Genomic DNA, 288358 nt, shown 5'->3' with positions numbered 1-288358 from the left:
GTGGTCTGAGTTTCTGCCACTGGCTGAATTTGCTCTTAACAACCATACATCCTCTTCTGCTGGGTGTTCTCCTTTTTTTTGTTGTACTGGGAGACATCCGTCGTTTGGGTCATTCTCCAAATTGGTATCGGCTGTGCCGGAGGAGGAGAATTTTTCCGATGATTTGGAGAGAGTTTGGACTGATGTACGTCGTAATCTTCAAGAGGCCAACAAAAAATCCAAGAGGTACTTTGACAGGAAACGTCAAGAGGTTTTGTTTACTGTTGGTGACATGGTTTGGTTGTCCTCTAGGAATCTGCGGTTGAGGATTCCTTCTAAGAAATTGGGCCCGAAGTTTGTAGGTCCGTTTAAGGTGCTTCAGGTAGTTAACCAATCTGCTGTTAGGTTGGAGGTTCCTACCTCCTGGAAGATTAATCCGGTGTTTCATGTTTCCTTATTGAAAAAAGCTGATGTTTCTGATAGGGACGCCACTGTCTCTGTTCCTCCGGTGGAGGAAGAAGGTGAATATGAAATTTCTCGCATTCTTAATTCTAGATGGCATAGAGGGAGATTGCAGTATCTCGTCGCTTGGAAGGGTTTCGGTCCCGAGGATAACTCCTGGGTAAGGGCGGATGATGTCTCTGCTCCTAGACTTGTCGGAGCGTTTCACAGGAGGTTTCCTGATAGACCTGGGCCTGGAGGATCCGGAGGATCCTCATTGAAGAGGGGGTACTGTTAGAACCCTCCTGTTAGTTTTTTCTATTTTGCTGGTCACATGACTTTTTGCCTATATAATCCAGCTCCGCCCTCCTGGCCTTGCAGGACTTCAGTGTTACATTTACTCTTAAGCTAGCCAGGTGCCTTGTACCTTACTCTGTAGTTTGCTTGGTCTTTTGACCACTAGTACTTCTGTTTGTTTGTTTGTCTTTGCTCTGCTACAATTTCTGCTAGGAGGTGTCCAAATATATCCCAGTCCTTAGTTCTTGTAGGGACCCCTCCCTTATATCTATAGGTCAGCGTTCGGACTAGCCGAGGACTTAGGCGGGTCTGTTCACAAGGAACAGGTCCCCCGCTGCATCGTAGGGAATCAGCTTAGTCCTATGGTAGGGACAGTTTTCCTTTCTTTCCTTAGTGTTTGTAGCAGTTCATAACAGCTCCCTGCATTCCACCGGTATGGGGCCACTCAATATTCCCACCGCGTGAAGGAGGAAGACTTAACAACCATCATGATCAATCCCCTACCTCACCACAGCTGGGCCAAGACCCAAGATAGTGACCCTGCAGTCCGCATGGTGAAAGACCTGCTGACCCGAGAAGACGTCCGTCTAGATCCGGATGCCCCAGAGGAAGCCAAGCAGCTATGGAAAGAGAAGAGCAGGCTGTTCCTCTATGAAGGTAAGCTGTGCAGAAGACTCGTCAACCACTGGACGCACGAGCTGACCTGGCAAGTCGTCCCAAGGCGAGATGCAGCTATGGTCCTGGAGGCTTACCATGACAGAGCGGGGCACTTCGGCTGGAAGAAACTGGAGTTCCTGCTAAGAGGACGGTTCTTCTGGATCAGCATGAGAGGGGCTGTAGAGAAGTGGTGCAGAGACTGTGGCCCTTGTAATCTAAGGAGGAAGGACCGCACCAGCCAGAAGACACCCTTGAGGCCCATCGTCACCAAGCAGCCTCTTGAGCTGGTAGCTCTGGACCACGTCAAATTGGCTCCAAGCCGGTCAGGATACGTTTATGCCCTGACAATCATGGACCACTATTCCCGATTTCTAGTGGTGGTCCCGGTAAAAGACTTGACAGCTCAAACGGCGGCCAGAGCCTTCCAGCAAACCTTCTGCCACCCACACGGGTATCCAGAACAGGTCCTGACAGACCAAGGTCCTGCATTCGAGGCCAAAATCTTCCAAGAGTTCTGCAACCTCTATGGCTGTAAGAAGATTCGGACAACGCCTTACCACCCACAAACCAACGGGATGTGTGAGAAAATGAACAATATAGTCATTGATCTCATGAAGACGTTGCCCCTGGAGGAATGCAGCCTGTGGCCAGAAAAACTGCCGGACCTGATAGACTTATACAACCATATCCCGGTGAATGCTACAAACTGCACCCCGGCTTGCCTGATGAGAGCCAGACCAGGTAAGCTGCCCATAGACCTGGAGATGGGAGTCCTAACACCCAAGGACACCTCCCCAGATGCGGACTGGGATACGGAAAGGCGACTGCAGTACAAGAAGGTACAGGAGAGTGTGGAGAAGAGCCTGGCCCAGGCGAGACAAAAGCAAGAGAGGCTCTTCAACCAACACGTCCCTGCTTGTCCCCTGGAACCTGGTGAGCAGGTTCTGAAGCGAAAGAGAAGGCTACACAAGCTGGATGACCAGTGGGAAAGGGAACCCTACACAGTACTGCAGTCTGATCACGACAACCCGAAGGTGTGCGTGGTCACTAAGGATGGAGGAGAAACCACTAGTACCGTCTCCAGAGACCACCTAAAAATGTGCCCCGAGCAACTCCGTAGTGCAGAAGAGGATCAAAGTGACCTTGAACCCGCAGAGGACAAGGAAGAAATGATCAGCACCATTCTCGGAGAATTCCCTCAGTCCTGGACTCGAATAAACGGTGCCATAGTGGTACCCGTCCTGCATTTCCTGCAACCGGCTCAGCAACAACCTACACCAGAGCAGGAAGGTGGAGAAGAACAAGCAGTTCCAGAGGCAGAAGGGCCTGTACCAGCAGCCCAGGAGAGTCAACCCTCTGCTGACAGTGAGCCTGCCATGCCTGCGGTAAGCCAGAGGACCCGCAGACAGCTGCCTGCCCTGCCTGTAAGTTTAGCCAGTGACTGCACCCCGAGCGCTAGTGAGAAAAACCAGGTTAGACCACCACCAGACAGTGGGTTACGTAGGTCAACCCGAAGCACTAAGGGGCAAATGCCAGCTCGCTGGAAGATCTAAGTGGATAATGTATGTATTTAATGTGTTATGTTGTACCCTGGTTATTAATTATGTTTTTCTAGTTTTTCTAGCTCATGGACTGACAGGTTATGGACGATGAATAACCGGAACTATCATGTAGATAGTTGCAGTTGGTGCCTCTTGCGAAGACGGCCACGGAAGAAAAACCTGTCTGGCGTGGCCCCGTGTGGTCCAAAGTAGGTAGTTTTGCCTTGCAGCCACGCCCAACGTTTGGGGTTTGCTTTGGACAGGTCCCCACATCGCTCAAAGACTTCGCCTTGTTGGGTGAAATGGACACCCGGTCGCGGAAGCGCCGTTTCCTTAAGGACAAAATGCACTTGTACATATGTTATGTTGTTGTTTATAACCTATATTTGTGTTTCCTGTTAGTCCCGGAGTACTAAGTTTTACTAGGGGGGAATGTGTCACCCTGGCCTGGATGCCACAAATGTATAATAAAGCTGTGTCTGAGAGCAAGGGGGAGGTTCTCTGGTCAGGGACCATTAGCATGCAGCACCTCCTGTCCCAAGTCAGTAGGGGGAGCAGGCTGACCCTATAAAAGCTGGAACTGGGGGCAGGGTTAGAGAGTTCTGGACGACCTGTCTCTGGAGTGAGAGGTGTCCCAGAGAAGGGAGAGCCAGTTCAGCTGAAGCTGAGGAGGTCGTGTGGCAGTAGAGGAGCCACAAGCCAGGGACGGAAGGCGAGGAGAGCCTGTCCTGGCTGAGAGAGAAACTGATCTACCGGACTTGGTGTCCGAGGCTGTTAGGAATCCAAGTCCTACAGCAAATAACCAGCCCGCAGGGCACTGTATGTTCCTTGGCCTAAGAAGCACGGAGGTTCCGCCACAGCAGAAGGGACCAGCAAAGCTGCACCAGGCCAAGAGTAGAAAGGGACCCAAGTTGCAAGCCATACGGGCGAGAAGACACGGTGAGCTCAGGAACGTGGGATGTTACACCACAAGGAGGGAAATAGCCAGAATGAGCGCAGAGAGCATGGTAGGCCTTCACCCTCACCCTGACCAGGGCCAGCTTCCCACTTGTTCTCAGACATCCAGGCCCCCTCCTAGCCGGGACTGTTTTTGGGTCGTCTCACCTGTTCTAATAAAGACCCTGAACTGTTTAAGAGGCCTCCGTTTCCTGGCTATTGCGGTCAGAATCATCCCCTCCATCATCCATCTATATACTGCCCTGGGGCCACACTCCTCCCGTGGGGAGTTATACTACTTAGTGCTGCACACCTACATCTGCCCCAGCGGTCTGCACTGCAGCGGCGGTTAACCCTGACCGCAATCCACGGGTGGCGTAGTCGGACATTTAAAACCCTACAAATAGACTGCCACAACATTTGGTATGACCACCCTGAGCCATGGACCGGGTTGCCACTACTACCCCCATTATTGCCCTATTGCCCGGTTCCGGGTAACCCACGGCCCAGGGGGCGAGTCATATCCATAAGATAGGGCATCAATGTATGATCGGCCGGGGTCCTGCACGCAGCACCCCTGCCAATCAGAAGTTATCGGTGCTGGCGGCGGCGGCCACCGGCCGGAAGTACTTGCCTGCGGTGTTTGGCCATCCATCTGTAGTGGCCGCCGCGGGGTACTGCACATCCGCCTCCCATTCAATTGAATGGCAGTTTGATGTGCACTAACAAGTGCCGACCACTACAACATGGCGACCAGTCACCGGAAGGTAAGCACTTCCGGCCGGCGGCCACCGCCAGCACCGATAACAGCTGATGGCGGGGGTGCTGTGTGCGGGACCCCGGGCAAACATAAATTGATGCCCTATCCTATGGATATGGCATCAATGTGAAAGTAGTGGACAACCCCTTTAAAGCACAGTGGCCATGAGGTTTCTATAAAATCCCATCCACTTTGCTTGAACTGCAAAACACTCTGTTTTTGCCACAGCAAATAAATATTGTCAAAAACAAACCGAAAGCTCATTGTGGGAACATAACCCACAAGAGTACTATGGGGCCTGTGACTTCCTCCTCTATCATTCTTCCTCAGCGTCTGACGTCTCAGCACAGCGGGCCTGATGACATCACTACATGGCACCCACTGCCCTGAGATGTGCAGGCGCTTCAGAATGCTTGCTGCATAGACCGGAGCAGCGGGGAACAAGGAGGAGAGGTGAGTATTTTTTTTTTTAAATCAATGAGCACATTTTGGTAGTCATAGTAATGTATAGAGGACCATGGGGAATTCATTATACTGTATGGAGGACGATGGAGGTGCATTATACTATATGGAGGACTATGGGGAGTGTATTATACTATATGGAGGACTATGGGTAGTGCATTATACTGTATGGAGGGCTATGGGTAGTGCATTATACAATATGGAGGACTATGGAAGTGCATTATACTACATTGAGGACTATGGGGAGTGCATTACACTACGTGGAGGACTACGGGAGTGCATTATACTATGTGGAGGACTATGGGGAGTGCATTATACTATATGGCGGAATATGGGGTGCATTATACTATATAGAGGTCTATGTGGAGTGCATTATACAGTATGGAGGACTATGTGGATTGCACTATACTATATGCAGGACTATGTATGTGCGTTTTTACCTGCAGATTTTCGGCATCTAATGAAAATCTATGGGGAAAATCCACACATAAAACTCAGCATACTCACAAGAGAAATTGACATGATGTGGATTTGATACACACACCGCAGCTCAGTTTACGCTGAATAAAATTAAAGCACAGTGGCCATGAGGTTTCTATAAATTCCATCCACTTTGCTTGAATTGTAAAACACTCAGTTTTTGCCACAGAAAATAATTAGTGTCAAAAGCAAACCAAAAGCTCATTGTTGGAACATAGGCCACGCGAGTACTATGGGGCCTGTGACTTCCTACTTCGTCATTCTTCCTCAGCATCTGACGTCTCAGTACAGCGGGCCCTATGACATCATTACATGGCATCCACTGCCCTGAGATGTGCAAGCACTTCAGAATGCTTGCTGCATAGACCTGAGCAGCGGAGAACATGGAGGAGAGGTGAGTATTTTTTTTTTAAATCAATGAACACATTGTGGTGGTCATAGTACTGTATAGAGGACTATGAGGAGTGCATTATACTGTATGGACTATATAGGACCATGGGGAGTGCATTATACTATATGGAGGACTATGGGGAGTGTGTTATACTATATGGAGGACTATGGGAGTGCATTATACTATATGGCGGATTATGGGGAGTGCATTATACTACATGGAGGACTATCGGCAGTGCCATATACTGTATGGAGGACTATGGGGAGTGTATTATACTATATGGAGGACTATGAGGAGTGCATCTTACGGTATGGAGCACTATGAGGAGTGCATTTTACTATATGGAGGAGTGCATTATGCTATATGGAGGACTATGGAGAGTGCATTATGCTATATGGAGAACAATGGGGAGTGCATTATACTATATGGAGGATTATGGGAAGTGCATTATAGTATATGGAGGAATATGGGGTGCATTATACTGTATGGAGGACTATGTGGATTGCATTATACTATATGCAGGACTATGGGGAGTGCATTATACTATATGGAAGACTATGGGAAGTGCATGATACTATATGGAGGACTATAGGGTTCAGCACACTATATAAAAGATTATGATTTTGCATTATACAATATGGAGGAATATGGGGCCCATTATAGTATATAGAGGGCTATGTGGGGGCTATTATAATATTTCGAGGGCTATGTGGGAGCCTTTATACTTTGTGGAGGGCTATGTGAGGGCCAATATACTGTATGCAAGCAATTATACAGTGTGAAGGTTTGAGTGGGGACCATCATACCATGTGGAGGGCCGTGGGGGTCATTGCACTGTTTGGTTGTACTGTTTGGAGAGCTAGTGGGGGCCATTATACAGCATGGTGAGGTGTGGGGCCATTATACTGTATGATGACCTATTATACTTTATAGAGGGCCGTGTGGGGGCCAAAGCTGGGGGATCACACTGTGTCAGGGTCACCATACTTTGCCGGGGGAGTTGAAGTCGAGTACAGTAGGGTCATCATTATGTGCATGTCCAGGGTACTGTGAAAGAATTCACATACTGTGTTTGTTGGGCACTTTTGTTGGTATCATACTTTAAACATGCAATGAAAGAGGAATCTGGGGCTTCAGTAGGAGGAAAATTACTTTCTAAAGGCTGGAAAGTTGTGAGATATGCTCTTCTGTGACCCCGTCGAATGTTATTTTTTTTGTTGGGTGGGGGGCAACTAGCACTTCTGCTATGGGATCCCATGATTTCTATGTACACCCATGTCTATGGGCCTGTTTACATGCCAGTGTATTTTCACAGTCTCGGGGCTCATTCACCTGTTAGTTTCTGTGCTATTTTTTATTTTTTTCACAGGTAGCATGTGTACCTATGACAGTCTATGGGGATGCTCACATGTCCATGATTTTTCATTGAGATATGTTTTATATTGATTCAAGTGTCAGATCAAATTCATCAATGAAAGTGTCCGGGTCTGTTAAAAGATGGGCCAGAACTCGGATGAAGTTTGTCCGTTTTTGACTGACCGATGGGAAAAGTACTGATGTAATTCTGACCAACCTAAGGTAAAAATCACTGATTAAACTCGCTCCATTTTTCTCGTACATGAAAAAACCTGATGTCTGAATGAGGCCTAAGTGGTCCACACAAAATTATATACAGTATCACCAATGCAAGTCTATTAGGCCGCAAAAAATGTGGACAGCATTTGGATGTCATCTGTGTGCCAGTCATGAAATGGACTGTTGGTTATGAGAAGGGGGAGAAACATTCATCAGTTTTATTTTCAGCTGAGAAAAGCTAATGAACCCTGACCAAACTGTGATGAAACTGATCAAAAACACTCATCACACTTACACCATTTTTGTGAGTAGAAGACATATCACTGTTGTATAATTCAGCACTTTACACACTACAGGGTTAACCCAACAGATTAGCTATGTAGCATCCAGAAGGCGGGAGGAGAAGAGTTAATATAAAGCTCAGTCCCAGGTTTTGCCTTTAGAGTAATTAGCTTGGAGGAGCAGAGCAGCATGGAGCAGGGTGATGGCTCCACATTCCCTCTTATCCCTCAAGGAGGAGGATAGGAATTTGTCCTGATCCTCCTCCGCTGCAGCCGGCTGTGCAGGATGGGAAAGCATGAAGATGATGGGAATGTGCACTACACGGAAGGAAGATGTGTAAGGTAACTGGAACAATGAGGCCCACAGGGGAGTTACTACCCTGTATGGAGGGGAACGTACTATAGGTAAAACTGCCACCAATGGATAATGACCGATCAGTAAAGATGAGCAAGACTTTTGAAACTTACATTTGCAGAGTTTTCCCAGGAAATTCCATTCTCTGCAAATGTCTTCCAAAGCCTCTACTTGCCCTGAAAAACATGTATGACGCCATTCCCTTTTTCCCTTAACACACTAATCCCCTTCACTGCATTGATGTCGCCCTCTCTGTCTGTCTGTTTTCTATCATGTTTCATGGCTTTCTCTCCCTATTTCTATGGCTAGGCTGTGAGCTGTGATGTACTTTTCTCTATCCAGGTTCACCACAAAATGGCTGCTTCCTTTCCTGCTTCTGCTTTTATACTTGCTATAATAGTCCTTCTTAATTGTCTGAGCTATACTATGTTAGGCCTCATTCACATGTGCAGGGTTTAAACCTGTACGTGAAAAAATGGTACCGGTGTCCTCAGTTTTCGATCAGTGTTTTTCACCGATGGATAAAGAAATTACAAAGCTTCTCCTATACAATGTTAAACTTGTACAGGACACTGATGGCACACTGACCGACCCATAGACCACTATTGGACCTCCGTGTCATCCGTGCTGCCGGAAAAAAAATGGACATGGCTCTGTGTGTTCTGTATGGACACAAGGGGTGTGTAAAAAACACTGGTGTGTGAATAGCACCATACATTGAGTACACGTTCTATCCATTAAAACTGCTACAACTCGTACGTGCAATGCAGATGAGACCTAATATGATGGCAGCAAGGCATTCTGGGAAAGCCCGTCTTCTCTGACTGATGCAATCTTCTGCAATGTCTCAAAAGGTGACATTCATTTTAGGCACAAAAATTTAACATGAACTTGATTCCCGTTGAATCGATTCGCTCAGATCTAGTCATCAGAAAATGTTTAAATTAGTTTGTTTTCTGTGTGTTTTTTTAATGTTTTCATACTTTCTTCTCACAATCTTGCAGTTCTCACACTGGCCACCAGGGCTATTTTAGACATTTACTTCTGTCCTTTCTGGAAGAATTTTCAGCAAAGCTTTTTATCAGAGGCCGGATTACAATGACCGGTAACATACAGCTGATAACGCAGGTTCCACCAATCACAGTTGATGTCACACCTGACCTTACTCCCCTTCACCCAATGATCTTTGTACAAGCTCATTGGACGCTTCAATGCAAAACAGAGGCCCTGACTTCAGACCGGTGGTGTTCATGCTAATCTTGATGAGGTCGGTGTGCTAGAGTCATGCAGAGGTCAATGAATCAGGACTATCAGAGAACTAGCGAGCGCCTTGTGTGTCTCCATGTGTGCCTTGCCAATAATCTTACTCCAGTCAGTGACTGGAGTAAGATATGTCGCACAGAGAATGCCACAGCTTATAAAATTTTGCTGGTGCCCACTTTATCAGGGCTGGGTGAAAATGGAGTGTGAACGCTAAAAAGTCACAATTTCAGCCCAGCTTCGAGTTGCGCTAAAACTTTGTGACTTTTCAAAGCTTTTTACACTAGTATTCTGGCTTTGAATGAGGCCCATAGTGTCTAAGTGAGTTTATTGCTGTTAATGTAGATTTCCTGAAAGAACAGGACATATGAACATAGAATAGCCTCAGGGGTCAGTGTAAAAAATTCTAAGATTTCTAATTTTAAATATAAATTTTGATATGGGAAAATATTGCCAACTTTTTTGAATGCATTTAAAGAAAACTTTTTTTATGATGCCTCCCCTTTAATTTTGCTTATGAAAATTTGGAGCTCTGAATCTGAAAAACTGAGCACCAACCACTATGAGGATTTACTGTTAGAAATGAATGAAAGGCAGATAAATTCAGAATAACATTTAATGTTTTATATGAATTTGACCCCTTTGCATATATGGGCGTAACTGTACGTCCGCGCTGAGGTGAACGCATGTGGAGGCGGCTCAGGAGCTGAACTCCTTCCACACGTGTCTGATGCAGACTGAAATAAAGGGGTTGTCCATTACTCAGACAACCCCTTCTTAATTACGGTTTCAATCATGTGAAATAGCAGCTATGCTCTCCTCTGGTGCGGGCGCCATTCCAGTGATGTCGGCGTCTGGTCTCCTGGAGCATGCATGACATATCACGGGAACCCTGCAGCCGACGCCATTCCAGTGATGTCGGCGTCTGGTCTCCTGGAGCATGCATGACATATCACGGGAACCCTGCAGCCGACGCCATTCCAGTGATGTCTATGTCTGGTCTCCTGGAGCATGCATGACATATCACGGGAACCCTGCAGCCGACGCCATTCCAGTGATGTCTGTGTCTGGTCTCCTGGAGCATGCATGACATATATCACGGGAACCCTGCAGCCAACGCCATTCCAGTGATGTCTGTGTCTGGTCTCCTGGGGCATGTGTAGCACCCCGAGGGTTCGGTTGCTACAGGGGTATTGCACCTCAACCAGAGGTGTGATATTCCACTCCCAGGTAAGGATGGAGTGTGGACCAGGGCTCAGTTAGCTGCACACGCACACACTCCCCATTTCCGGGGGAAAGCTCGATGGTGCTCCCATTTTTGCAGGCACAACTGACCATGTCCCTGGCTGGAGTGGAGAGGGGGTAGAGAACCCAGTGGTGTAGGAGCACAAGGGGACGGTTTCTGGAGCATAGGAAGGAGCGCATTGGGTGCAGGTCACCTGAGCTCAGCACAGAGAAGCAGATATAAGGTGGGAGCCATCTCAAGTCTAGGAGAATAGTAGGAGTAGTAAGAGAGAGAGCTGACAGGGAGCAGCAGCTCAGCCTGAGCTCAGCTCCATGAGGCAGGCCTAGAGAGAAGGCTGGGGCCAGAGAGAAGAAGAGGAAGGAAGGAGAAGAGACAGAGGAGTGGAAGGGCTCCAGAAACAAGAAGGCAGGAGGGATCCTAAGAGTGCAGAACGTCCAGCAACCATTGCAAACCCCATTATACCGGGTGAAAGGGTCAGGCCGTGGAAAGGTACCGGATCCCTAAGTTGGTGGAGGCGAATCTACCCTCAGCTAAGAACCGGAGGTTGTGACCATTTATTGGTGCGACCCCCCGCTAAACCTGCTAGGGAGGCACCATATAGGATAGCGGGAAGTGAAGGCCAATGCTTACCCGACACTGTCCGCGGTAGCCGGACAGAAGTCAGGACACTGGTGGGGCACGAGAGGCCAGAAAAAGGACAGAAGGGGGTCCTGTGCCATACTCCTGAATTGCCTGGGGGTTGACCGAGCTCCTCACCTGGTGGACACAGCACGGCTCAGGCAGTCCTTGCTGACAGAAGTGACTTGGATATCAACTGTGAGTAAAACACCCTGGACTGCATCATTGGACTCTGTGTCATTTATGCTGCGCCTGCACCATCACCCCCAGCATTCATTTTCACTGCCCTGAGGCTACACTTTTCCCATGGGGAGTTATCCTATCCCTGTGCTGCACACTAATACCAGCCTCAGCGGTCTGCCTCGCAGCGGCGGTTATCTCTGACCGCAATCCACGGGTGGCGTAGTCGGACATTCACAAAACTATAAATAGACTGCCACAGCATTTGGTCTGACCACCCTGAGCCACGGGATCGGGTTGCCACTACTACCCCCATCAGCACCGTACACTAGAAGACCTAGTTCCGGGTACCCCACGGCTCAGGGGGCGAGTCACATGCATGACTAATCATAGGATCCCTGCAGCCAATCAGTGACTGTGACTCACCCCCTGGGCCGTGGGGCACTTGGAACCGGGCTTCAGTGTGATGATGGGGGTAGTAGTGGCAACCTGATCCCGTGGCTCAGGGTGGTCAGACCAAATGTTGTGACAATCTATTTGTAGGGTTTTGAATGTCAGACTACGCCACCCGTGGATTGCGGTCAGGGAGGACCGCCGCTGCAAGGCAGACCGCTGAGGCTGATGTAGATATGCAGCACAGGGATAGGATAACTCCCCACGGGAAGAGTGTAGCCTCAGAGCAGGTAATAGGATGCTGGGGGTGATGGTGCAGGCCGCAATAATAAAGGTCCAGAGTCTACTTCAAACAGTCCAGGGTCTTTATTGTAGGTGGTACTTATGACCCAACAGGAGTACAGGGTAGGAATGGGCCTGGGTGTCTGAGAACATTCAGGCGAGCCCCACTGGTCAGGGTGAGTGGGTAGGCCTACCGTTCTCTCTGCCCTTGCTGACTATCTCCCCCTTTAGTGGTGTGATAGCCCACGTCCCTGAGCTGGCCGTGTACTACGCCTGTATGGCTTGCGACTCGGGCCTTAGGTACCTGTTGCTTCTCTGTGCTGTACCAGTCCCTCTGTGTGGCGGAGCCTCCAGGCTTCTCAGGCCCAGGGATCTAAAATCCCTCGCAGGTAGGTTATCTGCTGCCGGGCTTGCAACCCTGACAGCCTCGGATCCCAGTGTCCGGTTATGTAGTTCTCTCTCTCAGGGTCCCTTCTGCCTTCTTTTTTCTGGAGCCTTTCTACTCCTCTTTCTCTCCACCTTTCTTCCTTCCTTCTCCTTCTCCTCTTCTCCTTCCTGGCCCCGGCCTCTTCTCTAGGCCTGCCTCGTGGAGCTGAGCCCAAGCTGAGCCTCAGCTCCCTGTCAGCCCTCTCTGGCTGAACTTCTTCCCTCTCTGAACTAACCGAATGAACACTCTCCTAAGATGGCCCCCACCTTTTATCTGCTTCACTGTGTCTGAGCTCAGGTGACCTGCAACCAATGAGCTCCTTCCTATGCTCCAGAAACCGTCCCCTTCTGCTCCTGCATCACCGGGTTCTCTCCCCCCTCCCCACTCCAGCCAGGGACATGGTCAGTTGTGCCTGCAATAAATGGGAGCATCTGCGAACTGTCCCCCGGAAATGAGGAGTGTGTGTATGCAGCTAACTGAGCCCTGGTCCATACTCCATCCTTACCTGGGAGTGGAATATCACACCTCTGGTTAAGGTGCAATACCCTTGTAGCAACCGAACCCTCTGGGCGCTACAACTGCATCACTCTCTCATCCTTTGAACAGAACTGACAGCCAGAGAGCAGCAGCAGATTACACTTCTTTAGGGTGTCCCTTTCGTCTGAAGGAAGTGAGAGCGAAATGGCTACTGACTGCGTGATATGAGGTCACTCGAGTCCTGGGAGACTAAGCGCAGACATGGGTAGAACAGCAACAGCACAAAAGGTGATTATAGCTGTTTTATATGTAGGAAATATTGTGATTGAGAGCTGTTTGAGTAGTGGACAACCCTTTCTATATAGCTGACATTTTATCTCTAACAGTCGCAGTCAGAGCTTCATTTCGGCCGCAGCTGTTAACCATTTAAATGCCGCTGGCTCCCACTGGCGCTCTGGGATGAGGCCGATGAGTTAAAATGAAAGCTGGTGGCATGCTGAAGGTCCCTGTCTCGACTATATTTGAAGTGATCTGAATCAGAGCTTTGAAGGAAACTGGTATTTTCACTATATAGCATAATAATGTGGTATTGCACCGTGTCATAGAAAATACTGCAATTTCTGAAGCCACTAGTAAAGGGGCATTCATTCACCCCTCTCACCTCCTCTTCTGCAATAGGACAAAAGAGGGCAATCTAAGCAGCCCATATGCAGAATGCCCAGTTGACAAGTAGGAAAATTAGATGTAGCTGGATAGTGAACTATGGGGGAAGGCATCGGCGAGATCTTACAATATCCCACCGCTGCCACCAATTTGTCAGGGATTTGCACACACAGACTATCCTGATTACTCACTATGTAGTTACCGGCAAGCAAGCCGTGAGCGTATGGCGTACACGCCTCCGAATTTCAACGCATTGAATGTGTATATGCCCCCATACGATCATTGCCAGCTTCACGATAACCCAATTAATAGTATTCACTGCCACCACCGATCAGTTCTAAATACAGGCCTGATCGGACTCCTGCTTTCTGGTAGCGTATGGCTTCGGGGGAGGAAAGATTACAGAACAGAAGAAACAGGACTAATACATTTTATATTTAATCCAAAGGGAGGCAAGGTTTATGAAAAAATATACAAAGGATTTTACAAAGAGGGACAGTACAATACATATACAGTTACACAAAATAAAAGGTATTAATGGAAGAACTTACTAGACAGATCAGAGACTATTCAATTTACCTGGAGGAGAGGTGCTCCAATGGACTGTTATGGAGCAGGACCTGTGCTTACAAATATGTATCTCACGGCATGAGTATAGACCCATATTCAGCTGGATCTTTTATGTTGAAGGGGTGGCCCTGCCCATACACTCCCCTGTGATGACCTCACGTGGGCTCATCTCTGTCCTTCATGGTTTTATGAAATCTATAATTTCTGCAATAACTTCTCACTGGTTGATCACAGAAGTTAGCAAGTAATGCCATCTTTTTTTAATGTGATTTTTGCCTTGAGAAGAATATTGAAAATTTAACCCCATGTCAATCATTGTGCCCTGTTTGGCGGGATTATTGAGGTCTATAGCATACAGTTGTAACTGGACACTTCTGCAGCTAAGAAGGGAGGGGGCAGAGAGGCAGCGAGTGACAAATGTCTCACAGCAGCTCTCAGCCAAGAAGCTGCCACAGCAAGACCCCCTTTGGACCCCAGCCATGCAGCATGCCCTTTGTGTCAGATACAGTATTCCCATAACTCTGTATTGAATTATAGCATGTCCTAGTTATTCATAATCTAGATTTTCGAGATCCCAAGAGAATGGGAAATGTCACGGTCATAGAAATATTGAGAATCTTTCTCCCCCTCCGAAATCCCACTCACTCTTCCCTCCTCCCCTATCTACCATTTGTCAAAGGAGCAAGAGCTTACACTCTTCCCAATTGCCCATATGCAAATAGCGGGATCCACCAAGTGTTCAGGCTAATCACCATATAAAATGGAGACAGGAGTGATGAATTGACACCTGGGTGAAAAGGATACAGCTCCTAGAATTCCTTTGAAGCTTAGCTCATCTCCATTTGCACATGTATTAAAGCTGCAGTCTGGTAGGCACTGAAATGAAATATGGAATATCAGAGTTTCTATAACGCTGATTGTGATAGCTAACCCTGCCACTAAAAATATGTATCCTAAGGAACAATATACATATTTTTCCTTATCTGAGAACAGTACGGGTGCGCTATGATGCAAGAAGGAAGATATGTCATGTCTAGTCTCTAAAGAAAGGTAAATTTGTAATAAGAAATGTGATATTACATGGAAACTTCTGCGATCAACCAGCGAGGAGTTATTGTGGAAGTTAGAGATCTTAATAAAACCATGAAGTGGTGCCAAGCCCACAGTGAGGTCATGACAGGGGAATGTGTGGGCAGGGCCCCTTTCAGCATAAAAGTTCCAGCTGTAGTTGAGAATATAATCATGCCGGGAATTATATATTTTATAAGCAGAGGTCCCATTGTCTGTGTAGAACTGTACCAATCTGACCTTACACGTCCTCGAGGGGGTGCGGAATGTCACGATGGTGCAAATGACAGATCCGTACCACGTGCTCCGTCTCACGTAATTGTGACGTCAGGCAGGTGGTGGGGTGTGGATTCATCAGTTCCGACAGTGGTAGGATTCTGTGGGGTCTCTCCTGCTGCCAATTTCTTTGCATTGGTGGCAAGCGGTGGGATCAAGATAATAGTGTGTGTGTGTAACGCATACTCAGACACTTAAGATCAGCTCAGCACTAGACAGTCCGAGTGCAAATACTGTAAGGTGTGTGTGGGTGCATCAGGTGGCAGTTCGGTGTCACTGACCATAGAGTGCAAGGATGGCCAGTGGCACCAGGGCCAAAACCAAGGAGATGGCCAATGCACCGTATGGTGTTGAGGAGGTGGAAGACCACGTCACTCTAAGAGAAGGGGAGTCCAACTTAGGCCCCCCCAGAGAGAGATTCACCAGTGGTCGGTCCCGCAGTGGGCTACCCACCACCTGACCCCCTCATACAAGTTTCCCTAGCGAGTCTCCAGGTTGGAGACAGGACCACCTATGAGACCCTCATAGCAGAACATCAGCGGGAGCACGAGCACCAGAAAGATGTGTTCCAGCTCCAACTGCAGGCCCCAGCCAGTCGCAAGTCCCCCGAGATCCGAGTCCCGAAGCTATGGACGAATGACTTCTCCCTTCTGCACAAAGGAGGGGGCTTGGACACTTTCTTGCTGGCATTTGAAAAAAACTGCCATCAGTACCATCTGCCTGAGGAACAGTGGGTCCGGTTCCTAACCCCTCAGCTTAGGGGTAAGGCCCTGGAAATCTTTGGGTACTTGCACAGTGAGACCACCCTGAGCTATGAGGACATCAAGCAGGCTCTGGTCTGGCAGTACAACTTGACTCCTGAGTCATACCGGAAGAGGCTCCAGAGTATGCAGTGGTGTCCTGCAGACTGCTGGGTCGATCACATGTGGGCCCTAATGAGAGCAGTTGATCCTCGTCCCAGAATCTGTCCACTGTTTTGTGTGTGAGTGGGGGTGGTGGGAGGTCCCTTGACAACTTTCAGACTGTTACCATAGGCCACGCCAGAGCAATGGGACTGTGAGACACCGGTGCTGAGATGACCCTTGTGCGGCCCGAACTGGTGTCACCCTAGGATTTGATACCTGATAAAACTTTCGCCGGCTCCGGGATTGGAGGCATCAAGCCGGCGCTGTCCATCGCCAAGGTGTATGTGATCAATGCTGCATGCTGTATGAAGTTGTATTCAAACGTTCAAGTAAAGTTCTTTTTTATAAAATGGAGTGGAAGTTCCCTAATGTGTGTGCGGTGGTTCCTGAGGTGGAAGAACCGAAGACAGCAGAGATCTGCGACCAAAACGTGAGTGTTACACACCACATACAGAGCACAGGAGAATTGGGACATGTGTCTTTATCAGGGAGCCAGAGTGTAGGAACACAGCAGCCCCTCACCACAACTACCACCCTGAGCCCCTAACACCTCTCTCCCCATGGGGGACGAGATCAATCAAGTCAGCTGTGATGAGGCCTCAGAATGTGGCCATACAGCAGGCTGGAGAAATGTGTCCTGTGAGGTTGTTGCAGAGGGGGCAGATAAGGGGCAAACAGCTGCAGAGGGGGAGCATGCCATGGAGGGCGGGGCAGTTCCAGGAGAGATAGGGCTCCCAGGTAAGGCCGCATGGTAGGGTTCCTCCACAACCAGGATGTTAGAGGGCCAGGGTAGTCCTTTTAGACCAGATGCTTGGTCAGAAGCAGAGGAGAAACTGGCGCTACCCGCGGTCTCAGCGGCCGTAGCCACTGTTGCTTGCAGTGGCGGCACCCGGGCCCTAGTGGCCCCTCGGGAGTCCGACGGCTTCTCCTCTTCCGACCAAGTGGCTGCCGGGTCAGACGGAGGCCAGGAGACGTGGCAGGTTTGTCTATTCTGGCCATGTCCAGTCAGGGGTTTCAGGTGGCGTTAGAGACTGACAGCCTGAAGCCTCGTGAGGAGCGGGCGGCACAGCCTCCCTCGAACTCGGTCCTCCAGTGGGTGGTCTGGGACCAAGGATGGCTATACCGGGTAACAGTCCAGCGAGGCTCACCGGAGGCGTGGCCCAGGGATCGACAGTTAGTGGTACCCTATCCGTTCAGGGTGGAGTTTGTTGCAGATGGCACACGAAATTCCGATGGCTGGACATCTAGGGATCCATAAGACCAAGGCCAGGCTAGCCCAGCATTTCTAATGGCCAAGGTTGGGGGCTGAGGTAACTGTCTACTGCCGTTCGTGTTACACCTGTCAGAGGGTGGGGAAGGTGGGGCGGTGGCCCAAAGCCCCACTGGTAACTCTGCCCATCATCGAAGAGCCTTTCAGGAGGGTGGCTGTGGATTTGGCTGGCCCGATGGCCACTCCCAGCAGCTCCAGGAAACGCTTCATACTGATGGTAGTAGACTATGCCACCCGGTACCCAGAAGCGGTAGCCTTGTCATCCATTCGGGCAGACAAGGTGGCTATCGCCTTACTGAAGATGTTCTCCCGAGTGTGTTTTCCCCAGGAAATGCTCACCGACCGGGGAACCCAGTTCATGTCGCAGCTGATGGAGACCCTCTGTAAGCAAATACAGGTGCAAAATCTGGTGACCAGCCCATACCACCCACAGACCAATGGCCTGTGCGAACTGGCACTCTGAAGCAGATGCTTAAGATGTTGGTTGACTCCTAGGGGCACGACTGGGCGCGGTACCTCCCACACCTGCTCCTTGCCTACCGGGAGGTTCCACGGGCCTCAACGGGGTTCTCCCTTTTGAGCTCCTGTACGACTGGCGTGCGCGGGGCGCCTGGCTCTGGTGAAGGAGGTCTGGGAAGGGGACTTGGCCTCCCCTGGAGTGTCAGTCATTGAATGTCTTACGCTTCCATGACAAAATGCAGGCCTTGGCACAGCTGGTGCACGACAATGATGCGAGCCCAGGCCGACCAGAAGCGATAGTATGACCAAAATGCTTGTGAAAGGACCTACCAGCCCTCCATGTGCTCGCCAGAGGTAGCCTGACCGCCATTAGGTACCGAGATGAGATCCTCAGACCCCTTGTGAGACCTTATGCTGGTGCCCTGGGTGAAACCTAATGCAGGACAATGCCAGACCTCATGTGGCTGGAGTGTCAGCAGTTCCTGCAAGATGAAGGCATTGAAGCTATGGACTGGCCCGCTCATTCCCCAGACCGGAATCAGATTGAGCACATCTGGGACATCATGTCTGGCTCCATCCACCAACGTCACGTTGCACCACAGACTGTCCAGGAGTTGGAGGATGCTTTAGTCCAGGTCTGGGAGGAGATCCCACAGGAGACCATCCGCAACCTCATCAGTAGCATGCCCAGGCGTTGTAGGGAGGTCATACAGGCACGTGGAGGCCACACACAATACTGAGCCTCATTTTGACTTGTTTTAAGGACATTACATCAAAGTTGGATCAGCCTGTAGTGTGTTTTTCCACTTTAATTTTGGGGTTTACTCCATATCCAGGCCTCTATTGGTTAATAAATTTGATTTCCATTGATGATTTTTGTGTGATTTTGTTGTCAGCACATTCAACTTTGTACAGAACAAAGTATTCAATGAGAATATTTCATTCATTCAGATCTAGGAGGTGTTATTTGAGTGTTCCCTTTATTTTTTTGAGCAGTGTAGTATAAATATGCTCCAAGATAATTCTGCAGTATTTCACAGTCAAATCCAATGGTAGTAAAATATAAAAAATAACCTTTATTCAATATTTTAAAAAGATTTTTTTAAGTGTCCAAAATCCGTCACAAATTTCCTAAAATTATCCTAAACATAGGACTATCGTGAATGGTTTTAATTTATCTCACCGGCTAACCATTTATATATATTGTCTTGTTGGGAGGCCAGGGATTAGTCACAATTCCTAGGGGTATCTCTTTATTTATATTTATAACTCCCTTTTCCATTTCGCCTCTGGCTATTAGAAATCATGCCATCTCATTTCTCCTCATTGTGAGTCTGCAGTCTGATAATGGCATTAATAATATTCATTTTCCCATGTCCTGTGCTATTCTCTTCAGAACGGCTTTATAGTGCTGCCGTCATATACCGGTGCGGTGCTTGTTTCTCCTGATCTAGGAGCTTTATATTGAGGTAGCCTGGCTAATCATCTCTTGTAGGACTTTCTATAGAAATGCTCAGCCCTACGCGTTTCATCATTCTTATATGAGACTCTCATGGTCATCAGGGGCTCACAGTCTATGATCTTTTTTGGTTTGATAGTACGATGGTTTTGTAATAAACTTATTGGCAGGGTTGCCGGCAGCGTCTGGCGGCTAAACCAGCGTGACTTTATAGGAAAGTTGGTGCCCCCTCTTGTGCGCCCCCCCTTCTGTCATCCAATCGAGTGACTCGGGTGCGTTGCAGGCGTATCCTGTTCCGATCATATAATCATGCAGGGACTCGTCTCATTCTTCCAGTAGTATCTTTTTCTCACAGAGATGTCTTGGCTGCACTGCGATCTCGCAGTATTAATATGTCTTTTATATCTAGGGAAGGAGACTGGTATATTGCATTGCATCTTATAATGTCGTCTCTACGAGTTTGTTGCGATATGAGTTGTTAATAGTGTTAGTTCGTAGTTTGTCATTTGTTTTGTTTCCAGACAGATCTGCCTGTTTCATGTGCTACCTCGTCCCACCTACACTTACATCGATGCAGAACTTCCTTTCATCGTGACAAATGCCATCTGGCTATGTCACTGCTTCCACACCAGCAAACGCTTGCGGACGTCTATTTCCTCAGTTCATTTCATTTGATCGTATCAATATGTCCATAATAATAGACATTGGGATGACTTTTATTCTGATTGTATCAGTGTCTGATTGTATCCATGTATCTGGATTATTAAGTCTTCAGATGAGTATTTTATAATATAAAAACAAAGGAAGAAATTCTGATGAAATTTGTCCAATTGTTATTAAAGTTCAATTTGTTCAAGAGGTCATTTTGTGATTTTAAAGTATAATAACTTTAATAGTTTTGGTCCTATAAGGCGCTGATTTGATAGTTATGTGGACCAATATCCTTTATGAAGAACATGGACTGGATTCTACATATTATATTTTAGAGAGTTTTTAGGTCTAGCGAGGTTCAAGAGGTTTCATAGGGGGTGAAAATGTTATTATGTGTCAATGAAACATGAGAAGGACAATGTTTCATTTGTGTAGTGTGGGTTATAGGATTTCATTCTATGGATCCATCTACTTTCTTTCTGAAGCAGCAGTTGGTCCCAATTACCTCCTCTCGGGGGGCGTACTACTTCAATGGCTTGAAAGTATAAAGAAAACGGGTCCAAGGTGTGTTTCTCAAGCATGTGTCTCGAGAGAGTTGTGTCCCCCCTACGTCTGACATAACCGATATGGTGCAATATCCGTCTCCGGAACTCTTTTGGTTTTGCCGATGTAGTTCATCGGACATTGGCAAGTTGCCATATAGATTACTCCTTGCGTCTTGCAGTTTGTGAATTCGTGATTTTGGTCTTCTAGTTTGGTTGTGGCACTGATGCATTTCTTGCTTTTACAGATGTATTTGCAGGCTTTGCAGTCACCACATCTATAAGTCCCCGTGGTGTCACTGCTCAGCCACGTTGTTTTGCCCGTGTTGTCCTCCACAAAGTGGCTGCGCACAAGGTGATCTCTAAGGTTCCTGCCTCTCCTGTATGTGACCCTGGGGCTCTCAGGGACCACATCTTGCAGATCTTTATCTGATCTCAAAATTGCCCAAAGATCATAGAGTATGTTCATCACCCCCTGATTAAGGTCGTCGTAGGTTCCTATTAGATGGATCTCATTATCTTGTTGTTCTCGTGCTTTAGGGGTCAATAGAGAATTTCTGTCTCTTGTAAGGGCGTTGGCCTAGCACTTTTTTAGGACATCCCTTTTGTAGGAAGCGTTTTTGTAATTCCCTCGATTTTATCATGTACTCATTCACCGTTGAGCAATTTCTCCTTAGGCGTATATATTGGCTTTTCGGTATTCCTCTACGTAGGGGAGCCGGATGGTAGCTCTGCCAGGATAGTAACCCACTTGTGGCTGTCAGTTTTCAGTGTTGTGGTAACCGGCCTTGGTTGGTATTTATTATTGTAATGTCAAGGAAGTTTAAATTGTGTTTCTGAATCTCACTGGTAAAATACAAGCCTAACTGGTTCTGCTCTCACTGTTCTACTTCAATACATCTACATTGGGCTGTGGAGATCTATGAATGATTACTTGAGTCAGGTAACCTAATGACTAGTAGATTCACAGCCATCTGGATAAAAAATCCTGTTATGTGACCTTGTGCTGCCACCTAGTGGCTTCCCATTCTTTTACATAACCGTCTACACCAGAAGTCTCAAACACGCGGCCAAGAGGGCCACATGTGCACAAAGGAAGCAGAGGGAACGGAGGACAGGTGAAAGGAATCTTTTTTTTTTTTTTTTTTACTTTTTTATGTGTGTGAAGAACAGCGCAGAGGACAATTCTACTAGATGGGGACCTGGATGGGGCATATTACTGCAAGATGGGGACCACAAGTATAGGGCATATTACTGCAAGATGAGGACCACCAGGATGGGGCATATTACTGCAAGATGAGGACCACCAGGATGGGGCATATTACTACAAGATGGGGACCACCAGGATGGGGCATATTACTACAAGATGGGGACCACCAGGATGGGGCATATTACTGCAAGATGGGGACCACCAGGATGGGGCATATTACTACAAGATGGAGACCACCAGGATGGGGCACATTACTACAAGATGGGGACCACCAGGATGGGGCACATTACTACAAGATGGGGACCACTAGGATGGGGCACATTACTACAAGGTGGGGACAAGAATGGGGCATATTACTACAAGATGGGGACCACCAGGATGGGGCATATTACTACAAGATGGGGACTACCAGGATGGGCCACATTACTGCAAGATGGGGACCACCAGGATGGGCCACATTACTGCAAGATGGGGGCCACATTACTGCAAGATGGGGACCACCAGGATGGGGCACATTACTGCAAGATGGGGACTACCAGGATGGGCCACATTACTGCAAGATGGGGACCACCAGGATGGGCCACATTACTGCAAGATGGGGACCACCAGGATGGGCCACATTACTGCAAGATGGGGACCACCAGGATGGGCCACATTACTGCAAGATGGGGACCACCAGGATGGGCCACATTACTGCAAGATGGGGACCACCAGGATGGGCCACATTACTGCAAGATGGGGACCACCAGGATGGGCCACATTACTGCAAGATGGGGACCACCAGGATGGGCCACGTTACTGCAAGATGGGGACCACCAGGATGGGGCACGTTACTTCAAGATGGGGACCACCAGGATGGGGCATATTACTACAAGGTGGGGACCAGGATGGGGCAAATTACTAGATGTTTGCCAGAATTACTATATATGGTGCTAATTCTGAAACAATATTACTCTATGTGGCCAAAAGAGGGAAACAAAATTGTAAAAATAAAAATAAAGCATGAAAAAATATTTTGCCACTAAAAATGCTGCTTTATATATAAACTAAATATATAAACTAAATATATAAACTAAAGTAAACACAAAAAGTGCACATTTATTATCGCCACATCCGTAACGACCCAAGCTATAAAAAAATAAAATAAACACAGCAAAAATGTTCAGACGGTGTATACAAAAAAAATGGCATCACTAAAAATGTCACTTTGACCTGCAATGAATGCGGCCCCCCAAATTCCAATTTTTTCCATATGCGGCCCATATACCCAGCCGAGTTTGAGACCCCTGCTCTACACTGTCCGTGTGGAATGTCCATTGGACGCACACATTTTTGGATGTCGTTATATTTACAATGTGATTGGACATTTTTGCTAATATTTATAAGCTGTATGTAGAAACAGGAGGTCAGTTTTCCTTGTATGAGTCATAAGTCCCTGCAAAAGTCCCTGGCAGGGGGATGAGAGCGGCTGGGTCAGGAGGGGACCCAGCTAATTCTACATAGAGCAGAGAAAAGAGAATAATTAGCCCAGTAGAAAGGTATAATGAGCAGCTGTAAGTGCAGTGCTGTATAATCTGATTACAATATAGTAAGAGGATAAGCTCTGATGGGAGAGGGTCTTTAAGCCGGTCATGTATTGGGTAATGAGTTGGGGTGTCAGTCTCCATCAGTGCTGGCTGAACACTGACTATCCTGCTCAGATTACTACACATGGCGCTGCTCCTCCTCCCTGTAGTATGGGCTCCGCAGGACGCTGCCGAGGCTCCAGATTCTACCTGCACAGCAACAAGGTCCCAACACTTCTACCTCTATAACTTGCCTAATGCAGACGCAAACCTGCAGCCTTTCCACTGAGATCTTGTCGGCCTTCTACCCTGCCATGGCTTTGTCTGCACAATGTAGCTTAAAGGGAATGTCCACTTCTTAAGCATCCTAGAAGTCTACAATATAAGGTCGGTATTCCTCTAACCCTCTGCCTTATTTGGCTGCCATTGAAGGCAGTCAGCGAAATGGGTTCAATTTTCTATAGAAGTGGCAGAATTTAACCCCTTCCTGACCATGTTATTTCCCGGCTCTGCATTTTTCTTATTCTTCTAAGAGCAGTAGCTTTATTTTTCTGTCAATACAGCCATATGAGGGTTTTTGTTTTTATGCCATTCACTGATCAGGTTAATTATTTTTATATTTTGATTGGATAACGCCCATATGTTTTATTTTAAAATGGGTCATAGAGGGGCAGGAGTGATTTGAATGTTCAGATTAAACTTTTTCCTTTTTGTCCCCTTAGGCTGTGTGCCCACGATTCCTTTTTAAGTGTTTCCGCAGCGGCAAAAACGCTGCAGAAATGCTTAAAAAACGCATGGTAGAAGGCCTGCCATGTTCCCCAATGATGATCCGCATGTGCTGTGCACATGCTGTGGAAATTTCCGCTGCGGATTATCATTGCGGAAAAAAAACAGCACTACCAATTATTTTGCGGAAGTGCTGCGTTTTCGCCACCATTATATAGTAACATAGTTTTTAAGGTTGAAGGAAGACTAAGTCCATCTAGTTCAACCCATAGCCTAACATGTTGATCCAGAGGAAGGCAAAAAAAACCCATGTGGCAAACACCAAGCTCCACATTGGGGAAAAAAATTCCTTCCCGACTCCATACGACAATCAGACTAGTTCCCTGGATCAACGCCCTATCAAGGAATCTAGTATTTATAACCTGCAATATTGAACTTTTCAAGAAAGGCATCCATGCCCTTCTTAAATTTTAATAGTGAATCACTCATTACAACATCATGCGGCAGAGAGTTCCATAGTCTCACTGCTCTTACAGTAAAGAATCCCCGTCTGTGATTATGATTAAACCTTCTTTCCTCCAGACGTAGAAGATGCCCCCTTGTCCCCGTCTCAGGCCTCAGAGTAAAAAGATCAGTAGAAAGGTCTTTGTACTGTCCCCTCATATACTTGTACATAGTAATAAGATCACCTCTAAGCCTTCTTTTTTCCACAGTAAATAACCCCAAGTGTAATAACTTGTCTTGGTATTGCAGACCCCCCAGTCCTCTAATAACCTTGGTCGCTCTTCTCTGCACCCGCTCTAGTTCAGCCATGTCTTTCTTATATACCGGAGACCAGTACACAGTATTCTAAGTGTGGTCGCACTAGTGACTTGTATAGAGGTAAAATTATGTTCTCCTCATGAGCATCTATGCCTCTTTTAATGCATCCCATTATTTTATTTGCCTTTGCAGCAGCTGCCTGACACTGGCCACTAAACGTGAGCTTGTCGTCCACCAATACACCCAGGTCTTTTTCAGTTCCAGTTTTGCACAGTGTTTTACAATTAAGTATATAATTATACATTTTATTTCCTCTGCCCAAGTGCATTACCTTACATTTATCCCCATTAAAGCTCATTTGCCATTTATCAGCCCAAGCTTCTAGTTTACATAGATCCTCCTGTAATATAAAATTGTCCTCCTCTGTATTGATTACCCTGCAGAGTTTAGTGTCCTCTGCAAATATTGAAATATTACTCTATATGCCCCCTACAAGGTCATTAATAAATGTTAAAAAGAAGGGGGCCCAATACTGACCCCTGTGGTACCCCACTGTTAACTGAGACCCAGTCTGAGTGTTTTCCATTAATAACCACCCTTTGTTTCCGATCACTGAGCCAATTCTTAACCCACATACATATATTTTCCCCTATTCCCAATGTTCTCATTTTATGTATCAACCTTTTGTGTGGAACCGTATCAAAAGCTTTTGAAAAGTCCATATACACAACATTCACTGCATTTCCTTGGTCCAGTCCAGAACTTGCCTCCTCATAAAAACTGATCAGATTAGTTTGACAGGAACGGTCCCTCATAAACCCATGTTGATATTGGGTCATGAGGTTATTCTTCTTCAGATACTCTATCATAGCATATCTTAGGAAACCCTCCAGGATTTTACCCACAGTAGAGGTTAAGCTTACTGGCCTATAATTTCCAAGTTCAGTTTTTGTCCCCTTTTTGAATATTGGCACCACATTTGCTATACGCCATTGACTTGCATTAGAACGCATGGACTACGCATCACTGTATTTGTAGATGCGCAATCCACGTGTTCCAATGTGCGGATGGTACCCAGGTCTAGAGGAGAGAAGACTCTCCTCCAGACCCAGGTACCATAGAAACTGTGAAAAAAAGAATAAAATAAAAAATAAATATGATACTTACCTTCTGGCGGCCCCCGTTGCGCTCCTCCTCTCATGCCGGCAAATCGCGATGGACTGAAGGACCTGCGCTGACGTCATATTCTTGTGACTGGTCACGCGACGCTGACGTCGGCAGGTCCTTCAGTGCACTGTACCGCGATCTGCCGGCAGTCAGCACCGAGTGAAGCAAGACTCCGGGCGCCATCGCAAGGTAAGTATAGATTTATTTTTTATTTTTTTGACATTCTCTCGGGTCACACTCCATTTGCATGGATTTATATAGTGTGACCAAGTTGACAAGCACTTTCCAAGTGATGCTAAAATCGCTTGAAAAGCGCTTGTCAACCCGCATGCAGAAATGCATGTGAAGAACGCTTCACATCCGCATGTCCCTGGCAGGAAAAACGCATGTACAATCCGCATGTACAATCCGCATGCGTTTTGTCTGCCAGGAGAGATGCAGAAAGGCTCAGGAAAAATCCAGAGCATTTCTGCATCGTGGGCACATAGCCTTAGGGGACGTGAACATGCAATCATCTGATTTCTTGTGTTATGTACAGCAATACTGCAGTATATAGCCAGCACTCACAGATCTGTCATGACAGGCATGGGTCTTTTCAGCAGACTCCTTCCTGGCAGTGATGGCATCCCACGATCGTGTTACAGGGGCACAGTTGGGCACATGGCATGACTCCCTTCTCAGTTCGCTGTTAATGCTGCTGTCCATCTCTAACAGGTGGAGCTCTGCTCTACATGTGGCTATTAAAGGCAGATGGCTAAATATCACAGCCATCATCTTCCAGGCAAGAAGTCAGAGCTGGCATATGATGTAACTGCAAATCATGTTGGTAAGGGGTTAAAGTGCCACTTCAGTGGGGTTTTGACACGTGAAATACTTTTAGTGCAGAAATGACGTAGTCCTTTTGGGCATGAGGGTTGGGTGCTGGGATTACTAGTACACCTGACATCCAGGTGGGCATAATTCTGTTCCTTGTGTATTGGAAGACTTTTGCCTCTGCAGCTTTGGTGTTGGCAATCTTTCACTTTCATGCCCATTGATGCTCCACATGGTTGGCTCAGGAACCGTCCTCACATGATCTATATTTCCCTAAAGTAAAGTCACTTGTCAAAAGCCACCAGGACAAAGTGCGCGGTTCTGTATCATGTGGGAAAACATCAAGAAAAGCTCTAGGAAATGGCAACAAGCAAGTAATGACCCAGAAGAACGGGCAGCCTCTGAAAGGAGACCGGAAAGTGCCAAAGCCTGCGCCAATTGTTATACAGGTATAATGTATTACCGCAGCTCGGATCATACACCGCTCTTGTGTTCTCCCCTGTACTGATGTACAGACTTGTATCTACATAAAATTTGTTGTGCAATTTCCCCTGGGCACGCAGATACCCCATATGTGGGGAAAAAACACTGTTTGGGCTCACGGCAGGGCTCGGAAGGGAAGGAGCGCCATTTGACTTTTTGATTGTAAAATTTGCTTGAATAATTAGCGGACGCCATATTGTGTTTGGAGAGCCCCTGATGTGCCCAAACATTGGAGCTCCCCCACAAAGTGACCCCATTTTGGAAACTAGACCCCCCAAGGCACCTATCTAGATGCATAGTGAGCAGTTGGAACCCCCAGGTGCTTCACAAATTGATTCGTAAAAATGAAAAAGTGGAAAAAAAATACTTTTCCATTTTTATGAATCAATTTGTGAAGCACCTAAGGGTTCCAAGTGCTCACTATGCATCTAGATAGGTGCCTTGGGGGGTCTAGTTTCCAAAATGGGGTCACTTTGTGGGGGAGCTCCAATGTTTGGGCACACAGGGACTCTCCAAATGCAACATGGTGTCCGCTAACAATTTGAGCCGACAATTTGTTAGTGGACACCATGTTGCATTTGGAGGTACGACACAGAATTTGATAACATTAGGTCATCATATTGAATAAGTTGTCATTAGTCTTGAGCGCAAGTGCTCGCTACTTGAGTTTGCATCGGGTACTCAGGTATGCACCATGTACTGCGTGTGCTTGAGTGAAATGCTCGAGTCCCCGCCCGGATGTTTCACGGTTATTAGACACCCAAAAAAAAACATGCAGGGATCGCTCGTGCATGGCAGGCAATCCCCGCAAAGTTTTTTGGGCCGTGAAGCATATGGGGCGGAGACTCGAGCATGTCACTCAAATACCCACGATACTCAATGCATACCAGAACACCCGATGCAAACTCAAGTAGCGAGCACTTGCGCTCAACACTAGTCGCCATATCGTCATCTTTTTTTCTTACTTTTGAAAAAAATCCCAACCCCATCACAACCCTAACCGTAGCACAACCCTAACCGTAGCACAACCCTAACCCTAGCACAACTCGAGAGTTTATTTTTTACGCCGTTCCTCATGCGGTATAAGTGATTAGATGACCTTATTCTTCAGGTCGGTGTGATTACAGAGATACCAGAATCATATGGGGTTTTTATGACTGACAGCTGTCACACACTAAAAGACGCATTTTTTGTAAAATCTAGTTTTTGCATCGCCATATTTTGAGAGCTATAATTTTTCCAGATTTTGGCAGACAGTCATGTGACGGCTCGTTTTTTTGCGGGATGAGTTGACGTTGTTATTGGTGCCATTTTCAGGCACGTGACATTTTTTGATCGCTTTCTATTCCGATTTTTGGAGGCAGAATAAACAAAAAACAACAATTCAGGAATTGTTTTTTTTGTTTTTTTTTTATTCTGTTCCGCGTGTGGTAAAATTGATAAGGCAGCTTTATTCTTTGGGTCAGTACGTTTACAGCGGTACCACATTTATATCGTATTTCTATGTTTTGCACTTTTACATAATAAAAGCAATTTTATAGAAAAAATTATTTTTTCGCATAGCTTTATTCTGAGAGCTATAACTTTTTTATTTTTTGGCTGATGGAGCTGTATGGCAGCTTGTTTTTTGCGGGACGAGATGACTTTTTCAGCGGTACCATTTTTATTTATATTTGTCTTTTTGATCGCGTGTTATTCCATTTTTTGTTTGGCGGTATGGTGATAAAGCATTGTTTTTTGCTTCGTTTTTTATTTTTATTTTTTAACGTGTTCACTGAAGGGGTTAACTAGTGGGACAGTTTTATAGGTCTGGTTGTTCCGGACGTGGCAATACCAAATGTGTACTTTTATTGTTTTTTTTTTTTTTTATATATAATAATATTCATTGATGGGTACATTATATTTTTATTTTTGGTGGATTATTTTTTTTTATTTTTTTATATATATATTTTTACAATTTTTTTTATTTTTTTTTTCACTTTCTGATAGTTTTTATACTTTATTACTTTGTCCCACTATGGGACTTTCACTTTTTTTTCTCTGATCGCCTGCATGGCACAGGAATGCAGCACCATCCCTGTGTCATGCAGGCTGTCAGCGCTGGACAGGGAGAAGATTTTTGGAGATGCACTGCGCATGTCCAAAAAATCTTCCTGCTGTCTGGTGACCCGGATGTTGTCATGACAACATCGGGTCATCATGGCAACATCCTGGAAGCCATGGCAGACAGCGCTGGAAGCCGGAAGAGGAGGTGAGTATCTGCGATCACCTCCCCTTGCCACCGCAATGCTGCGATCGACTTCGATCGCAGCATCGCGGGGGTTAATGTGCTGGGAGCGGTGCGTGACCGCTCCCTGCACATAGTACCGGGTGTCAGCTGTGACAATCAGTTGACACCCGGCGGTGATCGCGCCCGCACAGCCTGTATGCGCGCGCGATCGCCATGACGTACTAATACGGGTCTGGCTCTTAAGTCCCAGGGCACAGACGCGTATTAGTACGTCAAATGTTAAGGGGTTAACAATGCACATGACTGTCACAAACACATGGACCACATTTTTGGGATGCTCACCTTTTTCCAGTTATGATGTATCTTTCATAACTGGGAAACCACCAGAAACCTAGGAAATGGGTTCTGAGCTTCTGAACATCATAGAAATATCAAATTTGATATCAATCTCCGTGAATATTGGTGACGGCAAACATGATGTATCCATCTTGGATGTGGGCCCCCCCATACCAAGATATGGAAGATGAAGGATTTTTATGTCTTGTGCAGCTGGGTGGGTTCACAAAACCGAGCCCCCGTGTGAGGTAAACAACATGGGTGTGTCCTAGTGTTTTGCCTCCTTACTAAAAACCAGAACGTCCATGTTGGCTCATTCCGACCCAGGGACGTCAGATGCAAGCACTCCTAGCTGCGTGGAGGAATCACACCTAATTTCCGGGGAGCCGTCCCCCCCACAGAATCTGAGACCATCACCTCGTGGCGCAGGTTTTGCTATTATTTACCCCTTTTATTTTAATAACTGTTTTGTGCATATATGTAAATTGTCTTTTATAATATCTTGTATATCTTTTGCAAACACTGCCAACTTTCAGGAGTAAATTATTATTTACTAGCTTCGTTCTTCTTGTCCTATGTTGAGCAAACCCGTTCCTCACCCGCTAATTCACGTTACCGAACGGGTACCCGATCCACCTGTTAAGAGATCGGTGGTGGCAGCATACGGTGTATTTATGTGATATTGTGGTTGAGGGTGGTGGGATTGAGGTATATATACGTTCCTGGACGGAACTGGTGGTATATATACATCCTGTCACATCACGTGCCGCAATAGTCGACATAAATGAGAGCAGCTGCGCCCTGTTGCTTATCCTCGGTCAATACCGTGTTTCACCAGCAGGATAAGGGGGTGCCAGAGTGCTGCAAGGTCTGACCAAGTTTTCCTGACAATTGGTGGCAAGCGGTGGGATCATAGGACATTAGTGATCTGGTTTGAGCAATCATTCCTCTCACTAAAAACTTGCACGGTTCTTACCTGGACCCTACACAAAAGTTTTGAAGATTGAACTCAGTGTTTATTAGATCTGAGACAATACTGTATGTGCAGCAGTCACCCCTACCCTTCTTCGTTTTTTCTTTCTATTTGTATTTTGGTGATCAAGGTCATTGTTGGGGAGTTCTGGTACAGCCAGCAGAAAATGGACACTCTTATTGGAATATGTATAACCAAAGGCATGGACCCCCTCGGCAAAAACAAAGAACAAATGGCTGCTGCGCTGGCGCAACTGGAGGCAGAGCAAGCCCTTCTCCAGACCTCAGCAGGGCCAGGGGTCAGCCAAGATATGGACAGTACTGCTGCAGGGGTCCCACCTGTAGACGCATGCCGCGTCAGCGACCAGGGCAGCCTGGACCCTTATCTGCAGATGGCTCTACAGCAACTTCCTGCAGAGGATCATGAAGGACGGCTGAAAGTAATTCAGCAGCACCAGGAGGCTGACGAGCGGAGGCCCAAACCCAGTCAGAGGCAGAGAGAGCCGAGCGAGAGGCCGAGCGGCAGGCCCAAGCTCAGAAGGCCCATGAACTGCAGATGGCCCAGCTCAGGATCTCACCATCCACCTCACGGAACGGTGAGACCAACAATGCGACCCTGTTTAAACCCCGTCCAGAGCATTTTCCTGTGATGTTAAAGGACAGCGACCTCGACACCTTTCTGAGGGGTTTTGAAAAGACTTGCAGACAGTACCAGCTGCCTGTGGACCAGTGGGCCCGGTACTTAACTGCAGGGCTGCGAGGCAAAGCTCTGGATGTGTTTGTGGCTCTTCCTCAGGGCCTAGATGGGAACTATGATGCCATTAAGCAGGCCCTAATCCAGAGGTTCCAACTGACTCCTGAGGTGTACTGTAAAAAGTTCCGGAACCTCCAACGTGGACCGCACGACAGTTACAGCGATGTGGTGCATGGGCTCAGAACCAACTTCAAGCAGTGGATCCAACGACTGTCAGCGACCACCTTTGAGCAGTTAAAGGACCTGATGGTGAAAGACCAGTTCCTGCATCTGTGTCCGACTGAGGTAATGGATCGGGAGCCACCAGATGCCAATAAAGCAGCGCAGATCGCAGACACCTACAAGGCCAACCGGAGGTGCGGAAGCCGGGCGTTGCCAGCTGGAAAGGGGGTAAGCCATCAACCGCCATCCCTGCCCCAGCATCCGACCTTCTGGAGGCCTTGTCCCCGTTACCAACGCCCGGCCTGCATCTGATGCCCGCAAGTGTTATTTCTGCAACCAGACTTGTCATTTCAGCGCCACTTGCCCAGAGAAGCAGAGGAAGAACCCCCCATCCAAGGTCCCAGGGCCTAATGCATCAATTCTTTTGGTGGGTGGGCCGGTTGGGAGGGCCTGTGAAAACTTGCAGTCTGTCACTGTGGTGGATACTGTCACTGTAGGCCTCAAGGACACTGGGGCCGAACGAACCCTCATCCGACCCGAAATGGAGTCCGCTGAAGAGCTTATTCCAGGAAAGACCCTGACTGTCACCGGGATTGGTGGTGTCCGATGCCCCTTGCCCAGGTTTTTATGGATTAGGGTGCGGGGAGTGGGGTGAAGGAAGTGGGAGTATCTGAAAACCTGCCTGCAAATGTTTTGTTGGGATCTGATTTGGGGAGGATATTTGCTTATTATATCCCTGACACCCCTGCCCGATCTGATACAGTTGTTAAGGTTAATGCTGATAATGTGAATGTCAAAGCTTTACCTGATGATGATGTATTTGAAGGTACAGGAGAACTCAGCCATGTCACGCTGCAGGGTGATATTGCTGAAGATCCCCTAGCAGGAGCAAGTGTCAGTGCTATGGGTAATGGAGAGAGGCACGGGGACCATGAAGCAGGTGGTGCTGTGCCAGCGACCAGTGTCACAGACTGTGATCTGGCTGATGGTAGCTGCCCCATAAGTAGCACTGCGCCTGAGGTAATGGGGGAGGATGGGGAAGTGGCACGCATAGCCGCGCAGGCTGATGGGACGGTGTTATTCCCCGGGGAGACGGCCTATATAGCCGCTGTTACCCGCAGTCAGAGTGCCCAGAACGCAAGTAACGCCCTGCCTTCTGGACCCTCCTCGGACAGAGGAATAACGGAATCAGTTAGGGACCCAGAGCCGGTCCCAGTGAGGACGTGGCCTTAACCTCACTTCTGGCTTCCTCCAGCCAGGAGTTTCAAGCAGCTCTGCACTCAGATGCTAGCCTAGAGGCGTTAAGGAGCCTCGCTGAGAAACCCACCTCCGAGTCGGATAAGGAGAGGGTATTGTGGGACCATAGGAGGTTGTACTGGGAGACAGTTCCCTGTACACCCCAACAGGAGTGGCTGAGGGGAAGACAGCTGGTCGTCCCCTACCAATTCAGGGGTGAGTTGTTGCAGATCGCCCATGAGATTCCACTTGCTGGACACTTGGGGGTCAGCAAAACCAAGGCCCGGCTGTCTCACTACTTTTATTGGCCCAAAATGAGGACAGATGTGGTGAACTACTGTCACTCCTGTACCACGTGTCAGAGTGGGAAAGTCAGGGCCGGCTCCCAATGCCCCCCCTGATATCTTTGCCAGTGATAGAGGAGCCTTTCCAGAGGATTGTTGTGGACATTGTGGGACCACTGGCCATACCCAGCAGCTCTGGAAAACGTTTCATCCTTACTGTGATAGACTATGCTACCCAGTATCCGGAGGCAGTAGCCCTGTCCTCAATTAGGGCGGATAAGGTGTCGGACGCCCTCTTGGCCATCTTTTCGCGAGTAGGCTTCCCCAGTGAGATGCTTACCGACCAGGGGACCCAGTTCATGTGTTGCTTAATGGAGGCCCTATGTAAGAAAATGCAGGTGCAGCATCTGGTATCGAGCACGTATCATCCCCAAACCAATGGTTTGTGTGAGCGATTCAACGGTACCCTCAAACGGTTCTAGGAAGTTTCGCCCCCAGCAGTTTGCCCCCAGGTACATTTCGCCCCCAGGATGTTTCGCCCCCGCACATTTCGCCCCCAGCATTTTACCCCCAGGATGTTTCGCCCCCGAACATTTCGCCCCCAGCTTTTTGCCCCCAGATGTTTTGGCCCCAAATTAGGCAGGGAATTTCGGTCTTGTGTTTTAGCCCTATGACCTCTTTCACAGTAGGCACTTTCCCAAGTGCTAAGCACTGGAAAATTGCTAAGAAGATTGCCAATTTTGAATATATAAGTCAATGGCTGGAAAAGCGAGGTGTTGTTTCGGCCAGCTCTTTTTATTTTATTACAGGAGCTATTTTTGAGCACTTAGCGTTCATCAATAGCCTGTATCTTATGGGTCATTACCGAGAGCGCTCACAAAAGTGCTCTCAAAAATGCTAGTAAAGCACATGCTTTGGAGTTCTAAAACAGTGGCAGCATAAGGGTGCTTTCACACTTCCACTACATATGTACTACAGGCCTCCCGTTCGCTTCTGTAATGCCGCCGTTCCGCTAACCTGCAGCGGAATGAAAAGAAGAAAATGCTTTTCTTTTTGTTCTGACACTGATAGCGGAATGCGGTATTACGAAAGCGAACGGGCGGCTGCAGATCGCGGAACCCAGCCGTTCACATCTATGGGCAATGCAAGCAGAATGCCAGCATTGCCCCGGGGTCAGCTGGATGTCAGATCCAGAGCGGATCGACCTCTGGCGGCCCCAAACACAAGTGTGAAACCACTCTAAAATTACAGTGTGCAAGAGGCCTAAAATCAAAACAATTTTCAACTTTTACCTGACCCAGCACGGGCCTGCTTTGTTGCAAGTTTTGTTGCAGATGTAACAAGTAGCAGGTCAGGTGTCCAGCAAGTTACATTAGACTAGCTTTTATTCCATTTGTACATCAGAATATAGCAGTGTCTGAAATCTCCACAAAGAGAGAAGTGTACTGCCACAAAAAATCAGTCCGCTTCCACATCAATTCACTTTCTACAACTATGAATTCAGTTCTGTCCAAACGTGGAAGGAGGAAGTTGGTCCATGAGAATCACATTTACTTATTTTCCAAACGAACCGCTGATGATGTCCATTCCATCTGGGTATGTGAAAAACGGTCGACTTGCATGGGACGTGTTTGGACCAATGAAGAATCTGGCAAAGTTGTGAAAGTAGTCAATCTTCACAGTCACGCAGCACCAGCTGCAAGACCTGAAGCAATCCGACTTGTTAATGTGGCAGTCACCAGGGCAAGGACAACACGGGAGACACCACAACAGATTCTCACAGACGTCGTTTCAGGAGCCCATTCTAATGTTGTAGCACTTCTCCCAAGGAAAGCATCACTGAAGAGAACCATACGATTAGCAAGGCAGCTTGGCAATATCCCAAGGTTCCCTCAAACCCTTGATCAACTTGCTATCCCCCAGGAGTTTCAGGAGATCAGTATTGATGGTGTCCAGCAGCAGTACCTTCTGCATGACTCTGGTAAGCTACTTAACTATTTAACATTGTATTAAAACAATTCCATTATGCATAATTTTTTTTTTAAACAAAAATATATCATTTTCCACTGGGACAATATATGTTGTCAAAAAGTATTGGTTGGCCCCTTTACACTAGATTTTGCTTCAGTTATGAAATCAGAAAATCTGGAGCAAAATGTGAGTTTTTAATGTGAGATATGAACAGAGGCTTCTGATTAGGATATTTTTTTTTGTGAATTCATCCCAAAATTATCTGTCTGATGCTTGTTACACTTTTTCTGTTATTTCCTCTACTAATACTTTCATTTTAAATTAGGAAATGGACACAGCCGTATGTTGATATTTGGAACAAGAGACAATCTCCATCTACTGGCACAAACTAAAGAGTGGTTTGCTGATGGCATGTTTTTCACTACACCAGCCTTGTTTAAGCAGCTTTACACAATCCATGTAGTCCATAGCGGCCTTGTTGTTCCGCTAGTGTGCACCTTGCTGACAGACCAGAGCTGTTCTACATACCAGAGGTTGCTGCAAAAGCTGAAGAACTTGCAGCCTGGACGGCAGCCAGACAACCTGATGTTGGATTTTGAACTAGCTGCAATACAGGCATTTGAAAGTGAATTCCCCAACCTTGAGAAGACTGGTTGCTTTTTCCACCTATCACAGTCGGTTTGGCGTAAAGTTCAAAATGAAGGACTCAAGATGCAATACCAAGGTGACCATGAATTTGCCCGTTGGATACCCATGATACCTGCCCTGGCCTTTATACCACCACAGAATGTTGTGCAATCATTTGAAGAATTGGTGGAAGATCCTGACTTTCCACGAGAAGCAATACCTATCGCCAACTATTTTGAAGACGGCTAATATCGGTCGAATGAATCGCAGAGGACGTCAAGCACATTTGTTTCCAGTTCAACTCTGGAATGTGTATGAACGAACATTGAATGATCAACAGCGAACAAATAATGATGTCGAAGGATGGCACCGTAGCTTTCCAGAAACATGTGGTACTCTTTTCCAAAATATATACCGGTTCATTAACTGTCTGAAACATCAGCAAGAGCTCCATAGTTTTGAAATTATTCAGATAATAGCAGGAAATCCCATCGCTGCAAGAAACAAAAAGTATGCTGCAATTTCAGCAAGGGTTAAACGTATCGAGCAAGATTTCAATAATAGAAGCGTGATGGATTATCTGAGAGGCATTGCCTACAGCTTTGGATTTTAGTTCATGGTCACATATTGTATGTTTTGAGAGCAGTGTTTTTAGCTGTAAAATCATTCAAGCATTATAACCTGTAATTTGTCTTTTCTCTTTTTCTCTAATCCTTCCCCTCTATACCTTTTTATGTTTCTTGTTACAACAGTTTTGATATATACAGTTAAAGCATAACTCTCCAAAAAACATAAGTTCTGTTATAGTACCTGTGCCCATGATATTCATTTCCAAAGGAGACCTTCCAGCAGCTTCACTTCTGTGTGAAAAGTCTCCTCCAAGTTAAAGCTCCATGTGCTGCAGGATTTCAGTGGTGGCTAAGGAGGTTGTTTCTCCTTAGTAGCAGAACTTGTGGATGGATTCTAGAGGCTGTGGCTGCACAGGAGCATGCAACTACCGTAACAATAGATTCCCTATGATGTATAAAGGGCTGCTGGTTTACAGCCTTCTGCAGAGCCCCCCCCTATGTGTTCCGTCCTGTAACGGCTTTACACAGGCGGGGGGGAGCCCTCCTCTTGTCCAGGACAGAGCACATGAGCGGAGGGTGAAGGGGAGCTTTGCAGAGGGCTGTGAACAAGCAGCCCTGAATGTATCACAGGGAGCCAGGATCCGTTCTGCTACCAAGGGGGCTCGACCTCCTTAGTAACCAATGAAATCCTACTATTTTCCTGTCTGTTTGTAAAATGACTTATCTAGAAAACAATGTTTTAGAATAAAAAAAACTCATTTGATCAAAATTCTATATCTTAGACTCATATGGTGTATTATTAGTGATAAGCGAACCTGCCAAAGTTCAGTTCAGGCAGGTCTTTCCCGTATGCGAAAGATCCAGGAGCAAATTGCTAGAGACAAAACATGCTGGGGCGAAACATCCTGGGGGCGAAACATCCTGGGGGCGAAACATCCTGGGGGCGAAACATCCTGGGGGCGAAACATCCTGGGGGCGAAACATCCTGGGGGCGAAATGTACCCGGGGGCGAATTGCTGGGGGCGAACTGCTGGGGGCGAAACATCCAATTCCCGGCCCCCACATAGTCCTCCATACAGAATTATGGGCACCACAAAGTCCTCTATAAAATGTAATGGGCCCTACATAGTCCTCTATACAGAATAATGGCCCCACATAGTCCTCTATACAGAATAATGGCCCCACATAGTCCTCTATACAGAATAATGGCCCCACATAGTCCTCTATACAGAATAATGGCCCCACATAGTCCTCTATACAGAATAATGGCCCCACATAGTCCTCTATACAGAATAATGGCCCCACATAGTCCTCTATACAGAATAATGGCCCCACATAGTCCTCTATACAGAATAATGGCCCCACATAGTCCTCTATACAGAATAATGGCCCCACATAGTCCTCTATACAGAATAATGGCCCCACATAGTCCTCTATACAGAATAATGGCCCCACATAGTCCTCTATACAGAATAATGGGCCCCACATAGTCCTCTATACAGAATAATGGGCCCCACATAGTCCTCTATACAGAATAATGGGCCCCACATAGTCCTCCATACAGAATAATGGGCCCCACATAGTCCTCCATACAGAATAATGGGCCCCACATAGTCCTCCATACAGAATAATGGGCCCCACATAAACCTCCATACAGAATAATGGGCCCCACATAAACCTCCATACAGAATAATGGGCCCCACATAAACCTCCATACAGTATAATGGGCCCCATAGATTGTTCCATACTGAAATGGCCCCTAGATTGCTCCATACTGTAATGGCCCCATAGATTGCTCCATACATTAATTGCCTCATAGATTGTTCCATGCTGCATAATGGCCTCATAGATTGCTCCATGCTGCATAATGGCCCCATACATTGCTCCCTACTGTATAATGGCCCCCTAGATTGCTCCATACTATAATGGCCCCACATGATGCTGCATACTGTATAATGGCCCCATAGAATCATAGAATGGTAGAGTTGGAAGGGACCTCCTGGGTCATCTGGTCCAACCCCCTGCTCAAAGCAGGATTCACTAGATCATCTCAGACAGATGTCTGTCCAGCCTCTGTTTGAAGACGTCCATTGAAGGGGAACTCACCACCTCTCGTGGCAGCCTGTTCCACTCATTAATCACCCTAACTGTCAAAAAGTTTTTTCTAATATCTAATCTGTGTCTCCTCCCATTTAGTTTCATCCCATTGCTTCTAGTCTTTCCTTGTGCAAATGAGAATAAAGATGATCCTTCTACAATGTGACAGCCCTTGACATATTTGTAGACAGCTATTAAGTCTCCTCTCAGTCTTCTTTTTTGCAAGCTAAACATTCCCAAATCCTGCAACCGTTCCTCATAGGACATGGTTTGCAGACCAGTCACCATTCTGGTCGCTCTTCTCTGAACTTGCTCCAGTTTGTCTGTCTTTTTTAAAATGTGGTGCCCAAAACTGTACACAGTATTTCAGATGAGGTCTTACCAAAGAGGAGTAAAGACCGATAATGACTTCATGTGATCTAGACTGTATGCTTCTGTTAATACATCCCAGAATTGTATTTGCCTTTTTTGCTGCTGCATCACACTGTTGACTCATGTTCAGTCTATGATCTATTAGTATACCTAAGTCTTTTTCACATGTATAACTCCATACTGTATAATGGCCCAATATAGTGCTGCATACTGTATAATGGCCCCATATAGTGCTGCATACTGTATAATGGCCCCATAGATTGCTCCATGCTGCATAATGACCCCATAGATTGCTCCATGCTGCATTATGACCCCATAGATTGCTCCATGCTGCATAATGACCCCATAGATTGCTCCATGCTGCATAATGACCCCATAGATTGCTCCATGCTGCATAATGGCCCCATAGATTGCTCCATACTACATAATGGCCCCATAGATTGCTCCATACTGCATAATGGCCCCATAGATTGCCCCATACTGTATAATGGCTCCATAAATTGCTCCATGCTGTAAAATGGCCCCATATATTGCTCCATGCTGTAAAATGGCCCCATATATTGCTCCATGCTGCATAATGGCCCCATATATTGCTCCATGCTGCATAATGGCTCCATGGATTGCTCCATACTGTATAATGGCCCCATATGTTGCTCCATGCTGCATAATGGCCCCATAGATTGCTCCATACTGTATAATGGCTCCATACTGTATAATGGCCCCATAGATTGTTCCATGCTGTAATGGCCCCATAGATTGCTCCATACTGTATAATGGCCCCATAGATTGTTCCATGCTGCATAATGGCCCCATAGATTGCCCCATGCTGTATAATGGTCCCATAGATTTCTCCCTACTGTATAATGGCCCCATAGATTGCTCCATGCTGTCTAATGGCCCCATATATTGCTCCATGCTGTAATGGCCCCATAGATTGCTCCATAAGTATAATGGTCCTATAGATTGCTCCATAAGTATAATGGCCCCATAGATTGCTCCATGCTGTAATGGCCCTATAGATTGCTCCATAAGTATAATGGCCCCATAAATTGCCCCATGCTGTATAATGGCCCCATAGATTGCCCCATGCTGTATAATGGCCCCATAGATTGCTCCCTGCTGTATAATGGCCCCCCATAGACTGCTCCATACTGTGTAATGGCCCCATATATTGCTCCATGCTGTAATGGCCCCATAGATTGCTTCATGCTGCATAATGGCCCCAAAGATTGCTCCATACTGTATAATGGCCCCATAGATTGCTCCATGCTGTAATGGCCCTATAGATTGCTCCATAAGTATAATGGCCCCATAGATTGCTCCATGCTGTAATGGCCCCATAGATTGCTCCATAAGTATAATGGCCCCATAGATTGCTCCATGCTGTAATGGCCCCATAGATTGCTCCATGCTGTAATGGCCCCATAGATTGCTCCATGCTGTAATGGCCCCATAGATTGCTCCATGCTGTAATGGCCCCATAGATTGCTCCATAAGTATAATGGCCCTATAGATTGCTCCATAAGTATAATGGCCCCATAGATTGCTCCATAAGTATAATGGCCCCATAGATTGCTCCATAAGTATAATGGCCCCATAGATTGCTCCATGCTGTATAATGGCCCCATAGATTGCTCCATGCTGTAATGGCCCTATAGATGGCACCATAAGTATAATGGCCCTATAGATTGCTCCATGCTGTAATGGCCCTATAGATTGCTCCATAAGGATAATGGCCCCATAGATTGCCCCATGCTGTATAATGGCCCCATAGATTGATCCCTACTGTATAATGGCCCCATAGATTGCCCCATGCTGTATAATGGCCCCATAGATTGATCCCTACTGTATAATGGCCCCATAGATTGCTCCATGCTGTATAATGGCCCCATAGATTTCTCCATGCTGTAATGGCCCCATAGATTGCTCCATAAGTATTATGGCCCCATAGATTGCTCCCTGCTGTAATGGCCCCATAGATTGATCCATGCTGTATAATGGATCCATAGATTGCTCCATGCTGTAATGGCCCCATAGATTGCTCCATAAGTATAATGGCCCCATAGATTGCTCCATGCTGTATAATGGCCCCATAGATTGCTCCATGCTGTATAATGGCCCCATAGATTGCACCATGCTGTATAATGGCCCCATAGATTGCACCATGCTGTAATGGCCCCATAGATTGCTCCATGCTGTATAATGGCCCCATAGATTACCCCATGCTGTATAATGGCCCCATAGATTGCTCCCTACTGTATAATGGCCCCATAGATTGCTCCATGCTGTATAATGGCCCCATAGATTGCTCCATGCTGTATAATGGCCCTATAGATTGCTCCATGCTGTATAATGGCCCCATAGATTGCTCCATAAGTCTAATGGCCCCATAGATTGCTCCATAAGTATAATGGCCCTATAGATTGCTCCATGCTGTATAATGGCCCCATAGATTGCTCCATGCTGTATAATGGCCCCATAGATTGCTCCATGCTGTATAATGGCCCCATAGATTGCTCCATGCTGTATAATGGCCCCATAGATTGCTCCATAAGTCTAATGGCCCTATAGATTGCTCCATGAGTCTAATGGCCCTATAGATTGCTCCATACTGTATAATGGCCCCATAGATTGCTCCATGAGTCTAATGGCCCCATAGATTGCTCCATAAGTATAATGGCCCCATAGATTGCTCCATGCTGTAATGGCCCTATAGATTGCTCCATAAGTATAATGGCCCCATAGATTGCTCCATGCTGTATAATGGCCCCATAGATTGCGCCATGCTGTAATAGCCCCATAGATTGCTCCATGCGGTAATGGCCTCATAGATTGCGCCATGCTGTAATGGCCCCATAGATTGCTCCATAAGTATAATGGCCCCATAGATTGCTCCATGCTGTAATGGCGCTATAGATTGCTCCATAAATATAATGGGCCCATAGATTGCTCCATGCTGTATAATGGCCCCATAGATTGCTCCATGCTGTATAATGGCCCCATAGATTGCTCCATGCTGTATAATGGCCCCATAGATTGCTCCATGCTGTATAATGGCCCCATAGATTGCTCCATGCTGTATAATGGCCCCATAGATTGCTCCATGCTGTATAATGGCCCCATAGATTGCTCCATGCTGTATAATGGCCCCATAGATTGCTCCATGCTGTATAATGGCCCCATAGATTGCTCCATGCTGTAATGGCCCTATACATTGCTCCATGCTGTAATGGCCCCATAGATTGCTCCATACTGTATAATGGCCCCATAGATTGCTCCATACTGTATAATGGCCCCATAGATTGCTCCATAAGCATAATGGCCCTATAGATTGCTCCATGCTGTATAATGGCCCCATAGATTGCTCCATGCTCTATAATGGCCCCATAGATTGCTTCATGCTGTAATGGCCCTTTAGATTGCTCCATAAGTGTAATGGCCCCATAGATTGCTCCATGCTGTATAATGGCCCCATAGATTGCTCCATGCTGTATAATGGCCCCATAGATTGCTCCATGCTGTATAATGGCCCCATAGATTGCTCCATGCTGTATAATGGCCCCATAGATTGCTCCACGCTGTAATGGTCCCATAGACTGCTCCATAAGTATAATGGCCCCATAGATTGCTCCATGCTGTAATGGCCCCATAGATTGCTCCATGCTGCATAATGGCCCCATAGATTGCTCCATGCTGTATAATGGCCCCATAGATTGCTCCATGCTGTAATGGTCCCATAGATTGCTCCATAAGTATAATGGCCCCATAGATTGCTCCATGCTGTAATGGCCCTATACATTGCTCCATGCTGTAATGGCCCCATAGATTGCTCCATACTGTATAATGGCCCCATAGATTGCTCCATACTGTATAATGGCCCCATAGATTGCTCCATAAGCATAATGGCCCTATAGATTGCTCCATGCTGTATAATGGCCCCATAGATTGCTCCATGCTGTATAATGGCCCCATAGATTGCTTCATGCTGTAATGGCCCTTTAGATTGCTCCATAAGTGTAATGGCCCCATAGATTGCCCCATGCTGTATAATGGCCCCATAGATTGCTCCATGCTGTATAATGGCCCCATAGATTGCTCCATGCTGTATAATGGCCCCATAGACTTCTCCTTAAGTATAATGGCCCTATAGATTGCTCCATAAGTATAATGGCCGCATAGATTGCTCCATGCTGTAATGGCCCCATAGATTGCTCCATGCTGTAATGGCCCTATAGATTGTTCCATAAGTATAATGGCCCCATAGATTGCTCCATGCTGAATAATGGCCCCATAGATTGCCCCATGCTGTATAATGGCCCCCTAGATTGCTCCCTGCTGTATAATGGCCCCATAGATTGTTCCATGCTGTATAATGGCCCCATAGATTGCTGTATAATGGCCCCATAGATGGCTCCATAAGTATAATGGCCCCATAGATTGCTCCATGCTGTATAATGGCCCCATAGATTGCTCCATAAGTATAATGGCTCCACAGATTGCTCCGTGCTGTATAATGGCCCATAGATTGCTGTATAATGGCCCCATAGATGGCTCCATAAGTATAATGGCCCCATAGATTGCTCCATGCTGTATAATGGCCCCATAGATTGCTGTATAATGGCCCCATAGATGGCTCCATAAGTATAATGGCCCCATAGATGGCTCCATAAGTATAATGGCTCCACAGATTGCTCCATGCTGTATAATGGCCCATAGATTGCTGTATAATGGCCCCATAGATGGCTCTATAAGTATAATGGCCCCATAGATTGCTCCATAAGTATAATGGCTCCACAGATTGCTCCATGCTGTATAATGGCCCATAGATTGCTGTATAATGGCCCCATAGATGGCTCCATAAGTATAATGGCCCCATAGATTGCTCCATGCTGTATAATGGCCCCATAGATTGCTGTATAATGGCCCCATAGATGGCTCCATAAGTATAATGGCCCCATAGATTGCTCCATGCTGTATAATGGCCCCATAGATTGCTCCATAAGTATAATGGCTCCACAGATTGCTCCATGCTGTATAATGGCCCCATACATTGCTCCACGCTGTAATGGTCCCATAGATTGCTCCATAAGTATAATGGCCCCATAAATTGCTCCATGCTGCATAATGGCTCCATAGATTGCTCCATACTGCATAATGGCTCCATAGATTGCTCCATACTGTATAATGGCCCTATAGATTTCTCCATAAGTATAATGGCCCTATAGATTGCTCCATAAGTATAATGGCCGCATAGATTGCTCCATGCTGTAATGGACCCATAGATTACTCCATGCTGTAATGGCCCTATAGATTGCTGTATACTGGCCCCATAGATGGCTCCATAAGTATAATGGCCCCATAGATTGCTCCATGCTGTATAATGGCCCCATAGATTGCGCCATGCTGTAATGGCCCCATAGATTGCTCCATAAGTATAATGGCCCCATAGATTGCTCCATGCTGTAATGGCCCCATAGATTGCTCCATGCTGTATAATGGCCCCATAGATTGCTCCATGCTGTATAATGGCCCCATAGATTGCTCCATGCTGTATAATGGCCCCATAGATTGCTCCATGCTGTAATGGTCCCATAGATTGCTCCATAAGTATAATGGCCCCATAGATTGCTCCATGCTGTAATGGCCCTATACATTGCTCCATACTGTATAATGGCCCCATAGATTGCTCCATACTGTATAATGGCCCCATAGATTGCTCCATACTGTATAATGGCCCCATAGATTGCTCCATAAGTATAATGGCCCTATAGATTGCTCCATAAGTATAATGGCCCCATAGATTGCTCCATGCTGTATAATGGCCCCATAGATTGCTTCATGCTGTAATGGCCCTTTAGATTGCTCCATAAGTGTAATGGCCCCATAGATTGCTCCATGCTGTATAATGGCCCCATAGATTGCCCCATGCTGTATAATGGCCCCATAGATTGCTCCATGCTGTATAATGGCCCCATAGATTGCTCCATACTGTATAATGGCCCCATAGATTGCTCCATAAGTATAATGGCCCCATAGATTGCTCCATAAGTATAATGGCCCCATAGATTGCTCCATAAGTATAATGGCCCCATAGATTGCTCCATGCTGTAATGGCCCTATAGATTGACCCCTGCTGTATAATGACCCCATAGATTGTTCCATGCAGTATAATGGCCCCATAGATTGCTCCATGCTGTAATGGCCCTGTAAATTGCTCCATGCTGCATAATGGCCCCATAGATTGCTCCATACTGCATAATGGCTCCATAGATTGCTCCATACTGTATAATGGCCCCATAGTTTTCTCCATAAGTATAATGGCCCTATAGATTGCTCCATAAGTATAATGGCCGCATAGATTGCTCCATGCTGTAATGGCCCTATAGATTGACCCCTGCTGTATAATGACCCCATAGATTGTTCCATGCAGTATAATGGCCCCATAGATTGCTCCATGCTGTAATGGCCCTGTAAATTGCTCCATGCTGCATAATGGCCCTATAGATTGCTCCATACTGTATAATTGCCCCATAGATTGCTCCATACTGTATAATTGCCCCATAGATTGCTCCATAAGTATAATGGCCCTATAGATTGATCCAGAAGTATAATGGCCCTATAGATTGCTCCATAAGTATAATGGCCCTATAGATTGCTCCATAAGTACAATGGCCCCATAGATTGCTCCATGCTGTAATGGCCCTATAGATTGCTCCATAAGTATAATGGCCCCATAGATTGCTCCATGCTTTAATGGCCCCATAGATTGCTCCATAAGTATAATGGCCCCATAGATTGCTCCATGCTGTATAATGGCCCCATAGATTGCTCCATACTGTATAATGGCCCCATAGATTGCGCCATGCTGTAATGGCCCCATAGATTGCTCCATAAGTATAATGGCCCCATAGATTGCTCCATGCTGTAATGGCCCTATACATTGCTCCATGCTATAATGGCCCTATAGATTGCTCCATGCTGTATAATGGCCCCATAGATTGCTTCATGCTGTAATGGCCCTATAGATTGCTCCATGCTGTATAATGGCCCCATAGATTGCCCCATACTGTATTATGGCCCCATAGATTGCTCCATGCTGTATAATGGCCCCATAGATTGCTCCACGCTGTAATGGTCCCATAGATTGCTTCATAAGTATAATGGCCCCATAGATTGCTCCATGCTGTAATGGCCCTATAGATTGCTCCATGCTGCATAATGGCCCCATAGATTGCTCCATACTGCATAATGGCTCCATAGATTGCTTCATACTGTATAATGGCCCCATAGATTTCTCCATAAGTATAATGGCCCTATAGATTGCTACATAATTATAATGGCCCTATAGATTGCTCCATAAGTATAATGGCCGCATAGATTGCTCCATGCTGTAATGGCCCTATAGATTGCTCCTTAAGTATAATGGCCCCATAGATTGCTCCATGATGTAATGGCCCTATAGATTGCTCCATAAGTATAATGGCCCCATAGATTGCTCCATGCTGTATAATGGCCCCATAGATTGCCCCATGCTGTATAATGGCCCCCTAGATTGCTCCCTGCTGTATAATGGCCCCATAGATTGTTCCATGCTGTATAATGGCCCCATAGATTTCTCCATGCTGTAATGGCCCTATAGATTGCTCCATACTCCATAATGGCCCCATAGATTGCTCCATTAGTCTAATGGCCCCATAGATTGCTCCCTACTGTATAATGGCCCCATAGATTGCTCCCTACTGTATAATGGCCCCATAGATTGCTCCCTACTGTATAATGGCCCCATAGATTGCTCCCTACTGTATAATGGCCCCATAGATTGCTCCATGCTGCATAATGGCCCCATAGATTGCTCCATGCTGCATAATGGCCCCATAGATTGCTCCATACTGCATAATGGCTCCATACTGTATAATGGCCCCATAGATTGCTCCATAAGTATAATGGCCCTATAGATTGCTCCATGCTGTAATGGCCCTATAGATTGCTCCATGCTGCATAATGGCCCCATAGATTGCTCCATACTGCATAATGGCTCCATAGATTGCTTCATACTGTATAATGGCCCTATAGATTTCTCCATAAGTATAATGGCCCTATAGATTGCTACATAATTATAATGGCCCTATAGATTTCTCCATAAGTATAATGGCCCTATAGATTGCTACATAATTATAATGGCCCCATAGATTGCTCCATAAGTAGAATGGCCCCATAGATTGCTCCATAAGTAGAATGGCCCCATAGATTGCTCCATAAGTAGAATGGCCCCATAGATTGCTCCATAAGTAGAATGGCCCCATAGATTGCTCCATAAGTAGAATGGCCCCATAGATTGCTCCATAAGTAGAATGGCCCCATAGATTGCTCCATAAGTAGAATGGCCCCATAGATTGCTCCATAAGTAGAATGGCCCCATAGATTGCTCCATAAGTAGAATGGCCCCATAGATTGCTCCATAAGTAGAATGGCCCCATAGATTGCTCCATAAGTAGAATGGCCCCATAGATTGCTCCATAAGTAGAATGGCCCCATAGATTGCTCCATAAGTAGAATGGCCCCATAGATTGCTCCATAAGTAGAATGGCCCCATAGATTGCTCCATAAGTAGAATGGCCCCATAGATTGCTCCATAAGTAGAATGGCCCCATAGATTGCTCCATAAGTAGAATGGCCCCATAGATTGCTCCATAAGTAGAATGGCCCCATAGATTGCTCCATGCTGTATAATGGCCCCATAGATTGCTCCATGCTGCATAATGGCCCCATAGATTGCTCCATGCTGTATAATGGCCCCATAGATTGCTCCATGCTGTATAATGGCCCCATAGATTGCTCCATGCTGTATAATGGCCCCATAGATTGCTCCATAAGTAGAATGGCCCCATAGATTGCTCCATAAGTAGAATGGCCCCATAGATTGCTCCATGCTGTAGAATGGCCCCATAGATTGCTCCATGCTGTATAATGGCCCCATAGATTGCTCCATAAGTAGAATGGCCCCATAGATTGCTCCATAAGTAGAATGGCCCCATAGATTGCTCCATGCTGTATAATGGCCCCATAGATTGCTCCATGCTGTATAATGGCCCCATAGATTGCTCCATGCTGTATAATGGCCCCATAGATTGCTCCATGCTGTAATGGCCCCATAGATTGCTCCATACTGTATAATGGCCCTATAGATTGCTCCATGCTGTAATGGCCCCATAGATTGCTCCATAAGTAGAATGGCCCCATAGATTGCTCCATACTGTATAATGGCCCCATAGATTGCTCCATGCTGTATAATGGCCCCATAGATTGCTCCATGCTGTATAATGGCCCCATAGATTGCTCCATGCTGTATAATGGCCCCATAGTTTGCATTATACTTATGGATTGCTAGATAAGACAGAGGGCGCACGGTAGTGACGACAGACTCCGAAGACGCTGAAGACACAGGAGTTGCTGGGAACGGGAGAGGTAAGTATTTGAGGAGGGGGCCCCGATGCCAGCGCGCAGGGTAGGACTGGCCTGGCGTGATAGCTGGAAAAATTCCCGGTGGGCCCCGATGAGAGAGTGAGAGAATTGGTAGCGGGGGCTCTTAAAAAGTGCGGGCCCTTTAAAAGCGCAGCCGAAGGAAATGTAGCGTCGCGTGCGGCGCTCATACTATTCAGTGGTGACAGCGGGTGACGCGCATAGTCACATGACTGAGGACGTGTTCTTGGTGGGCGGTGACACGCACCGCGCTCTGCTTTGCCGCTGGTGGCTGGCAGTGGTGTGTTGTCAGGTGACACGCTGACGTCGCGCTCTCCTCTCCCTGCTCCCCTGCCGGCTTTTGATACGCCGACGCCGCGCTCTGCTCTCCAGTCCCGGCTCCTGCTCCCTTGGAATTGGCCTTGTAACACCGGCTCCCGTCCGGGTATGGAACACCGCACCAGCACCGCGCACCGCCCTCTTCTCTCCTGCTCTCTTGCCTTTTAAGCCGGCTCCTGGGCTGAGTATGCGGTGACCAGCACTCTGCTCTCTCACCATAACCCTGGAAACAAGGCTGCAGGTCTGGCTACAGCTCTCCCTGCTTCAACTTCAAGTCAAGTGCAATATCCACGTTTTTCTGGGTGAGTGTTCCCAGCATTGGTCATCATCCATATATGGAGGGGTCGCAGGCTGGTCACATGGGGACATGGGGCTGAAGGGGGGGCTGGTTGGACCCATGGGGACATGGGTCTGAAGGGGGGGCTGGATGGACCCATGAGGACATGGATGGGGACATAGGGCTGAAGGGGGGGCTGGCTGGACCCATGGGGCTGAAGGGGAGGGGGCTGGCTGGGGACATGGGGCTGAAGGGGGGGGGGGCTGGCTGGACCCATGGGGCTGGCTGGCTGGACCCATAGGGACATGGGGCTGGCTGGACCCATAGGGACATGGATGGGGATATGGGGCTGAAGGGGGGGCTGGCTGGACCCATGGGGATATGGATGGGGACATGGGGCTGAAGGGGGGGCTGGCTGGACGCATGGGGGACATATGGATGGAGGCACGGGGCTGAAGGGGGGGCTGGATGGACCCATGAGGACATGAATGGGGACATGGGGCTGAGGGAGGGGCTGGCTGGACCCATGGGGACATGGGGCTGAAAGGGAGGGGGCTTGCTGGGCCCATGGGGACATGGATGGGGACATGGGGCTGAAGGGGGGGCTGGCTAGACCCATGGGGACATGGATGGGGACATGGGGCTGAAGGGGGGGCTGGCTAGACCCATGGGGACATGGGGCTGAAGGGGGGGCTGGCTAGACCCATGGGGACATGGATGGGGACATGGGGCTGAAGGGGGGGCTGGCTAGACCCATGGGGACATGGATGGGGACATGGGGCTGAAGGGGGGGCTGGATGGACCCATGGGGACATGGGGCTGAAGGGGGGGCTGGATGGACCCATGGGGACATGGGGCTGGCTGACTGGACCCATGGGGACATGGATGGGGACATGGGGCTGAAGGGGGGGCTGGCTGGACCCATGGGGACATGGATGGGGAAATGGGGCTGAAGGGGGGGCTGGCTGACTGGACCCATGGGGACATGGATGGGGACATGGGGCTGAAGGGGGTGCTGGCTGGACCCATGGGGACATGGATGGGGAAATGGGGCTGAAGGGGGGGCTGGCTGACTGGACCCATGGGGACATGGATGGGGACATGGGGCTGAAGGGGGGGGCTGGCTGGACCCATGGGGACATGGATGGGGATATGGGGCTGAAGGGGGGGCTGGCTGGACCCATGGGGATATGGATGGGGACATGGGGCTGAAGGGGGGGCTGGCTGGACCCATGGGGACATGGGGCTGAAGGGGGGGGCTGGCTGGACGCATGGGGGACATGGATGGAGGCATGGGGCTGAAGGGGGGGCTGGCTGGACCTATGGAGACATGGATGGGGACATGGGGCTGAAGGGGGGGCTGGCTGGACCCATGGGGAGACATATGGATGGAGGCATGGGGCTGAAAGGGGGGGCTGGTTGGACGCATGGGGAGACATATGGATGGAGGCACGGGGCTGAAGGGGGGGGTGGGCTGGATGGACGCATAAGGGGACACATGGTGGTGAAGGGGGCCAAGTTGGGGACCTGGATGGACACATGGAGGTGAAGGGGGGCAAGCTGGACACATTGGGACCTGGATGGACACATATAGGTGAAGGGCAGAAAGCTGGACACATGGGGACCTGGATGGACACATGGAGGTGAAGGGCGGCAAGCTGGACACATGGGGTCCTGGATAGATATATGGGGTGGGGTGGGATGCATATATGAGTGGGACAGGATGGATATATGAAGGGGGGCAGGCTGGACACATGGAGGCCCGGATGGATATATGGGAGGGGCAGACTGGACACATGGAGACCAGAATGGATATATGGCGAGTGGGGAACATTATTACTTTAGAGTCCAATTAGGGACATTATTACTTCTGTAATATAATTTTATTTTTAGGAAACTGTTTTCCGTAAGAGGGGACAAAAGGGGGGTCCTGTTACTGTGCAGGGCGCCACTATGTCGCTTTATTTCTTCAACTGGTGTAGTGTAGAAGCCTGGGGAAAAGTGGGAATGTGCTCTAAAAGAGATCAGTTATTGATAACTGTGTGTTATTTTCTGCAGAGATGATTCCTGGCTGGAAGAAGTGATGGTGGACTGTGCCAGATGAAGAAAAGCGAAGATGAAGAACTTCACCTAGAGACATCACTGGTGAGTCAGTGTATTACTGTACACTTACACTATATAGTATATACAGAGCTCCTGTGTATGTCACTGGTGACCAGTGTATTACCTATACACTATATACAGAGCTCCTGTGTATAATGTCACTCGTGATAACTGTATTACCTGTACACTACATACAGAGCTCCTGTGTATAATGTCACCGGTGAACACTGTATTACATGTACACTGACACTATATACAGAGATCCTGTTTATAATATCACTGGGGATCACTGTATTACCTGTACACTGACACTATATACAGAGCTCATATGTATAGTGACAGTGTTGTTAGTATTGTGGTTTGTATTCCTGATCAGTATTGTATTATTTGGTCACTATGTGGTGGTAATATGTGGTCTGGTCATGGTGTGGTGATTTGTCCCTTTTGTATGTGATATTATTGGTGTTATAGTGGATTATGTTGTGTATGGCGGTCATTTGTTCTCGCTGAGATTAACTAGGAAAAGATTTTTTTTCCATGAGGCCACGGCTTCACTATCAGTATTTGGTCAGTATTTTTTCTCAGTAGTGAGAGCCAAAAGCAGGAGTGGGTGATAAATCCAGAATTGGTGACTTGTTTCTATTCTACCTTTTCTGTGATTGTTCCTCACCTGGTTTTGGCTCCCACTCCTGAGAAAAAATCCTGACTGAATACTGATAGTGGGGCTGTGGCCTTAGAGATGAAATACTTGGAGCAGAGCGTCAGAGATGCACTCACAGGGGTTCTCCGGGGAGAACAAGTAATCCCCTCTCCACAGGATAAGTGATAACTTATTGATTGGTGGGGGTCTGACTGCTGGGACCTGCAGCGATCGGCAGACTGTGGAGCTTTTCTCCCCATTACACTGGAGCTCATGTGCGACTCGACCACTGATCTATTCATTCCCTCAGGGGCTGTGAGCGCTGCTCTTTTTTGGAAGCCCCCAAGAGAAAGAATGAGGCTGTGGTCAGATGTCCCACCTGTTGCTGCATTTTAAAATGGGGATAAGTGTCCTGTCAGGGATAAAACTTCCCCATTCTTCCAATCAATAAGTGATCACCTATCCTGTGTAGCCCATGAATCTGTGATGACTTGTTTTAACCAAAGAAGCTCTTTCATGCAAACTACAGAAATTGTCCATCCCTGTTGTAGTCTGTGCAGAGTAGATGTGAGGAGCCGCCGGTCCCTGCTCCACTATAACAGGGAGAGCAGAGAAGAGAGATCTGCATATTGCTGGAGGTGGGCCCTAGAGTCAGTGTCCCCTGTGGGCCCCAGACACCCCAGTCCGACCCTGCTGACATCTGATTAAGGCCTAAGGCCCCGTTCACATGTCAGGTTTTAATCAGTGTTTTTTTTCTAATTTTCATCTGATTTTGGTCAGTGTCAGTTTTTCTCCTCAGTGGGGCATATTTTTTTATATGTAAAGTAAAAAAGCTAAAGGTTTCCTCGCCTCGCTTGCCCGGCCTATAGACACTGGAGAACAAGCAGTACAGGCAACATGGTTGGTTCTGGCCATTTTTCTGACAGACTCGTTGACTTCAATAGATGATCTTTATCTACAAATCGGATGAAAATCGGACCGGTCTCAGTTCTGATTTGCAGATCAATCGTCCACAATAAATAGAGCTGTAAACCTGTCCCCGGTCTATAACGGAGCATATTCTACCTGCTAGAGAAATAACCAGACGTGAAAAGAGCCATGTGCTATTCTTACAGGGAAGGGGCCACGATTTTATGTTTTGTATTAATAATTATGTAATCAATTATTTTTAATACAAAATTAAATGTACCACTTTATTAGTTTTTTATTTATTTTTACATTGGCCACTAGGGGCTGCCATTTTTATTTGGGGGGTGTGTAAGAAGCGCTCTTACACACCTCATTTACGGCTGCCCTGGCCATAAGAGACAGTAGTCTGTCACCGACCCTTTCTCTAACATTAGAGGCCGCTCCTCCTGCCTCTAGCTGTGACCTGGGCACGCCCCCTTGGCTGTTCAGGTCGCAGCCGTGGGAGGAGATTGCAGCCATCTTTGTGGAGCCTGCAGTGTAAGCTGTACATTCCCCCTGTCGTCGCACGCACTGCTCAGTCAGAGCATGCCATGACAGGAACTGCCGGGGAGGAAATGCCTAGGAGTGGACGTCCCGAGTGAGTATCTGCAGCGGCGCCGTGCGGTGATCTCAGCCTCTCAGCTGTTATCACCGCCGACATCTTCAGGCAACACAGACACAGCGCTGCGTGGGAACGTGGAAGGTGAGTAGAAGCGTTTGTTTTGTTTTTTTTCCCTTCGCATTGAATATATGGAGGCATATACCCACCAGGATGGAGGAGGAGGAGGCATATACCCACCAGGATGGATGGAGGGGGGGGGGGGGCATATACCCACCAGGATGGATGGAGGGGGGGGCATATACCCACCAGGATGGATGGAGGGGGGGGCATATACCCACCAGGATGGATGGAGGGGGGGGCATATACCCACCAGGATGGATGGAGGGGGGGGCATATACCCACCAGGATGGATGGAGGGGGGGGCATATACCCACCAGGATGGATGGAGGGGGGGGCATATACCCACCAGGATGGATGGAGGGGGGGCATATACCCACCAGGATGGATGGAGGGGGGGCATATACCCACCAGGATGGATGGATGGAGGGGGGCATTTACACCTAACCAGGATGGATGGATGGATGGATGGATGAAGGGGCATATGCATTTACCCAGAATGGATGGATGGAGGGGCATATACATCTACCCAGGATGGATGGGGGTGTGTGACGCCTAGCTGCGCTTGTTATCACAGATCCTAGCAGGGTGTATTGATGGATTCCTCCACAAGAGGCCCCCATAACCATTCACACATCTCCACCTTCCACCTCAGACCATCAGAGGGAGCCCGTTAGGGATAGATATATAAGGGAAGGTGGAGCCAGGCAGCAGTTAGTCTACACTGGAGTCGACAGAAAGCAAACCTGTTGAGAGAGCTCCTGCAGTGCAAAAGCCTGAGAGAGGTCAGTCTGCAGTGGAGCACGTTCTAGACTCAGTTGTAGCTCAGAGAGGTGAGCTTTAGGTGTGCCGGCGCCATAAGATCGGTGAAGCGCGGCAAGCTGCCGTTAGTGTGTATAGCCTAGTGAGGGCCCGAGTAGGCCGAAGGCGAGTGGAGAGTTAATACATAGGGGGCAGAGGAGCTTAACTAGCTCACCCCGAAGAAGCAGTTACCGGACATCGGGTCCGAAGCTTACCGGGATCTCCACGACCCAGTAAGATATATAACCAGAATCCCTGGAGAACTACAAGTCCCAGTATCGCAAAAGTGCTGATACGTAATAGAGCCAGGAGACACATAGGCCCCTTAAGTCGGGAGCGTGTAATCCAAGAAAAGGCCCTACCACAAGGTCAGCCAGCGCAGGACAGAGACAAAGTTAGGCCTTGCTCCAGGAAGGTCAGAAACTTACTACGCAGAGGCAAGAAACAGGAGGCCCAAAACCCGCTCATTGGGGAGGATCCTGACGTGCACCCTTCACCCTACAGTGCTCTGGGACGTGCCTGAATTTCCATCAGTAAAAGGTACTGAAGTAACAATCGTGTCTGTCCCTGTTCTTGCTCTGACCCGGCTGGGTCTCTCCGTCCTGCTTTCCCCGTCCATACGCTGCCCTGAGGCCTAGCTCCACCTGTGGGAAGCTATACCATCGAGCTGCCTTATCACCGGCCTCAGTGGACTGCGCAGCGCTGGTGATCCTCACCAGAAACCACAGGTGGCGTCACAAACTCTTTTATAAACTTCACAAATCACCAACCCTTTTAAAGGAGCGACCCCAGGGTACGGGCCCGGGAGCTGACCACCGCGACATCCCTAAAGGCCCGGGTACCGAGTCATACCCATTCCCCTGGGCTAGTCAGGGGCATATAAACCTACCCAGCATGGATGGATGGAGGGGCATTTACACCTACCCAGGATGGATGGAGGGGCATTTACACCTACCCAGGATGGATGGATGAAGGGGCATATACACCTACCCAGGATGGATGGATGAAGGGGCATATACACCTACCCAGGATGGATGGATGGATGGGGCATCTACACCTAACCAGGTTGGATGAATGGATGGGGCATCTACACCTAACCAGGTTGGATGGAGGGGCATATACACCTACCAGAATAGACTACCCAGGATGGATGGAGGGGCATCTACACCTACCCAGAATGGATGAAGATTGCTCCATAAGTATAATACCCCCATAGATTGCTCCATGCTGTAATGGCCCTATAGATTGCTCCATAATGGCCCCATAGATTGCTCCATAAGTATAATGGCTCCACAGATTGCTCCATGCTGTATAATGGCCCCATAGATTGCTGCATGCTGTAATGGCCCTATAGATTGCTCCATAAGTATAATGGCCCCATAGATTGCTCGCTACTGTATAATGGCCCCATAGATTGCTCCATGCTGTAATGGCCCTATAGATTGCTCCATAAGGATAATGCCCCCATAGATTGCTCCATGCTGTATCATGGCCCCATAGATTGCTCCCTACTGTATAATGGCCCCATAGATTGCTCCCTACTGTATAATGGCCCTATAGATTGGTCCATAAGTTTAATGGCCCTATAGATTGCTCCATAAGTTTAATGGCCCCATAGATTGCTCCACGCGGTAATGGCCCCATAAATTGCTCCATGCTGTAATGGCCCTATAGATTGCTCCATGCTGTATAATGGCCCTATAGATTGCTCCATGCTGTATAATGGCCTCATAGATTGCTCCATGCTGTATAATGGCCCCATAGATTGCTCCATGCTGTATAATGGCCCCATAGATTGCTCCATAAGTAGAATGGCCCCATAGATTGCTCCATGCTGTAATGGCCCCATAGATTGCTCCATGCTGTATAATGGCCCCATAGATTTCTCCATGCTGTAATGGCCCCATAGATTGCTCCATAAGTGTAATGGCCCTATAGATTGCCCCATGCTGTATAATGGCCCCATAGATTGCCCCATGCTGTATAATGGCCCCATAGATTGCTCCATGCTGTATAATGGCCCCATAGATTGCTCCATGCTGTATAATGGCCCCATAGATTGCTCCATGCTGTAATGGCCCCATAGATTGCTCCATGCTGCATAATGGCCCCATAGATTTCTCCATGCTGTAATGGCCCTATAGATTGCTCCATAAGTGTAATGGCCCTATAGATTGCTCCATGCTGTATAATGGCCCCATAGATTGCTCCATGCTGTATAATGGCCCCATAGATTGCTCCATGCTGTATAATGGCCCCATAGATTGCTCCATGCTGTAATGGTCCCATAGATTGCTCCATAAGTATAATGGCCCCATAGATTGCTCCATGCTGCATAATGGCCCCATAGATTGCTCCATGCTGTATAATGGCTCCATAGATTGCTCCATACTGCATAATGGCTCCATAGATTGCTCCATACTGTATGATGGCCCCATAGATTTCTCCATAAGTATAATGGCCCCATAGATTGCTCCATAAGTATAATGGCCCCATAGATTGCTCCATAAGTATAATGGCCCTATAGATTGCTCCATTAGTATAATGGCCTCATAGATTGCTCCATGCTGTAATGGCCTCATAGATTGCTCCATGCTGTAATGGCCTCATAGATTGCTCCATGCTGTAATGGCCCCATAGATTGCTCCATGCTGTAATGGCCCTATAGATTGCTCCATAAGTATAATGGCCCAATAGATTGCTCCATGATGTAATGGCCCCATAGATTGACCCCTGCTGTATAATGGCCCCATAGATTGACCCCTGCTGTATAATGGCCCCATAGATTGTTCCATGCTGTATAATGGCCCCATAGATTGCTCCATAAGTATAATGGCCCCATAGATTGCTCCATGCTGTAATGGCCCTATAAATTGCTCCATGCTGCATAATGGCTCCATAGATTGCTCCATGCTGCATAATGGCTCCATAGATTGCTCCATGCTCCATAGATTGCTCCATACTGTATAATGGCCCCATAGATTGCTCCATAAGTATAATGACCCTATAGATTGCTCCATAAGTATAATGGCCCCATAGATTGATCCATGCTGTAATGGCCCGATAGATTGCTCCATAAGTATAATGGCCCCATAGATTGCTCCATGCTGTATAATGGCCCCATAGATTGCTCTATGCTGTAATGGCCCTATAGATTGCTCCATGCTGTATAATGGCCCCATAGATTGCTCCATGCTGTATAATGGCCCCATAGATTGCTCCATGCTGTAATGGCCCCATAGATTGCTCCATAAGTATAATGGCCCTATAGATTGCTCCATGCTCCATAATGGCCCCATAGATTGCTCCATAAGTATAATGGCCCCATAGATTGCTCCATGCTGTATAATGGCCCCATAGATTGGCTCCAGGCTGTAATGGTCCTATAGATTGCTCCATAAGTATAATGGCCCCATAGATTGCTCCATGCTGTAATGGCCTCATAGATTGCTCCATGCTGTATAATGGCCCCATAGATTGCTCCATGCTGTATAATGGCCCCATAGATTGCTCCATGCTGTATAATGGCCCCATAGATTGCTCCATACTGTATAATGGCCCCATAGATTGCTGCATGCTGTAATGGCCCTATAGATTGCTCCATAAGGATAATGGCCCCATAGATTGCTCCATGCTGTATAATGGCCCCATAGATTGCTCCATGCTGTAATGGCCCTATAGATTGCTCCATGAGTATAAAGGTCCCATAGATTGCTCCATGCTGTAATGGCCCTATAGATTGCTCCATAAGTATAAAGGCCCCATAGATTGCTGCATGCTGTAATGGCCCTATAGATTGGTCCATAAGTATAATGGCCCCATAGATTGCTCGCTACTGTATAATGGCCCCATAGATTGCTCCATGCTGTAATGGCCCTATAGATTGCTCCATAAGTATAAAGGTCCCATAGATTGCTCCATGCTGTATAATGGCCCCATTGATTGCCCCATGCTGTATAATGGTCCCATAGATTGCTCCCTACTGTATAATGGCCCCATAGATTGCTCCATAAGTATAATGGCCCTATAGATTGCTCCATAAGTATAATGGCCCCACAGATTGCTCCATGCTGTAATGGCCCCACAAATTGCTCCATGCTGTAATGGCCCCATAGATTGCTCCATGCTGTAATGGCCCCATAGATTGCTCCATGCTGTATAATGGCCCCATAGATTGCTCCATGCTGTATAATGGCCCCATAGATTGCTCCATGCTGTATAATGGCCCCATAGATTGCTCCATGCTGTATAATGCCCCCATAGATTGCTCCATGCTGTATAATGGCCCCATAGATTGGTCCATAAGTTTAATGGCCCTATAGATTGCTCCATAAGTTTAATGGCCCTATAGATTGCCCCATAAGTATAATGGCCCCATAGATTGCTCCACGCGGTAATGGCCCCATAAATTGCTCCATGCTGTAATGGCCCTATAGATTGCTCCATGCTGTATAATGGCCCTATAGATTGCTCCATGCTGTATAATGGCCCTATAGATTGCTCCATGCTGTATAATGGCCCCATAGATTGCTCCATGCTGTATAATGGCCCCATAGATTGCTCCATGCTGTATAATGGCCCCATAGATTGCTCCATGCTGTATAATGGCCCCATAGATTGCTCCATGCTGTATAATGGCCCCATAGATTGCTCCATGCTGTATAATGGCCCCATAGATTGCTCCATACTGCATAATGGCTCCATAGATTTCTCCATGCTGTAATGGCCCTATAGATTGCTCCATAAGTGTAATGGCCCTATAGATTGCCCCATGCTGTATAATGGCCCCATAGATTGCCCCATGCTGTATAATGGCCCCATAGATTGCCCCATGCTGTATAATGGCCCCATAGATTGCCCCATGCTGTATAATGGCCCCATAGATTGCTCCATGCTGTATAATGGCCCTATAGATTGCTCCATAAGTATAATGGCCCCATAGATTGATCCATGCTGTATAATGGCCCCATAGATTGCTCTATGCTGTAATGGCCCCATAGATTGCTCCATGCTGTATAATGGCCCCATAGATTGCTCCATGCTGTATAATGGCCCCATAGATTGCTCCATGCTGTAATGGCCCCATAGATTGCTCCATAAGTATAATGGCCCTATAGATTGCTCCATGCTCCACAATGGCCCCATAGATTGCTCCATACTGCATAATGGCTCCATAGATTGCTCCATACTGTATAATGTCCCTATAGATTGCTCCATAAGTATAATAGCCCTATAGATTGCTCCATAAGTATAATGGCCCCATAGATTGCTCCATGCTGTATAATGGCCCCATAGATTGGCTCCATGCTGTAATGGTCCTATAGATTGCTCCATAAGTATAATGGCCCCATAGATTGCTCCATGCTGTATAATGGCCCCATAGATTGCTGCATGCTGTAATGGCCCTATAGATTGCTCCATAAGCATAATGGCCCCATAGATTGCTCCATGCTGTATAATGGCCCCATAGATTGCTCCATGCTGTAATGGCCCTATAGATTGCTCCATAAGTATAAAGGTCCCATAGATTGCTCCATGCTGTATAATGGCCCCATTGATTGCCCCATGCTGTATAATGGTCCCATAGATTGCTCCCTACTGTATAATGGCCCCATAGATTGCTCCATAAGTATAATGGCCCTATAGATTGCTCCATAAGTATAATGGCCCCACAGATTGCTCCATGCTGTAATGGCCCCACAGATTGCTCCATGCTGTAATGGCCCCATAGATTGCTCCATGCTGTAATGGCCCCATAGATTGCTCCATGCTGTATAATGGCCCCATAGATTGCTCCATGCTGTATAATGGCCCCATAGATTGCTCCATGCTGTATAATGGCCCCATAGATTGCTCCATGCTGTATAATGGCCCCATAGATTGCTCCATGCTGTATAATGGCCCCATAGATTGCTCCATAAGTATAATGGCCACATAGATTGCTCCATGATGTATAATGGCCCTATAGATTGCTCCATAAGTATAATGGCCCCACAGATTGCTCCATGCTGTAATGGCCCCACAGATTGCTCCATGCTGTAATGGCCCCATAGATTGCTCCATGCTGTAATGGCCCCATAGATTGCTCCATGCTGTATAATGGCCCCATAGATTGCTCCATGCTGTATAATGGCCCCATAGATTGCTCCATGCTGTATAATGGCCCCATAGATTGCTCCATGCTGTATAATGGCCCCATAGATTGCTCCATGCTGTATAATGGCCCCATAGATTGCTCCATAAGTATAATGGCCACATAGATTGCTCCATGATGTATAATGGCCCCATAGATTGCCCAATGCTGTATAATGGCCCCATCGATTGTTCCATGCTGTATAATCGCCCCATAGATTGCTCCATAAGTATAATGGCCCCATAGATTGCTCCTTGCTGTAATGGCCCTATAGATTGCTCCATGCTGCATAATGGCCCCATAGATTGCTCCATGCTGCATAATGGCCCCATAGATTGCTCCATACTGCATAATGGTTCCATAGATTGCTCCATACTGTATAATGGCCCCATAGATTGCTCCATAAGTATAATGGCCCTATAGATTGCTCCATAAGTATAATGGCCCTATAGATTGCTCCATAAGTATAATGGCCCCATAGATTGCTCCATGGTGTATAATGGCCCCATAGATTGCTCCATGCTGTAATGGCCCTATAGATTGCTCCATAAGTATAATGGCCCCATAGATTGCTCTATGCTGCATAATGGCCCCATAGATTGCTCTATGCTGCATAATGGCCCCATAGATTGCTCCATGCTGCATAATGGCCCCATAGATTGCTCCATGCTGTATAATGGCCCCATAGATTGCTCCATGCTGTAATGGCCCCAAAGATTGCTCCATAAGTATAATGGCCCCAAAGATTGCTCCATAAGTATAATGGCCCCATAGATTGCTCCATGCTGTAATGGCCCTATAGATTGCTCCATGCTGCTTAATGGCCCCATAGATTGCTCCATACAGCATAATGGCCCCATAGATTGCTCCATACAGCATAATGGCTCCATAGATTGCTCCATGCTGTATAATGGCCCTATAGATTGCTCCATGCTGCATAATGGCTCCATAGATTGCTCCATGCTATAATGGCCCTATAGATTGCTCCATACTGTATAATGGCCCCATAGATTGCTCCATACTGTATAATGGCCCTATAGATTGCTCCATAAGTATAATGGCCCTATAGATTGCTCCATAAGTATAATGGCCCTATAGATTGCTCCATAAGTATAATGGCCCTATAGATTGCTCCATAAGTATAATGGCCCCATAGATTGCTCCATGCTGTATAATGGCCCCATAGATTGCTCCATGCTGTATAATGGCCCCATAGATTGCTCCATGCTGTATAATGGCCCCATAGATTGCTCCATGCTGTATAATGGCCCCATAGATTGCTCCCTGCTGTAATGGCCCCATAGATTGCTCCATAAGTGTAATGGCCCCATAGATTGCTCCATAAGTGTAATGGCCCCATAGATTGCTCCATAAGTGTAATGGCCCCATAGATTGCTCCATAAGTGTAATGGCCCCATAGATTGCTCCATAAGTGTAATGGCCCCATAGATTGCTCCATAAGTGTAATGGCCCCATAGATTGCTCCATAAGTGTAATGGCCCCATAGATTGCTCCATAAGTGTAATGGCCCCATAGATTGCTCCATAAGTGTAATGGCCCCATAGATTGCTCCATAAGTGTAATGGCCCCATAGATTGCTCCATAAGTGTAATGGCCCCATAGATTGCTCCATAAGTGTAATGGCCCCATAGATTGCTCCATAAGTGTAATGGCCCCATAGATTGCTCCATAAGTGTAATGGCCCCATAGATTGCTCCATAAGTGTAATGGCCCCATAGATTGCTCCATAAGTGTAATGGCCCCATAGATTGCTCCATGCTGTGTAATGGCCCCATAGATTGCTCCATGCTGTATAATGGCCCCATAGATTGCTCCATGCTGTATAATGGCCCCATAGATTGCTCCATGCTGTATAATGGCCCCATAGATTGCTCCATGCTGTATAATGGCCCCATAGATTGCTCCATGCTGTATAATGGCCCCATAGATTGCTCCATGCTGTATAATGGCCCCATAGATTGCTCCATGCTGTATAATGGCCCCATAGATTGCTCCATACTGCATAATGGCTCCATAGATTTCTCCATGCTGTAATGGCCCTATAGATTGCTCCATAAGTGTAATGGCCCTATAGATTGCCCCATGCTGTATAATGGCCCCATAGATTGCCCCATGCTGTATAATGGCCCCATAGATTGCCCCATGCTGTATAATGGCCCCATAGATTGCTCCATGCTGTATAATGGCCCTATAGATTGCTCCATAAGTATAATGGCCCCATAGATTGATCCATGCTGTATAATGGCCCCATAGATTGCTCTATGCTGTAATGGCCCCATAGATTGCTCCATGCTGTATAATGGCCCCATAGATTGCTCCATGCTGTATAATGGCCCCATAGATTGCTCCATGCTGTAATGGCCCCATAGATTGCTCCATAAGTATAATGGCCCTATAGATTGCTCCATGCTCCACAATGGCCCCATAGATTGCTCCATACTGCATAATGGCTCCATAGATTGCTCCATACTGTATAATGTCCCTATAGATTGCTCCATAAGTATAATAGCCCTATAGATTGCTCCATAAGTATAATGGCCCCATAGATTGCTCCATGCTGTATAATGGCCCCATCGATTGTTCCATGCTGTATAATCGCCCCATAGATTGCTCCATAAGTATAATGGCCCCATAGATTGCTCCATGCTGTATAATGGCCCCATAGATTGCTGCATGCTGTAATGGCCCTATAGATTGCTCCATAAGCATAATGGCCCCATAGATTGCTCCATGCTGTATAATGGCCCCATAGATTGCTCCATGCTGTAATGGCCCTATAGATTGCTCCATAAGTATAAAGGTCCCATAGATTGCTCCATGCTGTATAATGGCCCCATTGATTGCCCCATGCTGTATAATGGTCCCATAGATTGCTCCCTACTGTATAATGGCCCCATAGATTGCTCCATAAGTATAATGGCCCTATAGATTGCTCCATAAGTATAATGGCCCCACAGATTGCTCCATGCTGTAATGGCCCCACAGATTGCTCCATGCTGTAATGGCCCCATAGATTGCTCCATGCTGTAATGGCCCCATAGATTGCTCCATGCTGTATAATGGCCCCATAGATTGCTCCATGCTGTATAATGGCCCCATAGATTGCTCCATGCTGTATAATGGCCCCATAGATTGCTCCATGCTGTATAATGGCCCCATAGATTGCTCCATGCTGTATAATGGCCCCATAGATTGCTCCATAAGTATAATGGCCACATAGATTGCTCCATGATGTATAATGGCCCTATAGATTGCTCCATAAGTATAATGGCCCCACAGATTGCTCCATGCTGTAATGGCCCCACAGATTGCTCCATGCTGTAATGGCCCCATAGATTGCTCCATGCTGTATAATGGCCCCATAGATTGCTCCATGCTGTATAATGGCCCCATAGATTGCTCCATGCTGTATAATGGCCCCATAGATTGCTCCATAAGTATAATGGCCACATAGATTGCTCCATGATGTATAATGGCCCCATAGATTGCCCAATGCTGTATAATGGCCCCATCGATTGTTCCATGCTGTATAATCGCCCCATAGATTGCTCCATAAGTATAATGGCCCCATAGATTGCTCCTTGCTGTAATGGCCCTATAGATTGCTCCATGCTGCATAATGGCCCCATAGATTGCTCCATGCTGCATAATGGCCCCATAGATTGCTCCATACTGCATAATGGTTCCATAGATTGCTCCATACTGTATAATGGCCCCATAGATTGCTCCATAAGTATAATGGCCCTATAGATTGCTCCATAAGTATAATGGCCCTATAGATTGCTCCATAAGTATAATGGCCCCATAGATTGCTCCATGGTGTATAATGGCCCCATAGATTGCTCCATGCTGTAATGGCCCTATAGATTGCTCCATAAGTATAATGGCCCCATAGATTGCTCTATGCTGCATAATGGCCCCATAGATTGCTCTATGCTGCATAATGGCCCCATAGATTGCTCCATGCTGCATAATGGCCCCATAGATTGCTCCATGCTGTATAATGGCCCCATAGATTGCTCCATGCTGTAATGGCCCCAAAGATTGCTCCATAAGTATAATGGCCCCATAGATTGCTCCATGCTGTAATGGCCGCATAGATTGCTCCATGCTGTAATGGCCCTATAGATTGCTCCATGCTGCTTAATGGCCCCATAGATTGCTCCATACAGCATAATGGCCCCATAGATTGCTCCATACAGCATAATGGCTCCATAGATTGCTCCATGCTGTATAATGGCCCTATAGATTGCTCCATGCTGCATAATGGCTCCATAGATTGCTCCATGCTATAATGGCCCTATAGATTGCTCCATACTGTATAATGGCCCCATAGATTGCTCCATACTGTATAATGGCCCTATAGATTGCTCCATAAGTATAATGGCCCTATAGATTGCTCCATAAGTATAATGGCCCTATAGATTGCTCCATAAGTATAATGGCCCCATAGATTGCTCCATGCTGTATAATGGCCCCATAGATTGCTCCATGCTGTATAATGGCCCCATAGATTGCTCCATGCTGTATAATGGCCCCATAGATTGCTCCATGCTGTATAATGGCCCCATAGATTGCTCCCTGCTGTAATGGCCCCATAGATTGCTCCATAAGTGTAATGGCCCCATAGATTGCTCCATAAGTGTAATGGCCCCATAGATTGCTCCATAAGTGTAATGGCCCCATAGATTGCTCCATAAGTGTAATGGCCCCATAGATTGCTCCATAAGTGTAATGGCCCCATAGATTGCTCCATAAGTGTAATGGCCCCATAGATTGCTCCATAAGTGTAATGGCCCCATAGATTGCTCCATAAGTGTAATGGCCCCATAGATTGCTCCATAAGTGTAATGGCCCCATAGATTGCTCCATAAGTGTAATGGCCCCATAGATTGCTCCATAAGTGTAATGGCCCCATAGATTGCTCCATAAGTGTAATGGCCCCATAGATTGCTCCATAAGTGTAATGGCCCCATAGATTGCTCCATGCGTGTAATGGCCCCATAGATTGCTCCATGCTGTGTAATGGCCCCATAGATTGCTCCATGCTGTATAATGGCCCCATAGATTGCTCCATGCTGTATAATGGCCCCATAGATTGCTCCATGCTGTATAATGGCCCCATAGATTGCTCCATGCTGTATAATGGCCCCATAGATTGCTCCATGCTGTATAATGGCCCCATAGATTGCTCCATGCTGTATAATGGCCCCATAGATTGCTCCATGCTGTATAATGGCCCCATAGTTTGCATTATACTTATGGATTGCTAGATAAGACAGAGGGCGCACGGTAGTGACGACAGACTCCGAAGACGCTGAAGACACAGGAGTTGCTGGGAACGGGAGAGGTAAGTATTTGAGGAGGGGGCCCCGATGCCAGCGCGCAGGGTAGGACTGGCCTGGTGTGATAGCTGGAAAAATTCCCGGTGGGCCCCGATGAGAGAGTGAGAGAATTGGTAGCGGAGGCTCTTAAAAAGTGCGGGCCCTTTAAAAGCGCAGCCGAAGGAAATGTAGCGTCTCGTGCGGCGCTCATACTACTCAGTGGTGACAGCGGGTGACGCGCATAGTCACATGACTGAGGACGTGTTCTTGGTGGGCGGTGCCTCTGCTTTGCCGCTGGTGGCTGGCAGTGGTGTGTTGTCAGGTGACACGCTGACGTCGCGCTCACCTCTCCCTGCTCCCCTGCCGGCTTTTGATACGCCGACGCCGCGCTCTGCTCTCCAGTCCCGGCTCCTGCTCCCTTGGAATTGGCCTTGTAACACCGGCTCCCGTCCGGGTATGGAACACCGCACCAGCACCGCGCACCGCCCTCTTCTCTCCTGCTCTCTTGCCTTTTAAGCCGGCTCCTGGGCTGAGTATGCGGTGACCAGCACTCTGCTCTCACCATCACCCTGGAAACAAGGCTGCAGGTCTGGCTACAGCTCTCCCTGCTTCAACTTCAAGTCAAGTGCAATATCCACGTTTTTCTGGGTGAGTGTTCCCAGCATTGGTCATCATCCATATATGGAGGGGTCGCAGGCTGGTCACATGGTGACATGGGGCTGAAGGGGGGGCTGGTTGGACCCATGGGGACATGGATGGGGACATGGGTCTGAAGGGGGGGCTGGATGGACCCATGAGGACATGGATGGGGACATGGGGCTGAAGGGGGGGCTGGCTGGACCCATGGGGCTGAAGGGGAGGGGGCTGGCTGGGGCCATGGGAACATGGATGGGGACATGGGGCTGAAGGGGGGGGCTGGCTGGACCCATGGGGACATGGGGCTGGCTGGCTGGACCCATGGGGACATGGATGGGGATATGGGGCTGAAGGGGGGGCTGGCTGGACCCATGGGGATATGGATGGGGACATGGGGCTGAAGGGGGGTCCGGCTGGTCCCATGGGGACATGGGGCTGAAGGGGGGGGGCTGGCTGGACGCATGGGGTACATATGGATGGAGGCACGGGGCTGAAGGGGGGGCTGGCTGGACCCATGGAGACATGGATGGGGACATGGGGTTGAAGGGGGGGCTGGCTGGACCCATGGGGAGACATATGGATGGAGGCACGGGGCTGAAGGGGGGGGGGCTGGATGGACGCATAAAGGGACACATGGTGGTGAAGGGGGCCAAGTTGGGGACCTGGATGGACACATGGAGGTGAAGGGGGGCAAGCTGGACACATTGGGACCTGGATGGACACATATAGGTGAAGGGCAGCAAGCTGGACACATGGGGACCTGGATGGACACATGGAGGTGAAGGGCGGCAAGCTGGACACATGGGGTCCTGGATAGATATATGGGGTGGGGTGGGATGCATATATGAGTGGGACAGGATGGATATATGAAGGGGGGCAGGCTGGACACATGGAGGCCCGGATGGATATATGGGAGGGGCAGACTGGACACATGGAGACCAGAATGGATATATGGCGAGTGGGGAACATTATTACTTTAGAGTCCAATTAGGGACATTATTACTTCTGTAATATAATTTTATTTTTAGGAAACTGTTTTCCGTAAGAGGGGACAAAAGGGGGTCCTGTTACTGTGCAGGGCGCCACTATGTCGCTTTATTTCTTCAACTGGTGTAGTGTAGAAGCCTGGGGAAAAGTGGGAATGTGCTCTAAAAGAGATCAGTTATTGATAACTGTGTGTTATTTTCTGCAGAGATGATTCCTGGCTGGAAGAAGTGATGGTGGACTGTGCCAGATGAAGAAAAGCGAAGATGAAGAACTTCACCTAGAGACATCACTGGTGAGTCAGTGTATTACTGTACATTTACACTATATAGTATATACAGAGCTCCTGTGTATGTCACTGGTGACCAGTGTATTACCTATACACTATATACAGAGCTCCTGTGTATAATGTCACTCGTGATAACTGTATTACCTGTACACTACATACAGAGCTCCTGTGTATAATGTCACCGGTGATCACTGTATTACATGTACACTGACACTATATACAGAGATCCTGTTTATAATGTCACTGGGGATCACTGTATTACCTGTACACTGACACTATATACAGAGCTCATATGTATAGTGACAGTGTTAGTATTGTGGTTTGTATTCCTGATCAGTATTGTATTATTTGGTCACTATATGGTGGTAATATGTGGTCTGGTCATGGTGTGGTGATATTTGTCCCTTTTGTATGTGATATTATTGGTGTTGTTATAGTGGATTATGTTGTGTATGGCGGTCATTTGTTCTCGCTGAGATTAACTAGGAAAAGATTTTTTTCCATGAGGCCACGGCTTCACTATCAGTATTTGGTCAGTATTTTTTCTCAGTAGTGAGAGCCAAAAGCAGGAGTGGGTGATAAATCCAGAATTGGTGACTTGTTTCTATTCTACCTTTTCTCTGATTGTTCCTCACCTGGTTTTGGCTCCCACTCCTGAGAAAAAATCCTGACTGAATACTGATAGTGGGGCTGTGGCCTTAGAGATGAAATACTTGGAGCAGAGCGTCAGAGATGCACTCACAGGGGTTCTCCGGGGAGAACAAGTAATCCCCTCTCCACAGGATAAGTGATAACTTATTGATTGGTGGGGGTCTGACTACTGGGACCTGCAGCGATCGGCAGACTGTGGAGCTTTTCTCCCCATTACACTGGAGCTCATGTGCGACTCGACCACTGATCCATTCATTCCCTCAGGGGCTGTGAGCGCTGCTCTTTTTTGGAAGCCCCCAAGAGAAAGAATGAGGCTGTGGTCAGACGTCCCACCTGTCGCTGCATTTTAAAATGGGGATAAGTGTCCTGTCAGGGATAAAACTTCCCCATTCTTCCAATCAATAAGTGATCACCTATCCTGTGTAGCCCATGAATCTGTGATGACTTGTTTTAACCAAAGAAGCTCTTTCATGTAAACTACAGAAATTGTCCATCCCTGTTGTAGTCTGTGCAGAGTAGATGTGAGGAGCCGCCGGTCACTGCTCCACTATAACAGGGAGAGCAGAGAAGAGAGATCTGCATATTGCTGGAGGTGGCCCCTAGAGTCAGTGTCCCCTGTGGGCCCCAGACACCCCAGTCCGACCCTGCTGACATCTGATTAAGGCCTAAGGCCCCGTTCACATGTCAGGTTTTAATCAGTGTTTTTTTTCTAATTTTCATCTGATTTTGGTCAGTGTGTCAGTTTTTCTCCTCAGTGGGGCATATTTTTTTATATGTAAAGTAAAAAAGCTAAAGGTTTCCTCGCCTCGCTTGCCCGGCCTATAGACACTGGAAAACAAGCAGTACAGGCAACATGGTTGGTTCTGGGCATTTTTTCTGACACTCGTTGACTTCAATAGATGATCTTTATCTACAAATCGGATGAAAATCGGACCGGTCTCAGTTCTGATTTGCAGATCAATCGTCCACAATAAATAGAGCTGTAAACCTGTCCCCGGTCTATAACGGAGCATATTCTACCTGCTAGAGAAATAACCAGACGTGAAAAGAGCCATGTGCTATTCTTACAGGGAAGGGGCCACGATTTTATGTTTTGTATTAATAATTATGTAATCAATTATTTTTAATACAAAATTAAATGTACCACTTTATTAGTTTTTTATTTATTTTTACATTGGCCACTAGGGGCTGCCATTTTTATTTGGGGGTTGTGTAAGAAGCGCTCTTACACACCTCATTTACGGCAGCCCTGGCCATAAGAGACAGTAGTCTGTCACCGACCCTTTCTCTAACATTACAGGCCGCTCCTCCTGCCTCTAGCTGTGACCTGGGCACGCCCCCTTGGCTGTTCAGGTCGCAGCCGTGGGAGGAGATTGCAGCCATCTTTGTGGAGCCTGCAGTGTAAGCTGTACATTCCCCCTGTCGTCGCACGCACTGCTCAGTCAGAGCATGCCATGACAGGAACTGCCGGGGAGGAAATGCCTAGGAGTGGACGTCCCGAGTGAGTATCTGCAGCGGCGCCGTGCGGTGATCTCAGCCTCTCAGCTGTTATCACCGCCGACATCTTCAGGCAACACAGACACAGCGCTGCGTGGGAACGTGGAAGGTGAGTAGAAGCGTTTGTTTTGTTTTTTTTCCCTTCGCATTGAATATATGGGGGCATATACCCACCAGGATGGAGGAGGAGGCATATACCCACCAGGATGGATGGAGGGGGGGGCATATACCCACCAGGATGGATGGAGGGGGGGGGCATATACCCACCAGGATGGATGGAGGGGGGGGGCATATACCCACCAGGATGGATGGAGAGGGGGGGGGGCATATACCCACCTGGATGGAGAGGGGGGGGGCATATACCCACCAGGATGGATGGAGGGGGGGGCATATACCCACCAGGATGGATGGAGGGGGGGGGCATATACCCACCAGGATGGATGGAGGGGGGGGGGCATATACCCACCAGGATGGATGGAGGGGGGGGGCATATACCCACCAGGATGGATGGAGGGGGGGGGCATATACCCACCAGGATGGATGGAGGGGGGGGGCATATACCCACCAGGATGGATGGAGGGGGGGGGCATATACCCACCAGGATGGATGGAGGGGGGGGGCATATACCCACCAGGATGGATGGAGGGGGGGGGCATATACCCACCAGGATGGATGGAGGGGGGGGGCATATACCCACCAGGATGGATGGAGGGGGGGGGCATATACCCACCAGGATGGATGGAGGGGGGGGGCATATACCCACCAGGATGGATGGAGGGGGGGGGCATATACCCACCAGGATGGATGGAGGGGGGGGGCATATACCCACCAGGATGGATGGAGGGGGGGGGCATATACCCACCAGGATGGATGGAGGGGGGGGGCATATACCCACCAGGATGGATGGAGGGGGGGGGCATATACCCACCAGGATGGATGGAGGGGGGGGGCATATACCCACCAGGATGGATGGAGGGGGGGGGCATATACCCACCAGGATGGATGGAGGGGGGGGGCATATACCCACCAGGATGGATGGAGGGGGGGGGCATATACCCACCAGGATGGATGGAGGGGGGGGGCATATACCCACCAGGATGGATGGAGGGGGGGGGCATATACCCACCAGGATGGATGGAGGGGGGGGGCATATACCCACCAGGATGGATGGAGGGGGGGGGCATATACCCACCAGGATGGATGGAGGGGGGGGGCATATACCCACCAGGATGGATGGAGGGGGGGGGCATATACCCACCAGGATGAAGGGGAGGATATATCCACCAGGATGGATGGATAGAGGGGGGCATATACTGACCGGGATGGATGGAGGGGCATATACATCTACCCAGGATGGATGGGGGTGTGTGACGCCTAGCTGCGCTTGGTATCACAGATCCTAGCAGGGTGTATTGATGGATTCCTCCACAAGAGGCCCCCATAACCATTCACACATCTCCACCTTCCACCTCAGACCATCAGAGGGAGCCCTTTAGGGATAGATATATAAGGGAAGGTGGAGCCAGGCAGCAGTTAGTCTAGACTGGAGTCGACAGAAAGCAAACCTGTTGAGAGAGCTCCTGCAGTGCAAAAGCCTGAGAGAGGTCAGTCTGCAGTGGAGCACGTTCTAGACTCAGTTGTAGCTCAGAGAGGTGAGCTTTAGGTGTGCCGGCGCCATAAGATCGGTGAAGCGCGGCAAGCTGCCGTTAGTGTGTATAGCCTAGTGAGGGCCCGAGTAGGCCGAAGGCGAGTGGAGAGTTAATACATAGGGGGCAGAGGAGCTTAACTAGCTCACCCCGAAGAAGCAGTTACCGGACATCGGGTCCGAAGCTTACCGGGATCTCCACGACCCAGTAAGATATAACCAGAATCCCTGGAGAACTACAAGTCCCAGTATCGCAAAAGTGCTGATACGTAATAGAGCCAGGAGACACATATGCCTCTTAAGTCGGGAGCGTGTAATCCAAGAAAAGGCCCTACCACAAGGTCAGCCAGCGCAGGACAGAGACAAAGTTAGGCCTTGCTCCAGGAAGGTCAGAAACTTACTACGCAGAGGCAAGAAACAGGAGGCCCAAAACCCGCTCATTGGGGAGGATCCTGACGTGCACCCTTCACCCTACAGTGCTCTGGGACGTGCCTGAATTTCCATCAGTAAAAGGTACTGAAGTGACAATCGTGTCTGTCCCTGTTCTTGCTCTGACCCGGCTGGGTCTCTCCGTCCTGCTTTCCCCGTCCATACACTGCCCTGAGGCCTAGCTCCACCTGTGGGAAGCTATACCATCGAGCTGCCTTATCACCGGCCTCAGTGGACTGCGCAGCGCTGGTGATCCTCACCAGAAACCACAGGTGGCGTCACAAACTCTTTTATAAACTTCACAACTCACCAACCCTTTTAAAGGAGCGACCCCAGGGTACGGGCCCGGGAGCCGACCACCGCGACATCCCTTAAGGCCCGGGTACCGAGTCATACCCATTCCCCTGGGCTAGTCAGGGGCATATAAACCTACCCAGCATGGATGGATGGAGGGGCATTTACACCTACCCAGGATGGATGGATGGAGGGGCATTTACACCTACCCAGGATGGATGGATGAAGGGGCATATACACCTACCCAGGATGGATGGATGGAGGGGGCATCTACACCTAACCAGGTTGGATGGAGGGGCATATACACCTACCAGAATAGACTGCCCAGGATGGATGGGTGGATGGAGGGCCATCTACACCTAACCAGGATGGATGAATGGAGGGGGCATCTACACCTAACCAGGTTGGATGGAGGGGCATATACACCTACCAGAATAGACTACCCAGGATGGATGGAGGGGCATCTACACCTACCCAGGATGGATGGAGGGGCATCTGCACCTACCCAGGATGGATGGAGGGGCATCTACACCTACCCAGAATGGATGAAGGGGCATATACACCTACCCTGGATGGCTGGAGGGGCATATACAGCTACCCAGGATGGATGGATGGAGGGGCATATACACCTACCCAGGATGGATGGAGGGGCATATACACCTACCCAGGATGGATGGAGGGGGCAATATACACCTACCCAGGATGGATGGAGGGGCAAATACTCCTACACTGGATGGACGGAGGGGCATATACACCTACCAAGGATGGATGGATGGATGGAGGGGCATATACACCTACCCAGGATGGATGGATGGAAGAATGGATGGAGGGGTATTCGCATCTACCATGGATGGGTGGAGGGGCATCTACACCTACCCAGGATGGATTGATGGATGGAGGGGCATCTACACCTACCCAGAGTGGATGGATGGAGGGGCATTTACACCTACCCAGGATGGATGGATGGAGGGGCATTTACACCTACCCAGGATGGATGGATGGAGGGGCATCTACACTTAACCAGGATGGATGGATGGAGGGGCATCTACACCTAACCAGGATGGATGGAGGGGCATATACACCTAGCAGAATAGACTACCCAGGATGGATGGATGGATGGAGGGGCATCTACACCTAACCAGGATGGATGAATGGAGGGGGCATCTACACCTAACCAGGTTGGATGGAGGGGCATATACACCTACCAGAATAGACTACCCAGGATGAATGGAGGGGCATCTACACCTACCCAGAATGGATGAAGGGGCATATACACCTACCCAGGATGGCTGGAGGGGCATATACAGCTACTCAGGATGGATGGATGGATGGAGGGGCCGATACACCTACCCAGGATGGATGGAGGGGCATATACACCTACCCAGGATGGATGGATTGGCATATACACCTACCCAGGATGGATGGAGGGGCAAATACTCCTACACTGGATGGATGGAGGGGCATATACACCTACCCAGGATGGATGGATGGAAGAATGGATGGAGGGGTATTCGCATCTACCATGGATGGATGGAGGGGCATCTATTCCTACCCAGGATGGATTGATGGATGGAGGGGCATCTACACCTACCCAGAGTGGATGGATGGAGGGGCATATACACCTACCAGAATAGACTGCTCAGGATGGATGGATGGAGGGGCATCTATGCTTACCCAGTTTGGATGGATGGATGGAGGTGCATATACACCTACCCAGGATGGATGGATGGAGAGGTATCTACACCTACCCAGGATGGATGGAATGAGGGGCATATACACCTACCCAGAATGGATGGATGGAGGGGCATCTACCCCTACCCACGATGGATGGATGGAGGGGCATCTACACTTACGCAGGATGAATGGATGGAAGGGCATCTACACCTACCCAGGATGGGTGGATGGATGGAGGGGCATCTAGACCTACCCAGGATGGATGGATGGAGGGGCATCTACACTTACTCAGGATATATGGACGAATGGAGGGGCATATACACCTACCCAGGATGGATGGATAGAGGGGCATATACACCTACCAGAATAGACTGCGCAGGATGGATGGATGGAGGGGCATCTACGCCTACCCAGAATGGATGGATGGATGAAGGGTCATATACACTCACCCAGGATGGATGGATGGAGGGGGAAATACACCTACTCAGGATGGATGGAGGGGCATATACACCTACCCAGGATGGATGGAGGGGCAAATACTCCTACCCAGGATGGATGGATGGATGGAGGGGCATATACACCTACCAGAATAGACTACCCAGGATGGATGGAGGTGCATCTACGCAAACCCAGAATGGATGGATGAAGGGGCATATACACCTACCCAGATTGGATGGATGGATGGAGGTGCATATACACCTACCCAGGATGGATGGATGGAAAGGTATCTACGCCTACCCAGGATGGATGGATGGATGGAGGGGCATATACACCTACCCAGGATGGATGGATGGATGGAGGGGCATATACACCTACCCAGAATGGATGGATGGAGGGGCATATACACCTACCCAGGATGGATGGATGGAGGGGCATCTACCCCTACCCAGGATGGATGGATGGAGGGGCATCTACACTTACCCAGGATGAATGGATGGATGGAAGGGCATCTACACCTACCCAGGATGGGTGGATGGATGGAGGGGTATCTAGACCTACCCAGGATGTATGGATGGATGGATGGATGGAGGGGCATATACACCTACCCAGGATGGATGGATGGGCTTATACACCTACTCAGGATGGATGGATGGAGGGGCATATACACCTACTCTGGATGGATGGATGGAGGGGCATATACAGCTACCCAGGATGGATTGATGGATGGAGGGGCATATACACCTACCCACTATGGATGGAGGGGCCGATACACCTACCCAGGATGGATGGAAGGGCATATTCACCTACCCAGGATGGATGGAAGGGCATATTCACCTACCCAGGATGGATGGATGGAGGGGCATATACACCTACCCACTATGGATGGAGGGGCAAATACTCCTACCCAGGATGAATGGAGGGGCATATACACCTACCCAGAATGGATGGATGGAGTGGTATCTACACCTACTATGGATGGATGGAGGGGCATCTACACCTACTGAGAATGGATGGATGGAGGGGCATATACACCTACCCAGGATGGATGGATAGAGGGGCATATACACCTACCAGAATAGACTGCGCAGGATGGATGGATGGATGGAGGGGCATCTACGCCTACCCAGAATGGATGGATGGATGGATGAAGGGTCATATACACCTACCCAGGATGGATGGAGGGGCATATACACCTACCCAGGATGGATGGAGGTGCAAATACTCCTACCCAGGATGGATGGATGGAGGGGCATATACACCTACCAGAATAGACTACCCAGGATGGATGGAGGTGCATCTACGCAAACCCAGAATGGATGGATGAAGGGGCATATACACCTACCCAGATTGGATGGATGCATGGATGGATGGATGGAGGTGCATATACACCTACCCAGGATGGATGGATGGAAAGGTATCTACGCCTACCCAGGATGGATGGATGGAGGGGCATATACACCTACCCAGAATGGATGGATGGAGGGGCATCTACCCCTACCCAGGATGGATGGATGGAGGGGCATCTACACTTGCCCCTCCATCCATCCATTCATCCTGGGTAAGTGTAGATGCCCCTCCATCCATCCATCCTGGGTAGGTGTAGATGCCCCTCCATCCATCCATTCATCCTGGGTATCTACACCTACCCAGGATGGGTGGATGGATGGAGGGGCATCTACACCTACCCAGGATGTATAGATGGATGGAGGGGCATCTACACCTACCCAGGATGGATGGATGGAGGGGCATCTACACCTTACCCGGGATGGATGGATGGAGGGGCATCTACACTTACCCAGGATGAATGGATGGAGGGTCATCTACGCCTACCCAGAATGGATGGATGGAGGGCATATACCCCTACCCAGGATGGATTGATGGATGGAGGGGCATCTACACCTACCCAGAATGGATGGATGGAGGGGCATCTACGCCTACCCAGAATGGATGGAGGGGCATATACACCTACCCAGAATGGATGAATGGAGGGGCATATACACCTACCCAGAATGGATGGATGGAGGGGCATATACGCCTACCCAGAATGGATGGATGGAGGGGCATATACACCTACCCAGAATGGATGAATTGAGGGGCATATACACCTACCCAGAATGGATGGATGGAGGACCATATACACCTACCCAGGATGGATGGAGGGGCATGTATACCTACCCAGGATGGATGGATGGAGAGGCATCTACACCTACCCAGGATGGATGGATGGCGGGGCATATACACCTACCCAGGATGGATGGATGGGGACGCATGGATTCCACTCAGTATCAGCAGATTCTTGACAATAATGTTCAAGAATCAGTGATAAAGTTGAAGTTACGCAGGGGATGGATCTTTCAGCAAGACAATGATCCAAAACACGTCTCCAAATCTACTCAGGCATTCATGCAGAGGAACAATTACAATGTTCTGGAATGGCCATCCCAGTCCCCAGACCTGAATATCATTGAACATCTGTGGGATCATTTGAAGAGGGCTGTCCATGCTCGGCGACCATCAAACTTAACTGAACTGGAATTGTTTTGTAAAGAGGAATGGTCAAAAATACCTTCATCCAGGATCCAGGAAATCATTAAAAGCTACAGGAAGCAACTAGAGGCTGTTATTTTTGCAAAAGGAGGATCTACTAAATATTAATGTCACTTTTCTGGTGAGGTGCCCATACTTATGCACCTGTCAAATTTTGTTTGAATGCAGATTGCACATTTTCTGTTAGTACAATAAACCTCATTTCAAGGCAGAAACATTACTGTGTCCAACAGTTATAACATATATCAAACTGAAATAGCTGTTGCAAAAACACCAATTTTTATAAAACATTAAGCTTAAGATTAATAGGGGTGCCCAAACTTTTTCATATAACTGTATGTTCTAATTATTTTTTTAATATGAACTATTGGCACAATAGTCAATGAATGTGACCTTTTTTCAGTCTCTATAACTATATAATGGAATCTTACTTATGGGCTATCTACTTTGTTTTAGGCTTTAAGCGCCACTTCTCTGACCGGACTTCTGGAAAAACTTCAGGACAGCAATGTGCTTCTGGATAAAATCATGAAAGGGCTGAATGCCTATCTGGAGAAGAAGAGGCTTTTTTTCCCACGGTATAGTCCTTTCACTTGTTGCAATGATTCTATATACTACTTAAAGAAATTTTTTTTTTTCTTATTTAAACGCATTGAAATCATTTTTGTAATTGGATTTCATTAATAATTTTGCACTGTTTGCCTTCTATTGGCTCTGTGTTGCGCTGGCTATTGGACTTATTTTTAATCTGTCTTTTTTCAGCTCCTCTTAGCCGATTTATGACCACAGATCACATCAAAGCTGAATGTGCAGGAAACAAAAAGCCTAACGGTGCAACATTTTTAATGAAACTGAATTGTCGCAAATACTCGCAATTAAATGGGTATTCCCATCTCCAAGATCCTATCCCAATATGTAGTAGGCGTAGTAATAATAATATTAGCAAATACCTCCAATTAGAAGTGTAGTATAGTTCTTCTGATTCTCTGTCGCTTTCCCCATGTGCAAGGCATTGCAGTAGCTTTGGTATCCATAGTTACAACCACTCATATAGTGACAGTTATTTGCTAGTGGTCGTAACCTAAGCTACTGCAATGCCCTGCACATGGGATAAGCGACAAAGCAAATCAGAAGAACTATACTACACTTCTAATTGGAGGTATTTGCTAATATTATTATTATGACGCCTACTACATATTGGGGTAGAATCCTGGAGATGGGAATACACATTTCAGTTAAATAAAAAAAGTTCCCAAAACTGGATAGCCCCTTTAAGCTAGCCATACGCATGAGATATGAGATACCCGTGGTCTGAATGGTTATTTGGCTACTTCTTCTGACTCCCACATATTCTGCTGAACAGTCATGTGTTTTTAATGGGGAGAGAGGAGAAAGTCAGTACTGGACACCTCCGGCAGCGGGTTATCTCCCCTGAGAACCAAAAGACCGGGTATTGAAATCCCATCTGCCCGATCCTTCTGGCCCTGACATCCTCTATCGGGGGAGAGTCAGGAGACCCCCATACACATCAGTGGGTAGGCCGGTCCTGCTGCAATCGTCAGGTTTAAACTATTTTAATCCAATGTGTATGGGGACTGAATCTTTACTTTAAAGCTTTGCTTTTCTATTTTCTCACAGACACTAATACAAATGGCGCCTGACCCAATACTTTAATGACATTTTTATCATATTGTGCATTTTCGCTTTAGCTTTTTCTTCCTGTCCAACGACGAAATGCTAGAAATTCTCTCTGAGACTAAAGATCCTCTGCGGGTCCAACCACATCTAAAGAAGGGCTTTGAAGGCATCGCAAAGCTGGAGTTCCTTCCTAACCTGGACATCAAAGCCATGTACAGCACCGAGGGGGAACGCGTAGAGCTCATCCAGACCATCTCCACCTCCGAGGCTCGGGGGGCCGTGGAGAAGTGGCTCATCCAAGGGGAAGATGTCATGTTAAGGAGCGTGCATGATGTTATTGCTCGGTCACGAATGGTACGGATCTACCTACAGACCAAAAGCATTAATTGGAACTAATCTAGTACTTTTATATTTGTATAAGATTATTTGGCAGCAGTGAATGATTTGTGGATGATGTATCTCTTGCTATAGAGCCAGGTAGCAGATCTTCTACCTGCAATCGGTAGAAATGAATTTGCTAGATAATACTAGTAAGGTTGTCCCTCTCTTAAATGCTTCTGTCAACGTAATTTAACTTTGTTTTCTAAAAGGCGTACCCTGAGACTGCAAGAAAAGACTGGGTGAGGGAATGGCCGGGACAGGCCGTGCTCTGTGTGTCTCAGATGTTCTGGACCAGTGAAGTGCATGAAGCTATCGGCAGTGGCCCAGAGGTACGGCATAAGCTCCTTTACTGATCAAGGTGGCTTCACTAGAAACAGTCATGGCCGGAAGTGTTGGCACCCTTGAAGTATTTTTCCATAAAATTATTGAAATTGCATGTGTATTTTTTGTTATACACATGTTTATTTCGTTTGTGTGTATTGGAACAACAACAAATAAAAAACAGAGAAAAAAAAGGCAAATTGGATATCATTTCACACAAAACCCCAAAAATGGGCCGGACAAAATTGTTGGCATCTTTCCAAAATTGTGGGTAAACAATTTTGTTTCAAGCATGTGATGCTCGTTCAAACTCACCTGTGGCAAGTAAAAGGTGTGGGCAATATGAAAATCACACCTGAAACCCGATACAAAGGGGAAAAGTTGACTCAATCTTTGCGTTGTTACGTGCCACACTAAGTAGGGAGAACAGAAAGAGGAAAAGAGAACTGTCTGAGGACTTGAGAACCAAAATTGTTGACCAATATCTTCTTTTTGTGTTGTTCCAATACACACAAATTAAATAAACATGTGAACAACAAAACATGTGTAATTGTAATAATTTTCTGGGAGAAATACATATATATACATTCATAGACAGACTTCATGTGTTCTCCTGCTAATAGACTGTCATACCCAGGGACGCAGCTTATAGGAGTTTCCAGGGGCGGATATACCATTGGTGCAACAGAGGTAAGGGGACCCACATTCACATCAAAAGATGCAAGTAGCTTCTTTCACAGCACGTTATTAGACTGCAAAGAGTCCATGTACTGTTCTTGCCCAGGGGTCTTCTCCTGGGGGTTGCAGTTGTACAGCGGCTCAGTATCTTGAAGGTACCCAAAAGGCTCCATAGTATTGTTGGGATTTTGCATTGATTCATGCATCTTGTCTAGAGATGAGCAACTAAATTTGCAGGACCTTGGTCTAAGAGAGCAGGTTAGTAGTCTGTGGCTGTTGGATGGGAGCCTTGCTAACCGCCTCTTACATGCCGGCATCCCTGGCTCCTCTTTTGATTAGCCGGCCAGGCGTGATGTCATTTGTGCCTCACACCACAACTATGACATCGACATCAAAAGAGGAGCCGGAGATGCCGGTTCACGGGGCTCCGGTCCTGCGGCCGTGGAATACTGACCCGACTGTTGGACCAGAGTCCTGCAGATCCATTCGCTCATCTCTACTCTCGTCATATCTACCAATAAGGGAAGACATTGTATGGGATTTCCCATAATACCAGCATAAAATGAATCCATCTGCATTGAGTTTTCCATGCTGTTTGTGGCAGGGTTTTATAGAGGTACATCGGGGTATTTGGAGCCCTGGGTTCAATCCAGATCTCCAACTTCTATAAAGATATGTTGTAAAATTGTTGTGTACATTATAAAGTGCCTGCATATTGTGGAGTTCTCAATCTAGTCTGCAGCTTATAATCTGTATAGATTTCAGCCCCCTTGCAATATGTATGTTCTATGAATGTTTCTGCAGATGATTTCACCGTTACATCCTTCTTGTAGGGCCTGAAAAACTCCTATGATAATCTGCAGCTCCAGCTAAATGATATTGTGGAGCTTGTGCGAGGAGGCAAATTGTCCCAGCAGACTCGCACCACATTGGGGGCTCTCGTCACCATAGAGGGGCACGCTCGTGACGTGGGCATGGAAATGATCCTAACAGGTTTGTGCAAACATCATGGCTGGCACCAAACTTTCCAATACCATGTTCTATTTATCATACACTACATGGAGAAAGGTATTGTGCCCCCTCCACATTACCCCTACAGGGGCTTTTATGGCCCCCTATTCTAAATCCATATACAGGATGTTAATATGGAGTCCGTCCCTCTACAGATATCACAGCTCAATATGCCGAGCACCTTCATACATTTCACCCCATTCCTATGTTCTTTCCATATCTATGTTATATTCCCCCCTCTTTTCTTTGAGTTTTCATAGGACACAATTGATCTTGTCACAGTAAAGCAATCTTGGGGTGTACTTACAATGACGTCTATGGGGCAGTAGTCATTTCTGCATATTGAGATGGTGGTCCCTATATAGGAATGTTTTTGCATCTGTAGGTGTCGGCATCCCCGTATATGACTCATTGGCACAATTGATATTCTTTATAGTCAGTGTTTTGGATGGCCTAGGTGCGGTGTGTAATATTTTCTATCAATGGTGTGTGTGCCCTCCTCTGTGCGGTGTCCTTCCATAACCATGGATGTACTAATAAAGGGTTTTTATGTCAATTCCTTTAATGACCTTTTGTTCGGTTTCTTTGTAGGTATTATGTAATTCTCTGAATGGTCAGCCATTCTAAGCCTGAGCAGACATATGGCAATGTAATTGATGTGTGACTGACATTGTTCTTCCCTATGTTGCGGTGACATATTTATGCTGCCATTGTGCAGTATTTGTTCTAATTAATCATCCTAAAGGTGTTTAGTGGGGTTGAGGTTGAGAACGTGTGTGAAACAGTTCTGCTCTTCTATTCCCTTAGGGTTGGAAGCTACAATTGTTTAAGATGTCTTGTGCTGAAGCATTAAGATATCTTTTCACTGGATCTAAGGGGCCTAGACCAACCCCTAAAAACAAGGCCATACCCCTACCAGCAAACTGTACAGCGGGCACAATGCAGTTAATAGGGTAACGTTCTCCTGGCATTCACCAAATCCAGACTCGTCCATCAGATGCCAGATAGAGAAGTGTGATCCGTCACTGCACAGAACAGGTCTCCTCCAGAGTCCTGTGGTGGTGGCTTCACACCACTCCATCCGACGCTCGGCATCGTGTTTGGTGATGTAAGACTGCATGCAGCTGCTCGGCCATAAAGCTCCTGGCGGGGGCGCAGTGTTTGTGGTGATGTTGTTACCAATGGAGTCAGGAAAGCGTTCTGCCCTCTGCTCCTCAGCACTCAGTGACCCCGCTCTGTAATGTTCCGGGGTCTCCTGAGTTGCTGCAGTTCCTTCTATTCCTTAATAATATCACTCACATGTGATGGGGGAAGATTTAGGAGGGGAGAAATTTAATATCCAGACTTGTTACCCCGGTGGCTCCTATTACAGGACCGCGCTGGTATCAGAGAGCTCTGCACCACCAGCCGTTCTGTCATATGTTAGTAACAGCACACAGCATGGGAGGGCAGATGTTATACACCGGGGGGCGTGGGGATTGATGTTATACACTGGTGGGGGGCGAGAGTCTTAATGTTATACAAGGCCGAGGGGCCAGATGTTATACCCTAGGGGTATGAGGGGCTAGATGTTATACACTGAGGGGCGAGGGGACGGATATTATACACCAGGGGCGAGGGGATTGATGTTATACACTGGTGGGGGGCGAGAGTCTTAATGTTATACACCAGGGGCGAGGGGCCAGATATTATACACCGGGGCGAGGGGACGGATATTATACACCAGGGGCGAGGGGCCAGATATTATACACCGGGGCGAGGGGACGGATATTATACACCAGGGGCGAGGGGACGGATATTATACACCAGGGGCGAGGGGCCAGATATTATACACCGGGGCGAGGGGACGGATATTATACACCAGGGGCGAGGGGACGGATATTATACACCAGGGGCGAGGGGACGGATATTATACACCGGGGCGAGGGGACGGATATTATACACCAGGGGCGAGGGGATGGATATTATACACCAGGGGGAGGGAGCGAGGGGACAGATATTATACACCAGGGGTGAGGGGACGGATATTATACACCAGGGGTGAGGGGACGGATATTATACACCAGGGGTGAGGGGACGGATATTATACACCGTGGGCGAGGGGATGGTTGTTATACACTGGGAGCGAGGGGACGGATATTATACACCGGGGGGGCGAGAGGCCGGATGTTATACACCAGAGGGAGGGAGCGAGGGTACAGATGTTATACACTGGGGCTGGGGGCCGGATGTTATACCCTGGGGGTCGGATGTTATGCAAAGGAGGGCTTGGGGTTGGATGTTATACAGTGGGGGTGAGGGGACGGATGTTATACTAAACTAGGGGCGAGGGGCGGATGTTATACCCCGGGGGAGGCGAGAGGCCGGATTTTATAAACTGGGGGCTGAGAGTCCGGATGTTATACACCATGGGCAATGAGACTAAATGAAAAAAGCAGAATTCGGTGACTAGGAGTTTTGTCCTATAATGTATGTGCATTTGCCTTCCCTTTAGAAACTCTCCCTTGTGATTCTGCAGTGTCTTAGAGGTTGACTATCTTTTCCTACATTGCTCAGGAGTTTCTCATGAAACAGACTTCCAGTGGCTTGCCCAACTCCGCTATTACTGGGAGAATGAGAATGCGAGAGTGCGAATCATCAACTGCAATGTGAAGTCCGCCTATGAGTACCTGGGCAACTCCCCACGCCTGGTCATCACTCCGCTCACTGACAGATGCTAGCGGACTCTGCTATGATGTGATGGGTTATGCTCAGAAATCTTTTTGACTTTTGTATGATGCATGAAACTTATTAGAAAGTTTATTGATATTTCATACCAGTTCTTTCATGTTTCATTGGTAGATCAGTGCTTTTTATCTAAATCTTGGTGGAGCTCCAGAAGGTCCGGCCGGCACAGGAAAAACTGAGACCACCAAAGATTTGGCCAAGGCGCTGGCCGTGCAGTGTGTGGTCTTTAACTGCTCTGATGGTTTGGACTACATAGCAATGTGAAAGGTACATACAATGTTAAGCTGCTCCATTGCAGATAATAAACTGACTCCAACCGATGTTCTGCTGACACCTTTTGATTATATAGTACAGAACAAAAGTTTGGACACACCTTCTCATTTAAAGATTTTTCTGCATTTTCATGACTAAGAAAATTGTAAATTCGCACTGAAGGCATCAAAACTATGAATTAACACATGTGGAATTTATATACTTAACAAAAAAGTGTGAAACAGAAAATATGTCTTATATTCTGGGTTCTTAAAAGTCGCAGGTTAACAGCAGCTCAGATTAGAGACCAGGTCAATGCCACACAGAGTTCTAGCAGCAGACACATCTCTACAACAACTGTTAAGAGGAGACTTTGTGCAGCAGGCCTTCATGGTAAAATAGCTGCTAGGAAACCACTGCTAAGGACAGGCAACAAGCAGAAGAGACTTGTTTGGGCTAAAGAACACAAGGAATGGACATTAGACCAGTGGAAATCTGTGCTTTGGTCTGATGAGTCGAAATTTGAGATCTTTGGTTCCAACCACCGTGTCTTTGTGCGACGCAGAAAAGGTGAACGGATGGACTCTACATGCCTGGTTCCCATCGTGAAGCATGGAGGAGGAGGTGTGATGGTGTGGGGGTGCTTTGCTGGTGACACTGTTGGGGATTTATTCAAAATTGAAGGCATACTGAACCAGCATGGCTACCACAGCATCTTGCAGCGGCATGCTATTCCATCCAGTTTGCGTTTAGTTGGACCATCATTTATTTTTCAAAAGGACAATGACCCCAACACACCTCCAGGCTGTGTAAGGGCTATTTGACCAAGAAGGAGAGTGATGGGGTGCTACGCCAGATGACCTGGCCTCCACAGTCACCAGACCTGAACCCAATCGAGATGGTTTGGGGTGAGCTGGACCGCAGAGTGAAGGCAAAAGGGCCAACAAGTGCTAAGCATCTCTGGGAACTCCTTCAAGATTGTTGGAAGACCATTTCCGGTGACTACCTCTTGAAGCTCATCAAGAGAATGCCAAGAGTGTGCAAAGCGGTCATCAAAGCGAAAGGTGGCTACTTTGAAGAACCTAGAATATAAGACATATTTTCAGTTGTTTCACACTTTTTTGTTAAGTATATAATTCCACATGTGTTAATTCATAGTTTGATGCCTTCAGTGTGAATGTACAATTTTCATAGTCATGAAAATACAGAAAATCTTTAAGTGAGAAGGTGTGTCCAAACTTTTGGCTGTACTGAATATACTTTTTTTTAGTTTTTCAAAGGGCTGGCATCATCGGGAGAATGGGCGTGTTTTGATGAGTTTAACCGTATTGAGCTGGAGGTGTTGTCCGTGGTGGCCCAACAGATTCTCCGCATCCAGAGAGCCATCCAGACGAAGATGGACATGTTGAACTTCGAAGGAACAGAACTGAAGCTTAACCCAAATTGCTTCGTAGCCATTACCATGAATTCCTGCTACGCGGGACGTTCTGAGCTGCCGGATAACCTCAAGGTAAAGAGTCCAGTGCCTTGCATCGGGTCCTTCCACAACATTTCTATAGGATTCAGCTCAGGACTATGACTTGGCCATTCCAAAACTTTATGTTTATTCAACCATTCTTTTGTAGAACGACTTGTGTCTTTAGGCCATTGTCTTGCTGCATGACCCACGTTTTCTTGAGATTCAGTACATGAACTGATATCCTGATATTTTCCTTTAGCATTTGCTGATAGATTTTAGAATTCATTGTTCCATCAATGATGGCAGCCGTCCTTGGCCAAGTGCAGCAAAACAGGCCCAAAGCATGTTACGATTACCATCTTTGTGTTTCACAGATGATAGGAGGTTCTTATGCTGTAATGCAGTATTTTCTTTCTGCAAGCATATAGCTTCTCACTTAAAATCTCTATCTTGGCCTCATCCTTCCACAAAGCATTATTCCAGTTACCTATTGATGTGCCCAGGTGAGTTTTAGCAGTGACATTTTAAATCGCATTGCCTTTCTCCTTGCAATCCTGCCATGCTCGCCATTGTTGTTCATTGTCCTTCTGATGGTGGACTCATGAACAATTACATTAGCTAATGTGAGGAGAGGCCCTTAGTTGCTTAGAGGTTACCTTGAGTTCCTTTGTGACCTCACAGACTGATGTAGCTTTAACCACTTCTCGCCAGAGCCTGTTTTTGCCTTCGTGACCGGGCCAATTTTTTCAATTCTGACCACTGTCACTTTATGAGGTAATTACTCTGGAACGCTTCAACGGATTCCCCTGATTCTGAGAATGTTTTTTCGTGACATATTGTACTTCATGATAGTGGTAAAATTTCATCGATATCACTTGCATTTATTTGTGAAAAAATCGGAAATTTGGCGAAAATTTTGAAAATTTTGCAATGTTCAAACTTTGAATTTTCATGCCCTTAAATCAGAGAGATACGTTGCACAAAATAGTAAATAAATAACATTTCCCACATGTCTACTTTACGTCAGCACAATTTTGGAACCCAAATTTTTTTTTGTTAGGGAGCTATAAGGGTTAAAAGTTGACCAGCGATTTCTCATTTTTCCAACAAAGTTTAAAAAACATTTTTTTAGGGACCACATCATATTTGAAGTCACTTTGAGGGGTCTTTATGACAGAAAATACCCAAAAGTGACACCATTCTAAAAACTGCACCCCTCAAGGTGCTCAAGACCACATTGAAGAACTTTATTAACCCTTCAGGTGCTTCACAGGAATTTTTGGAATGTGGAAGAAAAAAATTAACATTTAACTTTTTTCACAAAAATGTTACTTTAGACCCAATTTTTGTTATTTTCGCAGGGGTAACAGGAAAAAATGAACCCCAACATTTTTTGTGCAATTTCTCTTGAGCGCGCTGATGCCCCATATGTGAGGGAAAACCACTGTTTGGGCGCACGGCAGGGTTCGGAAGGGAAGGAGCGCCATTTGACTTTTTGAATGTAAAATTTGCTTGAATAATTAGCAGACGCCATGTTGCGTTTGGGGAGCCCCTGATGCGCCTAAACAGTGGAAACCCCCCACAAGTGAAACCATTTTGTAAACTAGACCCCTCAGTGAACTTATCTAGATGTGTGGTGAGCACCTTGAACCCCCAGGTGCTTCACAGAAGTATGGAACATTGAGCCGTAAAAATAAAATTTTCACATTTTTGCAACAAAAATGTTTTTCAGACTCCAATTTTGCATTTTCATAAGGGTAACAGGAGAAATTGCTCCATGCAATTGTTTGTGCAATTCCTCCTGAGCACGCTGATACCCCATATGTGGGGGAAAACCACTGTTTGGCGCACGGCAGGGCTCGGAAGGGAAGGCGTGCCATTTGACTTTTTGAATGTAAAATTTGCTTGAATAATTAACAGACACCATGTTGCTTTTGGAGAGCCCCTAATGCGCCTAAACAGTGGAAACCCCCCACAAGTGACCCCATTTTGGAAACTAGACCCCTTAGGGAACTTATCTAGATGTGTGGTGAGCACCTTGCACCCCCAGGTGCTTCACAGAAGTTTATAATATTGAGCCGTAAAAATAAAATTTTCACATTTTTCCCACAAAAAATGTTTTTCATCCCCTAATTTTGCATTATCATAAGGGTAACAGGAGAAATTGCACCATTAAATTTGCTGAGCAATTTCTCCTGAGTATGCCGATACCCCATATGTGGGGGAAAACCACTATTTGGGTACACTGCAGGGTTCGAAAGGGAAGGAGCGCCATTTGACTTTTTGAATGTAAAATTTGTTTGAATAATTAGCGAACGCCATGTCGCATTTGGGGAGCCCCTAATGTGCCTAAACAGTGGAAACCCCCCACAAGTGACACCATTATGTAAACTAGACCCCTTAGGGAACTTATCTAGATGTGTGGTGAGCACATTGGGAGACATAATAAACAAATCAGTAGCAGGTGAAGAATTGGTTTTATTTATTTTTTACGCCGTTCCTCATGCGGTATAAGTGATGAGATTACTTTATTCTTCGGGTCGGTGCGATTACAGAGATACCAGATTTATATCGGGTTTTTATGATTGACAGCTGTCACACACTAAGAGACGCTTTTTTTTGCAAAATCTAGTTTTTGCATCGCCATATTTTGAGAGCTATAATTTTTCCATATTTCGGCTGACAGAGTCATGTGACGGCTTGTTTTTTGCGGGACGAGTTGACATTTTTATTGGTACCATTTTTGGGAACGTGACATTTTTTGATCACTTTCTATTCCATTTTTTCGGAGGTAAAATTAACAAAAACCAACAATTCATTGTTTTTTGAGGTTTTTTTTATGCCGTTCTGCGTGTGGTAAAAGTGATAAGGCAGCATTATTCTTCGGGTCAGTACGTTTACAGCGATACTACACGTACTGTATATTTTTTTATGTTTTGGCGCTTTTACACAATAAAACAATTTTATAGAAAAAATATTTTTTTTGCATCACTTTATTCTGAGCGCTATAACTTTTTTATTTTTCGGCTAATGGAGCTGTATGGCGGCTTTTTTTTTTGTGGAACAAGATGACGTTTTCAGCGGTACCATTTTTATTTCCATTTTGCTTTTTGATCGCATTTTTTTTCCACTTTTTGTTTGGCGATATGAGGAAAAAGCATAGTTTTTTGCTCCGTTTTTTATTTATTTTTAATTACGGTGTGCATAGGAGTTAATTAGTGTGACAGTTTTATAGCTCGGGTTGTTTCGGACACGGCGATACCAAATATGTGTACTTTTATTGTTTTTGCATAAATATACGGATTTATCGGTTTAATATTTTATTTATTTATTTTTATTTATTTTGTGATTTTTTTTTTAACAATTTCAAAACATTTTTTTTACTTTTTTTTACATTTTTACTTAGTCCCTGTATGGGACATTAATTTTTATTTTTCTGATCACTGATCTCATGTAATGTAATAGACATATATTACATTACATGAGATCTCTGCTGACTGTTTCACAGTCAGTGTCTCCTGCCAGGCTTCTGCTGCAGGCTGAGTCAGGCAGGACACCATATATGGCAGATCTGGAGGCGGTCCTGTGACCTCCAGCTGCCATAGCAACGTCAGGTCCTGGAAGTATCAGGGGTCTTCGGAGAGGTAAGTATACGACCCCCTCTCCTCCTGCTGTCTTCTATATGCCGCGGTCACTATAGATCGCGGCATATAGAAGACAGCAAAGGGTTAATGTAGCACCCCGAGGGCTCGGCTGCTACAGGGGTATTGCACCTCAAACCAGAGGTGTGATATTCCACTCCCGGGTAAGGATGGATTGTGGACCAGGACTCAGTAGCTGCATGCACCACACACACCCCATTTCCGAGGGACAGCTCAACGGTGCTCCCACAAGATAGAAGTGCAGGCACGACAGCATCTGTCCCTGGCTGGAGTGGGGAGGGGGTGGAATACCCAGTAGTGTAGGAGCAGATAGGGGTGGGTCTCTGGGCATAGGTAGGAGCCCATTGGTTGCTAGTCACCTGGGCTTGGGTGTCAGAAGGAGGTATATAAGGTGGGCACCATCTTAGAACAGAGTCGAGTTCAGTCCGGTTCAGTTCAGAGAGGAGGAGAAGACAGGAGTTCAGCCAGAGAGGGCTGACAGGGAGCTGTGGCTCAGTCTGGGCCCAGCTCCAGAGACAGGCCTGGAGTGGAGGCCAGAAACAGCAGAAAGAGAGAGGAGAAGGAAAGGAAAGTAAGAAAGGAACTGGAACAGAGGAGAAAGGAAGCAAGGAACACAGAGAAAGGCCCAGAGACACGAGGACCGAAGGAACCCCATATGCCCAGAGGAGATACAGGGTGAAGGGTTGGCAGAACAGGGTACCGCAACCCAAATTGGTGGAGGCAACAGATTCCTCAGCCAAAGACCGGAGGTTGTTACCACATCTTGGTGCGACCCCTCACTACATCCACCAGAAAGGCATACCGTATAGGGTCAGGGAAACCGGGAGAGGTTTCGCCAACAGAAGGCCCGAGGAAGCTGGACAAAGGTGGGTCACTGGTGGGGACGGCCAGAGAAAGGTAGAGAAGGGAGCTCTGAACCACACTCTGGAATTACCTGGGAGTTGACCCAGTCCCTTGCCTGGTGGACGCAGCGCGGCTCGGGCAGTCATCGCCTGCAGCATTGACATGAACAACAACTGTGAGTAAAGCATTGAAAACTGCAACCGCACGTCTCTGTGGTTCCACGCCGCACCAGCACCATTAGCACTGGGACGCTCACACCATCACTCCCATCATCTCTCACATTAGCTGCCCTGAGGCAATACTTCTCCCGTGGGGAGTTATCCCATACTCAGTTGCGAAAACAACATCAGCCTCAGCGGTCTGCAGCGCGGCGGCGGTCCCCACTGACCGCAATCCACGGGTGGCGTAGTCGGACATTTGCTATACATTAAGACTGCCACTGGTTTGACCACCCTGGGCACGGACCGGGTCACCGCCACACGGAGACTACAACCCCCAGCATTCTACAACAGGCCCGGTTCCCCTGCACAACACAGGCCCAGGGGGCGCGTCAAGTTTGGCGTAGTCGGCAGGATCGAGACCAACCCGCCACAAACGGGTATCGCGTGCCTGAAGAAAATTGTACACGTACCTGGAAAAGAAGTCTCCCGCCATTTCCCGAAGTTTCCCGCCATCCGGAGCAGATTCCCGCCATCAGAAGCTATCTTGGACCGTTTCCCGCCATCGGACGCCATCTTGGGTCGTTTCCCACCGTCTTCCCGCCATCCGCAGTCGTTTTCCCGCCATCGGGCGCCATCTTCGGGACGCCGCGCGGGAAGAAGAGGGGCGTGGACGCCGAAAGCGCGCGAGATCTGAAGCTCCGCCCCACGCACCGACGCTGCGTAAGGTCCAGAAAGGGAGAGGGAGCGACGCTGACGTCACAGGAGCGCGACGCAAGGTCCTCAACCCCGACGATCGACTGCGGAGCCGCGGCCTACGGAGGAAGATCAACGCAAGGTAGGCCACGGTCCACCAGGGGGGAGGAGGACACCAGGAACGGAGAGCAAGATGGTGGACCGGCAGCAGACCAAGCTGCCCAGCATCGGCAGTGCCCAAGCCGTCGCGGGCCCCGACCAGCGCCAGGAGAAGACGCGTGATGCAGGAGTGGTCGCAGGAGCAGGTAAGAGGAGTCTCCCTGTCCCGGACGCTGCCAGCGTCAGCCTGCTCCCGAGCCCCCTGGTGGAGCCGCCGATCCCGGGCGCTGCAAACACCGACCTGCTCCAGACCCCGCAACAAGCCCTGCTGCCGAGCCCTCCAGCCCTGGTCGATGCCACCACCAGCCAGCGCAAAGGCCCAAAGTCGCACCCTCTGATCCCGGGCGTCGTCAACAGCGGCTCTCTCCAGGCCCCGCCGCAAGGCCTGCTACACAAGGGCACCAAGGGACTGTATGCCCTCCATGTCCACCGTCTAACAGAGGAGGAGCTGAGGTACCGCCCAGACATGGACTACCCTGAGGATCCGGACAGATCTGAAGACTATGAGGAAGGAGCATCAGGAGGATACCGTTACCAGTAAACGGTAAAATGGAACTGTATATAGTTACCCATAAGGGTATAGAAACTGTTGCTGAGTGGAGTGTGGTCCCCGTTGGAACTAATGTGGAACTGTTAAAGGACTGTTATCTGTGTGCCCCTAATCCCTAACCAGGCTGAGGACTGTGAGCAGCCATTCCCCTATCCCCACTGGTCGAGGACTGAGAGCGGCCACCCTTGTATATAGTTGCGCTTCCTAAAGCGCCCCCTACTGGTTTTATACAAAAACCGCAACGTCTACCTCAAGGCAGATTAAATGGACTGTTGCACCTTTTCCTGGTCGCAAGTTGCACAGCGGCCAGAGCTCAAGAATGTTCTACTTGAAAAAGTTTTATATTGAAAAGTTTTATATGCTGCTAGAATAATAATGCAAATGTTTCATGTGATGTTTTATATGCTAAAAGAGTTCCGGTAGTTTTGACCATAGCTAGTGACAGAAGAATGTTAAAGAAAAGAAAAAGAGTACCAGCAACGTTAAAAGAGAAAAGTGCCTCCCATAAAGGGATGGGTTTATAGTTATTGTCTTATATACGAATGCATTCTAAAAATTTGTATGTTTAAATTGTTTTGCTCTTTTCCAGCCCGAGGACGTGCTGTGATTTACCAGCGGGGAATGTAGCACCCCGAGGGCTTGGCTGCTACAGGGGTATTGCACCTCAAACCAGAGGTGTGGTATTCCACTCCCGGGTAAGGATGGATTGTGGACCAGGACTCAGTAGCTGCATGCACCACACACACCCCATTTCCGAGGGACAGCTCAACGGTGCTCCCACAAGATAGAAGTGCAGGCACGACAGCATCTGTCCCTGGCTGGAGTGGGGAGGGGGTGGAATACCCAGTGGTGTAGGAGCAGATAGGGGTGGGTCTCTGGGCATAGGTAGGAGCCCATTGGTTGCTAGTCACCTGGGCTCGGGTGTCAGAAGGAGGTATATAAGGTGGGCACCATCTTAGAACAGAGTCGAGTTCAGTCCGGTTCAGTTCAGAGAGGAGGAGAAGACAGGAGTTCAGCCAGAGAGGGCTGACAGGGAGCTGTGGCTCAGTCTGGGCCCAGCTCCAGAGGCAGGCCTGGAGTGGAGGCCACAAACAGCAGAAAGAGAGAGGAGAAGGAAAGGAAAGTAAGAAAGGAACTGGAACAGAGGAGAAAGGAAGCAAGGAACACAGAGAAAGGCCCAGAGACACGAGGACCGAAGGAACCCCATATGCCCAGAGGAGATACAGGGTGAAGGGTTGGCAGAACAGGGTACAGGAACCCAAATTGGTGGAGGCAACAGAGTCCTCAGCCAAAGACCGAAGGTTGTTACCACATCTTGGTGCGACCCCTCACTACATCCACCAGAAAGGCATACCGTATAGGGTCAGGGAAACCGGGAGAGGTTTCGCCAACAGAAGGCCCGAGGAAGCTGGACAAAGGTGGGTCACTGGTGGGGACGGCCAGAAAAAGGTAGAGAAGGGAGCTCTGAACCACACTCTGGAATTACCTGGGAGTTGACCGAGTCCCTTGCCTGGTGGACGCAGCGCGGCTCGGGCAGTCATCGCCTGCAGCATTGACATGAACAACAACTGTGAGTAAAGCATTGAAAACTACAACCGCACGTCTCTGTGGTTCCTCGCCGCACCAGCACCATTAGCACTGGGACGCTCACACCATCACTCCCATCATCTCTCACATTAGCTGCCCTGAGGCAATACTTCTCCCGTGGGGAGTTATCCCATACTCAGCTGCGCAAACAACATCAGCCTCAGCGGTCTGCAGCGCGGCGGCGGTCCCCACTGACCGCAATCCACGGGTGGCGTAGTCGGACATTTGCTATACATTAAGACTGCCACTGGTTTGACCACCCTGGGCACGGACCGGGTCACCGCCACACGGAGACTACAACCCCCAGCATTCTACAACAGGCCCGGTTCCGGGTTCCCCTGCACAACACAGGCCCAGGGGGCGCGTCAACTTTGGCGTAGTCGGCAGGATCGAGACCAACCCGCCACAAACGGGTATCGCGTCCCTGCACAACACAGGCCCAGGGGGCGCGTCATTAACATCACTGGGACCTGATCCAATCAGGTCCCGATGATGTTCCCTGTCAGAGCTATCGCTCTGCACCGCTCCCGCAGCGCTTGCAGGACCCTCAGGGTCCTGAGTGCTGCGGGACCACCCACCGTTTTTAAACGTCGGCGCTGCACAGAGCCCAGGCAGCACCGACGTTTATCTACAGTGGGCCGTCGCGAAGCGGTTAAGTCAAATTTATGCAGTAATACAGAAATTTTTGAGGGGTTCACAAACTTTCAAGTAAATACTAGGTTTACAAAAGAAACATAAGATTTCATCAAAGGGATTATTCTCCCCCAAACCTATATGAGATTGTACATTTCCTATGTATAATCACAACACCTGATGCCCTCATTTCTGCAAGCTCCTTAATATTGATGTCCCATTCTCCTATTTTCCAAAATGGACACAGTAGAGGTGTGGAGAGAGATTTGGAAAGTGTTAAAGGAGTATTCCCATCTCCAAGATGCTATCCCAATATGTAATAGGTGTAATAATAATATTAATAGCAAATACCTCCAATTGGAAATGTAGTATAGTTCTTCTGATTAGCTATGTTGCTTAACCCATGTGCAGGGCATAGCAGTAGCTTAGGTATCCATGGTTACGACCACTAGCAAGTAACTAACTGTTACTATGAGTGGTCGTAACCATGGATACCTAAGCTACTGCAATGTCCTGCACATGAGGGTAAGAAACATAGCTAATCAGAAAAACTATACTACATTTCTAATTGGAGATATTTGCAAACATTATTATTATTATTACACCTATTACATATTGGGACAGGATCTTGGAGATGGGAATACCCCTTTAACCACACTTTGACTGACTTTCCTCTGATGTGGAATAGACACATCACTTTTAGGTCTGGGGTGGAGGATAGTGTAAATGGACATAATGGGTTCCCCGGCTCTATGCCTAGTTTACAGTTCTTTAGTTTCATTTGTTGACTGACCCATCTGGTTTGCGCATTTCAGGTTCTTTTCCGGACTGTAGCAATGATGGTCCCCAACTATGCTCTGATTGCGGAGATCTGCCTTTATTCTTATGGTTTTCTGCACGCTAAACCTCTAAACATTTACAAACTCCCCGTCAGCCAGCAAAAACGAGTTCACTGACAGTATCTCACTTAACTCATTCTGCAGCCGGCAATTAACAGTGCAACACAGAGGCCACATGTATTCCCTATGGAAAAACAATTCTGCAGCATATTTTAGTGCAACTCAGCAGCGTTCCATTCCTCTTTTATCATTCCTGGAAATGTAGGAATTAATTGAAATCTGTCAATAACGAGTACCCTACACAGTCTGACAATGTCACCACTGTTTGGGCACAGTCAGATTGTATAGGGTTGTCCCCTATATAGATTATATATACATTATATATCATTTACACATACATTTCCAGGAGGTATAACAGAGGGACGATACAATGTAGAGTTTTAGGAAAAGAGGTTTCATCCTTATTTTTTGGAGAATACTATTCTTTACTAATACAGACATACCACAAGAACTGACGGCTCCTTTGTAATGGGGTTCCTCACTTTTAATATTGTTTCATGTCATATTGTATATGAATTATTTTATCATTTAATCCTTTTTCATTCTATTTAGCTCTTGCGGTCAATTAAGGATGTAAACAAACGCAAATTTTCCTCTGTTCAATGGGATTACCAGTGACCTGTTCCCTGGCATTCAACTTCCGAAAGCCGACTATAAGGTATTAAAATATAATAGTGTCTTAAAGGGGTTTGCCAAGACTTAAAGAGGACTTGTCCCTCGCCATAAATATGGAAATGCCGCTGTTCTCCTGACTCCGGCATTGTTTTTCTTTTCTTCCTGCTCCTCTCCGTTCCTGACATCTGTCACTCTCCTCTAGCCCTTTAAGCCAACTGGGCAAGGCCTTCCTGAAGAATCCCACAGAGAGGACTTGATGACCACGCCCACTTGGCTATTAAAAATTATGAACTAGATTTCTATAAAGAGGCTATATCTCAGGAATGGAGAGGTGCAGGAGCAAAAGAAAAACAACACCGGATTTAGGAGAACAGCGGCATTTACACCAGGTAATAAAATTGCATATTAATGGCAAGTGATAGGTCCTATATAGCTGGCCAGCTATCATTTGGATGACAGTTATCTTTCCCGGCTCCCCCATATTCAGCAATGCTCGCTCCTGTTTTCTCTATGACAGAGTCGCTGCCAGAATCTTATGGCAGCTGCTAATTTCAGGGTCAGAAAGTAAGGATCGGGTGATTAAATTCCATCCGCCCGATTTTTATGTCCCCCAACATAATCTGTCATGAGGCCCCCATACACAGTAGATGGTAGACCAATCCCATTGAAATCACCCGATCCTGATCCACTGCTTTGGAATTGGGTTACATGACCTTGTCACTCATCGTCCGGTCCCATTAGTGCAACCTGGGCAGCTGCACAGGGGCACCAGAGATAAGGGGGCTCACTTATACCTCCAATGCAGGATGATCTGATGTAGAAAACAAATGGTTAAAACATCTGTGAGTGATTTATCGCTAGTTTAGTTGTAGGTTATGGAGACATTTTTTTTTAGATGAATGTATCGATTCGCAGGAGACTGATCCAATGGCCAGGTGTCATGGGTGCGTCAGATGTGACAGACAGTCGCCCTGCAGTTGGTTGCAGGAGATCCCTTCGTTTGGCATTACAGACATCTTCTTAGCGGTCTCACTGTAGGACCCAGAGGCTACCTCCCTCCTGCTCTAATTGACAATCAGGCCTGGGTGTTTAAATACTTCCAGGTTGCTACACAGAGGTGCCAGTGATATTCACATGACCCCTTGTGAAGGCTTGGAGCAAGTGCAGCTCTTACTTCCTCTCTGGAAGAGATGTGTGTGCCATCTCTCTGAAGTCGACTCAAGCTAAGCTACTTCCCCTGTGTCTGTCTCCCCTTGCTGTCTTTAGTTGTCAGTGGGGATCGAATAGTGCTCACCCCCCTTCCCTATCCAGGGTCAAGCGCTAAGGAAATACAGGGATAGGTTCCTGTGCGGCAATTGGTGAGGAACCAATATAGAGTCGGTAGGGGAGACAGGGTGATTGCAGATCAGCCTAGGAGGTCTCCATTTCCCCCTTTCCCTAGTATCTGGGCTCCCTTCCCCTCATCCCTTTGTGTCGCACTTTGTCTTTCCTACACTGTGCGTGACATCAGGTCAGTGGTGGGCACTGAATGAGACCCCTGAGAGCCACCTTATTTCTTTCTGCCCCCTGGCTCTTCTTCAGATTAGCCGGCCTGCCATGACGTTATGGTTGCAGCATGATGTACACCAGGCCATATAATCAGAAGAGGAGCCGGGGATGCCGGCAGCTAGGAGGCGGCTCTCAGGGGTCCCGTCCAGCGGCCACAGAATACTGATCTGGGTCCTGAAAATGTATTCTCCCACCTCTAATTGGATCCACTGTAAACAGACTGATGAAATATTTTACCTTCCTTTTGCTCAGGATTTACTGGAATGCGCACAGGAGAGCTGTGCTGGACACAACATCCAGCCCGAGAAGGTCTTCCTGGAGGAAATGATCCAGACGTATGAGATGATGATTGTCAGACACGGGTAAGCTGGAACTACAGAAGTCCATGGGACGGGGGATTTATTATTCGCTGTTTCCATTTTATACAATGGACCATGCTGCATTTTGTTTATCCCGTACAGTTGTATGTTGGTTGGAGAGCCGTTCTCTGGAAAAACGAAGGTCCTCCACGTCCTCGCTGATACGCTGTCTCTTATGAATGAGCGAGGGTGCGAAGAAGAAAAAGTGATTTACCGGACAGTGAACCCTAAAGCCATCACCATGGGGCAGCTGTTCGGGCAGTTTGATCCAGTGTCACATGAGGTTCGTCTATGATTGGAATTATTGTTTACTAGATGGTGGCCCGATTCTAACGCATCGGGTATTCTAGAATATGTATGCGGCCGACCGGGCACAAATAGCAAAGCGGTGTTTAAATTTGGCAGCAACATCGGTGATTGGTCGCGGGCGGCGGCCACGACCAATCAGCGAACCGTGTTAGTGAGGACTGGAGAGCGTGTTTAAATCTGGCGCCAAAATCACTGATTAGTCGCGACCGCGACCAATCAGCAAAGCGGTGTTTAAATTTGGCGCCAATAATGCTGATTGGTTGCGGCCTGCAAACGCGACCAATCAGCAGAGGGGTGTTTAAATTTGGCACCAAAATCGCTGATTGGTCGGCGGTTGCGACCAATCAGCAGAGCGGGGTTTAAATTTGGCGCCAAAATCGCTGATTGGTCGCGGCCGGCAGCCGCGACCAATCAGCAGAGCGGCGTTTAAATTTGCCGCCCATATCGCTGATTGGTCACGCCCGGCCACCGCGACCAATCAACAGAGCGGGGTTTAAATGTGGCACCAATAATGCTGATTGTGGTCGCGGCCGGCCACCGCGACCAAGTAGCAGAGCGGCGTTTAAATTTTCCTTCCATATCGCTGATTGGTCGCGGGCGTCGACCGCGACCAATCAGCGTCGTATTAGTGAGGACCGGGGAGCGGCGCTGCTGCGAGAAGCCGGGAGATGCGCGGTTGCTCGCAGCAGAAGCATCCCGACCGGCGGCGGCGCTCCCCGGTCCTCCGTTCAGTTAGCGGCCGGGAGATGAGCGCCTCGCGACGGTCATCTCCCTGCTGCATCGCCGCTGACCTCCGTCCTGCAGATGAGCCGCTAACGGACGCCATCTTTTTCTCAAATCCCGCGTCGCTGATTGGCCGCGGCCGGACCAATCAGCGACGCGGGATTTCCTGGACAGACAGACAGAAAGACAGACAGACGGGATAAGACGATTATATATATAGATAATTCTAATATCTTTGCTGAAAATGGGAAAAAGCCCTTTTATGGCTTATGGACATGGTAGAAGGGGTTCCTTCAGAGACATAGACCCCAGTCATACATTGCCGGGCAATCATTTTATTATGACTTACTCCCTGTTTGCACAAAAATTGGAAACTGTTTTATTTTCCCCATCAGACATATAAAAAACAAATTGTATTATTTATGCCAGAAATTAGCATAAGTTTGCATACTTCCAGCCACATTCTGACTAGACTGTGTCTGGCCTCACTCAATACACTTGCTTTGAGTGAGGTCCCCCATTCTAGTTGGCATGTGACCGCATATATGCAAATCACTTACTTGCGGTCTCTCCCGGTGCCGGCACGTTCACTTCAATAGGGGCCACGTGTAGTCAATACATGTGTATCATCAATATCATAATCCCAGGCGTTCCCTTTAATAATCCTTTCAATTGTGGGATTGTATTGGATTTTATGGAAAGAGCAATTTTATTGATGCCTCTCTTCATTTGCAGTGGACCGATGGGATAGTCGCTAATACTTTCCGGGAGTTTGCGTTATCTGAGACCTCGGAAAGAAAATGGGTTATCTTTGATGGACCTATTGATACGCTAGGGATAGAAAGCATGAACACAGTCCTAGATGATAATAAAAAGGTAACTCTCTATTTTACTTTGTGAAAACTTTTTTTTTATTTAACCGCTTCCCGACCGCCCACTGTAGATAAACGTCCACGCTGCCTGGGCTCTGTGCAGCGCGGACGCTTAAAAACGGTGGGTGGTCCCGCAGCGCTCAGGACCCCGAGGGTCCTGCAAGCGCTAAGGGTGCGGTGCAGAGCGATAGCTCTGACAGGGAACATCATCGGGACCTGATTGGATCAGGTCCCAGTGATGTTAACCCTTTGCTGTCTTCTATATGCCGCGATCTATAGTGATCGCGGCATATAGAAGACAGCAGGAGGAGAGGGGGTCGTCTACTTACCTCTCCGACGACCCCTGATACCTTCCAGGACCTGGCATTGCTATGGCAGCTGGAGGTCACATGACCGCCTCCAGATCTGCCATATACGGTGTCCTGCCAGGCTCAGCCTGCAGCTGAAGCCTGGCAGGAGACACTGACTGTGAAACAGTCAGCAAAGATCTCATGTAATGTAATATATGTCTATTACATTACATGAGATCAGTGATCAGAAAAATAAAAATTAATGTACCATACAGAGACTAAGTAAAAATGTAAAAAAAGTAAAAAAAAATGTTTTCAAACTACTAAAAAAAAATCACAAAATAAATAAATAAATAAAATATTAAACCGATAAATCCGTATATTTATGCAAAAACAAAAAAAGTACACATTTGGTATCGCCGCATCCGAAACAACCCGAGCTATAAAACTGTCACACTAATTAACTCCTTCTGTGCACACCGTAATAAAAATAAATAAAAAACGGAGCAAAAAACTATGCTTTTTGCTCATATCGCCAAACAAAAAGTGGAAAAAAATGCGATCAAAAAGCAAAATGGAAATAAAAATGGTAACGCTGAAAACGTCATCTTGTTCCGCAAAAAAAACCCGCCATAGAGCTCCATCAGCCGAAAAATAAAAAAGTTATAGCTCTCAGAATAAAGCAATGAAAAAAAAATATTTTTTCTATAAAATTGTTTTATTGTGTAAAAGCGCCAAAACATAAAAAAATATACAGTAAGTGTAGTATCGCTGTAAACATACTGACCTGAAGAATAATGCTGCCTTATCACTTTTACCACACGCAGAACGGCATAAAAAAAACCTCAAAAAACAATTCCTGAATTGTTGGTTTTTGTTAATTTTACCTCCCAAAAAACGGAATAGAAAGCGATCAAAAAATGTCACGTACCCAAAAATGGTAGCAATAAAAATGTGAACTCGTCCCGTAAAAAACAAGCCATCACATGAGTCTGTCGGCAAAAATATGGAAAAATTATAGCTCTCAAAATATGGCGATGCAAAAACTAGATTTTGCAAAAAAAAGCGTCTTAGTGTGTGACAGCTGTCAATCATAAAAATCCGATATGAATCTGGTATCTCTGTAATCGCACCGACCCGAAGAATAAAGTAATCTCTTCACTTATACTGCACGAGGAACGGCGTAAAAAATAAATAAAACAAATTCTTCACCTGCTACTGATTTGTTTATTATGTCTCCCAACGTGCTCACCACACATCTAGATAAGTTCCTTAAGGGGTCTAGTTTCCAAAATGGTGTCACTTGTGGGGGGTTTCCACTGTTTAGGCACATTAGGGGCTCCCCAAATGCAACATGGTGTCCGCTAATTATTCAAGCAAATTTTACATTCAAAAAGTCAAATGGCGCTCCTTCCCTTCCAAACCCTGCCGTGCGCCCAAACAGTGGTTTTCCCCCACATATGGGGTATCGGCGTGTTCAGGAGAAACTGCACAACAAATTTCATGGTGCAATTTATTCTATTACCCTTATAATAATGCAAAATTAGGGGATGAAAAACATTTTTGTAGGAAAAATGTGAAAATTTTATTTTTACAGCTCAATATTATAAAATTCTGTGAAGCACCTTGGGGTCCAAGGTGCTCACCACACATCTAGATAAGTTCCCTAAGGGGTCTAGTTTCCAAAATGGTGTCACTTGTGGGGAGTTTCCACTGTTTAGGCACATCAGGAGCTCTCCAAACGCAACATGGTGTCTGCTAATTATTCAAATACATTTTGCATTCAAAAAGTCTAATGGCACTCCTTCCCTTCCGAACCCTGCAGTGCGCCCAAACAGTGGTTTTCCCTCACATATGGGGTATCAGCGCGCTCAAGAGAAATTGCACAAAAAATTTTGGGGTTCATTTTTTCCTGTTACCCCTGCGAAAATAAAAAAAATTGGGTCTAAAGTAACATTTTTGTGAAAAAAGTTAAATGTTAATTTTTTTCTTCCACATTCCAAAAACTCCTGTGAAGCACCTGAAGGGTTAATAAAGTTCTTAAATGTGGTTTTGAGCACCTTGAGGGGTGCAGTTTTTAGAATGGTGTCACTTTTGGGTATTTTCTGTCATAAAGACCCCTCAAAGTGACTTCAAATATGATGTGGTCCCTAAAAAAATGGTTTTGTAAATTTTGGAAAAATGAGAAATCGCTGGTCAACTTTTAACCCTTATAGCTCCCTAACAAAAAAAAATTTGGGTTCCAAAATTGTGCTGATGTAAAGTAGACATGTGGGAAATGTTATTTATTAACTATTTTGTGTGGCATATCTCTCTGATTTAAGGGCATGAAAATTCAAAGTTTGAAAATTGCAAAATTTTCAAAATTTTCGCCAAATTTCTGATTTTTACACAAATAAACGCAAGTGATATCTAAGAAATTTTACCACTACCATGAAGTACAATATGTCACGAAAAAACGTTCTCAGAATCAGCGGGATCCGTTGAAGCGTTCCAGAGTAATTACTTCATAAATTGACAGTGGTCAGAATTGAAAAAATTGGCCCGGTCACGAAGGCAAAAACAGGCTCTGGCGCAAAGTGATTAAACAATTCTCGACTGCCCATATGATGATGCCATGTGTTTGGAAGCTTCTAATAGTTTTTTGGGCAACATCTGAGTTAATTAGAGACACACCTGTGGATGTATTTTAATGCATACCTGAAACACACTGCTTCTTTGTGTAGCATCATGGGAAAGTGTAAATAAATCAGCCAAGATATCAGGAAGAGAATCGTGGGCTTGCACAATTCTGGCTCATCCTTGGGTACAATTTCAAGATATCTGAAGGTGCCTCGTTCATCTGTACAAACAATTATATGCAAGTACAAACAAGATTGGAATGTCCAGCCATCATACCACTCAGGAAGGAGACGGGTTCTGTGTCCCAGAGATGAACGTGCTTTGGTCCGACATGTGCATATCAACCCCAGGACAAAAGCAAAAGACCTTGTGAAGATGATGGCAGAAGCTAGTAAGATTGTCAGAGTGACAATTCACAGTGAAACGAGTACTGTATCAACATGGGCTGAAAGACCACTCTGCCAGGAAGAAGCCATTACTCCAAAAGAAACATAAAAAATCCAGATTAATGTTTGCAAATGCACACAGGAACAAAGACCTTTTTGGAGACATGTCCTGTGGTCTGATGAAACTAGAATTGAACTTTTTGTGCATAATGACCATCGTTAAGTTTGGAGGAAAAAGGGAGAAGCTTAGAAGCCTAAGAACACCATCCCAACTGTGAAACACGGGGGTGGCAGCATCATGTTGTGGGGTTGCTTTGCTGCAAGAGGGACTTGGTGCACATCACAAAATCCGTAGGTGGCTTCATGAGAAAAGAAGATTATGTGGCAATACTGAAGTAATATCTCAAGACATCAGCCAGGAAGTTAAAGCTTGAGCAGAAATAGGTCCTCCAAATGGACAATGACCCGAAGCATACTGCCAAAATGGTAACAAAGTGGCTTAACCCCTTCATGACCAAACCAATTTTTTTAAATCTGACCAGTGTCACTTTATGTAGTAATAACTCTGGAATAACATATCCCATAGCTTTTGAGACTGTTTTTTGTGACACATGATACTTTATAATAATGGTAAATTTAGGCTGATATGGTTTGCGTTTATTTATAAAAATATCAGAAACTTGGCAAAAATGTCTTAAAAATTGCACTTTTCAAACTGATTGATTATGCCTTTAATCCCAATAGTCATACCACACAAAAACAGTAATAAATAACATTTCCCTCATGTCTGCTTTACATCAGCACCATTTGTAAAATGTTGTTTTATTTTATTAGCATTTTAGAAGATTTAAAAATGTAGCAGTTATTTTTCATTTTTTTCAAGGAAATTTACAAAACTTATTTTTATAGGGACCTGTTCAGTTTTGAAGTGACTTTGAGGCTGCGTGCCCACTGTGAGTTTTTCAAGCGTTTTTGCTGCGGAATTTTCGAAGCGAAAACGCTTAAACGCTTGGTAATGCATGCCCCATGGTCCTCAATGATAACCCGCATGTGCTGTGTGTTGGTATATGCAACAGTTGTGGACTTCTTTGTTTGTGTGAAGGAGGACTTTATGCTGATCTGACAGTAGATGGCGATGTTGTGTAAAGTTTCCTTGTTTACTGTATTGTAAAAGAAAAAAAGTCTCTTGTATTTTCTATTTTGTTCTTATGATGCAGTACTGTGTGACTGTGCGTTTTTTCCTTTACCTCATGTTCTGAGAAGTAAAAGCTTGTTATCCCCTGTAATCTGCTCTGTGAAGTTTTATAGTGCAACTGTCGGTATCCAGAAGCTATGCAACACTGTGCACATGCTGCGGAAATTTACACTGCGGATTATCATTGCGGAAAAATCTGAAGCATATCCATTAATTTTGCGGAAACGCGGCGTAATTGCAGCCATTGACTTCCATTGAATTGTATAATATCTTAATGACTACATGTACACATGGGGATATTAAGTAATTCAATGTGGGGATGGTACCCGGGTCTGGAGAAGAGGAGACTCTCCTCCAGACCCGGGTACCATAGTACCTGTAGTTAAAAAAGAATAAAATAAAAAATAACATTATACTTACCTTCTCATGGCCCCCGGTCTCCTGTATGGTGCGTCCGGTGTCTTCGGCGGCTCGTGGTGATGTAAAAGGACTTTCCATGACGTCATTTAGTCATGTGACAGGTCACGTGACCGCTGATGTCGGCGGTCGCTTGACCTGTCACATGACTAAATGACGTCATGGAAAGTCCTTTTACACCATCGCGAGCCGCCCAAGACACCGGACGCACTGGAGAAGGAGACCGGGGGCCATCGGAAGGCGAGTAGAATGTTTTTTTTGTTTACCATTTTTATTCTTTTTTTAACTATTAACTTGGTCACACTATATAAATCCATGCCGGTTGCAAGAATTTATATAGTGTGACCAAGTTGTCAAGCACTTTTCCAAGTGATGCTAAAATCGCTTGGAAAAGCGCTTGATAACCCGCATGCAAAAATGCATGCAAAAACGCTTGACAAACGATTCAACCTGGCGGGAAAAATGCATGTAAAATCCGCATGCATTTTTCCTGCCAGGGAGATACAGAAAAATCTGGAGCATTTTTGCTTCGTGGGCACTTAGCCTGCGAGTCTTATATGTTGGAAACCACCCAAAAGTGTTACCATTTTAACCCCTTTAAAGCCCATGACGTACTAATACGCGTCTATGCCCTGGGCTTTAAGAGCCTGATCCGTATTAGTACGTCATCGCGATCGCGCGCGCACACAGGCTGTGCGGGCGCGATCGCCGCCGAGTGTCAGCTGATTGTCACAGCTGACACCCGGTACTATGTGCAGGGAGCGGTCCCGCACCGCTCCCAGCACATTAACCCCCGCAATGCTGTGATCGAAGTCGATCGTAGCATTGCGGAGGCAAGGGGAGGTGATCAGTATACTCACCTCCTCTTCCGGCCTCCAGCGCTGTCTGCCGCGGCTTCCCGGTTGTTGCCATGACGACCCGATGTCGTCATGACAACATACGGGTCACCAGACAGCAGTAAGATTGTTTGGACATGTGCAGTGCATCTCCAAACTATCTTCTCCCTGTCCAGCGCTGACAGCCTGCATGGCACAGGGATGGTGCTCCATCCCTATGCTGTGCAGGCGATCAGAATAAAAAAAAGTGAAAGTCACACAGTGGGACAAAGTAAAAAAGTGTAAAAACTCCCAGAAAGTGAAAAAAAAAAAAAAAAATATATATAAAAAATATAAAAAAAAAATTAAAAAAAATAATCCACTAAAAATAAAAATATAATGTACCCATCAATAAATATTATGAAAAAAAAACAAAAAAAACAATCAAAGTACACATATTTGGTATCGCCGCGTCCGTAACGACCTGGCCTATAAAACTGTTCCACTAGTTAACTCCTTCAGTGAACACGGTAAAAATAAAAAACAAAGCAAAAAATAATGCTTTATCATCATACCGCCAAACAAAAAATGGAATAACACGCGATCAAAAAGACGAATATAAATAAAAATGGTACCGCTGAAAACGTCATCTCGTCCCGCAAAAAACAGGCCGCCATACAGCTCCATCAGCCGAAAAATCAAAAAGTTACAGCTCTCAGAATAAAGCAATGCAAAAAAATATTTTTTTCTATAAAATAGCTTTTATTGTGTAAAAGCGCCAAAACATAAAAAACGATATAAATGTGGTACCGCTGTAAACGTACTGACCCGAAGAATAAAGTTACCTTATCAATTCTACCACACCCGGAGCAGAATAAAAAAAAAACAAAAAAAACAATTCCTGAATTGTTGGTTTTCGTTTATTCTGTCTCCCAAAAGCTGGAATAGAAAGCGATCAAAAAATGTCACATGCCTGAAAATGGCACCAATAACAACGTCAACTCACCCCGCAAAAAACAAGCCGTCACATGACTCTGTCGGCCAAAATATGGCAATGCAAAAACTAGATTTTACAAAATATGTGTCTTTTAGTGTGTGACAGCTGTCAATCATAAAAACCCAATATGATTCTGGTATCGCTGTAATCACACCAACCCGAAGAATAAAGTAATCTCATCACTTATACCGCACGAGGAACGGCGTAAAAAATAAATGCTGGGGTTGGGGTTGTGCTAATGTTAGGGTTGGGTTTTTTTTTTTTTTCAAAAGTAAAGAAAAAGAAAAAAAAAAGATGACTATATGGCAACTAGTGTTGAGCGCAAGTGCTCGCTACTTGAGTTTGCATCGGGTGCTCGGGTATGCATTGAGTATCGCGGGTGCTGGAGTCTCCGCCCCATATGCTTCGCGGCCAAAAAAACCTTGCGGGGATTGCCTGCCATGCACAATCGATCCCCGCATGTTTTTTTTGGGGGGTCTAATAACCGTGAAACATGCGGGCGGGGACTCGAGCATTTCACTCGAGCACATGCAGTACATGGTGCATACCTGAGTACCCGATGCAAACTCAAGTAGCGAGCACTTGCGCTCAAGAGTAATGACAACTTATTCAATATGATGACCTAATGTTATCAAATTCTGTGTCGTACCTCTGGGTTCAAAATGTTCACTATACACCTTAATAAAATCCTTGAGGGGTATAGTTTCCAAAATGGTGTCACTTGTGGGGGGTTTCCACTGTTTAAGCACATCAGGGGCTCCCCAAACGCAACATGGCGTCCGCTAATTATTCAAGCAAATTTTACAATCAAAAAGTCAAATGGCGCTCCTTCCCTTCCGAGCCCGGCCGTGCGCCCAAACAGTGTTTTTTCCCCACATATGGGGTATCTGCGTGCCCAGGGGAAATTGCACAACAAATTTTGGGGTCCATTTTTTCTGTTACCCCTGCGAAAATAAAAAAAATTGGGTCTAAAGTAACATTTTTGTGAAAAAAGTTAAATGTTCATTTTTTTCTTCCACATTCCAAAAATTCCTGTGAAGCACCTGAAGGGTTAATAAAGTTGTTGAATGTGGTTTTGAGCACCTTGAGGGATGCAGTTTTTAGAATGGTGTCACTTTTGGGTATTTTCTGTCATAAAGACCCCTCAAAGTGACTTCAAATGTGATGTGGTCCCTAAAAAAATGTTTTTGTAAATTTTGTTGGAAAAATGAGAAATCGCTGGTCAACTTTTAACTCTTATAGCTCCCTAACAAAAAACAATTTTGGTTCCAAAATTGTGCTGATGTAAAGTAGACATGTGGGAAATGTTATTTATTAACTCTTTTGTGTGACATATCTCTCTGATTTAAGGGCATAAAAATTCAAATTTTGAAAATTGCTAAATTTTCAAAATTTTCACCAAATTTCCATTTTTTTCACAAATAAACGCAAGTGATATCGAAGAAATTTTACCACAATCATGAAGTACAATATGTCACGAAAAAACAATCTCAGAATCAGGGGGATCCGTTGAAGCGTTCCAGAGTAATTACCTCATAAAGTGACAGTGGTCAGAATTGAAAAAATTGGCCTGGTCATTAACGTGCAAACCACCTTGGGTTGTAAAGGGGTTAAACACTGCACCCCTCAACGTATTTAACCCCTTAAGCCCCGGAGCATTTTCCGTTTTTGCATTTTCGTTTTTTGCTCCCCTTGTTCCTAGAGTCATAGTGTTTTTATTTTTTGGTCAATATGGCCATGTGAGGGCTTATTTTTTGCGGGACAAGTTGTACTTTTCAACGCCATTACTAGTTTTACCATATCGTGTACGGGAAAACGGGAAAAAAATTCCAAGTGCGGTGAAATTGCAAAAAAAGTGCAATACGACAGTTGTTTTTTTTTTTTTTTTTTTACCACGTTCACTGAATGCTAAAACTGACCTGCCCTTCTTATTCTACAGGTCATTACGAGTTCGTAGACACCAAACATGTATAGGTTATAGTTTATTTAAGTGGTGAAAAAAAATTCCACAATTTGTTAAAAAAAAAATAGCGCCATTTTCTAAGACCCGTAGCGTCTCCATTTTTTGGGATCTGGGGCTGGGTGAGGGCTTATTTTTTGCGCACCGAGCTGAACTTTTTATTGATACCATTTTGGGGTAGATACGATGTTTTGATCGCCAATTATTGCATTTTATTGCAATGTTGCGGGGACCAAAAAACGTAATTCTGGCGTTTAGAATTTTTCTCTCGTTACGCCGTTTACCGATTGGATTAATTCTTTTTTTATATTGATAGATCGGGCGATTCTGAACGCGGAGATACCAAATATGTGTGTGTGGATTTTTTTTATTATTTTATTTTGAATGGGGCGAAAGGGGGGCGATTTAAACTTTTATATTTTTTTAATTTTTTTTTATTTTTAAAAACTTTTTTTTTTCACTTTTTGCATGCTTCAATAGTCTCCATAGGAGACTAGAAGCAGCAACTATCCGATTGTGTCTGCTACATACAGGGGATCAGCAGATCCCCTGCATATAGCAGAATTGGTCTTGTGCTATGAGCGCCGACCACTAGGTGGCGCTCATAGCGACCAGATCATGACAACCACAGGCGTCTGCTGCAGACCCTGGGTTGTCATGCCCACCCATCGGTGACCCGCGATCACGTGACGGGGTCGCCGGTGGGCGGGGCTTAGGACGCGCTTCCAGGAAGCGCGCGTTAAATGACGCTGTCGGAGATTGACAGCGGCATTTAACATGTTAACAGCCGCGGGTGGATCGTGATTACACCCGCAGCTGTTGCGGGCACATGTCAGCTGTAATAATCAGCTGACATGTGCTCGGTTCAGTGAGGGCTCAGCGCAGCAGCCCTCACTGAACCGGGGGGGAGGCCAAATGTGTGTACTAATATGGCACCCGTTGTTAAGGGGTTAAAATTGCTTTCATATAGTTCATTAACCCTTCTGGTTCTTTTCAGGAAGTAATGGAAAGTGGAATGACAAGAATGAAAAAGTTTATTTTTACAATCTAGATTTTGATAACTTCTGAACAGGCAATTATAGCCGGCATACTTTAAAGGTAGTTATTTGGCCATGAGCTGGCAAGGCAAACATCAGGACCACACAATCAAGATATCAAGGTACCGATAAAGTTAAAAGGAAGCCCCCACACTGTGTTAACTATTTAGATTCTATAATCACTATTGACAACAGAATCGAAGGGGTTAAACGTCCATGGTCTGTGCCAACACTGATCATGGCTGATGCAGCAAGTTGTCAGCTATAATGTACAGGTGACAGCTACAGGATAGTCACCTGTCGGGGAACGCTAGTCTCTTATATTGCAGATCAGTAAAAAGACGTCTATTGGTCAATAAGGGGTTAAGGATAACAAAGTCAATGTTTTGGAGCGGCCATCACAAAGCCCTGATCTTAGTCCTATTGAAAATGTATGGGCAAAGCTGAAAAGGCCGGTGCGAGCAAGACGACCTACAAACCTGGATCAGTTACACCAGTTGTGTCAGGAGAAATGGGCCCAAATTCCGACCTAAGAGTATGTGCCCACGTAGCGTTTTACAAGCGTATATGCTGCGGACTTTCCTCAGGGTAAACGCTTGTGAAACGCTAGGTAATCTGCCCCCCATGGTCCCCAAGGGGAATCCACAAGTTCTATGCCCATGCTGCGGATTTTTCCGCAGCGTTTTTGATGCGCGCAATAATCCACAGCATGTCAATTAATTTTGCGTTTCCGCAAGCGGAATTACCTTTGCAATGCAATAAAAAACGCAAGGCAATTCCGCATGTGGAAAACGCGCGATAAACGCAGGATAAACGCGCGTGGAATTCCGCATGTGGAAAACGCGCGATAAACGCAGGATAAACGCGCGTGGAATTCCGCATGTGGAAAACGCGCGATAAACGCAGGATAAACGCGCGTGGAATTCCGCATGTGGAAAACGCGCGATAAACGCAGGATAAACGCGCGTGGAATTCCGCATGTGTTTTTCCGGGAGAGGACGTGCGGAAATGAAGCAGAAATTTTCTGCTTCATTTCCGCAGCGTGGGCACATAGCCTTATATTGTGAGAAGCTTGTGGGAGGAAATCCCAAATGTTTCACCCAAGTCATTCACTTTAAGGACAATGGTACCAAATACTAATGAAATGGATGGAAAGTTTTGACTTTGTTTTAAGGCATTTTTATTACTTACTGCATTCTCGCTCTCTCATTATTCTGGCATTTGGCAAATATTACAAATGATGGTAATCCTAATTGACCTAAAACAGGAAAGGTTTATTCTGATTTCATGTCAGATATGGAGAGAAACATGCATATACTGTGTGTCTTTTTATATAGTGTATGGAAACTTCTGGTTTCAACTGTATATGAGATATTGAAATTTAATTGGTCATATTGTAATTTATTTTGAATGAAGTAAGTGAATTCCCACATTAATTTGACATTATATAATAATGTCTTTATATTTAAATAAATCTCAAGTGATTTCAACAATACAACAGGATGTTATTTTCTTATAATAAAAAAATTAAAATAAAAAATTCTATTGTGGTGTTAATTTTGTAATATTGATTTCTTTATCTGTTTCATTTATGTCTCAGTGTTTGAAAAAGGCCTTTTGCATAAGGCTGAAACGTTACATTGAATTTTGGGATTTCTTTATGAAATAAAGAATTGCATTATCATTCTGAATATTTGAGTGCCGAGTATCTATATATACACTGGCATGCCAGGCATGTCAATCTCCACAAGGAGAAAAATGACCCTTTAGATCCCAGTGAGAAGCCTCTCATACAGTCAAATCGGATCTCATGCTTTGTACTGACGAGGAGCAATACCCTGAAACACCGTGGCTGCAAATTGAGATTCTGGTTTGGCTTTTCTCCCAAGTCATGTGACAAGGCTCGTTAAAGGGTCGATATTGACTTTTAGGATTGCTACTTCCAATAGACTTGTCACTTATCTCACTTTTAGCAAATCAGAATATACCGTAGATCTTATATAATAGAAATAATCATTATCCACTGTCTGTCTTTCCAAAAGTGATAATAGGAAGTGCAGCCATATCGGTTGTGGCCTTTGAATTAATTTCTCAGAAACAGACAGTGAACAGTCATTTTGTCAGGATGTTGTATCAATGACTAAGTCATTCGTTTCCAAGAAGCTGCTTTAAAATTGACAAACTACTTCTTCCTATTTTTGCAGCGGTGCAATATTGCCATCTTATTAGAGAAGAGCAGTTAAAGAGAATGTGTTATCAAACAATAACCAATTGTTTAAATTACCTTTTTACATGAAATGTATTATTTTTTTTTTACTTTTTTTCCACTATAGTAACCATCTAAACTAAAAAACACACCCACAGATCCTGCAATTATCACCCTGGCCAAAATTAGTTTAATATTTCCTGTTGTATGCAGAAGAATTTTCAGCAGTTTTATTATCATGACTGAAAATGACAATGAAAGATGACACCTCTATATAAAGCTGATAAAGTAGCCACCATTCACATTAAATGATAGTCACAGCTCACCTCCTCACCCTTCCTTCACAATGAGTCTATTCTTAGGACTAGTGGCCAGTGTGAAAATTGTAAGACTTCAGGATTGGTTTTTTTGATTGTGATGTTAAAAAGTGAAAAGCTAAAAAAAATGACATTTAAAGTAAATTTTATGTAATCCCTTCTCACCATGGACAGTTTTAGTTTTTGCACTTTTTCTTTGTTCCTCTCCTTCTTTCTCCCCTTTCGTGTGACATAGCTGTATGAGGGCTGGTTTTTTACCCTACAATATACTGGAAAACTGGAACAAAAATTCCAAGCGAAGTTAAATGGGATTAAGCACTTAAGAATGTATTTATTTTTTACTTTGCAGATAGTATACTGGCATATGCTTTGTACTTAAAGGGAATGTCTGCATTAGTTAATGTATTTTTGTTAGAAGGGCCCCAATATGCTGACTAAAGGATGATCTGTTGCTGGCAATCTCAGCGATAAGCCATTTGTTGAAAAATCTGGCAACAAGCATTTAATTCTCCTGCACTGCCACCAAAGGAAACAGGAGGTACTGCACAGTATCCAGTGAAATCAATAAGCTGACTATGTAATGAATGAAGTACTGGGACCTTCAAAGTGGGAATGACTCCATGTAACTGCTCTCTAGTCTGCATAAAATGGGTTCAGGTTTACAACGGAGAATCCCCACTATTAACCTGTATAGTGCCCCAAGTATGTGCAAGTGGTTTCTAAACCAGACAACCTCATTAAGTCTCATAACACCTTTGTCAATAAACAGGTATTCTCAAATTACTAAGTTGCTTTAATTAGTTAAACAGCATGAAAATACGCAAGTTTGCCACTGACTTGCTTTTTCTATCTGCTGTCATTCTCCTGCAATGAGAACTTTTATCTTACATAGTGTAAAGCTCATTTCCATGGAGTTCAGCCACTAGTAGACCTTGGTAGAGAGTGTGCAGTAGTCACATTCCAGGAGAAAAGTTAACTCCTAACATACCGTTATCTCTGTCCAGCCCATTCATTTCTATACATCAGTTAGCTGCTCCCTGCCTTCTCCCTTTAGGCTTTTGACGAGATGCTCTTATCCATCCTGAGCAGCTCAAGAGATCACTTATTAAAACTCCTTTTAGGCATCAAACATTTCCTTTGTTCAAATAGAAAGAATATAGATCTACATATTTTAGAATGTGTATGAACTACATGTCTGAAATAAAAATAAATGATTCTAAATAATATATATATATATATATATATATATATATATATATATATATATATATATATATATATATATATACATACAGTACAGACCAAAAGTTTGGACACACCTTCTCATTTAAAGATTTTTCTGTATTTTCATGACTATGAAAATTGTACATTCACACTGAAGGCATCAAAACTATGAATTAACACAGGTGGAATTATATACTTAACACAAAAAATTTGGGAAACAACAAGTTAAGGTGGCCATACACAATAACTGAAAGTTGATTGCTGGTTCGGCCGTCCACTACCTCTCCCAACTCTCATACACGAGAAGGTTTGGCTTGGTTAAATGTTCATGTGTTTTCAAAGTGGAGAACTGTGAAAATCACTGCCAAACGGCTCTGGCAGCAGCTTATCACCTGAATAACAAAAGGGTCAGGCATTAAGGGTCAGGCAGTTTGAATTTTACCTCCTCTGACCTCATCTGTCAGGGAAGAGTCTGGATGTCCCCTTGGACTATTAGCTTAGTCTATTGTGTATGGAGGCTTAAAAGGGTTTTCCATTACTCAGACAACACTTTCTCAATCCATATGTGTGTCCCCCAGTAAAATAATAACACCTATACTCACCTCCAGTGCCAGCACTATTCCAGCGGTGTCTGCACTGGCTCTCCTGGGGATTGCGTGTGTTATGGGTGTGTCAGAAGTGACAGACAGTCATCCTGCAGTTGGTTGCAGGAGATCTCTTCATTTGGCCTTACAGACAACTTCTTAGAATATGTATCTCTACGACCCAGCGGCTAGCTTCCTTCTGGCTAATTAACACCCTGGCCTGGATGTATAAATACCTGTTGTGAGCCAGAGGGAGGTGCCGGCGATATTCATTACCCCTTGTGAAGGCTTGAGCGAGCAAGAGCAGTACTTCTTCCTCTCCTGTGCTAGAGAACGTGTGCGCATTTGTCTGGAGTCGACTAAAGCTAAGCGATTTTCCCTTGTTTGTCCCCCCTTGTTGTCTTTAGTGTTCAGTGGGGATCAACTAGTGCTCATCCTTTCTGTTCCCTAGCCTGAGCCTAATGGCAGGGAAAGACAGGCGGAGATACGCGTGCGGCGATTGGTGAAGAACCAATAAAGGGACATTATTGGAGACAGGGTGACACTAGATCAGCCTAGGAGTTCTCCACTCCCCACTTTCCCTAGTCTGGGTTCCCTTTCCCTTTTCCCTTTGTGTTGCACTTAGTCTTTCCCACACCTTACTTGACAGCATGACATTATATCTCATGATTCCTAGGGGCAATCAGCGCTGACTTTACTCTCCCCACCATTAGCCAACTTGCATACATCCAGAGGAAGTGAGAGCTGTTGCTGCTCTTACTTCCTCCGGATGTACAGGTATGTGCTATAACTGGAGGTGTAGCACCCTGAGGACTCGGCTGCTACAGGGGTATTACACCTCAAGCCAGAGGTGTGGTATTCCACTCCCGGGTAAGGATGGAGTGTGGAACTGAGCTAGTAGGCTGCATGCACTACATACATCCCATTTCCGGGGGACAGAACGACGGTACTCCCACCAGTATATGTGCAGGGACGACTGCGTCTGTCCCTGGCTGGAGTGGAAGGGGGGTGGAACATCCCAGTAGTGTAGGGGCAGATAGGGGGAGTAGTCTGGGTAAAGATAGGAGCTCATTGGGTGCTGGTCACCTGAGCTCACACATAGAGGGAGTATATAAGGTGGGCACCATCTTAGAACAGGGTCAGTCAGTCAGTGAGAGTTTAGCCTGAGGAGCAGAGCAGAGGAGCTCAGCCAGGAGGGCTGACAGGGAGCTGTGGCTCCGGCTGGGCCCAGCTCCAGAACAGAGCCTGCTGAGAGAGAGAGAGAGGAGTGAGAAGGACCCAGAGAGGAAACAAGAAGGAACCCCAAGATCCCAGAATAAGGACAGAAGGGTGAAGGGTTGGCGCACAAGGGTACCGGAACCCAAGCTGGCAGAGGCCAAAACGAACTTTAACCAGGAACCGGAGGTTGTGGGCAGGATCTGCCACGACCTTCACCAAATCCACTAGAAAGGCACACCGAGCATAGGGTCAGGGAGCCCAGAGGAGGCTTGACCACCAAGAGACCCGAGGGAGCCGGCCAAAAGTGGATCCCTGGTGGGAACGGCCAGAGGAAGGGAGAGTCAGAAAGGAGCTCAGGACCACGCTCCAGAATTGCCTGGGGGTTGGCCGAGTCCAGGACCTGGTGGACGCAGCACGGCTCGGGTGGTCACTCAAGGCCAGAGTGACCAAAAGAACACCAGTAAGTAAAAGCCCTGAACTGCATCTCCTGACTCTGAGTCTTCCCTTCTGCATCTTCACAACCCCCATCATCTACACCTTCTGCCCTGAGGCCATACCCCTCCCGTTGGGGGTTATACCATCACTGCTGCACATATACCACCGGCCTCAGTGGACTGCTCTGCAGCGGCGGCTTCAAAGCCGCACTCAACGGGTGGCGTAGTCGACAATCAAGTTAACATCTGTTGCCATAGACTGCCACTTAGTTTGACACCCTGGGCACGGACCGGGTCACCGCCACAAGGACTACTACCCCCATCGAGATCCGGCTCCGGGTATCCCCTACAGCACTGGCCCAGGGGGCGCGTCAGAGGCAGGAAGAGTGAAGCCAGCGCTGATTGGCAGCAGGGATCACTTGACATAACAATGTCACGTGATCCCAAGGAGAGCCAATGCCGACACGGCTGGAACACTGGAGGGGAGTATAGGTGTTATTATTTTACTGAGGGCAAAAATTTATTTATGGAGAAGGAGATGTCCGAGTAGTAGAAAACCCCTTTAACTGTTGGCTACTACTTTGATGGATGTGGACAGAAAGCTCTTTCTGAGTTAAGCAGTTCAATCTGACAAAGGTTTCCAATAGAGTTGGTGCGAGTCAATTCGCAGGACCCAGTCCATCAGCCACATCCATAATCTGTGACCGCTGCATCGGAGCCCTGAGAACCACCTCCTACATCCCGACATCCACAGCTGTTCTACTGATTAGCCGGCCTGATGCAATGTCACATATGCATCATGCTGTAACCATAAAGATGCAGCTAATCAGAAGAGAAGCAGGGAATCTTGGAAGGTAGAAGGCAGGTCTTGAGGCTCCTGTCCAGCATCCAAAGATTACTGACGTGGCCGATGGACCAAGTGCTGCGAAACGAATCGCACCAACTATAGTTTTCAAATAAAACAACAATGTCTAAATGGCTAACCAATATTGCATTAAAGGATCTATCTACTTTATTTCTCCCCAAAACTGTGCCTCTCTAGTCCATGGGGTGTGTCTGGTATTGCAACTCAGTGCCCCATTGATTTGGTTAGGGATAAGCTACAATATCAGGCAGCGCTCACGGGTAGTGTGAAATGTGTATGGAGTGTGGTCTGTATCTATGCTATTCTCTTTGTTTGAATTTTTTTTTTATACATTTGTAGGTAACTCAAATGGATCATAAACTCAATCTCATAACCGATATGATTCACCACCTGATAGCAAACCAACAAAGCGGTCAGTCTACCAACAGAACACCGCACCGGAGCAACTCTCTGAACGACGGGAGCAACCTCTCCAGTACTCTGCCTACCTACCAACAGTTACAGTGCCAAGACGAAACCAAGATAATGCATCTTGATGAACAAACACAAACTAGTTCTTCTACTGTCCTCAATGCAGATATTCATTATTTTAATGAATGCATTTATAAGCAGAAAGTAAAATGAATGATGAAATTAGACTGAGTATCGAGTAAGTGTGTAACACTGTAAAGGACGTCTTGTCTATTCTCTGTAGATCCTATCAGGGTTCATTGAAGGTTTCTTAGAGGAAGGGACATGGAACATATGTGTATTGCTCCATGTAGAAACATGCAAGAAAGCATCTGATACATTGATGAATCCTTTCTCAGGAAGATTGTAGCTCATCGGCCTGTGGGATCGTAAATCGCTACGGGTCGTGCTGTAAAACTGGCAATACAACTGAACAATTACCCTGATTTTTTTTATTGTATTAAAATACACTTTTTACATTGATTTTCAATTGTTGGGGGGCCTAAAATGAAAATTCTTTTGAGAAAAATAGAAATAAATATTGTACTGTAGAAAATTACACTTCTTTTTTTACAATGTATTTTTGGTAAAAATGGTATTAAAGAGTTAATTTTTCTTTATGATTTCTGATCACAATTTTTTTTTTTCTGGAAAATTTTTTGACATCTGATCAAATGTATTGTATTTTCTCAAAAATGTTGATATTTGCACATTGATTGGTTTAAAGCAGTGATGGCAAATCTTTTAGAGACCGAGTGCCCAAACTGCAATCCAAAACCCACTTATTTATCGCCAAGTGCCAACACGGCAATTTATCCTAAATATTGAGGTTTTACTGATACAAACAACTGATACAAAGAGCAGACGAGGGCAGCATAGAGCAGCCACAAAGAGGAGCAGGGGTAAGAGACTGCAGAAATAAAGAATGTGCTCACCCCCATCCTGGTATATATGCTGGCCCTCCCCTCAATCCTGGTATATGTGCTGGCCCTTCCCTCAATCCTGGTATATATGCTGGCCCTCCCCTCAATCCTGGTATATGTGCTGGCCCTCCCCTCAATCCTGGTATATATGCTGGCCCCCCCTCAATCCTGGTATATATGCTGGCCCTCCCCTCAATCCTGGTATATATGCTGGTCCTCCCCTCAATCCTGGTATATATGCTGGTCCTCCACTCAATACTGGTATATATGCTGGCCCTCCCCTCAATCCTGGTATATATGCTGGCCCTCCCCTCAATCCTGGCATATATGCTGGCCCTCCCCTCAATCCTGGTATATATGCTGGCCCTCCCCTCAATACTGGTATATATGCTGGACCTCCCCTCAATCCTGGTATATATGCTGGCCCTCCCCTCAATCCTGGCATATATGCTGGCCCTCCCCTCAATCCTGGTATATATGCTGGCCCTCCCATCAATCTTGGTATATATGCTGGCCCTCCTCTCAATCCTGGTATATATGCTGGCCCTCCCCTCAATCCTGGTACATATGCTGGCCCTCCCCTCAATCCTGGTATATATGCTGGCCCTCCCATCAATCTTGGTATATATGCTGGCCCTCCTCTCAATCCTGGTATATATGCTGGCCCTCCCCTCAATCCTGGTACATATGCTGGCCCTCCCCTCAATCCTGGTATATATGCTGGCCCTCCCCTCAATCCTGGTATATATGCTGGCCTTCCCCTCAATCCTGGTATATATGCTGGCCCTCCCCTCACTCCTGGTATATATGCTGGCCCTCCCCTCAATCCTGGTATATATGCTGGCCCTCCCCTCAATCCTGGTAGATATGCTGGCCCTCCCCTCAATCCTGGTATATATGCTCCCCCCCTCAATCCTGATATATATGCTGGCCCTCCCCTCAATCCTGGTATATATGCTGGCCCTCCCCTCAATCCTGGTATAAATACTGGCCCTCCCCTCAATCCTGGTATATATGCTGGCCCTCCCCTCAATCCTGGTATATATGCTGGCCCTCCCCCCAATCCTGGTATATATGCTGGCCCTCCCTTCAATCCTGGTATATATGCTGGCCCTCCCCTCAATCCTGGTATATATGCTGGCCCTCCCCTCAATCCTGGTATATATGCTGGCCCTCCCCTCAATCCTGGTATATATGCTGGCCCTCCCCTCAATCCTGGTATATATGCTGGCCCTCCCCTCAATCCTGGTATATATGCTGGCCCTCCCCTCAATCCTGGTATATATGCTGGCCCTCCCCTCAATCCTGGTAGATATGCTGGCCCTCCCCTCAATCCTGGTATATATGCTCCCCCCCTCAATCCTGATATATATGCTGGCCCTCCCCTCAATCCTGGTATATATGCTGGCCCTCCCCTCAATCCTGGTATAAATGCTGGACCTCCCCTCAATCCTGGTATATATGCTGGCCCTCCCCTCAATCCTGGTATATATGCTGGCCCTCCCCCCAATCCTGGTATATATGCTGGCCCTCCCTTCAATCCTGGTATATATGCTGGCCCTCCCCTCAATCCTGGTATATATGCTGGCCCTCCCCTCAATCCTGGTATATATGCTGGCCCTCCCCTCAATCCTGGTATATATGCTGGCCCTCCCCTCAATCCTGGTATATATGCTGGCCCTCCCCTCAATCCTGGTATATATGCTGGCCCTCCCCTCAATCCTGGTATATATGCTGGCCCTCCCCTCAATCCTGGTATATATGCTGGCCCTCCCCTCAATCCTGGTATATATGCTGGCCCTCCCCTCACTCCTGGTATATATGCTGGCCCTCCCCTCAATCCTGATATATATGCTGGCCCTCCCCTCAATCCTGGTATATATGCTGGCCCTCCCCTCAATCCTGGTATATATGCTCCCCCCCTCAATCCTGGTATATATGCTGGCCCTCCCCTTAATCCTGGTATATATGCTGGCCCTCCCCTCAATCCTGGTATATATGCTGGCCCTCCCCTCAATCCTGGTATAAATGCTGGCCCTCCCCTCAATCCTGGTATATATGCTGGTCCTCCCCTCAATCCTGGTATATATGCTGGCCTTCCCCTCAATCCTGGTATACAGGCTGGCCTTCCCCTCAATCCTGGTATATATGCTGGCCCTCCCCTCAATCCTGGTATATATGCTGGCCCTCCCCTCAATCCTGGTATATATGCTGGCCCTCCCCTCAATCCTGGTATATATGCTGCCCCCCCTCAATCCTGGTATATATGCTGGCCCTCCCCTCAATCCTGGTATATATGCTGGCCCTCCCCTCAATCCTGGTATACATGCTGTCCTTCCCCTCAACCCTGGTATATATGCTGGCCCTCCCCTCAATCCTGGTATATATGCTGGCCCTCCCCTCAATCCTGGTATATATGCTGGCCCTCCCCTCAATCCTGGTATAAATGCTGGCCCTCCCCTCAACCCTGGTATATATGCTGGCCCTCCCCTCAATCCTGGTATATATGCTGGTCCTCCCCTCAATCCTGGTATATATGCTGGCCATCCCCTCAATCCTGGTATACATGCTGGCCCTCCCCTCAATCCTGGTATATATGCTGGCCTTCCCCTCAATCCTGGTATAAATGCTGGCCCTCCCCTCAATCCTGGTATATATGCTGGCCCTCCCCTCAATCCTGGTATATATGCTGGCCCTCCCCTCAATCCTGGTATATATGCTGGCCTTCCCCTCAATCCTGGTATACATGCTGGCCTTCCCCTCAATCCTGGTATATATGCTGGCCCTCCCCTCAATCCTGGTATATATGCTGGCCCTCCCCTCAATCCTGGTATATATGCTGGCCCTCCCCTCAATCCTGGTATATATGCTGGCCCTCCCCTCAATCCTGGTATATATGCTGGCCCTCCCCTCAATCCTGGTATACATGCTCCCTCTCCTCCCCCCCAGTCACTGTGCATCGCATATTAAAAAAAAAAACCACATAATAAACCCTCCTCCTCACCTTCCTTCTTCTCCCGCGCAGCGTCCTCTCCTGTAGTCGGCACATCTAGCTGAAGTGTATTGCTGCGCACGTACTAGCCAGGCCCGTGCGCGCTGCAGTACACGCTGCCGGCCAATCAGAGGCAAGCGGCCGCTGGCCTCTGATTGGCCAGCCGACGTCATGCTGGCCTCTGATTGGCCGGCAGCCTCTTCTGATTGTCCGGAAGCTGCTAGCCTCTGATTGTCCGGCCGAATTCATGCTGGCCCCTGATTGACCGGAAGCCGCTGGCCTCTGTTGGCCGGCCGACGTCATGCTGGCCTCTGATTGACCGGAAGCCGCTTGCCTCTGATTGACCGGCCGCCGTCATGCTGTCCTCTGATTGGCCGACAGACGCTGGTCTCTGATTGACCGGCTGACGTCATGCTGGCCTCTGATTGACCGGAAGCCGCTTGCCTCTGATTGACCGGCCGACGTCATGCTGTCCTCTGATTGGCCGACAGACGCTGGTCTCTGATTGACCGGCCGACGTCATGCTGGCCTCTGATTGACCGGAAGCCGCTGGCCTCTGATTGACCGGCCGACGTCATGCTGGCCTCTGATTGGCCGGAAGCCGCTGGCCTCTGATTGGCCGGCAGCGTGTATTGCAGCGCACGGGCCTGGCTAGTTCGTGCGCTGCAATACACTTCAGCTCGATGTGTTTCCGTCCGAGAGAGATCGCACATCTAGCTGCAGTAGCGGAGCTGGTGCCGGCACTCGGCGGCTCAGAGTTCTCCCCGCCGGCCCGATCCAGTAGCGCTAGTGCTGCGGCCATGGTGCCCACCAGGAGGGCTCTGCTGCCCCCTCTGCATGCTGCCATAGGTTCCCAGCACTGGTGTAAAGCATTTCTTCTTTTACAGCTGACGACCCAAAATTGGTGATTTTCTGAAAAAAAAAAAAGGCCAGTCTGCATTATATATGGTGGAAGTGAGAATGTATCATCTGGATAAGGGGGTGGTCTTCACAGAGGGGTCTATGGAGAGATGTCTCTTTATAAGGAGCACATAGCATGGAATACCGGGGGGAAGCCTTCTGGCTCCTTATGTTGCTCCAGTCCGGAATGCTCCACTATGGTCCATCCTTCTATAGTTCTTCTCTTACACTTTCTGCTGGTCGGTATATGGACGTATTCGCTCTATGCTGACAGGCGCTCCCTTAGTATAGCCCATGTAATGCACGGCACCACAATGTTGTAGGTTCTGACTACTGTGTAAAAAAACACCCACCCAGAGACCGGCCATAATCTTATAGTCTGGGTGTGAATACGCTGTAGGTAGAGCTACACTTTTGTTGTGGAGATTTTGGTAATTTTATTTACCTTTTTGCATTTACCCGAATGAGGCTTGTGAGAAATCCTTAAATATGCTGCAGATTTCCCCTGTATGATGCTGACCAATCATAAGCAAGCAGCAACACTCAAAGAAAAGAAGAACACGCCCCCACCATAGCTCAAAGCGGGTTTCTTAGGGTATAAAGCTACGTTCTCACAATGAGTTTTTAGTGAGTTTTTTCGCTGCATATTTTAGAAATAATGCAAGTAACCTATCTTAATGGGTGCAGAAATTCTGCAACATCAAAAACTCACCAAAAGCTCATCGTGGGAACCTAGCCTAAGATGTATAATGATGGAGAGTCCTGATCTCCTGGTCTAACCTTCTGCATGATTAGAAAGCAGAGATAACAGCTCTAAGACAAGGAAGGAGCCGCACAGCTGAGTTTCTCTGTGTCACATTACAAACCCTTTTATTGACTCTCCTGATTATGGAGTGTGCCAGTATCACACTTATGTCTTCTGTGCTCAAGCAACTTGTATTCTCTCTGCAGTGATATTAGCCTGTTATTACACCTCACACAGGAGCAGTGTGTTCTGGGTTACTTCTATGGTGAAATGTAATGACAGTCTGCTCTAATCTCACTGCAGAATGAGTACAAGTTGAGCACAACGGATCTAAGTGTGATACTGATGCTGTGCTCTCATTTCTGGACAGGCAGTTTGGGATAGGCGCAGTACAGGTGAGAGTACCATAAGAGGAGGAAAGCTGTTAGAAAGGTTTGTAATGTTGCACAACTAAACTCTCTTGTGCTGCCCCTTCACCCACAGAGACCTTAACTGAAAGGTATTAGTTAGTTGTGTGCTCTAATCATGCAGGAGGTTAGCCCAGGAGACCAGGTCTGTATCCTTACATCTTAGACACTGAGAAATTTGCTCTAAGCTATGGTGGGGATGTGATCATCTTTCTTTTCAGTGCTGTCGTCTGCTTATAATTGGTCAGCATCATGCAGGGAGAAGAATTTTGCACCCCCAGTGAAAACTCTGATAACATCTACTTGGACTTAATTTTTTTAACTCATTAGGCGCCAAATACTTTCATTGCTAATATCTCCGCAAATGAAAGATAAAATAGAAAAAAAAACATGAAAAATTTGGTGACAGGTCCTCTTTAGGATAAGACAACCCCTTTAAATGTAAGAATTGAATTTTAGTCAAAAAAATGTATGCAACAAAAATGCCACATGTGATTTGATCCAAAAACATGCTGCATTTCAGGATGAGAGAAGCAAGTATTTGCAAAAAAAAGTTAAAAGAGGTGTTCACTGTTATGATATTGATCACTTATACTTAGGATGGACCACCAAGATCAGATTGGTAGAGTTCCAACACTCTGCCACCCCATTGATTCCATGCTGGAGCTGGTAACAGCTGATTGGTGGTGTTAGGATTTGGACACCTATCAATCTGATACTACTGACTTATATTGATGCCTTCTCCTAATTGATAAGTGGTAGCATGCCCCCTTAAAACAATACGTAGTTTTTATTTAGTTGTAAGATGAAAGTGACTCTACACATTAAGGCGTGTCATGGTCTGAGCACAAAGTGATTCAAAGATTAGTTGCTGGCCTCTTGACCCGAACTTAAGAGCTTAAGGCCATGTTCATACATTCAGTAATTTGGTCAGTATTTTACCTCAGTATTAGGAAGCCAAAACCAGGAGTGGAACAATTAGAGGAAAAGTATAATAGAAACACGTCACTGATGAAACTTACTGAACGTGTGAAGGTGGCCTAATAGAGACGCTGTGGAGAAGGACAGGAGCGCACACAAAATAGGGCAATAGCGTCTGATAAGGGGTCGGGATAATTGATGGCAGCGCTCACCTAGAGGTGTTGTGTGCAGTCACCACAGCTATAATGGTGTAGAAAGCTGCTGCTGCCCTGTGGCTGGAGGAAAGGTTCTTCAAGAGGTGGAATGGCAAAAATGGAAGCTGGCACATTTAGGTGGGCCGTGCTGCGGGAGTCAAGAGCTTGTTTTTTTATACCTTGAGAAAGGCCCTGGTCCATTGCAGAAACGCATTGATATTAATAAAAAACGTTTGGGAATCCCAAGGCTCTTCATTCCCACAGTGCAGCCCACCTAAACGTGCCAGCTTCCATTTCTGCCAATGTGGCCTAATAGATGTATATGAGGCTGTCAAAGTTCGGGGCAGGAGACTCGCAAACAGCTTGTGCATCACGATCTATGACACACAGATGTGTGAATACGCCATTACTCTCATATAAGATTACCTGCATCAAGTTTCAAAGGAGCAATTGTAACCCTCTTTCAATTATTTAAAGGCATTTTCCCACAAACAAAATTCATTTTAATCAATAGATCTTGGAATAATAATAAGTTCCACAATTGGATGTGTTTAAATAAAATGTTCCTGTGCTGAGATAATCTTAGAAATATGCCCCTGCTGTGTACTGTGTAATGTCTGACCATACAGGAACATGGTCTGAACATACCACATCTCCTGGACGGGGAGGATGCAAAAGAGTATACAGACATTACAGCAGGGGATCACAGCCGATTCTTTATATGAGGTAAAACAAGTTTTTAAACAGGCAGGGAAATGTTTTACCTCACAGAATCAGCTGCCATCCTGTGCTGTCCTGTCTGTATACTCTTTTGCTTCCTCCCATGGCCAGCTGTGTTCATGGGAGGTCCATTATGCATTCATTTGCTTTTCATGGCAAAAAAGGTGCAGCATGCAGCGCTATTCCTTACCATCCAAACAATGCAGACCTCGAAGACCACTCAGCGGCTTGCGTCAATGGGATCCAGGGGTGCCATATGGCAATGGATCCGCAGGGATCCAGCATTGAATTTTATTTCCACTAATAACTGACTTAATGATGCCCCTTCTAACACATCAGATGACTGTATGATGCCAAGAATACAAATAAAGTAAAGAGCATAATTGCTGTCCAGACACTGAACAAGCAGGCTATGCAGTAAAATTAAGAATGATCAATGTAGATGTGGAAGAGAATAAGGTATAACTCAGGGCCAGTGCAAGACAAGCAATTCTATCTAGTAACAAAGTTGCTCAATTTATTATGTAGATTATAAATGGATGTAATTGTAGCACCCTGAGGATTCGGCTGCTACAGGGGTATTACACCTCAAGCCAGAGGTGTGGTATTCCACTCCCGGGTAAGGATGGAGTGTGGAACTGAGCTAGTAGGCTGCATGCACTACATACATCCCATTTCCGGGGGACAGAACGACGGTACTCCCACCAGTATATGTGCAGGTACGACAGCGTCTGTCCCTGGCTGGAGTGGGAGGGGGGTGGAACATCCCAGTAGTGTAGGGGCAGATAGGGGGAGTAGTCTGGGTAAAGATAGGAGCTCATTGGGTGCTGGTCACCTGAGCTCACACATAGAGGGAGTATATAAGGTGGGCACCATCTTAGAACAGGGTCAGTCAGTCAGTGAGTCTTTAGCCTGAGGAGCAGAGCAGAGGAGCTCAGCCAGGAGGGCTGACAGGGAGCTGTGGCTCCGGCTGGGCCCAGCTCCAGAGCAGAGCCTGCAGAGAGAGAGAGAGGAGTGAGAAGGACCCAGAGAGGAAACAAGAAGGAACCCCAAGATCCCAGAATAAGGACAGAAGGGTGAAGGGTTGGCGCACAAGGGTACCGGAACCCAAGCTGGCAGAGGCCAAAACGAACCTTAACCAGGAACCGGAGGTTGTGGGCAGAATCTGCCACGACCCTCACCAAATCCACTAGAAAGGCACACCGAGCATAGGGTCAGGGAGCCCAGAGGAGGCTTGACCACCAAGAGACCCGAGGGAGCCGGCCAAAACTGGATCCCTGGTGGGAATGGCCAGAGGAAGGGAGAGTCAGAAAGGAGCTCAGGACCACGCTCCAGAATTGCCTGGGGGTTGGCCGAGTCCAGGACCTGGTGGACACAGCACGGCTCGGGTGGTCACTCAAGGCCAGAGTGACCAAAAGAACACCAGTAAGTAAAAGCCCTGAACTGCATCTCCTGACTCTGAGTCTTCCCTTCTGCATCTTCACAACCCCCATCATCTACACCTTCTGCCCTGAGGCCATACCCCTCCCATTGGGGGTTATACCATCACTGCTGCACATATACCACCGGCCTCAGTGGACTGCTCTGCAGCGGCGGCTTCAAAGCCGCACTCAATGGGTGGCGTAGTCGACAATCAAGTTAACATCTGTTGCCATAGACTGCCACTTAGTTTGACACCCTGGGCACGGACCGGGTCACCGCCACAAGGACTACTACCCCCATCGAGATCCGGCTCCGGGTATCCCCTACAGCACTGGCCCAGGGGGCGCGTCAACTTTTGGCGTAGTCGGCAGGATTTCGTGCCCGCAACCACCGGGTACTGCGTGCCTGAAAAAGAGACTTTTAAAACTTACCATCCGTGAAGTTTTCCCGCCATCGGTGAAGATTCCCGCCATCCGGCGCCATCTTCAGCCTTCTTCCCGCCATCGGTGAAGATTCCCGCCATCCACGAAGTTTCCCGCCACTGGGAGACGATTCCTGCCATTTCAGAAGATTTCCCGCCCTGGCAGAGCGGACGCCATTATGGGCGTGCCGGAGGGTGGCAAGAGGCCACCTCCCATCGTGGGCCAGGTCAAGGAATGGCGCCAAAAGCGGAAACCGCCCCCACCAGCAGAGACTGTGATGTTAGAGATGTCCATCAGCGTGAGGGGACTGCCCCTGGAACTGACAATCACCAAGTTACCCCAGGACCGCCCTCAGTATGGGCGGATACAAAACAAAAGAGAGAAGATGGGAGCAGCCTGGAGGAGTCTGGAGGAGCCGTACCCGGAGATGGAGGGAGAGGCAGGCAGCACCGACCCAGTGGTCAGGAGCCTGTTGCAAGCGACAACCCCAGAAGGCCTGGTGGAGATCCTGGCGCAGCTCCCCAGAGATCGGGAGCATGCACGGACCGCACTGGAGGGCTTGGCTCAGAGGATGGCCCGAGTGCAGCGGGACGTACTGGCCGCATGGAGCAGAGAGATGGCCCAGCAGGCTGGAACCCGCCAGCGGAGCACACCACCTGCAACGAGGAGCACGCCTGCCCCTGAAGAGGATGCAGAAGGGACGGAGGCCGGAGACGACGCCGCAGAGGGAGCTGAAGAGACGGAGGCAAGTAAAGGGGACGTCACTACCCCAAGCCCAGCCACCGTAAGCCTACCCCCGCTCCCCGTCGCAGAGCCCGAAGTCCCACTGATCGTGCCCGTTGCCGCACCGCTACCGCTCCAGACTAGGCCCCAAGCAGGAGCCGCGACCACGCCCCCTGTGACGTCACGCGCCTCAACCCTGAGCGCGGCCAAGCAGGAGACGCCACCGGCCTGGTCGCAAGGCCGAGTACCCCCGGGTGCCGCAGTACCAACAGCGCCCTCTACCTCCACTGAGCCACCGGCCTGGTCGCTGGGCCAAGTAACCCCGGGCGCCGCCGTCTTCACGGTGCATTTTACATTCAGGGTGCCCCAAGCCTGGTCGCAAGGCCTGGTGAACCCGGGCGCCGCCACCAAAACAGCGCCCTCAACGTCCACAGCGCCACACCTGGGTGAAAACCTATTTGCCCAGCACACATGCCCGGATGGGCAGCCCTTTGTGTGGCCACCGGAGTTCCACCATCCCCGACTCCGGAAAGAAAGACCTCTGGATGAGCCCCTGATCCCGGCTCCGGCGCCCGTCAAGATGACCCCGCTCTCGTTAGAGGAGGCGCAGTTTGAGTGGGACCCCGCAGGAGGAGACCTCATCGGGTTCACTCAAGAAACCCGGGCGGCTGCAGCGGAGCGTGCAGAGTGCTGCCGCCAGCAGTTGGAAGCCTTTGACCGAGAAAGAAGAGAGAGGCGGGTCCGCGAGCAGCGGCTGCAAATAAAAAGTGCAGAACAGAAGAGCCGGACCAGGAGGAACCCCCGTGCAGCCCACGGTCCCCGTGCCACCGGGACTGTAATTAAATTCCAGTTGCAGCACGGTTGGGGCTTCATTCGAGATCATCACACCCCCGGCGACGTCTTCGTGACCAGAAGAGATGTCGAGTCCCACCTACCGGAGGGACACAGAGGTCGTGATCTTTACCTGGGTGATGAGGTCACCTTCACCCGGCACCAATGTGCCAAAGGACCCTATGCCCTTCATGTGCACCGACTGACAGAGAAAGAGCTGAGGTGTCAGGAGGAGCAAGAGGACCCGGACGGGTCTGAAGAATACACGGAGGAAGGAGCTGGAGGACGTCGCTACTAAAGTACAGTAGGAGCACTGTAAATAGTTACCCGTGAAGGTACAATAACTGTTACCATTATAGTCCCCGTTGGGACCAGTGAACTGTTCCAGTGTGTCCCATCTCCCCACAGGCTGAGGACTGTGAGCAGCCATCCCTAATCCCACTGGCCGAGGACTGAGAGCGGCCATACCTTCCCTTGTATATAGTTGCGCTTTCTAAGGCGCCCCCTACCGGTTTTATAGGAAACTGTTGTTTTTACTACAAGAGACTGTTGCACTTTACCCGGTCACAAGTTGCACCGTGGCCGGAGGAACAAGAATGTTTAATATGAAAAGTTTTATATGAAAAGTTTTATATGAAAAGTTTTATGCTGATGATATATATATAATGTTTTATATGTTTATGATGTTTTTGAAAGAAAATTTGTATGTTTGTGGATGTTTTTATTCTTTTACAGCCCGAGGACGTGCTGTGATTTACCAGGGGGGAATGTAGCACCCTGAGGATTCGGCTGCTACAGGGGTATTACACCTCAAGCCAGAGGTGTGGTATTCCACTCCCGGGTAAGGATGGAGTGTGGAACTGAGCTAGTAGGCTGCATGCACTACATACATCCCATTTCCGGGGGACAGAACGACGGTACTCCCACCAGTATATGTGCAGGTACGACAGCGTCTGTCCCTGGCTGGAGTGGGAGGGGGGTGGAACATCCCAGTAGTGTAGGGGCAGATAGGGGGAGTAGTCTGGGTAAAGATAGGAGCTCATTGGGTGCTGGTCACCTGAGCTCACACATAGAGGGAGTATATAAGGTGGGCACCATCTTAGAACAGGGTCAGTCAGTCAGTGAGTCTTTAGCCTGAGGAGCAGAGCAGAGGAGCTCAGCAAGGAGGGCTGACAGGGAGCTGTGGCTCCGGCTGGGCCCAGCTCCAGAGCAGAGCCTGCAGAGAGAGAGAGAGGAGTGAGAAGGACCCAGAGAGGAAACAAGAAGGAACCCCAAGATCCCAGAATAAGGACAGAAGGGTGAAGGGTTGGCGCACAAGGGTACCGGAACCCAAGCTGGCAGAGGCCAAAACGAACCTTAACCAGGAACCGGAGGTTGTGGGCAGGATCTGCCACGACCCTCACCAAATCCACTAGAAAGGCACACCGAGCATAGGGTCAGGGAGCCCAGAGGAGGCTTGACCACCAAGAGACCCGAGGGAGCCGGCCAAAAGTGGATCCCTGGTGGGAATGGCCAGAGGAAGGGAGAGTCAGAAAGGAGCTCAGGACCACGCTCCAGAATTGCCTGGGGGTTGGCCGAGTCCAGGACCTGGTGGACGCAGCACGGCTCGGGTGGTCACTCAAGGCCAGAGTGACCAAAAGAACACCAGTAAGTAAAAGCCCTGAACTGCATCTCCTGACTCTGAGTCTTCCCTTCTGCATCTTCACAACCCCCATCATCTACACCTTCTGCCCTGAGGCCATACCCCTCCCGTTGGGGGTTATACCATCACTGCTGCACATATACCACCGGCCTCAGTGGACTGCTCTGCAGCGGCGGCTTCAAAGCCGCACTCAACGGGTGGCGTAGTCGACAATCAAGTTAACATCTGTTGCCATAGACTGCCACTTAGTTTGACACCCTGGGCACGGACCGGGTCACCGCCACAAGGACTACTACCCCCATCGAGATCCGGCTCCGGGTATCCCCTACAGCACTGGCCCAGGGGGCGCGTCATAATATAAAATTGTTTTGCGGATGAATCGCTGCTCTGAGTGTTAGGTTTTCAAAGTGGTAAAAGGGTTTATCTGCCAGTAATGATATTTACCTGGGGACATCCACCTATTGGAGACAGGCCCTTAAAACTGGCCAAACTTTCTCCTTACTTTCTTGGCCACTGAGGGGCTTTTTGGACTGCAAATGGTTGATAAGTGTTGGTAAGAGTTTTTGAAGTATATATGTCATAAGTGTCTATGGTTGGAGAACCCCTTTAAAGAAAAACATTGGTCAACAATTTTAGGAATTGTAAGGAAGGTTAGAAGATGTTTGGCTACAGTAACAGTCTGGTGGTTTCACATTTTATATAATTTAGGCTTTGCATGTGTTAGTTCACTATATCGCACCTCTGATCTCTCTATTGGACCATGTAAAACATAAAAAACCTATTGACAGGAGAAAGGATCTGCAGGATCGGTGATGGTAGTTACTGGGAACCCCACCAATCACTAGAGTGGGGATCCCTATCCTCTCTTATGGAGGAAATAGTATGGAGCCGTTGCCAGGCATGCTCACTGCCACACTCCATTCAGTGTCTATGGGACTGATGGGGACAGCCGAGAACATCAGCAGCCACGTATATATATATATATATATATATATATATATATATATATATATATATACGCGGCTGCTGATGTATATACAGTACAGACCAAAAGTTTGGACACACCTTCTCATTTAAAGATTTTTCTGTATTTTCATGACTATGAAAATTGTACATTCACACTGAAGGCATCAAAACTATGAATTAACACATGTGGAATTATATACTTAACAAAAAAGTGGGAAACAACTGAAATTATGTCTTATATTATAGGTTTTTCATAGTAACCACCTTTTGATTTGATGACTGCTTTGCACACTCTTGGCATTCTCTTGATGAGCTTCAAGAGGTAGTTGGGGTTGGGACCATCAGTTGTGTTGTGCAGAAGTCTGGTGGATACACAGCTGATAGTCCTACTGAATAGACTGTTAGAATTTGTATTATGGCAAGAAAAAAGCAGCTAAGTAAAGAAAAACGAGTGGCCATCATTACTTTAAGAAATGAAGGTCAGTCAGTTTGAAAAATTGGGAAAACTTTGAAAGTGTCCCCAAGTGCAGTTGCAAAAACCATCAAGTGCTACAAAGAAACTGGCTCACATGAGGATCGCCCCAGGAAAGGAAGACCAAGAGTCACCTCTGCTTCTGAGGATAAGTTTATCCGAGTCACCAGCCACAGAAATTGCAGGTTAACAGCAGCTCAGATTAGAGACTAGATCAATGCCACACAGAGTTCTAGCAGCAGACACATCTCTACAACAACTATTAAGAGGAGACTTTGTGCAGCAGGCCTTCATGGTAAAATAGCTGCTAGGAAACCACTGCTAAGGACAGGCAACAAGCAGAAGAGACTTGTTTGGGCTAAAGAACACAAGGAATGGACATTAGACCAGTGGAAATCTGTGCTTTGGTCTGATGAGTCTAAATTTGAGATCTTTGGTTCCAACCACCGTGTCTTTATGCGACGCAGAAAAGGTGAACGGATGGACTCTACATGCCTGGTTCCCACCGTGAAGCATGGAGGAGGAGGTGTGATGGTGTGGGGGTGCTTTGCTGGTGACACTGTTGGGGATTTATTCAAAATTGAAGGCATACTGAACCAGCATGGCTTCATTAGGAGAATATTTCTGTGTGAGCACATATAAACGAGCAGGTGAGATTAGGGTCCCAGCACTATACACTCGCTCTCTTTCTTATTTGTGAGGTATGTACAAGGACCCTTCTTCACTGATAAAGCCATGTACAATAGTTTAGTTATTATATTCTGTAACGTTCATTAACTTGTAAATAACCTGCAGTCTATAATGAGCCGTGTTAATAATATGATCCCACCAATAGTGACAATAAACTGTGTTGGTATAGTACTTTTTTTTTCATCACTAGATGGCAGTGCAGCAGTGTAAATGTGTGAGAGAATGGGATGATGGCTCCATTACTGATCACTGGCGGCATTTTCTCTGTATTGGGTAAACTGGAGATAAACCGCTCTTGTCAGCAGATAGAATATTTCAGACTTTTGCCATATTGATTAATTTGCACATAATTTTCCTGTTTACAGTTTAGGCACCTGGATGGTGGAGGTCTCCATTACACATGTGGACATCTCCGAATTCCAGGACTTAAACATCATATATATCTTGTTTTTTCACTTCAAAGTCCATTATTATCTGTAAATAAGCCGGAGCCTTCACAATTTTACTTACTTAATAATAATCTATTAATCTTGAATAAATGCTCCAGATCCTGGATTTTACAATTTGGCTATTATGTTCCATTATGTAAAATCAGGAGCTGACCTTCTTTATTGGTAAATCACGATGTAATTCAGGTTAATGATTCTTATGATTTTGCTAATAAAAACACTATTGCATTGTACACGTGTCGTTGTGTGATTGATCTAGATCCCAGCAGCCTCAATTGTCCGCTATTATTGAGAAGTCTTGGCTGCTAGATATGGCAGTGTCATCAATCTCAAGAAGCCTTTTATTCTCACATACATGATAGAATCCAATAGTAAACATCAGCATATCCCTTCCAGGAGCGGAACGACATCGGTCACAGAGGGTGCGACCGGGCCCGTGCAGGAGGGGGGTCGGCCGCCACCAGCACCTATTTCAGTTAGAGGTGCATGCAAGGACACACATTCAGCTGAAATGTATTGAGACGCAGAGACCATCTGTGTCCCTGCACCGCAATACACCCTGCCAGCCAATCAGAGGCCGGCTGTTGACGTTGGTGTGCCAGTCACAGGCGGCACATGACCGTGACGTAATGCACCATGCCAGCAAGACGAAGTTAGATGCCAGTTCCTTCAAGTGCTATAGAAGAATACGCTGCGAGTTGTGGAAGTGGAGGAAGGGAAGAAGAATAATTTATTTATTTTTAAATGTATTGGAGAAGAACAGGAAACATTATTAATGGAAGGGGCACAGGATGGGGGGCATTATACCAGGAAGGGTACAATAAGAAAGCACAGCAACACACTGCAAGGGACAATACATATGCTGACACTGAGAACATAAGAGCTAAACTGCATTATTGCTAAATAAAATGTACTTACAAAAAATGAAGGCTCTTAGCGCACAAATTGGCCAATTCATGTATGCCCATCAACCACGACAAGGTAGCCTCCACATGATGGGTAACTAACCTCTTAAACATGCCTCTCTTGGGCTATAAGCCTGCAATATAAATGGGCAAACATGCCTCTCTTGGGATAGAAACCTACAAATTTAAGTGGGCAGGTAGAAACCAACACTAATTAAAAGCACCCGTGGGCTGATGGGTGCTTATACCAGGAAGGGTCCCAGGATGGAGTGCATTATACCAGGAAGGGTCCCAGGATGGGGAACATTATACCAGGAAAGGGCTCAGGATGGGGGACATTATACCAGGAATGTGCTCATGATGGGGGACATTATACCAGGAATGTGCTCAGAATGGGGTACATTATACCAGGAATGTGCTGAGAATTGGGTACATTATTCCAGGAAGATGCCCAGGATGGAGTGCATTATACCAGGAGGTGCTCATGATGTAGTGTATTATACCAGGAAGGTGCTCAGGATGGGGAACATTATACCAGGAAAGGGCGCAGAATAGAGCACATTATACAAGGAAGAGGCTCAAGATGTACAGTTGAAACCAGAAGTTTACATACAGTATATAAAAAGACACATATGCATGTTTTTCTCAATATCTGACATGAAATCAGAATAAACCTTTCCCGTTTTTTTAAATGCCTTAATACATTCTCTCTCTCCTTATTCTGGCATTTGGCAAATATTAAAAATTATGGTAATCCTAATTGACCTAAAACGGGAAAGGGCATCAGCGTTCCCATGTAACTTCCCAGGCCTATGCTCTACGTGAAAGTTGAAGTCCTGAAGAGCTAGGAACCATCTAGTTACCCTGGCATTGTTACCCCTCTTTTCCCTCAACCATCTCAACAGGGCATGGTCTGACACCAACTTAAACTTCCGGCCTAGTAGGTAGTATCTTAATGTATCTACGGCCCACTTTATGGCTAAACACTCCTTTTCTACTATTGCGTAGTTTTTCTCGCAGGAGGACAGCTTCCGGCTCAGATAGAGAATGGGATGTTCTTCCCCATTTATCCATTTATCTCTTGAGAGAGTACAGCTCCTAGACCAAGCTCTGAAGCGTTTGTCTGGACCACAAACTCTTTCTTAACCCCTTTACCCCCGAGGGTGATTTCCACGTTAATGACCAGGCCAATTTTTACAATTCTGACCACTGTCACTTTATGAGGTAATTACTCTGGAAAACTTAAATGGATCCCCCTGATTCTGAGACTCTTTTTTCGTGACATATTGTACTTCATGATTGTAGTAAAATTTCTTCGATATCACTTGCGTTTATTTGTGAAAAAAATGGAAATTTGGCAAAAATTTTGAAAATTTTGCAATTTTCAAAATTTTAATTTTTATGCCCTTAAATCAGAGAGATGTGTCACACAAAATAGTTAATAAGTAACATTTCCCACATGTCTACTTTACATCAGCACAATTTTGGAACCAAATTTTTTTTTTGTTAGGTAGCTATAAGGGTTAAAAGTTGACCAGTGATTTCTCATTTTTCCAACAAAATTTACAAAACCATTTTTTTAGGGACCACATCACATTTGAAGTCACTTTGAGAGGTCTTTATGACAGAAAATACCCAAAAGTGACACCATTCTAAAAACTGCACCCCTCAAGGTGCTCAATACCACATTCAAGAACTTTATTAACCCTTCAAGTGCTTCACAGGAATTTTTGGAATGTGGAAGAAAAAAATGAACATTTAACTTTTTTCACAAAAATGTTAGTTTAGACCCAATTTTTTTTATTTTTGCAGGGGTAAGAAGAAAAAATGGACCCCAAAATTTGTTGTGCAATTTTCCCTGGGCACGCAGATACCCCATATGTGGGGAAAAAACACTGTTTGGGCGCACGGCAGGGCTTGGAAGGGAAGGAGCGCCATTTGACTTTTTGATTGGAATATTTGCTTGAATAATTAGTGGACGCCATGTCGCGTTTGGAGAGCCCCTGTGTGCCTAAACATTGGGGCTCCCCCATAAGTGAACCCATTTTGGAAACTAGACCCCACAAGGCACCTATCTAGATGCATAGTGAGCACTTGGAATCCCCAGGTACTTCACAAATTGATTCGTAAAAATGAAAAAGTGGAAAAAAAAACACTTTTTTATTTTTACGGATTAATTTGTGAAGCACCTGGGGTCACTTGTGGGGGAACTCCAATGTTTAGGCACACAGGGGCTCTCCAAACGCGACATGGTTTCAACTTGTTAGTGGACACCATGTCGCGTTTGGAGAGCCCCTGTGTGCCTAAACATTGGATCTCCCCCACAAGTGACCCCATTTTGGAAACTAGACCCCTCAGGGAACTTATCTAGATGTGTGGTGAGCACTTTGAACCCCCAAGTGTTTGGCAAAGGTTTATGACGTAGAGCCGTGAAAAAAAATATTTTTTTTCCCACAAAAATGCTCTTTTAGCCGCAATATTTTTATTTTCACAAGGGTACTAGGAGAGATTGGATCCCAAAAGTTGTTGTGCAATTTCTTCTGAGTACGCTGATACCCCATGTATTGGAGAAAAACTACTGTTTGGGCGCATGTCAGGGCTCGGAAGGGAAGGAGTAACGCTTTGGAATGCAGACTTTGATGGAATGGTCTGCGGGCGTCATGTCACGTTCTCAGAGCCCCTGATGTGCCTAAACAGTGGAAATGCCCAACAAGTGCCCCCTTTTTGGAAGATACCTGATTTGTCAATTTTATAATGTAGTGTTATACGCCAGTTGTGTAGGACAACCTGACAAACACTACACAACTGAAGTATGACAACCTGACGAACATTACGTCAGCTGTGTAGTGTTTGTCAGATTGTCATACATCAGAAATTAATTCAATAGTCCATGGAAGTATGGTACCTTTTGAAGCAGTCTTTCATGCAGAGGCCAGGTTTGTCGGGGCAGGTGTCACATTGGTAAATGGTGTCCTTGCGTATTCCCCTTCGGTAACACACTTGGCACTTCTTTTGTGACTTACCTTTTTTTCCGCTGTGAGGGATCTGCCCCAGGAAATGCTGGCCAGGTACAATTCTAGGTCCTTCAGTTCTAGAAGTAGAGGGGCCCGCTCCACCACCACTGCCAAATATCAGGGCCTTGATAACTGTCTCCTGGAAGTGAAGGTACGACGTAGAAGTCTGGTCTGCACATTTTGACAGAAGGAAAGCGTTGTGCATTGCCATCTGAACAATGTGCACGGCCGGCTTCTTATACCATATCTTGGCCTTTCTCAAAGCACTGTACGGCTGGAGGACTTGATCGGAGAGATCAACTCCCCTCATGTACTTGTTGTACCCCACTACACAGTCTGGTTTGGCGACCTGTGTAGTGGAGCCTCTTACAGTGCTGAGGGTGCTGCCATCACCATGTATGGTGGTCAAGAGAAGGACATCCCTCTTGTCCTTGTACTTGACCACCAACAGGTGGTCGCTACATTGGGCTCTGCTCTCACCCCTTCTGAGCAGCTGCCCAATTAGCGCCTTTGGGAGGCCTTTCTGATTTTTGCGGACAGTACCGCAAGCTGCGGTATGTCGCGCAGAGAGGGACTTGAAGAGCGGGTTACTTGTATAAAAGTTATCCACGTACAGGTGATAACCTTTATCCAGCAGTGGGTGCACCAAGTTCCACACAATTTTCCCACTCACTCCCAGAACAGGGGGGCATTCAGGGGGTTCAATCCAGGAGTCCTTCCCTTCATAAACTCTAAACTTGTGAGTGTACCCTGAGGTACTCCCCCAAAGTTTATACAGCTTGATCCCGTACCTGGACCTTTTACTGGGCAGGTACTGCCGGAATTCAAGCCGCCCCTTAAAAGAAATTAAGGACTCATCCACGCAGATGTCCCTTTGGGGCACGTGCACTTCACCAAACTTGTTGAAGTGCTCGATGACCGGCCGAACTTTGAAAAGACGATCAAAGTTTGGGTCATCGCATGCAGGACACATTGCATTATCTTGGTAATGCAAGAACTTGCGGATGGCCTCAAAACGTGTCTGGGTCATGACCATTCGGAACACTGGAGTGTTATACAAAACGTCAACACTCCAGTATTGCCGAACCTCTGTTTTTTTTCAGGATCCCCATATGAAGGACCAGGCCCCAAAACTTCATCATTTCTTCTGCGTCTACAGGAGACCAGTTAGAAAATGATGAAGAGGGGTTTTGTTCCAAAAATTGATGAGCATACAAATTAGTTTGGCCCACCATGAGGTTTATAAAATCCTCAGAGAAAAAGACTTTGAAAAAGTCTATTTCTGTGAGGCCGGTGGTGTCAAACTTGATTCCTGATTCCGCCACGAAATCAGGAATCAGTGGCTTAACATTTTCGGGGGGCGAGGTCCATATGGGGTCAGTAGTGGGGGGCGCTGGAACATCTTCTCTCCTGCGACGACTGCGGGGCGGTCCAGCAGCACCTGAGGAGGAAGAGGAGGAAGAAGAGGAGGAAGAGGAGGATGATGAGGCGTCGGAAAAGTAAAGAAATGTGGGATCCTCGCCCTCGCTGTCAGTCTCAGTGTCGGAGGCAACAATAGCGTATGCCTCCTCCCCTGAATAGCAAGTTTGGGATGAGCCGGACATTTTTTTTTTCTCGTGTATGTGGTGCGTGTGTGTCAGTACTTTATTTAGAGTGTGTGTGTGTCAGTGTGCTTGGTGTGAATTTTTTTTTTCTGAAAAAAAAAAGAGAAAAAAAGGAACTACCGTAGGTGGTGCAAACAGCGAGCACGAGTGCGGATCGGTGAACTATGTCACCTATCAACTCTCGGCAGCTGATGGGTGTGTGCGCGGATGTGGTGCAAAGGTGGGGGGGGGGGAATTGACAGGGGCAAGAAAAAGTCCTGAAAAGCAGCGAGCACGGACGTTGATCAGTGACATAGACACTGCTCAGCGCTCGGCCGCTGCAGGACGCACGTAAAAAAAAAAACTGGGGGGGAGGAGGATTGGGGGTAAAAGGAGGTGGGGAGAGGAGGGGGGGGAGGGGTGAATGAGGGGAGAACAGAGATGGACTTACCAAAGTCTTCTCTGTTCTTCTTTCAGCAGGATCAGCTGCAGGTTCTGGAAGAGGCTCTGGAGCAGGATCCGCAGCAGCTGGATAAGGAGCTGGAGACCCAGGACCCTGGAGACAGCAGCAGGACGCCGAAGCTGGAGACCCAGCAACCTGGAGACAGCAGCAGGATGCCGGAGCAGGAGATCCAGGACCCTGGAGACCGCAGCAGGATGCCGGAGCAGCAGCAGCGACTGGTGCAGGTAGGAGAAAGGTCTTGTAGTGTAACAGAAGATTCTGTGGCACTACAAGGCCCAGCACAGCGCAGATCAGACGTGACCGCTCTGTAGAAATCCTCACCAAGTGTGAGGATCTGCAGGGCGGTCACAGGGGGGTGACAGGGTGGTGACAGGCAGGTCACCGGCTGGTCACCACCCGGTCACCTCCCGGTCAGGTACTCTGATTGGTGCGATCGATGATGACATCGATCGCACCAATCAGAGATGGCAGGGGCCTGGGCAGCATCACAGGGGGTCACAAAGAGGTGACAGGCAGGTCACAGGTCACAAGCCGGTCATCGCCCTGTGACCGCCCTGTCACCTGTGTTCAGGTACTCTGATTGGAGCGATCGATGTCATCATCGATCGCTCCAATCAGACCTGGCTGGGGCTTATTTGACATCACAGGGGGTCATGGGGAGGTGACAGGCAGGGTTACTAGGCAACAGCCTAGGATCAGTGCTCTTAGGCGCACCGACCCTAGGCTGCACATCACTGTTTCCGGCAATCTGATTGCCGGAAACAGTGAGAAATGCTGTGATTGGCTGTTCAGAATTGAACAGCCAATCACAGCGATTGTGGGTGTGAAGGGGCGGCGACACCCCCAAGATGCTGGCGCCATCTACCCTAAGGTAAGATGGCACCGGAATTTTAATGCTATCACCGCGACTTCGGTCGCGGTGCCGCATTAAAGATAGGGCGTATTAATACGTATCTGGTCCATAAGGCCCAGGGCACAGATACGTACTAATACGCCCTATGTCGTAAAGGGGTTAAAGTCTGGTGCGACCAGGACCGGTTGTTTACACAGTGCTGACTTCAACAGTTGGAATGTGGTCTCTGTTTTCTCCGTCCACTTCCCCATGGTTGACCTGGTGCCTTTTAGGAGATCCGTCAGTGGTGCAGCCATCATGGCAAAATTTGGGTTAAACTGCCGGTAATATCCCACCATTCCCAGGAATGCTCTCACTTGCTTCTTGGAGAGCAGTTGCGGGCAGGTCTGGATTGCCTCCACTTTATTAACTTGCGGCTTTATTTCGCCTCTCCCGACGACATAGCCCAAGTACTTGGCCTCCTCTTTTCCAAAGGTGCATTTTTTCAGATTTATTGCAAATCGCGCCTTCCTTAGAGCATCCAGAATGGGCTGTAGTTTAGTTCTAAAGTCTGGGCTAAAAACTACAATGTCGTCAAGGTAGGCTGCGGCATACTTCTTATGTGGGGCTATGATGCGATCCATAGCCCTCTGGAAGGTGGCTGAGGCCCCCTGTAACCCAAATGGCATCCAAGTGTATTGAAAGCACCCATTTGGGTGTAGAGAAAACCGTCTTCTCCTTGGCCACCTGGGACATGGGGATCTGCCGATAGCCCTTCGTCAGGTCGAGAGTGGTGATGTATCTCGCCGGTCCAAGCCTTTCGATGAGTTCGTCAACGCGGGGCATCGGGTACGCATCACACTTGGACACCTCATTCAGCCTGCGGTAGTCATTACAAAACCTCCACTCTCCGTTGGGTTTTGGTACGAGGACGATTGGGCTCGACCACCCACTCTTTGACTCCTCTATCACATCGAGGTCTAACCTCCTTTTCACCTCGGCTGAGATCATTTCCCGGCGTGCTTCCGGAACCTGATACGGCTTCAGATTCACTCTTACATGTGGTTCTGTTAACTCGTCATGCTCTACCACCTGAGTATGCTCCGGCAACTCTGAGAACAGCTCCCGATTCCACTGTAGTAGTTCTCGACACTCTTGCTTCTGGGCTGGCAATAGAGTCTCTGAAATAGTGACCTCTTCCCCCTTGCCTTCGGGAGCGGCTCCCAGGCAAGGAGTTTCCACAGGCTCCCGGTTCCGCCACAGCTTGAGCAAGTTCACATGGTATACTTGGTGCGGCTTTCTTCAGCCATGCTGGTGGACTCGGAGTTCACTTAACTGAGTTTCTCCACCATCTCATATGGGCCCTGCCACTTGGCCAGGAACTTACTTTCGACAGTGGAAATGAGAACCAGAACACTATCCCTGATCAAGGTCACCAGACTCCTGGAGTCCAACAGCCCATCACTCCATTAACAGACATGGCACACCCCTGCGGCCCCTCGCCGTGTCGACAGTCCACACTGCATGTTGGGTAAGCATAGTATGAACATCATCTGCCTAGGCTCAGCAGATGTATGACACTGGGCGGCTACGTGTCCCGGACTGCGACATCGCCAACAAATCACATCCTTCACAACAGACCTTGCAGTCTCTTCAGTGGAAATGGAATGCCATCAGTTGTAGCTCTGAATCCCTTCCATGGTGAACCTATCCCCTTTTGGGCACTCCAGTAAGGGTAGGTGGCTATGTCGGGTTTCCCCAGGGATTTTTCGACCACTTGGTATCTTTCTACCAGACCTACGAGATTGTCTGCGTCCGAGGGTCACCTTGGGCAAACCAGGTCTGCATCGGCCTGGTTAGGGAATGGATGAACCTGTCCATCACCACATGCTCAACCATCTGGGCAGGAGAGGAAGACACTGGCTGCAGCCATTTTTGTAGAAGATGTAACAAGTCGAACATCTATGAGCGTGGAGATCTGTCGCCAGCATACGCCCAGTGGTGGACCCTTTGTGCTCTGACAGACATAGTCACTCCTGAGCGTGCCAATATTTTGGTTTTTAATTTGGCGTATTCCTTTGCGTCCTGTAAAGTCAGATCGTAATAAGCCTTCTGCGGCTAGAATTGGGGGCTTTGTGGGCAGTACACAATGTTAGTACTAGTATAGTTGGCTATCATACAGTGTGAGGAGTATTATACTGTGTACACAGGAGATGTGGGCCATTATAGTGTATACTAGATGGTGGCCCGATTCTAATGCATCGGGTATTCTAGAATAGGTATGCGGCCGACCAGGCGCAATCAGCAGAGCTGTGTTTAAATTTGGGGCCAAAATCGCTGATTGGTCGCGTTCGGCAACCGCGACCAATCAGCAAAGCGGTGTTTAAATTTGGCGGCAATATCGATGATTAGTCGCGACCAATCAGCAGAGCGGTGTTTAAATTTGGCGCCAATACTGCTGATTGGTCGCCGGCCGCGACCAAACAGCAGAATGTTGTTTAAATTTGACCAATCAGCAGAGCGATGCAGAGCGGGGTTTAAATTTGGCGCCAAAATCGCTGATTGGTCGCCGGCTGCGACCAATCAGCAGAGCAGTGTATAAATTTGGCACAAAAAGCGCAGATTGGTCGCGGACGGTGGTTGCTGACATCCAATTGGTCGCGGACGCTATTTAAAATTGCCGCACAAATCGGTGATTGGTCGCTGTCTTGGCCCGCGACCAATGACTGATCTTGGCGCCAAAGTTAAACACTATTGTGCTGATTCGTCGCGGACGCTGACTGCGACCAATCACCGATTTGGGCGCCAAAATTTAAATATCGGCCGCGACCAATCACCGATCTTGGCTCCACATTTAAACACCGCTGTGGTGATTGGTCGCGGCCGATATTTAAATTTGGCGCCCAAATCGGTGATTGGTCGCGGCCAGCGTCGGCGACCAATCAGCACAGCGGTGTTTAAGTTTTGCGCTAAGATCAGTGATTGGTCGGGTCCGAAGACCGCGACCAATCATCGAATCGTCTTGGTGAGGACCGGGGAGCGGCGCTGCCTGTGCGGCTACTTACGCTGCGAGAACCCGGGACATCGCGGGCGCTCGCAGCAGAAGTATCCCGACCCGCAGCGCCGCTCCCCGGTCCTCCCTTCCACATGGAGGTCAGCGGCGCCGGCGGTCCTTCCGCTGATACCGGCCGGGAGATGAGCGCCTCGCGCCGCTCATCTCCCGGCTGCATCTCCGTCCCGCAGATGGGTCCGGCGGTCGGGTTCCTTCTGCTGTTGCCGGCCGGGAGATGAGCGCCTCGCGGTGCTCATCTCCCGGCTGCATCGCCGCTCAGCTCCGTCCCGCAGATGAGCCACTAACGGCCGCCATCTTTTTTTAGAAATCCCCCGGCGCTGATTGGCTGCTGCCGGACCAATGAGCGACGCGGGATTTCCTGGACAGACAGACAGACAGACAGACAGACGGGATAAGACGATTATATATATAGATATGGGAGCTATGCAGACATCCTGGTGTAGAGAGCATTATACTGAGTATTGGGGGCTTTGAGGATATTATACTGTATTAGAACTACAGTAGAGTTGTAGGAAACTATTAAAAGGTAGTTGCAAAAACAAAGAAAATATCCATCTATCCATCTATCTATTATCATCTATCTGTCTGTACTTCATGTCTGAGTGTCTATTTATCTCTCTACTAGAGATGCGTCAAACTGCTAAAATTCAATGAGACAAATTCACTTGAATTCGGCCAGAAAATGTGATTTGCGGCAAATGTATTCAACGCAAATTGAATTACTGGTAAACTTGTGATGGGTAGATGTTACATAAGATGTTGTTAAGCATCCAGCAACTAGGGTGGTTAACAGGGTGCAGCTAAGGTGAGTGGTCAGGCCTGCCCCAGTGAGACTGGGTAGTGTCAGTTCTGAGCTGGTGAGCCAGCTTAAGGCTGTGTGCCCACGATGCGTTTTTTAAGCGTTTCCGCAGCGGCAAAAACGCTGCAAAAATGCATGGTAGAAAGCCTGCCATGTTCCCCAATGGTAATCCGCATGTGCTTTGCACATGCTGCGGAAATTTCCGCTGCGGGTTATCATTGTGGGAAAAAACGCAGCACTACCAAATATTTTGCGGAAGCACAGCGTTTTTGCCGCCACTGACTTTCATTGGAACGCATGGAATCCGCATCACTACATCTGTAGATGCGGAGTCCAAACGTTTCAGTGTGCGGATGGTACCAGGGTCTGGAGGACAGGAGACTCTCCTCCAGACCCAGGTACCATAGAACCTGTAAAAGAAAGAATAAAATATATATTATACTTACCTTCTGATGGCCCCCGCTGCGATCGTCTTCACTTGCCGGCAGATCGCGGTGGACTGAAGGACCTGCGCTGACATCATAGTCATGTGACGGCAGGTCCTTCGGTGTAGTGTACCGCGAGCTGGGCATCGTGGGCACATATCCTTAAGGATGCAGACCTCTTCATCAGGCTGATGAGGATACTGGGACTCTCCCACTGTGACTGCCATTTAGTTGCTAGTGGTATCTATAGTAGAAAGTAGTGGAGAAAGGAGTTAACTGTTGTTTAGCAAAAGCAAGGATTGAACACCACATCTGAGGACTGAACTCATCCTTCCATTCTAATCGCCCCATCGTACCTCACAGCACTAGAAGGTAAAGCCTGTGACACTGTGGACCGTGGACTGCTGGTGGGAGCATTGCTGTTGTGGGAGTATAGAAGTGTGCTACTAAAGAGACTTGATCTGTGCTGTACTGTACTAGTAAGAAAGACTGTTTATTAATGTGCTTTTAAGAAGAAACTATTTGTTACTGGAGCCTGTTGCTCAAGGGACTTAAATTGCACTGGCCGTGCGGCTTCATTAAATGCGACTGTTCATGAGGACTCGTGTCAAATGTGTCTGGTCAGCAAGTGAATCCAGCTATATGTCTGTGCCTGAGGGTCAATGCCCCTGTATGACTGAGAGAAACTGCAGTATATGGTCACCCTGAGTAACGGTTCGCCCAGGATTCCAAAGAATTCATGAACCTGTAACCACGTAACATTGGTGGCCCGTACGGGGATTCCTGAGCGGGAATTAGCGTATAGGAGGGAGAAGAGGCAAAGTGTCTGGAAAAACATAGCAGCAAAGCACCTCAGTTCAACCCTGGTATACCAGTGAAAAGGGAAGACAGCCAGTGATGACTGGGAAGAAATAAGGAGATAAAATACAGAGAAACAGGCACCTGCAAAATGCAAGACTTGACACATGTTGTACAGTTAAAATGGTGTCTGTTTTTGTTAAAAGCACAGTGGGGAAGAAGAAGGACATACCATCTTGTAGGAGTATATGATAAAAGAGCGCCAAACAGGGCCAAACCTCCTGCAGTGGAACAAGCTGGGGAAGGCTGGCCTCAGAGAAAAGACACCCCAACCACCAGCATGTTGGACCAATGGCCAGTGAGGTACTGTCCCAGAGGAGGAGGAGTAAGAGTGAGCTGGAGCTCTTCTGGCCAGAAGAACTCCATTCTGGTCAGGAGTGAAAAGGAGAGGAGAGTGCGAGTCATAGTGCCTGCCAGTATGTCGGAGCTAGGAAGGTGTGCTATGTCCCAGCAGTCTGCAGCAAGAAGAGAAGCAGGGGAGGACGCAGCCCTTCATCACCTCACCCACAACCGCGAGGTACCGGGCAATACCCAGCCAGGCCAGGGCACGGCCGCACCACCTCATCAGAATCCGGAGGCAGCCCGAAGGCAGGAGTTGGGACCCCGAGGTCTGCCGTCGGACCCTGTGCCCATCCCACCACCAACTGTGGACCGTGAGCCGATGTCCGGAGCCCCGGCTGTCATCCCGCCGCAGGCCACCGCGTAATCTTGCCCAGCACCGGACCCACCTGAAGGACCGCTGCTCGTTCCAGAACCATTCCGACCAGTACCGGACTCACCGGAGGACCTGCTGCCCACAGGTACCCTGACCGTGACCCGGCCCACCGCACTGGAAGCCACCACTGGGGCCGTGACGTCCGCCCCGACCTCCGCTCTCGAGAGAGGGACGGGACTTCTGATCGGGACCAGCGTGCACCGCAGGACCGGAAGGAAGATGGCGGCGCTCTGTGTTCCTGCCGGTGAGTCACTAGCCCCCGCTCTCCAACTGATACCAGTAGTGATGATCCGCTCGGAGACCGCCACTCACCCAGCGCAAGGGTGAGGGAACCCCCGGCCTCATTCCATACCCATATGATGGTCACCACCAAGCAGGGACCGGTCGTAAAGCCGCTAGCGGAGGAAGAGGAGTTGGATTACTCTCTGTTAGCATTACCTGGAGAGCAGTGGATGACCAAACTGCCACCTCCACGGGGTCCATTCTCACCCCCTAGGGCCTACTGTGTGAATCCCAAGTATGGTGGAGTGAGGGGATGGATCCGGGAAATACATGATATAGCCTGGATAGCCAGAGGAGGTGAAAGGATGGGGGCCTGGAGGAAACAGGAGTCATATACGTTCCCCTTGCCTATCAACACCAGGAAACCAGTACCTACCCTACCACCTACTCCACCGGGGGCACCTATCCCACCACCTGCCGATGTTGTTGCTCAGCCTGGCCAGGCTGAAAGGTCTGTTCCTGTGCCCATCATCTCCAAAGAAGAACAGGAAGAATACAACTTCCAACAACGGCTGGCTGCATGGAAAGAAAAGATCATCCAGGAGAAGAGACGGATGGAGGAGTGTGCCCAGGAGTGGAGAGAGTACCCGGGAAGGGACTGCCTGGAGGATCGGATGATCAGAGGTACGGTCATAAATTTTTATCAGCTAAAGGGATTTGGCTTCGCCTGGACATATTTGTCAACAGGAGGTCGGTGGAGAGGGATTATGCCCTAGGACGGACCCGGAGTCTCTGGCCAGGAGACAAGGTCAGATTCTTAAAGATGTGGGGACCTCGGGGCTGGTACGCCATTTCAGTCTCCCGCATAGTTGAAATGGAGTAGTACCACCCCGAGGATTGGGCAGATGCAGAAGAACCAAGAGCTTCGTGTCAAATGAGAGGATTCTTCCCCATCTCTACTGGGCCCCGCTTCAGGATTCGTCCCAACTGGGAGAGCAAACCTGTCCCACAGGCCACAACCAAGGAGGGGGCCACTTCTGCTGGGGTGGCAAGAGAGGAACCCCTCCCAGCATCAGTTCAACTCCCCACTATCAATGCCGCGCAGTGTCCATTTACTGTGGACTGGTGCCAACCAAAGAATAAAAAGGACTAGGACAGTGTTGCTCTCTCTCAAAAAGAAAAAAAATCACCGAGTTGTGTTGGTTGCACGCCGTGTTCCAGTGATAGTTCCTCATCTCTGCCTAGGTAATGTGATGTGTTCTTTCCTTGAAGGCTGGTAAAGCCACCAGAGACTGTGACCACAGTAGAAGGACCGTTACTGCTTTCCTGTTAAGGCCGGATAGGCCTATGGTATATTAAAAACTACGGTAGTAGCTGAAGAAGTTGATATTTATTTTTGGTTTTGCCTTATTTTTTTTATTTGCACCTGTTGTGTCCTTTTCTGCTGGATATGCGGGCACCTCAAGTGAGTTGGGGAGTCTTCACTCTCAACTTATGGACTGTGCCGTATCCTGTCCAGGAACTGTTTTCCAAATTTCACTTTATGGACTGTGCCTTAGATGTTTACAAGAAACGGACATTGTTTCTGCCCCCGTTTTAAAGGACTGTCTCCCTTGCCTGTTCCAGGGTCCTTACCTAGAAGGACCAAGGACCCCGTGCCTTAAGAAACAAAGGACTGTGTTCTTGAAGTGGCACACTCTCTCAAGAAAATGGGTTGTGTTGAATATATGTGTTCTATTTCATGCCAAATATTTTACAAAGACTATGCTATATTTAACATTTTTGCACTTGAATTTGAAAAATGTTTAGTGGTAGTTAGGGAGAGCCGGTTGAAGACGAGCAAAAAGCTCCAGCTGAAGAATAGTTGTTGGTTAAAATTGTGGTTAAATCTGTGTATTTCTTGCAGGAGACCGATTGACAAGAGATGTAGATAGGGTAAGTGTGCTGTATGTGTAAATTGCTTAAAGGGGTCCATAGTGCCTAACTACCAACTCACCTTTAAGTAAAGAGGCAGTATTGGGGGAACACTATCTGAGGATAGTTAGGGGAGAACTACCACAACTCCAAGAGGCTGGTTAAGGTAACCAGGTAGAAGGCAAACGTCGAGGACGACATTCAAAAAAGGAGGGAAGAGTGTGACAGGTAGATATTACATAAGGTGTTGATAAGCGTACCTGTCAGCAGAATTGTGCTTAGTAAACTACATACACTGTCAGGTGGGTGCCAATGATACCTTTGATTATGAAATCCGTCCAGTGGTTCTTTTATAATCTTTAGTTTCAGTTCTGCCATAATGATATGCATGTGCTCTGGTGCTCTGCTTCTGTATTCATGTATTCCTATCTCTGGCCTCTGACAAGTCTCTGTGATTTCAATGACCTGCCTACTATTTTAAATACTGGCTGTGTAATTTCTCTGCCCATGTGAAATCTACATATCCCAAAATGTCCGCCCAACACCCACGCATGCGCTGTAGCAACTTTCGGTTGCCAAGAGATACTACTGCGCACGCACAAGCACCATTTTGCTTTTGGAAAAAGAGCGTGGGTGCAGAAATATGGTGCCGCATGTGCGCAGTAGCATCTCTCGGCAACCGAAAGATGCTACTGCGCGGGCATCGGGCGGCCATTTTGGGATATGTAAATTTCACATGGGCAGGGAAATTACACAGTCAGTATTTAAAATAGTAGGCAGGTCACTGAAAGCACAGTGACCTGTCAGAGGCCAGAGATAGGAATACATGAATACATAATGAGAGCACCAGAGCACATGCATATCATTATGGCAGAACTGAAAATAAAGATTATAAAAGAACCGCTGGATGGATTTCATCATGAAAGGTATCATTTTACTCAGTGTAACGGTGTCCACCTGTCAGTCTATGTAATTTACTAAGCACAATCCTGCTGGCAGGTGCGCTTTAAGCATCCAGCAACTAGGGGGGTTAACAGGGTGCAGCTAAGGGGAGTGGTCAGGCCTGCCCCAGTGAGACTGGGTAGTGTCAGTTCTGAGCTGGAGAGCCAGCTTAAAGAAGTTGTCCACTACTTTCACATTGATGCCCTATCCAAAAGATAGGTCATCAATGTATGATCGGCCGTGATGCCATACCCGGCACCCCTGCTGATCAGCTGTCATCGGTGCCGCCGCCGGCCAGAAGTGCTTACCTGCGGTGCTTGGCCGTCCATCTGTAGTGGCCGCCGCGGGATACTGCACATCCACCTCCCATTGAATTGAATAGAAGGCAGATGTGCAGTAACAAGCACTGGCCACTGTAACTTGATGGCCAGGTAAGCACTTCCTGCCGGCGGCTGCCGCCACCAATAACAGCCGATCGGCAGGGGTGTGGGGTGCAGGACCCCAGACGATCATACATTGATGCCCTATTCTACAGATAAGGCATCAATATGAAAGTAGTGGACAAACCCTTTAAAAGATACAGACCTCTTCACCAGGCTGATGAGGGTTCTGGGACTCTCCCACTGTGACTGCCTTTTAATTGCTAGTGGTATCTACAAGAGAAAGTAGTGGAGAAAGGAGTTAACTGTTGTTTAGCAGAAGCAAGGATTGAACACCACATCTGAGGACTGGACTCATCCTTGCGTTCTAACCATCCCTCGTACCTCACTGCACTAGAGGCTAAAGCCTATGACACAGTGGACCGGGGACTGCTGGTGGGATCATTACTGTTATGGGGCATAGAAGTGTGCTGCTAAAGAGACTTGATCTGTGATGTACTGTGCTAGTAAGAAAGACTGTTTGTTAATGTGCCTTTATGATGAAACTGTTTGTTACTGGAGCCTGTTGCTCAAGAGACTTAAATTGCACTGGCCATGTGTGGCACCCCAGGGGTCCGGTTGCCACAGTGGCATTGCCTCCCTCACAAGAGGTGATGCCATGCCTGGAAGTAAGTAGGGGTCCCCTAATCAGGTTTTGCTAAGCACGCAACACGTTCCTGGCTCCAGACCAGCAAGGGGAGCTCCTCCCCTTGGCAACTGGGATCTGGAGGCGGGGTTAGTGAGACTTAGTGTGAGGAGTTGAAGTCAGGACATCGAAGAGAGAGGAGCTGGGGACTGGAGCTGCGCGGCAGCTCACCCCAGAAGGACCGTCACAGAAGAACCGGACACCAGAGTCCGAGGCTGTGGGGCACTGAAGGCCCAGCAGCAGAAACCGGAGGGCAGGAGATTGCAGGTCTCCTGGCCCCATCAGACGCCCGGAGGCTCAGCAGCACTACAGGGCCCAGCACCGCCACATGGGAGCGATGCACCATCAAGGCCCGAGCTGCCTGCCATACGGGTGAGCACAGAACCGTTGCACTCAGGGACGAGGGCCACCGCACAGCTACAAGCAGCAGGGCCATAGAGTTTAGTGGAAAGGGAAGGCCTCCAACTTCACCTGGCAAGGAGGATTCTTTACTTGCTTCCAGGCTGCCCGGACTTCCACTTCTAGCCAGTACCCTAGTCCAGGCTTGTCTACTCACCACTAGTAAAGATAAGAGGAACCGTCATTAAGTTGTGGACTGATTATTGCTGTGCCATCAACCCCTGCACTACAATGCCCAGCACCACCTATAACATCCACACTGCCCTGGAGCTAAGCTCTACCCGTGGAGAGCCACACAATCCCTGCTGCACTAACATCAGCTCCAGAGGACCTGCTCCGCAGCGGCGGCTCCCTGTAGCCGCATACCACAGGTGGCGTCACAAACTTTATACAAACACTATAAATCCCCTATAAATAAACCCCTTTTATTGACCACCCTGGGTCACGGACCGGGTCTCCGCCACTGTGACATCCCCCAGCATCTACCGGCCCGGCGCCAGGTACCCCAAGGCCCAGTGGGCGCGTCACATGTGGCTTCATTAAATGCAACTGTTCAACTGTTCATGAGGACTCGTGTACTGGCCTGTACCCCCAGCTCACTATCAATGTGCCAAAGGAATGTTGCAGGAGATGAAGGAGGCTGGGGTGATCAGAGATAGTTGTAGCCCCTGGGCAGCTCCATTAGTTCTCGTTAGAAAGAAGGATGGTACCATGAGGATGTGTGCTGATTACAGGCAAATTAACCACATTACACATAATGATGCCTACCCATTACCCAGAATTGAGGAGTCATTAGCTGCACTAAGATCTGCTAATTATTTCTCCACTTTGGATCTCACCAGTGGGTACTCGCAGGTTCCTGTGGCAGAGGCGGACAAAGAAAAGACTGCGTTTACCACGCCAATGGGCCTCAGCGAGTTCAACTGCATGCCATTCGGGCTCTGCAACGCCCCAGGAACCTTCCAGCGGTTAATGGAGTTCTGCCTAGGACACAAGAACTTCGAAACTGTCCTGCTCTACCTGGACGACGTAATTGTCTACTCAAAGACATATGAAGACCACCTGGAGCACCTGGCCGAGGTGTTCGAAGCCCTATCTGGTTTTGGGCTGAAGGTAAAGCCGTCCAAATGCCACCTGTTGAAGCCCAAGGTGCAGTACCTAGGTCATGTGGTAAGCGCCGAAGGTGTAGCGCCAGACCCTGAAAAAGTCACCGTAATCAAGGACTGGCCAAGACCCTCCACTATCAAGGAAGTGCGGCAGTTTCTCGGGCTGGTAGGCTACTACAGAAGATTTATCAAGGGTTTCACCAAGATAGCAGCACCCATGCAGGACCTCCTGGTAGGCCAGTCCAAGAAGGCCAAGAACCCGAAACCTCCGTTCAAATGGGATAAACCAGAAGACGAATCTTTCACCAGACTGAAGATGGCTCTGACCGGAGATGAAGTCCTGCCCTACCCCGACTATGGCCAACCCTTTATATTTCATACCGATGCCAGCAACGTGGGATTGGGAGCGGTGCTGTCCCAGGTACAGCAAGGCAGAGAGCAAGTGATTGCATACGCCAGCAGGAAGCTCTGGCCCACGGAAAGGAACCCCGACAACTACAGTTCCTTCAAGTTGGAGTTTCTCGCCATAGTCTGGGCTGTAACAGAGCGCTTCAAACACTATCTCGCCTCCTCCAGATTTACAGTCTTCACAGATAACAACCCGCTGACGCACCTGGAGACTGCGAAGCTTGGTGCCCTAGAACAACGATGGATGGCCCGACTGTCTAACTACGAGTTTACCATCAAGTATCGGGCGGGGCAAAAAAATGCAAATGCTGATGCGATGTCCAGGATGCCCAACTTGCCAGATGGGGGAGAAGACCCAGAAGAGCTGGAGGAGATAGAGATACCCGCTTTCTATCGTCATGGGGTGACCCAGTGCTCCCACTGTGTGAGGGACAAGCGCCCCGCCAACAGAGAGGCCATGTTCAACCCATTGCCCCACCATGGATGGACAGAGACGCAGGATAGCGACCCGCTGTCCGCCTAGTCAAGGAGTTGCTGATGCAAGCTGACTCGCACCCTGATCCAGATGCTCCACAGGAGACCCAACAGTTGTGGAAGGAGAAGGGCAAACTGTTCATCTACGAAGGAAAGCTGTGTCGAAGAAGCATCAACTCCCGGACACATGAACTGGTCTGGCAGGTGGTAGTCCCGAGGCGGATGCGTTAATGGTCGTAGAAGCGTACCACGATGGAGCAGGACACTTCGGGTGGAAGAAGTTGGAAGTCCTGCTACGTGAGAAATTCTACTGGGCTGGCATGAGGAAAGGAATTAAGAGATGGTGTCGAGAATGTGGTCCATGCAACCTGAGACGAAAAGACCGTGACAGCAAGAGGGCTCCCCTGCAGCCCATAATCAGCAAACAGCCACTTGAACTGGTAGCCTTGGACCACGTGAAGCTAGCCCCAAGCCGGTCAGGCTATGTCTACGCTTTCACCATAGTAGACCACTACTCCCGGTTCTTGGTAGTAGTGCCAGTGAAAGACCAGACGGCTCAGACGGAAGCCAAAGCGTTCCAACTGCACTTTTGTCACCCGCACGGTTACCCTGAACGGGTACTTACCGACCAAGGTCCAGCCTTTGAAGCAGAAGTGTTCCAGGAATTCTGTAACTTGTACGGCTGCAAGAAAATCAGAACGACGCCGTATCATCCCCAGACTAACGGGTTGTGTAAAAAGATGAACCAGGTGGTGATAGACCTGTTGAAGATGTTGCCCCTTGAAGAACGTAGCCTGTGGCCAGAGAAGTTGCCAGATTTGGTGGACCTATATAATCACATCCCGGTGAACTCCACCAACTGTACATCCGCTTACCTGATGAGAGCAAGACCTGGTAAGCTACCCATCGACTTAGACATGGGAGTCTTAACACCAGAGACGACATCACCAGATGTGGATTGGGATACCGAGTGGCAGCAGCAATACCGCAAGGTGCAAGAGTGTGTTGAGAGAAGTTTGTTCCAGGTGAGACAGAAGCAAGAGAAAACTTATAATTAGCACGCACCTGCCGTTCCCTTGTCACCTGGAGAACAGGTACTTAAGAGAAAGAGATGACTCCACAAATTAGATGACCAGTGGGAGGTAGAGCCATACACAGTCCTACCCTCCAATTACGATAACATCAAAGTGTGCCTCATCAGTAAGGATGGAGGGGAAACTTCAGCGGCAGTCTCAAGAGATCACTTGAAGATATGTCCTGAACAGTTGAAACACACAGAAGAAGATCAAGACAACACTCAGCCCACAGAAGGAGTGGAGGAAGCGGTCCAAACAGTACTCGGAGAACTTCCCCGGTCTTGGATGCAGGTGAACAGTGCAATTATAGTACCGGTCCTTACCTTTCTCCAAGCGGCCTCACCGGAAGTTGCAGAAGTTCCAGAACAGCTGGAAGACCAGTCGGTCCCAGAGACAGAAGTTTCATCATCAGCAGACCAGGAGAATCTACCCTCTGCTAGCAGTGAACCTGTCGTACCCAGGGTGAGCCAAAGAATTCGTAGGAGATTACCCAGCTTACCTGTGTTACCTCAAACTACCCGTAGGGTAGTTCACACAGAACCCACCACACCAGGGGTAGACACTAGGGACCAGGGTAGAGTAGTGACAACTAACGTACTACGTAGATCGACCAGAAGTTCAAAAGGTCAGCTCCATGCCCGCTGCAGAAACTAAAGTGTAAGAGAATAAAAGTGTATGTTGTATATAGTTGTACCCGTTAAATAAAATGGAAAAGTATATTTGTTAAATTTATGGACAATTGGACCACAGGACTAGGTGTGGTCAGGACAATGTTGGATATAGTTACTAACAGGCCTAGAAAATAAACCGCAGGCGTGGCTGAAGACCAGGCCCAACGAAAGAGTGCCCCGAAGCCATGCCCATGGACGACACACAAAGTGGGTTGATGCAGTTCCCACCAGCCAAATTACAGTTACCAGGATTGTGGCGTAAAGACTAAGCGCCGTAGTGACTGCTTTCAAATTTTGTTGGGTTTTTGTAATCTTTGACTGTTGTAACCTGTTTGAATTGTTAATTGTTAATTTTAAAGGTATCCTCAGTCCAGGAGTAGTGAAGTTAACTAGGGGGGAATGTGGCACCCCATGGGTCCGGTTGCCACAGTGGCATTGCCTCCCTCACAAGAGGTTATGCCATGCCTGGAAGTAAGCAGGGGTCCCCTAATCAGGTTTTGCTAAGCATGCAACACTTTCCTGGCTCAAGACCAGCAAGGGGAGTTCCTCCACTTGGCAACTGGGATCTGGAGGCGGGGTTAGTGAGACTTAGTGTGAAGAGTTGAAGTCAGGACGTCGAAGAGAGAGGAGCTGGGGACTGGAGCTGCACGGCAGCTCACCCCAGAAGGACCAGCACAGAAGAACCGGACACCGGAGTCCGAGGCTGTGGGGCACTGAAGGCCCAGCAGCAGAAACCGGAGGGCAGGAGATTGCAGGTCTCCTGGCCCCATCAGACGGCCAGAGGCTCAGCAGCACTGCAGGGCCCAGCACCGCCACGTGGGAGCGACGCACCAGCAAGGCCCGAGCTGCCTGCCATACGGGTGAGCACAGAACCGTTGCACTCAGGGACGAGGGCCACCGCACAGCTACAAGCAGCAGGGCCAAAGAGTTTATTGGAAAGGGAAGGCCTCCAACTTCACCTGGCAAGGAGGATTCTTTACTTGCTTCCAGGCTGCCCGGACTTCCACTTTTAGCCAGTACCCTAGTCCCGGCTTGTCTACTCACCAGCAGTAAAGATAAGAGGAAACCGTCATTAATGTTGGAATAATACATATTAATCTGTATGTGTATTGCAACAACTACTGTGTGCTGTTTCATATGTTGTGCATATTGTGAGGTTGTTAACAAAGTTGTGTTTTAAAAAAAAAAAAAAAACTCACACAGACAGGATGCCCCCTCCTTCTCTTCCTGTATTGTTGATATATGTTTTGTTTCTCCTCATGCTGCAGTAACACCAGACTCCATGCTGTGCCTATGCTGGATATGAATAAACCTACATTCTGTGTTCTAAACTCTGGATGTCACGCGGATTAATACTCTGCTAACAGGTTATGGGCCCAGATGTACCAGATGTACCAGAGTCCCCAGAGTTCCCAGAGTCACAGATCCCCAGAACACAGAGGAAAGAAAAGAAAGAAAGACAGCAAACTGAGAAGAAGCAAAGATGGCCACCAGCAGCAGCTCCATGAAATTTACAGTGCCAAGTCTCACTAACCAGAATTATCAATCCTGGAAATTCAAAGTGAAAATGCTGCTGATAAGAGAAGGTACGTGGAAATACACACAGGAGCCTATACCTGACCCAGTGCCACAGGAGTGGACAGAGATGGATCAGAAAGCACAAAGTACCATATCACTCAGTATAGATGATGACCAGATTGTGCATGTGTGTAAATGTAATACTGCAAAGGAAATGTGGGAGCAGTTGCAAAAGGTACATGAGAGGATAAATTTAAGCAATAAGCTCTATCTCATGAGAAAGCTGTACCAGTCTAAGCTACAGAAAGGCCATGATATGCAGGATTACATAAGAAGTGTTCTGGAAGTTGTAGAACGCCTGAGAGGCATTGGGGAAGATCTAAAGGACTTTCATGTGGCCGCATTACTGCTTAGTGACCTTCCAGAGAGCTATGATACGCTTGTAACCGCACTAGATGCGCGTCCAGATGATGAGCTTACACTGGAGTATGTCAGGAGGAAGCTCATAGATGAATGTAAGCGAAAGGCAGAAGGTATAAACAGTAGGATATGCAGCACAGAATCTGCTTTACAGACACAAAACCTAACTGATAACAGGAAGCACACAAAAGAAACACGTGAATGTTTTGTTTGCAAGAAATCAGGACATTTGAAAGCTGACTGCAGAGTCTGGAAAGCTAGAATGAATCAGCTGAAAAAGCAAAGCAGTCATCAAAGGGTTAAAAGTGCTGTATCTGGAGAAAATGATTCTGTGAATACTGAAAATGCATTTACTGTCAGTGCAAATACATCAAAGCATGCATGGTGTATAGACTCTGGAGCAACTAGTCACATGACTAATAACAGAGACTTCTTTTCTAAGCTTGACCAAAGTAAATCAGAGAAAGTGATTATGGCTAATGGTCAGTACATGACTTCAGAAGGCATAGGAGATGGTTATATTGATTGTCAAATCTCACCAACACAAAGCAGGAAGATCCCAGTAAAGGATGTGCTGTATGTGCCTAGTCTTGAAAGTAATCTACTATCTGTGAAGAAACTCACAAAACAAGGAAATGAAGTTACATTTAAGCATGATAACTGCATCATCTCAAAGGAAGGCCACTCACTAGCAGAGGGAAACATCACAGATGAACTTTATCAGCTGAAATGCAAAGAGTGTGTGTATACAGCGCAACAAGAAGAGCATAAAAACTGTATACATGTGTGGCATAGGCGTCTGGCACACAGAGACCCAGAAGCAATAAGAAAGTTAGTCCAAAAGCAACTAGCTGAGGATATTACAATTGATCTATGTAACCAGACAATGAAGTGTACTAGCTGCATCAAAGGGAAAATGTCTAGGAAAGCTTTTCCTAAGAGAATTAGTACAACAACAGCACAGCCACTAGATTTAATACACACAGATGTCTGTGGTCCAATGAGCACTCTGACTCCAGGGAAGAAGAGATATTTTCTCACATTTATTGATGATCATTCAAGATATACAGTTGTCCACCTGCTTCACAGCAAGAAGGAAGTTCCAGAGAAACTTGAAATATACCTAGCTGAAGTATATAATAAATTTGGAAGAATGCCAAAGATTCTACGTGCAGATAATGGGACTGAATATACAAGTAATGAGACACAGAGCATTTTAAAGAAAAATGGAATCCTATTTCAGACCACTGTACTGTACAACCCAGAGCAAAATGGTGTCGCGGAAGGAAGGAACCGAACACTATGTGAAAGTGGAAGAAGCATGTTATTTGATGCAAATCTGCCCACAGCATATTGGGGTGAAGCAATCATGACAGCTTGCTATCTTCAGAACAGACTACCAGGTAAAGCTACAGAGAAAACTCCATTTGAGCAATGGAATAGCAGAAAGCCAAAACTACATCACATAAGAATATTCGGAAGTAAAGCATTTGTACATGTTCCCAAAGAAAAGCGAACTAAGTGGGAATCTCACGCTAAGGAAGGTATCCTGGTAGGCTACAGCGAAACCCAGAAAGGTTATAGGATTCTACACCCAGAAACAAACAAGGTCACAATAAGTAGAGATGTAGTGATTGATGAAAACTTTGTATCACCTAAGTTTTGTGACATCACGCCAGTAGTCCAGCTGAAGTCACAATTACAAGACAGCAACAAAGAGGATGTAGAGGTCTGGCTGGATTCTTCAACTAATGAAGGAACAACAGAAAAATCAGGTGAATCTGAAATCAGGAGATCGTCAAGATCAAACAAAGGTATACCAGCTAAACGTCTATCCTACATTGTCAAGACACTACCTGAATCAGAGCCGCAGTCATGGGATGAAATGCAAGCACTACCTGTCCATGAAAGAACAAAGTGGATCGATGCCGCTAATGAGGAAATCAAATCGCTTCATCAACTCCAAACTTGGAAACTCACCAAGCTACCACAGGGCAAAAAGGCAATCAAGTGCAAGTGGGTCTTCAAAACCAAATATGACTCTGAAGGTAAAGTCCACAGATTCAAAGCAAGGTTGGTCGCAAAAGGATATTCTCAAAAGTATGGCGAAGATTACGATGCTACATTTGCTCCAGTCGCTAAACAGACCACGTTCAGAGCTTTGTTAGCTGTAGCTGCTGTACAAAAGATGTATGTCAGACATTTGGATATAAAAACTGCCTTTTTAAATGGTGACATTGAGGAGGACTTATACATGACTCAACCTGAAGGTTATGTAAAAGGAGGTGAAGAGAATCTTGTTTGCAAACTACAAAAATCTCTCTATGGTCTTAAGCAATCAGCAAGAGCATGGAACACCAAGATGAATAAAGTCTTGTTGGAAGAAGGATTTAAAAGAGGTCAAGCAGATCCGTGCTTATACACAAAATATACAGATGGAAAGTGGATGTATATTCTCTTATATGTGGACGACGTGATTGTTGTTCATCAAGACGATGCAGAAATTGGAAAAATGACTGAAATTCTGAATCAGCACTTTGAAACAAAAGACCTTGGAAGTGTGACATATTATCTAGGAATCCAAATCCAGAGAGAGGAAGATGGAAGTTTTCTTCTAAACCAAAGTGCAAAAATTAATTTGATTCTGAATCAGTTTAAAATGTCAGAGGCCAAAGGTATATCAACCCCAATGGAACCATCCTACCTGAAGCTGGAAGGAGAAGATGACCTGTTGCCTAACAATGAGAAATATCGTCAGGCAGTGGGGGCACTTCTATACATATCAACTATGACTGGACCGGATATCACAACAACAGTTGGAATCCTTTGCAGATATGTGGAAAAACCGCGCCAAAGAGACTGGAATGCTGTTAAGAGACTTCTCCGATATTTGAAAGAAACGCAAGATGTAAATTTAAAACTATCTGCAGCAGGAGATCTAGAACTTACCGGCTATGTAGATGCGGATTGGGCTGGTGATTCGCGTGATCGTAAATCCACAAGTGGATACTTGTTTAAAGTTGGAGAAAGTTCAATCTCCTGGTCTAGTAGGAAACAAGTGTCTGTTGCCTTGTCATCTACAGAAGCGGAGTATGTGTCCGCAGCCTATGCAAGCCAGGAGGTTGTTTGGCTAAGACAATTGATGGACGATCTTGGCAAACCGTCAACTCAGCCGACTGTAATTTATGAGGACAACCAAGGATGCATTAAACTTGCATGCAGTGAAAAGATCAGTGCTAGAACCAAGCACATTGACGTCAGACATCATCATCTACGTGATTTGATAGATCGTGGCATAATTCAGTTTGTCTATTGTGAAACTGATAAGATGGTAGCTGACATTATGACAAAGCCATTGCCACGAGCTAGGTTCCAAGAATTGAGAACCACAATGGGACTAAGAGGATAAGTAGTTGTTGAGTGGGGGTGTTGGAATAATACATATTAATCTGTATGTGTATTGCAACAACTACTGTGTGCTGTTTCATATGTTGTGCATATTGTGAGGTTGTTAACAAAGTTGTGTTTTAAAAAAAAAAAAACTCACACAGACAGGATGCCCCCTCCTTCTCTTCCTGTATTGTTGTTATATGTTTTGTTTCTCCTCATGCTGCAGTAGCACCAGACTCCATGCTGTGCCTATGCTGGATATGAATAAACCTACATTCTGTGTTCTAAACTCTGGATGTCACGCGGATTAATACTCTGCTAACAATTAAGTTGTGGACTGATTATTGCTGCGCCATCAATCCCTGCACTACAACGCCCAGCACCACCTATAACATCCACACTGCCCTGGAGCTAGCTCTACCTGTGCAGAGCCACACCATCCCTGCTGCACTAACATCAGCTCCAGAGGACCTGCTCCGCAGCGGCGGCTTCCTGTAGCCGCATACTACAGGTGGCGTCACAAACTTTATACAAACACTATAAATCCCCTATAAATAAACCCCTTTTATTGACCGCCCTGGGTCACGGACCGAGTCACCACCACTGTGACATCCCCCAGCATCTACCGGCCCGGCACCGGGTACCCCAAGGCCCAGGGGGCGCGTCACATGCGGCTTCATTAAATGCAACTGTTTAACTGTTCATGAGGACTCGTGTCAAATGTGTCTGGTCAGCAAGTGAATCCAGTTACATGTCTGTGCCTGAGGGCAAGTACCCCTGTATGACTGAGAGAAGCTGCAGCACATGGTCTATGGTCGCCCTGAGTAAACAGTTCCCCAAGGATTCCAAAGAATTCATGAAACCTGTCTCGCCCCTATCTAAACCTAGCGGTGTGCATGTAACAAAATCTTTCTATTTCTCTCTGAGGTCTCTCCAGAATGCAGGGCACAATAAACAGACAGGTTATAAAAGAAGTACAATATACTTATGTTGCACCTCTCCTGTCTCTGCCCAGTCCTCCGCTGGCTCGCTTACTCCCTTTCTCCCATCTGACTTCACTCTTCAGAACCTCCAGTGCTCACTGGGACTTAAATGACGTCCTGTTGAGCATCACCCAGTGATGTCATGATGTCTCTTGATGCCTAATGAGCATTGAATTGCAAAAATTTGGGTTCTGGAAAATCCAATTTTTTGTGAAATTTGAAGCAGAGAGACAAAAATAACACAGCCCCCAAAAAGGGAATGGTATTATAGTATCTAGTTTTGCATTTTGCATGAGTTCTTGTAAATACTGCTATCATAAGGCGGTATCTGCAGCCCATTCAGGTTGCACAGGTTGTCCAGTGCCTAAAGGATAGCAAAGAGGTTTGCCATGTCTTTCAGCACAGTCTCCAGAGCATGGAGGAGATTCCAGGACACTGTCTGTGGCACATTATTATTATTATTATTTGGCACTTTTCATGTGAAAAAGGGGGTATACATAGCAAACACAATTGCAAAAATCTTGAACAAAAACGCAATGGCAAACTGGTACTGGAGGAGAGAGGACCCTACCTGCGATGTCTCACAATCTTCAAGGGATGGGTGAGGATACAGTAGGTGAGGGTAGAGCTGGTCATGCAGCGGTGTGGTGGAGCAATGATTACTGCAGGTTGTAGGCTTTTCGGAAGAGGTGGGTTTTCAGGTTCCTTTAGAAGGTTTCCTCAGTAGGCAAGAGTCTGATGCTTTGGGGTAGAGAGTTCCAGAGTAGGGGGGATACACGGGAGAAATCTTGTATGCGATTGTGAGAAGAAAAGATAAGAGGGGAGTAGAGAAGGAGATCTTGTGAGGATCGTAGGTTGCGTGTAGGTGTGTACCGGGAGACTAGGTCACAGAAGTATGGAGGAGAAAGGTTGTGGATGGCTTTGTATGCCACGGTTAGGGTTTTGAACTGGAGTCTCTGGGCAATGAGGAGTCAGTGAAGCATTTGACAGAGAGGAGAGGCTGGGGAGTAGGCGGGAGGCAGGTGGATTAGTCGGGCAGCAGAGTTTAGGATAGATTGGAGGGGTACGGGAGTGTTAGCGGGGAGGCCACAGAGCAGGATTTTGTAGTAGTCGAGGCGGGAGATGATGAGGGCGTGCACTAGTGTTTTTGCAGATTCATGGTTGAGGAATATGCGGATCCGGGAGATGTTTTTGAGTTGGAGTCGGCAGGAAGAGGAAAGGGCTTTGATATGTGGTTTGAAGGAGAGGTTAGAGTCCAGGGTTACCCTGAGGCAGCGAGCTTATGGGACTGGGGAAAGTGGACAGCCATTGATTTTGATGGATATGACTCGCCCCCAGGGCCATGGGGTACTCGGCAGCTGGGCCTTATGGCTGCTTGCAGGGGGGATATCACGGTGGCTGGCCCGGTTCGTGACCCAGGGCGGTCAGTGCAAAAAGGGGATATAATTGTTAGGGACATTTTGTGACGCTGACTTGCCCCCGGGGGCCTGCAGCTGATCGCCAGGGTTATCACGGTGGCTGGCCCAGGGCGGTCAGTGCTCAAAGGGGTATCAATTATTAGTAGAAGTTCAGAGAGTTCGTGACGCCACCTGTGGTGTCTGGTGAAGGTCCTCTGAGACAGATGTCAAGGCAGCTAAAGATGGTAGAGCTCCCCAGAGGCGGAGCGGGCCTCAGGGCAGTGTAAATAGATGAATGGTGCACTGGGCGTTGTAGTGCGGTGATGGAAAATGGCGCCGGTGAAGAAACAGACAGAGGCTGTTCAATGCAGTCGTCCAAGGTTTTACTTACAGTTCTTAGGCAATTCACAAGTGCACTTTACAGGTGAAGGCCTCCCGCGTCGCGCTGCGTTCACCAGGCAGGGGTTCAGTCCTTCCTTAAGCAGCTTAGGAGTGCCTGGCAGAACCCCACTTTCTCGTGTTCCTACTTTGACCATCTTTACACTTGGTCGTTCTCACCGCTGCCCTACGCTGCCCACTCTCAATCCCGCTGGGGTATGCTGAAGTCCTTGCTGTACATCGGATCCGGGACCAACCTGACCCCCTGGGGATTAGAATGAAGCAAACCGATCCCTCCTGACACCTGGCAGGAGCGGGGCATACGGGTGCCGTCCTGCACGCGCCGTACCCCCTGGGATCCTTTTTGGAGAATGGAGCCTACTCCCTGCTCCACTCCGGGGCCTCTATCCTGAGCCCTAACTTGCGGAACAGAGTTCTGACTGAGCCTCTGCTCCCAGACAGTCTTCACTAACTGGCCTCAACTCCAAATATGGCTTCCTATTATATACCTACTGTATAAGTGCTTCCTGTATCTGCTTCCTCCACCCACACCCACTACTGGTTCCCCCTACCTTTGGATTCCCCCCTACTCCAGCCAGGGTCGGGGCTCAGCAGAAACTACATTGCAACTTGCTCCTCCTGCTGGCCTGGAGTGGTGTAGTGTTGGATGTGGGTGTTTGGGGTTCTGTGCAGCACACCTATCTTACCTGAGAGAAGGAAGACACCACACCTCTGGGTGAGGTGCAGTATCTCTGTGGCGACCGAACCCTCAGGGGCGCCACAATGCCACCTGTGGTACCTGGTGAGGATCACCAGCACTGCAACAGTCCTCTGAGGCAGATGTTAGGGCAGCTAGAGATGGAACGGCTCCCGACAGGTAGAGCAGGCCTCAGGGCAGTGTAAACGATGCAGGTTGCGCTGGGCGTTGTGGTGCAGGGGGAACGATGGCGCAGTAGGAGTAACGGACAGAGACAGGGAATTTGCTTTGTTACCTTTACTCATGCAATTGTTAGGTATGGTCCAGGGTACTCCATAGGATAGGTGCACTTCAGGACTTCGCCCCAGTGAGCGGGTATAAGGCGGCCTCCTGATCCATGTTTGCCTCTGTGTATGCTCCTGGCCAGCCTGCAACTGGGCCTAGATTATGTGTTACTTCACCTGTTGTTCAGAAGTAGGACCTCCGGTTGGTAACCACTTTCCCTGGACGTCGGGGCCTTCGTGGTTCCTGGTCCTGTGTGTGTCTAGCTTTCAAGTTTTGCCAGGGACTTGTAGTCCTCCTGGGATTCCGGTTGACCCTACTGGGTGTAAAGGGTCCCTGTAGGCACGGACCCGGAGTCCGGTATGTATAACGGGGTGAGCTTACTATGCTCCTCTGCCCCCTTGGTTCCACTCTCCTTTCCTCCTCGCCGTCGGCCACACTCGGGGACGTCACTACTCGGCAGCTGACGTGTTGCGTCTTCACCGCTCTCTGAGCATCGGCACGCTCTCAGACTCTCTCTGTCTGACTGCTCTGTTCTGCTCTGAGCACTGACTAAACTCAGACTGACTCTGACTAACTAACTCTGACTAACCAACTGAGCTGCCTGGCTCCACCTTCCCTTTATATGTCCCTATCAGGGCTCCCTCTGCTGGTATGAGGTGGAAGGTGGAGGTGTGTGAATGTAGTGAGGGCCTCTTGTGGAGAAGTCCATCCATGCACCCATATGGGTCTGTGGCACCAAAGTCAGATGGGGGGGCTGAGTGAAATGGGGGAAAGATGATGAATTCTGTTTTATCCATGTTAAGTTTTAGAAATCTAGCAGAGAAGAAGGATGAGATAGCGAACAGACATTGTGGGGTTCTGGTTAGTAAGGAGGTGATACCAGGTCCAGAGAGGTACATCTGTGTGTCGTTAGCATAGAGATGATACTGAAAGCCATGGGACTCTATGAGCTGTCCCAGGCCGAGGGTGTAGAGGGAGAAGAGCAGGGGTCCTATGACTGAACCTTGGGGAACACCGACAGATAGGGTGCGAGATGAGGAGGTGGTGTGTGAGTGAGAAACACTGAAGGTTCTGTCTGTTAAGTATGACTAGATCCAAGATAGGGCCAAGTCTTTGATACCAAGAGATGAGAGAGTCTGTAGTAATAGGGAATGGTCCACTGTGTCAAGGGCAGATGACAGTTCCAGGAGGAGAAGGACAGAATAGTGTCGCTTGGATTTGGCGGTTAGTAGGTCGTTGGTGACTTTAGTCAGGGTAGTTTCAGTAGAATGGTGCGGTTGGAAGCCAGATTGTAAGCGGTCAAAGAGGGAGCAGGAGGAGAGGTGGGAGGACAGTTCAAAATGGACGTGCTGTTCCAGTAGTTTTGAGGCATAGGGGAGAAGTGATATGGGGCGATAGCTAGTTAGAGAGGATGGGTCAAGGGAGGGTTTTTTAAGGATGGGTGTGATGGAGGCATGTTTGAAACATGAGGGGAAGGCACCAGTTGTTAGTGACAGGTTGAAGAGGTGGGTTAGAGTTGGGATGAAGACTGTAAGGTTAGGGATGAGGTGGAATGGGATAGGGTCAAGTTCACAGGTGGTGAGGTGTGACTTAGAGAGTAAGGAGGAAAGTTGATCTTCCGAACTGGCGGAGAAGCTGGTTTTGGAGGAGGAGGATTGAGTAGATATGAGGAGGGGCTGTGGGGACTTTAGGAAAAAGCTTTGTCTGATGGTATCAATCTTCTGCTTGAAGAATGAGGCAAAGTCCTCGGCTGAGATGAAAGTAGAGGGAGGAGGCGATGGGGGGCGGAGGAGAGAATTGAAAGTGTTGAATAGCTGTTTAGGTTGTGTGACAGGGAAGTTATGAGAGATGAGAAGTAGGTTTGTTTTGCTGCAGTGAGTGTGGACTTGAAAGTAGTGAAGGACTGTTTGAATGCGATAGAGTGCTCGTTGGAGTGGGACTTTTCCCATTTCTGCTCAGCAACCCTGGAGGTCAGTCTCAGTTCTTTTCAGGCTGGTGTGCCAGGATTGCCTGTTGATTGCGCAAGCTTTGTTATATGTAAGGGGGGTGACCGAATTTAGAGCTGTAGCTGTTGTGGTGCTATATGAAGCAGCAGCAGCATCTGCATTGTGTAAGGAACTTATGTCTGTAAGAGGGAGAAGGGATTAAGAGAGTGAGTGTAGGTCAAGGTGTTTGAGATTTCTGCAAGGGTATGCAAGTTTGTCAAGTGGGGATTGTGCACCTGGAGAGGAGAGGGAAGAGAATGTTAGTAGGTTGTGGTCAGATAGAGGGAGAGGTGAGTTGGAGAGGTTAGATAAGGAACAGAGGCGGATGAAGATGAGGTTCAGTGTGTGGCCATCTTTTTGGGTGGCTGCGGAAGACCATTGAGGAGGAAGGAGGAAGTGAGGGATAAAAGCTTAGAGACAGATGAGTGGGAAGTGTCAATGGGGATGTTGAATTCACCCATGATGATAGTGGAGATGTCAGCGGAAAGGAAGTGAAGCAGCCAGGTGGTGAAGTGGTCGAAGAAATTGGTGGCTGGCCCTGGAAATGACAGCCAGTTGGAGGTTGGAGGGGGAGTAGATGTGTAAACAGTGCGCCTCAAAAGAGGGGAAAGTAACAGAGGGCGACAGTGGAATTGGGGAGAAGGAGCAGTTATCTGACAGGAGGATACCAATTCCTCCGCCATGCTTGCCGCTGGAGTGTGGGAAAGATGGGATCCACCATAGGAAAGTGCAGCTGGAGAACCTGTGTCAGAGGGGGTGAGCCAGGTTTCTGTGATGCCGAGGAAGGAGAGTTTGTTAGTAATGAAAAGATCATGGATGTAGGAAAGTTTGTAGCAGACAGAGCGAGCGTCCAGAGAGCTCCTGTTAGTGGGACTGGGGAAGCGGGGGCTGGGCGGATGGGTATAAGGTTAGAGAGGTTATGGAGATTTGTAGTAGGTTGTGGGTAGGAGGTAGAAGTGACTGTGGGGATGTGGTGAGGAAGGCCAGGATTTGGAGAGATATCGCCAGCAGTGAAGAGGAGAAGAGAAAATGTTAGTAGGTGGGAGCATGAGAGAGCATGAAGTGGCTGTCTGTGTTTGGAGACAGAGGATTGAATATTAAAGAAGAATTCTGAAGAGGAGGTGAATTGAAGGGGTAGGATGGGGGGAGAGATGAACAGTTCATTACGAGGTGTAGGTATTAGGGGGGTTAGTAGAAAGTAGAGGACTATAGGGGAGAGAGTGAAAACACATAGAAACATTGCTTATTGTGAATGTGTACTATCTTTCAGTGCATAGTTAAAGAGAGTATAAAGTGTGGTTACCTGACTCCTGCAATGACTAACTGCCAAATGTAATAACTGCCCACACTTGGCGCCGATGACATTCAGCGCAAGACACGTGCATGTGACGCGCCCCCTGGGTCGTGGGGTACCCGGTGCCGGGCCGGTAGATGCTGGGGGAATATCTCAGTGGCGGTGACCCGGTCCGTGACCCAGAGTGGTCAATAAAAGGGGTTATGTATAGGGGATTTATAGAGTTTTTATAGAGTTCATGATGCCACCTGTGGAATGCGTCTAACGGGAGCCGCCGCTGCAGAGCAGTCCTCTGAAGCTGATGTTACTGCAGCAGGGATGGTGTGGCTCTCCACAGGAAGAGCTAGCTCCAGGGCAGTGTAGATGATGTTGCAGGTTGTGCTGGGCGTTGAAGTGCAGGGGTTGATGGCGCAGCAAGAAACACAGAGACAAGATAGTGCAGTCCCAGGGTCTTTACTCACAGTTGTTGCAGTCCAGATTACAGGCGCCAAAGCAATCTCCCTCGTCGTGCTTACTCAGTGAGGGGCTCAGTCCACCCTCAGATAGCTCCGGAGTACACAGCAGGACCCCCTTCTGTGTCTTCTCTCTGGCTGTCTCCCTGAACCTCATACCAAGTGTTCCAGTCTAGTACCTGCGGGCCTTGGCGGGCAACGTCTGCTCCATCCCCTGGGTCCTATATAGCTACCTTCCTGGTGAGACTGGTATGGGATGTTGGCTACATGACATAAAGTTCTGCAGCCTCCGGTTTCTAGCTGAGACGTGCAATCTTCTACTAGTTGAGGGACCGGTTCCCTGTGTGCAGCCTGACCCCTCCACCTCCCGGTAGATTCGGGCGCACGGGTGGCTTCTCGCATTGCCCGTACCCCTGGGGTCCTCTCTTCTGTTCCTGGAGCCTTTCTGCTCCATCTACTCTCTTCTCTCCTTCTCTTCAACCTTGGGCCTCACTGATTAGGCCCGTCTCTGGAGCAGAGCTCCTACAGAGCCCCTGCACCTTCCACTCTCCTCCTCTGACTGAACTGACTTTCTAAGATGGCTTCACTATTTTATATCTTTCTTCTATGTGCTCCCCTTAACTACGTCCTCCACCCACACCCACTACATGGTTCCCCCTTACTAGCACGCCCCCCCCCCCACTCCAGCCAGGTTCCAGGGATTGTTCTCTCCTGTAGGAGCAATCTCGCCCTGCCCTCTGAAGTGTGGTGTAATGAATGCAGGTGTTAGGGTCCTGAGCTGTACTCCTTCCTTGCCTGAGGGTGAGATACCACACTTCTGGGTGAGATGCAGTACCTCTGTGGCGACCGAACCCTCAGGGGCGCTACACATGCACCCCACACGCGTGCACCCCTTAAGCAGCTTCTAAATTTATGGAGCAGAACTGTAGAAGAGCATCAACTGAACATCAGGACCAATATCTGCTCCTTTGTGTAAGGATGAACAGGAGGACTGCAAAGGCCCTACAACATAACCAGAAGCACGTTACACCCAAAATTGTCAGAAACAGACTCCATGAGGGCGGTATGAGGCCCGACGTCCTGTAATAGGACCTTACTCACAGCTCAGCACCTTGCAACTCAATTGGCATACACCTGAGAACATCAGAATTCTCAGGTGTACATTCTGTACAGGTGATAGCAGGTTCACATTGAGCATGTGATAGATGTGAAAGTCTGGAGACGCCGTGGTGAATGTTATTCAGTCTGCACCGTCACCCAGCATGATGGGCACCATGTGATAGCCAACGGCAACCTGACTGCTGTTAGGTACACGGATGAAATCCTTAGAGCCAATGTCAGACCTTACTGTGGTGCAGTGGACCGTTGGTTCCTCCTAGTGCAGGACAATACCCTTCCTCATGTGCCATACTGGGAAGGCAGTTCCTGGATGATGAAAACATTGATGAGCTCACTTTCCCCAGACCCAGGTGCAAACCTGGTACAACTTGTGTAGCTACACAGGGGTCCAAAAGGTAAGAGGGGCCACTACCACTTCCAAAACAGGTGGAATTGTCTGTGTCCAATCATGCCCAGACCTGAATCCAATTGTGAATCTTTAAATCATTATGTATCAATGCATCCAATGCCGGGGTCTGGGAGGCTGTGGTTGGTGTTACCGAAAAGGATGATTGCAACAGACTCCATGGATGGGCGGCTTATGACTGGTAGTGAACAGAAGGGCGGCTATATTAAAGGGGCCAGAGCCGTACTTATAAGCAGAGGCCCACATGACGGTGATTGGGCCAGGAGAGAAAAATAAAGTTTGAATGGGGTCTATGGGATTGGATCAATAGGGAGTGGGAGGGGATAGTAAAAGGGAGTATAAAAGGAAAAGTGTGGGAAAAGGAGCCATTCCTGTGGGGACAGCAATGCGAAAAGTCTCACCTGCACACCCTCTTTTTTCAGGGAATTTAGAGATATCTAATGGAAATATATAGTACAAACCAAAAGTTTGGACACACCTTCTCATTTAAAGATTTTACTGTATTTTCATGACGATGAAAATTGTACATTCACACTGAAGACATCAAAACTATGAAATAACACATGTGGAATTATATACTTAACAAAAAAGTGTGAAACAACTGAAAATATGTCTTATATTCTAGGTTCTTCAAAGTAGCCACCTTTTGCTTTGATGACTGCTTTGCATACTCTTGGCATTCTCTTGATGAGCTTCAAGAGGTAGTCACTGAAAATGGTTTTCACTTCACAGATGTCCCCTGTCCGGTTTAATAAGTGGGATTTCTTGCCTTATAAATGGGGTTGGGACCATCAGTTGTGTTGTGCAGAAGTCAGGTGGAGACACAGCTGATAGTCCTACTGAATAGACTGTAAGAATTTGTATTATGGCAAGAAAAAAGCAGCTAAGTAAAGAAAAACGAGTGGCCATCATTACTTTAAAAAATGAAGGTCAGTCAGTGCGAAAAATTGGGAAAACTTAGAAAGTGTCCCCAAGTGCAGTTGCAGTAACCATCAAGCGCTACAAAGAAACTGGCTCACATGAGGACCGCCCCAGGAAAGGAAGACCAAGAGTCACCTCTGCTTCTGAGGATAAGTTTATCCGAGTCACCAGCCTCAGAAATCTCCGGTTAACAGCAGCTCAGATTAGAGACCAGGTCAATGCCATACAGAGTTCTAGCAGCAGACACATCTCTACAACAACTGTTAAGAGGAGACTTTGTACAGCAGGCCTTCATGGTAAAATAGCTGCTAGGAAACCACTGCTAAGGACAGGCAACAAGCAGAAGAGACTTGTTTGGGCTAAAGAACACAAGGAATGGACATTAGACCAGTGGAAAGGTGAACGGATGGACTCTACATGCCTGGTTCCCACCGTGAAGCATGGAGGAGGAGGTGTGATGGTGTGGGGGTGCTTTGTTGGTGACACTGTTGGGGATTTATTCAAAATTGAAGGCATACTGAACCAGCATGGTTACCACAGCGTCTTGCAGCGGCATGCTATTCCATCCGGTTTGCGTTTAGTTGGACCATCATTTATTTTTTAACAGGACAATGACCCCAAACACACCTCCAGGCTGTGTAAGGGCTATTTGACCAAGAAGGAGAGTGATGGGGTGCTACGCCAGATGACCTGGCCTCCGCAGTCACCAGACCTGTACCCAATCGAGATGATTTGGGGTGAGCTGGACCGCAGAGTGAAGGCAAAAGGGCCAACAAGTGCTAAGTGTAGCGTCGGCGTCCCTGCCGCCTGCTAGGCAGGGACGCTGTTCCCCTCACCTCTCCGCTCCGTGCCTGGCGTCCTCCTCCCGCTCTGCTGGCAGCGCGCGCTGCTTCCCGGCAACTGTGCTTAGGGCGCTCCCCCTCTCTTAAAGGGGCCACGCGGACCGTCCTAAGGAGTCCCCGGCCAATGGCCGGAGGACCTCACCATATATAAGGCACCTCCTCCAAAGTGGAGGTGCCCGAGCAATGTTGTTGCAAAGCCTTCACTCTGCTTCAGCCCTCAGGTCCCGTTACCAGTTACCTGCCAGTCACCTGCCAGATTCCTGCTTGATACCTGCCTGATATCCGCTTACCTGCTTGCAAGCCTGCGGTCCGACGGTCTGCCTTCCGACACCTGTCAGTCTGTCTATGGACCAGCCTGCCCGCTCACCAGGGAGCGCTCACCTGCTACCTGCCTGCTAGCCTACCTGGAGGCTCTGCCGTCACTTGCCGTGACCACCTGCCAGTCCAGAGACTCTTGCCCGCTCACCTGGGAGCGCTCACCTGCTACCTGCCTGCTAGCCTACCTGGAGGCTCTGCCGTCACTTGCCGTGACCACCTGCCAGTCCAGAGACTCTTGCCCGCTCACCTGGGAGCGCTCACCTGCTACCTGCCTGCTAGCCTACCTGGAGGCTCTGCCTTCACTTGCTGTGACCACCTGCCCGTCCAGAGACTCTTGCCCGCTCACCTGGGAGCGTCCACCTGCTACCTGTCTGCTAGTCTACCCTGAGACTGTCCGTCACTTGCTGTGACTACCTGCCCTTCTACCCAGAGACTATCCCTGTCACTTGCCGTGACTACCTGCCCTTCTACCCAGAGACTGTCACTGCCACTTGCCGTGACTACCTGCCCGTCTTCCCTGGGAGCCACCCGCTTCCTTACAAGGACCGCCCCCTTGTATAGTTGCTCAGAGGTTCCGCCTCCCAGACCCGTTACACTAAGCATCTCTGGGAACTCCTTCAAGATTGTTGGAAGACTATTTCCGGTGACTACCTCTTGAAGCTCATCAAGAGAATGCCAAGAGTGTGCAAAGCAGTCATCAAAGCAAAAGGTGGCTACTTTGAAGAACCTAGAATATAAGATATATTTTCAGTTGTTCCACACTTTTTTGTTAACTATTTAATTCCACATGTGTTTGACGCGCCCCTGGGCCTGTGTCGCGCTGCGTTGCGCACGCGGGAGCTTACCCGGAGCCGGATCTCTTGAGGGTTGTAGTCTCGTGGCGGTGACCCGGTCCGTGCCCAGGGAGTCAGACTAAGTGGCGCTGTATCAGCGGTAGATGTTGGACGACTACGCCACCCGTTGAGTACAGCTAAGGAGCTGCTGCTGCAGGGCAGACCGCTGAGGCCGGTGGTAGAATTGTGCAGCGTGATAGTATAACCCCCAACGGGAGGGGTATGGCCTCAGGGCAGCCGACGTGGATGATGGGGGTAGCAGGAACCACTCAGAGACGGTACGGTGTAGTTCAGGGTCTTTACTGGTGACAACGATAGACCCTCCCGGAGTACTGGCTAGCGATTGGGGCCTGGTCAGTCCTTGAGCAGATGGGATCTCCCCTGGCCAGGCGGAGTTGTAGGCCTCCCAAACTAACTGTACTCTTCTGGCTACCTTGCTAGAGGCGGTATAAGTAGCCCACGTCCCTGAGTGTACCGTGTGGTGCTCACCCGTATGGCCGGTGACTCGGGGCCTTCTAGTAGCTTCCGCTCCACGACGGCGGTGCTGGTCCCATGCGTGTGACCGTGCCTTCGGGCTTCTTGGCCAGAGGACCTGAAATCCCCTGCCTGACGGATTCTGCTGCTGGGTAGGAGTTAGTCCCCACAGCCTCGGACTCCGGGTCCGGTAAGAAATCTTCTCAGTCAGGGCGAGCTCTGCAGCTGCCAGCCCCTGACTCCTTGTAACACTGCTCCCACAGAGCTCCTGATGTTTCTTCCCATAGCTGCCTCTCTTCTCTGTCTCTACTTCTGGCATGGCCCAGGAGCTGGGCCCAGCCGGAGCCACAGCTCCCTGTCAGCCCTCCTGGCTGCACTCTCCCTCTGAACTCTCTAACCCTGCCTCAGCCCCAGGTTTATATAGGGGAAGTTCTTCCCCTCCCAGGACTGGGCAGGAGGTGTGGCATGCACAGGATCCCTGACCAAGAGACCTCCCACCTGCTCTCAGACATAACATTGCTGTTACTGTGGAAACCAGACCCCTGGGGTGCCACATTCCCCCCTAGTGAAATTTAGTACTCCGGGACTAAACATATTTTAGAAAAACATAACAAGGTATAAACAATAATGATACAATAAGAAAAACACATAAAGATGGTTACGGCGTGTCCGCAACCGGGTGCAGTCTTTGAAGAAAAGCAAGGTGTCCATTTCACCAAAACAGGGAGACGTAACCAGGTAGGGGTCTGTCCTGCCCCGAGTCCTTAACAGTCTTTAGTCCATTCCTAGGTTACGCTCCAACCATGTACAAGGATTCCCGGTAAATCCACCAAGGACTCCTATAAATTACTAGAAACACATAATTATTTACAGGATATGGCCGCTCTCAGTCCTCGGCCAGTGGGGATAAGGATTGGCTGCTCACAGTCCTCAGCCTGGTAAGGGATAGGGGATGGCTGCTCACAGTCCTCAGCCTGGTAAGGGATAGGGACACACGGGGAACAATTCACTAATCCCAACGGGGACCATATTTTAATTAGCAGCAGTCCTTGTACCCTTACGGGTAACTATTTACAGCTCTTTATTCACGCTACTTCCCTTCAGTAGCTATGTCCTCTTTGTGCTCCCTCCTGAGGGCAGTCCTCAGACCCGTCCGGGTCCTCTTGGCTTTCCTCGTATTGGTAGTACTGCAGCTCCTCCTCGGTTAGCTGGGTTAGTATCCCTGCGACAGTCCTCCTCCCAGGTGGCCAGGACTTTACCTCCCTTTGGGCTGCCCCGGTTAATTGGGCCACCAGGATGCTCACTTTTTGCTCCTCTGTGAGGGGGTACACCTGGAAGAGGCTATCCAGCTTTTCTCTAAAGTCATGCAGGGTATGTGACTCCCCTGAGTACTGGGGTAGCCAGGCTGCCCCCGGGATATAGGGCATGGTGAAAGGCATGACCGCAACAGCGGTGGCGCTGGCGGGGGTTGAAGCGGTGAAGCTCTCCTCCGTATCCGACATCCTTCTCCCCCCTAGTGGACCGTGGCCTACCTTGCGATGATCCTCTTCCGTAGGCCGCGGCTCCGCAGTGGATCGTCAGGGTTGAGGACCTTCCGTCGCGCTCCTGTGACGTCGGCGTCTGCTGGGCTCCTTCCAGGACCTTACGCAACGTCCGGACGTGAGGCGGGGCTTCAGTTCTCGCGCGCTTTCGGAGTCCACGCCCCTCTTCTTCCCGCGCGGCGTCCTCAAGATGGCGTCCAATGGCGGGAAAACTCCACGTATGGCGGGAAGAAGGCTGAAGATGGCGCCGGATGGCGGGAAAACTCCACCGATGGCGGGAATCTTCACCACAGGTAAGTTTGAACAGTCTTTTTCAGGCACGCAGTACCCGGTGGTTGCGGGCACGAAATCCTGCCGACTACGCCAAAAGTTGACGCGCCCCTGGGCCTGTGTCGCGCTGCGTTGCGCACGCGGGAGCTTACCCGGAGCCGGATCTCTTGAGGGTTGTAGTCTCGTGGCGGTGACCCGGTCCATGCCCAGGGAGTCAGACTAAGTGGCGCTGTATCAGCGGTAGATGTTGGACGACTATGCCACCCGTTGAGTACAGCTAAGGAGCTGCTGCTGCAGGGCAGACCGCTGAGGCCGGTGGTAGAATTGTGCAGCGTGATAGTATAACCCCCAACGGGAGGGGTATGGCCTCAGGGCAGCCGACGTGGATGATGGGGGTAGCAGGAACCACTCAGAGACGGTACGGTGTAGTTCAGGGTCTTTACTGGTGACAACGATAGACCCTCCCGGAGTACTGGCTAGCGATTGGGGCCTGGTCAGTCCTTGAGCAGATGGGATCTCCCCTGGCCAGGCGGAGTTGTAGGCCTCCCAAACTAACTGTACTCTTCTGGCTACCTTGCTAGAGGCGGTATAAGTAGCCCACGTCCCTGAGTGTACCGTGTGGTGCTCACCCGTATGGCCGGTGACTCGGGGCCTTCTAGTAGCTTCCGCTCCACGACGGCGGTGCTGGTCCCATGCGTGTGACCGTGCCTTCGGGCTTCTTGGCCAGAGGACCTGAAATCCCCTGCCTGACGGATTCTGCTGCTGGGTAGGAGTTAGTCCCCACAGCCTCGGACTCCGGGTCCGGTAAGAAATCTTCTCAGTCAGGGCGAGCTCTGCAGCTGCCAGCCCCTGACTCCTTGTAACACTGCTCCCACAGAGCTCCTGATGTTTCTTCCCATAGCTGCCTCTCTTCTCTGTCTCTACTTCTGGCATGGCCCAGGAGCTGGGCCCAGCCGGAGCCACAGCTCCCTGTCAGCCCTCCTGGCTGCACTCTCCCTCTGAACTCTCTAACCCTGCCTCAGCCCCAGGTTTATATAGGGGAAGTTCTTCCCCTCCCAGGACTGGGCAGGAGGTGTGGCATGCACAGGATCCCTGACCAAGAGACCTCCCACCTGCTCTCAGACATAACATTGCTGTTACTGTGGAAACCAGACCCCTGGGGTGCCACATGTTAATTCATAGTTTTGATGCCTTCAGTGTGAATGTACAATTTTCACGGTCATGAAAATACAGAAAAATCTTTAAATGAGAAGGTGTGTCCAAACTTTTGGTCTGTACTGTATATTGTTATGTTTTATGGCTCGGGCTTATGATGAAGGTTATAAATTTTTACTGTGAGTCACAGTGGCTGGGGCAGTAGGGGGTGTCTTTGGGGTTGGTGGAATTTTTTATGGGTGGCAATTTACAGAGATGGTTCCCTTCAGGATGGAAATACTAATTGGCTGATCTGGCACTTAGTGGGGCTCTGGACTGGGGTGTACTCTTGGAGCCAGTGGTGGTGTTTCCTTTACCACTGATTGTGGTGTGGTGCCCTCGAGCTTGGGGTTACGGCTGAGAGTAAAATAATTCTATGGAAAAATGCTTTGTTCTACATGTGCCGGATCTTGTAGCCCCAAGGACCTTCGCCAATTCTTTCATTGGTTATTGTTGTTTGTTAATAAATGGCCGATATGGCAAATTATATCCAAAAAAAAAGTCTCCTGTGTATCATTTATTATAAGTTAAGTGGTATGAGACACTGCTTGGGGAGAAAGAAAATAATTAATATGAGGGATGGTTTCAGGAGAACGATTTGTGCCATACACCGTCATGATCACAGATATATTTTTTTAAATGTCAGAAATGTATTTTTTAACATGCAAAATACTGACCAAATACCGAATGTGTGAATGTGGCCTAAGAAAGACAAAACCTCACTTTTATTTTTGTAAATATTCAGGTTTCGGATTTTATTAACCTTTATGATTAACCAGCAGCACTGTAGTTGTTCAATACTAAAATTAATCATTAAAAATACAAATTGTGCACTCCGTGTATATCTGTATACTGTATGTATACATCTGCAAAAGTTTGGTTCCCCATCCTTCAAATTTGATATCTATCTATATATCATTGTGACATTAGAATAAAAATGATGTCACAAGTGATGTGATGACATCACCACATTCTATATCCCAGTGTTCCGTCCTAAGGGAAACCACTGCCTTACAGACTCCCAAGGGTGAGGCAGCCCCTTTTGTTTTTCGTGACAAACGAAGCAAAAATTGATTTTAAAATGGATAATTACAGAAGAGCCCAAAGAGATCGGGTTCTCAGAGAGAAGAGAGGAATAAATGAAGAGCAGGTACTATTGTTCGCTTTAGGGCGAAAAGACTTTATACTACCGGACATTGACACTGACGCCTCAAAAATGGCGTCCAAACGTCAAATTCTAGACAAAATGAGAAAGACCAAAAGACATGAGATCCTTACAGAGAGAAGGAAAATGGAGACCCTCACGGAGTCTCACTCTGCAGCCTCCGCTGAGCTTCAGAAGGCCATTCTTATCTCCTTGAAAAAACTCGGAGATCTGGTCCCTGAAATACGGAGGAGAAACAAAGAAGCCATCCTCAATAAGAGGAGAAACATCAGCGCAGAGTTAGAGCTGGAAGAGGTTCTCCAAGAGACACCGAGACAAGTGACATCCTCCAGATCTGAAAGTCTGGAGGCACCGAAACTACAAAGAGTGGCAGCCCAGAAGAGGATCAGGAACAGCAGAGACTGGGTTGTCCAATGTAGAAGACGTCTCATCTACGCTAAATCCATTATAAATGGGAATGGTGCATTACGGAGGTCGAGGTCATCAGCTGAAAACATCTCCATCCCAGAGAACAAACAGCTGAGTGTTTCTCCACCAAACACATCACTGGATACAGATGGACCAGGTAAGATGGATCTGCTCAGTGTAATAAGACTGGGGGTGAGGAGGATTATACTCCTAATATTATGTACTGGCATCAATTATCAAAAGTGCAGAAAAACTGTCCGTGTTGCCCATAGCAACCAATCACAATGCGGCTTTCATTGTTCCATAGAATGTTAAGAGATGGAATCTATGCTGTGATTCGTTGCTATGGACAGCAGGGACATTTTTATTATTGGACAGTTTTGATAAATGAGAGCCCAAATATTAGACATTTCCTGCTCATTTACATAATTCTATTTAAAATTATAATATTTTCTTTTAGTTATATTTGTTAACCCCTTCTTGACCGGGTAACCTTTTGTTGTTTTTTCCTTCCTCCTTCGAAAACCCATAACTATTTATTTTTTAATTTGTCTCCCAATGTAGCTGTATGCGGACTTGATTTTTTAGTGGACGAGCTGTAGTTTTGAACATTATTTATTTTACTATTCAATGTTCTTGAAAAAGATTCAAAATGTGGTAAAATTGTGGAAAAAAGTGATTCCGCCATTGTTTTTTTTTACTGTGTTCATTGAGTGGTAAAAATGACCTGACAGAATGATTCTCCATGTCAGTTACAACTATGATAATGCTGAACAGGCATAGGGGTTATAATTCACTGAACTGGTAGAAGAAAATTAGGAATTTTATAAAAAATAAATTGGTTTGTGTCCCTATATTCTGAGACATTATATCTTTTGGATTTTGATAGCTGGATGGAGCTGTGCGAGGACTTGATTTAGTTTTTTTTGCGTGACAAGTTGTAGCTTTTATAGATAACTTTCTCGGGTAGACAAGACATTGTGATATCTTTTATTACAATTTATTAGATGTATACTGCGCCCTCACAAAAACACTATTCTGGTCTTTACATTTATTTTCTCATTTCAGTGTTTACTGTTTGGGTTAATTAATGTTCCGGATGTGGTTATACTAGATATTCAAATTATTACTATTATTATTATTATTATTATTATTATTATTATTAATGGGGAAGTATTTTTTTTACATTTTATTATTTTTTTTACTTTTTTTTGTTACTTCTTTTCTTTATTCTCCTTTGGGGACTTGAACCTGCGATATTCTGATTGCTTCTACTAGATACTGTGATAGAACTGTATATAGCTAAATTAAAAATCTCATATGAAAGCCAGGCTGGTCTTAACAGGAAGAGGAAAAGACAGGGGCTTTCAGCAGGCTGAGGTAGTCATTTCCAATAATGTGTTCACTAAGGGGTTCAAATTTTTTATATCATCTCAGCAGATGGAATCGATAAGACGCCCTACGACACAACGGACATACCGGCACAAAGCCTTGATGATGCCAGTTTACAGATTTCTGACCCAAGAGAACTGGTCCACACAGACCAACCTATAGACTTTTCCAATCTCGAGTTCTGGAAAGTTCTTGGAAAAGGAAACTATGGAAAAGTAAGTGTCCATTTATATTGTCCGTGTTCCCAATGTATCCTGCACCAGATACACAGGAGAGATGTACATATTCATTACAGGATGCTCATATGTAATGATAATTGGGATTAACTAGTGAACTACTACACAGTAATAGATGAGAGTTTGGTCTGATCTGTTGTGATTTTTCTCCAGGTCGTCTTGGCATCAGATCCAGTCAGTGAAGGGCTGCTGGCCATCAAAATCATGGACAAAAGTTCTTGTGAGGACTTAATCTCTACAGAGCTAGAAGTCCTGAGAATGGCTGCCGGGTGCCCCTACCTAATGACTATGCGGGCGTTTAGGGAAACACCTACGGAGTATGAAATAGCCATGGACTATATGGCTGGAGGAGACCTGTTTGGCCACATGAAAGATTCAATGATGTTTAACACAAAGACAATAAGGTAAATGTCCGGTACTGAATGTGAATAATCCGCTGCCGGCACATTGTAGTCTTAGATCAATGGACAACGACAACAAGAGAAACTAATGATGTGAAAAGGACACGTGTGTGATCTCCTCATGTTCTCTGTATGATTGTGCATGTAACCACTGATCCATCCTTTCTACTCCACAGACTCTTTGCGGCAGAGATGGTGTGCGGACTCCAGTTCCTGCATGAACGCGGCGTCATACATAGGTAATCATTTCACCTTCATAAATCTGTCACCTGTGACTCTCTGTTGTCTCCTTACATATCTATTGTAGAAAGTTCTTTCCATGAATTGTCCTCACAATCAGTGTCTGCTCCTTCTCCCTGCAGTGACCTGAAGCCAGAGAACATCCTCCTCCAAGACACCGGACACATCAAAATCTCAGACTTTGGCTTAGCAGCCATGTATGTATTTGAGGGTGACATAGTGGAATATACTGCTGGCACTAAGGGTTACATAGCGCCCGAGGTAAGGAACATCTCTGTGTGATTGATGTCGATAGTAGGATTGAGGGATAATCTGATCCCAATGTATTCTGCTCATATCTAATCACAGACCGGTCCTCATAGTCTCTGTGTGTAAATCCCCTTCCCGGTATATTCAGATTCTCTCCAATCTCATGTTCCCATAGGTAATGGACGGTGAAGGATACAACCATCTGGCAGACTCCTTTTCCTTTGGCGTAATCTTATATATGATGACTGTAGGTGACTGGCCATTCTATACCAGAGGCACAATGGACGAATACCACCAGTCTCTGTATGACGACATCCCTTCTTTTCCACCTGGGATCTGCTGTCATGCCATGGATATCATAAAACGGGTGAGTAAGATCAGATGGACAATGATAATGGGGGATTACAAGAAGATATAGAAGATAAGATATGGACAGTCCATAGACATTGTGTAATAATTTATCAGTAATAATACATAATATAATGACTAATGCTTTGTTTTCATTTTCTAGCTCCTCTGCAAAGCTCCATCTGCCCGATCTGCCATTACATCATCCATCAGATCGCATCCGTTTTTCTATTCTATAGACTGGAGCGATGTGGAGTCCGGCAGAGCCGACCCACCATTCCCATATTACTATGTAAGTACAGCACATACAGACATCCAAAGTGTTATCACTACCCAGTAACACACTTACCCACTATACACCTTATCGCTATATCCCCCTAGTACTGTATATACTGTATGTGAGGGGCTGATTCTCAGACATGTATATTTCTCTTCTTCCAGCAGGAGTATTAGGCTGATAAAAATCAGCCCCATTCCAGTAACATCCAGGAATGAAGATTTACATTAATCGGATGAGACACTTACACTGGACTTTCTTATTTACCGGACTGTGACAAACCTACCAAGCTTCCACCACATAACATCCAAGTAGATTTGAGCACCAAACATCCAGGGATTTATTCCGATCGCCATATTTGGGGTCAGGAAGGAATTTTTTTCCCTTGATATGAGGATGATGCAACAACGAGTCCTCAGGGTTATTTTTCGCCTTCCTCTGGATCAACATAGCAAGTAATTAAAGGCTGAAATTGAAGGACTTCTTTCAGCCATACTTGTTATGTCACCATCTGGACGACTCATCTACAATGTGGTGGTAAGGAGACGACTACAAGATATGGACATAAAGAAGGAAGCGGCTGCTCCTTCTCCTACTTGGCCATGTACAGACAAAGGAAGCGGCTGCTCCTTCTCCTACTTGGCCATGTACAGACAAAGAAAGCGGCTGCTCCTTCCTCTACCAGGCCATGGTCAGACAGAAGGAAGCGGCTGCTCCTTCACCTTCCTGACCATGGTCAGACAGAAGGCCATTTGGCTGATCGCGATGCTGTAGGAATCCAGGAAAACTCCAACTACACAGATCACAAGTCACACATTCCTGCTCTTCTCCTCTCTCATGTGTGATCCAGACCTGGATGTCCAAAAGCGGTAGAAGTGGCCGAGGCCTGAGGAGCGGAATCATCATCATCTGCTCCTTTCCACAGAAAGTGACTATATCTACACACTTTCTTTTTATATATTTGCATAAGATTAACAACTTTTATGCATAAAAATAAATATATAAAACATCTATGTTGTTTTTGGTTATATTACAGACATGCTTTTTGGTATTTTTATTAATATCATGATAAGGTATTTTGCTGCCTTAGGCAGATGACGCAAATGGCTTCCCCCCCAAGAAAAGGAATAGGTGAGAAACTATGGTAACTGGACCTCTAACTTCCTCGTCTGATCCATCAGGTAACAAGCTCTGATGACCACTTCCTTTACAATGTCAGACCCAAGAATAGTCATGGAAACTAATATAGCTTAATTATAATGGGGGCCGTTTGGTTTTAATTAATGAGATACAATAGATGCAGCTTGTAACAAAACCGATGGTTGTTCTACTGCCGTATTCCTGTGTGGCGCCATCCTCTAACAGGGGGCAGACTGTCCATACCCTGCGTATTGCGGGAATTACCGCCAGAACATCGACCTGATTACAGCTCCTCTGCTCCTGTCCTGGGGGCAGCGTTCACATTGTCTTAAAGACACAAATGCATTTCAATGCAGAGAGGGAATGAGAACCAGGGCGCAGGTGTGGCACCCCAGGGGTCTGGTTTCCACAGTAATGTAATGTTATGTCTGAGAGCAGGTGGGAGGTCCTTTGGTCAGGGATCCTGTGCATGCCACACCTCCTGCCCAGTCTTGGGAGGGGAAGAACTTCCCCTGTATAAACCCGGGGCTGAGGCAGGGTTAGTCAGTCAAGGAGAGTAGAGACAAGAAACAGTCACAGGAAGAAACAGCAGAAGCTCAGTGGGAGCAATACTACTACAAGTCAGGGGCTGGCAGCTGCAGAGCTCGCCCTGACTGAGAAGCTTTCTTACCGGACCCGGCGTCCGAGGCTGTGGGGACTAACTCTTACCCAGCAGCAGAAGCCGACCGGCAGGGGATTTCAGGTCCTCAGGCCCAGAAACCCGAAGGCACGGTCACACGCGTGGGACCAGCACCGCCATCGTGGAGCGGAAGCCATTAGAAGGCCCCGAGTCACCGGCCATACGGGTGAGCACCACACGGTACACTCAGGGACGTGGGCTACTTATATCCGCTTCCAGCAAGGTAGCCAGAAGAGTACAGTCAGTTTGGGAGGCCTACAACTCCGCCTGGCCAGGGGAGATCCCATCTGCTCAAGGACTGACCAGGCCCCGTTCGCTAGCAAGTACTCCGGGAGGGTCTATCGTTGTTACCAGTAAAGACCCTGAATTACACCGCACCGTCTCTGAGTGGTTCCTGCTACCCTCATCTTCCACGTCGGCTGCCCTGAGGCCATACCCCTCCCGTTGGGGGTTATACTATCACGCTGCACCATCCTTCCACCGGCCTCAGCGGTCTACCCTGCAGCGGCAGCTCCATAGCTGCAAATCAACGGGTGGCGTAGTCGACACTCAAATAACATCTATCAAGACTGCCACACACTGAGTTGACTCCCTGGGCACGGACCGGGTCCCCGCCACTCGGAGACTACAACCCTCATCTGATCCGGTTCCGGGTAAGCCCCCGTGCGCGAGACGCTGCGCGACACAGCAGGCCCAGGGGCGCGTCAACTTTGGCGTAGTCGGCAGGATTTCGTGCCCGCAACCACCGGGTACTGCGTGCCTGAAAAAGAGACTTTTCAAACTTACCTGTGGTGAAGATTCCCGCCATCCGGCGCCATCTTCAGCCTTCTTCCCGCCATCGGTGAAGTTTCCCGCCATCCGGCGCCATCTTCTGCCTTCTTCCCGCCATCCGTGGAGTTTTCCCGCCATTGGACGCCATCTTGAGGACGCCGCGCGGGAAGAAGAGGGGCGTGGACTCCGAAAGCGCGCGAGAACTGAAGCCCCGCCTCACGTCCGGACGTTGCGTAAGGTCCTGGAAGGAGCCCAGCAGACGCCGACGTCACAGGAGCGCGACGGAAGGTCCTCAACCATCCACTGCGGAGCCGCGGCCTACGGAAGAGGATCATCGCAAGGTAGGCCACGGTCCACTAGGGGGGAGGAAGATGTCGGATACGGAGGAGAGCTTCACTGCCTCAACCCCCGCCAGCGCTACCGCTGCTGCAGTTATGGCCTTCACCATGCCCTATATCCCGGGAGCAGCTTGGCTACCCCAGTACTCAGGGGAGTCACATACCCTGCATGACTTTAGAGAAAAGCTGGATAGCCTCTTCCAGGTGTACCCCCTCACAGAAGAGCAAAAAGTGAGCATCCTGGTGGCCCAACTAACCGGGGCAGCCAAAAGGGAAGTAAAATCCTGGCCACCTGGGAGGAAGACTGTCGCAGGGATACTAACCCGGCTGAAGGACACCTTTGATACCCGCACCTCAGCCGAGATTAAGCTTAGATTCTACGGGTGCAAGCAGCGAGCGCATGAGAGTATAAGGGACTATGCACTAAACCTACAAGAGGCCCTGAGGGCCATTAAGCAGACCGACCCTGATGGAGTGGGAAACGAGGACAGGCTGTTGACCGAACAGTTTATAGAGGGACTATATTGTAATACCCACCGAACCCAGTTGCGGGCAATGGCCTTACAGGATCCCCATCTGGGCTTTGCACAGTTCAAGGAAAGAGCCATCCGGGTGCTCCGAGAACCGGCACTGGGTGGCGTTGTGACCCACAGACGCCCTGCTATCACTTACCACCAGGAGGCGGCGCCTTTGTCGGCAGGGCCTGTGGGAGCTGATGCGCAGGCTTTGGACAATGACCCGGCTCCAGACCTACACCATCAGGTCCAAGAGCTAGCTAAGAGCGTTGCTGCGCTAACCCGAACTGTGCAGTCTTTACAGGCTTCCACCCCAGGGAAGATCCAGCTGGCATCCGGACCGGAGGACATCCCGTGGCGTCGACCAAGGAGGACCCCACCGGCCAGAGGAAGACCCAGTGACCGATACAGCGAGGACGGATGACCCATCTGCCGCCGCTGCAATCAACCCGGACATATGGCAAGGTACTGTTCTTTAAACGGGCACAACCTGGGGTAGAGGGCCAACCCCCAGGAAAAAGATCACCAGGCCCATCGAACTGGCGCGACAGATATGTGGGAGGACGTCCAGTCTTGCCTGTGGTACTGGATGGCATTCCCATGAGTGCCCTACTGGACACCGGGTCACAGGTCACCACCATCCCGTACGTGCTCTTTAAGCAGTACTGGAATGACTCGGATATTACCCGCTACCCTGACGACGACTTGAGTATCATCGCCAGCAATGGCCAGCCCGTGCCACAGATCGGATTTAAAGAGGTGACCATCAAAATCGGTAGAGTCGAACTGGCAGCACAGGGACTGATCATTGTAGATATTGACAAACATGAGAGTCACCCAAAAATAACTCTAGGAACTAATGTAATTGAAAATTGTCTTGCAGAGGTGATTTTCCTTTTACAGCAGGTTGCCAAGAACGCCAGCTCCGGCGAGCAGCGGGTGCTCCAGAAAGAGATCCGGGCACTGATGCGACGGCAACAGGTGGAACTCTCCGGCGGTGAGATTGGTAGCGTAAGAATGTGTGACCCTTTTCCTATTGCCATGCCCCCAAAAAGTGAAATGATGATTTGGTGCCGGGCAGCTATTGGTCTGAGAGGTAGGGATTACCAGGCAATGGTAGAACCAGTTTACTCGGACAGTAGGCCCACCATTTTGACAGCACGGGGGGTGGTTGATGTACGCCATGGGAGGGTGCCCGTTCGCATAATAAATATCGGGGAGAGGGAAGTGTACCTGCCCCGGTATGCCACGCTAGCCAAATTATATACCATTAACCAAAATTCTATACAGTCTGTGGAACCCTTGCCTCCATCTCACCCGGAGGAAGGTAACGGCTCTAAGAAAAGCATGGAGGACTGGTGTCAGCAACTACATCTGGGTACTGACTCCACTCCCGCACACCAGAAACAAGGAGTCTATCGGGTGGTTCAAGAGTACGAGAGAGTGTTCAGTAAACACCCGTTAGACTTCGGGCGAGTCAAGGGGGTAGAACACCACATCCCCACGGGAGACCATCCTCCTATAAAAGAGAGGTATCGACCCGTACCCCCTGCCCACTACCAACACGCCAAGGGGATGCTTAGAGACATGAAGGAGGCTGGGGTGATTAGGGATAGCTGTAGCCCCTGGGCAGCTCCACTAGTCTTAGTCAGAAAAAAAAGACAACACCATGAGGATGTGTGTAGATTACCGGAAAATCAACCGTATCACACACAAGGATGCGTACCCCTTACCAAGGATAGAGGAGTCATTGGCTGCTTTAAGATCTGCTAACTTCTTCTCTACCTTGGATCTCACTAGCGGGTACTGGCAGGTTCCTGTAGCAGAGGCGGACCGGGAGAAGACCGCATTCACCACCCCGATGGGACTTAGCGAGTTCACCTGCATGCCGTTCGGACTCTGCAACGCACCAGAAACCTTCCAACGACTAATGGAGTGTTGTCTGGGCCACAGAAACTTCGAGACGGTCCTGTTGTACCTGGACGATGTCATCGTATATTCCAAGACGTATGAGGACCACCTGAAACACCTGGCGGAAGTGTTCGAAGCTCTGGCGAGTTACGGCCTAAAGGTGAAACCCTCCAAGTGTCACCTCCTGAAACCAAAGGTGCAGTACCTGGGACACGTGGTGAGCGCTGACGGAGTGGCTCCCGACCCTGATAAGATCACCGCAATTAAGGAATGGCCAAGCCCCTCCAGCGTAAAAGAAGTGCGGCAGTTCCTCGGGTTGGTAGGCTACTACCGAAGGTTTATTCCCGGTTTCACCAAAAAGGCAGCACCTATGCAGGACCTCCTGATAGGCCAGTCCCGGAAGGCCAAGAACCAGAAGCCGCCCTTCAAATGGGAGGAGCTGGAAGAAGAGTCCTTCCGCCAGCTGAAGATGGCCCTCACGGGGGACGAAATCCTGGCGTACCCGGATTATAGCCAGCCCTTTATCCTCTACACCGACGCCAGTAACATCGGGCTAGGAGCCGTACTGTCCCAGATCCAGCAGGGGAAGGAACGAGTAATCGCCTACGCCAGCCGAAAACTGCGACCCACCGAAAGGAACCCCGAGAATTACAGCTCATTTAAGCTGGAGTTCCTGGCCGTAGTATGGGCAGTCACCGAGCGCTTTAAGCATTACCTCGCTTCTTCCCGGTTCACCGTGTACACGGATAACAACCCGTTGACACACCTGGACACGGCAAGACTCGGTGCCCTGGAGCAGAGGTGGATGGCCCGTCTGTCCAACTACGAGTTCACAATCAAATACCGGGCAGGACGTTCCAATACCAACGCGGACGCCCTGTCCAGGATGCCCAACCTGCCGGACGGAGGAGAAGATCCGGAGGGACTGGAAGAAGTTGAACTCCCTGCGTTCCACCGTCATGGGACTATCCAGTATTCCCACCGGGTAAGGAGTGAGCAGGCTGCTACGTTGAACCCCTTACCCCACTACAACTGGGCGGAAACACAAGACAGCGACCCTGCCGTCCGACTGGTGAAGGAGATGCTGACTCGGCCGGAGGCTCGCCTTGAACCAGACGCTCCGGAGGAAGCCAAACAACTATGGGCAGAGAAGAGTCGACTGTTCCTTTACAAAGGGAAGTTGTGCCGCCGAATGGTTAACTCCCGGACGCATGAATTACTCTGGCAAGTAGTGGTGCCACGAAGAGACGCAGCCATGGTGATGGAGGCATACCACGACGGAGCTGGACACTTCGGGTGGAAGAAGCTGGAGTTCCTGCTGCGCGAGCGGTTCCACTGGGTAGGCATGAGGGGAACCATCGAGAAGTGGTGCAGAGACTGTGGCCCGTGCAACCTGAGAAGGAAGGACCGTGCCAGCCAGAAGACTCCCCTGCAGTCCATCGTCACCCGGCAACCGTTGGAACTGGTAGCCTTGGATCATGTAAAACTGACCCCAAGCAGAAGTGGCTACGTCTACGCGTTAACCATCGTGGATCATTACTCCCGGTTCTTGGTTGTCGTCCCCGTCAAGGACTTAACGGCTCAAACAGCAGCTAGAGCCTTCCAGCAGCACTTCTGCCGTCCACACGGGTACCCGGACCAAGTGCTGACGGACCAGGGACCTGCCTTTGAAGCGGAGGTCTTCCAGGAATTCTGCAATCTGTATGGCTGCCGGAAGATAAGGACGACACCCTACCATCCGCAAACTAATGGACTTTGTGAGAAAATGAACCAGGTGGTAATGGATCTTCTAAAAACGTTGCCCCTGGAAGAACGCAGTCTGTGGCCTGAGAAGTTGCCCGATCTGGTGGACCTATACAACCACATCCCGGTAGGTTCCACCAACTGTACCCCGGCTTACCTAATGAGGGCAAGACCTGGTAAGTTACCTGTTGACCTGGAAATGGGAGTCCTGACACCCGAGGACACTTCACCAGAAACAGACTGGGACACAGAGAGGCAGCAGCAGTACCGGAGAGTACAGGAGAGCGTGGAGCGAAGTCTCTGTCAGGCTAGGGAAAGACAAGAGAAAACTTACAACCAGTATGCTCCCGCTGTTCCCCTGGTACCCGAAGAGCAGGTCTTGAAGAGGAAGAGACGGCTCCACAAGTTGGACGACCAGTGGGAGAAGGACCCGTACACCGTACTGCCCTCAAGCCACGAAAACCCGAAGGTTTGTACCATCAGTAAAGACGGAGGGGAAACCACAGCCATTGTATCCCTGGACCACCTGAAGAAGTGTCCCGAACAACTGAGGAACCCTGAGGAGGAACAAGAAGACCATCGACCCGTAGAGGAAAGGGAAGATATGGTTAGTACTGTGCTCGGGGACTTCCCTCGGTCTTGGACTCAAGTCAATGGTGCAGTTGTGGTACCCGTACTCACCTTCCTCCAACCAGCATCCCAAGCACCTACGGAGCAACAGGTAGAGCTGGAAGAACAGCCGGTCCAGGAGGCAGAAGACCCCACACCCGCAACCCAGGAGGATCAACCCTCTGCTTGCAGTGAGCCTGCCATATCCCTAGTGAGCCAAAGAGCCGGTAGACAGCTGCCCAGTTTGCCCTTGACAGCTCCTACACCCTGTAGTTCAGGGCTAGGCAGTCAGCTCCGTAGGTCCACTAGGGCCACTAGAGGCCAGTTACCCGCACGCTGGAGGATTTAAAGTGTATAAATTGTTTTATTTATGTTTACCTGTGTATTGTTGCTTGTGTATAATTTTGTGTTTCTAGTTATTTTTAGGAATCCTTGGTGGATCTACCGGGAATCCTTGTACAATTAATTGGAGCGTAACCCAGGATGGACTAGAGACTGTTAAGGACTCGGGGTAGGACAGACCCCTACCTGGTTACGTCTCCCTGTTTTGGTGAAATGGACACCTTTGTTTCTTCAAAGACTGCACCCGGTTACGGACATGCCGTGACCACCTTTATGTGTTTCTTTATTGTATTGTTATTGTTGTATCTTGTTATGTTTTTCTAAAATATGTTTAGTCCCGGAGTACTAAATTTCACTAGGGGGGAATGTGGCACCCCAGGGGTCTGGTTTCCACAGTAATGTAATGTTATGTCTGAGAGCAGGTGGGAGGTCCTTTGGTCAGGGATCCTGTGCATGCCACACCTCCTGCCCAGTCTTGGGAGGGGAAGAACTTCCCCTGTATAAACCCGGGGCTGAGGCAGGGTTAGTCAGTCAAGGAGAGTAGAGACAAGAAACAGTCACAGGAAGAAACAGCAGAAGCTCAGTGGGAGCAATACTACTACAAGTCAGGGGCTGGCAGCTGCAGAGCTCGCCCTGACTGAGAAGCTTTCTTACCGGACCCGGCGTCCGAGGCTGTGGGGACTAACTCTTACCCAGCAGCAGAAGCCGACCGGCAGGGGATTTCAGGTCCTCAGGCCCAGAAACCCGAAGGCACGGTCACACGCGTGGGACCAGCACCGCCATCGTGGAGCGGAAGCCATTAGAAGGCCCCGAGTCACCGGCCATACGGGTGAGCACCACACGGTACACTCAGGGACGTGGGCTACTTATATCCGCTTCCAGCAAGGTAGCCAGAAGAGTACAGTCAGTTTGGGAGGCCTACAACTCCGCCTGGCCAGGGGAGATCCCATCTGCTCAAGGACTGACCAGGCCCCGTTCGCTAGCAAGTACTCCGGGAGGGTCTATCGTTGTTACCAGTAAAGACCCTGAATTACACCGCACCGTCTCTGAGTGGTTCCTGCTACCCTCATCTTCCACGTCGGCTGCCCTGAGGCCATACCCCTCCCGTTGGGGGTTATACTATCACGCTGCACCATCCTTCCACCGGCCTCAGCGGTCTGCCCTGCAGCGGCAGCTCCATAGCTGCAAATCAACGGGTGGCGTAGTCGACACTCAAATAACATCTATCAAGACTGCCACACACTGAGTTGACTCCCTGGGCACGGACCGGGTCCCCGCCACTCGGAGACTACAACCCTCATCTGATCCGGTTCCGGGTAAGCCCCCGTGCGCGAGACGCTGCGCGACACAGCAGGCCCAGGGGCGCGTCACAGGCGTTGAGCGGTGTTAGTGACCCACTGACTCCTCTCACCTTTGTTCCTGTGTACCGGCTGTCAGCATGCTAAATGTTTGCGGCAGGAGGAAGGTGCCAGTTGACTGCAGGCGTTCAATAATGTCAATTTTTTTTCTTAAACTGCTCCCCCCTCAGAGAGGTAGCGTCCTAGGCGGGTGCCTACCCCTTGTCCCGGGCCTGCACTGGTGGTTCAGTTTGGATCCTCTTGCAGGAATAGTGCCATACACTATTGCAGTCAGTACAATGGAAATCATTGACTTGTCAAATTTAAAGGCTTTTTTGCGAAGAAGAGAAAAATGAAGACTGTTTACTGGGTTTTTTCAACCATAGCTGTGATTAAAGCAATGCTCCTTTGCTCATAGGGGAAATCAGTTTTATCAATCGCTTTGTTGGGGAGCTGTCCACTCCATTCTGGTCTTTCAGTCGTCCCACGTTACTTCTGACTCTCAGAATCCTACAGGATCTTATACGCGGTGTGGAAGACAATTTCTCTATATAATGAGCCTTGATGTGACTCTCATAGGAATGCAAAGTGAGATTCATTCACCTCTACATCACTAGTCGGAGCTGTAGACACCAGGTTAATTTAATGAAATATCAGACCACCACTTTCAGGCCATATTCACACGTTCAGTATTTGGTCAGTATTTTACCTCAGTATTTCTAAGTCCAAACCAGGTGAGGAACAATCAGAGGAAAAGTATAATAGAAACACGTCACCATTTCTGCATTTATCACCCACTCCTGGTTTTGCCTTACACATACTGATGTAAAATACTGACCAAATACTGAATGTGTGAACGTGGCATGACATTTATTGCACTAGTCCATGTGCCGTCTGTTTTTTAATAACAGTTCCGTGTCTAATCCGTGAGACTCAGAGCAGGTTCTAATCTCATTCATTTTGCAGATCAGACTCAGCCATTAAAGTCGATGGAAATCCATGTACAACGCATGAAGCACTGAAGACTTTTCTTTTCCTTTAGTGCTCCATCAGTGTTTCATCCATTTTTAATAGATCCATTAATAGTCAATGGATAAATAAAAGTTCAGACTGTCTACCTGCTTCAGGTTTTGCAAATGTATGAGGAAAAAATATATCTATACAACATGGATATAAAATGGAGACAATGCGGAGACACATGGGAGAAAAAGGTTCTGTTTTACAAGGATATAGAAATAGACAAGGATTTGTGAATGTAGCGTCCTCTGAAGAATAGGTAAAATCCATCAAGCTAAAGACAAGACAGACTGATAACTCAGTGAGGAATACAATAGAAGCTGCCTATTGAAGTCTACGGAGAGGCTCCGGACATCACTAGGTAGGCTTCATTTCTACACATGAGCTTGATGTATCATCCATTACTTTTTCTGTACATTTATTAGCATTTGTTATGTTTGTAGCATGGTATTCTACAGTTAGCATTACTAGTCGTATATGCCTTTATATATGACGCGCCCCCTGGGCCGTGTGTGTGGGAATACCCGGAGCCGGGTCTCTGTGTGATGTCAGGGGTTGTAGTCTCCGTGGCGGCGACCCGGTCCCGTGGCTCAGGGTGGTCAAACCAGTGGCGGATCTGTTTACTAGGTTTTTAATGTTGAAATGTCCGACTACGCCACCCGTGGATTGCGATCACTGAGAACCGCCGCTGCAGGGCACACCGCTGAGGCTTATGTTGTGTGCGCAGCAGGGGGTAGTATAACTCCCCACGGGAGGAGTATAGCCTCAGGGCAGCATGTGTAGATGGTGAGGGTTGTGGTGCATAGGTGCAGCAGAAATGACTCAAAGTCCATGCAGTGCAGTTCAGGGTCTTTACTGTTGGTGATGAAGGAGACCCTGCTGGGAGTACTGGCTAACATTAGAGGCCTGGTCAGTCTGTGAGCGAACAAGAATCCCCCTGGCCAGGTGGAGGTATAGGCCTTCCCGTCTAACTGCACTCTTCCTGGCTACCTTGCTGTAGTCGTGTAGTAGCCCACGTCCGTGAGTGTACCGTGTGGTGCTCACCCGTATGGCTGGTGACTTGGGGCCTTTGGTTCCTTCCGCTCCTCGATGGCGGTGCCGGTCCCTTGCATGTGACTGAGCCTCCGGGCTTTCTACGGCCAGAGGACCTGAAATCCCCTGCCAGGTGGTTTCTGCTGCTGGATGTGAATATCCTCACAGCCTCAGACTCCGGTGTCCGGTTCTCTGCGTCTTCAGCCAGGACAAGCTCTGCTGCTCCAGTCCCTGGCTCTCAGCTCCTGTCTCCTACAGGGCTGCTTGCTGCTCTATCCCTCTCTCTGGAACTAACTAGCTAACCTCGCCCCAGATCCAGTTTATAAAGGGTAGGTTCCTCCCCTCCCTGGACTGGGGCCGGAGGCGTTGCATGCAAATGTGCTCCTGACCAGGAAAACCCATGCTCGCTCTCAGACATGGTATTTCTACCACTGTGGCAACCAGACCCCCTGGGGTGCCACATTCCCCCCTAGTAAACTTTAGTACTCCGGGACTAAACACTTTTTTTTTTGAAAACACACATAACAGGGTATAAACAATAACACAACAATATATGTACAAGGAGTTCAGTCTTGATAGGTCACTGTTAGAACCTTGCTCTTAGGTTTTTTTTCCTTTACTGGTCACATGACCTTGTTGGCCTATTTAATCCTGCTCCGCCCTTCTGGCTTTGCTGGACTTCATTGTATTACTACTTTCTAGCTAGCCTGTGCTCTGTATCTAACTCTGTTAGTTTGCTTGGTCTACGGACCTCTATGTTCTATATATTTTGTTTGTTCATCTGTCTGCTACTATTTCTGTTAGGAGGTGTCCATTTTCCTCCCAGTCCTTAGTACTTGTAGGGATTCCTTCCCCACATCTATAGGTCTCCGTACAGACTAGCTTAGGACTTTAGCAGGTCTGATCGCAGGATCAGGTTCCCTGTTACATCGTAGGGATTCAGCTGAGTTCTATCATAGGGACAGATCTCCTCTCTTTCCTTAGCTCTGGTAGCAGAACATAACAGTAAGTCCAGCCTGCAAATTCTCTAAGGAAAGATTTTTCTGTTCCATCATGGTGTCGGTTCAGGATTTGGCTCATCGCCTGCAGGGACTCTCTCTGGAGGTGGCCGAGCTCCGTCAGCACGTGAGTAACTGTCCTGGAGCACATTTCTTGGAGCCTAAGGTATGTTTGCCGGATTTATTTTTTGGTGAACACCGAGAATTTTTTTCATTTAAAAATGCTTGCTTATTGTATTTTCGTTTGAGACCCAAGTCCTCTGGGGATGAATCCCAGCGCATAGGGTTCATAATGTCACTTTTGCGCAAAGAGCCTCAGGAGTGGGCCTTTTCTTTGCAACCTAGTGATACATGCTTCAGATCAGTGGATAGTTTTTTTTCTGCTTTGGGGCTATTATATGATGATCCTGACCGTGTCGCATCAGCTGAGACTGAGTTAAGACGTTTGAGACAGGGATCAGGTAATGTGGAAAAATATTGTACTCATTTCCGTCGATGGTCTACTCAAACAGGGTGGAACGATTCTGCTCTGAAAAGTCTATTTCTTGCTGGGCTCAATGAAAGGGTTAAAGACCTGCTAATTGCTTATCCTACACCTGAAGAAAGAAAAAAAAAATGGTCAGTCATGCCCGTATTGCCTGTTTAAATTCCAAGGGTGTATTTTTAGCTGCTTCCACGATTGCTCAGGAAAAATTAGTGGAATTTCGGGTGTTTGTCGATTGTGGGTCTACTCTGAATGTAATTGATGGGGGATTCTTGGAAAGACTCAATTTAAAACCCGAACCTTTATCATCCCCCATTGCTGTGGTTTCTGTGGATGGTTCCCCTTTGAAGAATATTACTCTCAAGGTCTGTGAATTTCCTCTCACTATTAATGGTGTTCACCATGAGAAATTGGATTTGGTAGTGTTGAATAACTTGCCTTCTCCAGTAATATTGGGATTGCCCTGGTTAAAATTTCACAATCCTGTACTGGATTGGTCTACCAGTGAAATTAAATCCTGGAGCCATAAATGTTATGACAAGTGTTGTAACGGGCGTATTGCAGCTTTGGATAGGGGAGAATTGCCTGTTCCTATTCAGGATTTTTGGAGAGTTTTTTCTGAGAAGGAATCGCAGGTTTTGCCTCCCCATAGAGACTATGATTGTTCTATTGAATTTGTCCCTGGAGCGACTCTTCCTAAAAGTCGTTTATTTAACCTTACTATTCCTGAGAGGAAGGCTTTGGAGGAATACATACAGACAAGTTTGGCCGCCGGTCACATTAGGCCCTCTAAGTCTCCTGTGGAGGTTGGATTTTTTTTTGTAAAAAAAAAGGACGGCGGTTTACGTCCTTGTCTGGATTTTCGTGAGATTAACAAAATTACTGTACGCAATCCTTACCCACTGCCATTGATTCCTGATCTGTTTAACCAGTTAATGGGGGCCAAGTGGTTCTCTAAAATTGACCTTAAGGGGGCATACAATCTGTTGCGCATGAAGGAGGGTGACGAATGGAAGACTGCTTTTAACACTCCTGTGGGTCATTTTGAGAATCTGGTTATGCCTTTTGGTCTTACTAATGCTCCTGCATTTTTTCAGAATCTGATTAATGACATCCTTAGACCTTTGATCGGTAAAAATGTGGTTGTGTATTTGGATGACATTTTGATTTATTCGCCGGATCTGGAGTCTCATTGGCGGAGCGTGCGTGAGGTATTACAGTTATTAATGGACAATTCGCTTTTTGCTAAGCTGGAGAAATGTGAGTTCGCTGTACAGAGAATTAGTTTTTTGGGCTACATTATCTCCAGCAAAGGTTTTGAGATGGATCCGGTTAAGGTTCAGGCTGTGCAGGAATGGCCTAGGCCTATTGGTTTGAAATCGATACAGAGGTTTTTGGGTTTCGCCAATTACTACAGAAAATTCATAAAAAATTTTCTAGTATTGTCAAAACTCTGACTGATCTCACCAGGAAAGGTGCTGATGCGGTTCAGTGGTCTTCTGAGGCCATTGAAGCTTTTGTGTATCTCAAGGAGAGGTTCACCTCTGCTCCCATCCTTATGCAGCCTGATGTTACTAGGCCGTTTTTGGTTGAGGTTGATGCTTCCTCTGTGGGGGTTGGCGCAGTATTGTCTCAGGATAACGGGGATGGATTACATCCCTGTGTCTTTTTTTCAAAAAAATTTTCGGAGACTGAACTGAATTACGATATTGGTAATCGGGAATTATTGGCTATTAAACTCGCATTTGAACACTGGCACCACTTCTTGGAAGGTGCGGAATTTCCCGTTCAGGTTCTTACGGATCATAAAAATCTGATATATCTTGATGCTGCCAAGCGCCTGAATGCCCGTCAGGCTAGGTGGGCACTGTTTTTCTCGCGGTTTAATTTCTCCGTTACTTACATCCCTGGTACTAAGAATGTTAAGGCGGATGCCTTGTCTCGCAGTTTTTCTCCCATAGTCGGTGCTGAGAAAGAGGAGAACATTTTACAAGAAGGTGTTGTGATAGCTGCTTTGGATTCCGTTTTGGAAAATGAGATTCTTAAAGCACAGGAGAATGCCCCTTCTAACACTCCTCATGGGAGGTTGTTTGTGCCTGGGACCTTTAGGAGAGATTTGTTTGTTGAGTGTCACGAATCTCGGTTGGCAGGTCATCCCGGAATCTCTGAGACCAAGAGACTGGTGGGTCGCAGTTTTTGGTGGCCTGGATGGCAGAAGGAAGTCATTAAGTGGGTGCGTCAGTGTACTATATGTGCTAGATCTAAGTCCTCACATACTCCTGCTGCGGGGTTGCTTTGTCCTTTGGAGGTTCCCAGTGCTCCTTGGACACATTTGGCTATGGACTTTATAACTGACCTTCCCCCCTCTGAGGGTTTTACTGTCATCTGGGTGGTCGTGGACCGTTTTAGCAAGATGTGTCACTTGGTTCCTTTCGTCAAACTGCCCTGCGCTAAAACTCTCGCTAAGGCCTTTGTCAAGGAAATTGTCAGACTTCATGGCGTTCCTACTGACATTGTTTCTGATAGGGGTCCTCAGTTCGTGGCTCGTTTTTGGCGTGCCTTTTGTGATAGGTTGGGAGTTCATTTGTCGTTCTCGTCCGGATATCATCCTGAATCTAATGGCCAGACAGAAAGGAAAAACCAGGATGTTGAGCAGTTCTTGCGTTGTTTTGTGGCAGACAATCAAGAGGGGTGGTCTGAGTTTCTGCCACTTGCTGAATTTGCTCTGAACAATCATACATCTTCTTCTGCGGGTTGTTCGCCTTTTTTTTGTTGTTCTGGGAGACATCCGTCGTTTGGGTCGTTCTCCAAGTTGGGATCTGCCGTGCCTGAGGAGGAGAATTTTTCCGGTGATTTGGAGAGAGTTTGGACGGATGTGCGTGGTAATCTTCAGGAGGCCAACAGAAAATCTAAAGACTACTTTGATAGGAAACGACAGGAGGTTTTGTTCGCTGTTGGTGACATGGTTTGGTTGTCCTCTAGGAATCTGCGGTTGAGGATTCCTTCAAAGAAATTGGGTCCCAAGTTTGTAGGGCCCTTTAAGGTGCTTCAGGTTGTCAACCAATCTGCTGTTAGGTTGGAGGTTCCTACCTCCTGGAGAATTAATCCGGTATTTCATGTCTCTCTGTTGAAAAAAGCTGTTGTATCGGATTGTGACGCCTCTGCCTCTGTTCCTCCGGTGGTGGAGGACGGGGAATATGAAATTTCTCGCATCCTTAACTCTAGACGGTATAGAGGTAGTTTGCAGTATCTTGTGGCCTGGAAAGGTTTCGGTCCCGAGGATAACTCTTGGGTGAGGTCGGATGATGTTTCCGCGTCCAGACTTATCAGAGCGTTTCACAGGAGATTTCCCGATAAGCCTGGTCCTAGGGGATCCGGAGGATCCTCTTAGAAGGGGGGGTACTGTTAGAACCTTGCTCTTAGGTTTTTTTTCCTTTACTGGTCACATGACCTTGTTGGCCTATTTAATCCTGCTCCGCCCTTCTGGCTTTGCTGGACTTCATTGTATTACTACTTTCTAGCTAGCCTGTGCTCTGTATCTAACTCTGTCAGTTTGCTTGGTCTACGGACCTCTATGTTCTATATATTTTGTTTGTTCGTCTGTCTGCTACTATTTCTGTTAGGAGGTGTCCATTTTCCTCCCAGTCCTTAGTACTTGTAGGGATTCCTTCCCCACATCTATAGGTCTCCGTACAGACTAGCTTAGGACTTTAGCAGGTCTGATCGCAGGATCAGGTTCCCTGTTACATCGTAGGGATTCAGCTGAGTTCTATCGTAGGGACAGATCTCCTCTCTTTCCTTAGCTCTGGTAGCAGAACATAACAGTCACGGCGCTTCCGTAACCAGGTGTGCGTGTCACCCAAGATGCATTTTGAGGGACCCGTCCCAAACCCTCCACGTAGGCCCTGGGGTGGCTACAGGGCATCGATGATCCGGCGTTGGACCACGTCTTCAGCCACCTCCACGGGTTTTTGTTCTGTGGTCTGGCCCAAAAGGGGCACTTAACAGGTGCAACTATTTACAAGGTACAGTTCCGGTTATTCATTGTCCATAACCTGTCCGTCCATAGACCCTGTCGGGTAACTTGAGAAACATAATCAGTATTGAGGTAACAAACATAAAACATTACAACATTTGCAATATACGGGTATATATCATTTCTCCTAGATTCTCCAGCGAGCAGGCTTCTGACCTCTAGTGCTCCTTGTTGACCTACGTAACACACTATCTGATGGTGTTCTTTCTGGGTCCCCTGTTTCCACCCCTTGTGTAGTGGGCTCGCTAGTGTCTGCACTACAGGTGTTTGGAGATGTTACGGGTCGGTTGGGCAGCTTTCTGCGTACTCTTTGGCTTACCACGGGCACGGCAGGCTCACTACTAGCAGAGGGTTGATTCTCCTGGGCTGCTGGTATGGAATCCTCTGCCTCCAGGGCCGGTTGCTCTTCCAATACTACTTGCTCTTCTGTAGGCCCTTGAGGGGCTGGCTGGAGAAAGGTAAGGACGGGTACCACTATAGCGTTGTTAATTTGTGTCCAGGACCGGGGAAATTCTCCGAGTACTGTACTGACCATTTCTTCCCTTTCCTCTGCGGGTTGAGGGCTATCTTGGTCTTCATCAGTGCTTTGCAGCTGCTCGGGACACTTCTTCAGGTGGTCTCTAGAGACAGTGGCTGTGGTCTCGCCTCCATCCTTACTGATAACGCATACTTTCGGGTTTTCATGACTTGAGGGCAGTACTGTGTACGGGTCTTTCTCCCACTGGTCATCCAACTTATGGAGCCGCCTCTTCCTCTTCAAGACCTGCTCTTCAGGTGCCAGGGGAACAGCGGGAGCATGCTGGTTGTAAGTCCTCTCTTGCCTTTCTCTTGCTTGAGACAAACTTCTCTCAACACTCTCCTGCACTTTCCGGTACTGCTGCTGCCGTTCTGTATCCCAGTCTGCCTCTGGCGAGGTATCCTCGGGTGTCAGGACTCCCATATCCAGGTCAATAAGCAGCTTACCAGGTCTTGCTCTCATTAGGTAAGCCGGGGTGCAGTTGGTGGAATTTACTGGGATGTGGTTATACAAGTCCACCAGATCAGGCAGTTTTTCAGGACACAGACTGCGTTCTTCCAGGGGCAACGTTTTCAGCAAGTCTATCACCACCTGGTTCATCTTCTCACACAATTCGTTGGTTTGGGGGTGATAGGGCGTTGTCCTTATCTTCTTGCAGCCATAGAGGTTGCAGAACTCCTGGAAGACCTCCGCTTCGAAGGCTGGACCTTGGTCTATCAATACTTGCTCTGGATACCCGTGTGGATGGCAGAAGTGCTGCTGGAAGGCTCTAGCTGCTGTCTGAGCTGTTAAGTCCTTGACAGGGACAACCACCAGGAACTGGGAGTAGTGGTCTACGATGGTGAGAGCGTAGACGTACCCGGACCTACTTGGAGCCAGCTTCACATGGTCCAGGGCTACCAGTTCTAGTGGCTCATTGGTGATGATGGGCTGCAGGGGAGTCTTCTGGCTGGCACGGTCCTTTCTTCTCAGGTTGCACGGGCCGCAGTCTCTGCACCATCTCTCAATGGCCCCTCTCATGCCTACCCAGAAGAACCGTTCACGCAACAGGAACTCCAACTTCTTCCATCCAAGGTGTCCTGCTCCGTCGTGGTATGCCTCCAGGACCATAGCCGCGTCTCGTCTCGGGACCACTACCTGCCAGGTCAGCTCATGTGTCCGGGAGTTAACAATTCTCCGGCACAGCTTCCCCTTGTAGAGAAGCAGTTTACTCTTCTCCTTCCACAGCTGTTTGGTCTCTTCCGGAGCGTCTGGGTCAAGGCGGGCATCAGCCTGTGTCAGCATCTCTTTTAACAGGCGGACGGCTGGGTCACTGTATTGCGTCTCCGCCCAGCTGTAGTGGGGTAAGGGATTGAACGTGGCAGAGTGTTTGTCCCTTACACAGTGGGAACACTGGGTAATCTCATGACGGTGGAACGCAGGGAGTTCAATCTCTTCCAGTTCTTCTGGATCTTCCCCTCCGTCCGGCTAGTTCGGCATCCTGGACAGGGCGTCTGCGTTGGCATTTGTGCGTCCCGCCTGGTATTTGATTGTAAATTCATAGTTGGATAGGCGGGCCATCCATCTCTGCTCCAGGGCACCAAGTTTCGCAGTGTCCAGGTGTGTCAACGGGTTGTTGTCCGTGTACACGGTGAACTTGGAAGAGGCAAGGTAATGCTTAAAGCGTTCTGTAACTGCCCACACCACTGCCAGGAACTCTAGCTTGAAGGAGCTATAATTTTCGGGGTTTCTCTCTGTAGCCCGGAGCTTCCTGCCGGCATAAGCAATTACCCGTTCTCTGCCCTGTTGGATCTGGGACAGCACCGCCGCTAGCCCGATGTTGCTCGCGTCCGTGTGGTGGATGAAAGGCTGGCCGTAATCAGGGTAAGCCAGGACCTCATCCCCCGTGAGGGCCATCTTCAGCTGGCGGAAAGACTCATCCTCCAGCTTGTCCCATTTGAAGGGTGGCTTCTGATTCTTGGTCTTTGACTGACCCAACAGGAGGTTTTGCATAGGGGCTGCCATTTTGGTGAACCCGGGGATGAATCTTCGGTAGTAGCCTACCAACCCGAGGAACTGCCGCACTTCCTTTATGCTGGAGGGTCTTGGCCAGTCCTTAATCACTGTAATTTTATCAGGGTCTGGAGCTACTCCGTCAGCACTCACCATGTGTCCCAGGTACTGTACTTTTGGTTTCAGTAGATGACACTTGGAGGGTTTCACCTTTAGGCCGTAGCCTGCCAGGGCGTCAAACACCTCTGCCAGGTGTTTCAGATGGTCCTCATATGTTTTGGAATACACGATGACATCGTCCAGGTATAGCAGGACCGTCTCGAAATTCCTGTGCCCCAGGCAGCGCTCCATCAACCGCTGGAAGGTTCCTGGTGCATTGCAGAGCCCGAATGGCATACAGTTGAATTCGCTGAGAACCATCGGGGTGGTGAACGCGGTCTTCTCCTTGTCTGCCTCTGCTACAGGAACCTGCCAGTACCCGCTAGTAAGATCCAAAGTGGAGAAGAAGTTAGCAGACTTTAATGCAGCTAAAGATTCCTCTATCCTAGGTAACGGGTACGCATCTTTGTGTGTGATACGGTTGACCTTTCTGTAATCTACACACATTCTCATGGTGCCATCTTTCTTTTTCACAAGAACTAGTGGAGCTGCCCAGGGGCTACAGCTGTCCCTGATTACCCCAGCCTCCTTCATGTCTCGCAACATCCCCTTGGTATTCTGATAGTGTGCAGGGGGTACAGGTCGGTATCTTTCCTTTATGGGTGGATGGTCTCCTGTGGGGATGTGGTGTTCTACCCCCTTTACTTGCCCAAAGTCTAGCGGGTGTTTGCTAAAGACTCTTTCGTACTCCTGCACCACCCGGTAGACTCCCTGTTTTTGGTGTGAGGGAGTGGAGTCGGTGCCCACATGCAGCTTCTGACACCAGTCCTCCATTCGTTTCTTGGAGCCGTTACCCTCCTCTAGTTGAGATGGAGGCAAGGGTTCCATGGCCTTTATTGAGTTTTGGTTAACGGTGAACAATTTGGCTAGAGTGGCATACTGGGGCAAGTATACTTCTCTTTCCCCAATGTTTAGGATGCGGACGGGTACCCTCCCATGGCATACATTGACCACCCCCCGTGCCGTCAAAATGGTGGGCCTACTGTCTGAGTAGACGGGTTCTACCATGGCTTGGTAGTCCCTTCCTCTTAACCCGATTGCAGTCCGGCACCAGATCATCATCTCACTCTTTGGGGGCATGGCGATAGGGAACGGGTCACTCATCCTTACACTACCAATCTCACCACCAGACAGTTCTACCTGCTGCCTTTTCATCAGGGCTCTGATCACTTTTTGTGGGACATGCTACTGGCTGGAGCTGGCGTTCACCGCAACCTGCTGTAATATGACAATTATCTCTGCAAGACAATTTTCAATAACATTAGTACCCAAGGTTATCTTAGGGTGGCTTTCACGACGGTCAATGTCCACAATAATCAGTCCTTGCGCTGGCAGTTCAACTTTACCAATCTTTATGGTCACCTCCTTGAATCCCACCTGCGGCACGGGCTGACCATGGCTTGCGATGATGCTCAAATCGTCATCTGGGTAGCGGGTAATATCTGAGTCATTCCAGTACCGCTTAAAGAGCACATAGGGGATGGTGGTTACCTGTGACCCGGTGTTCAGTAGTGCACTCATAGGAATGCCATCCAGCACCACAGGCAAGACCGGTCGTCCCCCTACGTACTTATCATGCCAGCTCGATGGGCCTTATGATCTTATGCCTGGGGGTCGGTCCTCTGCCCCAGGTCGGGCCCATTTAAATGACAGTACCTTGCCATATGTCCTGGTTGGTTGCAGTGGCGGCAGATGGGTTGTCCGTCCTGGTCATAGCGGTCGCTGGGCCTTCCTCTGAACGATGGGATCCTCCTCCGTTGGCTCCAAGGGACGTCCTCCGGACTGGAAGCCAGCTGGATCTTTCCTGGGGAAGACACCTGTAAAGACTGCACAGTTCTTGTTAGCGCGGCAACGCTTTTGGTCAGATCTTGGACCTGATGGTGCAGGTCTACAGCCGGGGCTTTGTCCAAAGCCTGTGTATCAGCTCCCACAGGCTCTGCAGGCAAGGGTGCCGCCTCCTGGTGATAGCAGGGCGCCTGTGGGTTACAGCGCCACCTGGTGCCGGTTCTCGGAGCACCCGGATGGCCTTGTCTTTAAACTGCGCAAAGTCCAAATCAAGGTTCTGCAAGGACATTACACGCAACTGGGTTCGGTGGGCGCTGGACAGTAGACCCTCAATGAACTGTTCAGTCAACAGCTTATCCTCATTCCGCACGCTGTCAGGGTCTGCCTACTTAATGGCTCTCAGGGCCTCCTGCAAATTCAAAGCATAGTACCGTATACTGTCTTGTGCCCGCTGCTTGCATCCATAAAATTTTAGCTTGATCTCTGCTGAGGTGCGGTATCAAAAGTGCCAGTATTTCCTTTACAGTCCCCTTTTCCCTGGCTGACCAGGACTTCACTTCTCTTTGGGCTGCTCCAATTAACTGACCTATCAGGATGCTCACTTTATGTTCCTCGGACAGGGGGTATACTTTGAATGGGCTATACAGTCTTTCTTTAAAGTTGCTCAGGGTATGCGACTCCCCTGAGTACTGGGGTAACCATGCCGCTCCAGGGATATACGGCATCGTGAACGGCATCACTGCGGCACTGCCGCACTGGCGGTAGGAGCTCCCTCCATTCCTGGTGTCTTCCTCCCCCCTAGTTAACCGTGGCCTACCTTCCATTGCTTCTTCTCGTAGGCCGCGGCTCCGCAGGCGATCGTCGGGGTCGAGGACCTTGCGTCGCGCGCTGGTGACGTCGGCGTCCGCTAGGCTCCTTCCAGGTCCTTGCGCAGTGTCAGTACGTAAGGTGGGGCTTCAGCTCTTGCGCGCTTTTGGCGTCCACGCCCCTCTTCTTCCCGCGCGGCGTCCCAAAAATGGCGCCCAATAGCGGGAAAATGGCTGCGGATGGTGGGAAAACGTTTGCGGATGGCGGGAAACTTCACCACGGTAAGTATCACAGTCTTTCTTCAGGCACGCAGTACCCGGTGGTTGCGGGCACGAGATCCTGCCGACTACGCCAAAGTTGATGCGCCCCCTGGGCCGTGTGTGTGAGAATACCCGGAGCCGGGTCTCTGTGTGATGTCAGGGGTTGTAGTCTCCGTGGCGGCGACCCGGTCCCGTGGATCAGGGTGGTCAAACCAGTGGCGGATCTGTTTACTTGGTTTTTAATGTTGAAATGTCCGACTATGCCACCCGTGGATTGCGGTCTCTGAGAACCGCCGCTGCGGGGCAGACCGCTGAGGCTGATGTTGTGTGCGCAGCAGGGGGTAGTATAACTCCCCACGGGAGGAGTATAGCCTCAGGGCAGCGTGTGTAGATGGTGAGGGTTGTGGTGCATAGGCGCAGCAGAAATGACTCAAAGTCCGTGCAGTGTAGTTCAGGGTCTTTACTGTTGGTGATGAAGGAGACCCTGCTGGGAGTACTGGCTAGCATTAGAGGCCTGGTCAGTCTGTGAGCGAACAAGAATCCCCCTGGCCAGGTGGAGGTGTAGGCCTTCCCGTCTGACTGCACTCTTCCTGGCTACCTTGCTCTAGTCGTGTAGTAGCCCACGTCCCTGAGTGTACCGTGTGGTGCTCACCCGTATGGCTGGTGACTTGGGGCCTTTGGTTCCTTCCGCTCCTCTATGGCGGTGCCGGTCCCTTGCGTGTGACTGAGCCTCCAGGCTTTCTACGGCCAGAGGACCTGAAATCCCCTGCCAGGTGGTTTCTGCTGCTGGATGTGAATATCCTCACAGCCTCGGACTCCGGTGTCCGGTTTTCTGCGTCATCTGCCAGGACGAGCTCTGCTGCTCCAGTCCCTGGCTCTCAGCTCCTGTCTCCTACAGGGCTCCTTGCTGCTCTGTCCCTCTCTCTGGAACTAACTAACTAACCCCGCCCCAGATCCAGTTTATAAATGGCAGGTTCCTCCCCTCCCTGGACTGGGGCAGGAAGCGTTGCATGCAAATGTGCTCCTGACCAGGAAAACCCATGCTCGCTCTCAGATATGGTATTTCTACCACTGTGGCAACCAGACCCCCTGGGGTGCCACATATACATATATTTTCACACTTTTTGAATGGGCTATGTATGGACTAGCTTTGGTTGTACTCAGGGCCTGTTTTAGAGATAGTGGGGCCCCAAATGCTCACATATTGCACCATCACACAGAAATATTTTGGTTGTATTTACATGCGCTGAGTTCAGGCCATTAAACGAGCGCGATCGACAATATTGAAGTCATTCGACGCTTGTTTCCCGGGTTCTTTACACCGGCTGAGGAAGAATGATGGGGACAGAACAGTCACTAGTAGATCAATCTGTCCCCTTACAGTATCATTTTATTAGCAGTATATCTGCAGATTACACCAAACGATGTGCTGCTGAGAACAATGAGCTTTGTTTTGGCATAAACAATCCAATCACTCGATGAATAGGCAGCATTGTGCTCCTTAAGTACAATATGCCCCATAGTCCTCCATATAGTATAATGTGCCCCATAATCCTCCATACAGTATAATGTACTCTCCATAGTTCTCAATACTGTATAATGCAGCCCTCATATAGTACAATGCACTCCCCATAGTCCTCAATACAGTACAATGCGGCCCCCATAGAGTATAATGCTGCCCCATAGAGTACATATACTATAATGCACCCCCCATAGCCCTCCAGCCTTGTGACCACCATGTTCTCAATGATGTAAAAAAATAAATACAATACTCACCTCTCCCCATTCCCCCACTGCTCCGGTCTGTGCAGCATGTCTGCTTGGCCTCAGCTGCTCCACTGCCTGGCACACAATTAAGTGACATAAATGACGCGCCCCCTGGGCCGTGGGGAGACCCGGAGCCGGGCCTGTAGATGCTGGGGGTTGTAGTCACTGTGGCAGCGACCCGGTCCGTGACCCAGGGCGGTCAAACCAGGGTAATCTATGTGTCTCAGTTATTGATAGTCTGACTATGTCACCTGTGGATTGCGGTTATTGGTAACCGCCGCTGCAGGGCAGTCCGCTGAAGCTGGTGGTATGCGCAGCAAGGTAGTGTAACTCCTCACAGGAAGAGTGTAGCTTCAGGGCAGCGTGTATGGATGATGGTGGTGATAGTGCCTGGATCAGTAATAATAACACGGAGTCTTTGCAGTGCAGTCCTAGGGTCTTTACTGGTGGTAATTATATAGGCCCCAACGGGAGTACTTGCCAGGGATGAGGGCCTGGTCAGTCTGGGAGCAATCCTAGAATCCCCTGGCCAAGTGGAGTTGTAGGCCTGCCGTTCCGACTGTACTCTTTTGGCTATCCCGCTTATAGTCGTGTTGTAGCCCACGTCCCTGAGTGTAACGTGCTGTTCACCCGTATGGCTGGCGACTCGGATCCCGTGTATTCCTCGCTCCTCTGTGGTGGTACTGGTCCTTTCGTGTGGCTGAGCCTCCGGGCTTCTGTCAGCCAGGAGACCTGCAATCTCCTGCCTTGCGGTTTCTGCTGCTGGATATACAATCCTCACAGCCTCGGACTCCGGTGTCAGGTCTTCTGTATCCACTGGCCAGGACGAGCTCTGCACAGCTCCAGTCCTCAGCTCCTTGCTCCTTAGTCCTAACTGACTCCTGACACTGAACTAGACTCTCACTAGACTGACTAACCCCGCCTCCAGATCCAGTTATATAGGGCAGGATCCTCCCCTTTTCTGGTCTGGAGCAGGAGGTGTTGCATGTAGTGTGTTCCCTGACCAGGAAACTCCTGTTTTGCTCCCAGACATGGTATTACTACCACTGTGGCAACCAGACCCTCTGGGGTGCCACATTCCACCCTAGTAAATTTCAGTACTCCGGGACTGAACATATTTTGCAAAAATACAACAGGTAACAATACATTAACATATTTACAACCATTAGAGTCTTTAAAGGTCACGGTATCATCCGCAACCAGGTGTCCATTTCACTGAAACAAGGTGCAATCAGAGGGACCTGTCCCAAACCCTCAACGTAGGCCCTAGGGTGGCTACAGGGCATTGATGATCCGGAGTTGGACCACATCTTCAGCCACCTCCACGGGTTTTTGTTCTGTGGTCTGGCACCAAAGGGGCACTTTACAGGTGCACTATTTACAGGCAGAGTTTTTGGTTATTCATTGTCCATAACCTGAAAGTCTTTTTGGACCCTGTAGGGTAACTGGAAAAACATATTCAATACACACACAAAACAATTCAACATTACAGTTATAGTTACATTTAAATTTTCCAACGAGCAGGAATTTGACCTCTGGTGACTCTGGTGGACCTGCGTAACACACTGTCTGTCTGTGTTCCACTCTGGTCCCTTTTCCCTACCCCTGGTGTGGTGGGCACTGTGTGACCTGCACTACTGGTATTTTGAGGTGTCACTGGTAGGTTGGGCAGCTTCCTACGGATCCTTTGGCTTACCGTGGGTACGACAGGCTCGCTACTAGCAGAGGGTAGATTCTCCTGGTCTGCTGATGAGGAATCTTCTGTCTCCGGGGCCATTGGTTCTTCCAACTCTACTGAGACTTCTGTAGGTGCTTGAGGTGCTGGTTGGAGAAATGTAAGGACAGGCACAACAATGGCATTATTCACTTGTGTCCATGACCGGGGAAATTCTCCGAGTACCGTGCTGACCATTTCTTACACTTCCTCTGCGGGTTGAGGGATATCTTGGCCTTCTTCAGCATGCTGTAGCTGCTCGGGACATTTCTTCAGGTGGTCTCTGGAAACTGGAAACTGTTGCTGTTGTCTCACCTCCGTCCTTACTTATGAGGCACACCTTGGTATTATCATGACTTGATGGTAGAATGGTGTACGGCTCTTTTTCCCACTGGTCATCCAACTTGTGGAGTCGCCTCTTCCTCTTTAGGACTTGCTCTCCAGGTGACAAGGGGGCAGCAGGTGCATGTTGATTGTAAGTCCTCTCTTGCCTTTCTCTTGCTTGGAACAGACTTCTTTCAACACTTTCCTGTACCTTGCGGTATTGCTGTTGCCACTCAGTGTCCCAATCTGCGTCTGGTGAGGCGTCCTCTGGTGTCAGAACTCCCATATCCAGATCGATGGGCAGCTTACCAGGTCTCGCTCTCATCAGGTAAGCTGGTGTGCAGTTGGTGGAATTCACTGGGATATGATTGTAGAGGTCCACTAGGTCTAGCAACTTTTCTGGCCACAGACTGCGTTCCTCCAGGGGCAATGTCTTCAGTAGGTCTATCACCACCTGGTTCATCTTTTCACACATCCTGTTGGTCTGGGGGTGATAAGGCGTTGTCCTGATCTTCTTGCAGCCGTACAGGTTGCAGAACTCTTGGAATACCTCCGCTTCGAAGGCCGGACCTTGGTCAGTTAGCATAGGTTCTGGGTAACCATGCGGGCGGCAGAAGTGCTGTTGGAAAGCTCTGGCTGCTGTCTGAGCTGTTTGGTCCTTGACTGGCACTACTACCAGAAACCGGGAGTAGTGGTCTACGATGGTGAGAGCGTAGACATAGCCTGACCTGCTTGGGGACAGCTTCACATGGTCTAGGGCTACCAGTTCGAGCGGCTGCTTGGTGATGATGGGCTGCAGGGGAGCCCTCTGGCTGTCACGGTCTTTCCTTCTCAGGTTGCACGGTCCGCAGTCTCGACACCACCTCTCGATTGCTCCTCTCATGCCGACCCAATAGAACCGTTCACGCAGCAGGACTTCCAGCTTTTTCCATCCGAAGTGTCCTGCTCCATCGTGGTACACTTCCAAGACCATAGACGCGTCCCGCCTCGGGACTACCACCTGCCAGACCAGCTCATGCGCCTGGGAGTTGACAGTTCTTCGACACAGCTTCCCTTCATAGATGAACAGCTTACTCTTCTCTTTCCACAGCTGTTTGGTCTCCTCTGGAGCATCTGGGTCAGGGTATGAGTCGGCTCGTGTCAGCAACTCTTTGACTAGGTGGACGGCCGGGTCACTGTCTTGTGTTTCTGCCCAGCCGTGGTGGGGCAAGGGATTGAACGTGGCCTCTTTGGTGGAAGAGTACCTGTCTTTCACACAGTGGGAGCACTGAGTTATCCCATGACGGTGGAAAGCGGGGATTTCTATCTCTTCCAGTTCTTCTGGGTCTTCTCCCCCATCTGGCAAGTTAGGCATCCTGGACAGTGCATCTGCATTGGCATTCTTGCGCCCAGCCCGGTACTTGATGGTGAACTCATAATTGGAGAGTCGGGCCATCCATCTCTGCTCCAGGGCACCAAGTTTCGCAGTGTCCAGGTGTGTCAGCGGGTTTTTGTCTGTGAATACTGTGAACTTGGAAGAGGCGAGGTAATGTTTAAAGCGCTTTGTCACTGCCCATACCACTGCGAGGAAGTCTAGCTTGAAGGAGCTGTAATTTTCAGGGTTCCTTTCTGAGGGCCGGAGCTTCCTGCTGGCATAAGTGATTACCCGTTCTCTGCCCTGCTGGATCTGGGACAGCACCGCTCCCAGTCCCACGTTGCTCGCGTCCGTGTGGAGGATGAAGGGCTGGCCATAATCAGGGTAAGCCAGGATCTCGTCCCCCGTGAGGGCCATTTTCAGCTGGTGGAAGGACTCATCTTCCAGCTTGTCCCATTTGAATGGCGGCTTCTGGTTTTTGGCCTTCCTGGACTGGCCTATCAGGAGGTCCAGCATGGGTGCTGCCATCTTGGTGAGGCCTGGAATAAATCTTCGGTAGTAGCCTACCAACCCGAGGAACTGCCGCACTTCCTTTACGGTGGAGGGTCTTGGCCAGTCCTTGATTACTGTGATTTTATCGGGATCTGGAGCTACACTGTCAGCGCTCACCCCGTGCCTCAGGTACTGTACCTTGGGCTTCAGCAGATGACATTTTGAGGGCTTCACCTTTAGACCAAAGCCAGCCAGTGAGTCAAACACTTCCGCCAGGTGCTTCAGATGGTTCTCATACGTCTGGGAGTATACAATGACGTCATCCAGGTACAGCAGGACTGTCTCGAAATTCTTATGTCCCAGATAGCACTCCATCAACCGCTGGAAGGTTCCTGGGGCGTTGCAGAGCCAGAATGGCATGCAGTTGAACTCGCTGAGGCCCATCAGGGAGGTGAATGCGGTCTTTTCCTTATCCACCTCTGCTACAGGAACCTGCCAATACCCACTAGTAAGAGCCAAAGTGGAGAAATAGTTAGCAGACTTTAATGAAGCTAGTGATTCCTCTATTCTGGGTAACGGGTATGCATCTTTGTGTGTTATGCGGTTGATTTTCCTTTAGTCTACACACATTCTCATAGCGCCATCCTTTTTCTTTACAAGAACTAATGGAGCTGCCCAGGGGCTACAACTGTCTCTTATTACCCCAGCCTCCTTCATTTCTCGCAACATCCCTTAGGCATTTTGGTAGTGTGCAGGGGGTACAGGCCGGTACCTTTCTTTAATGGGTGGATGGTCTCCCGTGGGGATATGGTGTTGAACCCCTTTTACCTGCCCGAAGTCAAGTGGATGTTTATGGAAGACCCTTTCGTATTCCTGTACCACCCGGTACACTCCTTGTTTTCAGTGTGGAGAGGTGGAGTCAGTGCCCACATGCAGCTTCTGGCACCAGTCCTCCATTTATTCCTTGGAGCCGTTATCCTCTGCCTGTTGGGATGGAGGCAAGGGTTCCACTGTCTTTATAGAATTCTGGTTGACAGTGAACTGTTTGGCTAGAGTGGCATACCGGGGCAAATGGACTTCTCTCTCCCCAATGTTTAGGATGCGGACGGGTACCCTCCCATGGCGGACATCAACCACCCCCCGGGCTGTCAAAATGGTGGGCCTACTGTCAGAGTAGACGGGCTCTACCATGGCCTGGTAATCTCTACCCCTTAGACCAATAGCTGCCCGGCACCATATCATAATTTCACTTCTTAGGGGCATGGCAATAGGGAATGGGTCACTCATCCTGACACTGCCAATTTCACCACCAGACAGTTCTACCTGTTGTCTTTTCATCAGGGCTCTGATCTCTCTTTGTAGAACCGGCTGCTGGCTGGATCTGGCGGTCTCCGCAACCTGCTGTAACAAGACAATTATCTCTGCAAGACAATTTTCAATGACATTAGTGCCCATGGTTATCATGGGATGACTTTCTCGGCGATCAATGTCGACAATAATCAGTCCTTGTGCTGGCAGTTCCACTTTGCCAACTTTATGGTCACTTCTTTGAACCCCACCTGAGGAACGGGTTGACCATTGCTGGCATAAATGCCAAATGTTCATCTGGATGGCGTGTGATATCAGAGTCAGTACAGTAAAGAATGTAGCGGATGTTGGTCACTTGGGATCCAGTGTCCAGCAACGCGCTCATTGGAAAGCCGTCCAGCACGACAGGTAGGACCGGTCGTCCTCCCACATATTTGTCTCGCCAGCTTGATGGGCCTGGTGGTCTTATGCCTGGGGGTTGGCCCTCTGCCCCAGGTTTTGCTCGCTTAAATGACAGTACCTTGCATAATGTCCTGGCTGGTTGCAGCGGCGGCAGATGGGTTGTCCGTCCTGGTCGTAGCGGTCGCTGTTCCTTCCTCTGGATGGTGGAATCCTCTTCTGTTGGCGCCACGGGTTGTCCTCCGGACTGGAAGCCAGCTGGATCTTTCCTTTGGGATACACCTGCAAGGACTGTACAGTTTTGGTTAGTGCTGCTACACTTTTAGTTAGCTCTTGGACCTGATGGTGCACTGTCCAGAGTTTGCGCATCAGCTCCTACAGGCTTCGGGGAAAAGGGTGCCACCTCCTGGTGGTAGGTGATATCTGGGCGGCGGTGAGCTGTAGCGCCACCTGGTGCTGGTTCTCGTAGCACCCAGATGGCCCTGTCCTTAAACTTAGCAAAGTCTAAGTCAGGGTTTTGCAGAGCCACTATGCGCAGCTGGGTTCGGTGGGCGCTGGACAGTAAACCCTCAATAAACTGCTCAGTTAACAGTCTGTTTTCATCACGCACACTGTCAGGGTCTACCTGTTTGATGGCCCTCAGCGCCTCCTGCAGGTTTAAAGCATAGTTCCATACACTGTCCTGTGCCCGTTGTCAGACCATGCCCCGTTGAGATGGTTGAGGGAAAAGAGAGGTAACAATGCCAGGGTAACTAGATGGTTCCTAGCTCTTCAGGACTTCAACTTTCATGTAGAGCATAGGCCTGGGAAGTTACATGGGAACGCTGATGCCCTTTCCCGTTTTAGGTCAATTAGGATTACCATAATTTTTAATATTTGCCAAATGCCAGAATAAGGAGAGAGAGAATGTATTAAGGCATTTAAAAAAACGGGAAAGGTTTATTCTGATTTCATGTCAGATATTGAGAAAAACATGCATATGTGTCTTTTTATATACTGTATGTAAACTTCTGGTTTCAACTGTACATCTTGGGCCTCTTCCTTGTATAATGTGCTCTATTCTGCGCCCTTTCCTGGTATAATGTTCCCCATCCTGAGCACCTTCCTGGTATAATGCACTACATCATGAGCACCTTCCTGGTATAATGCACTACATCCTTGGCACCTTCCTGGTATAATGTTACCCTTCCTGAGCACCTCCTGGTATAATGCACTACATCCTAAGCACCTTCCTGGTATAATGCACTACATCCTTGGCACCTTTCTGGTATAATGTTACCCTTCTTGAGCACCTCCTGGTATAATGCACTCCATCCTGGGCATCTTCCTGATATAATGTACCCCATTCTGAGCACATTCCTGGTATAATGTACCCCATTCTGAGCACATTCCTGGTATAATGTCCCCCATCCTGAGCACAATCCTGGTATAATGTCCCCCATCCTGGGCCCTTTCCTGGTATAATGTTCCCCATCCTGGGACCCTTCTTGGTATAATGCACTCCATCCTGGGACTCTTCCTGGTATAATGCACTCCATCCTGGGACCCTTCCTGGTATAATGCACTCCATCCTGGGACCCTTCCTGGTATAATGCACTCCATCCTGGAACCCTTCCTGGTATAAGCACCCATCAGCCCAAGGGTGCTTTTAATTAGTGTTGGATTCTACCTACCCACTTAAATTTGTAGGTTTCTATCTCAAGAGAGGCATGTTTGCCCATTTATATTGTAGGCTTATAGCCCAAGAGAGGCATGTTTAAGAGGTTAGTTAACCATCATGCGGAGGCTACCTTGTCGTGGTTGATGGGCATACATGAATTGGCCAATTTGTGCGCTAAGAGCCTTCATTTTTTGTAAGTACATTTTATTTAGCAATAATGCAGTTTAGCTCTTATGTTCTCAGTGTCTGCATATGTATTGTCCCTTGCAGTGTGTTGCTGAGCTTTCTTATTGTACCCTTCCTGGTATAATGTCCCCCATCCTGTGCCCCTTCCATTAATAATGTTTGCTGTTCTTCTCCAATACATTTAAAAATAAATAAATTATTCTTCTTCCCTTCCTCCACTCCCACAACTCGCAGCGTATTCTTCTATAGCACTTGAAGGAACTGGCATCTAACTTCGTCTTGCTGGCATGGTGCATGACGTCACGGTCATGTGCCGCCTGTGACTGGCACACCAACGTCAACAGCCGGCCTCTGATTGGCTGGCAGGGTGTATTGCGGTGCAGGGACACAGATGGTCTCTGCGTCTCAATACATTTCAGCTGAATGTGTGTCCTTGCAGGCACCTCTAACTGAAATAGGTGCTGGTGGCGGCCGACCCCCCTCCTGCACGGGCCCGGTCGCACCCTCTGTGACCGATGTCGTTCCGCTCCTGGAAGGGATATGCTGATGTTTACTATTGGATTCTATCATGTATGTGAGAATAAAAGGCTTCTTGAGATTGATGACACTGCCATATCTAGCAGCCAAGACTTCTCAATAATAGCGGACAATTGAGGCTGCTGGGATCTAGATCAATCACACAACGACACGTGTACAATGCAATAGTGTTTTTATTAGCAAAATCATAAGAATCATTAACCTGAATTACATCGTAATTTACTAATAAAGAAGGTCAGCTCCTGATTTTACATAATGATCAGTAATGGCGCCATCATCCCATTCTCTCACACATTTACACTGCTGCACTGCCATCTAGTGATGAAAAATAAAAAGTACAATACCAACACAGTTTATTGTCAAATTGGCCATACAGAGTCACTATTGGTGGGATCATATTATTAACACGGCTCATTATAGACTGCAGGTTATTAACAAGTTAATGACACGGTGGTTGGAACAAAAGATCTCAAATTTCGACTCATCAGATCAAAGCACAGATTTCCACTGGTCTAATGTCCATTCCTTGTGTTCTTTAGCCCAAACAAGTCTCTTCTGCTTGTTGCCTGTCCTTAGCAGTGGTTTCCTAGCAGCTATTTTACCATGAAGGCCTGCTGCACAAAGTCTCCTCTTAACAGTTGTTGAAGAGATGTGTCTGCTGCTAGAACTCTGTGTGGCATTGACCTGGTCTCTGATCTGAGTTGATGTTAACCTGCGATTTCTGCGGCTGGTGACTCGGATAAACTTATCCTCAGAAGCAGAGGTGACTCTTGGTCTTCCTTTCCTGGGGCGGTCCTCATGTGAGCCAGTTTCTTTGTAGCACTTCATGGTTTTTGCAACTGCACTTGGGGACACTTTCAAAGTTTTCCCAATTTTTCGCACTGACTGACCTTCATTTCTTAAAGTAATGATGGCCACTCGTTTTTCTTTACTTAGCTGCTTTTTTCTTGCCATAATACAAATTCTAACAGTCTTTTCAGTAGGACTATCAGCTATGTATCCACCAGACTTCTGCACAACACAACTGATGGTCCCACATTTATAAGGCAAGAAATCCCGCTTATTAAACCTGACAGGGCACACCTGTGAAGTGAAAACCATTTCCGGTGACTACCTCTTGAAGCTCATCAAGAGAATGCCAAGAGTGTGCAAAGCAGTCATCAAAGCAAAAGGTGGTTACTTTGAAAAACCTATAATATAAGACATAATTTCAGTTGTTTCACCATTTTTGTTAAGTATATAATTCCACATGTGTTAATTCATAGTTTTGATGCCTTCAGTGTGAATGTGCAATTTTCATAGTCATTAAAATACAGAAAAATCTTTAAATGAGAAGGTGTGTCCAAACTTTTGGTATGTACTGTGTGTATATATATATATATATATATATATATATATATATATATATATATATATATACGCGGCTGCTGATGTTCTCGGCTGTCCCCATCAGTCCCATAGACACTGAATGGAGTGTGGCAGTGCGCATGCCTGGCAACGGCTCCATACTACTTCCTCCATAAGAGAGGATAGGGATCCCCACTCTAGTGATTGGTGGGGTTCCCAGTAACTACCATCACCGATCCTGCAGATCCTTTCTTCTGTCATTAGGTTTTTTATGTTTTACATGGTCCAATAGAGAGATCAGAGGTGCGATATAGTGAACTAACACATGCAAAGCCTAAATTATATAAAATGTGAAACCACCAGACTGTGACCGTAGCCAAACATCTTCTAACCTTCCTTACAATTCCTAAAGTTGTTGACCAATGTTTTTCTTTAAAGGGGTTCTCCAACCATAGACACTTATGACATATACTAGATGGTGGCCCGATTCGAACGCATCGGGTATTCTAGAATAGGTAAGCGGCCGACGGGGCGCAATTAGCAGAGAGGCGTTTAAATTTGGTGCCCAAATCGCTGATTGGTCGCGTTAGGCAACCGCGACCAATCAGCAAAGCGGTGTTTAAATTTGGCAGCAATATCGGTGATTGGTCGCGGACGGCGGCCGCGACCAATCTGCGAACCGTGTTAGTGAGGACTGGAGAGCGTGTTTAAATTTAAATTAGTCGCGTCCAATCAGCAGAGCGGTGTTTAAATTTGGCGCCAATACTGCTGATTGGTCGCGGCCGCCGACCGCGACCAATCAGCAGAGCGATACAGAGCGGGGTTTAAATTTGCACCAAAATCGCTGATTGGTCGCGACCGCGACCAATCAGCAAAGAGGTGTTTAAATTTGGCGACAATACTGCTGATTCTTCGCGGCCGGCGACCACGACCAATCAGCAAAGCGATGCAGAGCGGGGTTTAAATTTGGCGCCAAAATCGCTGATTGGTCGCCGGCCGGGACCAATCATCAGAGCGGTGTTTAAATTCGGCGCCAAAATCGCTGATTAGTCGCGGCTGACGGCTGCGACCAATCAGCAGAGCGTTGTTTAAATTTTGCGCCAATACTGCTGATTGATCTCGGCCAGCGACCGTGATCAATCAGCAGAGCGTTGTTTAAATTTGGCGCCAATCTCGCTGATTGGACGCGTCTGGTGTCCGCTACCAATCAGCAGAGCGTTGTTTAAATTTGGCGCCAAGCTCGCTGATTGGTCGCGGCTGGCGTCCGCGACCAATTAGAACAGCAGTGTTTAAATGTGGCGGCAAGATCAGTGATTGGTCGCGGCCGCTATTTAAATGTGGCGCCCAAATCGGTGATTGGTCGCGGGCAGCGGCCGCGACCTATCAGCAGAGCGGTGTTTAACTTTAGCGCCAAGATCACTGATTGGTCGCGTGCGGAGAGAGCGACCAATCAGCGAATCGTATTGGTGAGGAGCAGGGAGCGGAATCGTATTAGTGAGGACCGGGGAGCGCCGCTGCCTGTGCGGCTACTTCCGCTGCGAGAACCCGGGACATGAGCGACTGCTCGCAGCAGAAGTATCCCGACCCGCAGCACCCCGCTCCCCAGTCTTCCCTTCACACCCTAGCCGCTGATCTCCCCACAGTATCCGCATGGTGTTACAAAGGTCCGGACATTTGTGTTAAAAATCGTTGATTGGTCGCTGGCGCTGCCCGCGACCAATCACCGATTTGGACTCCACATTTAAATAGCGGCTGCGACCAATCAGTACAGCGGTGTTTAAATGTGGAGCCAAGATCGGTGATTGGTCGTGGCCGATATTTAAATTTGGCGCCCAAATCGGTGATTGGTCGCGGGCACCGCCAGCGACCAATCAGCGATTTTTAACACAAATGTCCGGATCTTTGTAACACCATGCGGATACTGTGGGGACATCAGCGGCTAGGGTGTAAAGGGAGGACCGGGGAGCGGCGCTGCTCGTCGGGATACTTCTGCTGCGAGCGCCCGCTCATGTCCCGGGTTCTCGCAGCGGAAGTATCCGCACAGGCAGCGTCGCTGACATCCATGCGGCAAGGGTGTGAAGGGAGGACCGGGGAGCGGCACTGACATCCAATTGGTCGCGGCCGCTATTTAAATGTGCCGCACAAATCGGTGATTGGTCGCGGTCTTGACCCGCGACCAATCACTGATCTTGCGGCTAAAGTTAACCACTACTGTGCTGATTGGTCGCGGCCGATATTTAAATTTGACGCCCAAATCGGTGATTGGTCGCGGGCAGCGTCCGCGACCAATCAGCACAGCGGTATTTAACTTTTGCGCTAAGATCAGTGATTGGTCGGGTCCGAAGACCGCGACCAATCATCGAATCGTCTTGGTGAGGACCGGGCAGCGGCGCTGCCTGTGCGGCTACTTCCGCTGCGAGAACCCGGGACATGAGCAGGCGCTCGCAGCAGAAGTATCCCGACCCGCAGCGCCGCTCCCCGGTCCTCCCTTCCGCATGGATGTCAGCGACGCCGGCGGTCCTTCCGCTGCTGCCGGCCGGGACATGAGCGCCTCGCGCCAATCATCTCCCGGCTGCATCTCTGTCCCGCAGATGGGTCCGGCGGTCGGGGTCCTCCTGCTGGTACCGGCCGGGAGATGAGCGCCTCGCGGCGCTCATCTCCCGGCTGCAACGCCGCTGAGCTCCGTCCCGCAGAAGAGCCGCTAACGGCCGCCATCTTTTTTCTGAAATCCCGCGGCGCTGATTGGCCGCTGCCGGACCAATGAGCGACGCGGGATTTCCTGGACAGACAGACAGACAGACAGATAGACAGACAGACAGACAGACAGACAGACGGGATAAGACAATTATATAGTAGATACTTCGAAAACTCTTACCAACACTTATCAACCATTTGCAGTCCAAAAAGCCCCTCAGTGGCCAAGAAAGTAAGGAGAAAGTTTGGCCAGTTTTAATGGCCTGTCTCCAATAGGTGGATGTCCCCAGGTAAATATCATTACTGGCAGATAAACCCTTTTACCACTTTGAAAATCTAACACTCAGAGCAGCGATTCATCCGCAAAACAATTTTATATTACATCCATTTATAATCTACATAATACATTAACCAACTTTGTTACTAGATAGAATTGCTTGTCTTGCACTAGCCCTGAGTTATACCTTATTCTCTTCCACATCTCCATTGATCATTCTTAATTTTACTGCATCGCCTGCTTGTTCAGTGTCTGGACAGCAATTATGCTCTTTACTTTATTTGTATTCTTGGCATCATACAGTCATCTGATGTGTTAGAAGGGGCATCATTAAGTCAGTTATTCGGGGAAATAAAATTCAATGCTGGATCCCTGCGGATCCATTGCCATATGGCACCCCTGGATCCCATTGACGCGAGCCGCTGAGTGGTCTTCGAGGTCTGCATTGTTTGGATGGTAAGGAATAGCGCTGCATGCTGCACCTTTTTTGCCATGAAAAGCAAATGAATGCATAATGGAGCTACAGACGGAGGGCCGGAGCACAGGACAGGACCCTACAAAAAGCAGTACAGCAGAACTAAGCTGTAGCTAATCATGTGTCATCCCACACCTTTACATTCAGTAGTAATTCAGTGTGAATGCAGCTTTGAGCTATGATACAAGTACAGAATCATTTTTTACAAACTTATGCTACATTTGAAGACGTTCTGAAGATTTATGATCTGGGTAAACGGGTGAAATGGTGTATAAAGGTGAACCTATGCGTTACATGGATCAACAGCTGCAGCTCAATAACTAGCATCTATCTCTAGGCGGACATCTTCAGTGTCACATTGGACCTCCACACTACACTGGGCCTTACTATAATAGCTTTGTACCTGACATCATTACTGATGACTGCACTTTTACTGTGTCGTGTCATAAACAGACTCCCACTGGAGCGAACATGGTCTGCACATAACACAGCTGGCCATGGGAGGAAGCGAAAGAGTATACAGACAGGACACCACAGGATGGCAGCTGATTCTGTGAGGTAAAACATTTCCCTGCCTGTTTAAAAACTTGTTTTACCTCATAAAGAATCGGCTGTGATCCCCGGCTGTAATGTCTGTATACTCTCTTGCATCCTCCCCGTCCAGGAGATGAGGTATGTTCAGACCATGTTCCTGTATGGTCAGACGTTACACAGTACACAGCAGGGGCATATTTCTAAGATTATCTCAGCACAGGAACATTTTATTTAAACACATCCAATTGTGGAACTTATTATTATTCCAAGATCTATTGATTAAAATGAATTTTGTTTGTGGGAAAATCCCTTTAAATAATTGAAAGAGGGTTACAATTGCTCCTTTGAAACTTGATGCAGGTAATCTTATATGAGAGTAATGGCGTATTCACACATCTGTGTGTCATAGATCGTGATGCACAAGCTGTTTGCGAGTCTCCTGCCCCGATCTTTGACAGCCTCATATACGTCTATTAGGCCACATTGGCAGAAATGGAAGCTGGCACGTTTAGGTGGGCTGCACTGTGGGAATGAAGAGCCTTGGGATTCCCAAACGTTTTTTATTAATATCAATGCGTTTCTGCAATGGACCAGGGCCTTTCTCAAGGTATAAAAAAAACAAGCTCTTCACTCCCGCAGCACAGCCCACCTAAATGTGCCAGCTTCCATTTTTGCCATTCCACCTCTTGAAGAACCTTTCCTCCAGCCACAGGGCAGCCGCGGCTTTCTACACCATTATAGCTGCGGTGACTGCACACAACACCTCTAGGTGAGCGCTGCCATCAATTATCCCGACCCCTTATCAGACGCTATTGCCCTATTTTGTGTGCGCTCCAGTCCTTCTCCACAGCGTCTCTATTAGGCACCTTCACACGTTCAGTAAGTTTCATCAGTGACGTGTTTCTATTATACTTTTCCTCTAATTGTTCCACTCCTGGTTTTGGCTTCCTAATACTGAGGTAAAATACTGACCAAATTACTGAATGTATGAACATGGCCTTAAGCTCTTAAGTTCGGGTCAAGAGGCCAGCAACTAATCTTTGAATCATTTTGTGCTCAGACCATGACACGCCTTAATGTGTAGAGTCACTTTCATCTTACAACTAAATAAAAACTACGTATTGTTTTAAAGGGGTATGCTACCACTTATCAATTAGGAGAAGGCATCAATATAAGTCAGTAGTATCAGATTGATAGGTGTCCAAATCCTAACACCACCAATCAGCTGTTACCAGCTCCAGCATGGAATCAATGGAGTGGCAGAGTGTTGGAACTCTACCAACCTGATCTTGGTGGTCCATCCTAAGTATAAGTGATCAATATCATAACAGTGAACACCCCTTTTAACTTTTTTATGCAAATACTTGCTTCTCTCATCCTGAAATGCAGCATGTTTTTGGATCAAATCACATGTGGCATTTTTGTTGCATACATTTTTTCGACTAAAATTAAATTCTTACATTTAAAGGGGTTGTCTTATCCTAAAGAGGACCTGTCACCAAATTTTTAATGTTTTTTTTTCTATTTTATCTTTCATTTGCGGAGATATTAGCAATGAAAGTATTTGGCGCCTAATGAGTTAAAAAAATTAAGTCCAAGTAGATGTTATCAGAGTTTTCACTGGGGGTGCGAAATTCTTCTCCCTGCATGATGCTGACCAATTATAAGCAGACGACAGCACTGAAAAGAAAGATGATCTCATCCCCACCATAGCTTAGAGCAGATTTCTCAATGTCTAAGATGTAAGGATACAGACCTGGTCTCCTGGGCTAACCTCCTTCATGATTAGAGCACACAACTGACTAATACATAGAATCATAGAATCATAGAATCATAGAATGGTAGAGTTGGAAGGGACCTCCTGGGTCATCTGGTCCAACCCCCTGCTCAAAGCAGGATTCACTAGATCATCTCAGACAGATGTCTGTCCAGCCTCTGTTTGAAGACGTCCATTGAAGGGGAACTCACCACCTCTCGTGGCAGCCTGTTCCACTCATTAATCACCCTAACTGTCAAAAAGTTTTTTCTAATATCTAATCTGTGTCTCCTCCCATTTAGTTTCATCCCATTGCTTCTAGTCTTTCCTTGTGCAAATGAGAATAAAGATGATCCTTCTACAATGTGACAGCCCTTGACATATTTGTAGACAGCTATTAAGTCTCCTCTCAGTCTTCTTTTTTGCAAGCTAAACATTCCCAAATCCTGCAACCGTTCCTCATAGGACATGGTTTGCAGACCAGTCACCATTCTGGTCGCTCTTCTCTGAACTTGCTCCAGTTTGTCGATGTCTTTTTAAAAATGTGGTGCCCAAAACTGTACACAGTATTCCAGATGAGGTCTGACCAAAGAGGAGTAAAGACGGATAATGACTTCACGTGATCTAGACTGTATGCTTCTGTTAATACATCCCAGAATTGTATTTGCCTTTTTTGCTGCTGCATCACACTGTTGACTCATGTTCAGTCTATGATCTATTAGTATACCTAAGTCTTTTTCACATGTACTGTTGCTTAGCTCTATTCCTCCCATTCTGTATATGCTTTTTTCATTTTTATTGCCCAGATGTAGTACTTTGCATTTTTCCCGGTTAAAAACCATTCTGTTGGTTGCTGCCCACTGCTCCAGTTTATTTAGGTCTTTTTGAATCCTCTCTCTCTCTTCTCTAGTATTAGCTATCCCTCCTAGCTTTGTGTCATCAGCAAATTTAATCAGTTTACCCTCAATTCCTTCATCTAAATCATTGATAAAGATGTTGAACAATACAGGTCCCAGGACGGAGCCCTGTGGTACCCCACTTGAGACATTCATCCAGCTGGATGTGAAGCCATTTACAACCACCCTTTGAGTCCGATCACTAAGCCAGTTATGAATCCACCTAACAGTTGCCTGGTCCATTGCATACTTGGTCATTTTTTCAATAAGGATGATGTGAGATAAGGTCTCTGTGGGTGAAGGGGCAGCACAAGAGAGTTTAGTTGTGCAACATTACAAACCTTTCTAACAGCTCTCCTCCTCTTATGGTACTCTCACCTCTGCTGTACTGCGCCTATCCCACACTGCCTGTCCAGAAATGAGAGCACAGTGTCAGTGTCACACTTAGATCCATTGTGCTCAACTTGTACTCATTCTGCAGTGAGATTAGAGCAGACTGTCATTACATTTCACCATAGAAGTAACCCAGAACGCACTGCTCCTGTGTGAGGTGTAATAACAGCCTAATATCACTGCAGAGAGAATACAAGTTGCTTTAGCACAGAAGACATAAGTGTGATACTGGCACACTCCATAATCAGGAGTCAATAAAAGGGTTTGTAATGTGACACAGAGAAACTCAGCTGTGCGGCTCCTTCCTTGTCTTAGAGCTGTTACCTCTGCTTTCTAATCATGCAGAAGGTTAGACCAGGAGATCAGGACTCTCCATCATTATACATCTTAGGCTAGGTTCCCACGATGAGCTTTTGGTGAGTTTTTGATGTTGTAGAATTTCTGCACCCATTAAGATAGGTTACTTGCATTATTTCTAAAATATGCAGCGTAAAAACTCACTAAAAACTCATAGTGAGAACGTAGCTTTATACCCTAAGAAACCCGCTTTGAGCTATGGTGGGGGCGTGTTCTTCTTTTCTTTGAGTGTTGCTGCTTGCTTATGATTGGTCAGCATCATACAGGAGAAATCTGCAGCATATTTAAGGATTTCTCACAAGCCTCATTCGGGTAAATGCAAAAAGGTAAATAAAATGACCAAAATTTCCACAACAAAAGTGTAGCTCTACCTACAGCGTATTCACACCCAGACTATAAGATTATGGCCGGTCTCTGGGTGGGTGTTTTTTTACACAGTAGTCAGAACCTACAACATTGTGGTGCCGTGCATTACATGAGCTATACTAAGGGAGCGCCTGTCAGCATAGAGCGAATACGTCCATATACCGACCAGCAGAAAGTGTAAGAGAAGAACTATAGAAGGATGGACCATAGTGGAGCATTCCGGACTGGAGCAACATAAGGAGCCAGAAGGCCTCCCCCCGGTATTCCATGCTATGTGCTCCTTATAAAGTGACATCTCTCCATAGACCCCTCTGTGAAGACCACCCCCTTATCCAGATGATACATTCTCACTTCCACCATATATAATGCAGACTGGCCATTTTTTTTTTTTCAGAAAATCCCCGATTTTGGGTCGTCAGCTGTAAAAGAAGAAATGCTTTACACCAGTGCTGGGAACCTATGGCAGCGTGCAGAGGGGGCAGCAGAGCCCTCCTGGGGGGCACCATGGCCGCAGCACTAGCGCTACTGGATCGGGCCGGCGGGGAGAACTCTGAGCCGCCGAGTGCCGGCACCAGCTCCGCTACTGCAGCTAGATGCGCGATCTCTCTCGGACGGAAACACATCAAGCTGAAGTGTATTGCAGCGCACGAACTAGCCAGGCCCGTGCGCGGCAATACACGCTGCCGGCCAATCAGAAGCCAGCGGCGGGCGGCCAATGAGAGGCCATAGGCTGTCGGCCAATCAGAGGCTAGCATGACTTCGGCCGGCCAATCAGCGGCTGCCGGCCAATCAGAGGCCAGCATGACTTCGGCCGGCCAATTAGAGGCCAGCGTCTGCTGGCCAATCGACGGGGCATATGATGTTGGCTGGCAGCGTGTATTGCAGAGCACGGGCCTGGCTAGTAATACACTTCAGCTAGATGTGCCGACTACAGGAGAGGACGCTGCGCGGGAGAAGAAGGAAGGTGAGGAGGAGGGTTTATTATGTGTTTTTTTTGTTTGTTTTGTTTTTTTTTAAATATGTGATGCACAGTGACTGGGGGGGGAGGGAGCATATATACCAGGATTGAGGGGAGGGCCAGCATATATACCAGGATTGAGGGGAGGACCAGCATATATACCAGGATTGAGGGGAGGGCCAGCATATATACCAGGATTGAGGGGAGGGCCAGCATATATACCAGGATTGAGGGGAGGGCCAGCATATATACCAGGATTGAGGGGGGGCAGCATATATACCAGGATTGAGGGGAGGGCCAGCATATATACCAGGATTGAGGGAAGGGCCAGCATATATACCAGGATTGAGGGGAGGGCCAGCATATTTACCAGGATTGAGGGGAGGGCCAGCATATATACCAGGATTGAAGGGAGGGCCAGCATATATACCAGGATTGAGGGGAGGGCCAGCATTTATACCAGGATTGAGGGGAGGGCTAGCATATCTACCAGGATTGAGGGGAGGGCCAGCATATATACCAGGATTGAGGGGAGGGCCAGCATATATACCAGGATTGAGGGGAGTGCCAGCATTTATACCAGGATTGAGGGGAGGGCCAGCATTTATACCAGGATTGAGGGGAGGGCCTGCATATATACCAGGATTGAGGGGGGGGGGCATATATACCAGGATTGAGGGGAGGGCCAGCATATTTACTAGGATTGAGGGGAGGGCCAGCATATATACCAGGATTGAGGGGAGGGCCTGCATATATACCAGGATTGAGGGGGGGGGCATATATACCAGGATTGAGGGGAGGGCCAGCATATTTACTAGGATTGAGGGGAGGGCCATCATATATACCAGGATTGAGGGGAGGGCCAGTATATATACCAGGATTGAGGGGAGGGCCAGCATATATACCAGGATTGAGGGGAGGGCCAGCATATATACCAGGATTGAGGGGAGGACCAGCATATATACCAGGATTGAGGGGAGGGCCAGCATATATACCAGGATTGAGGGGAGGGCCAGCATATATACCAGGATTGAGGGGAGGACCAGCATATATACCAGGATTGAGGGGAGGGCCAGCATATATACCAGGATTGAGGGGAGGGCCAGCATATATACCAGGATTGAGGGGAGGGCCAGCATATATACCAGGATTGAGGGGGGGCAGCATATATACCAGGATTGAGGGGAGGGCCAGCATATATACCAGGATTGAAGGAAGGGCCAGCATATATACCAGGATTGAGGGGAGGGCCAGCATATTTACCAGGATTGAGGGGAGGGCCAGCATATATACCAGGATTGAAGGGAGGGCCAGCATATATACCAGGATTGAGGGGAGGGCCAGCATTTATACCAGGATTGAGGGGAGGGCTAGCATATCTACCAGGATTGAGGGGAGGGCCAGCATATATACCAGGATTGAGGGGAGGGCCAGCATATATACCAGGATTGAGGGGAGTGCCAGCATTTATACCAGGATTGAGGGGAGGGCCAGCATTTATACCAGGATTGAGGGGAGGGCCTGCATATATACCAGGATTGAGGGGGGGGCATATATACCAGGATTGAGGGGAGGGCCAGCATATTTACTAGGATTGAGGGGAGGGCCAGCATATATACCAGGATTGAGGGGAGGGCCTGCATATATACCAGGATTGAGGGGGGGGGCATATATACCAGGATTGAGGGGAGGGCCAGCATATTTACTAGGATTGAGGGGAGGGCCATCATATATACCAGGATTGAGGGGAGGGCCAGTATATATACCAGGATTGAGGGGAGGGCCAGCATATATACCAGGATTGAGGGGAGGGCCAGCATATATACCAGGATTGAGGGGAGGGCCAGCATATATACCAGGATTGAGGGGAGGGCCTGCATATATACCAGGATTGAGGGGAGGACCAGCATATATACCAGGATTGAGGGGAGGGCCAGCATATATACCAGGATTGAGGGGAGGGCCAGCATATATACCAGGATTGAGGGGAGGACCAGCATATATACCAGGATTGAGGGGAGGGCCAGCATATATACCAGGATTGAGGGGAGGGCCAGCATATACACCAGGATTGAGGGGAAGGCCACCATATATACCAGGATTGAGGGGAGGGCCAGCATATATACCAGGATTGAGGGGAAGGCCAGCATATATTCCAGGATTGAGGGGAGGGCCACCATATTTACCAGGATTGAAGGGAGGGCCAGCATATATACCAGGATTGAGGGGAGGACCAGCATATATACCAGGATTGAGGGGAGGGCCAGCATATATACCAAGATTGAGGGGAGGGCCAGCATATATACCAGGATTGAAGGGAGGGCCAGCATATATACTAGGATTGAGGGGAGTACCAGCATATATACCAGGATTGAGGGGAAGGCCAGCATATATACCAGGATTGAGGGAAGGGCCACCATATATACCAGGATTGAAGGGAGGGCCAGCATATATACCAGGATTGAGGGGAGGGCCAGCATATATACCAAGATTGAGGGGAGGGCGAGCATATATACCAGGATTGAGGGGAGGGCCAGCATATATACCAGGATTGAGGGGAGGACCACCATATATACCAGGATTGAGGGGAGGGCCAGCATATATACCAGGATTGAGGGGAGGGCCAGCATATATACCAGGATTGAGGGGAAGGCCACCATATATACCAGGATTGAGGGGAGGGCCAGCATATATACCGGGATTGAGGGGAGGGCCAGCATATATACCAGGATTGAGGGAAGGGCCAGCATATATACCAGGATTGAGGGGAGGGCCAGCATATATACCAGGATTGAGGGGAGGGCCAGCATATATACCAGGATTGAGGGGAGGGCCAGCATATATACCAGGATTGAGGGGAGGGCCAGCATATTTACTAGGATTGAGGGGAGGGCCAGCATATATACCAGGATTGAGGAGAGGGCCAGCATATATACCAGGATTGAGGAGAGGGCCAGCATATATACCAGGATTGAGGGGAGGGCCAGCATATATACCAGGATTGAGGGGAGGGCCAGCATATATACCAGGATTGAGGAGAGGGCCAGCATATATACGAGGATTGACGGGAGGACCAGCATATATACCAGGATTGAGGAGAGGGTTATTGTGTGTGGCCACCTTAACTTGTGTGTGCAAGTCACAGATAACCACAGGTATTTAGACTCTTTGCAGTGTATGAGCAGCACTGTAGAATTGGTGTCTGGATGCACCATTATGTATTTTACACTTTTTCAGAGAGTGAGAAATATTCTGTATGTAGTATGTGGTAATTGTCTGTATATCCTGTACTCCATGTGTGTATGTGTAAGTAGTAGCTGTGCATAATATAAATATATATGGTTTTATCTTTATTAAAGGCTATGGAGTCCCACATTTCTTCCATGGTATGCATCACCTTCTCCAGGGAAAACTCCTAATAAGAAAACACAGAAACTTTTCACTAGTAGCAGATTCCTCTTTGTTCCGACAAAGATGGGGGAGCAGCATATATACAAGGATGGGGGGCAGCATATCTACAAGGATGGGGGAGCAGCATATATACAAGCATGGGGGAGCAGAATATATACAAGGATGGGGGAGCAACATATATACAAGGATGGGGGAGCAGCATATATACAAGGATGGGGGAGCAGCATATATACAAGGATGGGGGAGCAGCATATATACAAGGATGGGGGAGCAGCATATATACAAGGATTTGGGGGAGCACACACAAGGATGGGGGAGAAGCATATATACAAGGATGGGGAAGCAGGATATATACAAGGATGGGGGAGCAGCATATAAACAAGGATGGGGAGCAGGATATATACAAGGATGGGGGGTAGCACATACAAGGATGGGGGAGAAGCATATATACAAGGATGGGCAAACATATACCAGGATGGAAGGGGGAGCATATTTTTTCTATCTGCAGTCTCATACCCCTGCTCCTGTTTGTGGCTGCTTTCGGTTCCCCTCGCCTGCTCTATGTATGAGTTGTTTTTCTAAACTAAAACCTCAGCATTCTGGTTAAATGACCGTGTTGGCACTATGGGATAAATAAGTGGGTTTTGGGTTGCAGTTTGGGCACTCGGTCTGTAAAAGGTTCGCCATCACTGACCTAGGATATTTTGGAGATATTGTCACTGCAGTATTCAGGTGTCACCATCTAGAGGTCAAAATGCAAATTACTACATGGATTCTTAAATTAAGTAATAGGGAGTCACATAGCAAGAGTAATTTGTATCATACTATCAAAAAATACTGCATCTTTTTGTAAAAGCATCTCATATACAGTACTGTGCAAAAGTTTTAGGCAGGTGTGGAAAATATGCCGCAGAGTAAAAAGCTTTAAAAATAGAAGTGATAATAGTTTATTTTTAAGAACAGTTATTAGGCTATGTTCACATGCTGCGTTTTTTCAACCCTTTGCATAACTAATAATCTTTATAATAATAATATTTTTATTTATATAGCGCCAACATATTCTGCAGCTCTTTACAATTCAGACAATTCACAGACATTCTGGGCGCTGTCCCCATCAGGGCTCACAATCTACATTCCCTATCAGTATGTCTGATACAAATGGAAGCAAGGGGACCTGTTATAGGACGGAAAATAATACTCCAATATTTGCAGTGGGTTTTTCTGCTGCAATTACTGAACATGTGCACATACCCTTATGACGTTTCTTTATATTTTAGTGGTTAAAAAAAATTCAGACCCTTAAATTGTTTGTTCCTCCTTATTCTGAGACCTGCATCTTTTCGCTCATGGAGCTGAATGAGGTCTTGGTTATTTTTCGCTGGGAGCTGATGCTTTTAACCCCTTCACCACCTTGGGTTTTCCATTTTTGCGTTTTCGTTTTTTGCTCCCCTTCTTCCCAGAGCCATAACTTTTTTTTTCCTTCTTCATGTTTAACATATTGTCTGAATAATTTAATATTTCGATAGATCGGACTTTTTTAGTCATGACGATATCAATTTTTTTTTCCATTTTTCCATTTTTGAATGGGGACAAAGGAGGTGCAGTTTTTTATATATTTTTATTTTTTAAATGGAACCTATCATGTGAAAAAACGCTATCAACCTGCAGGTGTGGGATTACTCTGAACTTGCTCGGCGCCCGCACTTTGAGCCCTGCTGCCAGGAGGAAGCTTTATTCCTCCCGGCATTGGTGTAACCGCACCCCCCGGCATTGACTGACTGCAGCTCAGCAGTACAACCGGACGACAGTCAGTGCTGGAGGCGCCACTCTCTATGTACAGAGCAGTGACTGAACCCGCGCCACCGCACCTATGACTGGAAGCTGACCGCTGCCAGGAGGAATACACATAATTTCCTCCCGGCAGCGGGGCTCTAAGTGCCAGGGCCAGACGGGTTCAGAACGCTATTAACCTGCAGATTAACCCTGTTTTTTCACGTGACAGGTTCCCATTTTTTTATTTCTACTATTTTTGTACCACTAGGGGATCTCAACCTGCAATTGTTCGATTGCTTACACTATACTTACCGGCTGCCATGGTAATGTGACGCCCCTGCGGGTCCAGTTGCCACAGAGGTACTGCATCTCACCCAGAGGTGTGGTACTCCACACTCAGGTAAGGACGGAGTACTACCCGGGACCCACACACCCACATCCAATATTCTTCACTACAGTAGGGAAGGGCGAGATTGATCCTAAGGGAGAGCAGTCCCTGGTCCCTAGCTGGAGGTGGAACTAGGTACAGGAGGTGGGTGGAGGAAGAAGTTCAGGGGAGCACAGACAGAAAGAGTATAAAAGACAAGGGAAACCATCTAGAAGCGGACAGTACAGAGAGGAGCTCAGTTGGGAGTGGGAGCTCAGGAGAGCAAGGAAGGAGAGAGAGGAGTCGGACCTAGTAAGAGAAGCCCAGGAGGAGAGTGAGAGAAGATGGGAGCAGCGAGAGAAAGGCTCCAGAGACAGAGGGGATCCCAGGGGCACGGTGAGCGCAGGAAGCCACCCGTGCGCCCGAATTCATGCTGACGTGGAGGGATCAGGCCGCAGAGGGGTACCGGCCCCAGACTAGTGGAGAACAACCAGGCTCAGCTAGCCAACCGGAGGCTGCAGCATTTGCAAGGTGTTGCAGCCAATATTCACAATTATATCGCTGAAAAGGTGGCCACATAGGGTACAGGAGATTGCAAGTTGCCCGACAAGGCCCGAGGCCACTGGCTTGGGACACTGATTGTGAGGTGCAGGGTAGGAGGGTGAGAACCAGCGCTGTGAGACGACCAGGAAAGGTACATTGAACGGGGTCCCGTCTAAGTGCTCCTGAGGTACCTTAGAGTTTGCTGGATCACTACCCCGGAGGACACAGGGCGACATGGGAAGTTGCACACTGGTGACTGTAACCTGAGGAACTTAACAACTGTGAGTAAAACCTGAAGACTGCACCCCACTGTGTCCTTGAATAATTGCTGCGTCATCACCTGCATTACACCGCACCAACAACATCTACCTTCAAAATTCATCTTATTCTGCCCTGGGGCTAAGCTCTGCCTGTGGAGAGCTGAACCAACTCTGCTGCGTCACCTTCAGCTCCAGTGGATCTGCACCGCAGCGGCGGCCCCATATAGCCGCATACCACAGGTGGCGTCACAAACATTATCTCTAAAAAACTTTATTCCCCTTTTACTTTTCCTTTAATTTGACCACCCGGGGCCACGGACCGGGTCACTGCCACCGTGACATCCCCAGCACCAACCGGCCCAGCTACCGAGTACCCCACAGCCCCAGGGGGAGCGTCAGTAACCCATCAGCTCCCTGCAATCGCCATTCAGTGATTGACAAAGGCATTTAGATGGATAAACCTCAGCGATCGGAGCGAGCTCCGGTTGCTGCAGTTACAGGCAGTTTTTGGCTGTGTAGCACAGCCGGCATCTGCTACATATGATGTGAGCTCTACTACTGAGTTGGTTTCATACAGGCCTTAGAGACCTGGGACAAAACTACATCATGGGTTAAAGGGAACCTGTCATGTAAAATAACACTATTAACCTGCAGATATGGGATATGGGGTAAATCTGCAAGTAATAGCATTGTGACACTGTGCGGTGCCTGCACTGAGAGCCCCGCTGCCAGGAGGAAATTAACTTTATGTCACCCAGCAGCCTCTCTCTGTCAGTCACAGCGGCGGCGCCTGTGCGGCTTCAATCACCGCTCTGTGTATAGTGAGCGGCAGCTGTAGAAAACCCAATATCCAAATGCCACCTTATGGGAATCTGAAGTTCTGTATTCTCATCCATTAGTCAGAATGAAAACGACCACCAAACAGCGTCTCCTGCCCTGGAGGACCCAACACTTCCATGATTTCCAGGTACAGCCCAGTGATTACAGAGAATCATGTGTAATACTTCATTTCTCCTTTGGAGGCGCTGTAGAGAAATTCAGAACCTGCTGCCGGGTACTCGCTTACTGCAGAAGGGATCAGTTTGGTCTTTATCCGCAGCACATTGGGGTTTCACCTCTGACCCATATGGAGAAACCTTACATGAGACCGTATGACCCCATCAAGACTCAGGGGCGAAACCCACATTCACTACATGGACGACCAATAAAGACAAGAACAACGATGTAGGGGGTAAACGAAAGATTTTATTTATAGATGGGGTTATTATATGTTATAGTATCATGTATATGTGTAAATTATTCTTCTATCAGAATAATCCTATTTATGGGCCGCATTGATCCAGAGGAAGGCGAAAACCCCCTGTGAGGAATAAGCCAATTGTCCTCATATCAGGGGGGAAAATTCCTTCCTGACCCCAAATATGGCGATCAGAATAAATCCCAGGATCAAGGGCTGAGACCGAAATTAAATTAATTTCTAAAAAATGTATTAAACTATTTATCTTTTCCTTATTTAAGTTCAAAGCTACGTATATATTATACATTATCTGAAAATCTGCCTATACTTTAAAATGTTTTTATGTATTTATAATAAGCCATTAATCTGGGAATTACTTATATAACTGTCAGTTTATATCTATTTAAGGCCGTGTTGATCCAGAAGAAGGTGAAAAATTCCTTCCTGATCCCAAATATGACGATCGGGATGAATCCCAGGATCAAGGGCTCATAGCTAATGTGTGATACGTAAGTGTACATTTTTTATTTAAATATTTAATTATTTTCAATTTTTGGACTAATTTATTTTTATATTTATATTAAATAATTTTTCTTAAACCAAAAAATAAATTATTTTTTTAGATATTTTTTCATTATAAATATAAGAACCTACTTATTTCTTCTATTTTACTAAACCTATCTATGGGCCGTGTTGATCTAGAGGAAGGCGAAAACCCCACGTGAGAAATGGGCCAATTATTCCCATGATGGGGGAAAAATTCCTTCCTGACCCCAAATATGGCGATCAGATTAAATCCCAGGATCAAAGGCTCGTACCTCCCTGTGTGTAATGGAAGTGAGATTTTTAAAAAATATATTTACATTTTTTAATTGTTATATATTTAGACTAAAAATGTTTTTGGTTTGTGTAAAATAAACTATTTTTGAATTTTATTTTTTTAAACTTATTTTTTTGCACTACTTATGTGTGAATCTACTTATTGATATATTACTAAACCTATTTAAGACCGTGTAGATCCAGAGGAAGGCGAAAACCCCCTATGAGGAATGGGCCAATTATCCTCATATTAGGGGGGAAAATTCCTTCCTGACCCCAAATATAGCGATCAGATTAAATCCCAGGATCAAAAGCCGAAATCTCTATCTACGTCCTATGTGTCTATGTGTGTGTGCCTATACCTGTAGTGTAGTGTAGGGTTTACACCTATCATGTACTGTGGATGTGACGGATGATGGGTGCAGTACTTACCCGGCCTGCGCTGAGGTAAGTTCAGGGATAATGGCCAATATTATACTATTGTTCCTGAACTCACCAGATGGAAACTTAGCACAGGCCGCTCCTGGGGCGCAGAAGACCTTCGGGCTGGAGGGATCTCAGATGCCAGCCATGGATTGGAGGAGGCCAAGTCAAGGGCCTGGTGCAGCGACACGATGGCAGTGGTCCGACATGAAGGTGTTAATGAGAGACATGATGTTCTAGGGCAGCCGAGGTGACAAACAGCAGCAGAGACGTGAGGTACGGGTCAGGAGGCAAGAAGTTCTGGGCAGTTGGCACGGGTTCATCCTGCAAGACATAAGGAGGAAGACATTTCAATAACTTCTATCTCCTGAATCCTCTGTTATCTTAGAGGAATGGTCATTATAATGAACCATTCCCCTATGTAACATCAGATATAATGTACACATCTAATGATCGGTGTCCTGTGTGTACAGCGGTCACTCACCAGATGGTCGTGGATTCTTTCACAGCCCAGATATTCTCATCCACCTAAGAATGACAGAGACATAGTCATTGACAGAAACAGTGGGAGAAGACAAAGATGGTCATAATGGCCACAAGGTGAGAAGAACATTTGATGGGATTTATCCTCACAGAGGATGATCTTACCGGGCCCAGCTTGATGACACATAATTGAATCCGGCCACGGGGTTAAAGGCTTTCTTATCCTCCAGCCACTGCAGATGATGGTTCTCCAGAACTGGCCTGAATGGTATAAATGGCGGCTTTGCTCTCCTTTTCTCTAGATCCTCCCAGCCGATGTTGGTAAAGAATGGATGCTCTCTGATGTTCCCGCACACATCCAAGCGCTTCTCAGAATTTTTGCACAGCAGCTTCTTGATAAGATCTTTCAAGTCAGCATCAAGCCAAGATGGAATTTCAGGCTCTCCTCTGGTTATCGCTGTGTAAGCCATTTTGCTGACGGAGCCGGTGTAAAATGGGGAGCGTCCTGTTGCCATCTTGGACACCACAATCCCCAGGCTCCACCAATCCACTGCTGTGCCATATCCTTTTTTGAGAAGCACCTCAGGGGCCATGAAGTGGAAAGTGCCCGTCACTCCAGAGATGTTATTGGAGGAGGTGACCCCATCTTGGGCGAGCCCCAGGTCAACTACACGGATGTGGCCATCGGCATCCAACATGATGTTTACTGGCTTAATATCTCTGCAATGAAATAAGAAAACATAATAAGAAATCTGCCCCATGATACAGGAGATGGAAAATGGGTCACTGCAAGATCAGGTGGACTAGGCAGACAGGAGCCCAGGAAAGTTGGGGGCAATTTTTTGAGCATGTAGAGGGGACAGAGAGAAGGAGGAAAGTTGTGCTTACCGGTGGACGATGTTGTGTCCGTGGAGGAACTGGAGACCACATACAATCTCTGCTGTGTAGAATCTGATGGAGAGAACAGAGTGTAGTATCAATGTCATCGCTGATACCTCCTTCCCTCCTGGGCTACATGACCTGCCAGTCCTCTCCCAGCTACATCTCCACCTCTGCTTTTATTTTCACCCCTCTGCTCTCTTTTTCGTATATCTTCCTCATACTCACCTTACGCTGTCGATGTTCAGGCAGCCGCACATGTCAATCAAAGCCTCGAGGCTGCCGCCGGACAGATACTCCGTGATGAAATACGCCAGCTTCCGAGACTGCTGTGCGGCATAGAGGTGACATAAGAATGGGCAGTCTCGGGCCGCCAGGAGTATCCGCCGCTCTCTCATAAGGATGTTTTCCTTCACCTTCTTTTTCTTGATCATTTTTACAGCCATAAAGATGTTTCGGCTGGGGACTGATGTCAGGACCACCTGAAGAAAGAAATAGGGAATGCTTAGAAAATGTGTATGGGAGGTGGAGAACAGCTGGTTTATCACTGCACAAGAAACGGGTGGGCTGAGTGGTGTGTGAGTCTGATGGTAATGGGGCGCCCCTGAGGGTTCTGTCGCCACAGGGGTACTGCATCTCTTTAATGAGGTGTGGTATCTCCTCTCCGAGGTAAGGATGGAGCACCTGTCAGGACCCCACCACTGCATTCAACACTACACCTCTCCCACCTGTAGGGTTCTTATATGCACCAGGGTGCTGCCCCAGCCAGTATAAGAGGAGATGGGGGGGAACCAAAGCTAGGGGGAACCTAGTAGTGGGTGAGGGTGGAGGACACACCAGGAGGTTACACTTGCTAATACATATTTAATAAACGGCCATCTTAGGTTCAAGGTCTTTTGATTGAGATCTTCATCGCTGAACTTGGCTTTCTGCTAGAACCTGCAGCTGTTGAAGATACACGGTCCTCGTACTCTGGCCTTGAGGCGAGGAGCGGGTTAGAGTTAACGGCTGTCTCTACCCGGTCAAGGTCCCTACCTAAGAAGGCCTGGAGGGGAGCAGAGGAGTAAAGCTCCACAGGCAAAAGGATCCCAGGGAATTCGGACGGAGCGGTTTACGCCACCTGTACTCTTCATTCTGGCCTAGTCAGAGGGACTCCTGCTGCAAGAGGGGACCGGCACCCGTTATCTGACTTTGTTACTTCACGTCCTAGTCAGAAAAGCTCCGGAGGCTTGGTGGATCCCACCGGGTAACAGACGGAGCGGAATTGCCACCCGTACCCTTGTTCTGTGAGTAACCAGAGGGAGACCCAGCCTTACTACACGCACCACACACGAACAGGAGAGGACCTAGTGGGAGTTTCTAGGAACACTCTGGTGCTGGGGTTCCTGATTGATGCACCCGAACTACCCGGAGAGTGCCGAACCCCCTTTCCTGGTGGCCGCAGCGCGCCGTGAGGAGCAAGGAGAAGCCTTGCAGCTGACCATTGACAACGTGAGTAAAGCTTGGAAGACTGCATCCATTGCCTCCAGTCCTTTATTCTAGCGCGACACCACACCACAACATACAACCCACTACTACTCTCCTGATCCCTCTTCGCTGCCCTGAGGCCCTGCTCCGCCTGTGGGGAGTAGTACCATCTGCTGCTGCCACGACATCCCGCCTCAGAGGACTGCTGCAGCGCTGTTGGCAATCACCGGACACCACAGGTGGCGTAGTCGAGTACCTTTCCATCATCCCTCCTAGCCCGTATTTTTATGTGACAACCCTGGGCACGGAGCGGGCCTAGGTCACAACTGCAACCACCCTACACGAAGGCCCGGCTCCGAGTACCCCAACTCTCAGGGTGGGCTAGCGAGCGAGTCCCCGTGAGGGGAGGCGTCACAGTAACCTGGACCTTATAGCTGAGCAAAGCTAATCTATCGGCATAATGCATTATCTGCTCCATGAATGCTCTATGGAGAGGTCTTAAAGGGTATTCCATTATCACCATATGGGAACAAATATGACAAACACTGGATGGCACTTTGAGCTGGTTGGAGTCAGTATTGGTCTTATATCAATGTGCAACTGATTTAAAGTTTACTGAAACATAGAGGGCAAAGTATATATTGTATCCTGATAGGAGCATATATGTGTGGCGCCCCATAGGTACTGCATCTCACCCAGAGGTGTGGTATCCCACTCTCAGGTAAGGATGGAGTACTGCCCGGGACCCATACACTTGCATCCATTACACTCCACTTCAGAGGGAAGGGCGAGATTGCTCCTAAGGGAGAGCACAGTCCCTGGTCTCTAGCTGGAGGGTGGAACCATGTAGTGGGTGTGGGTGGAAGAAGTAGTTTAGGGGAGCACTTCAGTAGGTGTATAAAAAGGGGAGCCATCTTGAGAGAGTGTGGTCAGTCTGAGAGAGAGATAGTTGGGAGCAGGAGCTCTGGAGGAACTCTACTCAGGAGGAGAGGAGGAAGGAGCGGGTCTAGTCTGGGAGGCCCAGGAGAACAGACTGAGAGAGAGGATGGGAGCAGAGGGAAGGCTCCAAGAGGAACAGGGGGGATCCCAGGGGCACGGGAAGTGCGGATGCCACCCGTGCGCGCGAATTTACCAGGAAATGGAGGGATCAGGCCGCAGAGGGGACCGGCCCCTAACTAGTGGAGAACTACAAATCTCAGCTAGAAACCAGAGGCTGCTGTACTTGCAAGGTGCAGCTGCCAACCACCACAATTACATCGCCGAAAAGGTGGTCACAGAAGGTCCAGGGGACTGCAGGTCGCCCGACAAGATCTGAGGCTACCGGCTTGGGGCACTGATTGTGAGGCGCAGGGCAGGAGGGTGAGAGCCAGTGCAGGAAGACGACCAAGGAAGGCACATAGAACGGGGTCCCGTTTAAGTACTCCGTTTAAGTACTCCTGAAAAAGGAAGGCACATAGATCGGGGTCCCGTTTTAGTACTTCGTTTAAGTACTCCTGAAAGAGGGATTGCTGAACCCCTTCCTTGGTGAACGCAGGGCGACGTGGGTGGTTATAAGCTGGCAGTTGTAACCAGGAGCAGCGTGATAACTGAGTAAAATCTGAAGACTGCACCCCACTGTGTCCTTGAATGACCATCACCAACCCTGCACTACACAGCACCAGCAACATCTTCCTCATAAAATCACTATATCCTGCCCTGGAGCATAGCTCTACCTGTGGAGAGCTGAACCAACTCTGCTGCATCACCATTAGCTCCAAGGGATCTGCACCGCAGCGGTGGCTCCATATAGCCGCATACCACAGGTTGCGTCATGAACATTAAACTATAAAAACTATAATCCCCTTTTATTGACCGGCCTGGGTCACGGACCGGGTCACTGCCACTGTGACATCCCCTGCACCGACCGGCTCGGCACCGTGCACCCCACGGCCCAGGGGGCGCGTCATATGGACCAGGGCATGGACGGAAATAAATCTTGTCCCCCCAACTCCCCACAGATGTGATCCCAGAGATCAGCTCTTCAATGAATCAGAATACCCATTTATAGAATAGATGAGCTAATATGTGAAATAATCATGGGCTCAGGGGAGCGTCTGGATGTTTTTTCAGTCATCCCATAGACGAGCACTTCAATGAATATATATCGACAGAACAGGGCCAACCCCAGGTTTTCATGGGCACCGGGTGAAAAAGTCTAAGTGGGCCCCTTTAACACATACCACCATTCATGATGCACAGATACGGTAGAGAAATATAGGTATAGTACAATGCCAAAGATTTCACTTACATGAGTGATATCTATTGTAAATTCTACAATAACTCAGAAACCGGCGAATCCTCGCAACGCACAGTGCAGACCGGACAGTATAGAACTGCATACAGTATTATAGGCACCACATAGTCCTTCATACGGTATTATGGAACCAACATAGTCCTCCATACAGTATTATCGGCACCACATAGTCCTCCATACAGAATAATGGGCCCCACGTAGTCCTCCATACAGTATTATAGGCACCACATAGTCCTCCACACAGTATTATGGCCCCACATAGTCCTCCATACAGTATTATGGGCACCACATTGTCCTCCATACAGAATAATGGGCCCCACGTAGTCCTCCATACAGTATTATAGGCACCACATAGTCCTCCATACAGTATAATGGCCTCACATAGTCCTCCATACAGTATTATGGGCACCAGATAGTCCTCCATACAGTATTATGGGCACCACATAGTCCTCCATACAGAATAATGGGCCCCACGTAGTCCTCCATACAGTATTATAGGCACCACATAGTCCTCCATACAGTATAATGGCCCCACATAGTCCTCCATACAGTATTATGGGCACCACATAGTCCTCCATACAGTATTATGGGCACCACATAGTCCTCCATACAGAATGATGGGCCCCATATAATGCTCCATACAGAATAATGGGTACCATATATTGCTCCATACAGTATGGGCCCAATATAATACTCCATATAGAATGGGCACCATGTAATGCTCCATACATAATGGGCCCCATATTTTGCTCCATACATAAAAAAAATCAAATACTCACCTCTCCTCGCTGGCCGCTGCTCTGCTTCGGACTCCTCAGTGTTAGCGTCTTCTGGCTCTGAGCACTTCTCAGTACAGAGGGTGCTTCTGTAGTGACGTCATCGCTCCCTCCGTCCTATGACAATGTGGCGCCCCTGAGGGTTCGACTGCCACAGGGATACTGCACTTCTTTAATGGAGTGTAGTGTTCCTCCTCTGAGGTAAGAACAGTGTGATGGTCAGGACCCCACCTCCACATCCAACACCACACTTCTCCCACCAGAGGGGGCTAGAATGCACTAGGTGCTTCCCTCTTGGGTACTCGGGAGACTGGGGAACCAAGAGATAGGGGAACCATTTAGTGGGTGAGGGTGGAGTACTCACATTTTAGTGACAATAATTCATATTTAATACACAGCCATCTTGGTCATTGGTCGTCGTCTTTTGGCAGTCTGTCCTTTGCAATGGTTCTTTGACTGTCCTCTACTGTGATCTCCCACCCTGAGCGTGGATCCTGTGTGGACCTGCAGCTGATGGAGACACAGCTCCCGTACCTTGGCCTTGGGTCGAGGGGCAGGTTGCACATAATGTATGTCTCAACCCGGTCAAGGACCATGACCAAGAAGGCCCGGAGCTTAAGAGTGTAGCTCCACCGCAAATGGATCCCAGGGAGGATGCAGACGGAGCGGTGTACGCCACCTGTCCTCGCTATGCTGATCTATTCAGAGGGATTCCGGCTGCAAGAGGGGTACCGACACCCGACCTTGCTACTCCACGTCCTGGTCGGGAAAGCCCGGTAGGCCCTGAGGATCCCACCGGGTAATGGAAGGAGCGAAGCTGCCACCCGTACCCTGTTTCTGAGAGGAGTTCAGAGGGAGACCTGGCCTATCTACACACGCAGACAGGAATGGACCCAGTCTGAAGTCTAGGAACACTCTGGTGTGGGGTCCTGATTAAACACTTGTATTACTCGGAGGTGGTTGGACCCTCGTTCCTGGTGACCGCAGAACTCCGCGAGGAGCAGGGAGAAGCATTGCAGCTGTACTCTTCAACGTGAGTAAAAACCCTGGAAGTTAACCCCTATGGCCTCCGGACTCTTTATTCTGCACTACTCCGCACTACACGGCACAAGAACTCCTAGACTACTACCCCCTCCATCCTGTCTCTCTGCCCTGAGGCCCTGCTCCGCCTGTGGGGAGTAGTAACAACGACGGCTGCCGTAACATCCCGCCTCAGAGGACTGCAGCAGCGCTGGTGGCCTTCACCAGGTGCCACAGGTGGCGTAGTGGAGATCAGCCACTCAACCCGGATAAGCCCGTACCATCCCTTTTTAATGTGACGGCCCTGAGCACGGAGCGGGTCCGGGCCACGGCTGCACCCCATCTACAACATAGGACCCGGCTCCGAGTCCCCCATCTCCCAGGGTAGGGCTTTCGTGAGGCGTCACAACATCACAGAGTCAGAAGACGCCGAAGACACCGGAGCTGTGGTGGAACAGGGAGAGGTAAGTATTGCAAGTGCCGGTGCCCTGAGCAAGCGGGGGGCCCCTCTCACGGGCTTTGGCACCAAACTCCGCTTACTCACAGGCAGGAGTGGGCTGGGCCTGGGGGAAGAGGGGCAAATGCCCCCCGGGCCAGTTCCCCAGCAGAGGCTTTGAGCCGTCGGCTGCCAAGAAGACAGCAGCCAGCACTTTAATTGTATATAAGTGCTGGTCCGGCCATCCCTGTATTGCCGGCTGTGTGACCCTATCTCTTGAACTCAGTAGCACGCCGGCCTGCTGGGTCTTCACCGGAGAGAGGTCAGCAGGGCCAGGGCAGGAGGTCAGGGCTGGATCCTGAGTGTCTTGTGTCAGCGATGCTCTGAGGTCTCATGAGTTATTACTGCAGCTTCATCAGGTCGCGCTGTCTGTAGCCAGATCTGCAGGAAAGTCCCAGAGCCACTGCAGACTGTATACATACTCCAACACTGACTGCTCCTGAGCCTGGATCCAGGACATCATACATTATATATACTGCTATACATGATAATATGTGATGTTCTGTAGCCAGGTCCAGGTGTAATCAGTAAGGGTGTATTCACACTGCGTTCTGGCGCTCGTTCATTGGTCCCGCTGGGGCCTACTTCCGAATCCCCAGCAAAACGGTATATAATATATATACAGCTGTCATATACTATCCTGTATATACCATCAGATGTCTGTACACATAGTATAATATACAGCAGTCACATACTATCCTGTATATACCATCAGATGTCTGTAAACATAGTATAATATGTAGCAGTCACATACTATCCTGTATATACCATCAGATGTCTGTACACATAGTATAATATACAGCAGTCACATACTATCCTGTATATACCATCAGATGTCTGTACACATAGTATAATATACAGCAGTCACATACTATCCTGTATATACCATCAGATGTCTGTACACATAGTATAATATACAGCAGTCACATACTATCCTGTATATACCATCAGATGTCTGTACACATAGTATAATATACAGCAGTCACATATTATCCTGTATATACCATCAGATGTCTGTACACATAGTATAATATACAGCAGTCACATACTATCCTGTATATACCATCTGATGTCTGTACACATAGTATAATATACAGCAGTCACATATTATCCTGTATATACCATCAGATGTCTGTACACATAGTATAATATACAGCAGTCACATACTATCCTGTATATACCATCTGATGTCTGTACACATAGTATAATATACAGTAGTCAGTCACATACTATCCTGTATATACCATCAGATGTCTGTACACATAGTATAATATACAGCAGTCACATACTATCCTGTATATACCATCTGATGTCTGTACACATAGTATAATATACAGCAGTCACATACTATCCTGTATATACCATCAGATGTCTGTACACATAGTATAATATACGGCCGTCACATACTATCCTGTATATACCATCAGATGTCTGTACACATAGTATAATATACAGCAGTCACATACTATCCTGTATATACCATCAGATGTCTGTACACATAGTATAATATACAGCAGTCACATACTATCCTGTATATACCATCAGATGTCTGTACACATAGTATAATATACAGCAGTCACATATTTTCCTGTATATACCATCAGATGTCTGTACACATAGTATAATATACAGCAGTCAAATATTATCCTGTATATACCATCAGATGTCTGTACACATAGTATAATATACAGCAGTCACATACTATCCTGTATATACCATCAGATGTCTGTACACATAGTATAATATACAGCAATCACATACTATCCTGTATATACCATCAGATGTCTGTACACATAGTATAATATACAGCAGTCACATACTATCCTGTATATACCATCTGATGTCTGTACTCATAGTATAATATACAGCAGTCACATACTATCCTGTATATACCATCAGATGTCTGTACACATAGTATAATATACAGCAGTCACATACTATCCTGTATATACCATCTGATGTCTGTACTCATAGTATAATATACAGCAGTCACATACTATCCTGTATATACCATCAGATGTCTGTACACATAGTATAATATACAGCAGTCACATACTATCCTGTATATACCATCAGATATCTGTACACATAGTATAATATACAGCAGTCACATACTATCCTGTATATACCATCTGATGTCTGTACTCATAGTATAATATACAGCAGTCACATACTATCCTGTATATACCATCAGATGTCTGTACACATAGTATAATATACAGCAGTCACATACTATCCTGTATATACCATCAGATGTCTGTACACATAGTATAATATACAGCCGTCACATACTATCCTGTATATACCATCAGATGTCTGTACACATAGTATAATATACAGCAGTCACATACTATCCTGTATATACCATCAGATGTCTGTACACATAGTATAATATACAGCAGTCACATACTATCCTGTATATACCATCAGATGTCTGTACACATAGTATAATATACAGCAGTCACATACTATCCTGTATATACCATCAGATGTCTGTACACATAGTATAATATACAGCAGTCACATATTATCCTGTATAGGTGGACGGTTTTGTCTATTTTACAATAGAGGCAAGAATATATTAATCCTTTCCTCATAGATTGTAAGCTTGCGAGCAGGGTCTTCTCTTCTCCTGGTATCTGTTGATTTATGTGATCATCGTTATTTTGTAATGTCTTTTATTTTCTGAACAAGTCCCCTCTAAAATGTAAAGTGCTGCGGAATATGTTGGTGCTATAAAATTAAAAAATATTATTATTATATTTTTAATCAATTCTGAAGACATGATGCAATTTACCAGCCGCATACTTTTGTTTCTAACACACTTTTCAGAGCTCATCTTCCTGTAGCCCCTCTGTCACTGCAGATTGCTGAATCGTGATAGAGCGCTGTGCACACACTGTCACGATTCCTTCGTATTTCCAGCGTAATGATCGCAAGTATGAGTTTGCATAGTTATGGTCGCATGCCGATTAGTCTCAGACACCTCTCTGAGCAGCTCACTGATAGAAGTGGATGAGAATCTAGTCGGCATTTGACCACAACTATCCCATCATTACTCCGGCTTTATGTTTTTAAAGTCTTGTACCTTCTGCTCCCTTTATGAAATAGCCATAGGTAAATACAAAAAAGATGGGCCGCTGCTCATGAGCCGCTGCTGTGTGCTTGCCCCCTAGGCCAAAATTTGCCATCCAGCCCCACAGGTCTCACAGTGTGCCAGTATCCTGACGGTGAGTGTGCTCCCCCGCTTCCTCAGGGCCCTGGCGCTTTCCCGGGTGTGCCGGCTGGTGATGCCGACCCTGCTGCAGAAAACAACAGATGGAGATAACATGGCAAGTATAGGTGATGAAGAAAAATATATAAAAACTTACTTGGCCAAAACTGCCCCTACCCAAGATATCATGGATGGTAAAATTGCTGATGTTAAGCCTGGGGTAGGGGCTGGATGTTCCGGGGTCCCTGCTGCATCCAGGTGTTGGCTGTTCATCCTCCAGTCCATTGCCTTTGGCCCCTCTCCTCTTCTTTGTGATATTCTTGAATCCAGAAGTATCACTGTCCTCTTCTCTCTTCCTCTTGTCTTCTCTCTGCTTCTCGCTTTCTCTGTGTCCAGTAGACGCCATTTGCAGTAATATCTTCCAGTCTGTAGACTTCCGTCCGATCTCTTCAGCCGACAGTTGAAAGTAAACGGCAGTTGGTCGTGTGCAGGCAGCGGCTCGTGGCCCGCTCTGCCCGATACACTGATGTGGGCATCATGGGTGACAGTTTAGGGTCCAGAGGAACGGCACAGAACTTCATGGCGGCTTCTAGTGCTGTTTTTTTTTTTATTTCATAATAGCTCTTCCCATTACCAATGTAATTCTAGGGTTTCCATATATTTAAAAAAATCATTACTTTTATCTTTCATGTTATAATACTATTTCTCATATATCATGGTTACTAGGGATGATATTTTTAAAATATTTAGAAACCCATGTATCATTTCCATTACACTTCACAAATACTTGGTACTTTGTGTTGTTGTATCACATAAAATCCCAATAAAATACATTTAAGTTTGTGGATGTAACATGGAAAAATATGGAAAAGTTCACAGGGTATGAATACTTTATCAAAGCCATTTTCTGCAATTTAATAATTTTTTTCCTTCCATATTTCCTCTGTTACATTGAGTCTTTTCTACTTATTGAGTATTTTTTACTATCCTTGTATGTTTCCTGGGAACCCCTGCTCTTATTTGGAGTATGGGGTGGGTTGCCCTTTCCGTCCATGACTTGGAACATGGATTGGTCATTTTGCACACGTTGATGTGTTTTTTAGATTTTTGTGATCTGTGGATTTGTTCTGCTTTCCTCTTGATAGCGTTGACAATAAAGATATCCTATTATACAGTTATATGAAAAAGTTTGGGCACCCCTATTTATCTTAAGCTTAATGTTTTATAAAAATTGGTGTTTTTGCAACAGCTATTTCAGTTTGATATATGTAATAACTGTTGGACACAGTAATGTTTCTGCCTTGAAATGAGGTTTATTGTACTAACAGAAAATGTGCAATCTGCATTCAAACAAAATTTGACAGGTGCATAAGTATGGGCACCTCACCAGAAAAGTGACATTAATATTTAGTAGATCCTCCTTTTGCAAGAATAACAGCCTCTAGGCGCTTCCTGTAGCTTTTAATGATTTCCTGGATCCTGGATGAAGGTATTTTTGACCATTCCTCTTTACAAAACAATTCCAGTTCAGTTAAGTTTGATGGTCGCCGAGCATGGACAGCCCTCTTCAAATGATCCCACAGATGTTCAATGATATTCAGGTCTGGGGACTGGGATGGCCATTCCAGATCATTGTAATTGTTCCTCTGCATGAATGCCTGAGTAGATTTGGAGCGGTGCTTTGGATCATTGTCTTGCTGAAAGATCCATCCCCTGCGTAACTTCAACTTTGTCACTAATTCTTGAATATTATTGTCCAGAATCTGCTGATACTGAGTGGAATCCATGCGTCCCTCAACTTTAACAAGATTCCCGGTGCCGGCATTGGCCACACAGCCCCAAAGCATGATGGAACCTCCACCAAATTTTACTGTGGGTAGCAAGTGTTTTTCTTGGAATGCTGTGTTTTTTTGCCGCCATGCATAACGCCTTTTTGTATGACCAAACAACTCAATCTTGGTTTCATCAGTCCACAGGACCTTCTTCCAAAAAGAAATTAGCTTCTCCAAATGTGCTTTTGCATACCTCAGCCGACTCTGTTTGTGGCGTGCTTGGAGAAACGGCTTCTTTCGCATCACTCTCCCATACAGCTTCTCCATGTGCAAAGTGCGTTGTATAGTTGACCGATGCACAGTGACACCATCTGCAGCAAGTTGATGCTGCAGCTCTCTGGAGGTGGTCTGAGGATTGTCCTTGACTGATCTCACCATTCTTCTTCTCTGCCTTTCTGATGTTTTTCTTGGCCTGCCACTTCTGGCCTTAACAAGAACTGTCCCTGTGTTCTTCCATTTCCTTACTATGTTCCTCACAGTGGAAACTGACAGGTTAAATCTCTGAGACAGCTTTTTGTATCCTTCCCCTGAACAACTATGTTGAATAATCTTTGTTTTCAGATCATTTGACAGTTGTTTTGAGGAGCCCATGATGCCACTCTTCAGAGGAGATTCAAACAGGAGAACAACTTGCAAGTGGCCACTTTAAGTAGCTTTTCTCATGATTGCATACACCTGGCTATGAAGTTCAAAGCTCAATGAGGTTACAAGACCCAAAAAAGTGCTTTAGTAAGTCAGTAAAAAGTAGGTAGGAGTATTTAAAACAAGAAAATGATAAGGGTGCCCATACTTATGCACCTGTCAAATTTTGTTTGAATGCAGATTGCACGTTTTCTGTTAGTACAATAAACCTCATTTCAAGGCAGAAACATTATTGTGTCCAACAGTTATTACATATATCAAACTGAAATAGCTGTTGCAAAAACACCAATTTTTATAAAACATTAAGCTTAAGATTAATAGGGGTGCCCAAACTTTTTCATATCACTGTATATTTGGATGTCCGATCCTTTGTTTTTCTTGTTGACAATATTGTAACTGTGCATTTTTGGCTGCCACTCTGGTCTTTATTTAGGTTGCACCCTCCCAAGAACCAACAAAAATACAACCAATTAACTTAAAGTGAATGTGTCACTGGGTTTTTGCTGCCCCATCTGAGAGCAGCATGATGTAGGGGCTGAGACCCTGTTTCCAGTGATATATCACTTAATGGGCTTCTTGCTGCAGTTTTTATTAAATCACAGTTTTCCCTGCAGCAGATCTAAAAATGCAGAGCTCTGTATAACCCTGCCCACATCACTGATTGGCACATTTCTGTGTACACTGTGCATAGGCATAGCTGCCAATCAGTGATGGGGGGCGAGGTTATATAGAGTTCATGAATATGGAGGACTACCTGGCAGCAGGATTAGTAGTCGTCTAGTGATAATTTCCTGTTAAAAAACAGTGATTTTATCAAAACTACAGCAAGCAGCCCAATAAGTGACACATCACTGCAATCAGAGCCTCTACATTATGCTGCTCTCAGATTCAGTAACAAAAACCTGGTGACAGATTCCCTTTAACCTATTAATAAAAAAAGACTAGACAAGGTTAGTTTGGATAAAGAATAGGTTACTTAAAACATAAATTAATAAGTCAATAAATATTAAAAACCATGGAATAAATTAATCAGTCAGTAATCAAATAAATAATCAACTGTGACTATCAAAAATGGACCTAGTCCTCCCAGCCTTAGCCAACTGATAGGCATCGCAACAAAAAGCGGGTGGGTGGCCAACGCTGGTGACTTGCTGTGCATGGACTACCCCGGACTTTGGTGAAACTGGGCCTTTTATGCAGAAATATTCCCGCGCTAGCATTAGTTCTCCCATCAGGATAAAGATGCATCTTCCTGCGCAAACAACAGAATCTTCTATAACTTGCTGGTAGAGGATCACAGCTGAGACAACAGTGACTCTGAAATGATAAGTACCATTGCCGAAAAGAGTAGGAGGAGAAAGAAGAACGGAAAGGGGAGCACAAATGCAGCCAAAGTATAGCCAAAATTCTTACCTCCAGAACAAATATTCTACTGGGCCTGTAAAACTATGTGTTCCCCCCGCTAACCTCTCTGGGGGCCCTGCCCTGACATTAGTGTCTTACCAGACATTGCTCCTTATCTGAATAATCTGTTCACACTATGTTTTTGCCTATTTGACACTACAGACAAAGGACCACCTATTACCAGGTCCTAGAGGGTCCTGTCCCAACTTCTACTACCTCATCTGAAAGAATCCACTTAATGAGTTGGATTTATACTACTTAAGAAGTTGTCCACTACTTTTACATTGATGCCCTATCCTACAAAACTAGTGGACAACCCCTTTAAATATAAGGACTTCTATATGTGCCTTTTTAATGGACATTAACCCCTTTATGACATAGGGCGTATTAGTACGTATCTGTGCCCTGGGACTTATGGACCAGATACGTATTAATACGCCCTGGCGATTTCGCCCGTACACAGGCTGTGCGGGCGCGATCGCCGCCGGGTGTCAGCTGATTGTCACAGCTGACACCCGGGGCTATGTGCAGGGAGCGGTCCCGGTCCAGCTCTGAGGTGGCTACGATAGAGGAGAGCATGGCTTCTCTATCCTCATCTCAGTTGCCTCTGGAACCATGTCTTACCCTGCTTCAACATCTGACCTAGTGAATAATATTGGCCTCACTATGTGTACACCTGATATGCCCAAACAAATCCATCACAGCTGTGCCAGGTGCTGTCTAATCCTAGTGTACATGGTATGAGCTGATCAGTCAACTGATTGGCTGCAGCAGTCACATGTGATACGGTCATGACGCAGTGGCATACCGCTAACAGCAGATAAACATATGGCTGCTATGAGGCCCATGAATCTGAGGGATCTTGGGTAATCATACTGTTTGTGGGCCATCATACTATTTGGAGGGCTAGGTGGGGGCCATCATACTATTTGGAGGGCTATGTGGGGACCATCATACTATTTGGAGGGCTATATGGGGGCCGACATACTATTTGGAGGGCTATGTGGGGGCGGTCATACTATCTGGAGGGCTATGCGGGGGCCGTCATACTATTTGAAGGCCATCATGCTATTTGGAATGCTATGTAGAGGCCATCATACAATTTGGAGGACTATCCGTCTCATTTCACCAACTTTTTGATTATCAATCTACATCATGTGTTGGATTATATATATTTTACTCTAATGTTCTCTTTATTACTAATCTATATCATGTGTTGGATCAGTCCTAGAGTACTTTGTCTTTTTGCCCACCACTAATGTATCTGCGCCATTATGGTTTATATGTAAGTCATTTTTTTAACTTTGGATAATAATAAACTTTGTATTTTTAATATTACTATGTTCTTGTACGTCATTCTCTTTATATGAATCATTATTTGAGACGTTGAACAGACTCTGTTTTTCTAAAATGTGACCTATATGGTCAAATTACTTTGCCTCATAAAGACTACAAGGTAGACAGACACGGGGGAAAGTAGCTTAGCTTTAGCCGACTTCGTAGAGATAACTCCAGGAGTCCTCCTACCACCACAGAGGAAGTTAGCAGTCTGAGAGCTCCAAGCATTCACAAGGAAACGTGACTATCACCGGACCCTCCCTGCTGCAAAGTGAAACTATTTAAACACCCAGGCCAGGGTGTCAATTAGCTGGTGGGAGGTAGCCGATGGGTCCTAGAGGGAAACAGCTAAGAAGGTGTCTGTATTGCCAAACGAAGAGATCTTCTGCAACCAACTGCAGGGCAACTGTCTGTTACATTTGACATACCCATGACACTAGCGCCACCTATTGTAAGTATTAATTTCAAAAGTCAATATTGATTCTTTAAAGGGTATTGTCACATGACTTAGGATAAAAAGGCCAAACCAGAAACTCCATTTTCAGGACACGTGTTTAAGGATGTTTGTCCCTCATCAGTGCAAGACAGGAGAGAACTTGCTTGTATGGGTGAGTGACCTCTGACAGGGGATCCAAGGGATACATTTTCTCTTTGTGGAGAAGTTACCTACTTTGCTAAGTTAGCTACTTGGTAACCCCTTTTGAATTCCTATGTTTACACTCAGTTAAAATAACAAAACTTATACTTACCACCGGCACCGTTCCTACGGTGTCCCTTCCAGTGCTCCATGCGATCCCTTCGGCCAATCAGCGGTGGCTTCACTTTCCTCTGCTATGGATAGAATTGACATCCAGGGGAAGTGAAAGAGCATCAGCAACTCTCACTTACTCCGAATGTCTTGATTTGTATGAAGGAGGGAAAAGTGAAGCCAGCGCTGATTGGCTGCAGGGATTGCGTGATATAACAATGTCACACAAGCCCCGGGAGAACCAGTGCCTACACCGCTGGAACAGCGCCGGCACTGGAAGTGAGTGTTATTATTTTACTGGGGGACACATAGGGATTGAGAAGAGGTTGTCCGAGTAGTGGACAACCCCTTTAAATTCCCAGTGGAGATCTGCATGTGACTTATATTTTTTAATTGCAGCAGTAAATCCCTTTAAGAAGATTATGATTTTACACTGTAAGTTTTCTAATAATTCAGAATGATTCCTAAAATATCTTATGTCCTGGGCGCTGGGTACTATCCATCTGCTGAGCCTTTGTGCTATGACCTAGGACAGTGCTGGCGAACCTATGGCACGCGTGCCAGAGAGGGCACGCAGATCCCTCCCTAAAGGGCACGCGCGCCATCGCCTCACTAGGACCGGGCCTGGCGGGTAATTACTTGGAGCCCCCCGACTTCAGCTAGATGTGCGTTCTCTGACACACATCTAGATGAAGTGTATTGCAGCGCACGAACTTGCCAAACCCGTGCGCGGCCATACACTCTGTCAGCAGGCGGCGTCAGCGTACAAGCGACTGGGCGCATGGCAGTGGCGTCATGCCGGCTACAGGAGAGGACGCTGAAATCAGCTGCCGGCTACAGGAGAGGACGCGGCGCGGGAGAGGAAGGAAGGTGAATAGGAGAGTTTATAATGTTTGTCTGTTTTTACTATGCGATGAACAGCAGCGCAAATACAAGGATGGGGGAGCATATTCATGGGTGGGCATGTTCCAGGATGAAGGATGGGAGACGACAACATATCTACAAGGATGGGGGAGCAGCATATCTACAAGGATGGGGGAGCATATTCATGGGTGGGCATGTACCCGGATGAAGGAAGGGAGACGACAACATATCTACAAGGATGGGGGAGCAGCATATCTACAAGGATGGGGGAGCAGCATATCTACAAGGATGGGGGGCAGCATATATACAAGGATGGTTGAGCAGAATATATACAAGGATGGGGAAGCAACATATATACAATGATGGGGGAGCAGCATATATACAAGGATGGGGGAGCAGGATATATACAAGAATGGGGGAGCAGCATATATACAAGGATGGGGGAGCAGCATATATACAAGGATGGGGAAGCAGCATATATACAATGATGGGGGAGCAGCATATATACAAGGATGGGGGAGCAGGATATATACAAGAATGGGGGAGCAGCATATATACAAGGATGGGGGAGCAGCATATATACAAGGATGGGGGAGCAGGATATATACAAGAATGGGGGAGCAGCATATATACAAGAATGGGGGAGCAGCATATATACAAGGATGGGGGAGCAGCATATATACAAGGATGGGGGAGCAGGATATAAACAAGGATGGGGGAGCAGCATATATACAAGGATGGGGGAGCAGCATATATACAAGTGTGGCACCCCAGGGGTCTGGTTTTCCACAGTAACAGCAATGTTATGTCTGAGAGCAGGTGGGAGGTCTCTTGGTCAGGGATCCTATGCATGCCACACCTCCTGCCCAGTCCTGGGAGGGGAAGAACTTCCCCTATATAAACCTAGGGCTGAGGCAGGGTGAGTGAGTAGAGAAGAAGCAGAGAAAAGAAGCAAATATAGGAAGAAACAACAGGAGCTCTGTGGGAGCAGTGTTACAAAGAGTCAGGGGCTGGCAGCTGCAGAGCTCGCCCTGACTGAGAAGTTATCACCGGACCCGGAGTCCGAGGCTGTGGGGACTAACTCCTATCCAGCAGCAGAAACCGACCGGCAGGGGATTGCAGGTCCTCTGGCCCAGAAACCCGAAGGCCCCGAGTCACCGGCCATACGGGTGAGCACCACACGGTACACTCAGGGACGTGGGCTACTTATACCCGCCTCTAGCAAGGTAGCCAGAAGAGTATCGTTAGTTTGGGAGGCCTACAACTCCGCCTGGCCAGGGGAGATCCCATCTGCTCAAGGACTGACCAGGCCCCAATCGCTAGCCAGTACTCCGGGAGGGTCTATCTTTGTCACCAGTAAAGACCCTGAACTACACAGTACCGTCTCCGAGTGGTTCCTGCTACCCCCATCATCCACGTCGGCTGCCCTGAGGCCATACCCCTCCCGTTGGGGGTTATACTATCACGCTGCACAATCCTACCACTGGCCTCAGCGGTCTGCCCTGCAGCAGCAGCTCCCTGGCTGCACTCAACGGGTGGCGTAGTCGTCCAACATCTACAGCTAAAACAGCGCCACTTAGTCTGACTCCCTGGGCACGGACCGGATCACCGCCACGAGACTACAACCCTCAACAGATCCGGCTCCGGGTAAGCTCCCGCGTGCGCAACGCAGCGCGACACAGGCCCAGGGGCGCGTCAACTTTTGGCGTAGTCGGCAGGATTTCGTGCCCGCAACCACCGGGTACTGCGTGCCTGAAAAAGACTGTGAAAACTTACCCGTGGTGAAGATTCCCGCCATCCGGCGCCATCTTCCGCTTTCTTCCCGCCATCGGTGGAGTTTTCTCGCCATCCGGCGCCATCTTCGGCCTTCTTCCCGCCATCCGTGGAGTTTTCCCGCCATTGGACGCCATCTTGAGGACTCCGCGCGGGAAGAAGAGGGGCGTGGACTCCGAAAACGCGCGAGAACTGAAGCCCCGCCTCACGTCCGGACGTTGCGTAAGGTCCTGGAAGGAGCCCAGCAGACGCCGACGTCACAGGAGCGCGACGGAAGGTCCTCAACCCTGACGATCCACTGCGGAGCCGCGGCCTACGGAAGAGGATCATCGCAAGGTAGGCCACGGTCCACTAGGGGGGAGAAGGATGTCGGATACGGAGGAGAGCTTCACCGCTCCAACCCCCGCCAGCGCCACCGCTGTTGCGGTCATGCCTTTCACCATGCCCTATATCCCGGGGGCAGCCTGGCTACCCCAGTACTCAGGGGAGTCACATACCCTGCAGGACTTTAGAGAAAAACTGGATAGCCTCTTCCAGGTGTACCCCCTCACAGAAGAGCAAAAAGTAAGCATCCTGGTGGCCCAATTAACCGGGGCAGCCAAAAGGGAGGTAAAGTCCTGGCCACCTGGGGGGAGGACTGTCGCAGGGATACTAACCCGGCTGAGGGACACCTTTGATACCCGTACCTCAGCCGAGATCAAGCTTAGATTCTACGGGTGCAAACAGCGGGCACATGAGAGTATAAGGGACTATGCCCTGAACCTACAAGAGGCCCTGAGAGCCATTAAGCAGACCGACCCTGACGGCGTGGGAGACGAGGACAGGCTGTTAACTGAACAATTTATAGAGGGTTTATATTGCAATGCCCACCGAACCCAGTTGCGGGCAATGGCCTTACAGGACCCTCATCTGGGATTTGCACAGTTCAAGGACAGAGCCATCCGGGTGCTCCGAGAACCGGCACCAGGTGGCGTTGTGACCCACAGACGCCCCACTACCACCTACCACCAGGAGGCGGCGCCCTTGTCGGCAGGGCCTGTGGGAGCTGATGCGCAGGCTTTGAACAATGACTCGGCTCCAGACCTGCACCATCAGGTCCAAGAGCTAGCTAAAAGCGTTGCTGCGCTAACCCGAACTGTGCAGTCTTTACAGGTTTCCACTCCAGGGAAGATCCAGCTGGCATCCGGACCGGAGGACATCCTGTGGCGTCGACCAAGGAGGACCCCACCGGCCAGAGGATGACCCAGCGACCGATACAACGAGGACGGACGACCCATCTGCCGCCGCTGTAATCAACCCGGACATATGGCAAGGTACTGTCCTTTAAACTGGCACAACCTAGGGTAGAGGGCCAACCCCTAGGAAAAAGATCATCAGGCCCATCGAACTGGCGCGACAAATATGTGGGAGGACGTCCAGTCTTGCCTGTGGTACTGGATGGCATTCCTATGAGTGCCCTACTGGACACCTTGGTCACAGGTCACCACCATCCCGTACGTGCTCTTCAAGCAGTACTGGAATGACTCGGATATTACCCGCTACCCTGACGACGACTTGAGTATCATCGCCAGCAATGGTCAGCCCGTGCCACAGATCGGATTTAAAGAGGTGACCATTAAAATTGGTAGAGTTGAACTGGCAGCACAGGGACTGATCATTGTAGACATTGACAAACACGAGAGTCACCCAAAGATAACTCTAGGAACTAATGTAATTGAAAATTGTCTTGCAGAGGTGATTTTCCTTTTACAGCAGGTTGCCAAGAACGCCAGCTCCGGCGAGCAGCGAGTGCTCCAAAAAGAGATCCGGGCACTGATGCGACGGCAACAGGTGGAACTCTCCGGCGGTGAGATTGGTAGTGTGAGAATGTGTGACCCTTTCCCTATTGCCATGCCCACAAAAAGTGAAATGATGATTTGGTGCCGGGCAGCTATTGGTCTGAGAGGTAGAGATTACCAGGCAATGGTAGAACCAGTTTACTCAGACAGTAGGCCCACCATCTTGACAGCACGGGGGGTGGTTAATGTACGCCATGGGACGGTGCCCGTTCGCATAATCAATATCGGGAAGAGGGAAGTGTACCTGCCCCGGTATGCCACGCTAGCCAAATTATATACCATTAACCAAAATACTATAAAATCTGTGGAACCCTTGCCTCCATCTCACCCGGAGGAAGGTAACGGCTCTAAGAAAACAATGGAGGACTGGTGTCAGCAACTACATTTGGGTACTGACTCCACTCCCTCACATCAGAAACAGGGAGTCTATCGGGTGGTTCAAGAGTACGAGAGAGTGTTTAGTAAACACCCGTTAGACTTCGGGCGAGTCAAGGGGGTAGAACACCACATCCCCACGGGAGACCATCCTCCCATAAAAGAGAGGTATCGACCCGTACCCCCTGCACACTACCAACACGCCAAGGGGATGCTTAGAGACATGAAGGAGGCTGGGGTGATCAGGGATAGCTGTAGCCCCTGGGCAGCTCCACTAGTCTTAGTCAAAAAGAAAGACAACACCATGAGGATGTGTGTAGATTATCGGAAAATCAACCGTATCACACACAAGGATGCGTACCTCTTACCAAGGATAGAGGAGTCTTTGGCTGCTTTAAGATCTGCTAACTTCTTCTCTACCTTGGATCTCACTAGTGGGTACTGGCAGGTTCCTGTAGCAGAGGCGGACCGGGAGAAGACCGCATTCACCACCCCGATGGGACTTAGCGAGTTTACCTGCATGCCGTTCCGACTCTGCAACGCACCAGGAACCTTCCAACGATTAATGGAGTGCTGTCTGGGCCATAGAAACTTCGAGACGGTCCTGTTGTACCTGGACGATGTCATCGTATATTCTAAGACTTATGAGGACCACCTGAAACACCTGGCGGAAGTGTTCGAAGCTCTGGCAAGCTACGGCCTAAAGGTGAAACCCTCCAAGTGTCACCTCCTGAAACCAAAGGTGCAGTACCTGGGACACGTGGTGAGCGCTGACGGAGTGGCTCCCGACCCTGATAAGATCACCGCAATTAAGGAATGGCCAAGTCCCTCCAGTGTAAAGGAAGTGCGGCAGTTCCTCGGGTTGGTAGGCTACTACCGCAGGTTCATCCCCGGTTTCACCAAAAAGGCAGCTCCTATGCAGGACCTCCTGATAGGCCAGTCCCGGAAGGCCAAGAACCAGAAGCCGCCCTTCAGATGGGAGAAGTTGGAAGAGGAGTCCTTCCGCCAGCTGAAGATGGCCCTCACGGGGGATGAAATCCTGGCGTACCCGGATTACAGCCAGCCCTTTATCCTCTACACCGACGCAAGTAACATCGGACTAGGAGCCGTGCTGTCCCAGATCCAGCAGGGGAAAGAACGAGTAATCGCTTACGCCAGCCGAAAACTGCGACCCACCGAGAGAAACCCTGAGAACTACAGCTCATTTAAGCTAGAGTTCCTGGCAGTGGTGTGGGCAGTCACCGAACGCTTTAAGCACTACCTCGCTTCTTCCCGGTTCGTCGTGTACACGGATAACAACCCGTTGACACACCTGGACACGGCAAGACTCGGTGCCCTAGAGCAGAGATGGATGGCCCGCCTGTCCAACTACGAGTTCACTATCAAATACCGGGCAGGACGCTCCAATATCAACGCGGACGCCCTGTCCAGGATGCCAAACCTACCGGACGTAGGAGAAGATCCAGAGGGACTGGAAGAAGTCGAACTCCCCGCGTTCCACCGTCATGGGACTATCCAGTATTCCCATCGGGTAAGGAGTAAGCAAGCCGCTACGTTTAACCCCTTGCCTCACTACAACTGGGAGGAAACGCAAGACAGTGACCCTGCCGTCCGACTGGTGAAGGAGATGCTGACTCGGCCAGAGGCTCGCCTTGACCCAGACGCTCCGGAGGAAGCCAAGCAACTGTGGGCTGAGAAGAGTCGACTGTTCCTTTACAAGGGGAAGTTGTGCCGCAGAATGGTTAACTCCCGGATGCATGAACTAATCTGGCAAGTAGTGGTGCCACGAAGAGACGCAGCCATGGTGATGGAGGCATACCACGACGGGGCTGGACACTTCGGATGGAAGAAGCTGGAGTTCCTGCTGCGCAGGCGGTTCCACTGGGTAGGCATGAGGGGAACCATCGAGAGGTGGTGCAGAGACTGTGGCCCGTGCAACCTAAGAAGGAAGGACCGTGCCAGCCAGAAGACTCCCCTGCAGTCCATCGTCACCCGGCAGCCGTTGGAACTGGTAGCCTTGGATCATGTAAAACTGACCCCAAGCAGAAGTGGCTACGTCTACGCACTAACCATCGTGGATCACTACTCCCGGTTCTTGGTTGTCGTCCCCGTCAAGGACTTAACAGCTCGAACAGCAGCTAGAGCCTTCCAGCAGCATTTCTGCCGTCCACACGGGTACCCGGACCAAGTGTTGACAGACCAGGGACCTGCCTTTGAAGCGGAGGTCTTCCAAGAATTCTGCACTCTGTATGGCTGCCGGAAGATAAGGACGACACCCTATCATCCGCAAACTAATGGACTTTGTGAGAAAATGAACCAGGTGGTAATGGATCTTCTGAAAACGTTGCCCCTGGAAGAACGCAGTCTGTGGCCTGAGAAGCTGCCCGATCTGGTGGACCTATACAACCACATCCCGGTAGGTTCCACCAACTGTACCCCGGCTTACCTAATGAGGGCGAGACCTGGTAAGTTACCTGTTGACCTGGAAATGGGAGTCCTGACACCCGAGGACACTTCACCAGAAGCAGACTGGGACACAGAGAGGCAGCAGCAGTACCGGAGAGTACAGGAGAGCGTGGAGCAAAGTCTCTGTCAGGCTAGGGAAAGACAAGAGAAAACTTACAACCAGTATGCTCCCGCTGTTCCCCTGGTACCCGGAGAGCAGGTCTTGAAGAGAAAAAGACGGCTCCACAAGTTGGACGACCAGTGGGAGAAGGACCCGTACACCGTACTGCCCTCAAGCCACGACAACCCGAAGGTCTGTACCATCAATAAAGACGGAGGGGAGACCACAGCCATTGTATCCCGGGATCACCTGAAGAAGTGTCCTGAACAGCTACGGAACCCTGAAGAGGAACAAGAAGACCATCGACCCGTAGAGGAAAGGGAAGATATGGTTAGTACTGTGCTCGGAGACTTCCCTCAGTCTTGGACTCAAGTCAATGGTGCAGTTGTGGTACCCATACTCACCTTCCTCCAACCAGCATCCCAAGCACCTACGGAGCAACAGGTAGAGCTGGAAGAACAGCCGGTCCAGGAGGCAGAAGACCCCACACCAGCAGACCAGGAGGATCAACCCTCTGCTTGCAGTGAGCCTGCCATATCCCTAGTGAGCCAAAGGGCCCGTAGACCGCTGCCCAGTTTACCCTTAACAGCTCCTACACCCTGTAGTTCAGGGCCAGACAGTCAGCTCCGTAGGTCCACTAGGGCCACTAGGGGCCAGTTACCCGCACGTTGGAGGATTTGAAGTGTATAAATTGTTTTATTTGTGGTTACCTGTTTATTGTTGCTTGTGTATAATTATGTGTTTCTAGTTATTTTTAGGAGTCCTTGGTGGATTTACCGGGAATCCTTTGTACATAGTTGGAGCGTAAGCCAGGACGGACTAAAGACTGTTAAGGACTCGGGGCAGGACAGACCCCTACCTGGTTACGTCTCCCTGTTTTGGTGAAATGGACACCTTGCTTTCTTCAAAGACTGCACCCGGTTACGGACATGCCGTGACCACCTTTATGTGTTTCTTTATTGTTATTGTTATATCTTGTTATGTTTTTCTAAAATATGTTTAGTCCCGGAGTACTAAATTTCACTAGGGGGGAATGTGGCACCCCAGGGGTCTGGTTTTCCACAGTAACAGCAATGTTATGTCTGAGAGCAGGTGGGAGGTCTCTTGGTCAGGGATCCTATGCATGCCACACCTCCTGCCCAGTCCTGGGAGGGGAAGAACTTCCCCTATATAAACCTAGGGCTGAGGCAGGGTGAGTGAGTAGAGAAGAAGCAGAGAAAAGAAGCAAATATAGGAAGAAACAACAGGAGCTCTGTGGGAGCAGTGTTACAAGGAGTCAGGGGCTGGCAGCTGCAGAGCTCGCCCTGACTGAGAAGTTATCACCGGACCCGGAGTCCGAGGCTGTGGGGACTAACTCCTATCCAGCAGCAGAAACCGACCGGCAGGGGATTGCAGGTCCTCTGGCCCAGAAACCCGAAGGCCCCGAGTCACCGGCCATACGGGTGAGCACCACACGGTACACTCAGGGACGTGGGCTACTTATACCCACCTCTAGCAAGGTAGCCAGAAGAGTATCGTTAGTTTGGGAGGCCTACAACTCCGCCTGGCCAGGGGAGATCCCATCTGCTCAAGGACTGACCAGGCCCCAATCGCTAGCCAGTACTCCGGGAGGGTCTATCTTTGTCACCAGTAAAGACCCTGAACTACACAGTACCGTCTCCGAGTGGTTCCTGCTACCCCCATCATCCACGTCGGCTGCCCTGAGGCCACACCCCTCCCGTTGGGGGTTATACTATCACGCTGCACAATCCTACCACCGGCCTCAGCGGTCTGCCCTGCAGCAGCAGCTCCCTGGCTGCACTCAACGGGTGGCGTAGTCGTCCAACATCTACCGCTAAAACAGCGCCACTTAGTCTGACTCCCTGGGCACGGACCGGATCACCGCCACGAGACTACAACCCTCAACAGATCCGGCTCCGGGTAAGCTCCCGCGTGCGCAACGCAGCGCGACACAGGCCCAGGGGCGCGTCACAAGGATGGGGGAGCAGGATATATACAAGGATGGGGGAGCAGGATATAAACAAGGATGGGGGAGCAGCATATATACAAGGATGGGGGAGCAGCATATATACAAGGATGGGGGAGCAGGATATATACAAGGATGGGGGAGCAGCATATCTACAAGGATGGGGGAGCAGCATATATACAAGGATGGTTGAGCAGAATATATAGAAGGATGGGGAAGCAGCATATATACAATGATGGGGGAGCAGCATATATACAAGGATGGGGGAGCAGGATATATACAAGAATGGGGGAGCAGCATATATACAAGGATGGGGGAGCAGCATATATACAAGGATGGGGAAGCAGCATATATACAATGATGGGGGAGCAGCATATATACAAGGATGGGGGAGCAGGATATATACAAGAATGGGGGAGCAGCATATATACAAGGATGGGGGAGCAGCATATATACAAGGATGGGGGAGCAGGATATATACAAGAATGGGGGAGCAGCATATATACAAGAATGGGGAGCAGCATATTTACAAGGATGGGGGAGCAGCATATATACAAGGATGGGAGAGCAGGATATATACAAGGATGGGGGAGCAGCATATATACAAGGATGGGGGAGCAGCATATATACAAGGATGGGGGAGCAGGATATATACAAGAATGGGGGAGGAGCATATATACCAAGATGGGGGAGCAACATATATACAAGGATGGGGGAGAAACATATATACAAGGATGGGGGAGCAGGATATATACAAGGATGGGGGAGCAGGATATATACAAGAATGGGGGAGCAGAATATATACAAGGATGGGGGAGCAGCATATATACAAGAATGGGGGAGCAGCACATATACAAGGATGGGGGAGCATATTCATGGGTGGGCATGTACCAGGATGAAGCATGGGAGACGACAACATATCTACAAGGATGGGGGGCAGCATATCTACAAGGATGGGGGAGCAGCATATCTACAAGGATGGGGGGCAGCATATATACAAAGATGGGGGAGAAACATATATACCAGGATGGGGGAGCAGCATATATACAAGGATGGGGGAGCAACATATATACAAGGATGAGGGAGCAGCATATATACAATGATGGGGGAGCAACATATATACAAGAATGGGGGAGAAACATATATACAAGGATGGGGGAGCAGCATATCTACACGAATGGGGGAGCAGCATATATACAAGAATGGGGGAGAAGCATATATACAAGGATGGGGGAGCAGCATATATACAAGGATGAGGGAGCAGCATATATACAAGAATGGGGGAGCAACATATATACAAGGATGATATACAAGGATGGGGGAGCAGCACATATACAAGGATGGGGGAGCATATTCATGGGTGGGCATGTACCAGGATGAAGGATGGGACACGACAGCATATCTACAATGATGGGGGGCAGCATATCTACAAGGATGGGGGGCAGCATATATACAAGGATGGTGGAGCAGCATATATACCAGGATGGGGGAGCAGCATATATACAAGGATGGGGGAGCAGCATATCTACAAGGATGAGGGAGCTACATATATACAAGGATGGGGGAACAGCATACATACAAGTATGGGGGAGCAGCATATATACAAGGATGGGGGAGCAGCATATATACAAGGATAGGGGAGCAGCATATATACAATGATGGGGAGCAGCATATATACCAGGATGGGGGAGCAGCATATCTACAAGGATGGGGGAGCAGCATGTCTACAAGGATGGGGGAGAAACATATACAGGGTGGTCCAAAAGTAGGTGGACAGAATGTGTAATAAGGTTATGAAGGAGGAGATTTATCATACACTAAACTGCAGCCGCCTGTCTGGATCATCCTCCAATAAACCATGAATTAGACGTGGACGATAAGCTTTCCACCCAATAGATTTCCGGATTCGCATGATAGAAGCTCGCGAAATTCCCAATTCCAAAGAGGCTCTTCTGGTGGACTTTTTTGGACTTTTAACAAATGTTTCAGCAACAAGTTGTTTATTATCTTCTGTACAGACTGTTTTGGGTCGACAAGTTTTTGGATCATTAAGGATTGAGCCAGTGATATTGAATTTGTCACGAATGCGGTAAATGGTTTGTCTCTTTGGGGCTTGAGTACCAAATGTTTCAACCTAATTTGCTCTAACGGTTTCAGCATTTTGAGATTTCCAATACTCTGTTAAAATACATTTTCTTTAATCTGTATTTAAATTATTTGCCATTATGTGTTATCTGAATTATCTAAAAAGAAAACAGATTTAGGGGAGATCTATCTGTGAAAACTAGATCTGTGAAACTGGCTCAGTTGCCCTTAGAAACCAATCAGATTCCACCTTTCATTTTCCCAAGAGTTTATGATGAATGAAAAGTGGAATCTGATTGATTGCTAAGGGCAATTGAGCCAGTTTCACTTTACACCATGTTTGATAAATCTCCCCCTTCATAACCTTATTACACTTTCTGTCCACCTACTTTTGGACCACCCTGTATACAATAATGGGGGAGAAGCATATCTACTAGGATGGGGGAGCAGCATATATACAAGGATGGGGGAGCAGCATATATACAAGGATAGGGGAGCAAAATATATACTAGGATGGGGGAGCAGCATATATACAAGGATGGGGGAGCAGAATATATACAAGGATGGGGAAGCAGGATATATACAAGGATGGGAGAGCAGAATATATACGAGGATGGGGGAGAAACATATATACAAGGATGGGGGAGCAGGATATATACAAGGATGGGGGAGCAGGATATATACAAGAATGGGGGAGCAGAATATATACGAGGATGGGGGAGAAACATATATACAAGGATGGGGGAGCAGGATATATACAAGGATGGGGGAGCAGCATATTTACAAGGATGGGGGAGCAGCATATATACAAGGATGGGGGAGCAGGATATATACAAGAATGGGGGAGCAGCATATATACCAAGATGGGGGAGCAACATATATACAAGGATGGGGGAGAAACATATATACAAGGATGGGGAGCAGGATATATACAAGGATGGGGGAGCAGGATATATACAAGAATGGGGGAGCAGAATATATACGAGGATGGGGGAGAAACATATATACAAGGATGGGGGAGCAGGATATATACAAGGATGGGGGAGCAGCATATATACAAGGATGGGGGAGCAGCATATATACAAGGATGGGGGAGCAGGATATATACAAGAATGGGGGAGCAGCATATATACCAAGATGGGGGAGCAACATATATACAAGGATGGGGGAGAAACATATATACAAGGATGGGGGAAGAAGGATATATACAAGAATGGGGGAGCAGAATATATACAAGGATGGGGGAGCAGCATATATACAAGAATGGTGGAGCAACATATATACAAGTATGAGGGAGCAGCACATATACAAGGATGGGGGAGCAGAATATATACAAGAATGGGGGAGCAACATATATACAAGGATGGGGGAGCAGCACATACACAAGGATGGGGGAGCATATTCATGGGTGGGCATGTACCAGGATGAAGGATGGGAGACGACAACATATCTACAAGGATGGGGGAGCAGCATATCTACAAGGATGAGGGGCAGCATATATACAAGGATGGGGGAGCAACATATATACCAGGATGGGGAGCAGCATATATACCAGGATGGGGGAGCAACATATATACAAGGATGAGGGAGCAGCATATATACAATGATGGGGGAGCAGCGTATATACAAGAATGGGGGAGAAGCATATATACAAGGATGGGGGAGCAGCATATATACAAGAATGGGGGAGAAGCATATATACAAGGATGGGGGAGCAGCATATATACAAGAATGGGGGAGCAACATATATACAAGGATGATATACAAGGATGGGGGAGCAGCACATATACAAGGATGGGGGAGCATATTTATGGGTGGGCATGTACCAGGATGAAGGATGGGAGACGACAGCATATCTACAAGGATGGGGGGCAGCATATCTACAAGGATGGGGGGCAGCATATATACAAGGATGGTGGAGCAGCATATATACCAGGATGGGGGAGCAGCATATATACTAGGATGGGGGAGCAGCATATCTACAAGGATGGGGGAGCTACATATATACAAGGATGGGGGAACAGCATACATACAAGAATGGGGGAGCAGCATATATACAAGGATAGGGAAGCAGCATATATACAATGATGGGGGAGCAGCATATATACCAGGATGGGGGAGCAGCATATCTACAAGGATGGGGGAGAAACATATTTACAAGGATGGGGGAGCAGCATATATACACGAATGGGGGAGCAGAATATATACAAGAATGGGGGAGCAGCATATATACAAGGATGGTGGAGCAGCATGTCTGCAAGAATGGGGGAGAAACATATACAGGGTGGTACAAAAGTAGGTGGACAGAAAGTGTAATAAGGTTATGAAGGGGGAGATTTATCATACACTAAACTGCAGCCGCCTGTCTGGATTATCCTCCAATAAACCATGAATTAGACGTGGACGATAAGCTTTCCACCCAATAGATTTCAGGATTCGCATGATAGAAGCTCGTGAAATTCCCAATTCCAAAGAGGCTCTTCTGGTGGACTTTTTTGGACTCTTAACAAATGTTTCAGCAACAAGTTGTTTATTATCTTCTGTACAGACTGTTTTGGGTCGACCAGTTTTTGGAGCATTAAGGATTGAGCCAGTGATATTGAATTTGTCACGAATGCGGTAAATGGTTTGTCTCTTTGGGGCTTGAGTACCAAATGTTTCAACCTAATTTGCTCTAACGGTTTCAGCATTTTGAGATTTCCAATACTCTGTTAAAATACATTTTCTTTAATCTGTATTTAAATTATTTGCCATTATGTGTTATCTGAATTATCTAAAAAGAAAACAGATTTAGGGGAGATCTATCTGTGAAAACTAGATCTGTGAAACTGGCTCAGTTGCCCTTAGCAACCAATCAGATTCCACCTTTCATTTTCCCAACAGTTTATGATGAATGAAAAGTGGAATCTGATTGATTGCTAAGGGCAATTGAGCCAGTTTCACTTTACACCATGTTTGATAAATCTCCCCCTTCATAACCTTATTACACTTTCTGTCCACCTACTTTTGGACCACCCTGTATACAGTAATGGGGGAGAAGCATATCTACAAGGATTGGGGAGCAGCATATATACAAGGATGGGGGAGCAGCATATATACAAGGATAGGGGAGCAAAATATATACTAGGATGGGGGAGCAGCATATATACAAGGATGGGGGAGCAGAATATATACAAGGATGGGGAAGCAGGATATATACAAGGATGGGGGAGCAGAATATATACGAGGATGGGGGAGCAGCACACATACAAGGATGGGGATCAGAATATATACAAGGATGGGGGAGAAACATATATACAAGGATGGGGGAGAAACATATATACAAGGATGGGGGAGCAGAATATATACAAGGATGGGGGAGCAGCATATATACAAGGATGGGGAAGCAACATATATACAAGGATGGGGGAGCAGCATACATACAAGGATGGAGGAGCAGCATATATACAAGTATGGGGGAGCAGCATATATACTAGATTGGGGGAGCAGCATATATACAAGGATGGGGGAGCAATATATATACAAGGATGGGGGAGGAGCATATATACCATGATGGGGGAGCAGCATATATACAAGGATGGGGGAGCAACATATATACAAGGATGGGGGAGCAACATATATACAAGAATGGAGAGCAACATATTTACAAGGATGGAGAGCAACATATATGCAAGGATGGGGGAGCAACATATATACAAGGATAGGGGAGCAGCATATATACCAGGATGGGGGAGAAACATATATACAAGAATGGTGGAGCAGCATGTATAAAAGGATGGTGTTATGTTCTGCTACCAGAGCTAAGGAAAGAGAGGAGATCTGTCCCTACGATAGAACTCAGCTGAATCCCTACGATGTAACAGGGAACCTGATCCTGCGATCAGACCTGCTAAAGTCCTAAGCTAGTCTGTACGGAGACCTATAGATGTGGGGAAGGAATCCCTACAAGTACTAAGGACTGGGAGGAAAATGGGACACCTCCTAACAGAAATAGTAGCAGACAGACGAACAAACAAAATATATAGAACATAGAGGTCCGTAGACCAAGCAAACTAACAGAGTTAGATACAGAGCACAGGCTAGCTAGAAAGTAGTTATACAATGAAGTCCAGCAAAGCCAGAAGGGCGGAGCAGGATTAAATAGGCCAACAAGGTCATGTGACCAGCAAAGGAAAAAACCTAAGAGCAAGGTTCTAACAGATGGGGGAGAAGCATATATACAAGGATGGGGGAGCAGCATATATACAAGGATGGGGGAGCAGCATATATACAAGGATGGGGGAGCAGCATATATACAAGGATGGGGAGCAGGATATATACAAGAATGGGGGAGCAGCATATCTACAAGGATGGGGGAACAACATATATACAAGGATGGGGAAGCAGCATATGTACAAGGATGGGGGAGCAACATATATACAAGGATGGGGGAGCAGCATATATACAAGAATGGGGGAGCAGCATATATACAAGGATGGGGGTGCAGCATATATACAAGGATGGGGGAGCAGCATATATACAAGGATGGGGGAGCAGCATATCTACAATGATGGGGGAGCAAAATATCTACAAGAATGGGGGAGCTGCATATATACAAGGATGGGGGAGCAGAATATATACAAGCATGGGTGAGAAACATATATACAAGGATAGGGGAGTATATTCATGGGTGGGCATGTACCAGTATGGAGGATGGGAGACGACAACATATCTACAAGAATTGGGGAGCAACATATCTACAAGAATGGGGGAGCAGCAAATATACAAGAATGGGGGAGCAACATATATACAAGGATGGGGGAGCAGCATATATTCAAGGATGGGGGAGCAGAATATATGCAAGGATGGGGGAGCAGCATATCTACAAGGATGGGGGAGAAATATATATACAAGAATGGGGGAGCAGCATATATACAAGGACGGGGGAGCAACATATATACAAGAATGGGGGAGCAGAATATATACAAGGATGGGGGAGCAGCATATATACAAGGATGAGGGAGCAGAATATATACAAGGATGGGGGAGAAACATATACAAGGATGGGGGAGCAGAATATATACAAGGATGGGGAGCAGCATATATACAAGGATGGTGGAGCAACATATATACAAGGATGGGGGAGCAACATATATACAAGGATGGGGGAGCAACATATATAAAAGGATGGAGGAGCAGCATATATACAAGGATGGGGGAGCAGCATATATACATGGATGGGGGAGCAAAATACATACAAGGATGGGGAGCAGCATATATACAAAGATGGGGGAGCAACATATATACAAGGATGGGGGAGCAACATATATACAAGGATGGCGGAGCAGCATATATGCAAGAATGGGGGAGCAGAATATATACAAGGATGGGGGAGAAACATATACAAGGATGGGGGAGCAGCATATATACAAGAATGGGGGAGCAGAATATATTCAAGGATTGGGGATCAGCATATATACAAGAATGGGGGCGCAGCATATATACAGGGATAGGGGAGCAACATATCTACAAGAATGGGTGAACAACATATATACAAGGATGGGGGAGCATATTCATGGTTGGGCATGTACCAGGATGAAGGATGGGAGACGACAACATATCTACAAGGATGGGGGAGCAGCATATCTACAAGAATGGGGGAGCAGAATATAAAGAAGGATGTGGGAGCAGCATATATACAAGGATGGGGGAGCAACATATATACAAGGATGAGGGAGCAGAATATATACAAGGATGGGGGAGTAGAATATATACAAGGATGGGGGAGCAGCATATCTACAAGAATGGGGGAGAAACATATATACAAGGATGAGGGAGCAGCATATATACACGAATGGGGGAGCAGAATATATACAAGAATGGGGGAGCAGAATATATACAAGGATGGGGGAGCAGCATATATACAAGGATGGGGGAGCAGCATGTCTACAAGGATGGGGGAGAAACATATACAGGGTGGTCCAAAAGTAGGTGGACAGAAAGTGTAATAAGGTTATGAAGGGGGAGATTTATCATACACTAAACTGCAGCCGCCTGTCTGGATCATCCTCCAATAAACCATGAGTTAGACGTGGACGATAAGCTTTCCACCCAATAGATTTCAGGATTCGCATGATAGAAGCTCGTGAAATTCCCAATTCCAAAGAGGCTCTTCTGGTGGACTTTTTTGGACTCTTAACAAATGTTTCAGCAACAAGTTGTTTATTATCTTCTGTACAGACTGTTTTGGGTCAACCAGTTTTTGGAGCATTAAGGATTGAGCCAGTGATATTGAATTTGTCCGAATGCGGTAAATGGTTTGTCTCTTTGGGGCTTGAGTACCAAATGTTACAACCCAATTTGCTCTAACGGTTTCAGCATTTTGAGATTTCCAATACTCTGTTAAAATACATTTTCTTTAATCTGTATTTAAATTATTTGCCAGTAAGTGTTATCTGAATTATCTAAAAAGAAAACAGATTTAGGGGAGATCTATCTGTGAAAACTAGATCTGTGAAACTGGCTCAGTTGCCCTTAGCAACCAATCAGATTCCACCTTTCATTTTCCAAAGAGCTTATGATGAATGAAAAGTGGAATCTCATTGATTGCTAAGGGCAATTGAGCCAGTTTCACTTTACACCATGTTTGATAAATCTCCCCCTTCATAACCTTATTACACTTTCTGTCCACCTACTTTTGGACCACCCTGTATACAATAATGGGGGAGAAGCATATCTACAATGATGGGGGAGCAGCATATATACAAGGATGGGGGAGCAGCATATATACAAGGATAGGGGAGCAAAATATATACTAGGATGGGGGAGCAGCATATATACGAGGATGGGGGAGCAGAATATATACAAGGATGGGGAAGCAGGATATATACAAGGATGGGGGAGCAGAATATATACATGGATGGGGGAGCAGCGTATATACAAGGATGGGGAGCAGAATATATACAAGGATGGGGGAGAAACATATATACAAGGATGGGGGAGAAACATATATACAAGGATGGGGGAGCAGCATATATACGAGGATGGAGAGCACCATATATTCAAGGATGTGGGAGCAGCATATATGCAAGAATGGGGGAGCAGCATATATACAAGGATGGGAGAGCAGCATATATAGAAGGATGGGGGAGCAGCATATATACAAGGATGGGGGAGCAGCATATCTACAAGAATGGGGGAGCAGAATATATACAAGGATGGGGGAGCAGCATATATACAAAGATGGGGAAGCAACATATATACAAGGATGGGGGAGCAGCATACATACAAGGATGGAGGAGCAGCATATATAGAAGTATGGGGGAGCAACATATATACAAGGATGGGGGAGCAGCATATATACAAGGATGGGGGAGCAATATATATACAAGGATGGGGGAGGAGCATATATACAAGGATGGGGAAGCAGCATATATACAAGGATGGGGGAGCAACATATATACAAGGATGGGGGAGCAACATATATACAAGGATGGAGAGCAACAAATTTACAAGGATGGAGAGCAACATATATACAAGGATGGGGGAGCAATATATATACAAGGATGGGGGAGGAGCATATATACAAGGATGGGGAAGCAGCATATATACAACGATGGGGGAGCAACATATATACAAGGATGGGGGAGCAACATATATACAAGGATGGAGAGCAACAAATTTACAAGGATGGAGATCAACATATATACAAGGATGGGGGAGCAACATATATACAAGGATAGGGGAGCAGCATATATACAAGGATGGGGGAGCAGAATATATACAGTGATGGGGAGAAACATGTAAACAAGGATGGGGGAGCAGCATATCTACAAAAATGGGGGAGCAACATATATACAAGGATGGGGGAGCAGCATATATACAAGGACGGGGGAGCAGCATATATACAAGGACGGGGGAGCAGCATGTATACAAGGATAGGGGAGCAACATATATAAAAGGATGGGGGAGCAGAATATATACAAGGATGGTGGAGCAGCATATATACAAGGATGAAGAGCAACATATATACAAGGATGGAGAACAACATATACACAAGGATGGTGTAGCAGCATATATACAAGGATACGGAAGCAACATATATACAAGGATGGGGGAGCAGAATATATACAAGGATGGAGGAGCAGCATATATACAAGGATGGGGGAGCAACATATATACAAGGATGTGGGAGCAGCATATATACAAGGATGGGGGAGCAGCATATATACAAGGATGGGGGAGCAGGATATATACAAGGATGGGGGAGCAGAATATATACTAGAATGGGGAGCAGAATATATACAAGGATGGGGGAGCAGCATATATACAAGAATGGGGGAGCAACATATATACAAGGATGGGGGAGCAGCACATATACAAGGATGAGGGAGCAACACATAAATAAGAATGGGGGAGCATATTCATGGGTGAGCATGTACCAGGATGAAGGATGGGAGACGACAACATATCTACAAGGATGGGGGGCAGCATATCTACAAGGATGGGGGAGCAGCATATCTACAAGGATGGGGGAGCAACATATATGCAAGGATGGGGGAGCAGCACATATACAAGGATGAGGGAGCAGCACATATACAAGGATGGGGGAGCATATTCATGGGTGGGCATGTACCAGGATGAAGGATGGGAGACGACAACATATCTACAAGGATGGGGGAGCAGCATATCTGCAAGGATGGGGGAGCAGCATATCTACAAGTATGGGGGGCAGCATATATACAAGGATGGGCGAGCAACATATATACAAGGATGGTGGAGCAGCATATGTACCAGGATGGGGGAGCAGCATATATACAAGGATGGGGGAGCAACATATATACAAGGATGAGGGAGCAGCATATATACAATGATGGGGGAGCAGCTTATATACAAGAATGGGGGAGCAGCATATATACAAGTGTTATACCAGAAGATGAGGCCCCTCAAATTCAAAGACCCCATCTATGCTATATAAGTCTGAAAGTTACTTTAGGTCAAAATAACACCAGCCGTGAATGTTCCTTCTTGAATCAATAATGCGTCCTTGCTAGTCATCAGAATGTATCTGATTAAATGTGTCTAATTTAATGTGTCTGATTTAATGCTTCAACACAAGCATAGACAGCATAAGAATAGAAACTAGTCTTTGTGTGCTAAAATTGTATAATCAAACCATATAAGGTAAATTCGTTTCCTGCCTTCAGAGTGGATATAAAGCCATGCTTTGTAATAAAGTTTAGAGCTTGTTTGACACACATCTTGTCCTGTGTCTCAGTCTCTCCAAGCTCGTAATCCAAAGGATAGAAGACTCAGAATGCAGTGACCACAGCTGGCGCCTCGAACAGGGACCTTGAGTTAATCTACCCAGGGGTGCTCGACCGGTTCGAGACGTGGAACTAGTGAAGCTCTCTGTTGGTGATATATACAGCGCTGAGGTAAGAATAACTGTTATATTCTACCTAATTATATCACTGCATAGAAGAGACTCCCTCACCCCCGAGCGGTCGGCTCCCCAGGTAATTCACAGATTGTTGTCTGGCTCAGGTCCCTTTGAACCAGTAGAATTCCCTCAGATAAATTGACAGTCCTGCCTTCTATCCTTTGGAAAAACTTAAGAATGAAAGTATGGATCCGATGATTGTGTTGTGGGTGTGTCTCGGGATTGGTGTTTTTGGTCTGTTTTTCTGGTTGGCGTATAAGTCCTGGAAGGCTAGTAGTGGAATGGTTCAGAAACCTTTGTGGCCCATTGTCTAAGTGACCATTGTCTAAGTGACTGAGGAGTCTACTCTAAGTGAGGAGAACCGAAAAAAAATGGGGAACCAAAATGCCAAGGAAGGCATTATAGCCAAAGACTTAGTGGTATGCAGAGAAGGGAAACAGGCACTGATTGGAATTGACAAAATATTGTGTAAAGCGGGAATGAATGAGAATGGAGAGATGAACGGAGAGAAATGGAAATCCTTCTTTAACTGCTATCATGGATGGCTGAAAGATAAGGGTCTGTTGGAGACAGTGGATGTATGGATGAATGCATGCGCTCATTTTAAAGGAAAAATTGAAGAATTAGGAGACGGACGTTACAGACTGACAAAAACCGGAATGACAGATTTTTCTCCCTGTCCGCTCCCGACGTCACCCAGCTCACCCTCACCCCAGTACCAGAATTCTCAGGAACCCAATTGTTGGGTTTGCCCCAGATGTGGACAGCAGAACCCCTTGACAGTAGACATCTGTGTGGCATGTGGAGGACCGAGACCCCACCCAGCTAGTCTATTCCCAATGAGGACGGTAGTTGTGCCAGGAGCACCGGGAGCAGCAGCAGCAGCAGCGGGGGGGGATGCTGTTGTTCCAGGTCAGGAAGCTCGCACAATGTTAATGTATAGACCATGGAGTCCTTCAGAGCAGTTGGCATTGATCTCCCAGCTGCCAGACCCATCCCAGTCCCCTATGGGTTTCGCTAGAATGATCACCACCATACAGGATACGTACCATGCCACTAGAATAGATCTGCAAGGGGTAATTAAAGGGAAATTGGCAGATGAAGCTCGGTATGACAGACTGACGGACGAAACTTATAAACAATATGACAGTAGAACGGGCCCTGATGTAGCGGAGGCTAATGATGCAGCAGCCGGGTTCTGTACGTAAAAGCGTTGGTAAAAGCATGTAAAGATAGGCAAGCAGAAAACCAAGTTACACTAGAAGATAGAGTGCAGGAGGAAGATCCTAAGGATTATTCTATGCATTAAAGAAAACCTGGTCAGAAATGGGGTTCAACCCCGGAAATAAGACTAGTGAGAGGGTATTAGCAAGTGCTTTCATGAATGGACTAAAGAAGGAGATTGCAGAGAAGATAAAAGCAAGTAGACCGGACTAGAGATCAGTGAAGGCAGAAGATTTAGCTAGAATAGCTCAGGGGGCACAGCATGACATAGCGCAGGCAAAAAGAGCTGCCAGAATACACATAGTAGAGACGACCCCCAGAAACAACAGAGGCAGAGGACGGACTGCAGGAGGAGGACAGAAACTGTGTTACGGATGTAGAAAGCCAGGACATTTTAGAAAGGACTGTAGGACCAACCCGTATCCAAATGCTCAGAGTACGGGTCCTCCAGCCGACCAAACAACGCCCCCATAGGATGAGGGTAGCTTGCACATGAACCCCCTCATCTCCTTACCCCCAACTCCCAGTTGTATAGTGCAGGTGAACATACCAGGGGGACATGAAATCGATTTCCAAGTAGATACGGGAGCCGACAATTCAGTAATTACGCAAGGTGATTGGCCATACACTGACACTGATTTTTCACATCATGTCATTGCCACCCCCTTCAATTCCCTGTCTGTCCTGCTCCCTGTCACTAAAAGAATTCCCCTGCAAATTCAAGGAGCTACTGTACATAGCCAGCTCATGGTATCGCCCCGAGGCCAATGTAATCTATTGGGAAATGATGTGTTGTCCCAATTACAAGCACATATTGAGTATCATCCCGATGGCACTGTCACCATGACCCCAGGTTTAAAACCAAGTACCCTTTGCAAAATTATGTCACTAGATATTGCCAGCATAGAAGAGAAAAATGAGTTTCCCCCGATATTGGAGCATGCTGTACCACATGATTTTTGGGCCTCAGACAAAACAGATGTTGGTAGGTTAAGAGTTCAACCAGTAATGGTAAAATTAAAACCAGGAGCAATTTTGCCTCAACAGAAGCAGTATCCCCTTAGCTCGGCTCAGGAGAATGCCATAGCCCAGCAAATCCAAAAATTACTACACAGGGGAGTCCTAGTCAAAACCCAGTCCCCTTGCAACACTCCCCTGTTCCCAGTAAAGAAAAAGAGCGTGCCAGGACAACCAGACGCATATAGAATGGTCCATGACCTCCGGTTGGTTAACAAAGCCACAGAACTTCTAACACCAGTTGTGCCCAACCCGCATACTCTTCTGTCTCAGATACCTTCTAACTCTCTTTGTTTTTCAGTGGTCGATTTGGCAAATGCATTTTTCAGTGTACCATTACATCCTGACTGCCAGTACTTGTTTGCTTTCACGTTCCAAGGCAGTCAATATACATGGACGGTGTTGTCACAGGGTGCCCAGAATTCACCCACAATGTACACTGCAAGTCTGCATGAAATACTGGAGGGATGGTCTGAACCACATATCGTTGTTTTGCAATATGTCGATGACCTGCTCATTTGTGCCCCTTCTAGGAAACAATGTCATAGTGCAACTATATCGCTTATGTTGTTTCTTTATCACGCTGGCTGCAAGGCATCGAAAGATAAGCTTCAGTTTTGTAAATCTTCAGTCACCTTTTTGGGACATTGCATTACACCAGGAGCCCGCCATTTAACAAATGCACGTAAACAAGCAGTACAGGCATTCACCGTCCCCATTAATGTTTCAGCCCTCAGAACTTTTCTTGGACTTGTTTCCTATTGCAGACAGTGGATTCATGCCGTCTCTATTTGGATGCAGCCCCTCTATGATTGTCTTACCCCAACACCTTTTGTACTAACACCAGAGGCAATAGACTGTTTTTATTCTCTCAAAAAACGTATTTTGGCTGCTCCAACTTTGGGTACCCCTAATTATGAGCTCCCATTTACTCTGTACCTTCATGAACAAGCCGGACATGCAGCAGGAGTTTTAACTCAAACACATGGTGATAATCAGAGACCTGTTGCCTATTTTAGTGGCAGATTAGACGCGGTAGCCAGAGGTGCACCATCCTGTGTACGTGCTCTGCATGCTGTTGGACTATTACTCCATAAATCCGCAGACATTGTTCTTGACCACCTGCTCACCGTTCTAACACCTCATGATGTCTACACTATATTGAATCAAGTGCAACCCTCTCACCTCTCAGCAGCACGTCATCTTAGGTTACAATGTGCACTGTTAATGCCTCCCAATGTTTCTTTACAGAGGTGTACTACCCTGAATCCAGCAACTTTGTTACCTCTCTCGGATCTGAAGGTGGGGTCAGGTACTGTGCTTTTTAAGGAAGATCCAAGAGAGGAAGTTCCTCATGACTGTGTACGAATGATGGCACAAGAAACGGCAGGTTTACCTACTGTATTTGAACATGAATTACAAAATGCAGATTTTGAATTTTTTGTAGATGGATCCCGTCATCAGGACGATTCCGGTACTTTCCATACTGGATATGCAGTTGTCTCCCTCAATGCAGTAATCAAGGCAAAACCAATGCTCCCACACCAATCGGCTCAAGAGGCTGAACTTAGGGCCCTAACCGAGGCCTGTAAACTAGCGGAAGGTAATAATGTTAACATTTACACAGATTATAGGTACGCATTCGGTATATCGCATGATTTTGGTCCCATATGGAAGTCAAGAGGTTTCCTGACGGCAGCAGGACACCCCATTAAGAATGCTGATGCGGTCCAGCAGTTAATTGATGTGTAGCACCCCGAGGACTCGGCTGCTACAGGGGTATTGCACCTCGAACCAGAGGTGTGGTATTCCACTCCCGGGTAAGGATGGAGTGTGGAACATAGCTCAGTTAGCTGCATGCACTACACTCACCCCATTTCCGGGGGACAGACCAACGGTACTCCCACCAGATAGATGTGCAGGTACGACAGCTTCTGTCCCTGGCTGGAGGGGGGAGGGGGGAGGAACATCCCAGTGGTGTAGGAGCAGAGAGGGGAGGGACTCTGGGCATAGGTAGGAGCCCATTGGGTGCTAGTCACCTGGGCTCGGGTGTCAGAAGGGAGTATAAAAGGTGGGCACCATCTTGGATTAGAGAGTTCAGGCAGGAGGAGAAGAGGAGAGGCGCTCAGCCATAGAGGGCTGACAGGGAGCTGTGGCTCAGTCCGGGCCCAGCTCCAGAGCCAGGCCTGAAGTGGAGGCCTGAGGCAGAGAGAGAGAGAGAAAGAAGAAGAAGGAGGAACAGAAACACCAGGAAAGGCCCAGAGACGCAAGAAGAGAGGGAACCCTGAGATCCTACGAGTTAACGGGTGAAGGGTTGGCAGAACAGGGTACCGGATCCCAAACTGGTAGAGGCCAATTATCCTCAGCCAGGAACCGGAGGTCGTGGTCAAGCCTTGGCGCGACCCCTCACCATATCCACCAGGAAGGCATACCACGTATAGGGTCAGGGGAGCCGGGAAAGGTTTCGCCACCAGAAGGCCCGAGGGAGCCGGACAAAGGTGGGTCCCTGGTGGGGACGGCCAGTAGGAAGGAAGAGAGGGGAGCTCTGGACCACGCTCTGGAATTGCCTGGGAGTTGGCCGAGTCCCGTACCTGGTGGACACAGCACGGCTCGGGCGGTCACTGCTGGCCGGAGTGACCGAAGCAACAACTGTGAGTAAAGCTTTAAACCTGCACCACAAGTCTCTGTGATTCCTTGCCACTCCAGCACCACTAGCACTGGGACCCTCACAACATCACTCCTATCAATTTCCACACTGGCTGCCCTGGGGCAATACTCCTCCCGTGGGGAGTCATCCCATACTGAGCTGCACAAACAACATCAGCCTCAGCGGTCTGCAGTGCAGCGGCGGTCCCCACTGACCGCAATCCACGGGTGGCGTAGTCGAACAATACAACATCTTATGCCAAGCACCGCCACTTAGTTTGACACCCTGGGCACGGACCGGGTCACCGCCACGAGGACTACTACCCCCATTGGATCCGGCTCCGGGTATCCCCCGCGCGCATGCGCAACGCTGCACAACATGGCCCAGGGGGCGCGTCAGATGCACTACAACTACCCAAAAAGGTAGCTGTCATAAAGGTAAGAGCACATACCAGACGCACCGACCAGGTAAGCAGAGGTAACGTGATGGCAGATGCAGCGGCAAAAACAGCAGCCTGTAAGCCACAACAAGGGTCAACAGTACGTCAGTTAAGTGCCCCTAAAAACCCCTTTGTGTCGGAGGACATCTTATCCCAAATGCAGGCTCAGGCTCAAAAGGAGGAGGCTGATAAGTGGTTAAAGGAAGGTGCATGCCTGAATGAAGCAAATGGGGTTTGGGGGAAAGGGACACGACGATGCCTTCCAAGGGCACTGTACCCAGCAGCTGCCCAGATGCTACATGGGCCGACACACCAATCTAAAACGGCTGTGATGAGTGTGATGCAGAAACATTGGGTGGCACCAGGATTCTCCACCTGTATTGAAAACCTGGTACAAGGGTGCATGATATGTGCTACACATAATCAGGGTAGAGTAGTTAATACACCACTCAAACACACCCCCGGCCCCTCTATCCAGTCCAGAGACTGCAAATTGATTATATTCAGCTGCCAAAGTCAGGATCATGGGAATATGTGTTGGTCTGTATTGATTTATTCTCAGGATGGTCAGAGGCTTTCCCGATTGCCAAAGCCACGGCTGCGGCAACCGCAAAGAAACTGCTTGCAGAGGTGGTCTGCAGGTATGGGGTACCAGAGGTAATTGAGAGTGACAGAGGTACACACTTCACAAGTGAAATAATGAATGAAGTCATGTCAGCTCTAGGAATTCAACAAGCATTCCACACCCCATATCACCCGCAAAGTAGTGGTAAAGTGGAAAGACTGAATGGGACATTGAAATTAAAAATTCAGAAAGCCATGGCTGAGACAGGAAAACCATGGCCGGACTGTTTACCGCTTGCTCTGTTTTCAGTAAGATACACGCCTAATAGAAAGACTGGACTCTCTCCATATGAGATATTGTTTGGCAGCGTACCCAGCCTAGGGTGTTTCTATCCGCAAGCATTAGAAATGAATAACCATGTGCTAAGTTCCTACGTGAGGGCTTTACACAAAAAGATTAAGCAAGTACATGATAATGCCTTCAGTTCTCTTCCAGATCCAGATCAAGACTCTAGCAGCCATATGCTGCAACCTGGAGACTGGGTGGTTATAAAAAGACACGTGAGGAAAAGCCTAGATCCACGGTTTGACGGACCCTTTCAAGTTCTGCTGACCACAAGCACAGCCGTTAAGCTAGAGGGAAAAGAGACCTGGATCCACGCGTCCCATTGCAAAAAGATACTAGGAGAACCAGCGGACAAAGAATGAAGACATTGTTTATACTTACCTGCATCCTTGCGACCACAGGTGCATGGACTAGGTTGAGCACCACAGATGGAGACGACAATAGATTCATTAAACACCATCTTGCTCTAATCGATGGACTAAAGGAGCAAAACCAGACCATTGCTAATTGTTGGATATGTACACATGCCCCTGTGACATCCACTAGCATACCCTTTCTCACTGTCCCAGTCTCATGGGAAGAGATAAACTTTTGGGTGAACTGTTCAGAAACTTGGGCCAATAATGCCACACAGAGACTGTTGGGATACCACTGTTCGGATTCCCGTAGTAGGATGGACAAAATTTCCCTGGTAGCAAGGGAACCTGACGGGTCAAATAATTCCCAGGTTGTATATAGCATTTAAAGGAGGGGAGTGGGTACCTCGTAACAAAGCAAAAATTACTGATCTAGGGAAAATACCTGAACAAGGATTGAAAATAAGTTTTAATGCCACTTCAGGAAGCAGTGATGCCTTTAAACCTTCCCTGTTGGAAAGATATCTACACACTTCTAATTGGGTGAATAATGTTTATTTTAAAAACGGGACAAGTGATACCTGTGCCAAAATACCTGGCAATCTACAGTGTAATGAAAGCTCAAGTTATCAGAGAGGTGCACCTACGTGTGGCAATCCTGATGCTGGCTATTATTCCCCTATAGGTCAAGTGCCTGGGTGGTGTATGATGTCAAATGTTTCTAAGTTTGTTGATTTAGTTCACCATCTAATACTGCAACATTCAGCATTATGGAATCTCCCCTTATCCATGTATTGGGTATGTGGAGACAAGGCTTTCAAGTGGCTCCCAGTAGGAGTAACAGGAACTTGTACTTTAGCCAGATTGACACCCGCAACTTATATTGTTACTCCAGACCAGCTAGATCCTTTGTCTATCCCAAAACATACACTGCATAAGCGATCAGCAGACAATAAAGAAAGACCAAGTGGGAGACCCCATATAGTTCAAATGGGAGGGGTAAACAAATTTTTCAGTGCATTGTTTATATACCCTATGTTGACACAAATGTGGGATAAATTAGTAGAAGCTACGGACTATCTTGATGATCAGATTTGGGATATTTTAGAAGAAGTTAATGGATCTCTTGCAGTACAGAATCAATTGATTATTGTCACGAACCAACATACCCTTGTACTAGATTATTTAACAGCAGCACAAGGAGGGATGTGCCAGATAATAGGGCCCGCATGCTGTCATTATATAGACAATTCTAGTGTATTGACGCTGAAACATAAGTTAGAGGACGTTGTAAAACTAAGGAAGCTTTATGATGAGGCCAACCTCAAGAATCAGGATTCCTGGTGGGCAAACACCTTTTCCTTTCTAAATCCTGCTAATTGGTTTAAAGGTATCGGTGGGTGGTTGGCTGGTATAGTGCAAGCTATTTTACAGGTTTTGCTAATGTGTCTTGCGGTTTATTTGGTTTTTGAGCTTTTTCTAATGTGTATTCAGCGGTGTACTAAAAGAAAATATAGAGAAACATATTGATAAATGAAGGAACAAAAGGATGGAATGTTAGAGCAGAAGATGAGGCCCTCAAGTTTAAAGACCCCATCTATGCTATATAAGTCTGAAAGTTACATTAGGTCAAAATAACACCAGCTGTGAATGTTCCTTCTTGAATCAATAATGCGTCCTTGCTAGTCATCAGAATGTATCTGATTAAATGTGTCTAAATAAATGTGTCCGAATAAATGTTTCAACGCAAGCATAGACATCACAAGAATAGAAACTAGTCTTTGTGTGCTAAAATTGTATAATCAAACCATATATGGTAAATCCGTTTCCTGCCTTCAGAGTGGATATAAACCCATGCTTTGTAATAAAGTTTAGAGCTTGTTTGACACACATCTTGTCCTGTGTCTCAGTCTCTCCGAGCTCGTAATCCAAAGGATAGAAGACTCAGAATGCAGTGACCACAGTGCCAATAAGACAATCACCCCCTGTAGGACTGTGGGTTTCGGTAACTGCGGAGGGCTCGCGGCCTTGCAACTTTTTTTTTCATGGGTACCTTCTGCTACCTATCCGGGTTCCAGTACCGTCAGCTGGTTCTCAGCAGTGCCTTTGGCTTAGGTGCCTCCTTCTCGGTATCCAAGTTCCACCAACGTCTGCTGGTCCTTGGTAGTGCTCTCTGGCACAGGTACCTCCTGCTTAGCAACCGAGTTCCAGTACCGTCAGCTGGTCCTCGGTAGTTCCATTGGCTCTTGTACCTTCTGCTACCCATCGGGGTTCCAGTACCGTCAGCTGGTTCTCGGCAGTGTCTTTCGCATGGGTACTCCCTCCTGCCCAGCCTGGTTCCAGCATGACAGCTGTTTCCGGGTGGTGTCACCGTCACTTTGCCTCCAATGCGTTGTCCTGTCGTGTTGCGGTCGGGTTAGCCGACTCTATGGTGCCTGCAGTTTAGGTGACTCCTATGTGGGCTGCGGGATCTGGCAATGAAGGCTGATTCCATAGTGCCAATAAGACAAGCACCCCCTGTAGGACTGTGGGTTTCGGTAACTGCGGCCGGCTCGCGGCCTTGCAACTTTTTTTTATGGGTACCTTCTGCTAACCATCCGGGTTCCAGTACCGTCAGCTGATTCTCGGCAGTGCCTTTGGCTTAGGTGCCTCCTTCTCGGTATCCAAGTTCCACCAATGTTGGCTGGTCCATGGTAGTGCTTTCTGGCACAGGTACCTCCTGCTTAGTAACCGAGTTCCAGTACCGTCAGCTGGTCCTCGGTAGTTCCATTGGCTCTTGTACCTTCCGCTACCTATCCGGGTTCCAGTACCGTCAGCTGGTCCTCGGTAGTTCCATTTGCTCTTATACCTTCTGCTACCCATCCGGGTTCCAGTACCATCAGCTGTTTCTCGGCAGTGCCTTTGGCTTAGGTGCCTCCTTCTCAGTATCCAAGTTCCACCAACGTCTGCTGGTCCTTGGTAGTGCTTTCTGGCACAGGTACCTCCTGCTTAGTAACCGAGTTCCAGTACCGTCAGCTGGTCCTCGGTAGTTCCATTAGCTCTTGTACCTTCTGCTACCCATCCGGGTTCCAGTACCGTCAGCTGGTTCTCGGCAGTGTCTTTGGCACGGGTACTCCCTCCTGCCCAGCCTGGTTCCAGCACGACAGCTGTTTCCAAGTAGTGTCAACGTCACTTTGCCTCCAATGCGTTGTCCTGTCGTGTTGCGGTAGGGTTAGCCGACTCTATGGTGCCTGCAGTTTAGGTGACTCCTATGTGGGCTGCGGGATCTGGCAATGAAGGCTGATTCCATAGTGCCAATAACACAAACACCCCCTGTAGGACTGTGGGTTTCGGTAACTGCGGAGGGCTCGCGGCCTTGCAACTTTTCTTTTCATGGGTACCTTCTGCTACCCATCCGGGTTCCAGTACCGTCAGCTGGTTCTCGGCAGTGCCTTTGGCTTAGGTGCCTCCTTCTCGGTATCCAAGTTCCACCAACATCTGCTGGTCCTTGGTAGTGCTTTCTGGCACAGGTACCTCCTGCTTAGTAACTGAGTTCCAGTACCGTCAGCTGGTCCTCGGTAGTTCCATTGGCTCTTGTACCTTCTGCTACCCATCTGGGTTCCAGTACCATCAGCTGGTTCTCGGCAGTTCCTCAGCCTTCTTGTACCTTCTGCTACATTTCCAAGTTCAAGCTTTTTGAAATGGTTCTTGGTAATCACTCTGGATCTCCCTGATGAGGACCCTGAAGACGAGGACCCTGAAGACCACCCCGAAGAAGACGAGAACCCCGAAGACGAGGACCCTGAAGACGAGGACCCTGAAGACCACCCCGAAGAAGACGAGGACCCAGAAGACGATGACCCTGAAGATGACGACCCTGAAGACCACCCCGAAGAAGATGAGTACCCCGAAGACGAGGACCCTGAAGACGAGGACCCTGAAGACCACCCCGAAGAGGAGGACCCCGACGACGATGACCCTGAAGACAACGACCCTGAAGACCACCCCGAAGAAGACGAGGACCCCGAAGACGATGACCCTGAAGACAAGTACCCTGAAGACGAGGACCCTGAAGACCACCCCGAAGAAGACGAGGACCCCGAAGATGACGACCCTGAAGACGAGGACCCTGAAGACCACCCCGAAGAAGACGAGGACCCCGAAGACGACAACCCTGAAGACCACCCCGAAGAAGACCAAGAAGATGACCCTGAAGAAGATGACCAAGAGGACAAAGAACAAGAAGACAACCACCAAGATACAGAAGAACAAGAGACAGAAAACCAAGAAGCAGAAGTACAAGAAGCTGCAGAACAAAAAGCGGAAGAACATTAAGCATAAGACTAAAAATCAGAGCAAAAGATATTATCTAAATTATAAGCAGAAGATGACTAAGCAGTGTATGGGTGTGAGTCCGTTCCTCCTCATGGTGCCCCTGGAAAAGACCTGCTGCTGCAGGGCAAACTGAACGCGGACAAATCCTGTTGTAAATCTTTTGTGATGGGCAGAACGAAAGGTGTAATGTTCAAACTTTTATAGATAACAACTACAGGAATGCCTGTCACAAATAAGAATATGATGAAGAAGAAGAATATGAAGAAGATGAAGAAGTAGAATATGAAGAAGAATAATAGTTGAATAAGAAGAATATGAAGAATGTAAAAAAAAAGAATAATATGAAGAAGGTGAAGAAGAAGATGAAGAAGGTGAAGAAGAAGTTGATGAAAAAGATGCTGATGCTGAGGATGATGAAGGAGAAAGTGTGGGAGAAGTAAAAAAGAAGGTGAAGAGCATGGAAGTAGTGAAACATAAATATCTGACAAAATATAAAAAAACTTAACAGTCAATATTTCCGTAACTCAGAACGTCTTAAAAAAAATATTAATTCCTGCTATTCCATTTGATTGGGCTAAACCTCTATGCCTTTATTGTCTCCCCCACCTCCCCCAATACATTCTACATTATTCTTAGTTGTTTTCCTTCATGTAGAATTAACCTACAAGGAAAGAAAGGGTTTATTTTTATTCCGATATTTGTGTCCCATTGACTTGCATTGGGTTCCGGTATCGGAATCGGCGATATCCGATACTTTTTGGGTATCGGTCCAATCCAATCCGATCTGATATTTCCCGATATCGGAAGGTATCGCTCAACACTAGTGTGGAGGTATGGTGGGTGCAGTGCCGCGCAGGAATAAACAAGCGGAGGCGGTGGATAAAGTCATCCTGGTCTTTACTCACTTTAGATGTACGTTTAGCCGCAAAGCTTCTCTCTGCTACACATGGCGCACTGCGGCCACCGGGTAGGGGGTTCAGCACTTCCCAGGTAGATCAAGAGCACCTGTCAAGACCCCGCTGGTGTGTTCCTCTCCTTTTTCTCTCCTCCCGCTTGTGTTCCTCCCTGGGATCCACTAAGCCGCCGGGCTTTTCCAACAGTGACGTGAAGTACACAGTCAGATATCGGGGGCCGGTCACCCCTCTTGCAGCAGGAATCCCTCTGGCTAAGCCAGAGTGAAGAATACAGGTGGCGACTCCGCTCCGTCCGTATTCCCCTGGGATCCTTTTGCCTGTGGAGCCTATCTCCTCTGCACCCCTCCAAGGCCTTCTTAGAACAGGACCCTGACCGGGCAGAGACACTGGTTAACTCTGACCCGCTCCTCGTCTCAAGGCCAGAGAAAAAGGACCGTGAATCTTCAGCCAGCTGCAGACTCTTGCTGGACCCTGACAGAAGACCACAATCAAAAGACTTTGAACTAAAGATGGCCGTTTATTATATATGGTTCTATAAGTGCTTCCTGTAAGTGTTTCCTCCACCCTCACCCACTACTTCGTTCCCCCTGTCTTTGGTTCCCCCCATCTCCTCTATCCCGGGCCAGGGCAGCACCCTGGTGCATTTAGGCCCCCTACAGGACATTTGTGGTGAAGTGTTGAGTGCGAAGTGGGGTTCTGAGTGATGCTCCATCCTTACCTGGGAGAGGAGATACCACATCTCTATCTGACGTGCAGTACCCCTGTGGCGACTGAACCCTCAGGGGCGCCACACAACAAATAAAAAAACAAAAGACGTAACATGACAAATATAATACAGAACATCTATCTATATAATTGTCTTATCCCGTCTGTCTGTCTGTCTTTCTGTCTGTCTGTCTGTCTGTCCTGGAAATCCCGGGTCGCTGATTGGTCCGGCCGCAGCCAATCAGCGACGCGGCATTTCAGAAAAACATGGCGGCCGTTAGCGGCTCATGTGTGGCACGGAGGTCAGCGGCGATGCAGCCGGGAGATGCAGCCGGCTGCTCGCAGCATAAGTCCCCCGACCGCAGGCGCCGCTGACCTACATGCGGCTATCGTCGGAAGATCAGCGGCTACGGCCGCTTATCTCCCAAGGACAAGTGTGACGCCCCTCCCCTCCTCTCCCCTCCACTCCTTTCCCCTCCTCTCCCCTCCCCTCTCCTCCCGTCCCTCCCCCCGCTCGATCAGGACCCCGGCACCCGGCGTCATACTTACCCCTCCCCTCCTCTCCCCTCCCCTCTCCTCTCCTCCCGTCCCTCCCCCCGCTCGATCAGGACCCCGGCACCCGGCGTCATACTTACCCCTCCCCGTGCCTGCGCAGCAGTTCCTGTGTCTTCCGCTGCAGCTCTGTGACGTCTCAGGTCAGAGGGCGAGGTGAAGTCTTTACACCGCGCTGTCTCCTGACCGGTCACAGCGCACAGCGTGAAGATGCCGGCTACGCTGGAGTCCAGAGAAGCAGTGAGGTGAGTATTGGATTTTTTTTTTTTTTGTACGGGGCCATAGGGGACCTGCATGGGGCACTATGGGGGGATGGGACATCCTGCATGGGGTATTATATAGGGGGGATGTGACAGCCTGCATGGGGTATTATATGGGGGGAGAGGTGACATCCTGCATGGGGTATTATATAGGGGGGATGTGACAGCCTGCATGGGGCATTATATGGGGGGAGAGGTGACATCCTACATGGGGCATTATATGGGGGAGAGGTGACATCCTGCATGGGGTATTATATAGGGGGATGTGACATCCTGCATGGGGCACTATAGTGGGATGTCACTTCCTGCATGGGGCATTATATAGGGGGGATGTGACATCCTGCATGGGGTATTATATAGGGGGGATGTGACATCCTGCATGGGGTATTATATGGGGGGAGAGGTGACATCCTGCATGGGGTATTATATAGGGGGGATGTGACAGCCTGCATGGGGCATTATATGGGGGGAGAGGTGACATCCTACATGGGGCATTATATGGGGGAGAGGTGGCATCCTGCATGGGGTATTATATAGGGGGGATGTGACATCCTGCATGGGGTATTATATAGGGGGGATGTGACATCCTGCATGGGGTATTATATGCATGGGGTATTATATACGGGGGGATGTGACTTCCTGCATGGGGCATTATAAAGGAGGGTCGGGAGACATATGCTAGAATACCCGATGCGTTAGATGGGCCACCATCTAGTAAAACTATAAAGATAGATATGACATAATGCTTAAGTGAGGACCACAAGATCTGGCAGATACAGACACCAAGTCTATGAGCAATGGTGAAAAATATATATTGCAGTTTGTAACAGCCACAAAATAATATACATGAAGACCAGAGTTGAAGGTAGGCAGGTCCCTAACTCCAAAATATATATAGTGTAGAAGATACTATGTCTCTATGGGGAAATAAATATGCAGGCTACAACGCAAAATAGAAATAAGCAATACCTAACATGGGACTATAAAAAATGAAACAGATGGTGCATAGAAGGTGGGGGGATTGAATGGTGGTCACATAAAGCCCCAAGTCCAAAGTCCACTGGAGAGTCCTGATATAGAACTAATTTATCCCAAACTGTAAAATAAGATACAAAGCGGAACCTTATCATATATGTCAGGCCACTAACGGATGGAGCAGAACATGAGGAATGGGTGGGAAAGCAGGAGGGGTAGTTTTATTGTCATAAAAAAACAGAAGAGAGAAAGAGGTGGAAAATGAAACCATGCTAGGAGCAGATAAAAAGTGTAGAGGAAGGGAAAAAAACATAGGAAAAGACTGAATAAGAGGAAAGAAAAATAAAATAAAAATGAAGATGAAAAAAAAAATAAAGGAAAAAATAAAATTAATAAAAAATAAAATAAAAAAATAAAGATGAAAAAAGGGGAAAAATAAAGATAAAAGATGAAAAATAAAGAAAAATAATGAAAAATGAACCATAAGGAATAAAAAATAATAGATTATTCAGAAAGAATAAATAATAATAATCAAAGAAATTAAAAAATATGTAGCAGCCCGATGTGCTCCAGGTTCCTAAATACATGGGATGATGAGATTCCTGATATAAAAAGGATCAAGAAGACTGTCCTCCTGTCTTGAATAATAAATACTTTGATCTCTGCAATATTCACATAATTCCGATACTTCAATGTCCTATATATTAATATATTTTACTGTATTGCAGTTACCTATTGTTAAATGTGTGATACAATACCTGCAACATTGTTTTAAAATGGATATTTACTGATGTTTATAACAGGATTCGGATTTATATCTTATTGCTGTATGTTTGTAGCATTTATTATAAAGGATTCTTCAAGAAACGAGTTTAAAAAAAACAATAATAATTCTGCACACATAGATATTCTCATAAGAAAGACAAAACCTCACTTTTATTTTCCTAAATATTCAGGGTTCAGGTTTATTAACGTTTTAAATTGACCGACTGCACTGGAGTTGTCAATATTAAAATGAATAATCAAAAATACAAATTGAGCACACAGTGCATATATATGTATGTATATATATATATATATATATATATATATATATATATATATATAAAATATATACATATATATATTTATTTATTTATAAGCAAAAGTTTGGTTCATCATCCTCCAAATTTGATATCTATCTATCTAATCCAAAAATATGGAGGCAGCACACAGTTGAAGAAATTTTTTTTTTTATTATTTAATAGCCCATGTGGCGACGTTTCGGTCCAGTATTGTGCACCTTTCTGAAGCTACATGGGCTATTACATAATATAAATTTTTCTACTTCATCTGTGTGCTGCCTCCATAGTTTTGGATTATATTAGAGGACTGGTATGTAACAAGGGGGCTTTTCACCTAAACTTTTTGCTTGTGCTGTTTTTTATCTTATTTCATATCTATCTTATCTATCTATCTTATCTATCTATCTATCTATCTATCTATCTATCTATCCATCTATCTCATTGTGAGGAGAGATCAGAATAAAAATGATGTCACAAGTGATGTGATGACATCACCGCATTCTATATCCCAGTGTTCCGGCCTAAGGGAAATCACTGCCTTACAGACTCCCAAGGGTGAGGCAGCCCCTTTTATTTTTCGTCACGAACGAAGCAAAAATTGATTATAAAATGGATAAAGAGAGAAGAAGAGCCCATAGAGATCGGGTTCTCCGTGAGAGGAGAGGATTAAATGAAGAGCAGGTACCATTGTTCGCTATTGGGCGAAAAGGCTTTATACTACCGGACGTGGACACTGACGCCTCAGAAATGGCGTCCAAACGTCAAACTCTGGACAAAATGAGAAAGACCAAAAGATACGAGATCCTTACAGAGAGAAGGAAAATGGAGACCCTCATGGAGTCTCACTCTGCAACCTCCGCTGAGCTTCAGAGGGCCATACTTATCTCCTTGAAAAAACTCGGAGATCTGGTCCCTGAAATACGGAGGAGGAACAAAGATGCCATCCTCAATAAGAGGAGAAACATCAGCGCAGAGTTAGAGCTGGAAGAGGTTCTCCAAGAGACACCGAGACAAGTGACATCCTCCAGATCTGAAAGTCTGGAGGCACCGAAACTACAAAGAGTGGCAGCCCAGAAGAGGATCAGGAACAGCAGAGACTGGGTTGTCCAATGTAGAAGACGTCTCATCTATGCCAACCCCATTATAAATGGGAATGGTGCATTGCGGAGGTCGAGGTCATCAGCTGAAAACATCTCCATCCCAGAAAACAAACAGCTGAGTGTTTCTCCACCAAACACATCACTGGATACAGATGGACCAGGTAAGATGGATCTGCTCAGTGTAATAAGACTGGGGGTGAGGAGGATTATACTCCTAATATTATGTACTGGCATCAATTATCAAAAGTGCAGAAAAACTGTCCTTGTTGCCCATAGCAACCAATCACAATGCGGCTTTCATTGTTCCATAGAATGTTAAGAGATGGAATCTATGTTGTGATTCGTTGCTATGGACAACAAGGACAGTTTTGCTATTGGACAGTTTTGATAAATGAGAGCCCAAATATTAGACATTTCCTGCTCATTTACATAATGCCATTTAAAATTATAATATTTTCTCTGGAGCTACATTTGTTAACCCCTTATTGACCAGGCAACCTTTTTTTTCTCTCCCTCCTTTGAAAACCCATAACTATTTATTTATTAATTTTTCTGGCAATGTAGCTGTATGTGGACTTGTTTTTTCAGTGGGCCGAGCTGTAGTTTTGAACATTATTTATTTTACCATTCAATGTTCTGGAGCACGGGGAAAAAGATTTAATCTGTGGTAAAATTGTGGAAAAAAAGTGATTCCAACATTGTTTTTTTCTAGATGTTCATTGAGTGGTAAAAATGACCTGACAAAATGATTCTCCATGTCAGTTACAGCTATGATACTGCTGAACTTGCATAGGGGTTTCTAAAAAATACTTAAGAATTTTATTTAAACAAATGCTTTGTGTGGCCATGTTCTGAGACATTGGAACTGTGTGATTGTGATCGCTGGATGGAGATGTGTGAGGGCTTGATGATTTTTTGCGTGGTGAACTGTAGCTTTTATTGATACCTTTCCTGGGTAGACAGGACACTGTGATATCTTTTTATTGCAATTTTTTAGGTGAATACAGCGCCCCCCAAAAATGCAATTCTAATGTTTAATTTTTTTATCATGTTAGTGTTCACTGTTTGCAATATTTAATTTTATATTTTTGCAAAATCGGACTTATGCGGATGTCGTGATACAAGATGTGCTTATAAATATGATTATAATTATGTCAATTTGGTGATTCAAATATTTTTTACATTTTCCCTCTTTTTTAAACTATTTTTTTTTATTTACTTCACTTTTTAGTTTCCTTGGGGGACTTAAACCTGTGATTTTCTGATCGCTTGTACTATATACTGTGGTAGAACTGTATATAGATAAATTGACATTCTCGTATGAAATTAAGCCAGGCTGGTCTTAACACTAGGCCAAAAGTGACAGACTGGGGCTTTCAGCAGTAGGCCCAGGTAGTCATTTTAAACAATTGACCCCCTGCAATAGTGTCCTGGGGGGTTAATAGGTGCTGGTGCACTCAAATCGGCAATAGCTTCATTTAAATATCACTGTCAGCATTGAAATGGTTAAACTACAGTAATTGGAGTGTGCTCCAGTCGCTGCAGTTATAGGCAAGTGGCAGCTATGTAATACAGCCAGCATCTGCCTGATATGGTGCATGCTCAGCTAATGAGCCCGCTTCATACATTTTATGCACAACATGACAAACATTTCCATTATGTGTTCGCAAAGGGTTTAATAAATCTTGTATTTTCTCAGCAGATGGAGGCCTTATGATACCCCCTGACATAGCAGACATGCCAGAAGAAGACCCTGGTGATGCTAGAATCTGTATTTCACCCCTGAGAGAAGTGGTCAACACTAATAATACTATTGACTTTGACAGCCTTGACTTCCAGAAAGTTCTTGGAAAGGGAGGCTTCGGAAATGTAAGTGTGAATTTATCCTCCACCATGTTCATCAATGTATCCTGCACCAGATGCACAGGAGGGTTGTACATATTCATTACAGGATGCTCATATGTAATGATATATGAGATAAACTAGTGAACTACTACACACTAATAGATGGGAGTTTGGTCTGATCTGTTGTGATTTTTCTCCAGGTCATCTTGGCATTAGATCTGGTCAATGAAGGACTTCAGGCCATTAAAATCATGGACAGAAGTTATTGTAGAGAGGACATATTCTCTACAGAGCTAGAAGTCCTGAGAATGGCTGCCGGATGCCCCTACCTAATGACTATGCGGGCGTTTATGGAATCACCATTGGAGTATGTGATAGCCATGGACTATATGGCCGGAGGAGACCTGTTTGACCACATGGCAGATTCAATGCTGTTTAACACAAGGACAACAAGGTAAATGTCTTATACTGAATATTAATAATCCGTTGCCCTCGCACTGTAGTCCTAGAGCAATGGACAACGACAACAGGAGAAAATAATGACATGAAAAGGACACGTGTGTGATCTCCTCATGTTCTCTGTATGATTGTGCATGTAACCACTGATCCATCCTTTCTACTCCACAGACTCTTTGCGGCAGAGATGGTGTGCGGACTCCAGTTCCTGCATGAACGCGGCGTCATACACCGGTAATCATTTCACCTTCATAAATCTGTCACCTGTGACTCTCTGTTGTCTCCTTACATATCTATTGTAGAAAGTTCTTTCCATGAATTGTCCTCACAATCAGTGTCTGCTCCTTCTCCCTGCAGTGACCTGAAGCCAGATAATATCCTCCTCCAAGACACCGGACACATCAAAATCTCCGACTTTGGCTTAGCAGCCATGAATGTATTTGAGGATGGCATAGTGAAGAACAAGGTTGGCACTAAGGGTTACATAGCGCCCGAGGTAAGGAATATCTCTGTGTGATTGATGCCAATAGTAGGATTGAGGGATAATCTGATCCCAATGTATCCTGCTGATATCTAATCACAGACCGGTCCTCATAGTCTCTGTGTGTAAATCCCCTTCCCGGTATATTAAGCTCCTCTCCAATCTCATGTTTCCACAGATAATGGACAGTAAAGGCTACAACCATCTGGCAGACTCCTTTTCCTTCGGCGTCATCTTATATATAATGAGTGTAGGTGACCAGCCATTCTATTGCAAAGGCACAATGGATGAATACCACCAGTCTCTGCGTGATGACATCCCTTATTTTCCACCTGGGATCTGCTGTCATACCATGGACATCATAAAAGGGGTGAGTAAGATCAGATGGATAAGTATGATGGGGGGATTACTAAAAGAGATAGAAGATAAGATGGGAATAGTCCATAGACATTGTGTAAAAACTTGTCAGTAATAATACATAATATAATGACTAATGGTCTCTATCATTTTCTAGCTTCTCTGCAAATCTCCATCTGCCCGATCTGCCATTACATCAACCATCAGATCGCATCCGTTTTTCTATTCTATAGACTGGAGCGATGTGGAGTCCGGCAGAGCCGACCCACCATTCCCATATTGCTATGTAAGTACAACACATACAGACATCCATAGTGTTATCACTACCCAGTAACACACTTACCCACTATACACCTTATCGCTATATCCCCCTAGTACTGTTTATACTGTATGTGAGGGGCTGATTCTCAGACGTGTATATTTCTCTTCTTACAGCAGGAGTATTAGGCTGATAAAAATCAGCCCCATTCCAGTAACATCCAGGAATGAAGATTTACATTAATCGGATGAGACAATTACACTGGACTTTCTTATTTACCGGACTGTGACAAACCTACCGAGCTTCCACCACATAATATCCAAGTAGATTTGAGCACCAAACATCCAGGGATTTATTCCGATCGCCATATTTGGGGTCAGGAAGGAATTTTTTTCCCTTGATATGAGGATGATCCAGCAACGAGTCCTCAGGGTTATTTTTCGCCTTCCTCTGGATCAACATAGCAAGTAATTAAAGGCTGAAATTGAAGGACTTCTTTCAGCCATACTTGCTATGTTACCATCTGGACGACTCATCTACAATGTGGTGGTAAGGAGACGACTACAAGATATGGACATAAAGAAGGAAGCGGCTGCTCCTTCTCCTACTTGGCCATGTACAGACACAAGGAAGCGGCTGCTCCTTCTCCTACTTGGCCATGTACAGACAGAAGGAAGCGGCTGCTCCTTCCTCTACCAGGCCATGGTCAGACAGAAGGAAGCGGCTGCTCCTTCACCTTCCTGACCATGGTCAGACAGAAGGCCATATGGCTAATCGCGATGCTGAAGGAATCCAGGAAAACTCCAACTATACAGATCACAAGTCACACATTCCTGCTCTTCTCCTCTCTCATGTGTGATCCAGACCTGGATGTCCAAAAGCGGCAAAAGTGTAAGCCGAGGCCTGAGGAGCAGAATCATCTGCTCCTTTCTATAGAAAGTCACTGTATCTACACACTTTCTTTTATCATCATTGCAAATTTGTAACAACTTTATTGCACAAATATATATATATGTATATATAAAACATCTAAGTGTCTTTTGTGCGTTTGGTTAAATTCTTCTCATATACAGACCTGCTTTTTGTTATTTTTATTAATATCATGATAAGGACAAGGTATTTTGGTGCCTTAGGCAAATGAAGCCTATGGTGACCCCCACCAAAGGAATAGGCAAGAAACTGAGGTAACAGGACCCCTAACGCTGCACCTCCTCCCTCCGATCAGTCCGATAATAATCTCTGACGACCACGTCCACTCAAATTATTACTTTTCTCACCAAAAAAATACCAGCACAAGTAAAAAAAATGTGGCGTACTTTAGGGTTGAGGCTTAAAAGGGAGCGCAACTTCAAAGTTCTATATAGAATCGTTCATTGTTTGTGGACCATTTACACATTACAAGGAACAAATAGCGTTATTCATCCCTGACATTCTATATTTTACATGTCCTACCCAAGGATACTGATGGAAACTAATATAGCTGTTAGTATAATGGAGGCCGTGGGTTTCAATTAAGGTCATGTGACAGATGCAACTTGTAACAAAACTGATGGCGTTTCTAGTGCCGTATTCCAGTGTGGCGCCATCCTGTAACAGAGAACACACCGGAAGTAGCCTGCGTCTTGTTGGAGTTACCGGCAGGGGAGGGAGCTGATTACAGCTCTTTTGCTCCTGTCCTGGGCAGCGCTCAGATTGTCTTAAAGAGGCAAATACAATTCAGTGCAGAGAGGGAGCGACAGGCGGTGAGCGGTGTTAGTGACTCACTGAACGCCTGTGACTGAAGGAAGGGGCCGAAACAATGTCATTTTTATTTTTTTTTAAACTGAGCCCCCTCGGGGAGACAAGGGGTAGCGCCCTAGGCTAGTGCCTACCCTGCCTACCTGTCGAACCAGCCCTTATTATGAATCATGTTTGATAATTTTTTTGTGATCTTTATTAATTCATTCTTCATTCACTTTTTTCC

General features: G+C 47.6%; 1 protein-coding gene across 1 annotated transcript; it reads left to right on the top strand.

Annotated features, from left to right (window-relative positions):
* Nucleotides 1-77430: 77430 nt before the first annotated feature.
* LOC141207026 (dynein axonemal heavy chain 12-like) lies at nt 77431-239409 on the top strand. The gene is made up of 4 exons (XM_073664372.1): nt 77431-77436; nt 77505-77626; nt 78758-79040; nt 239380-239409. The coding sequence occupies exons 1-4, from the start codon at nt 77431-77433 to the stop codon at nt 239407-239409; spliced, it is 441 nt and encodes a 146-aa protein (XP_073520473.1).
* Nucleotides 239410-288358: the final 48949 nt, after the last annotated feature.

Source organism: Phyllobates terribilis, unplaced genomic scaffold (assembly GCF_046119375.1).
Source record: "Phyllobates terribilis strain yellow unplaced genomic scaffold, ASM4611937v1 Scaffold_160__1_contigs__length_4322635, whole genome shotgun sequence".
Lineage (NCBI taxonomy): Eukaryota > Metazoa > Chordata > Amphibia > Anura > Dendrobatidae > Phyllobates > Phyllobates terribilis.
This window is presented reverse-complemented; position numbering and strand designations above follow the sequence as displayed.

Excerpts from the sequence above, each read along its gene's own strand:
- LOC141207026 (XM_073664372.1), top strand. Across the intron at positions 77,627-78,757 it reads AAGAGGCTTTTTTTCCCACG|CTTTTTCTTCCTGTCCAACG; the intron begins GTATAGTCCTTT and ends TTTTCGCTTTAG. Across the intron at positions 79,041-239,379 it reads TTATTGCTCGGTCACGAATG|CGTAATGATCGCAAGTATGA; the intron begins GTACGGATCTAC and ends TCGTATTTCCAG.